The sequence below is a fragment of the Rana temporaria genome, chromosome 1 (genome assembly GCF_905171775.1).
Source record: "Rana temporaria chromosome 1, aRanTem1.1, whole genome shotgun sequence".
Classification (NCBI taxonomy): domain Eukaryota; kingdom Metazoa; phylum Chordata; class Amphibia; order Anura; family Ranidae; genus Rana; species Rana temporaria.
Genome location: NC_053489.1, coordinates 620,914,786 through 621,203,143, shown reverse-complemented (window position 1 = coordinate 621,203,143; position 288,358 = coordinate 620,914,786). Strand labels below are relative to the sequence as shown.

Here is a 288,358-nt window from a genome sequence, read left to right as displayed (position 1 = left end):
GCCAGGCTTTTTATAGCTACCTGCGGTCACCTCATCTGGTAGAGAGAAGACTTCCAGCATTCCAAAATGTCATGTGACCGAATGCCATAGGAAGCTAATATCGAAAGGTGTCAAAAGGAATGTCACAATATGTGTGCCAGATAAAGTTGCCACTTTTTGTTCAAGCCAAACCTGAACATTTTAGCCACACACGGTAAATTCTTATTTTTAAGGGGGAACGCCGTGGTGTAAAGGAGGATTCTGATGTAAGGGGGGTTTATGCTCACTAAACCTCCCACTTACATCAGAGTTCCCAACATTCCCCCTTAAATTAGGGTTCCCAAAGCCCCCCAAACATCAGAGTTTACAGGGCACCCCTTACATTTGAGTCCCCGTTACCTTAATGTACTCACTCACTTGGAAGCAGGCGAGAGAAGGGAGGGAGGGGAAAGACTTTAGTCACAGACAGTGGATGGTGAGGTCACTCACATAAGGATGGAGGCTCAGGCATCATCCATGACGTATCTACTAGTTGCTGAGCTTCAAACTTCCATCCCACACATCCCTTTCCTGAAGCACAGAATCCCGGGGATTGGAGTGTAAGTAGGCAGAAAAATAGGTAGGGACAGGAGCGGAAGGAGCAGATCAAGCCCTCTCTTCTCTCCTGTCCATGTATGGGGATGGGGCCAATGTGCACACCTATGCACTCGTGGTTGTGTTACTTGGGGAGACACAGTCGATTCTGAATATTGTATCCGGGTTTCAGGTGGTCTAAAACCCGGACACAAGATTAAAAACCCAAACTGTCCGGGTGAATCCCGGACGGGTAGCAACCCTAGCGTCAGAAACAACCAACTTTCAGCATGCGCACTAATCAAAGAACCATAATATACTTTGTGTGTTACACTTTCATTAGCCCAGACAAATCTCTCCCGACTATGAAAGGGCCGAATAGGTGTATTTACCCCCCCCCCCCCCCCAATTGCCAAAGTTTCCCAGCACTCCCCTGGTTTTGCAGCCCAAGGAAAACAAATTGACTGCCTTATAGGAACGCAAGTTAATTTGTAGATTGTTGCATGTGAACATAAGTTGAATAACCACAACAGTGTAAATCTGGGCTGAGAGTTGAAAGTGGATGAAGTACTTAGCCCTGTTCGTGACAAATATGTTACAGATATTGCATGTCCCATTTACACATATTTGGTAACATTTTTAAATAATTTACGTGAACACTACAGACGAGTCTGTGTATCTTACCTTGCCACAAATAGCTCAAAGGAGCACCGGATGGCAGATTACACAATTTGGCGCTAGTAAACTCTAATAATTGTAACAGCATTGACTCTAGATTATACGTACCACATCGTCTAGTTATGAAGAGATATATGGAAGGACAAAACAAACTGACCCCAATATTACAACTGTAATATCATTTTAAAAAAACATACAAATTCGATAATTAAAATGCCTCCATCATACAGGTATCGGTCTAAAGTTCATTAAAACTCTACTCTATGTTAGTCTCGTGTAATCAATAAATCCCATCCAATTCTGCAGCTATACACTTTTTTATTTGTGTATAGTTGTTTTCAAGTTTTTATTTTACTTTTTTTTTACCTCAAATCCTTAAAGGGGTTGTAAAGGTAAAAAACATTTTCCCTAAACAGCTTCCTTTACCTTAGTGCAGTCCTCCTTCACTTACCTCATCTTTCCATTTTGCTTTAAAAAGTCCTTATTTCTTCTGAGAAATCCTCACTTCCTGTTCTTCTGTCTGTAACGCCACACAGTAATGCAAGGCTTTCTCCCTGGTGTGGAGAAAGCCTCTTGAGGGGGGAGGGGGCGAGCAGGAGGGTCAGGACACTCTCTACTTTGCAGATAGAGAAAGGAGCTGTGTGTTAGTGGGTGTCCTGACGCTCCTGCTCGCCCCCTCCCCCCTCAAGAGGCTTTCTCCACACCAGGGAGAAAGCCTTGCATTACTGTGTGGAGTTACAGACAGAAGAACAGGAAGTGAGGATTTCTCAGAAGAAATAAGGACATTTAAAAGTAAAATCGAAGGATGAGGTAAGTGAAGGAGGACTGCACTAAGGTAAAGAAAGCTATTTAGGGAAAAAAATTACCTTTACATCCCCTTTAAAGTGGTTTTAACCACTACCCCACCGCGCCATAGCGAAAATACTGCTACAGCGCGGTGGAGTTATTCCGGGACGACGTCCCTGGGACGTCCTCCCAGAATCCTTCACTCGCGCGCCCCCTGGGGCGCGCTCCCGGAATCATCTGTGAGCGCCGGGTCTAGAAGACCCGGCGCATCACAGATCGCGGTAAATCGCCGCTGATAGCGGCGGTTTACCACATGATCGCTCCGTCAAATGACGGAGCGATCACTTGTAAACAAACCTCCCTCTCCTCTCTGTACCGATCGGTACAGTGTGAGAGGAGAGGGGGGAGAGTGGCAGCAGCTGCTGTGGCTGGATCTGTGACAAATGCAGTCACAGATCCATCCCTCCCTCCCTGTGCAATACTCTGCAATTAACCCCTCATACTCTGCAATACCCCCATACCCCCCATACTCTGCAATTAACCACCCATACTCTGCAATTAACCCCCATACTCTGCATTTAACCCCCCATACTCTGCATTTAACCCCCCATACTCTGCATTTAACCCCCCATACTCTGCAATAACCCCCCCATACTCTGCAATAACCCCCCCATACTCTGCAATAACCTCCCCCCATACTCTGCAATAACCCCCCCCCCATACTCTGCAATAACCCCCCCCATACTCTGCAATACCACCCAATACTCCGCAATACCCCCAATACTCCGCAATACCTGCTAATATGACAGAAACAAGATTTTTTTTTTTCTTTTTACAGAATTTTCAGTGTTTTTTCTTTTATAGCGCAAAAAATAAAAATCGCAGAGGTGATCAAATACCACCAAAAGAAAGCTTTATTTGTGGGGAAAAAAGGACAAAAATTTCAGATGGGCACAATGTTGTATGACTGAGTAATTGTCATTCAAATTGTGAGAGCTCCGAAAGCTGAAAATTGGTCTGGTGAGGAAGGGGGTTTAAGTGCCCAGTGGTCAAGAGGTTAAAGGCCCAAGGTTTTTTACCTCCATGCATTCTATGCATGAAGGTAAAAAATCTGCTGTGTGCAGCAGCCCTCTCTAATACTCTCCTGAGCTCCCTCTTGATCCAGTGATGTGCATGAGAGCTGATATTCTCTCATTTCTCATTGGCTGAGACAGAAGCTGAAGCCATTGGCTCCTACTACTGTCAATCTTAGCCAATGAGGAGAGAGCAGAGGGGGGGCTCTATGGGCCATATCCACAAAAGAGATACTCCGGCGTAAGCCGTCGTATCTCTGGTTCTAACTTTGGAACTGATCCTCAGAAGCAGTTTTCCTAAGTTAGGCAGAAGATCCGACATCTGTAAGGGACTTACACTGCCGGATCTTAGGATGCAGTACCGCATCCGCCACTGGGGGCATTTCGAGTCGAAATGCCTCTTCTGGTATGCAAATTAGCACTTAGGGCGATCCTCAAAGCTTTTGTGCTTAGTTTTTTCGCCGTAAGTGTTAGTTTGCCAAGTGTAAAACTAGGGCTGCTTTTACAAAGTGTAAAGTTAGTCACACCTTGTAAAGGCCCATTCAAGCGACGGCATTTGGTATGCATTACCGAGGGAGAACTCCACGGCAATTTGTAAAATCCAAACCGGCATGGGTTCCCCCCCAGGAGCATACCAGGCCCTTAGGTCTGGTATGGGTTGTAAGGAGACCCCCCCTCCGCCGAAAAATCAACGTAGGGGGTCCCCCTACAATCCATACCAGACCCGTATCCAAAGCACGCTACCCGGCCGGTCAGGAAGGGAGTGGGGACGAGCGAGCGCCCCCCCCCCTCCTGAGCCGTGCCAGGCCGCATGCCCTCAACATGGGGGGGTTGGGTGCTCTGGGGCAGGGGGGCGCACTGCGGGCCCCCCCACCCCAGAGCACCCTGTCCCCATGTTGATGAGGACAGGACCTCTTCCCGACAACCCTTGCCGTTGGTTGTCGGGGTCTGCGGGCGGGGGCTTATCGGAATCTGGGAGTCCCCTCAAATAAGGGGGCCCCCAGATACCGGCCCCCCACCCTAAGTGAATGGATATGGGGTACATCGTACCCCTATCCATTCACCTGGAGGCAAAAAGTAAAAGTTATTAAACACACAACACAAGGGTTTTTAAAATAATTTATTATTCTGCTCCGGAGGCCCCCCCGTCTTCTTTATTAGCTCTATTACCAGGGGGGGCTTCTTCTTCCACTCTCCGGGGGTCTTCTCCGCTCTCCGGGGGGGGCTTCTTCTTCCGCTCTCCGGGGGGGGGCTTCTCCGGACTCCGGGGGTCTTCTTCTATTTTCTCCCCTCTTCCGCTGTTGACTCGGTGAACCCCGGTTCTTCTGCAGCTGTCCGGTGCCTTCTTCTTCAGCGCTGGCTGCCTGCTATCTTTGTGTGTTAGCTCAATTAGTAACAGGCAGCCAGTGCGCCCCCCTGCCCCTGAGCACCCAACCCCCCCATGTTGAGGGCATGCGGCCTGGCACGGCTCAGGAGGGGGGGGGGGGCGCTCGCTCGTCCCCACTCCCTTCCTGACCGGCCGGGTAGCGTGCTTTGGATACGGGTCTGGTATGGATTGTAGGGGGACCCCCTACGTCGATTTTTCGGCGTGGGGGGGTCTCCTTACAACCCATACCAGACCTAAGGGCCTGGTATGCTCCTGGGGGGGGAACCCATGCCGGTTTTTTCTTTGAAAATTGGCATGGAGTTCTCCCTCTCAGGAATGCATGCTGAGCGACGCTGTCATTTTTTTTAATAATTATTTCTTTTCCCGGCGCGTATATTTTTTTTCACCCGTCGCAACTTTAGTGTCCCGTCGCAATCCACAAAGCCGCCCGGCGTCAATTACGTTCGCGCGCTGCACGTTGGGAAAATTACGTCACACGCATGCGCAGTACGGCCGGCGCGGGAGCGCGCCTCATTTAAATTATAAATGCCCCCTGGAGAGGAGGACCGCCTTACGACGGCGGCACTTAAGTTACATGGCCTGAAATTTCTAGGTAAGTGCTTTGTGGATCAGGCACTTAGGTAGAAACTTTAAGTCAGTGTAACTTAACTGCTGAAAGTTAAGTTACGCCGCCTGGCTGAGGATTTGGCCCTATGTGTCTTTTGGATGCATAGGGTGGCCCCCCGAGAGCAGGCACGTACCAGTGCCTCTAGAGCAAGTGGCTTGCTATTGGGGGTACTGGCTGAAGAGGAGTAGCCAGAAGCACAGGTAGGGGACATGAAAAGAGGAGGATCAGGGCTGCTCTGTACAGAGCAGGTAAGTACGACATGTGTGTTTGTGCATAGGTCCATAATAGTTGGACAGGGCTACAGTATCTCACATTTTTGTAAATATTTTATTATATCTTTTCATGTGACAACACTGAAGAAATTACACTTTGCTACAATATAAAAGTAGTGAGTGTGCAGCTTGTATAACAGTGTAAATTTGGTGTCCCCTCAAAATAACTCAACACACAGCCATTAGTGTGCATTCACACCTGAGCGTTTTGTGCCTGAAGCATGAAGCTCCAAAAGCTAGAGGGAAAAAATCCATTGTTCTCAATGTAGATGGTTCACATCTCCACTCCAAAACGCCTGAAGCCGAGCGCCTGAAGCTCAAACAAGTTCTGGACCCTTTTTTGTCGCGCAAATTGGGCTGATTTGGGCGTTTTTGAACGTTTGTATTCCCATAGAAACTAATGGAAACGCTCGAATTCAAGCGTCAAGCGCGACAACGAGCGTTTCTATGGGCGTTTTGTCGCTTTAATCTGTTCTGTGAAATAGAATATTCACCCAGGAAGAAGATAAAAAAAAAACTACAAACATAGCAACAAATGATGAAAGAGATGATCATTTTTCCTATTGGCTAAAATTAAAAACGGCGAAGTTCAAAAACGTCGGACAGCGCTGTATGCAAACACACAAATACGTGTGACAAAACGCTGGAAAAAATCAAAAACGCTACGCTCAGGTGTAAATGCAGCCTTAATGTCTAAACCGCTGGCAACAAAAGTGAGTACACCCCCCTAAGTGAAAATGTCCAAGTTGGGCCCAAGTAGCAATTCTCCCTCCCAGTGTCATGTGACTCATTAGTGTCACAAGGTCTCAGGTGCGAATAGGGAGCAGGTGTGTTAAATTTGGTGTTATCGCTCTCACTCTCTCATACTGGTCACTGAAAGTTCAACATGGCACCTCATGGCAAAGAACTCTCTGAGGATCTGAAAAAAAATTGTTGCACTACTATAAGAAGTTTGCCAAGACCCTGAAACTGAGCTGCAGCACAGTGGCCATGACCATACATTGGTTTAACAGAACAGGTTCCACCCTAAGCTTCTGATGACGCCCAGTGGGAGGGGCGAAATGCATTAAGCTATCTGCGAAGGCTGTGTGGATGCCAAAGCGGCAATCTCTGCATGATTTATCTCTTTTTTGATGTAAGTGTAATGATTTTTTTTTTTTTTTTAAACAAATAGCAGTATTATACTATATGCTCTCTCCTCCGTCTTTGTTGGAACTATACCATTACGGATTGTTGCTGATTGAGTGAGCCTAAGGGACCTTGATTATTGGGAGGAGACCAGCAGACACCTATATTCCTATATGCCCGATTTTGCACAAAATGTCAAAGTAATAATCTCTCAGATTTGCTCATTTATTATCTCAAACATGCCCATGCAATATACTGAAGGAAACGCCTGTACTTGTGTGTATTCACCCTGACTTCTACAACTATTTCACCCTGACAGCCATAAATACCAAACCTGGGATTTTTAAGGGGCCACGAATGAGCCCAGAACTAAGACTAAACATTACTAGGGGGACCCAGAAAGGAACAAAAAAACTAGTGGACAGTAGGTATTTTAGAAACAAGATTCCAATGACATAACATACGAAGATGTTTTAAAGTTTCTGAGTTTCTTGGAACAATTACAGAAGTCCTGATCTGGGAAAACTACATCCATTTTTTTTCCGGCAGCCATCTTGGTAGACGCAGGGCTTTTGCTTTCTTTCAGAGCTGTGATGACTGGTGGGAAAATAAAAAAAGAAGCAGTAGGAAAGGTGAAAGAAACACAGATTACCAGGATATATGAAATAGAAGCAGGGAGATCCCTGCACTGTAGGTCCTCATGTAGAGCTTTCTATCCAGCAAGGAGAAGAGTAAGCAGCACAGTGACATCATTAAAAGAGAAGTATGGCCAATACTCTTTTAGCTATACTTCTAATGTGGATCGCAATAGTGCATTTTCTTGTGCTCTTCTGTGACCCAGAATCAGCATACAGTGGGCTAAAGCCACAGAGCCAGTCCAGACTCTAATGACTGTCCCTCGAAATCAGGGACAGTTGGGAGCTATGCCGCATTAGATGATCCCACACTGCAGGTATACAGCTATGAGGCTACAGAAAGGCCTCGGCACAAGTTGTCAATTTATTTCCTTTTCAGAAATAGTTTATGGGATAAAAAGGTAGATTTTTTAGGGTACTGCCTAGTTCACAGTTAACATTTCTAGATGTCCCCCGAAACATTGCAGATTTAAAATTTTGGGGTTCAGGCCCATTTTGCCTAATTAATGGAAGTCAAAGAAAGTTCAAAAGTCATTACAATATGCTAGGAAATTACACTGTTAAAGTGCTTGGTGATTTTTACCTACAGGCACGCCTATAATAAGGCTTAGCTGTAGGTAAAACTAATATCTCCTAAACCTTGCATGGTTTAAGAGGTATTCACCCTGCATTCAGTCGCTGACATCAGCGGCGCATGCGCTCTTGAGGTCCGGTGTACCGTGCCGAAACTTTAGAGCTGCTTGTCTGAACAGAGTGATGCCATCGCAGCCACAGCCACTCACACAAACCCAGAAGAAACACCATGGGAAAATGTCAGCCCCCTTAGCGGTGACCGGGTGCCACTGCGGGGGGCTTCGTTCTAAGGTAAGTATTTCATAGTTTGCTAGTATGTGATGCATACTAGCACATTATGATATTGTCTTGCAGGGTTTTTTTTTTTTTTTTGGCGTTCTACTACTGCTTTAATGGTTGGTAGGAGAGAGCTTTGATAGCACCTGTACTGAGAGAAACATGTAGGGTTCCATTGCTTAAAAAAAAATTGTTTCCTGGAAGCCTTGGTGATCCAATGGCTTGCATATCTTTGTGCGGGCGTAACGTATCCTATTTACGTTACGCCTCCGCAACTTTGACAGGCAAGTGCCGTATTCTCAAACCAAAGTTGTAGCGTAAATAGGCCGGCGTAAGCCCGCCTAATTCAAATGTGGTAGATGTGGGCGTGTGTTATGTAAATTTAATGTGACCCCATGTAAATTACGCTTTTTACTAACGGCGCATGCGCCGTCCGTGAAAGTATCCCAGTGCGCATGCTCCAAATAAACCCGCAAGAAGCCAATGCTTTCGACGTGAACGTAAATGACGCCCAGCCCTATTCGCGAACGACTTACGCAAACGACGTAAAATTTCCAAAATTCAACGCGGGAACGACGTCCATACTTAACATTGGTACGCCTCATGTACGCCTCATATAGCAGGGGTAACTTTACGCCGGGAAAAGCCTAACGTAAACGGCGTATCTGTACTGCGTCGGCCCGGTGTACGTTTGTGAATTCGCGTATCTAGCTGATTTACATATTTCTAGGCGTAAATCAGCGTACACGCCCCTAGCGGCCAGCGTAAATATGCAGTTAAGATACGACGGCGTAAGAGACTTACGCCGGTCGGATCTAATACAAATCTATGTGTAACTGATTCTAAGAATCAGGCGCATAGATACGACGGCTCAGACTCAGAGTTACGACGGCGTATCTGGAGATAAGCTGGCGTAACTCGTACGAGAATCCGGGCCTCTGAGTCTCTGGCCTGGAACAAGTGCACAGATTATGAGTTCTGAATTGACTTGTTGCATACATGTTTTGGATTAGAGTCTCAGAAAGTCAGCTTCAAAAAGGGCCGATCACATGTTCAGAAAGTCAGAATAACAGCAATTGGTTCATTTTAAAAAGCAGGGACATTTCCAGATAGAAAATGTTCCATGAACCAATAAAAGCAAGAAACTGTCTGGAAATCAGGGAGAGTTGGCAAATCTGGAAATAATACAGTCACTGAACAGCAGTTTATCATTACTATCAGTATTTTCCCACGAGCCGTAGTAAAACGATCCCAGGTGTGTTGATCATGTGTTGTGCTAATAATAGCTAATCATTCGGAAGCCAGGATGGTGACATCAGCAGATGAGTGGCAGAAACTGTGACAAAGCAGGCGCCCATTCCTTCTCCGTGCATTGCTAGCATTCCTGATCCCTGGTGACGCGAGCCGCCAGTAGACAATGAGGGAAGAATGAAGTCATCACGTTTTGTAACACAAACTCATTCGACCTGCCAAGAGGAAGCAATCCTGCAGATTACCTTTACAAGGCTTTCCTAGTTCACCTGTAGCAAGACGGGGATTTCTTTCTATGCTAAATATATATGCCAAGGGCCTGATTGTGTGAGTCAATGAAGCTTAGTACATGACTATCAATGAAAGAAAACTATTTTATCTCTTTAACCTAAAAGGTTGAATATATTTCTGATAAATAGAATTACTTTTTTTATTTTTTTGTGTGTTGCTGTTGCGGTTGTTTTTGTATGGATGTTGGGTGGGGCAGGCCCGTCGGAACAGGACAGGCAAAACAAGCAACTGCTTGGGGCCCCGAGCTGGCCTGGGGCCCCAGCAGACTGCCGTGCCGCCGCTTCCTATAAATGCTGCCGCCTGTAGCGTGGCCAAGCTCCTTTCCTAATTCCTCCTCCAGTCCGGCCGGGTACCGTAACCGCATGGTACAGGAGATTCAGTTTCCTGTTCCCGGCCGGACTGACAGGAAGTGCACACACTCAGTGCTCACTTCCTTTCAGTCCGGCCGGGAACAGCAAACTGAATCTTCTGCAGCGCGGTATGCGGTAAGGGGGGGGGTAAAAAGAACATGGGGGGGAGCCGGGGAGGCAGTCAGAAGAAGTACTAGCTGATGTTCGGCAGCAGCAGCTGTATGCGGCAGTATGCGGTAGGGAGGGGGGCAGCAGCTGTATGCAGCGGTATGCGGTAGGGAGTGGAGGGGGGGTTAAAAAGAACATGGGGGCCCCCGCTTCTTGCTTGGGGCCCCCAAATTCCTTCGAACGGCCCTGGAGTGGGGTAATGTGATGGAAATGTTACAAAATTATTTGATTTAAATAAAAGAATGACTGAGGCCGCGTACACACGGTCGGTCAAAACCTATGAGAATAGACCGAAGTTCAGTTTCATCGGTACAAACCGACCGTGTGTACGGCCCATAGGTCTTTGGTCCTTCGGACCAAAATTTTAAAACTTGCTTTAAAATCGAACCGATGGACCCCTGACCGATCTGTCCAAACCGATGGTTAGTACACAAAAGCATCGGTTCAAAACCCGCGCATGCTCAGAATCAAGTCGACGCATGCTTGGAAGCATTGAACTTCGTTTTTTTCAGCACGTCGTGTGTTTTATGTCACCGCGTTCTGACCCGATCGGATTTTAAACTGATGAACCGGTCGTGTGTACGTGGCCTAACAGAACTTTGGAAAAAATAATATCACACAACACTCTTGGTACACGTTGGCTATATATATATGTATGATAGGGGTTGTTAAGGAAATGTTGTTAATCTTTTTAAGGGGTACCTTGTGTATCCTGAACTCTCTATAGGCTGTATTTCCCAAGTTAAAGTGGTTGTAAACCTCATACATAAAATATGAACAAAGCATATCCCTCTATAGTGTGTGCTTGTCCCATTTCCGACAAGAAAAGTTCGAAGTGAGCTTTTGGTCGGAAATTCCGACCGTCTGTAGGCCCTATCGGACGTTTTCTCTCTAAATTTCTGACAGCAAAAATTTGAGAGAGCTGGTTCTCTAATTTTCAGAAGGGAAAAGTTCTTGTAGGAAATTACGATCATCTGTATGCATTTTCGACCACGCATGCTCGGTATCATTGAACTTCATTTTTCTCGGCGCGTTGTAGTATTGTACATCACCGCGTTCTCGACGGTTGGAATTTTGTGTGACCGTGTGTATGCAACACAAGTTTGAGCTAAAATTTAGTCCGAAAAAAAATCCACGGTTTTCTTGTCGTAATTTCCAGTCATGTGTACACGGCATTAGTGTCACTGTTGACTGCTGCTTCGTTCCTTTGCTATCAGTTGATTGACAGCCTCAGCACTGTTCCGGTGTGCTGTGTGGAGGGGGGTGTATTCATTCCTTCCAATCACCTATCAGAGCTCCCCTCACTGAGCTTTGCAGAGTGTAACTTCAGCTCGCTGCCCTGATCTGAAAGGTCCACTTAAAGCTTTTTTTTGCAGATTTCAAGCTGAGAAAAGCCAGATAATGATAATGGAAAGATTTGAGGTCATGTTAACAACCTACTTAGTGTTCTTAGGTGACCAGGTAGAAGTGAAGTTGTTGCCTGAATGTGTTGTGGACCTAATTAAAGTGAGTCACCTAGCTCCAGTAAGGGAGTGCTGCAAGATAAAGAAAACTGCACTTCAACTGCTTCCTGAACCACTGCTGGTTCCAAAAAAGAGAATAGGTTGAAGCTTATGATGAGCGTTGCTGTGTTATCAAAAGGAACCAAGAAGGTCTGCAACTTTGATTATGCCCTTTGTGAAATACTTTCTCTTTCTAGCACCAAGAAAGAAAGAACGAGGCTACATACAGTGAAGTTCCTTCTCAGTTCTAATGCCGCGTATACACGGTCCTTTTTCGGCATGAAAGAAAACGTTGTTTTTCAGCATGTCCAAAAAACAATGTTTTTCCAACTTCATCATTAAAAACGATGTTGCCCACACACCATCGTTTTTGAAAAATTATGAACAAAGAGTGGTGACGTACAACACGTACGACGGAACTCGAAAGGGGAAGTTCTATTCGCCTTTGGGCTGCTTTTAGCTGATTCCTTGTTAGTAAAAGACGATTCGCGCTTTTTTGTCTGTTACAGCGTGATGAATGTGCTTACTCCATTATGAATGGTAGTTTTACCAGAACGAGCTCTCCCGTCTCATAACTCGCTTCTGGGCATGCGCGGGTTTAAAACGTAGTTTTAGCCCACACACAATCATTTTTAACAACACGAAAAACGACATTTTAAAAAACGACGTTAAAAAATGCAGCATGTTCAAATTTTTTTTGTCGTTTTTCAGAAGCAGAAAAACGATGTAAAGTCCACACACGATCATTTTAAATGACGTTTTTAAAAACGTAATTTTTTTTCATGCCGAAAAACGACTGTGTATACGCGGCATAAGTCTCCGGTGAGGACTGTAGTTCAGGCTGAGGCCGAAATGTGGTTTGTCACAAGAGCAACCACCTCTTCTCCTCTGCCTAAGATTGGGGTGCAAGTTGCCCAAATGTGCTAGATTACGGCAGTAATTCAGAATACTGGCTAGAGGTACAATACATCTATAAAGAGCTGTTTGACAATTCGTAGAGCCATTGTCAAGACATCTGTAATTAGACGTCATGTAAGTATCTTAGGGTCTCAAAGGCCCACTGAAACTTAAAAGCAGACAACTCAAATGCCGCGTACACACGGTTGGAATTTCCGACAAGAAAAGTTTGATGTGAGCTTTTGGTCGGAAAATCTAAACCGTGTGTAGGCCCCATCTGACTTTTTCTGTTGGAATTTCTGACAGCAAAAATTTGAGAGCTGGTTCTCAAATTTTGAGACGGTAAAAGTTCTTGTCGGAAATTCCAATCGTCTGTATGTAATTTTGTGTGACCGAGTGTATGCAACACAAGTTTGAGCCAACATTCCGTCTAAAAAAAAAATCCACGGTTTTCTTGTCGGAATTTCCAGTCGTGTGTACGTGGCATAAGCCTGGGGGTTAGATGGTCAGTCCTTCCTGTGGCATGGACACGCCATTTTATTTTTTATTTATGCCTATTCTCCCCTGGGGGGTATAACCACTAGATGTCGCCATTCTCAATATTCACATTAAGTGTCTGGAATAGGCTATTTTTTTATATTGGATGGGAGAATTTAATGGGATGTGAGTATGATGTCAGACATTAAGCCAAAACACGTTGAGCAGTGACATCACACACGTAGCTTGCTAAGGAGGTCTGCTAACATCTTCCTGATGGTGGTTGGTGGGGACCTTAAGAATTTACTCCCACCAGTGGCCATCTAGTAGCTATATTTGATGCTTGTGAGAGTTTAATGCTACTTAAAGGGGGTGTAAAGGTTCATTTTTTATTTTCTAAATTGGTTCCTTTAAGCTAGTGCATTGTTGGTTCACTTACCTTTTCCTTCGATTTCCCTTCTAAATGTTGTTTTTTCTTTGTCTGAATTTCTCACTTCCTGTTTCTCCTTAGTAAACTTGCCACCATCATTCGAGCGGTGTTTAGTCAGCCAGAAAAGCTCACTGAGTAGCTTACTGAGGAGGAACAGGAAGTGAGAAATTCAGACAAAGAAAACAAAGAAAAAAAAACATTTAGAAGGGAAATCGAAGGAAAAGGTAAGTGAACCAACAATGCACTAGCTTAAAGGAACCTATTTAGAAAATAAAAAACAAACCTTTACAACCACTTTAAGCACTTTTAGAATGTGAGTTGTTTTACTATGGTTTTTAATATTTTAATAAAGGTTATTACTGTATGGGAAGCTATCTTTCTCTTTTTTTCGGTACCTTTTCCAACCTTGTGAGCTAAGACAGATACATTAGTTCTAATGATATGAAGATCTAATGGCTGTGACGTACATAGTTGGTCCAACTAGTTGGAAGATATACAGGAGACACGAGAGTCTAAATGACACCATATGCGCCGTTTGACCTTCTTATAGTCTGGAGATCATAATAACTGGTCAGTTTGATTCCATAAGATAGCGGCCCATGTGGTGATCACCATTTAAGGAGAAATTACACACTAAAGTCACTAATACAGATTTTTCTGACACTTTATATTTTATAGTAACTATTTTATTTATTTGCAGCTTTCATTATTGCACGTTTTACACCTGATGGACTCTCAATATATGGAAGCGCTGCTTTATTTGGGTTTTTTGATGTGTGATAAGTTTTTGGTTAGCTGCTTCTTTATTTTGTTTATTTATTCCACTGGGCACATTGTCACAACATTTTATATTCTGTGGCTTACAACTTCCAAGAATTCTTCCGATAGTTAATTTATGAGCGACTCATCATTAAAGCAAATATCTGACTGTGCAACTACAGGGTGTGAATTTGAAAAACTTTTTGAAAACCATCTCCAACTGAGAGTATACTCGAAGATGGAGATTTCTGTGTTTTGTAGTAGGGGATGTAGGGGATGGAGTCTGATGAAATAACCCACTCTAATTAGCTGTAGGATAGGCTGCACTGTCCCGAGGGAAAGGGGTGCAGAGGAGCCAAAGGTTACCAGTTATGAATGTATTTTCTTGTGTTACTTAGCCCATTCATTATCAAAACGTGCATTAATTGGCCAAAGGATTGACCTGCCTCATTGTTTTCCAGCACACAGTAAAGAAGGCACATGTTTTTTTAACACGTGCGCTGCAGTGCTGTAGGATAGGGTGACCAGACATCCCCAGTTTCAGGGGACAGTCCCCTGATTGAGGACACTGTCCCTGGACCAAGTCTGTCCCTGGTTTTGTCCCCAGATTGGATTTAATAGGGGGCAGGGGCAATTTCAAAGACAGTCAGTGCAAAATAAAAATAAAAAATTAGAATTGCACACCCCCGCTCCGCCGTGGTTACTAGCTTAGGGGGGTTGTATTTTTCCCATTATCTGTGCCCCTTTCTGCTGATCATGCGCTGGTCGGAGCGGAGGGAATATTTCTTCAGTTTCGGGCGCATGCCCATTCAGCTTCGCTCGCATGTTCTTCTGCCTTGGCTCAAATCCTGGCCAGTCTCCTGCCTATTTCCTTCCCTTCCCTTGATCTTCCTCCGCTCCCCATCCAGTAGTAGCCGGGGCCCGAAGAGTAAGACTTGAGAGGCTGTGTGGTGGGCGGCAACGGGCAGAGAGTTGCCATTACTAATAAAGAAAAAATATGTCCCTGGATTTCATTTTAAAAATCTGGTCACCTTACTGTAGGAGACGTTTGTTTTGCCCATGTATGCATGTTGGGATACTATTGAAAATGGATGGAAACTCTCACAACATTGTTGTACCACTCATCAACACACATAACATCATGGTACATCAAGCTTGGACCCTGAAACTTTGCAGACATCTGCATCCAACTCACTTCAAATCTAATATGCTGATATCTGTAGACCTGTCTTTTACCATTTCCGAGCAGGAAAATCCCTCATGCACAATGTGCTATTTACACTCTACATTTACAGCAACAGCAAACAGGCCGGTACTTGTACGTTCTAACAAAGTAGAATTATTTTGCTTAAGCACAGGCTTTGTGGAAATTACCATTCCAAAAAAATAATAATTAAATTACATGCAGCTGAGAAATTCCAGGCAGCAAGAAATTTTGGAAGAGTATAAAATGTGGACACACCTATTACTGTAAGAGATACTAATAACAGAAAATAACAGAGATGCAGTGTTTTGATATCCTTTTTGAATGCAAGACAGCCTGGAGGAATGGGGCAAAGATCACCAGACACTAATGCCGCGTACACACGATCATTTTTCGGCATGAAAAAAACGTAGTTTTTCAAAAACGTCATTTAAAATGATCGTGTGTGAGCTTCACATAATTTTTCAGGTTCTGAAAAACGACAAAAAAAAAATTCGAACATGCTGCATTTTTTAATGTCGTTTTAAACTATGTCGTTTTTCGGGTTGTAAAAAATGATTGTGTGTGGGCTAAAACAACGTATCCCAGATTCCGATAAGCCCCCCGCCCGCAGACCCCGACAACCAACGGCCAGGGTTGTCGGGAAGAGGCCCTGTCCTTATCAACATGGGGACAGGGTGCTCTGGGGTGGGGGGGCCCCGCAGTGCGCCCCCCTGCCCCAGAGCACCCAACCCCCCATGTTGAGGGCATGCAGCCTGGTACGGCTCAGGAGGGGGGGGCGCTTGCTCATCCCCACTCCTTTCCTGGCCTGGCCGGGTAGCGTGCTTTGGATACGGGTCTGGTATGGATTGTAGGGGGACCCCCTACATCGGTTTTTCGGCATAGGGGGGTCTCCTTACAACCCATACCAGACCTAAGGGCCTGGTATGCTCCTGGGGGGAACCCATGTCGGTTTTTTATTAAAAAATTGGCGTGGAGTTCTCCCTCAGGAATGCATACCAAATGCCGCACCTAGAATTGGCGGGAATCCAAGCCGGATTTCCCGTCGCTTCTATGACGGCTTTGCCTCCATCGCGGCAAGCCAGCTCGGCGCTGGCTCCCGCGATGGGGCTCGTAGGTGGTCAATCTCGCCGAGAAAGGGAGCGAGATTGACACAATATCGCGGTCACCCACTGTAGTTGTTCTTTGGTCCCTCTCTCCACCCCATCCCTTAATGCAGTCTTACCTATAGGTGGGGAGGGTCTGGGGGTGGAAAGTCTGTGCGTCTCTGGGGAAAGGGGACAAATTTTCTGTTGTTAGGTACCTTTCGTCCAGGTCTACTAGTTTGTCTGCGGTTTCCGGACCGCCATGGCTCACCCATTTCTGCAGGGTGTTAGGAAGAGACCTAAGAAATTTGTTCATGACTACTCGCTCCAAAATTTTTGGTCCGGACAGAGTTTCTGGCTGCAGCCATTTCCTGGCCAAATGGATGAGGTCATACATCTGCGATCGAGGTGGCTTCTTCAGCTGATAACTCCAATTGTGGACCCGCTGAGCACGGACAGCCAGGGTTACACCAAAACGTGCCAATATTTCCTCTTTTAACCGATCATAGTTTTTTGCATCTGCAAGCTCCAAATCAAAATATGCCTTTTGGGCTTCGCCAGATAATAGGGGTGCCACTAGTCCAGCCCACTGTTCATTAGGCCAACTCTCTTTTTCCACTGTTCTCTCAAACGTGGTCAGAAACATCTCAGTGTCATCTTCTGCAGTCATCTTTGGCAATAAGTGGCTTACCCGAAAAGTCGGTATGTTACTGGCCTGACTCCCAACCTCGGCCTGCTGTCTCTGAAGCTGTTTCATGATGGCCTCCATTTGCTGCTGGTGTCTCTGTTCCAAGCCTGCAATGCTCTCTTGGTGAGCTGCAAGGCTCCGCTGCAAACCTGCATTTGTCTGCTGTTGATTTGCATTTGCTATAGCCAGTTGCTTCAGTATCTCCTCCATTTTGGGTTTACTTTAACTGCCTGCGGCACTCCACCATGTGTAAGGGGTTAGCTCGGTAGTGGGGTGTGTGACCTCCTGAGTGGGTTCACTACATACTGAATTATACAGAGAGGCAGCCGTGGGTGGTTGAAAAACAAGGGTTATGGTTTATTCTTCCATATTGCTGGAAACAAGTGCAAGCATCAAAACAGCATGAACAAAATAAAACATAAAATAAACCCTGGCCACTTGGGCAGTCTACCTTCACAACACAGGAACCTACCTATGGAGTCTGGCACAGCCTACTTGTGCTGCCCCAATAGGGGCATAGAATATGAGATGCATAGCCTCAGTTAATATTAGCATTGTTATATAGATTAGAGTTTATATAGTGTGGTTTGCCTACTATTTTCTCATAGCTAAATATATGTGTTATCCTATGCTGCCATCTAGTGGCCTTTGTTGCATGCACATGTTTATGTGATTCTTTGAGTTACCACATATTTTCACTGTATGTATGCCCCTCCCTGCTTCCTGTGTGGAGTACTTCCTGTGTCATCTCTCCAGCCAGCAAGCCACATGTAGAAGGACACTCATGTACTCTGCCCAGGGTAGGAAAGGCATCATCTTTTGACCGTACAATACTATCACCATTCATCTGCTGTTCCTGTTATCTGCTGTAACCCCTGAAGTTAAAGAATAAACACCTCTTTTGAATGAATCGGTATTGACGAGTTCAGCTGTCTGACAAGGATTGTCCACAGTGAGTATATCTGCTTATACAGGCCAGGCATAGAGGTCTCAGCAAGGGATATATCGCTATCACAACAATCGGAGTCAGAATAGTCAAAAGATGCATAGAATTCTTACAGCCTGCTGGGTATATGTGTGTGCCTAATCTGCAATCAAGCTCAGTGCCAGCCGCCATCTTGTGTAAGCACATGGTCGCACAAGCTTACTGCGCTTCATGTGAATGTTGAAAGCTGTTTCTCTAATTGAACTGTGTTACCCCACCTGTCTAAGCTGCTGTTCGTCTTCTTAAAGAGACAGTACCATTTTTTACAAAACCGTGAGAAATGTCTAGACAAGGCTCTGAACACTCTTTTACGGCTGAACCAACGCAGATTCATCATGCCTCTGAACCCGCAGACGTACAGGGAGCAGACTCTGCAGATATTGCTGAACAGAGTGTAAGACCCAAGCGTACAATAAAACCAATACAGAAACTCAGAGAAAACTACGAATACACTAGAGATAAGTTCTCCAGCAAGCTATCGGACTTCTGGGACAGAACTTCACACTGCATGTCAGTTTTGCCACACTTTAATGATCAACCGGCTGAACTAGGAGATTCTATAGTTCGCCTATCTGCTGCGTATGAACACTACCAACGGCTGTCTGCAAAATACACTGCTTTCTTGCAAGACTGTAATATAGAGGACTCTTCAGCAGAACTGACCAAGACTGATGCATTGAACCAACAAAGGGATCTCTTAGTGAAAAATGCTCAGTGTAAGGCAGAACTCCGCATTGCTCAACTGCAAGAGACCAGATCTCACAGATCAACATCAACCAAGCACACTGCACGTTCTTCTAGATCCTCTCGCTCCAGAAGTTCAACATTAAGCGACAAGCTAATAGAGGCCCGCGCTGATGCTGAATCCAAAAAAGCGCAAAGCTCCCTTGCTAAGAAAGAAGCAGAGATGAAGGCCCAAAGCAAAGCTCTTGAAGCCCAGAGCAAAACTCGCCAAGCAGAGATGGAAGCCCAAATAAAGATTCTGCAAATAGAGAAAGAGGAAGCAGGTGCGCTAGCAAGGCTGAAAGTCCTTGAACAAGCAATGGGTCAAAGTACTAATTCAGACTGTCTTATCCCAGCAGAACTGGAAGATCCAATTGATCGCACCAGTGATTATGTGCTAAAGCATAATGTTTACAAAGATACAGAGTCATCTCCTGTACCTCCTACTAACAACACTGTTCTGACTCTCAACTCAGGGACCTCCCAGCTCAAAATGCCTGAGTCTCCTCAAGTCCACAACGCCAGAGCATCTACGCAGCAAACCACATCAACTCCTGCCATCAACAAGGTGACTTCCAGCGACAAGCCGCAGCTCCAGCCACAGCCAGCAGAAGCCTTAAAGACTACACCAAAGTTAAGCGCTCATGCAACATCATTTCATCCTGGTAAACCTCACCTTTCTTCACCAGAGAACTTTCACACCCAAGGGGTTCCACAGATTACTTTGGCACCAAAGAGTGAGAGATCAGACTTGAATGACTTAGCCAGCTATATGGCACGCCGTGAGCTCATTATCACCAGCCTCTCAAGGTTTGATGACTGTCCAGAGAGCTACAGGGCCTGGAGATCAACCTTCAAGGCTGCTATTGCTAATTTCAACCTTAATAGCAAGGACGAACTTGATTTGCTCATAAGGTGGCTGGGGCCAGAATCTGCAAATCGTGTTAAAAGACTGAGGACAGTACATGTTGACCACCCAGATGCAGGTCTTGTTGCCACATGGGCAAGACTTGAGCAAGCCTATGGTAGCTCAGAAGCCATAGAAAGCGCTCTATTCAAGAGACTGCAAAACTTCCCAAAAATAGGGAACAAAGACTATCGCAAGCTCCAAGATCTAAGTGACCTCCTCATGGAGTTAGAGTTGGCAAAGACAGACCCACGTCTACCTGGTCTAAGCTTCCTGGACACTGCTCATGGTGTCAATCCAGTGGTGTCTAAACTGCCATATGGCCTGCAGGAGAGATGGGCGCAGCAGGGCTCAAGGTACAAAAGAGACTATAACGTATCCTTTCCTCCATTCTCATATTTTTGCAGGTTCATCAGTGAACAAGCCTGGATGAGAAATGATCCCAGCTTCAGCTTCAGTGAACCCAACTTGCCTGCTTCATCACCATCTCCAAGGTATGACAACACAGCAGCTAAACACAGAGACTTTCATAGAGCAATATCTGTTAAAAGGACAGACATCTCACCACCCGTATCCTCTCATGCATACCAGAGTAATTCGGGTGACAAAGATCCTAATCGTCAGTGCCCTATTCACAAGAAGCCTCACCCTCTTAAGAAATGCCGAGAGCTGAGAGCAAAGACTTTACAAGAGCGCAGGGAGATTCTCCAGAAACTTGGAGTATGTTACAGGTGCTGTGCTTCTTATAGTCATTTTGCCAAGGACTGTAAAGTTGTCATCAAGTGCACAGAATGCAGCAGCGAAAGACATGTGACAGCTATGCATCCTACTCCACTTACAGACAGCCCACAGCAGCTACCTACCTCCACCCCTCTCTCAAATCATGGCGGGGAGCAACGAAGCCACGCTCTAGCCCAGGAGAATGTTTCTTCTTCATGCACAGAAGTCTGTGGAGAAGGTTTAGATCACAAGTGCTGTGCCAAGATATGCCTTGTTAAGGTATACCCAGAGGGTCAACCTGAAAAAGCTGCCAGGATGTATGCCATAATAGATGAACAGAGCAACAGATCCCTGGTCAAGCCTAAATTCTTTGAGATCTTTGGCATTGAGGGTCATGCCACACCGTATACTCTCAGAACCTGTTCTGGTCGCGTAGAGACTTTCGGCAGAAGGGTCGATGGGTTCATGGTGTCTCATATCGAAGGGAAAGAGGGCATACTCCTACCAACATTAGTCGAGTGTGACCAGATACCAGACGAAAGAGAAGAGATTCCTACTCCAGAGGTTGCATATCACCATCCTCACTTAAGGCACCTTGCTGATGAGATTCCCGCAATGGACATGAATGCTGAAATCTTAGTCTTGCTAGGAAGAGACATTCTTAGAGTACATAAGGTACGTGAGCAGTGTGATGGACCTGAGGATGCCCCTTATGCACAAAGACTTGATCTAGGCTGGGTAATAGTGGGCGATGTATGCTTGGATAGAATGTGTACATCATCTGAGATCCACTCCTTCAAAACTTACATGTTAGGAAATGGACGCGCATCCCACTTCAAAGAGTGCCTTCACCATTATGAAATAAAGGAGAAGCCTCTTGACATCATCCAAGTACCTGATGCCACTCCTATCCTGTGTGATGACAACCTAGGTACCACAGTGTTTTGTACCACAAGTGACGACAACAAAATAGCCTTGTCAGTTGAAGACAGAGAGTTCATCAAAATAATGGACAAAGAATTCTTCAAGGATGAGTCTAACAGCTGGGTTGCACCATTGCCTCTTCGTGCTGCAAGGGTCAAACTGCCAAACAATCGGGAACAGGCTTTATCCAGATTCAACTCACTTCAACGAACATTAAAGAACAGGCCTGAAATGAAGGACCATTTCATTACCTTTATGAAGAGGATCTTTGACAATGAGCATGCTGAGCCAGCTCCACCTCTTCAAATACACGATGAGTGCTGGTACCTACCCTTCTTCGGAGTGTACCATCCACGTAAGCCAAAACAAATTAGGGTAGTGTTCGACTCCAGTGCCAAGCATCAGGGCGTATCCCTGAACGATATTCTTCTCACTGGTCCTAACCTTACCAACAACCTTGTAGGTGTACTCATGAGGTTCAGAAGAGAGCCAGTTGCCATAACTGCGGACATTGAACAAATGTTTCATTGCTTTATTGTACGAGAAGACCATAGGAACTTCCTAAGTTTTCTGTGGCACCGTGACAACAACATGAACAATGAGATGATTGAATACCGCATGAAGGTTCATGTTTTCGGAAATAGCCCCTCACCTGACGTCGCAACATACGGTTTACGAAGGACTGCTCTTGATGGAGAACAGGAGTATGGCGCAGATGCTCGACATTTCGTCGAGAGAGATTTCTATGTGGACGATGGACTTAAATCTTTACCTACAGCGGAAGAAGCCATAGACCTGCTCCAAAGGACACAAGTTATGCTTTCTGAGGCTAACCTCAGACTACACAAGATTGCCTCAAACAGTGTTGCTGTTATGAAAGCCTTTCAACCTGGCGATCATGCCACAGGGTTTAAAGACTTAAATCTGGGGATGGACATGCCACCTGTGCAGAGAAGTCTGGGCCTACGGTGGGACTTATTAAAGGACAGCTTCGGCTTTCAAGTCAGCTCTGCAGACAAACCATTTACCAGGCGTGGAGTTCTGTCAGTGGTGAACAGCCTATACGATCCAATGGGATTTGTGGCTCCCATCACCATACAAGGTAAATCCATACTTAGACAGCTCTCAGAGACTATCAAAGATTGGGATGCCCCACTACCAATAGACAAACTTTCAAGGTGGGAGTCCTGGAAACAGTCGTTACATGCCTTAGATGGAATCCGTATACCACGCTGCTACACTCCGACTTCCCTTGCTACCAGTCGGAGGAAAGAGCTGCACATCTTCTCAGATGCATCTACTGAGGCCATAGCGGCTGTTGCCTACCTCAAGGTAAGGGATTCGGCTAATCTAACCCATGTAGGGTTTCTGTTTGGGAAAGCTAAGTTAGCACCCAAGCCTGAACACACAATTCCTAGGCTTGAACTTTGTGGGACTGTGCTAGCTGTAGAGATTGCAGATTTCATACTGCGTGAGCTAGACATTCAGATAGATGACATCAAATTCTACACAGACAGCAAGGTTGTTCTGGGCTACATATACAACCAGACTAAACGTTTCTATGTCTATGTCAGCAACCGTGTAGAAAGAATAAGAAAATCATCTAAACCTGAACAATGGCATTATGTTCCATCTGAAATTAATCCTGCAGATCATGGCACCAGGCCAGTGTCTGCGAGTGCCTTCGTAAATTCTTCTTGGTTAACAGGTCCTGAATTCTTGTTGGCTGATCCAGAAGAAACCACGGCTGACGTCTTCAGTCTTCTAGAACCCGACAAAGATCCAGAGGTTCGTCCTGAAGTTAAAACCCTTGTCACCAGAACTGAACAAAGATGTGCCTTGGGCTGTCAACGCTTTGAACGTTTCTCCAAGTGGACAAGGCTGGTACGCACCACCGCAAGGTTAGTTCATATTGCACACTGCTTTCACACAAAGCTCACAGATGCTCACTGTCAAGGTTGGCACATGTGCCAAAAGCTTCTTTCTGCAAAAGACATTGCTGAAGCTGAACTGATCGTAATACGCAGTGTACAACAGGATGTCTTTGGCTCAGAAATCAGATGTATCCGTGACAAGGGGGACATTCCAAAAAACAGTCCAATTGCTAACCTGAACCCATTCATTGACAATGATGGCACGTTAAGGGTTGGTGGACGCCTAAACAAGGCTAAGTTCAGTGAGCAAGAACAGAATCCTCTCATTATACCTGCTCGCCATCACATCACCACTTTGCTCATACGGCACTACCATGAAAGGGTGAAACACCAAGGTAGACACTTCACAGAGGGAGCCATAAGAGTTGCAGGCCTTTGGATTATAGGGACTGTAAAGACTTTCATCAGACCTATCACGGAACTCATTTTGCTCTTGCCGTTTGGAGACTGAACTTACTTGGGTATGCTGTTGGATCCTACCTGTGACTTCGAGAAGGAAGTATCTGGAACTTTAGTTGTCACAACTTGAAGCCTTATATTACAGTTGTTGTATTATATGCATGTTCTCCATTATGTCTTTCAGGTTTTCAAGACATCAAGCAAATTGCGCTGTTGTTTATTTGCATAACTACCGTTGTATTATGTAAATAGTGGCATTATCATGCCAGACGGGGAGTGTGCTGCCCCAATAGGGGCATAGAATATGAGATGCATAGCCTCAGTTAATATTAGCATTGTTATATAGATTAGAGTTTATATAGTGTGGTTTGCCTACTATTTTCTCATAGCTAAATATATGTGTTATCCTATGCTGCCATCTAGTGGCCTTTGTTGCATGCACATGTTTATGTGATTCTTTGAGTTACCACATATTTTCACTGTATGTATGCCCCTCCCTGCTTCCTGTGTGGAGTACTTCCTGTGTCATCTCTCCAGCCAGCAAGCCACATGTAGAAGGACACTCATGTACTCTGCCCAGGGTAGGAAAGGCATCATCTTTTGACCGTACAATACTATCACCATTCATCTGCTGTTCCTGTTATCTGCTGTAACCCCTGAAGTTAAAGAATAAACACCTCTTTTGAATGAATCGGTATTGACGAGTTCAGCTGTCTGACAAGGATTGTCCACAGTGAGTATATCTGCTTATACAGGCCAGGCATAGAGGTCTCAGCAAGGGATATATCGCTATCACAACAATCGGAGTCAGAATACTACTGCTGGGCAGACACTGCTGGTCTTCCAGCAGAAAACAATAGTCTTTTTGATTTTCTTATCACACAGCAAAGATATCAACAGCCACTTCACCTTCAGAAGTCTTCCTCAGCTCACTGCTCTCCTTAACTCAACAAGCCTCAGGATGCAGCATTCAGTAGTAATCCTCTGGACAGCTTATAGAGGCCTTAATTTTCTCATTCTGAACAGCTGAAGCTATTCAACGTCCTTAAACCTTTCTGGCTACCTCTGCAGCCGACACCTGATAGTAATTGGTGAATTTTCTAAACAAGGCAGAAATGTATCTCCCGTCTGTGACAACACCCCCAGATTTACCTGGCTTCCTGTCACATAACGTTACATTTTGAAGAAAAGAGGTTTAACCTTAAACTTTGTAGAGGGTTCTTTACTGTAAGAGCAGTAAGGATGTGGAATTCCTTTCCACAGGCGGTGGTCTCAGCAGGGAGCATCAATAGTTTCAAAAAACTATTATATAAGCACCTGAACAACCACAACATACAGGAATATACAATGTAATACTGACATATAATCACACATATAGGTTGGACTTGATGGACTTGTGTCTTTTTTCAACCTCACCTATTATGTAACTATATACAGCGCTCCCAAACCGCTCCCAAACCTTTTGTAACGACTTTTGGACTTGGGCTTTCACACTGGGGAGGCATGGGAGGTGGTTTTCAGGTGCTTTACAGGTCTCTAAAATGCCTGAAAACTGCCTTCAGTGTGAAAGGGGTCTAAGGGACAAAAGTCATATTCCGGGGACTTCTGACCCAGTATGAAACAGACATGGATTCTCCTGTCCATTAACTAGGGCAGGAATTACTGGACTGGGGGCAACCATTCTTTTGGACCTATCAAGACTATGTGTTGCCTGCCCTAGGGGCTGTTCCTCTGCTCCAGGAGCTATTCCTGGGTCCAGACCATCCACAGTTCTTTGATATGTGTCCATACCGACCACACAGCCAGTATTTCCTGTTTTCTTCCAGGTCCTTGTCCAATGGGTTCTCACCCCTCTGGGGTTGGGGTGAGTCTTCCTTAGACAAGGCTACCTCCTGCTTGAAGGCGGCTAAATCCTGAGCCAGTTTTGTCAGTGATGTTTACATGGCTGACAGGGAAGAAGGTGCCAGGGCCTCCTCCTTCAGGTATGCAGTCTCAGATTTCTGGGTGACTGCCACAGTCGCGTGAGTTTTTTCTTGATCCTGTGCAATCGCATTCCACCATTGCATCATGCAAGGAAAGGGTGTGTTGCACCTTAATTTTTTTCTGTAGAGCTCTCCGCACCAGCCCTGCCTTCAGGCCGATGATGAATTGATCCAGTAGTATGTGCTCTGAAGTGGTAATATCAGCACAGCCCCAAACATCCCTCTTTTCCAGGAGCCTCCACAGGTTCTGCATGGCCACCGCATAGTCAGTGAGGCTCTCATTCTCCTGTTGCTTCCTTAGGACGAGCCTTTGCCGCAGCTCCGGCAATGGCAGTTTCTCCCCGAATATGCCCTTTAGTTGTGGCACAATCTGTTCCAAGGTGGCCCGCTCATGTTCCAGGAGAGCCATAACCTCAAAAGGAAGTGTAATATTAAATAAATAATGTTCATTAAGATCTTGTGCAGGTATAAAAAAAAATAGTTAAAGCAGAGTTCCAACCACAATTAGCATGTTTTAAATGTATGTGCTTTAATCCTGCGTTTTTATAATATAAATCTGGTCACTTACTATTTTACAATCCGCCGCCGATCCGCATAGATATTCAAAAAAGATAGTTTATAAAACTATATCTACACCGTTGTCATTTTGCTTGTGGGCAATGTGAAGCCTACAGGCACTTACTTCCTGGAAGTCTTGGATGGGGAGTGATAATTGGACAGCGCACTGCATCCTGGGAAATGATGACACACATTTCCCAGGAGCATTAGAGGGAGATGTCAGAATCCTAGGTGGATTCAAAGGCAGATTTTGTGGGACCGCATAGCAACAGGCATTTCCAGATGAGTAAAAAAATAAATAAAACATTTTTCTTTTTTAGTCGTAAGCTAAAGTAAAGCAAAATTGTTTTTTTGATGGAACCTCCACTTTAAATACACCACCAAAAGGCTATTCTGTAAGCTTCAGAGGGGCACAGACCTTAGGCAGGTTTAGAGGTGGAAATGAGTGCAAAAAGGGTGTACAGGTGCAAAAATAGAACCCCTGTTAGACATAGTGAAAGTTGGCTCAGCTACTGGAGGTGCAAATCAAAACGCTCCACGTGGAAAGGGTTAAATTCCCTCCCTCAGTTGTCATTCAGTTGCTTCAGAATATGTGCAATGAGTTTGTAGGGCAGAGGTTGAAGTGAGGTTATGCTGCAAGAGCCTACTATAGTCATGAACTGTCTCACTTTGCTGAAGAATAGGAGTGGTCGTGGTTAACCGAGGGAAATTTTCATCTGACATTTAAATAGGAAGTTTTCTGAATCCTGTGAGGTCTCTCTAAATGCTAGCCACCGCGGGATATTTTAGGTAGCTGATAGTGTGAGTTATATATAAAACAGTGGGAGATGAATGAGAAGGGGTTATAAGCAACCTCAAGTCTAAAGCTGTTATGAATCACTGGCGTCTGTGACTTTAGGGTTTCTTATTTCACAATTAGCATTTAGTATTCCTGCTGACATTTAACAACTATTTTTCATTTGATATCATATGACCATTGTGATTTTTTTTTTCCAGTTACAATTTTTGATTGTTTTTGCCAAGTTGTGTTCCAGTACCTAGACTGTCCCGATGCCCACACCTCCTGATTACAGATACCATAGCTGCTGGCAGCATATGTCCTCTATAGAGCTCTTAAATGACTCTGTCCCAGACAGCAAGCAATTGTGTTGCAAGTTTGAAAATGACTTGCTGTAATTGTGCAACACAACTTGTGAAGCCTGCCAAGTCTAGCAATAGCTTAGCAAGTCAGTATTGCATGACTCCAGTCCTTAACGTTCTTTGCAAACATTCTGCAAGTCTGCTGCAAGTTCTGGTTCAGTTATGCTGTGCAATAGTCATCCCACCACAGGGGTCACTGTGACTGAATTTTCATGCTGTGGACTTGCAGAGCTCTTGCTGTAGACTCACCACTGCAATTTTGCTCTTGCTAGAGACTTGCCATGTAAATTTGCTACAAATTGGAAAAGCGTCAATTAGAACTTGTGCTTCAAGTGCTCTGCAAGTGTACAACTTGCCAGTGAAAATGTGCAGCAATTTAAAGCGGGAGTTCACCCATTTATTTATTTTTTGACCTTTTCCCCTTAGATTCCTGCTCGTTTTGTCTAGGGGAATCGGCTAGTTGTTTTAAAATATGAGCAGTACTTACCCGTTTTCGAGATGCATCTTCTCCGTCGCTTCCGGGTATGGGTCTTCGGGAGCGGGCGTTCCTTCTTGATTGACAGTCTTCCGAGAGGCTTCCGACGGTCGCATCCATCGCGTCACTAGTAGCCGAAAGAAGCCGAACGTCGGTGCGGCTCTATACTGCGCCTGCGCACCAACGTTCGGCTTCTTTCGGAAAATCGTGACGCGATGGATGCGACCGTCGGAAGCATCTCGGAAGATTGTCAATCAAAATAGGAACGCCCAGTCCCGCAGCCCATACCCGGAAGCGACGGAGAGGATGCATCTCGTAAACCGTAAGTACTGCTCATATTTTAAAACAACTAGCCGATTCCCCTAGACAAAACGAGCATCCATCTAAGGGGAAAAAGTATATTGTAGGGGTGAACCTCCGCTTTAATAGACTTAAGCCCTGTACACATGTTCGGTTTGTCTGATGAAAACGGACCAATGGACTGTTGTCATCGGACAAACCGATCGTATGTGGGCCCCATCGATTTATTTTCTGAAAAACAAATGGAACATGTTTTAAAATGTCGCAGTCCCGCTAAATATCGTTGATCGCTGCCATTACTTGTTTAAAAAAAATGTAAGAAAATAAAAATTCCATAAATCTATCCCATAGTTTGTACACGTTATAACTTTTGTGCAAACCAATCAATATATGCTTATTGGATTTTTTATTTACCAAACATATGTAGCAGAATACACATTGGCTTAAATTTATAAAGAAATTCTATTTTTTTTTTACATTTTTTTTATTGGATATGTTTTATAGCAGAAAGTTAGAAATATTGTATTTTATTTTACAATTTTGGTCTTTTTTTATTTATAGCGCAAAAAAAAAACCGCAGAGGTGATCAAATACTACCAAAAGAAAGCTCTATTTGTGGGGAAAAAGGATATCAATTTTATTTGGGTACAGCATCGTACAATTGTCAGTTAACCACTTAAGCCCCGGACCATATTGCTGCCTAAAGACCCAAGGGGTTTTTACAGTTCGGGACTGCGTCGCTTTAACAGACAATTGCGCGGTCGTGCAACGTGGCTCCCAAACAAAATTGGCGTCCTTTTTTCCCCACAAATAGAGCTTTCTTTTGGTGGTATTTGATCACCTCTGCGGTTTTTATTTTTTGCGCTATAAACAAAAATAGAGCGACAATTTTGAAAAAAATGCAATATTTTTTACTTTTTGCTGTAATAAATATCCCCCAAAAACATATATAACATTTTTTTTTTCCTCAGTTTAGGCCGATACGTATTCTTCTACCTATTTTTGGTAAAAAAAAATCGCAATAATCGTTTATCGGTTGGTTTGCGCAAAATTTATAGCGTTTACAAAATAGGGGATAGTTTTTTTGCATTTTTATTTTTAAATTTTTTTTTACTACTAATGGCGGCGATCAGCGTTTTTTTTCGTGACTGCGACATTATGGCGGACACTTCGGACAATTTTGACACATTTTTGGGACAATTGTCATTTTCACAGCAAAAAATGCATTTAAATTGCATTGTTTATTGTGAAAATGACAGTTGCAGTTTGGGAGTTAACCACAGGGGGCGCTGTAGGAGTTAGGGTTTACTTTGTGTGTGTTTACTAGTGTAGGGGGGTGTGGCTGTAGGAATGACGTCATCGATCGTGTCTTCCCTATAAAGGGAATGACGCGATCGATGCGCCGACACAGTGAAGCACGGGGAAGCCGTGTTTACACACGGCTCTCCCCGTTCTTCAGCTCCGGGGAGCGATCGCGACGGAGCGGCTATAAACAAATAGCCGCGCCGTCGTCCCGGATCGCTCCCCGAGCGGACCCGACCTCCGCATGTACCGGGGGGGGGTCCCGATCGGACCCCCCACCCACGTCTAGCAGAGGACGTACAGGTACGTACATGTGCCTGTCCGTGCCATTCTGCTGACGTATATGTACATGAGGAGGTCGGGAAGTGGTTAAAGTAACGCAGTGCTGTAACGCAAAAAATGGCCTGGTCATGAAGGGATTAAACCTTCCGGAGCTGAAGTGGTAAAAGTCCCACCAAGAGGTTGTGCTGTTCTCTTTGCCAAGTTACAAAAAACAATGTAACTGTATATTCAGGTGCAGTCAGTAGAATCACAGCTTGGGACACAGCCCATTAAAAATCAACCATAAATGATACCCTGAAATCTAGTACACGGATCAATTACAACCCTGAAACAGAGCGCCATGGTCCTAAGAACCTTGACATCAATAAATCACGAACCAAGCTTGAATTGGAGAGTACCCAGTCCATCTGTAGAATTGAGAAATCGACAGAAGAAAGTATAAAATGGTTTACTCAATTATCAAAGAGTATTTCCCCTTAAAGTGTTTGTGAACCCAAAAGTATAAAACTGTGCCAGCCCCTCTGTTAAAGGCAGACATACCACCCTGTGTAAGTCTTTTAAAAAACAAAAAGGCTGTGAGTCGCTGCCGCTGTACAGCTCTGATGGATGGCTTCTGCAGGAGGGGCCGAGATCACATGGCCACTCAGCCCCTCCTGCAGTAGCCCTGTAAACCAGCTAAGAGTCACGTGTAAATTGATATTTTCAAGCCTTGTTTTTATAAAAGATTTATACAGTGTGCTATGCCTAAATACAATACAGGGGCTTGCATTGACCATATATAAACTTTTATTTCTACTAATATCGGCAGGGATGGGGGGGGGGGTGGAGACAGAGACACAGAGACACAGACACGAAGCTGACTGGCAGGGCGGAGGGGGGTAAAGGGGAGAGAGGAGATCTGAGAGCAGGACTGCGGATGTTGGAGGGACGTACGCTGAAAACGGTGGTCAGGGCTCAGCAGCCCTAATTTTTGTGGTTAGCGCAGAGGGGAAGATACAGAAAGTGTCAGGTTCAGCCAGGTTTTGTTTACAGTTTAGAGAGGGGCAGATTACACAGCACAAGCACTGTGCTGTTTAATCTGCTTTAAGGGACCATGAGCTCTATTTTTTGGGGGGTTAACAAACACTTTAAGTGAAGCAAAATCCAAAAGGGAATTGTAGATGGAGTGGAAAACATCTGTCACAAAATACACATTATGGGATGCCAGTATAGGTGATGGGTAGAGCACATGCCAGTATGTAAAGCTGGGTTATCTACTACTGTGGTACGAAGATGTAGTTTCTTAACACAATAGGACCGTACATTATGAAAGAACTGTATTGATTTCAGCGCAACTTTAGAGGGAGAAGGAGACTATGCCATGTACACACAGTCGAAATTTCCAACAACAAATGTTCGATGTGAGCTTGTTGTCGGAAAATCCGACCGTGTGTATGCTCCATCACACATTTGCTGTCAGAATTTCTGACAACAAATGTTTGAGAGCTGGTTCTCAATTTTTCCGACAACAAAAGTTCTTGTCAGAAATTCCGATCGCCTGTAGCCAATTCCAATGAACAAAAATCCTAAGCATGCTCGGAATCAATTTGACGCATTTTCGGAATCATTGAACTTAATTTTTCTCGGCTTGTCGTAGTGTTGCGCGTAATTGCGTTTTTGACATTCGGAATTTCCGACAACATTTGTGTGACCGTGTGTATGCAAGACAAGTTTGAGCGAACAATCATCGGGAAAAAATCTACGGTTTTGATGTCAGAATGTCCGATCGTGTGTAAGCGGCATTAGGCTTTACCAGCAGGTTGAATGAGAAAAAAGAATACAGATCCCCACATTAACACAGGTGATGTTGATGAAGGGATCTCTGCGTTATTGTATTCTAAAAGCGGGGACTACCCCCCTGTCACAATGAAGTCCAATGAGCTCGGGGAATTGTCTCGAACCAATAAGTTGACGTAGGTGGGTGGCATAATAATCCTTATTAAATTAGGAATTAAAAGCCCCCCTGGGAATCATGAACTTGGAAGATATTGCAGCCAATCCCTCGTCTCCTATGGTGCCAAATAAATGTGTACATCACTGCTTTGCAATTAATGCAGGTCAGAAGAGTGAACTCTCATTCAAAAAGTGTAAAAGAGATATAACTATTTTATGTTTTCATTTTATTTTATTAAACTTGTAATATTACAAAAAGACATTCTGACATATCCAAAAACGAATAGATAAATCATATATTGTACAGAAACAAAATAAAATGTGAGAATAAGCAATTTATAGAATACTTGATTGATATTAAATTACTACGCCATTTTCCTTTAAATTACATGCCATTGTTGAACAGTGGTAGAAAAATTGGGCCTTTGGTGGTGGTGCTGGTGCCACAACACTGTAAGTCCTCACAGTTACTCTTGGTGGGTGCAGGAATGGGCCCTGCTGTTAAATATTAGGTCAAGAATTGTAATTATATGCCCCTGTTGAACAGGGGCAGACAAATTGGGCTTTTGTTGTTGTTGGTGCTGGTGCCACAACACTGTAAGTCCTCTTAGTTACTCTTGGTGGGCGCTGGAATGGGCCCTGCTGTGAAATATTAGATCAAGAATTGTAATTACATGCCCCTGTTGAACAGGGTCAGAAAAATTGGGAATTAGGCACTGGTTCCACAACACAGCAACCCCTCACAGATACTCTAGTTGGAGCACAGGAATGAGCCCTGCTGCAAATTATTGCATCAAAAATTGTATTTACATGCCCCTGTTAAACAGGGGCAGAAAAATTGGGCCTTATGTGCTGATACCACAACACTGCAACCCCTCAGAGATACTCTAGTTGGAGCGCAGGAATGAGCCCTGCTGCAAAGTATTGCATTAAAAATTGTAATTACACTCCCCTGTTAAACAGGGGCAGAAAAATTGGGCCTTAGACACTGGTGCTGGTGCCACAACACTGCAACCCCTGACAGATACTCTAGTTGGAGCGCAGGAATGAGCCTTGGCTGCAAAGTATTGCATCAAAAATTGTAATTACACGCCCCTGTTTAGACAGGGGCAGAAAAATTGGGCCTCAGGCACTGGTGCTGGTGCGACAACACAGCAACCCCTCACAGATACTCTAGTTGGAGCGCAGGAATGAGCCCTGCTGCAAAGTATTGCATTGAAAATTGTAATTACACGCCCCTGTTAAACAGGGGCAGAAAAATTGGGCCTTAGCCACTGGTGGTGCCCAGAACCAAAAATGTTCAGCATGATCATTGAGGAGGAAGAGGATAGTCACTCAGCATAACAGATAATCACTCAGCATAACAGGATAGTCACTCAGCATCAGCATAGGCAGTCTTAAAGGGATCTGACATTTCAAAAAATTATTCGGTTACATCAGCATCAGGTTCTTGGTAGCTGGTGGTGATCCAAGACTGATACATTTTTATGAAGGTCAGTCGATCGACCGAGTCGGTGGACAGGCGCACCCTGTGATCGGTTACAAAGCCTCCAGCAGCACTGAATGTGCGTTCCGAAATAACGCTGGGTGCAGGACAGGCCAGTAGCTCAATTGCATACTGTGCAAGCTCTGGCCAGTGATCCATCCTCAAGACTCAGTAACCCAGAGGATTTTTGGTGGGAAAGGTGTCCAAGTCTGATCTTGCCCCTAGATATTCCTGCACCATGTAAAACAGACGCTGGCAATGGTTGCTGCAATCAGTCATACCTTGGGGCTGCTGACTAAAAAATTGTCTGAACGCATCGGTCAGACGGCCACCTTCTCCACAGCTCCTTCTTTGACTGACCGAAGCCTCAGCAACACGTTGTCCAGGACCAGGATTTTGTAACCTCCCAGTCTCTGGGAACGCATTGCACAGACCTTTCTGCAAGGCCTGACAAAGATATTTCATCCTCTGCTCCCTCTGCGACGCCAAGATAAGGTCCACAACCTTACCCTTGTAACGTGGATCAAGGAGGGTTGCCAGCCAGTAATGATCCCTCTCCTTGATAGCATGAATACGAGGATCCTTCCGCAGGCTTTGCAGGATCAGGGAGGCCATGCAGCGTAGGTTTGCTAAGGGAATTCGGTGCAGAGTCCTCTGGGTCACTGAGAACGACATGATCCGCAGCCACCTCCTCCCAGCCACGTACAAGTCCATGGGTTTCTTGGGACTGTAATTGATCCATTGAAGACTGCTGCTGATGCTGAGTGCTGGGCTCCACCTCCATGCTAACACAATCCTCCTCCTCCTCCTCCTCTTCCTGTGTGATAGGCGGCAAGCAGGAACACTGTCTGGATAAAGGGGGCCTTGATAGGTAAGGAAGTCCTCCTCTTCCTCCCTCTGTTCTGCCTCAAGTGCCCTGTCCATTATTTCATGCAGCGTGTTCTCCAACAGGTGGATAAGAGAGACAGTGTCACTGATGCATGCACTGTCACTGCTTACCATCCTCGTGGCCTTCTCAAATGGTGACAGGACAGTGCATGCATCCCTGATCATGGCCCACTGGCGTGGGGGAAAAAAAACAAGCTCCCCTGACCCTGTCCTGGTGCCATATTGGCATACTTTCAATACCTTCACACAGTCACTACAGGTCTTCTCTGCGCTGGGGCAATCTTTCCAACTAAACCTCCATGTGAGAATCTTTTGTGAGAATCTTTTGACCCTGTCATGGTGCCATATTGGCATACTTTCAATACCTTCACACAGTCACTACAGGTCTTCTCTGCGCTGGGGCAATCTTTCCAACTTAACCTCCATGTGAGAATCTTTTGTGAGAATCTTTTCTCCACGCTGGACCCATGTTCCCCCAGCGAGTGGATATCCTGTGCACAGAATAATATCTCCTGACGAAGCTACCACAGTAGCGAAACTAGTAGAGATGAGATCTTGACTTATACGACCCCCTTCGCTCCACCGCCACCCTCTGATCAGGGTCCTATACCACCTCGGTGATGAGTTGGCTGGTCGTATAATTTGTCTGTTTTACATTACTGCTGATGTATTTAAAAAAACTGTGTATTCCCTATTTTTTGATGTTACTTTCAATAAATTGATTCATTTTTTACCTTAACTACATCTCTCTTCTTAACTCACTTACCTAATACCGCTATAGTCCCCCTGCCCCTACCTATCTCTTTGGCTTTTTTGGGCCTCTGGGGTCTCAACAAACCATATTTCTATTCAAACGGATGAAGGAACATGTTATTTTTTCTTTGTTCTTCCAAAATGTATACCTGTATTTTGAAAACTCTCAATAAAACATTTATTAAACTGAATATCTCTACAAAGTATATTAGTGTTGTCCCGATACCGATACTAGTATTGGTACCGAGGATTTGTGCAAAAACTTGTACTCGCGCAAATGCTCCCGATGCTTCACCCGATACTTCAGATGAGAGAAGTCAGCGGGCGGAGAGCGGGGCGGAGGGCGGGGATCAGAGTGGAAAGCGGGGGCAGAGAGCGGGGCGGGGACCAGAGTAGAGAGCGATGTGGGGCAAGGCGGAGTGCGGGGTGGGGATCAGAGCGAGGATCAAAGCGGGAATCAGAGCGGAGAGCAGAGCGAGTCTTCAGGCGGGTAAGTAAAGTGACATGCACACAGTCTTGCCTTCCTCCTTATGATCTACTGTTTGTAAAACTTGCAGCGTGTCTTCTGCTGTTCAGTATGTCCCGCTGTGTAAATCCTATCACTCATCATATTACCCTGGCAGGTATTTTGCTGGATGTGACTCAGTCTCCTGCCTGTTTGTTTCGATGCTGGGGGGAGGGAGTTTTGATAAGCAGTGCACTGAGAATGGCCCAGGAGGAGGGGAGACCTGCCTTTCTCTGGTGAATAAGAACTAACTCTTCAGGAGTGCATGGTCCATAGGCTTGCAATGGACATGATGACGCCAAAGGGTTTATTTACTAAAGCTAGAGAGGGCAAAATTAGTCAAACTTCTGCAGAGAAACCAACCAGCTTATAACCTCAGTATGTTTAATTAAAGGGGTTGTAAAGGTTCGTGTTTTTTCACCTTAATGCATCCTATGCATTAAGGTGAAAAAACACCTGGCAATCATCTGCCCCCCAGCCCCCCCCCCATTTTACTTACCTGAGCCAGTTCACCTGCTCGACTCCATCTCGGCATCCTCTTCTCCACAGAGTCTCTGCGTTGATTGGATAGATTGATAGCAGCGCAGGCATTGGCTCCCGCTGCTGTCAATCAAATCTAATGACGCAGCCGCCAGGGGGCGGGACCGAGTCATACACTCGGCATCTATGGATGCCGAGTGTGTGACACGGGAGCGCGCCCGCGTGGTAACCACCTTGGGAGAAAGCTTCTAACGCGGGGAGGAGCCGTAAGTATAACATGTTTGTTGTTTTTTTTTTAAAACCACGCTTTAGCAATAAAACCTGGAAGCTGATTGGTTTCTCTGCAGAATTGTGACTAATTTTGCCCTCTCTAGTAAATTACCTCTAAGGGACAGTCCACCACTGGATTGTGGGAGTGCTATCTGCCCAGGGAACAGAGGATCAGGTAGGTAAAAGAGTTTCTCTTCTTCCCTAGATAAAACAAGCTATTAGTGAAAAAAATGGGAAAGCAACTGCGCTAATATATTAAGTGGTAGAAAAATAAATACTACTGTGTGACAATCAAATGTGATAAAGTGAAGCTGCACCTTACTGGATATATACAAACAGTGAAAACATAGAGAAAAAACAAGATGCGCTACACATAATATAAAAATGTATGAATGTATCCAAAGCCAAATAAAATTAATCATCCGTGAATAATATGAGGAATATAAATGAACAACAAATTATCAAAGAAAAGTCCTTAATAAAAGCAAAAAAGTCCTTTCACCAGTGAATATGAAAAGAAAAAGTCCATATTGGTAAGTGACAATCCAATAAGCGATGTTGAATCCAAAACCTGAGTTGTGAGCCCGCGCTCCTCATCCTCATGGCCATTTAACACTCTGCGCAGAGTGTTAAATGGCCATGAGGATGAGGAGCGCGGGCTCACAACTCAGGTTTTGGATTCAACATCGCTAAGTTTTGGCACACGTGTGAAGTGGTTTGCAGTATTCTTTACATTGGGAATTGCATTTTCAATTCTAGGTAGTGCACTACTTTGGATTCCTGGTGCTGGAATAAAACTTTTTGCTGTATTTTATACACTAGGAAATGTTGCTGCCTTAACCAGGTGGTATGGTTATCGTATCGTATGGTTATCGTATCCTCTAACACGGGAGTGCAACCGAGATCGTTATCCGGATTGTCCATACAAGCCTTTACTCTGCAGAGTTTAAAATCTTCATGCTACCTGGGGTCTTCTTTTAACTAAGAGACCACCGGGAATCTGGTAAGCAGATTCATTACTCGTTTGGTGGAGGTCTCTTCTTATTGGATTGTCACTTACCAATATGGACTTTTTCTTTTCATATTCACTGGTGAAAGGACTTTTTTGCTTTTATTAAGGACTTTTCTTTGATAATTTGTTGTTCATTTATATTCCTCATATTATTCACGGATGATTAATTTTATTTGGCTTTGGATACATTCATACATTTTTATATTATGTGTAGCGCATCTTGTTTTTTCTCAAAACAAGCTATTAACCCTTGCAGCGCAGCCCCATTGCAAGGGATAATTTTTTACTTACCCAGAGTTGCACTATATGTTCCTTATCTAGTCTGATAACTCTTGCTGTGCATGCACAAACATGAAAGTTGCTGAAGCAACATATTGTTGTGGATGTCCATTTTGAACCTTTCAAACTAAGTAGAGACATACCCAGATAGCAAGGATAACTTGCCACAAATTTGCAGCATTGAATTGTAAGTCTGTTAACTTACTGCACATTGTCACTGGCATGTTGTACACTTGCAGAGCACTTGAAGCAAATTTTCTAGTTGACACTTTTCCAATTTGTAGCAAATTTGTGTGGCAAGTCTCTAGCAAGAGCAAAGTTGCAGTGGTGAGTCTACAGTAAGAGCTCTGCAAGTCTACAGCATGAAAATTCAGTCACAGTGACCCCTGTGGTGGGATGACTATTGCACAACATAACTGAACCAGAACTTGCAGAAAACTTGCAGAATTTTTTCAAAGAAAGTTGATCTGGAGTCATGTAATGCGGACTTGCTACAATTGTGCAACAAACTTGTGAAGTCTGGCAAGTCTATCAATAGCTTAGCAAGTAATTTTCAAACGTGCAGCTCAATTGCTTGCTATCTGGGTAATGGCCTGTGAAATACCAAGGTAAAAAGACCTTGCTAATGACCAGAACCTAAGATGTGATTTTGGAGAAAAGTGAAGGAGAGGAATGTAATATGCTGTTTCAGGTGGAGTTTTTCTTTAACTGTTCTGTTTGTGTTTACTATGTGCAGCAAAAGGTCTTCTGACATAAGTGAAAGCAGCTGTGAATAGGAAGTGTGACGTCCGTGACGAGAGGAGTGATCACAGTATCCACAGTAACGCACTATGCTCAGGAAACTCCCTCTGTGTACGTACGCTCCAACTGAATGCGTCAGGAAGGCTTAGAGGTTTGTGACTTCTAATGTAATACAGCTGGCATTTGCTCATCGTGGAAGACCCTAAATTCTATCCTGGATTTTTGTTATGCTGATAAGTATTCTGCAGTGCGATCATCCAACAAACAAATAATTACAACCTGAATGTTTTCTGCAAAAATTGTTAGCGTGGTTTCCAACATTTCCCAGCAAGAAAAGAACGCAGGACTGCTTCCCTGGGGGGTGCCTGCAGCATGCAGCTGGGACATTTATCAGTTTTACATAGCGCTCAAATGTCCCTGATTTCGAGGGACTGTCCCTGATTTGGAGCAATGTCCCTCATCTGTCCCTCATTTTGATCTGATCTATATAATTGTATATAAAATGCACGTTTTATCTTTCAAAAAGTATTTCCCTGGTGCTAAACCTTTCATCCAAATTCTAAATGGCTGCATTTGTACATTTTAAAAGCCAATATAAAGGAATATTAGTGGTAAAAAAAAAAGCCCTTGTGGATTTAAATAACCTTTTTTTTGGTTAATTCTCCTTTAAGGGGGTGTGGCAGGGGGCGTGTGCTATGCCTACATACATTTGATAGGTCCCTCATTCCCATCTCAAGATGTTGGGAGGTATAAGTTCTATTGCCCAGCAAGGCAGTGCTAAGCAGGAGCATTGAGATGGATTGTCATCATACCTAGGAAGTTTTAAGAACTGAAGTTCCTGAGATTGGGAGAGGGGACAAATCTTGTACATTTTTGAACAACACCGAATTTTCGATGTGGACAAATTGCAATTAAAAGCAGGAGGGGCTCAAAAGGTTAGTTCTACCATGTCAGTGACCCTAAGGACCCATTCACATCTGAGCATTTTGTACAAAACTTTCAACATCCAAAATCCAATCGCCGAAACGCATAAGCCCTGTATTATTCTTTACCACACATGGATTAATAAATATCCTCATTGCAGAAGATTGAGCTGCCGGCTTTCTTTTATCTACATGTTTGCTCGAGTGCTAGGAAGACACTACAAGCCAGTGCACCGACCACTCACCACCTCTGGGAACCCATGGTTTTCAGTTGTATCTGTTCACACCTGAAGCTACATGAAGTTCGAAACAAAAAATACATTACCTTTTTCTGGGCAACAAATTTCAAGTATTCTTGGCCCCAAAAGACTTCAATGGGAGTGCATAAAAAATGAATAAAGCCTCAGATGCCCAATAAAACAGCTGAAGAAATGCTGAAAAAAATAAGCTTGCAATACAACCAAAGATGCTCAGCTCTCATGTGAATGCAGCCTAACGGTGTAACCTGTAGGAGGCAGCCAGGTGCACGGTCAATGTCACAATGTCACTGGATTGGTGGATAGGTGGGAGCCAGGTACTTTATGTTCACAGCATTCCAGTGGCACTATGACCAATCCTTGAGCTACAGCAAGCATCCCTTACCTGCTGAGCTCTTATCTTGCTCTACCAGAACAAGAAGGACCTCTGATAACTATTCTCCCAGGGACCTCTAGCCACCCCCATTCTCCACCAGACTGTTCTGCACCCATACAATACCCTATCTACTTTTCTCCAGGCTTTCAGACAGCGCATATGGCAGCATACATGCACAAGAATGACATCCCACAGACTGCCAAACATTGCTTATGTGGTGCCTGACATAACAACGGACCCCTCTTCTTCTCCCTGGAACAGGCCTGACCCATTTGGCATTTTGCATCCCCGGTATAGGAATTCTGGAATTGGCAACTGAAAATCCCAGCTTTGTTGGGTCAATTCCAGTAAGTTCCCAGTTACTGTATGCAGATTGATGCAACAGATACTGTATCAATTGAAAAGACTATCAGCAATGATCTAATAAAAACTATAATTTATTTGATCTGCATTATGATCGGTTTCTGACACACAAACACATACATGTATTTGTTCAATCAATCAGAAATTATTGATAAAATTCCACCGGGGCTGATCATCATGCCAGCATTAAAATTGATTGGAAGCATACTAAATCAATCGAATGGAGGGTCTGTGGTTTATGATTCTTTTTCAATTTGATCATTTACATTGAATGATCAGTTGCATTATTGTGTTGATAAATGTGTGGCCACCTTTAGTCAGATTGAATGATCATAGGTTTTGGAGATGGCAGGGGTACTGATGTGCCTGGTGTTTCACTTTAAACTTTTCCCCCCAATACTGAACAATGTGACGTCAAGCTCCGCCTTCTTTCTGCTGACTACGTTTCTTTCCCCACCCACTGCTGGCCCTGTTCAGTCCTGTGCAGTCTGTACTCCCCACTGTAGGTGGTTCTCAACTGAAGCAGCAATGCAGTCTGGGAAGGAAGTTGTGGGGAGCTTGGTTCCTCTATGATTTCCTGTGGTCACCATGGGAACAGCTCTCCTATTGGACGCTGGTGTCCCTTGTGGCCTCGGCAGCCATCCTGGGTCAGGACAGCGTCTATTTAAAGTGGTTGTAAAACACTTACAGACCACTTAGACCTACAGGTAAGCCTAGATTAAGGCTTACCTGTAGGTTCAAGAAATATCTCCTTAACCTACATGGCTAAGGAGAAATTTGCAAGAAAGAAGGCACCGATGTCTACGGCGCAGGCGCACTGAGCGGGCCGTTTCTGAATGGGACCGTGCCATCCCTGACGGCTCCCGTGCACATGCGTGGGAGTGACGTTATCGTGGCTCTGGCCAGTCACAGCGCCGGAGCCGCCATACAAGGAAGTGAGATGGCGGTAGTGGAGGAGATGAACGAGGGCTGCTGCGGGGGCTTTGATTGGTAAGTAATTCATAATTAGCTCATTATGCCTTTTTCTTGCAGGGTGTATTTTTTTTTTGGTGGGTTTACTTCCTCATTAAAGCGGAGTTCCACTCAAAACTGGAAGCTCCGCTTATCTGCCCCCTCCGGTGCCACATTTGGCACCTTTCCGGGGGGCGGGGGGTAGCGGGTACCTGTCTTAGACAGGTATGCATTCCCACTTCCAGGAGACCTCGTCTCGGAAAGTTCAGCCCCCCTCCTCCTTCCCCCTCCGCAAAGCCCTTCAGAAATAGCAGCAAGCTTGATGTATCTGCAGTAGGGAACCGGTTTCCCTTACAAGGAATGGCTGTGGAAGCACCCGAGAGCCAATGGATGGATTTGCTTGGGGTGCCGACTTCACGGGGGACACGTAAGTGTCCTAATATTAAAAGTCAGGAGCTCCTCTTTAGGACAGTGCTTCCTGGGGTTTGGTACGCAGTGTGCGAGTAGGTAGGGTAGGGACATGTTCCCCTTTTGTCAGTGAGTGAAAAGAGGTAAGGAAAGGATCCAGGGACAGTGCAGGGACTACATCCTTCCTCTGTGTTTGGAAGCCTACCACTTGAGTGTTGACCAGCCAGGCCACATTCCCACTCCTCGTTAAAGAAGTTGTTGGCAGGGCCGGGACAAGGTCATCCAGCACCCAGGGAAAAGTTGCCAAACTGCGCCCCCCCTCCCTTAGAGTTAAAGTCACAGCGCCCCCATGCCTGCAATAAACCATTGCACCCAGGGCAGCTTCCCTGTCTGCCCACCCCTTGTCCTGGCCCTGGTTGTCTGCATCATTTCAAGCTAGTGCTCTGCTGTCTCAGTTTCATAAGTAGTTCTAGTCTGCTGTGCTTACCCGCCGGGCCTAATTGTGCATTGTTGGAACTTTCTTAATACACTGTTCTCATTTACCTCGGCCTCTGTGTGTTCTCTGCTCCTGGACACACCGCGCTGCACTCTGATAATGGGGCTTCCTCCCGCTCTTCCTGGGTTTCTCCCCCTTATATTTACAGTTCATGGGTTAAAGGGAAGTCTAGCAGAAGCCAGTGGTAGGTATCTACTACAACTGGTATATGACTGAGGCTGTGAATGCCACTTTGGAATTCGATTATGACATGCTGGTCGTCGACACATGCTGGTGTCAGAAAAAAATCAGCTCCAAAGTTCCTGGAGTTTTTGTCCTTTAAATTTTTTGGTACAATGCAGCTTCCATTCTATTTCTTTTAAATGATGTGGAAGTAACTAGTGAGAAGGCACTAAAAATATCAACTACCCAGTAACAGCAGCACAAATATGATTCCAGCCTTGCCTCACATTATTCATCAGATATATGGCTCTGATTCATCATGCTGCAATATCAGTTATAATCCATTTGTCATCAGAGAAACATGGAGGCTGCCCTTGCTGACCTAAACGTCTGAAAATCCCAGCTCTTGAGGTCCTTTTTTCCCACAAATAGAGCTTTCTTTTGGCGGTATTTGAACTATAAACAAAAAAAGACCATCAAATTTGAAAACAATATTTCTTACTTTTTGCTATAATATCCCAAAAAAAACAAAAAAACGAATTTCTTCATTAGTTTAGGTCAATATGTATTCTACATATTTTTGGTAAAAAAAAAAATCACAATAAGCATATATGGATTGGTTTGCATAAAAGTTAGAGGCCCGGATTCACAAAGCACTTACGCCGACCTATCTCGATATAAGCCGCGTAAGTGTAACTATGCGCCGTCGTATCTGTGCGCCGTGCCCACAGAACTAGATAGCCTGAAAATAGGCTTCATCCGACCGACGTAACTTTCCTACCCTGGCGTATCGTGGGCGCATATTTACACTGGCCACCTCATTGCAAATATGCAAATGAGGGAGATACATCGATTCACAAACGTAGTTGCGCCCGGCGCATAATATACGCGGTTTGCGTAAGGCTTACATCCAGCGTATAGTTATTCCCCATCTATGAGGCGCAACTCAAGCAAAGGTATGGAGTGATCCGTCGTATCTTAGGGAGTAGTTTCGACGTGATTCTGAGCATGCGCACTGGGATACGTCCACTGGACGGGGCATGCGCCGTTCGTTTTAAGTACTTCTATGACGCTTGGCCCATCATTTGCATGGGGTCACGCCTCATTAGCATGGCTCACGCCCACTACCACCTACGCTGGCTTACGCTGAGAAAACCCAGCGTATCTTTAACAGCGAGTGCTTTGTGAATACTGTGCTTGGCGCTCTGCGCCGGCGTATCCTAAAAAAGATACGCTACGCCGGCATAAATATGCGCCATAGTGTCTACAAAATAGGGGATATATTTATGGCATTTTTATTATATATTTTTTTCTACTAGTAATGACAGTGATCAGCGATTTTTAGCGGTACTGCGACATTGCGGCGGACAGATCAGACACTTTTGACAATGGTGCTCCCTGGTAGGTGTTTCTGACTGTGGGGGGGAGTAAACTGACTGGGAGTAGAGACAGATTCGCTGTTTCTAATCACTAGGAACAGACAATCTCTCTGTACTCCCCTGTCAGAAGGGGGATCTGTTTGTTTCCATTGACAGATGCCGGTTCTGGCTCTCTGTGGAGCGATCGTGGGTGGCAGTCAGACATCGCCGGAGCCGATGCGCGCCTGCTATAACCTTTAAAGGGACCGCCTTTATAAGTTTATAAGTCGGCAAGTGGTTAAAGGCACAGGGGCGCATTGGAAACCCAGCACATAGCACATAGCCTCAGGGCCGGACTGGCCTACCGGGATACCGGGAAATTTCCCGGCAGGCTGCCTGCCCTGGGCCGCTTTGGGCTAAGCTGTGGCTGCAGCGCAGAGATCCGCTCCCTCCTCCTCCTTCCCCTCCACTACATGATGTCACACACAATCAGCGGGCAGCGAGTGTTAAAACTTTTGCCGCGCTGCTGTAAGATAAGTCCCGCCTCCTAGACCAGCTCGATTTATATCCAGGGCGCACCTACAGCAGTGTGGACCGGAGGTGGAGAGGAAATGTCTGCTGTGGATTGTGCGGGGGCGCGGGGAGGGAACTATCGCATGCACTACACTGACAGTTCCCTTCCCCGGCTCCTCCAGCTGCTGAGCCATTCGGCGGCTCAGGGCTCTGATGCTTAGGAGCTGGCCCGCCTCCTTCACTTACAATGGTCGGGACTCATGAGGGGGTGTGGCCCCGCCTGTTACGGGGGGCGGAGCGGCTGACCTCAGGGATGATCGCACGGTCCCAAGTTCTGGGCAGAACAACATGGAGGTACAAAAAAATAATTCTCCCAGTCCTCTGCCTGCTGTCACCCAGTCCCCTGTGTCACCCAGCCCTGTGTCACCCAGCTCTGTGTCACCCAGTCCCCTGCTGTCACCCAGCCCTGTGTCACCCAGCTCTGTGTCACCCAGTCCCCTGCTGTCACCCAGCCCTCTGTCACCCAGCCCTCTGTCACCCAGTCCTCTGTCACCCAGTCCCCTGTGTCACCCAGTCCCCTGTGCCACCCAGTCCCCTGTGCCACCCAGTCCCCTGCTGTCACCCAGTCCCCTGCTGTCACCCAGTCCCCTGCTGTCACCCAGTCCCCTGTGTCACCCAGTCCCCTGCTGTCACCCAGTCCCCTGTGCCACCCAGTCCCCTGTGTCACCCAGTCCCCTGCTGTCACCCAGTCCCCTGTGTCACCCAGTCCCCTGCTGTCACCCAGCCCTCTGTCACCCAGCCCTCTGTCACCCAGCCCTCTGTCACCCAGTCCTCCATGTCACCCAGTCCTCTGTGTCACCCAGCCCCCTTCTGTCACCCAGCCCTCTGTCACCCAGTCCCCTGTCACCCAGTCTTCTGCTGTCACCCAGCCCTCTGTCACCCAGCCCTCTGTCACCAAGCCCTCTGTCACCCAGCCCTCTGTCCCAGTCCCCTGTCACCCAGTCCCCTGCTGTCACCCAGCCCCCTGTCATCCAGCCCTCTGTCACCCAGCCCTCTGTCACCCAGTCCTCTGTCACCCAGTCCTCTGTCACCCAGTCCCCTGCTGTCGCCAAGTTCTCTGTCGCCAAGTCCTCTGTCACCCAGTCCCATGCTGTCGCCAAGTCCTCTGTCACCCAGTCGCCAAGTCCTCTGTCACCCAGTCCCCTGCTGTCGCCAATTCCTCTGTCACCGAGTCCCCTGCTGTCACCAAGTCCTCTGTCACCCAGTCCCCTGGTGTCGCCAAGTCCTCTGTCACCCAGTCCCCTGCTGTCGCCAAGTCCTCTGTCACCCAGTCCCCTGCTGTCGCCAAGTCCTCTGTCACCCAGTCACCTGCTGTCGCCCAGTCCTCTGTCACCCAGTCTTCTGCTGTCACCCAGCCCTCTGTCACCCAGTCCCCTGCTGTCACACAGACCCCTGCTGTCACCCAGTCCTCTATCACCCAGTCCCCTGTCACCCAGTCTTCTGCTGTCACCCAGCCCTCTATCACCCAGCCCTCTGTCACCAAGCCCTCTGTCACCCAGCCCTCTGTCCCAGTCCCCTGTCACCCAGTCCCCTGCTGTCACCCATCCCCCTGCCATCCAGCCCTCTGTCACCCAGCCCTCTGTCACCCAGTCCTCTGTCACCCAGTCCCCTGCTGTCGCCAAGTTCTCTGTCGCCAAGTCCTCTGTCACCCAGTCCCATGCTGTCGCCAAGTCCTCTGTCACCCAGTCGCCAAGTCCTCTGTCACCCAGTCCCCTGCTGTCGCCAATTCCTCTGTCACCGAGTCCCCTGCTGTCACCAAGTCCTCTGTCACCCAGTCCCCTGCTTTCGCCAAGTCCTCTGTCACCCAGTCCCCTGCTGTCGCCAAGTCCTCTGTCACCCAGTCCCCTGCTGTCGCCAAGTCCTCTGTCACCCAGTCACCTGCTGTCGCCCAGTCCTCTGTCACCCAGTCTTCTGCTGTCACCCAGCCCTCTGTCACCCAGTCCCCTGCTGTCACACAGACCCCTGCTGTCACCCAGTCCTCTATCACCCAGTCCCCTGTCACCCAGTCTTCTGCTGTCACCCAGCCCTCTATCACCCAGCCCTCTGTCACCAAGCCCTCTGTCACCCAGCCCTCTGTCCCAGTCCCCTGTCACCCAGTCCCCTGCTGTCACCCATCCCCCTGCCATCCAGCCCTCTGTCACCCAGCCCTCTGTCACCCAGTCCTCTGTCACCCAGTCCCCTGCTGTCGCCAAGTTCTCTGTCGCCAAGTCCTCTGTCACCCAGTCCCATGCTGTCGCCAAGTCCTCTGTCACCCAGTCGCCAAGTCCTCTGTCACCCAGTCCCCTGCTGTCGCCAATTCCTCTGTCACCGAGTCCCCTGCTGTCACCAAGTCCTCTGTCACCCAGTCCCCTGCTGTCGCCAAGTCCTCTGTCACCCAGTCCCCTGCTGTCGCCAAGTCCTCTGTCACCCAGTCCACTGCTGTCGCCAAGTCCTCTGTCACCCAGTCACCTGCTGTCGCCCAGTCCTCTGTCACCCAGTCTTCTGCTGTCACCCAGCCCTCTGTCACCAAGCCCTCTGTCACCCAGCCCTCTGTCCCAGTCCCCTGTCACCCAGTCCCCTGCTGTCACCCAGCCCCCTGTCACCCAGCCCTCTGTCACCCAGTCCTCTGTCACCCAGTCCTCTGTCACCCAGTCCCCTGCTGTCGCCAAGTTCTCTGTCACCAAGTCCTCTGTCACCCAGTCCCATGCTGTCGCCAAGTCCTCTGTCACCCAGTCGCCAAGTCCTCTGTCACCCAGTCCCCTGCTGTCGCCAATTCCTCTGTCACCGAGTCCCCTGCTGTCACCAAGTCCTCTGTCACCCAGTCCCCTGCTGTCGCCAAGTCCTCTGTCACCCAGTCCCCTGCTGTCGCCAAGTCCTCTGTCACCCAGTCCCCTGCTGTCGCCAAGTCCTCTGTCACCCAGTCACCTGCTGTCGCCCAGTCCTCTGTCACCCAGTCCCCTGATGTCGTGACATGCTGAATCTGGTGACAAGGGACAAGTGGCAAGTGACATTTCCGAGTGTCTCCGATGCTCTCCGGTGCCCCCCACCTCTGGCCACATGCGGTATAGTCAATGCGGAACAAATTATTTTGATTTCCATTAACTTCAATGGGGAAACTCACTTTGATATGAGTACTTTGGATTACGAGCATTCTCCTGGAACGGATTATGCTCGTAATCCGAGGTTCCACTGTAATATATATATATATATATATATATATATATATATATATATATATATATATCCCTAGCCCTATATGCTTTCATATCTGTCTTATCTTTATATAATAAGCTCTTTAAATGTTTCTTTAAAATGTATGGTTTTCTCTTTTATGAACAAGAAAATAATGACGTTATGATGTTGGGCTGGTATAATAATGCTATGGGGCTTGTATGAAATGTTTTCCAGGGCTGGTTTTTACTCCCAGTCCGGCCCTGCATAGCCTGCAATAAATGTGTGCAAACTAATCCCCTGTTTTTAATGTGAATTGTTAGATGGGACAATTTTGTTTTCTGGCTGGTAAGTTGAGCTGGGAATTTTTCTTTGTTGTTGTTTGACATGCACCGTCCTTCCATGTGCTCGTTGATGTTAAGGCCAGTTATAGGTGGGAACAGTTGCTGTTTGTGTGAAGAACAATGACAGCCTGCAAATTCCTCTCTTAGGCCCCGTACACACGAGAGGATATCCGCTGGAAACGGTCCGCCGGACCGTTTCCAGCGGATAAATCCTCTGGCGGATTTGGATCTGATGGCTGTACACACCATCAGATCGAAATCCGCGCGGAATACATCCGCGGTGACGTGTCGCGCCATCGCCGCAACGATGACGCGGCGACATGCGCGACGCTGGAAGGTAAATACTTCCACGCATGCGTCGAATCATTACGATGCATGCGAGGGAGGGGAGCGGACGGACTGATCCGGTTAGTCTGTACAGACGACCGGATCAGTCCGCTGGACTGAATTCCAGCAGATAGATTTTGAAGCATGCTACAAAATTTTTATCCGCTGGGAATCGTCCGCTCGGACGTACACACGACCGGATCTATCTGCTGGAACTGATCCGCGGTTCAATCCCAGCGGATAGATCCGGTCGTCTGTACGAGGCCTTAGAGGTTTCCTTTAGGCACCTTAAAGTGCAGTTATTTCATACTAAATTCACCTCTCAAGCAATATTATTGTGTGTAATTTTAGGTTACATTTAGTGCTATTTATTACAGATTAAAGTTTATTTAAAGGTGACTTTTTTCTGTTTTATTTTAGAGTACGAGATGGTAAAGCTGTGGAGATTTCCATTCACTAGTATACACTAGTAACATTTTGAACGAAAAGGTGTAGAAAAAGTCTTAGGAAAATATTCTTAGAACATATGAATGTCATTCGAAAATAGTTCAAGATTTAATTTGCTGGCTGGGCCAGGCTGGGGAAATAGTTAATGTTGTACACTGCTGCTCCTGGGATTTTTGGATCCAACCTATCAACCCTGTAATATAAAAATGGGGAAGGACTGGTTCCAGGTCCCCAACTCAAGAGAATGCCATTATCATTGCAGAAACAAGAAGAGGATTGCTGCACCTTGCAGTCTGTCGGAAAGCACGAGTCCAGAGATCTACTAGTTCCTGGAAGGCACCAACCATGGATTTCTACCTTGCTAAGGTATGCTTGGGCAGCCAAGTGTCCAAAATCTATTCTGTTACATGTCTTTGGTAAAAAAAAAAATTAAAAAAATCCCAATAAGTGTATAATAATTGGTTTGTGTGAAAGTTAAAGCATCTACAAATGATGGTATATATACTGGAATTTTTTATACTATACAATTTTTTTTAAACTAGTAATGGTGGTGATCAGTGACTTATAGCGGGAGTGCGGCAGGCAGTCTGACACTAACTGACACTTTGTGGGCAGTGACTAACTGACACTGATATCTCCAGTGACACCAATACAGTAATCAGTGCTAAAAATATGCACTGTCACTGTACTAATGTCAATGGGTAGGAAGGGGTTAAAATCTGGGGCAATCAAAGGGCTAACTGTGTGCCTAGCAACAGTGGCAGCCTGTTCACAAGGGACACAGGGTTAGCCCCCAGCCCGCACCATCTGTGTGGCCATGCACTGTGTGGGGAGCCAGACCAATAGGTCTCTACCTGGTCTGTTACCCCTCACAAGCACATGACCACAGCCTGAGTGCCCAATTGGCATGTATTATGTTGTCCTCAGGGCACAGAGCACTGTGCCCCGAGCCCTCCCACCCGGCGATATGAGCGAATGGACATCGGCTTCCTGACACCCAGCAGGGGTGTACCAATGGGGGGTGGTCCGCATCCGGGTTGGTTGACACACGGGTGAAGGCTGAGCCGGAAAAAACCCTGTCACCACGGCCACACTAGCCTGGTCTCATCTGTCGCTGTATTTTCCTCCTTCTCCTCCCACCACTGCTGTTAGCCAGGCCTGTGTTATTACGTTCCACCCAGGTGGCCCGGCTGCTGCTATTGCACACTGTGTCCACAGTCCTCTCTAACTGCCGCCCAGGTGTACCTGAGGCTGAGCCAGACGCCCGCCTGCCCTGGGGAGATTGCCATTGCAATCCGCCACCAGTGTCAGAGCCGAGGTAAGCTGGTGATAAGGGGGTGGGGATGTGGGTTGGCAGCCATGGTGTTTGTGTCTGCCCTGCCACCCTGAGCTGGTCTGATAACAGGGAAGGTGGGAGGTTGTCATGTCCACCACTACCCAGGTGTAGCTGATTTGATATTGTGGGGGGGGGGAGGGGGTTGCTGTGTGTCCACCACCCACATATAGTAGCTGATCTGATTGTTTCAAATCCTTCCATTCCCTCCTCTCTGCAGACCATGAGATATTCCATATTATACGTTTTGTTTATTTTCTTACACCAACTCCCCATCGTGGGGCTTTCTGTCTCATGCCACTGTTGGCTGCATTCATTAGATGGGGCATCAATGTTTTCAGGTATTGTTTGGTTGGCATACTAACCCCATGAAACAAACACCTCCAAGGTTCCTTTGGTATCTCTATATTGGTGATCTCCTTAATTAATTGCAACACTTCTCTCCAATATCTTTTGATTTTTGGACACATCCACCATATGTGGGCCATGGAAACATATGTACACAAGGCACAAGGAAGACAATGAACTTGGTTAGTGATAATAAAGGTAGGGAAAAACTCAGAATCATATGAATACCAATAAAACAGGGGTCCTTACTCACTTTGTAAGGTTGGGAAGCATTTGGGACATTGCTTGTGAAGAAATAAAGAATAGCTCCGGAAGAGTAGTAGAATAGCTAGCATAGCACCCCAAAAAGAGGGGTAAGAAAGAAAACAGAAAAATAAGTGACAGGGAAAGGGGAAGAAGAAAAGGGGGGAAGCGGGGTTAATGAATAAGTAACTTGTATAGCGCTACAAACAAGAACTAAATCGCCCCAAGGCACTTTTGCAGCCAGTGTCCGCCTGTGTCTTCGGAAGAGATGGGTCTTAAGCTTCTTCCTGAAGGCCCGATGGTTTTCTTCCAATCGGATGTCTGCAAAAAGAGCGTTCCACAGCCGGGGTCCTTGGACTGCGAATCTTCGTTCGCCTGTAGCGGGTCTTGGGAATGTGGAGGAGGTTCTGGTTTGTTGACCGGAGGGGGCGACTTTATTTTGTCGCAGAGGTATTGCAGGGCTTTTCCTTGTGTACATTTGTGAGTAAGGCAAAGGGTCCTAAATGTAACCCGATCCTTCACGGCCAGCCAGTGGAGGGTCCTCAGGGATGGGGTGATTGATTCCCAGTTTTTTTTTTCTAGTTACCAGTTTGGCTGCTGTGTTCTGGACAACTTGTAGACGTGAAATTTGGTATTTGGGAAGGCCTAGGTAGAGGGAGTTTGCGTAATCGAGTGATTCAAGGGAATTGATGATTGTTCCAACTACTGCTGCTGTGTCTCCTTCCGGGATGAGTCTACGCAACAGGTGAAGGGGTCTCATCGGTTAGCAACACCACAGCGCCCATATAACGCAGTATCGCATAAAGAACCAGCAAAGAGTCAAGGCTCCAAAAGGGATTTGTCAAAGTCAAGGTGGAGGAAATGGTCCAACCACAACTGCCAGAGTTTAGTGTACCTACGGACCCTATCGTGCTTCAACCTTTGCATTGATCATTGCCTAGATTACCCTGTGTTTAGTTGCAAGGATTATTTTATGGTATAATGGGTAATCACCTGACCAGTCTCTCCATCCTCATCACTTCTTTTATTTTTCCCAAAGACATTATGACATGACCTCTTGACCTGTAACTTCTTTATATCAAGTATATACTTCTCTGTAAAACTCCTACGGAACAGTCTGATATCACAATAGTTTCATGCTGTAACGTTCCACTTATATCTGTGCTGGGACATGTCTTGGATGAGGATGTGAAACTGGAGCCTCCTGTACCAAAATTGTACTCTATATGACCTTGGAAAGATAAAATTGATGTTAAGGTCAGGAGTTCAGGGTTACACTGGAAGTGGCAGATGAAGCAGGCAGAAATAACATGCATTTACCTTTATTATGTGAACTGAAGATGACAAATTGTATATGAGCCTGGGTGCGGTGTGAGAAACCGCATGTTATCCGCACAGGAATCGCAGCACATTCCTGTGTGAATTACATGCGGTGTATCTGGGGTGCGATTTTAGCCATGGATTTGTATGTCTCAAATCGCACCGCATTCGCACCAAACTGGCGCAGGACCCTTTTTTTTGTCCGCACCAGAATTGGATCACATTTTTTGCAAACCAATTTCAGGGTGTCCTTAGCTTAGCATACACTCTGCAATGGGTTCCTATGGACAAATTGCGATTTAGATGCAGTGCTGAGTCCGTCGCAAATTCGCTGTGAATTCTGACCGCACCTAATGCAAACCCAGGCTAAAGCTGAACTCCAGGCATGCATGGCTAACAGACATACAGCCAAACTATTTTACCTGCAAAATGTTTTGTATTTCTGTCCATCCAGTTCTTATACTCTGCACATCAATAACTTAATTTCCCTGTCATGCTGTTCTCTTATCAGCATGCGTCTTTAATCGCGGCACACCTGATTGGTTTCTTGTGCTGCTTCTCCTACCGCTTCTATGATCTTTACTGTATGAGGGACTGGTAAAGGCCAATCCCATGTCAAATCTAGGAACTTTAGGACCCTAGATGAAGTCTTATCAGACGAAACGCGTCGGATGAGGACCTGCCATCATCACTACGCCACCTATATTCTGATTCAAGCTTGTGGAAATGTGAGTGTTCCTTTTAACCTTTTTTTTACAATAAATATTCTTACGTTATTATGCTATGTGTGATCTTTTTTAATGTTTTGGTCTTTGGTCACCACGTTTGAATATTGAAACGTTCTTCTCCTCCTCTTCGTGAGAATTTAAAGTTGGTGAAAACCCTTTTGTCCATTGGTCTGTGGAGGATTTGAACTTTGCTTATCCGGATTTGTGAAGGTTTTCCCCTTCATTACGGTGAATTTCTTTTAAAAGAGGGCCTCCGTGATAGGTGAACACTGAACACAGTGCCTCCTGGGAAGCTGAGTGTTTCCGCCTATCACGAAACAGAAGACGTAGAAGGCGCGGCTTTTGAAAAATCGTACGGCCGCGATTCTGCATGTCTTGGGATAAGGTAAGGGCACAGTCTGGCATGTAATGGGGCACAGTCTGGCATGTACTGGGGCACAGTCTGGCATGTACTGGGGCACAGTCTGGCATGTAATGGGGTACAGTCTGGCATGTAATGGGGCAAAGTCTGGCATGTAATGGGGCACAGTCTGGCATGTACTGGGGCACAGTCTGGCATGTACTGGGGCACAGTCTGGCATGTACTGGGGCACAGTCTGGCATGTACTGGGGCACAGTCTGGCATGTAATGGGGCACAGTCTGGCATGTAATGGGGCACAGTCTGGCATGTAATGGGGCACAGTCTGGCATGTAATGGGGCAAAGTCTGGCATGTAATGGGGCAAAGTCTGGCATGTAATGGGGCATAGTCTGGCATGTAATGGGGCACAGTCTGGCATGTAATTAAACACTGTCTGGCATGTAATGGTGGCACCGTGAGGCGAGGCATGACTAGTAGGAAGGGGGTAGTCTTATACGGCAAGTATATCCCAAAACCAACATTTTGGCTGGAAAATTAGGGGGTCGTCTTATACGCCCAGTCGTCTTATACGCCGGCAAATACGGTAAGTCCTTTTATATGTCAGGTTATTTACGATAACAACCGACAGACATCTCAGTAGCTTTCAGTTTGAGACTGTAGCTAGAGAGACAATAGACTATTCAAACTGTCAACTGAATACAACAATGGTATCTATGTTCCCATTGTATCCAACAGCATTTGTTTGAGAAGTATCCACTCAAGTCAAACCTGACATTAATCTGATTTCTGTTTCTATGACTCTCCTGGAGTGTATCCCCAGTCTATGACCATCTTTTGGAATAAAAATTCCCAGTCTCGGACCATCGCAATGCGCATGCATTAGTGACATCACCGGCTGCAGAAGTGGTGACTACCTCCTAATTGTGGCATTCAGATATTCCATGTACCTACAGATAAGCTTTAATATAAGCTTACCAGTAGGTATAAGTGAGCAAGCGGTGTTTATTACTACTTTAACTCTTCAATAAGACACAGAAGTTGAATCCAAATTTTACTTTAGCCAATTGCAGTACAAAGGATGTTTTTCCAGTCTTTTGAAGTGTAAGAAGACAGTAACTTTTCCAAATTTTTTCTACCAAGTACTAACACGTTGTAGAGGCCCAAAACTGCTACTAGATGTCAGCATATGACAGAACAAAGTAACCTAATGGCGTTCAAACGCACATACAGTACAAGTGGAACAGAGCAAGTGTATGTAGCGCTACCCCCGCAGGAGCCGCTGGTTTAGATTGGGATGGCGTGTTACCTCTATGGCTCTGACTTCTAGGGTAGTTGATGAGAGTAGCAATGACGGAATGTCCAAACAGCAGGTGTCTTTTGTGCTTTTATTACTGCCCAACACGGCAAACAGTAAACTTAGGTTAAAAGATTAAAGATGGGTGAGAAGGAGAAAGAGTAGCAGATTCAGGCTTGAACAATATGGAAGCAGTCCTGCTTCCAGCGGTACCTTTCTTTACGTCGCCACTCATGCGGAGTGGGTAACAGTGTACCTGGACAGGCCTCTCACCAGGGCCAGATTAAGAACATCATGGGCCTGGTGCTGAGGATTTTAGTGGGGCCTTTTATAAATAATAAATAAATACGTGGGAATGACATGAACGCAGCCCGGCCAAGGCAAGTGACCAAAGGCACAGAACCCAGAAGGAAGACCGGGTGAAGATGGAAGTGTCCAGGCCCCGCCTGATTCATCGCAGCACTGGAGGGCTCAGTCTGAAAATGTAAGTGTACACTAATGTGCTAATATGCTGTGCATACTTGTACGTTGTGGCATAACCTACCCCAGGGCCTCTAAAAAGTAGTAATGTCAGAAAAGTTTACTACCGCTTTATTATCACAGGATCCCAGGAGCCTCTCATGGGGCCCCTACTGACCCAGTGGCCCTTGGGCAGTGCCTAAGTGCACAGTTGCCAACATTTAAAAAATATTTTCAGGGATACTTTTTTATATAAGTGCTATATTTAGAGTAGCTGAGATCCCCGATGTTCCTCTATACATCATAGTAGTAATCACAAAATTAAATGAGTACTAATGATGGGGCAGAACAAATATGATAACTGAGATTTCCTTTAGTTGAACTAACAAAAGTGTGTCCATTCTAGAGCTGGTAACATTGAGGATATTCAGTATAATTTTAAAGAACTGTTTTTGTGGGTAAGCGACATAGGGGAGGAGTATGGACGGTATATAAGTGGTAAGTATGTGCAGGTGAGGGAGAGGAATGTGGAGGGTCTAACAGTGGGCACTATGTACAGGAGAGGAGTGCAAAGGGTACGGCAAAAGGCATTATGTACAGGAGAGGAGTGTGAAGGGTATGACAATGGGCAGTATGTACAGGAAGAGTGTGGGGGTATGACAGAGGGTAGTACGTATCAGAGAGAAGTGTGGAGGGTATGATGGGGCAGTATGTACAGGAGAGGAATGTGGAGGGTATGACAGTGGGCAGTATGTACAGGAGAGGAATGTGGACGTATGATAGTGGGCACTATGTATAGGAGAGGAGTGTGGAGTGTATGACAGTGGGCACTATGTATAGGAGAGGAGTGTGGAGGGTATGACAGTGAGCAGTATGTACAGGAGAGGAGTGTGGAGGGTGCGACAGTGGACACTATGTACAGGAGAGAAGTGTATGACAGCAGGCACTATGTACAGGAGAGGAGTGTAAAGGGTATGACAGTGGGAGCTCTGTATAGGAGAGGAGTGTGTAGGGTATGACAGTGGGCACTATGTATAGGAGAGAAGTGTGGAGAGTATGACAGTGGGCACTATGTACAGGAGAGGAGTGTGGAGAGTATGACAGTGAGCACTATGTACAGGAGTGGAAGGATATTTAGGGACTACGTAGTGGTTAAGCGGGTCATACATGGATTGAAATTACGCCAATTATGCAGAGACCAGCCATAGTCAATCTATGTATGGGCTAGCTGGTTTTACACAAGTCAATCTATTAATCGACTTGAGTACAACCAGCCTGTTAGGTTTTTCCCAAAACATTCAGTGCTGCCAGCTATAGTTAGCAACACTGATCATTGTACGCACTGGCAGAACACAATAACACTGCAGGAGTGATTCCCCCATCCACAGGTCAGCAGATGAGAGGGTGTGTGGGGACAGGCTGGGGAGAGATACTAGTCAGTGGCTGGGTAGGCACTGGTAGTATCAGAGCCAGATACACACAGGTTACATACGCCACGATCGTTAGAGCGAGAACAATAATTCTAGTACTAGACCTTCTCTGTAACTCTAAACATGTAACTTAAAAAAAATTTAAAGCATCGCTTAGGATACCAAAAAAAATTGTGCTAACTTAACTAACTAGTGTTTTTTTTTAATGAATGAAACATTTTTTTCCCCAAAAAAACACGTTTGAAAAACTGCTGCACAAATACAGTGCTAGAGCTGCACAATTAATCGTTAAAAAAATCGCGATCTCGATTCAACCTCCCTGACGATCTCTAATGCAGAGTTTGCTGATTCTTTCATATAACAAGTGGAAAGACTTTCAGCTATCAAAAGAAAATATCTGGGCGGTCTGCCAAGTTTTTAACAGGAAACATTTAGGTAGATTCAGTAAGAGTTAGGCCGGCTTATCAGTAGATAAGCCGACCTAACTCAGAATCTACGCCGACTTGTACTCTCAATCAGAGATACGCTTAAACATGTCTAAGATACGACGGCTTGCGCCGTCCTATCTTAGGTTGTAATATTGAGGCTGGCCGCTAGGTGGCGCTTCCATTGCGGTTGGCGTAGAATATGTAAATTAGTAGATACGCCGATTCACGAACGTACGCCCGGCCGCCGCAGTACATTTACGCCGTTTCCGTAAGCCATTATCAGGCCTAAAGTTATTCCATCTATTAGATGGAATAGTAATGTTAAAGTATGGCCGCCGTTCCCGCTTCGAGATTCGAAATGTTTCCGTCGTTTGCGTAAGTCGTCCGCGAATAGCGATTTACGTCGTTTACGTCCATGTCAAAATCAATAGGCCCGTGCGGCGTACTTAGCCGCAATGCACACTGGGAAATGTAGGCGCCCGGCGCATGCGCAGTTAAAAAAAACGTCAAAAACGTAAGGTCAAGCCCCATTAACATAAAACACACCCCCGTACACAGATTTGAATTAGGCGCCCTTACGCCCGCCCGCTTTAGGCTACGCCGCCGTAACTTAGCAGGCAAGTACATTGTGAATCATGTACTTGCCTAGCTAACTTACGGCGGCGTAGCCTAAACACGCTAAGCTACGCCGCCGCAAGTTTAGGCCAATGTGTGTTAATCTAACTAATTGTAACTAACCTTCCTTCTTAGATCAAAGGGATACACTTCTGTGTGTAAAGAAAAAATCTGGGCAGTCTGCCAAGTTTGTAAACAAAATGAAACATTGTAACTAACTTCCTTCTTAGATCAAACTTCTGTGTGTAAATGCGTGAAATTTAACCACTTAAAGTCCAACACTTGTTTCTTAAGTTAAAAAGCATCCCCCATCCCGCGGTGTGCCGCGATTTTGGCCGAATGTTCACTATAAAAAAAATTGGGAACATTGAAATAAGGTGGGGGGGTGTAGGTGCCGCGATTTTGGCCGAATATTCTATATAAATATATTGAATATTCTCCGGAAATAGCGGCCGGAACGCTCTCCCTCCACCCCCCTTATTCGCATTTTTTTTATATTTAATATTCGGCACAAAAGGCAGGGAACACAACCACCCCCCCCCCACACTTATTAGCTTATTAACAAAAATATCTGTAATACGTAAGAATTACTCTACTACATTTGCGACGATGGTAGCGGGTGTTAACCCCCCGCTGTTATTAAAAAAACTTTTTTATACTTCATTTGCGACAAAATTAGCGGGCGTCAACACCCCCCCCCCCCGCTTACCCACTTATTATCAACATTTTTTTTTATATGTAAAAATTAATTACAGCACAGATAGCAGGCGTCAACACTACCCCACGCCCCCAGTTATTAAAAAAAAATGTTTTATACTTAATGTGCGGGGGAAATATCGGCCGTCAACACCAACCCCCCCCCCCCCCCACTTATTAAAAAAAATTGCAAATTGTCCTGCGACTTGGGACTGGAAAGTTGCAGGATAAGTCGGACCCGATGAGAACCGTTCATATCTGTGCTACTTCAAGTCACAGCGACTTCGAAGTAGTCCCTGCATTACTTTTGTCCCACTTTGATGTGACTTGAGCCCATAGACCTCCAGAATACACAGGCATTGTTTCAAGTTGCTGCAAAATCGCAGCAAAAAATTGTGGCAGAATCTTGCGACTTTCAGGCTTACGCAGTCTGAAAGTTGCACAATTCTGCCGCGACTTAAAGCAATGCTTGTGTATTCTGGAGGTCTATGGACCTCAAGTTGCATCAAAGAGGTACCAAAGTAGTGCAGGGACTACTTTGAAGTCGCTGTGACTTGAAATCGCACCGATATGAACGGTTCTCATTGGAAATCATGGGGTACGACTTGTCATGCAACGTTGAAGTCCCAATTCGCAAGACAAGTAATGCAGTATGTCTGCAGTCTCTGGTAATCTTGTGCAGTATGTCCGCAGTCTCTGGTAATCTTGTGCAGTATGTCCGCAGTATCTGGTAATCTTGTGCAGTATGTCCGCAGTCTCTGGTAATCTTGTGCAGTATGTCCGCAGTCTCTGGTAATCTTGTGCAGTATGTCCGCAGTATCTGGTAATCTTGTGCAGTATGTCCGCAGTCTCTGGTAATCTTGTGCAGTATGTCCGCAGTCTCTGGTCATCTTGTGCAGTATGTCCACAGTCTCTGGTCATCTTGTACAGTATGTCCACAGTCTCTGGTCATCTTGTGCAGTATGTCCGCAGTCTCTGGTAATCTTGTGCAGTATGTCCGCAGTCTCTGGTCATCTTGTGCAGTATGTCCGCAGTCTCTGGTCATCTTGTGCAGTAGGTCCACAGTCTCTGGTCATCTTGTGCAGTATGTCCGCAGTCTCTGGTCATCTTGTGCAGTATGTCCACAGTCTCTGGTCATCTTGTGCAGTATGTCCGCAGTCTCTGGTCATCTTGTGCAGTATGTCCGCAGTCTTTGGTCATCTTGTGCAGTATGTCCGCAGTCTTTGGTCATCTTGTGCAGTATGTCCGCAGTCTCTGGTCATCTTGTGCAGTATGTCCACAGTCTCTGGTCATCTTGTGCAGTATGTCCGCAGTCTCTGGTCATCTTGTGCAGTATGTCCACAGTCTCTGGTCATCTTGTGCAGTATGTCCGCAGTCTCTGGTCATCTTGTGCAGTATGTCCGCAGTCTCTGGTCATCTTGTGCAGTATGTCCGCAGTCTCTGGTCATCTTGTGCCCATTTAGAGTCCTTCATTACTAACAGTGTAATTTTTTAGTTTGTTTGCGCCGATCTGTAAGGCTGCGCTATATACCATGATTTGTGATGCTGGGGCTATATACTCTGTGCTGTGATGCTGAGCTGTATACTCCTGACACTATGAGTGGAAGCAAGTGGAATACAGGGGACGGAATGGGTGGATTCTATAAGGGGTGTGGCTTGTGAGATGTGGGAGGGACCAAATGTGGTTGGGCGGGGTCTTGCGCCCCCCCATCCTAAAACTTCACCAGCCGCCACTGACTGGGGATATAGGCCATATGTAGATGCCATAGGGGTCCCGGATAAGTTTAAAGCAAGAGACCAAGTAGCTGCAGGTTTTGAGTCCCTAAGTCCCATAATCACTGTGATATATTCCATAGGTTAATTAATGTCAGAGTGTAAAGAAGTTCTTTAATGAGGAAAATAAGTTTAATGCTGCATGTAAATGTTTATGAATATTTTAGCCCTAAACAGGAAAATGTGTTATTACATGTGGTCATTCAAAAGCACAAACATGGGATCAGAACAAAGTTTTAAGAGAAAATTATTGATTAAGATTGTGTAAAGAACTGTTTAAAATTCAGATAATGGTAAACAACATGGTATTTAGTGTTTAACAGAAAAGCCTACAGATTTAGTTGCAGGAATTAATAAGTTAAGGATTGTGCAATTTTTACAAAAGATTCTGAACTAGGGTTTGGTTGTTAAATTAAGGTAGTGGATTGTTCTAATTTACTTAAGGTCACCCAGGAAAAATATTAAAATATGAAAGTTATATTCAATCTAAAAATTATAAAAATTGTAAAAAAAAAAAAAACAAGTGTTAAAAGTTTTTGTAATTTGATGTTTCTGATGGGAGTGGAGACTCTGGTTGGGAGGAGGAGTTTCTCAGGAAAATGGCCAATTCACAGTTCATTAGGCTGGAGCTACTCTGTGAATTTCATGTTTGTTCTCTAAACAATTTTTTGTCCCTACTGTAGTCAAGAAACGTCATATTATAATGTAATGTACATGATTTTTAGCAGATGTACAAACCAAATATGTTTAAAAAATGGTTAAAAAGGTAAAAAATGTGAAAAAAGATAAATTCGATTGTAATCAAATTGTATAATGTATGGGATACAAAGCTTGGAAGATTGGGTCTAGCAGTAGAAGATGTTTTTCTTTGGAGATCATTAAAGGACTGTGTTCCCAGCAGAGAGATCAGGTTACACAGCCTGAGCGTATGCTATGATAGTTTTCCTATCTGTGAACCTTGGAATAACATTTTTGTGGAATGAGGTTCATGGATGAGAAAAAATATATTTTAAAAGATATTTTTACTTACTAAAGTAATAGTTTTAAAACATTTTTTGAGCTTAAATAACTTTCCTTGAGAGTTCATTGAAATTTTTGAAGACGAAATATCTGTCTGAGTGAATGTTAATGAATTATAAAGGCTTACTATAGGGCAAATCTTTCTTTAATAATAAAAGATAACTTAAATATAATAATTTGAAGATCTTAAGAAAGCCCTTATTAATTTAGTATTTTTGATTAATATAGCGATCTCTCTCATACATTTACATTGTACAAGTGTATGTGGATGATGATTGGTATTTAAAAAAAAATGTGTGGGTTTTTGCACCATTTTGTTATTTTAAGGAAGACATGAGGTGTCAATGTACACAGCTTTGACTGAGCTTTGTCTAGTGACAACTGGATGTTAAAAAAGAAAGGTTGGTTAAAATAGTGTATAGATACATTATGAATAAATGATGCAGTGTGATAGAGCCACAGTTGTGAATTAAAAAGTCACTTTTTCAGGCTTTTGGTTGACGAATGTATTTATTGGGGGAGAAATATTGTGCTTTTATAAATGGGTCCATGTATTAGCACAGTAGAACTTCCTGTATGTTTATCTACACTGAAGGATGAACTAAGACTGCCACGTGTTTGTATAACAGTCATAGTGTAAAAGAGCATATGTGGTTCAGTCGATCATACTGTATGATTGGTTCTGAAACATAGTGTAAATCAACACGAATACGTTTTTTTTCAGAAATAAAATATTTAGGAAAGCCCAATATAAATTAATGTTCTTTTGCAAAATTAAAATGGTTATGATTGAAAGTATAGTAAGAAGAAAAATACAGTAATCCGGTAAGATTGTTGTTTTACAAAATGTAATTTAGTAATGGGATAAAGAGGGTTAAAAAAAGAATGTAGATTGGATTAATTATATTTACTATAACCAACAGAGGTTCGTTAACTAAACAGAGATGCACTCCAAGGTTTAGCTGAACAACTAGAGGCTACTTCACAAATGACTTTGTAAAATTGTATGGCCCTAGACATGATTTTAGCTGACAAGGGGGTATATGTAAAATGTTACCTGGGGACAGTATTTTGGGTGACAACGCATTTGTACTCAGATAGGTAAAGCAATTTTGTTTCTGCTTATATTGGTTACGATAATGTTTTGTTGTATTGACCGTATCCTCTATTACAGTCCTTACCTGTTAAAAACACATACAACATTCTCAAGAGAGGGAAAGAATAGTGTTTGACCGCCTACTGACATTTTGTGGGTAAGGACTATGAATAAGCACTGTCTGGTCGCTATGCGTAACACAAAAAAGATGCTGATAGGGAGGCCAAACACAGGGACAAAGAGCATAGGAACAGTACTGATAAAATAGTCATTTTAAGGGGGGACTCTGATGGAGTTAAAAAAAATGATTATTTTGTGTTTATGTTATTTTTTTCTCCTAAACCACTCAAATATTGGTTTCCTTTCTTATATTGTTTTATTTCTTGATCTATATATGTGTGTGGGTGTATACAATAGTGTTATCTTCCTTGAATAAAGTTATGACTGAGTTACAGTAAATCTCAGCCCGGAGTGAAGACAAGAGACAGATGGTTTAACTACTAATCCTAAACAGCTGTTACTCCTCACTCCTTCCGGCCCCCTCCATCGAGTGAAGCAAAGATGGCCCCCGTGAGTCTGAGTGAAAGACCTTGTGTCAAGAATAGAAGTCACAAGAAGAAAACCTTATATGGACTAAGCGAATCAGATGTGCTCATATGAATGATGTCACTCTGTCTATAAAGCTGTGCTGACAATAAAGCTCCCTCTCTCATGCTGCTGGGGAATGGAGAAGGATGTAGACTAACTTCCCTTGTGTCTGCATGCTTTTACTATTATGAATTCGGATCAGAGGCAGAATGGTTATGCTCTGGAGTTGTGCCAGGGGTTATCAATCCTTATTAATGGCTCCATATCTGAATGGAGAAACAGGGCAATGGCTCGAATGCCCCCATAGCAAGCTGCTTGCTTTGGGGGCAGGAGGGAGGGGCCAGGAGCAACAGCGAGGGACCCAGGAAGAGGAGAATCTGGGCTGCACTGTGCAAAACCACTGCCCAGAGCAGGTAAGTTTAACATGTTTTCTTTTTTTAAACCAAAAAAAAAAGACTTAAGAATCAGTTTAATAGAGGAAATGTAGGTTAGAGTGTGGACATGCAAAATTTTTGCAGCGGATATGCTGCAGAAGACAATAGGAAACTTAGAGATTTGATGAAAGGTTTAGTGTAGTATACCACTTTTAGCAGCTAAATAGTACATTTTTATACAGGGCTATACCTCTGACCAAAAAGAGGGACAACCGAGGAAAAAAAAGATGGACAGTCCCTCCAAATAAAGGACCATTAGAAGCCATGTGGAAGTACAGACAGATAACTGTCTGGGCTGACCCAAGTGAGACCGATTATATCTGTATTACAGTTTTGGTTGACTGGTGGATTGAACTTTGAGCAGAGAAGTGAAATTTGTAATTTTCCTGTGTCCAGCTTTCATATTCACTAAAAGCTAGACAGTGATCTAAAAACCAGACAACAGCAAAGCAGTGTGACCAAAAAAAAGCTAGACCCTATAAATGACAGTGACCTATTTATGTAGGGAAATTTCGGAATAATTCAATCAGTCCACTTGTTAATGTGAAAGGAGCCATGGTTCTGTATTCTAGAATACCCAACATAGCACTATGGACAATTAGTAATATTCTTAATCATGTGAATGAAAGTGTGTTAAAAGCCAAAATAGACGATCCATGTATTTGGCTTTCTTTGTACCTTTTTCATCTGTACCAAATGCTTATACCAACAACAATAAATACATTGAAATTAAAAAGCCACACATACAGCATTTCATAGGAAGTAGGAAATACTTAAAGTTTTTTCTGTGTGTTTTTTTTTTTTTTTTCTGTCTGTGTCCATGTGTACAGTGAATTGCTCGCAGTGTTGCTTTGAAGTTAGAAACCAAATAGTTTACTGAGGAAAGTTTATTTTATTATGCTGAAGGAGGTAAACTAAAAATGCTAAGGCTTGAACACTTAACTTATCCATTGCTTCCCTGGTAGCAGCTGCTCTCTTCTTATTTCCCCTCCTGGTCGTGGGCAGGCCCTTGGTGTCCTTACTTAGAATGTGCTACTGCATTGCATACGTGATGACGTCAGAGTGCGACAAATGGAGCAACAAGGGGAGCAACTTTGAGGACTGGATGCATAGAGAGGAGAAGTCTGAGGGAGTGAGAGATTTGTTCCTCTAGACAAACATGAGACAAACATGAGTATTTTACCCTGGTTAGCAGTGAACAGCCCCAATCTTAAGGTAGTTTTAGGTGTAGTTCAGCTTCAACGAATGCACAGAAGGACACAAAGAGTACTTTAACCGCTTGCCGACCAGCCACCATCATTATACTGCGGTAGGTTGGCGTGATCCTGCGAGCCGTCGTAGCTGTACATTGGCTCCTTTAAGCGGTATAGCAGTCGCGGCACCGATGACCGCTGGCCACGCCTGATCGCTGGCACGAAAGGGACACATGCCAGTTCTGTGAGGAGATGAGAGAGAGATTGTGAGTTTCTGTGAGCTAGGAACCACGAGTTAACCCCTTGATTGCCCCCTAGTGTTAACCCCTTCCGTGCCAGTGACATTTACACAGTAATCAGTGCATTTTTATAGCCCTAATCACTGTATAATTGTCAATGGTCCCAAAAATGTGTCAAAAGTGTCCGATATGTCCGCCACGCAATCCTGATAATAATCGCAGATCACCGCCGTTACTAGTAAAAAAAAAAAAAAATAATAATAATAAAAATGCCATAAATCTATCTCCTACTTTGTTTACGCTATTACTTTTCTATACCAATCTATATTCGCTTTTTGCAATTTTTATTGCCAAAAATATGTAGAATACCTATCGGCCTAAACTGAGGAAAAAAATTAGCTTTTTTAACCATTTTATGCCCAGGCAATTGACAAAAGACGGCCACAAGGTGGCTCTCAATTGCCGGGAGAACGTCTATGGACGTCCTCCGCTCCTCCGGCCACTGGGGGGCGCGCGGGCGGCGCACGCTCCCGCGGCATTACTGAAGTGCCGATGCGCATGCCTGGCGGCCGCGATGTCTGCCAAGCACCCGCGATCAGCGGATACACAGACAAGGACGTGGATCTGTGTGTGTAAACACACAGATCCACGTCCTGTCAGGGAGAGGAGACCGATGCGGTGTCCCTTGTACATAGGGACACAGCATCGGTCACCTCCCCCAGTCAGTCCCCCCACACACACAGTTAGAAACACTCCCAGTTTACACATTTAACCCCTTCCTCGCCCCCTAGTGTTAACCCCTTCACTGCCAATCACATTTATAGAGTAATCAATGCATTGTTATAGCAGTGTTCGCTGTATAAATGTGAATGGTCCCAAAAATGTGTCAAAAGTGTCCGATATGTCCGCCGTAATGTCGCAGTAGATCCCGCCATTACTAGTAAAAAAATAAATAAAAAAAAAATAATAAAAAATAAATAATAATTATGTCCCCTATTTTGTAGGCGCTATAACTTTTGCGCAAACCAGTCGCTTATTACGTATTTTTATAAAAAAAATAATCGCATCGGCCTTAACTGAGAAAAAAAAGTTTTTTTTTTAAAAAATGGGATATTTATTACAGCAAAAAGTAAAAAATAGTGTTTTTTTTTTTCAAAATTGTCGCTCTTTTTTTGTTTATAGCGCAAAAAATAAAAACCGCAAAGGTGATCAAATACCACCAAAAGAAAGCTCTATTTGTGGGAAAAAAAGGACGTCAACTTTGTTTTGGAGCCACGTCGAACGACCGCGCAAATGTCAGTTAAAGCGACGCAGTGCCGAAAGCTGAAATTTCGCCTGGGCGTGAAGGGGGTTTATGTGCCCAGTAAGCAAGTGGTTAAAAAAAAATTGAGGCTATTTATTAGTACAAAATATTGTGTTTTTTTCCCAAATTTATCGCTCTATTTGTTTATAGTGCAAAAAATAAAAACCGCAGAGATGATCAAATACCACCAAAAGACAGCTCTATTTGTGGGAAAAAAAGGACGTCAATTTAGTTTGGGTACAACATTGCATGTGCAATTGTCAGTTAAAGCGACTAAGTGCCGTATCGCAAAAAAGAGCCCGGTCAATAAGCAAACAAAATTTCCGGGGGATGAAGTGGTTAAAGTGTCCAAAACACCCCACAATGCACATAACATGCATAACTGTCTTGCTGATCCTCTGTTTTTTTTTTCAAATAACAGTTTTATTAGTTATCTCAGCATGTAAAAAGACAAAAACAGAACACAGAGAGTTCCATGCAACATTAAAACAAGGATATAGCAAATACAGACGTTTTAGCAGTAGTTTTTGAGCTGTATTGGATTTCCCCCAGACATAATTTGGTGTTGAGGCCAAATAACAACATTTTAGTTCTCCTCTGACCATAACACCTTTTTCCATGTGGCCTCAGGATCATCAAGGTATGTTTTGGCAAAGCTCTGTCCAGGGGCGGACTGACAACTCATGGGGCCCCCGGGCAATAGGAGATTATGGGGCCCCTGAGCAATAGATTATGGGGCCACACAGTATACACACACATACAGTATGCATACACAGTATACATACACACAGAATACACTTACACACCCTGAAAAGGTACTGGAGAGGCGGGGCAGCTATAATCTTGGGATTTTTAGACAAAAAGGATGTCGGTAAGGGACATTTCAGGGACAGATGTAAAAAAAAATAAAAACATACTGTCCCTGGTTTTACTGAGGCTAGCAACCCTGATGGGGCCCCCTAGTGGCATGGGGCCCTCAGGCAGTGCCCGAATTGTCAGTCTGCCCCTGGCTCTGTCGTGACTTGATGTGGCCTCCGAGGATTGGCTTTGTTCTTGCAACCCTCCCATACAAGCCACATTTGTGGAGAATTTGTGATATTGTTGTCACATGCACACAATGACCACTCTGTCATAAATTCCTGCAACTGCTTCAGAGTTGCTGTAGGCCTCTTGGTAGCCGCTCTGACCAGTTTCCTCCTGGCTTTTATCCAATTTGTCCTAACTCCGGGAGGGTCTGTGTTGTACCAAATACCTTCCACTTCCTAATAATAGACTTTACTGTGTTTCTAGTTATTGATAAAGCCTTTGAGGTTTTTTTTGTATCCATCTCCTGACTTGTGCCTGTCTCAGAAGAAATAAGGACACTTAAAAGCAAAATGGAGGTGAAGGAGGACTGCACTAAGGTAAAGGAAGCTATTTAGGAAAACATTTTTTTACCTTTACAACCCCTTTTAAAATTTGCCTTTTGTTATACTTTTTTTTTTCTTCAGTTTTTGATAGTGGGGAGGAATTAGAATGTTTGTCAGTTTTAATTGCTGGCTGTGCCCCCCCATAAGGGAGATTCACCCTCTATTTGTGTCCTGTGAAAGTAAAAGAAAATCCAACATTTTGGGTTGTCCCTAGAAAAGTAATAGAAGAGAAATCTTCCAATGGAGACATAGTTCTGGTGACATGGGGGTCCCCAAAGAATTCCCTTAATTTTCAGGGATTTCCTTCCCCTTCCTGTTTGGCTATGGGACAGGAAGTCTCCGTAATGGGACACAGATGGCGAAACAATATCTGACAGGGGTTATAACCCTCTCTTACTAAAAAAAAAGTTTTGCCCATACAGTAAAACCTTGGTTTGAGAGTAACTTGGTTTGAGAGCGTTTTGAAAGACAAGCAAAATGTTGCCTTGATATACAAGCGATGTTTTGATATAAGAGTAGCATCATGTCACAACCGAGTATAAAAAAAAAAAGAGGAACATCTAATGCCGCGTACACACGATCGGTCAAACCGATGAGAACGGTCTGATGGACCGTTTTCATCGGACCAAACAGATCGTGTGTGGGTCCCATCGGTTATTTATCCATAGGTTAAAAAAAAGCAATCTTGTTTTAAATTTAACCAATGGATACCTAACCGATAGAACAAAACCGATCGTTTGTAGGCACGTCCAAAATATCCACACATGCTCAGAATCAAGTCGACGCATGCTTGGAAGCATTGAACTTCGTTTTTTTCAGCACGTCGTTGTGTTTTACATCACCGCGTTCTGACACGATCGTTTTTTTAACCAATGGTGTGTAGGCGCACGACTGACCATCAGTCAGCTTAGTCGGTTAACCGATGAAAACGGTCCATCAGACCGTTCTCATCGGTTTGACCGATCGTGTGTACGCGGCATAAGTGTAGCAATATAGTTACATTTAATGAAGGTACAACATTTAGCAACTTATTGCTACACTTAGGCCCCGTATACACGGTCGGTTTGGTCCGATGAGAATGAACTGAAGTTCAATTTCATCGGACCAAACCGACCGTGTGTATAGGCTATTCGGTCCAAAATTTCTAAACATGCTTCAATACCGAACCGATGGACCGCTGCCCCATCGGACCAAACCGATGGTTAGTACAGAAAAGCATCGGTTCAAAACCCGCGCATGCTCAGAATCAAGTCGACGCATGCTTGGAAGCGTTGAATTTCTTTTTATCAGCACGTCGTGTGTTTGACGTCACCGCGTTCTGACCCGATCGGGTTTGGACTGATGGTGTGTACACATATCAGGCCGTACGGCCACTTCAGAGGTGAACGGATGAAAACGGTCCGACGGGTCAGTCTCATCGGTTTGGTCTGACCGTGTGTACGGGGCCTTAGAGGTGCCTCTCTTCTCTTTTATACCCTGTAAAAAAAATGCTTTGATATACAAGTGCATTGGATTACAAGCATGTTTCTGGAACGAATGATACTCGCCAACCAAGGTTTTACTGTACTTCTACTTAAAGTAGAATTTTATTTAGAAAATTAAAGTCCAGTACAAGCCAAGAACGCTTAAAATTTTACTAGTGTAACACTGCCACCCCATGGCACAACATGTAACACACCTGCCTTCTGTTTAAAGGGTATTGAAACCAAGAACAGAAATGTATTATCTTGCATCATACACTTATAATGGAACTTAACACAACCACTATGTGATGGTGGACCAAACGATTAATATATTTGGTTAATCAGGAATAACTGCTAAAAGGTGGAAAATTGGTCTCCAATTTTAAGATGATTAAATCACACAACAGAAGAGCATATTGTAATTTTTTTGTGTAAGTTATGCAGCTGTTTGAACACTGTCGCTATGTTGGTAGTTTAAGTCTGGTCAGCTTATCACTTACGACCCATCCCTCATCTCTGAATACTGAGAGGCTAGGCCTACTATTAGATGTGCTTTCAACATGTATGTACAGTGCCTTGAAAAAGTATTCATACCCCTTGACAATTTTGCACATTTTGTCATGTTACAACTAAAAGCGTAAATGTATTTTATTGGTATTTTATGTGATAGACCAACACAAAGTGGCACATAATTGTGGAAGGAAAATGATTTGCAATTTTTTATAAAAAAAAATATATGAAAAGTGTGGCAAGCATTTGTATTCAGGCCCCCGCAGTCAATACTTTGTAGAACCAGCTTTCGCTAGAAGTTTTTTTGGGTATGTCTCTGCCAGCTTTGCATAGCTAGAGAGTGAAACTTTTGCCCATTCTTTGCAAAATAGCTCAAGCTTGGTCAGATTGGACAGAGAGCATCTGTGAACAGAAACAGGCCATTCTAACACATGAATATTCTTTGATCTAAACCATTCCATTGTAGCTTTGACTGTATGTTTAGGGTCGTTGTCCTGCTGGATGGTGAACCTCCACCCCAGTCTGAAGTCTTTTGCAGACTAACAGATTTTCTTCTAAGATTGTCCTATATTTGGCTCCATCCATCTTCCAATCAATTCTGACCGGCTTTCCTGTCAATACTGAAGAAAATCATCCCCACAACATGATGCTGCCACCACCATGTTTCACGGTGGGAACGGTGTGTTCAGGGTGATGTGCAGTGTAAGTTTTCCGCCATACATAGCATTTTGCTACTAGGCCAAAAAGTTACATTTTGGTTTTATCTGACCGGAGCACCTACTTCCACATGTTTGCTGTGTCCCCCACATGGCTTCTCGAAAACGGGACTTGATAGGTTTGCAGTTGTGCCACACTCTTTCCAACTCTGTGAGATGTTCAATGCGTGGGATTTTTTTTATAACCTAACCCTGCTTTAAACGTATCCACAATTTTATCCCTGACCTGTCTGGTGTGTTTCTTGGCCTTCATTAAGCAGTTTGTTCACTAAGGTTCTTTAACAAACCTCTGAGGGCTTCACAGAACATCTGTATTTATACTGAGATTAAATTGTACACAGGAGGACTCTATTTATTAATTAAGTGACTTTTGAAGACAATTGAGTACACAAAATTTTAGTTAGGGGTATCAGAGTAAAGGGGGCTGAATACAAATGCCCCCCCTGACACTTTTCAGATATCAATTTGTAAAAAATGTTGAAAACCATTTATCATTTTCCTTCCACTTGACAATTATGTGCCTCTTTGTGTTGGTCTATCACAGGGGTCTCCAAAGTACGGCCCGCGGGCCACATCCGGCCCGCAGCTAGAGTCATTAGACTTGCCGCAGGGACGGTCTTTGTGCCAAAGCATTGTGGGGTTGCAAAACCTGTGATGCATACTCAGCCCCAGGAGTATGCAGCACAGGTCCCACAACCACTCCCCACGCTCTGCCTCAACCAATCCCGGCGCTTGCTCTGCCTCAACCAATCCCAGAACTCGCTCTGCCTCAACCAATCCTGGCGCTCGCTCGACCTCAACCAATCCTGGCGCTCGCTCGGCCTCAACCAATCCCGTCGCTCGCTCAGCCTCAACCAATGAAGTAATTCAGTGCAGACCGCCCGCTGTTTACATCAGTGCAATTTTGCATACAGCGAGCCTGTGTAACAGCGGGCGGGAGCCAAGATGGGGAAGTGAAGAAGATCTGCACTTGAGGCACAGTGCACAGCGGTAAAGTACAGAGAGACTGATGATGAGGAAACAAATGTGCAGAATGGGTATGAATTGGCTATGTTGGGGGCACAGTTGTTAGTGTGGCGGGGGGGTGTGGAGTTGATTGCTCTGAAGGGGACACAGTTGTGGAAGGGTATGGCAGTGAGGGTGACACAGTTGCAGGGGGTTATGGCACTGAATGGGACACAATTTGGGGGGGTTTGACACAAAAAAAAAGCTCCAGTAGCACCAGGTTGCAAAGGAAATCCGCCTCCACCCAACACTTAGGCCATGCTTCTGCACTCCATTTCCCTTGAAAGAACGCCCCATAGCCCGTGGGTCTCGCCGCATCCGTGACCAGCTCCACATCAAAATTTCTCACCGAGCCGGACATCCACAATGATCTGCCATTGTACAATGACTCGTACCATACCTTCAAATCCTCCCGGTGCTCCTTATTCAGGCGTATAAAATGGGTCATGGCCTTAACCCCCGCTGTTGCAGCCGACAGCCGTCGGCTAAAAACCCTACCCATGGGAATGATCCTGCAGGCAAAATTGAGCTTACCGAGCAATGACTGCAAAGTCCTCAACTGCACCTTGCGTAATCGCTGAATCTCCCGAATCTCCTTCTGCAAAGCCTCCCATTTATCCCCTGGCAGACTACACTTCATTGTCACTGAACCAATTACAATGCCCAAGAACTTAATTTCTGTTGCTGGGCCTTCCGTCTTGTCGTGTCCCAACGGCACCCCAAAACTTTCTGCAATGTAGACAACAGAATCGCACACACACTGGAAGAAGGCGGCCCCCACGCAAAGAAAGTCATCCAAGTAGTGTATGACTAAATCAAGGCCCTTTACATCTCTAACCACCCATTCCAAGAAAGAGCTGAACGCCTCAAACATTGTGCAAGAAATGGAGCAGCTCATGGGCAAACATTTGTCCACGTAAAAAACTGGCCATTCCAGCAGCACCCCAAAAGTCTAAAACTGTCTGGATGAACTGGAAGCAACCGGAATGCAGATTCAATATCTGTTTTTGCCATAAGTGCCCCCTGTCCATAGCGCCTTACCCACCTGACAGCTGCGTCAAATGAAGTATAGGACACCGTGCACGATTCAGGGTCAATAAAATCGTTAACAGAACCCCCTTTTGGGAAGGATAAGTGGTGAATAGAGCGGAACGTGTTTGGTTCCTTCTTAGGCACCACCCCCAAAGGAGATACCACCAGGTTCAGCAATGGAGGGACCTTGAATGGCCCCCCCATGCAGCCTAATGCCACCTCCTTGGCCAATTTTTCCCCCACCGCTCCTGGATGCTGCAATGCAGATTTAAAATTTTTTGGACAATGGCGGGACCGCCGTCAATGAACACGGGATCCTGAAACCATCCCGAAAACCTGAGGACAGCAGGATCGCCGATTCCCTATCCGGGTACCTATTTAGAAAAGGCTGCATCCTTTCCCTCTTAACCGGAGTCCTCCCTCTTGTGACCAGGCTCTCTGGCCAGTTTACCTCTCTTGAAGCACCGTGACAAGGGATGAGATCCCCCACATCCTGAACACTCGTGCTTGAATTTACAAGACCCCCTGTACTTACAGGAGTTCTCATTGAACTGCCAACATACCCCACATTTTTTCTGGCCGGCAGTCCTGGGGATGACGTACCCCCGCCCCCCCTAAAGAAACTGATTGGGAACCCTGGCCGACGACATCCAGAGGCTAATGTCTTTATGATCCCATCCAAGCGATGGACGGACCACCCAGCGCTGTCTGAACTGTACGTCATACCCTCTGCCATGCGGAACACCCTGTGTGCCTCTCCAATTGCATCCATGTAACAGAATAACGCCAAACAATGTTCAGGGTTCTTCTCCCCAATCACACTCGCCATAATGGCAAACGCCTGTAACCAATTAAGAAACGTACGTGGTAAGAGTCGATCTCCTATTTTCCTCATCCTCTTTCTTGGAGTCATCATGTTTTACCCTATCCAAGTTAAACTTTTCCAAGGGCAATAAAAAAAAATCTCCACATACTCACCCTTCCAAATTTTCTCATGAACCTCTTGCTTCAAATGCGCTCCCAGTGGACCCTCAAAGAAAAAGTAGACCTCACATTTTGCAGCATCTGAAATCCTCCCCCCATCCTACCTAACGGCAACCTCTACCACCCCTCCTTTTTCACCTGGCTTCTCTGTGTTGATGACCGTTTCTGCTACTCCGGTAGTTGCCAACACCAGGGGCACTGCCGCCCCCGCAAGCCCCGCCATAATTTGGCCCCCTCCCTCTCCCCTTGACACACTCCCTGTGTGTGACCATGGGGCTACTTTGGGAGGTTGATCCTGCCCTCCTGCAGACCCATCAAGTTTCATAAGCCCCCCAACAAATCTCTAAGCTGTGCCTCTGACCCCGCACTTAGGGCACACTGCCCATTAATTGCGTGCCGGCAGCCGCCCCCGCCGTACTCGACAGAGGAATTGATGCCCCTGTACCGCTCCCCTGATCAACCTCCAACAACTCACTTAAGACATTAGCCAAAGTAATATTAGCATTGGCAGACTTACCGGGTTGTCTGATAGCACCCCCAACAGCCGATGCGCTGACTTCATTAGATGTCTCGCGACCCTGTGGCTCCTCCTCCCCTTCTGATCTGTCCTCCTGGACCAGGGATGTCGATAGCCCCCCAGCTGTTGATACCCTGGGGGCCGTGGAGCTCCTCCGATTCCGTTCCTGACATGCCCCTGAAACAGCTCCCCCTGTTGTGATATTGCTCAGGCCGACCCTTGTGTTGCACCGTCTAGCGTTCTCCATCTCTCTTCCGCCATTTTGAGCCCTGCCATGTGCTTCTGATAAGCCCCGCCCACCCACCCACAGCGACCCCATTGTTCAACTGGCATGCTAGGGATTATTAAACGGCGTCTCTCTCCTCGTGGACCGGGCAAAGCTGGGGGTGTTAGATCTTCACAAGTACTGTGGATCGCAGGTGAGGAAGCGGCCCCCTGATGGCCCGTGGCCCCACCCATCAAGGTAGGCCGGCGTTGTGTAGACTGCCCGGGCACTACTCTGGTGGCCTGCTGGTTCCTCTTAGCTGGGGGGACTGATTGTTCATCCTGTGGGCTTCTGGCATGCCGCGTAGCTCTGGATGGTGGCCCTGGAGAGTAGCGGACGGAGGACGAGACCTCCGCCCGCGTGGGGACCTCTCACCTTCAATCGCCGATCCTGCTGGTTCCTCTATCATCCCAGCGACTTGGCTGTGCAGCCACTCCAGTCCCCTATTAGCCACCGCCCTCAAACGTGCCAGAATAAGCTCCACATCCATGGTTGAGGAGCAGTGTAGTAAAACTGCCTCCTCCTTCCTCTTCTCCAGCTTACTACTGCCTTCCTGTCCCCGCCTCTCTCTTATATGCCGCTCCTCCCCTCAAACTGGCCTCCCACCCCTCAGTCTTGTAGTTAACCCTCTGTGTGCCATGCTGGTGTTCCCTAAACACCCTGTCATGCCCAGGCTTTGCACTACTCCTTTCTTTTGTCTGTACATTACAGGCCTCACTGTACTCTAACTGGGTGACCTTGCAGAAGGGGTGCCCAATGTTTTATGCTGGGTTCACACCTATGCGAATCGCCCCCACATCCAATTTGCATAGCAGGAGAATGTGACCGGCTCTCGATGGAGCCGGTTTACATGTCTCCAGGGTGGCTGCGGAGTACACTGCGCTTGTATTCTTCACTAAGGGAAACTGGCAGTGATGCTTTGCAACTTCACAGCTGGTTTCCTACTGTACATACACCAAGTGCACTGGACCTTGTGAATTGGCCAGCTGCGGGGGGAGAAGGGGGGGCTGAACCTCCAGCTCAGTTTGCCACGGCGAGGCAGAAAAGGGGGAGCTTCCCCTTTTGTGTGAAGCTCCGCTTTAACTTCGATATTGTTAAAATAGCAGTAGGCTAGAAATATGTGGAAATGGATATATGACTGCAATAGGCTTCAATCATGTGGCTGAAACTAACAAAACATCTCTCCTTAGAGCACATCCAAATCCATAAACAATTTTATATATTGTAGCTTACCAAGTTCTTGGATGTGTAGGCTTTTTATCACCTGGCAATACTTCCAGTAACGCACTTCCAGCCCTAGTGACATCATTCACCATACTGTAGCAGGACAACAGGAACAAAAGAAGAAGACTAGAGATACCTGCCCCTCACCTATTACCCATAACAGAGGGGCATGGTTCTGTGGTCCTCGCAGATAGCCAAGAACAATGCAAACATTGACACTCACCACAGAGAGAGTACATCAAGTTATCTGCTAACAAGATAAATAGCAAGCTCAACATGTATTTTTTTCCCCAAACCTATTAAATAGATACAAGAAAATGCCTGCAATTGAATATTTAACTGATCAAAGACATGTTCATTACTAGGATTTACATACACTTTAATGTACACCTTTACTGAGAAAAAAGGGATTTTTAATACAGCTTACCTGTAAAATCCTTTTCTTGGAGTACATCACGGGACACAGAGCGGCATATTCATTACTATATGGGTTATATGGAGTACCTTCAGGTGTTGACACTGGCAATCTTCAAACAGGAAATGCCCCTCCCTATATAACCCCCTCCCATAGGAGGAGTACCTCAGTTTTGTAGCAAGCAGTATGCCTCCCAAAATGGTCCCCAAAAAAGAGGGGTGGGAGCTCTGTGTCCCGTGATGTACTCCAAGAAAAGGATTTTACAGGTAAGCTGTATTAAAAATCCCTTTTTCTTTATCGTACATCACGGGACACAGAGCGGCATATTCATTACTATATGGGATGTCCCAAAGCAATGCTCACAATGAGGGGAGGGAGAACATCTCCAAGACAAAGGATTTAATTTAGAGAAATACTCAAATCATAATAAATCCAACTTAGTTGAGAAAAATAATCTTAAATTTTAAATTTAACTCAAAAAAGAGGAGCCCCCGGAATCCGAGGGTCTCAAACTGCAGCCTGCAGCACTGCCTGCCCGAAGGCAGTATCAGTATTCCTTCTTACGTCCAACTGGTAGAATTTTGTAAACGTGTGGACAGAAGACCAGGTTGCCGCCTTGCAAACTTGAGCCATAGAGATCTGGTGGTGTGCTGCCCAGGAGGCGCCCATGGCCCTAGTAGAATGAGCCTTTAATGATACTGGAGGAGGCAACCCTTTCAAGCCGTAGGCCTGAGTGATTAATTGCTTAATCCACCTAGAAATGGTGGACTTTGCAGCTGCCTGCCCCTTCTTGGGCCCATCCGGTAATATGAACAGCACATCTGTTTTCCGGATCTTCTTTGTAGCTTTAAGATAGGCCTTCATGGCCCTGACGATATCCAAGGTATGCAGCAACCCTTCCTTTCTGGAAGTAGGTTTAGGGAAGAAGGATGGTAATACCAAATCCTGGTTCAAATGAAAACTGGATACAACCTTCGGTAGGAAGGAAGGATGAGGGCGGAGAACGACCCTGTCCTTGTGAAAAATAAGATATGGTTCCTTACAGGATAAGGCCGCCAGTTCCGATACTCTTCTTGCGGAAACTATGGCGACCAAAAATACTAACTTCCTTGTCAGTAAAACCAAAGGAATTTCAGCCAACGGCTCAAACGGTTGTTTCTGTAAACTTGACAGAACAAGGTTTAAATCCCACGGGCAAAGCGGGGATTTAACTGGAGGTTTAATACGTAAGACCCCTTGAAGGAAGGTCTTAACCAGCGAGTGGGTGGCCAGCGGCCGCTGAAACCACACTGACAGAGCAGAAATCTGTCCTTTGATTGTGCTTAATGCCAATCCTTTATCCACTCCTAGCTGGAGAAAACTTAAAACTCTATCAATGGTGAATTTGCGAGAAAGCCATCGCTTGGACTCACACCAGCCTACATAGGCCTTCCAGACCCTGTAATAAATCACCCTAGAGACCGGTTTCCTGGCTCTGATTAGGGTAGAGATTACTTTCTGAGACAGACCTCTACCCCTGAGAATCAGGGATTCAGCTTCCAGGCCGTCAAATTTAGATGCCGTAAGGCAGGGTGGAGGATCGGACCTTGCGATAGCAGGTCTGGCCGTAGAGGAAGAGTCCAAGGGTCTCCCACTACCATCTTTAGGATTAGTGAATACCATGCCCTTCTGGGCCATGCTGGAGCTACCAGGATGACTGGTATGTGCTCCACCCTGATCCTGCGCAGCAGGCGGGGTAGTAACTGGAGCGGGGGAAATACATAAAGTAGTCTGAACTGATGCCAAGGGCAAACCAGCGCATCGGTTCCGCAGGCCATCGGATCCCTTGAGCGGGATATGAACCTGTCTAGTTTCTTGTTGAGTCTTGATGCCATGACGTCCACGTCCGGCACTCCCCATCTCTGGCAGAGTGTCTGAAAGACCTGTGGATGTAGAGACCATTCCCCCGGCAACAGAGTCTGGCGACTTAAAAAGTCCGCCTGAAGGTTGCCCACTCCTGGAATGAATATCGCCGATATGCAGGGCACATGCGCTTCTGCCCATAGGAGAATCAAGCTCACCTCTCTCTGAGCGGCTTGACTCTTGGTTCCCCCTTGGTGATTTATGTATGCCACTGCTGTGGCATTGTCCGATTGAATTCTCACCGGGAACCCCTGCAACTTGGACGTCCAAGCCCTGAGGGCTAGTCGAGCTGCTCTGAGCTCCAAGATGTTGATGGGCAATTGCTTCTCTGGCTTTGCCCAAGTGCCTTGGCGAGTGCAACCATCCAAAATTGCTCCCCAGCCTGTTAGGCTGGCGTCTGTGGTTACTATCTTCCAAGCCACTGGGCTGAAAGACTTCCCCTTCAGTAGATTCTGAGGGTCTAACCACCAACACAGACTTTGTCGGACTCTTGATGAGAGCGGCAAAGGGATATCTAAGGCCTGTGGCCTCCTGCTCCAGGCTGACAGGATGGCTGCCTGGAGGATGCGAGTGTGGCTCTGGGCGTACGGTACCGCCTCGAATGTGGCCACCATCTTGCCTAGTAACCGCATACATAGGCGAACAGTTGGTTCCTTCTTGCTTAGAACCAGTAGAATTAATTCCTTGATGGCTTTGACTTTTATCAGAGGCAGAAACACCCTCTGTTGTTCTGTGTCTAATCTCATGCCGAGATATTCCAACTGCCTTGTGGGCTGGAATGCTGATTTTTCTCGATTTAGGACCCAGCCGAACCTCTCGAGGTACTGAACTGTGAGGGCCACTGCTTGTTTCAAGCCAGGAGACGAGTGATCTATGACTAGGAGGTCGTCCAGGTATGCTAGGATTGTGACCCCTTGAATCCTTAGATTGGCTAGGATTGGAGCTAGGACCTTCGTGAACACCCGGGGGGCCGTAGCCAACCCGAAGGGAAGCGCCATGAATTGGAAATGACGTAGAGCCACCGAGAAGCGTAGAAATCTTTGATGTGGCTGGTAAACTGGAACATGAAGGTAAGCATCCTTTATGTCTATGGATGCCATAAAATCGTCCTTCTGAAGTGCGGCAACTGCTGACCGCACGGATTCCATCCGAAATGAGCGGACCTTTAGGTATGCATTTACCATTTTTAAGTCCAAAATTGGCCTGACATCGCCGTTGGGCTTTGGGATAATGAATAGGTTGGAGTAGAACCTAGCCCCTGTTCTTGGACTGGTACCTCTACTATTACCTCCTGAGAGAGTAGATGATTCAATGCCGCTATTAATGCGGCTCCCTTCTTCGGATCGTTTGGTACTCTTGACTCCTGAAAATGAGGAGGAGGAAACTTTAGGAAGTCTAGTTTGTAGCCTGTAGCCACGGAGGACTGTACCCATTTGTCGGGAATGCTGGCCTCCCAAACCTCTGTAAAGAGACGCAGTCTTCCCCCCACCTTCGAGGGTGGGGGCGCCCCTTCATAAGGCCGGCTTGGGGGCTGGCTTTGCTGGCTTGCGAAACCACTGCTTCTTGCCTGCGCCGGCCTGTCCCTGCGACTTGTTAAAATTTGCTTTCGCAGGAGGCCGTCGATACTGTTTGGTATTGGAGGGCCCCTGCCCAGGGGAGTACTGTCGTTTAAACGCAGGCCCCCGAAACTTCCTCTTGGTGGGCAAAAGAGTACTTTTTCCGCTTGAAATGGTCTGGATGTATTTGTCCAGGTCTTCTCCGAAGAGTCGTCCTCCATGGAAGGGAAACCCTACCAGGAGCTTCTTGCATGGGGGCTCTGCCTCCCAGCTCTTTAACCATAAGAGTCTTCTCATATGGATAAGGGATAATGATAGGCGTGACGCTTGCTGGATCGAATCCTTAATCGCATCTACCGTAAATCGTATGGCCCTAGGGACGTCCGAAAATTCTTCTGCCTGCTGGGCAGGAATAAGTTTAAGCATCTGCTTAGCTTGATCCGATAATGCTTGCGCAACCCCAATTGCAGCCACAGCTGGCTGCACTACTGCCCTTGCAGTAGTGAAGGAGGTTTTCAGTAGCGTTTCCAAGCGTTTATCAACCGGATCCTTGAACACCTGTATGTTTTCTACAGGGCATGTTAAAGACTTGTTACACATGAGATGGCTGCGTCTACAGCCGGGGCTGCCCATCTCTTGGAAAATTTCTCTTCCATAGGATATAAGGCAGAGAATCTCTTTGGTGGTACAAAGATTCTATCTGGCTTGGCCCAATCTTGGAACATAACTTCCTCTAGTAGAGGATGGATCGGAAAAACCGCATTGGTTTGAGGCGCTCTTAGTGAGCCTAAAGCTGAGACCGTTGATACTTGGAGATCTGGTACTGGCAAGTTGAACGTCCTATGGACCAAGTCTGTTAAAACTTGAACCCACCAGCTCTCCCCTTGGGAGGCTGCGCCAGACTCCTCCGTACCCGGATCCTCGATCCCTGAACCTACTTGGTCCTTGTCCAAGAGGTCTTCCCATTCCTCTGCGGAAGGGACCTCCTCATCTGAGGGTTCACGCTCGGGCGACGGAGATCTATTCCGTTTTCTGCCCCGCATAGCCTTGGCTATCATTTTTTCCATTCTTTTTTCCATCTCCTTTAGAGAGGTGGACAGTACCTCGTCCGTGACCATCCTAGGGTTGGACTGACCCGTGCCAGCTCCAGCCCCAGATCCCGATGGTCTCACCAAGGCTCCTTCTGGGGAAAGTAGCGGTAAGACTTTGTCCGAGACCCCGGACCCTCTGGGGGAATTCCCACCTTTTGTACCCTCCGAACCAGATGCCATGGTACAATACCGAGGTACGCCCGCTACTTAATGGTGTTTTGGGAAAATAAATAGTTGTTGCCCACAAACCCTTTCTGGGGAAAAAAATGCCTTTCCTTATTAATCTTGGCTTTTTTTTTTTTTTTTTTTTTAAACCAAAGAAAGAAAAACCATTCTGTCCCCCTTAGTAGTATTTGCCAATAAAAACTGCTGAAAAGAAAAAGAAAAAAGAAACCCTATCTTTAGGGTGAAAGACAGTCTGTTTGAAGACTGTAATACTTTTCTTTGGCCACTGTGTGTCCTCGGCGCCCCACTCTGCCGCTCTGGTCCTTCCTCTCTCAGTTCCAACACATCACTGAGCTGGGAACTCTTTTGGAAGGGCCGCCCCTTCCTTTTACCTACGGGCCCGCCCTTCCCCTTCAGAAAAACGGCGCGAAATTGCGCCCATATCACGGGGACGCGCGCGCGCGCCCGCCGCAGGGGGGGGGGGGGAGGCCCACACGAGGAGGTCAGAGGCTGATCCTGCCGTCCAGGCCAGGATCCACAGAGCGGCATTTATCTGTCTGCAGCAACCGCCTGGACCTCTCTGAGCAGGCTTGCAGGTAAGAGCATTCACTCCCTTTACATAAGAAACCTCAATAGATTCCCAGGGGCTTCTCTAAAGAGAATTGTCACTATACACACAGGCCCTTTTCAATGCTACTAGCACCAGTTGCAATACTACCAGGGAGGTCACAATTATGGGGATTATACACATATATAGTCATCCTATCTTTAAGATATGTGACTCACCTTGCCAGATGCAGCGCATAAACCATAGGCATGTCCCGCTGTGACCTTCCCCCAGACAAAACCTGCTGCGAACCAAGTTCCGCAAGTTTCCCCTTCACTTACCTGCTCCATGCCGCAGGACTTTGCACAGCAAGAGGTCCAATCTTCCCCCATCTCCGTGGGGCGTCTAGACCTTCAGGCCCTGGGTTCCTATGAAGGATCCACTGTCCTGGGCCCATATAGCACCCTGGCAACAGAAACATTAGGCCCCCAAAAGGTTTCTAAGTTCTGGGCCCAGGGTCCAGCTCTCTGTGACAGAAAGCATTATGGGCTATACCCCAATGGTTTGGGGTCCGGTTACTGACCACTTTAGCACTGAGGCCTTTGGACAGAACCGGTTAGCCCACCTTAATCCCAAGGATGTGGAGGCAAGCTAAACCATGACCAACACCTAAGACACTGGCGTAAAAACTGAGGTACTCCTCCTATGGGAGGGGGTTATATAGGGAGGGGCATTTCCTGTTTGAAGATTGCCAGTGTCAACACCTGAAGGTACTCCATATAACCCATATAGTAATGAATATGCCGCTCTGTGTCCCGTGATGTACGATAAAGAAAAATATTTTGGCATTTCCTGGCTGTGATGCTAATCTAATCCTTTAATACCCCATGAGTCACCGGGGTTGATTTACAAAAGGCATAAAGCAGTGGTGGTCAACTTGAACATTATAAAATAATTCAAATGTGGGCTTCAACACAATAGCAGTGTGTTTTCATGCATTGAGGTAAATTGTGTTAAAATGAATGGGCTGTAACTCACATTAACCACTTCAGGACATTTACATTGGCAGAATGGCACGGACAGGCACATCAACGTACCTGTACGTGCCTGCCTAGACGTGGGTCAGGGGGTCAGATCGGGGGCCCCCCTCCCCCGGTACATGCGGCGGTTCCCGTGGCTTCACAAGCGATCCGGGACGAGGGGGCGTCTGTTCATTTTTGTCTGCCCCCTCCGGATCACAGCCAATGAGAGCGCTCCCCCGTGTGTCACTTCCTCCTCCTGTGTAAACACAGGAAGGGGGATGTGATGTATTCTCTCCTCTCTGCAGTATTTTCAACCGCCGCTGAGGACAGAATACATCACACAGTAAGTCGCACCAACACTACACTGACACACACTACACACAGGCACATTAACCCCCCCCCGATCACCCCCCTGTCACAGTGTCACTGAATGCAGTGATCATATATGTACTGATCACTGCATTTAGTGTCAGTGTGACAGGCAGTTAGTGTTAGGTTCAGGGTAGCCCCCGTAACCCCCCTAATAAGATTTTAACCCCTTGATCACTGCCCTAGTTAACCCTTTCACTCCCTATTGCCAGTGTCACTAAGCGATCATTTTTCTGATCGCTGTATTAGTGTCACTGTTGCCACTAGGTAGCTAATTTTTTTTTTATTGCGATTTTTTTTTTTACTAAAGACATGTGGCTGAATAAATTTTGGCCTAAATGTTTGACTAAAATTTAGTTTATTTGATTTTTCTTATAACAAAATGTAAAAAATCGTTTTTTTTTCAAAAATGTCGCTCTATTTTTGTATAAAGCGCAAAAAATAAAAATCGCAGAGGCGATCGAATACCACCAAAAGTAAGCTCTATTTGTGGGAAGAAAAGGACACAAATTTTGTTTGGGAGCCACGTCGCACGACCGCGCAATTGTCTATTAAAGCGACGCAGTGCCGAATTGTAAAAACCCCTTGGGTCATTTAGCAGCATATTGGTCCGGTCCTTAAGTGGTTAACATCCCAAAAATTAGATTTTTCTAACAGATTACCTGTAAAATCCTTTTCTTCAGGTACATCACGGGATACAGGGCTGCATAGTAATAACTATGTGGGTTATAGGCCTACCTTCAGGTGATGGCCACTGGCAAACCCAAGACAGGGAGTCCCCTCACCTATATAACCCCCCTCCCATACCAAGAGTACCTTAGTTTTTGTAGCAAAGCAATATATATCCCAAGAAGAGGGGCAGGAGCTCTCTGTACTCGAAGAAAAGGATTTTACAGGTAAGCTGTTAAAAAAAACGATTACATTTTTTGTACATCACAGGACACAGAGCTGCATAGTAATAACTATGTGGGATATCCCAAAGCAATACCATGTGAGGGGAGGAGACACCAAAATAAAGCAGGATGCCATCAGACGTGAGGCCCTTTACTGCAGCCTGCAGCACACTACGCCCAAAGGCGATATCCTCATTTCCAGTTGCATAGCTTGCTTGATCCAGAAGGATCTTTCCAGCAGAGCTCTTCATAACACTTCTTTAACCCCAACACCTTAGACACTGGGGAAAAAAATCTGAGGTACTCCTGGTATGGGAGGGGTTATATAGGACAGGGGACTTCCTGTCTTGGGTGTGCCAGCGCCCATCAACTTAAGGTAGGCCTATAACCCACATATATTGTGATGTACGAAAAAGAAATGCATTTTGCTGCATATTTTTTATTACTGTGTACCACAACTTGCAAGAGAAAGCAAAAGTTAAATAATTGGTGCAAGGGGCCCCAAGAACTGCCAGTGTTGGGATCAGTCAGCATAAAAATAATCCACAGGATAGGCGGGATGGGCAGTTCAATGAGAACAGTGGCGGTGCCAGTCATTGGATTTGTACATGGAATGACAGATGCAGGTTTATAGCAGCAACTGATGTTGACAGGCTAACAGCAGCTGTCACTGATCATATGTAAATGCACACAAAGCAGTTGCCTGCTGTTAGGAAATGGTGTTTGAGCCTGGATACAGAATGAAGTAATTCTTTCTTCACTTTGAATACCCCATTGTGTGCCATTGCAATATAAAAAAAACAAAACAAACAAAAAAAAACAGGACTTTTTTTTTTAGGACATGTTAGGAAAATAAAAGCAAACCGCTTTATCTTATTCATCAACATTCACATTGCAAAGTGGACAGCCTCCACACCTTACAGCAAACCATTTACTGGCCCCTTTTCCTTCTCTACATCCTGAAACAATCACCATGAGGATCTGGCAGCAGAAGAGAGGAAGTCAGCAGCACTGAGGGGTGGGAACCAGCGGAGCACACAATGGCAGCAGAAGGAAGGGGAATCTGGACAGAAAGGGCGGGTGTCCAGGATTCCCCTTCCTTTTGCTGCCAGCTTCCCTGCATATATGGGTGAATCAGTCTAGGGGTCAGCCAGGAAAGAACACGATTTACCTATCACTTGCCTATGATCGATGGGTTGCCAACCCCCACTCTAGAGAATCCCTGGAGACAAACTTGACCAATTTGGTGCTAAACCTGAAGTCCAAGAGATCACCTACAGCAACCCCAAACCTGCGACACAGGTTCTGGAGCACCTTTGCGTGTAGGGACCACTTCCCAGGGTCCAGGCGCTCCCGGCTGCAATCTGCCTGCCACATATCCACCCACAACATGTAAATGGTGGAAAAGGCTAGGGTGTGAAGTACTGTCCAGGACAGGATCCACTCTCTTGCTGTGGCAAGACTTTTGGTTGCTATACACCACCGCTATGTTTTTTTCGGGCTGAATCTAGATTGCAATGACAACTAAATTGCCTGAGGTTACAGAATGTTGACCCCTGGAGATGGGATTACTCTGACATCTATTGCTTCCAGCACCAACAAGCAGCCCAGGACTCCTCCCTAGCCCAGCATGTTAGCTCCTGGATGGGGTTACCCATTTTAGGATTGAGCATGTAGAGTTAGAACCCCTGGAACTTTGTGGTCATGAGGACTGGGGCAAGGAAATTCTATGCCAGAAAACCTGCTAGTGTTGTCCCTGGAAACTACCTCCTGCACCCACATATCAGAGATGTCACCTGTCCAAGGATCTGCATATGCTTACATATGTTTGCTCTACTTTTGAAGGGAGGGTGCACATTTATGCTGAAGATGACTTGACTGATGGTTTGGGGTCTTTGTCCATGATATGCAGGCAGATTGGGCACCAGGCTTACGTTTTGAGCTAGAAATAAGAGTAACAATACTTTTTTTGGCCTCTGACGAGGGGCGAATATTCCCAGACTAAGCCATAGGCTTCTTTAGCTGAGGAAAAAGAGTACTCTTGACACTGGTGGCATTCTTAAGATGTCTCCTGAAGGTCATATGGCGCTAGCACTTCTTGCATGCAGGCTCTGCAGCCCAACACTTTAGTCAAAGTGTTCAGGTCACATCCACGCCTAATACCTCAGCAATAACCCTTTAGCTTCTGGTGACCAGCGTGAAACTTACTCACCAAGGAAGTCTTTAGAGACAGGGTCAAGCACTGAGGCAATGTCACAGCTTTGAACCTGGAAAGCGCTCTGTGGCTAACAGGTACACGAAGGACTGGAAAGCAGTGGAACCCAGTGCCCGAAGGTCACACTCCAAGTTAGCCCCGAAATTTCTAGACCAGTGGGCTTTGGACTGAGAAAAGGTTGATCTTGATAGCTACATATAGTGAGGCTAGCTCAGCAGATGTGGCAGAAATCTTGATAGGTGAAGGGTAGAAAAATGGTTAGACTTCTCTCAGCAGAGCTAAATAAATCATGTCTATCCTCCTTGGATACTAGCACAAAAAAGGAGGGGTTATACTGAGCTGACATACCATATTTTTTTGTTTACAAGTGTCTTATTCTTCTGCAGGCGGCACTATATCCCAACAGTACAAAAAGAAAACAAAAGAAAAACATTTTTTACACCATAAAGGGATACAGTTTGCTTTCTGTCAAATTTGCTCTCAAATGTTTTGTATACACTTGTCCTCGTTTCAGCAAATAGGATGTGACAGGTCTAGGACTCCAGGTACTTTGTCCTGAATTCTTGGGGGTCACATGTTTACATATTAACACGTTCGCCTGGCCAGATTGCTGCAGAGATGCAGGCAGACAGGGTTGGTGTAATCAATCTGAAAACGCATCATATGGTTCCACTGCAACAATTTGGAAGCAACTACACCTTACCAGTGGTGCACTGAAAGGTCACATTGTAAATGAGCAAACACAAACATAAGTGCCTTAAAAGACTTGTTAAAAAGAAAAATTAATGATTGTGGCAGCTGAAATTCACCTTCCATGAAAGAAAGAACCCGCCAATCCTGCCCTCTCCTGAAAATACTATTTGCCTGGATGTTTTACTGACCCCCCTTACGTTTATACTTTCATTTACTGACTTACAATTGTAGGCAAACGTTTAGGAACCCCTGACAATTTCCATGATTGTCATTTATAAATATTTGGGTGTTTGGATCAGCAATTTCATTTTGATCCATCAAATAACTGAAGGACACAGTCATATTTCAGTATTGAAATTATGTTTATTGGATTAACAGAAAATGCGCAATATGCATCAAAATGAAATTAGACAGGTGCATAAATTTGGGCACCCTTGTCATTTGGTTAATTTGAATACCTGTAACTACTTAGCACTGATTAATTGGAACACAATTGGTTTGGTGGGCTCATTAAGCTTTGAACTTCATAGACAGGTGCATCCAATCATGAGAAAAGGTATTTAAGATGGCCAATTGCAAGTTGTTCTCTTTGACTCTCCTCTGAAGAGTGGCAACATGGGGGCCTCAAAACAACTCTCAAATGACCTGAAAACAAAGATTGTTCTACATTATGGTTTAGGGGAAGGCTACAAAAAGTTATAGCAGAGATACAAGCCATCAGTGTCCACTGTGAGGAACATAGTGAGGAAATGGAAGACCACAGGCACAGTTCTTTGGTAAGGCCAGAAGTGGCAGGCCACATAACATATTGGAGAGGCGAAGGATGGTGAGAATGGTCAAAAACAGCCCACGGACCACCTCCAAAGACCTACAACATCAACTTGCTGCAGATGGTGTCACTGTGCATCCTTCAACAATTCAGCACACTTTGCACAGGGAGAAGCTGTATGGAAGAGTGATGCAAAAGAAGCCTTTTTCTGCACACATGCCACAAACGGAGTCGCTTGAGGTATGCAAACGCACATTTGGACAAGCCAGCTTCATTTTGGAATAAGGTTCGGTGGACTGATGAAACAAAGGTTGTCATAACAAGGGGCTTCTGCATGGTGGCAAAAGAACACAGCATTCCAAGAAAAACACTTGCTACCCACAGTACAATTTGGTGGAGGTTCCATCATGCTGTGGGTCTGTGTGGCCAGTGCCGGTACTAGGAATCTGGTTAAAATTGAGGGTCACATGGATTCCACTCAATATCAGCAGATTCTTGAGAATAATGTTGAGGAATCAGTCACAAAGTTGAAGTTACGTCGGGGCTGGATATTTCAACAAGACAACAACCCAAAACACTGCTCAAAATCTACTTGCGCATTTATGCAGAGCAACAAGTACAATGTTCTGGAATGGCCATCCCAGTCCCCAGACCTGAATATCATTGAACATCTTTGGGGTGATTTGAAGCGGGCTGTCAATGCTCTGCAACCATCAAACCTAACTGAACTGGAGATGTTTTGTAAGGAGGAATGGTCCAAAATACATTCATCCAGACACTCATTACAGGCTATAGGAAGCGTCTAGAGGCTGTCATTTCTGCTAAAGGAGGCTCTACTAAATATTGACGTGATTTTTCTGTTGGGGTGCCCAAATTTATGCACCTGCCTAATTTCGTTTTGATGCATATTGCGCATTTTCTGTTAATCCAATAAACCTCATTTCACTACTGAAATATTACTGTGTCCTTCAGTTATTTGATAGATCAAAATGAAATTGCCGATCCAAACACCCAAATATTTATAAATAACAATCATGGAAATTGTCAGGGGTTCCTAAACTTTTGCAAACAACTGTATAACAAGGATAAGGACTTCTGACGTTCCTCTGAAACTCCTGATCCGCATACTTGTTTCAAATCCTGCACATTGTGATGCAAGTGTTACTCTGTGGTAATGGTAACTCCCATGCAGTGTAAATATGCAAGGAGAGAGAGAGCAGCAGCTCTCTCCTCCCTGTACTATTGCCGGCAAAACATGTCAACCAGTCACGTCATCGGTTGGTAGGAAGTGGGTGCCTGCACAGCTTTCGGCGTTGCCGGAAATAGCACAGATAGCTTCAGCAAGGAGGAGAGAGGCATGCGGGCTGTGCTCTCTCTCTCTCTTCGCTGAGTCGCACTGCATGGGAGCTGTAGATTACAAATTTGAATCAATTACATAACAAGTTTAAAGTTGCTTTGTTTTCGCCATCTAGATTTTGAAAAAAAAAAAAATTGTATGGACCATGTTATGCTTTGGTGGTGAACCCAGCATACAGTTTATCAGCAAACTTGCATTTCCATATGTGAAATCTGTGCACCCTCTTCCTGTCAATACAACTCTTACAATAAAAAGACACAAAAACCAGACAGTCCTTCTGCCATACTAATGTATTCCATCTTTCAAAAAGAAAGAACTGATTTTAATATTACTTAACAATATGTTAAAAAAGTAGCCACTTTGGCGTCAGTGTTAATACAATTATACACTCTATAACAGATTGATAGTGTGAGTATTTTTTTTTTCCTTTTTTTTATCCTCTGTTACTTTCTCGTTATGCATGTATTCTTTCACAAGCTGGCTACAAGAGTCTGGAGGGAAAAAAAAAAATCATCAGAACACAAATAGGCGTAACTAGTACACTTCTTTTCGACAGTAGATTGTGTGAATTGGAGAAATGCTTGTCTGTTATGAGATCTTCTTCCACCATGACAATTGGGGAAGGAAGGACTAAGTGAGCACTATGGATTCCATTCCAATCGCCAGTAGTCTGTGTAACCGAATGTAGCGTACTGCAGGTGTGACATGGACCATTGTGGAGGATGCAACTAGTTTTTGTTTTATGCCTCTAACCAACCCAAAGAACCATTCTCAAGTCCGAGGCCAAGGCAATAAAAGAGGAGAGCGTATTGCTACAACCAAAGTCTTACTCACAGACTACAAGCACACAAGCTAACAAATTCAGGTAGAAAGTGGCATATTCATTTTTTTTTCAGATCAGCAAGACTCATCAGGCCAAGGGGGTTCAGTGCAGATCCACACAGCACTGGGGACAAGGCAAGGCAGTACTGGCTCAAGGCCTGAAAAAGCACTCAGAACAGCAGGGCGTAATTCAGTGGGATTGGTTCCTGCAGGGTGAGCCCCCGTCTTTAATGGTTTTCGGTTCAGTGTGCAGCATAGGTGGTCTTCTTCAGGCTGAAGTTGGACCAGTTGATGGACAGTCTTTGTCTAGTTTGCCGGGCAGAGTCTAAACAGAACCTGCAGAAAGACAAAAAAACAATACAACCTGAACACTGGGAAATTCACGGATGTTTCAAAAGCTGGATTACAGAACAAAAATGGAAATGTAGCATTTAATTAAGTTTTGCAGGGATTGGGATCGATTCCCCTTATACATGGCACATTGTACAGTTCAAACCAGTTGGATTTACTGTATCTGCAAACTGACTTAAAAAAAATGTTGCAAGTTAACTAACCACTAAATGACCAGCTGCTGCAGTTATACTGCGGCAGGTTGGCTCGTCTGGGCAAAACGACGTAGGTATACGTCGGTTGCTTTAAGACCACTAGGGGGCGAGCAAAGACACTTGCCCGTGATGTTCGCTGGGCACTTGCGAACACTCCAGAGAGACACAGAATGGAGATCTGTCAATGTAAAAACAGATCTCTGTTCTATCAGGGGTGAGGAGACACATCTGTTGTTCATACCTAGTATGAACAGCGATATGTCTCCTCCTTCAGGCAGTCCCACCCCCCCCCCCAGTTAGAATCAACCCCAGACCTCAAGACGCCCCAACAGGTTATGTTTTCAGAATTTCCCTAAGATGAAATGGCTGTGGCAATTACTAGGGAAGTGAAAATTAAATCACCTGTGCAAAATAATGGCAAGCCTGAAAAAATGACCTGTTAGGGCTCCCTGAGGACTGGAGTTGAAAAACACTGCCCTAGGACACACATTTTGTCCCCTAATGTTAACCCCTCCCCTGCCAGTGACATTATTACAGTAATTTATACAATAATGTCAGTAGTCCCAAAAATGTGTCAGAAGTGTCCGCCGCAAGGTCGCAGTGCCAATAAAAATCACAAATGGCTGCCATTACTAGTTTTAAAAAAAAGCCATAAATATATCCTCTATTATGTAGACGCTATAACTTTTGCGCAAACCAATCAATATAAGCTCATTGCGATATTTTTTTTACCAAAAATATGTAGAATACATATCGGCCTAAACCGAGCAATGATATATATATATATTTTTTTTTGGGGGGGGATATTTTTAGCAAAAAGTATAAAATATTGCATTTTTTTCAAAGCTTTCAGTCTTTTTTTACAAAAAAAAAAATCAAAACTGCAGAGGTGATCAAATACCACCAAAAGAAAGCTCTATTTGTGGGGGGAAAAAAAGTAAATTTTGTTTAGATACAATGTCGCATGACAACGCAATTGTCGGTTAAAGCAACACAGTGCCGTATCGCCGAATATGGTCTGGTCATTAAGGGGGCAAAACCTCCTGGGGCTAAAGTAGTTAAAGGGTTACCATTTACTACTGCCTTAAATACCAGGAATAATAATACCTATACTGGCAATCAAATACTTTTTACTGAATGAGGGTGCGTTGCCCCACACACCAAGGCCACTGGTATTAAAACTAAACTTATTCAAATTAAAATAAAATGTATTGGTGGTGTGTATGCATTTACTTCAAGGGAGGATTAGTGGTTTATTGATTGGCAAATGGCATGGGCGATGATTTTTGTGGATACAGTCACCAGAAGAAAAGATCCCTCCTTTATTGCTCATAAGTTTACATACCCTGGCAGAATTTATGATTTCTTGGCCATTTTTCAAAGAATATGAACACCACAAAAACTTTTCTTTTACTCACGGTTGGTGTTTGGATGAAGCCATTTATTATCAATCAACTATGTTTACTCTTTAAATCATAATTCACAACGGAAACTACCCAAATGACCCTGATCAAAAGTTTACATACCCCAGTTCCTTATACTGTGTATTGCCCCCTTTAACAACAATGACAGCCTGAAAGAAGTTGTAAAGGGTCGTGTTTTTTCACCTTAATGCATTCTATGCATTAAGGTAAAAAAAACACCTGGCAGTCACTGGCCCCTCAGCCCCCCGTTTTTCAGCAGGCTGGTTGTACACAAGCTGATCGATCGACCAATCTGTTCATTAATGGTTCGAAATGTGTGTATGGCCTGCCTTAGAAGTCCTTGGTGTAGCAGCAGAGATTTCAAACGCAAGTATGTTTGAGCTTTATATAAGAGATCACTACACACCTGCCAGTTTACTTTCACAGCCAAAGTTAAATTCACCAAGTTGACATTTACCTTTTAAAATATTCCACTTCTCTTTCAGTCTCATCCATTTCCACACTATCGAGGTCAATGTCTTTTGGAAGGAATACGTCATCTGGAAATGAACAAAAGTCACGATTTAGTCCACAAAGAACAGGCAATAGTACAGAAATCAATGTGAAGGGAAAACAGCCAGCAGGTGTTAATACTGAAATTTAAAATAACCCTTCAGATTTCCACCAATTTTTTTATATCCAATTTTGTATATATTACAATACTGTCACCTCCACAAACATATTTTTTAGCTTGAAACAGCAACAAGTAAAACCTCAAAGTCTAACCCAACATGAAATTCCCAAACTTAAATCTTCTAAATGCAAATGACACCGCAACTGCAAGAAACAAAGGCGATACTTTTGATGTCTGAAGTAGTACTGCAGCTTTCAGTGGATGTTGTGAAAATGCTATGAGAATAGACAGGACTTAGAATGAAGAAGAATGGGCTTAAAATGGAAAAAAAATGGACTTTGCAAGAAAAGGACTGCAGTATAATATTTGTGACATATCAGTTGTTACTTCATATGTGTGCAGAGGAGTCCTTGAACCAATACTATGGGGATACCATACAGGCACTAAGAGGTCTCATTTGTCTGTTCTTGCAACAGCCCTGAGTGTTGAAAGTCTAGGGCAGACATTTGGCAATATCACAAAATGCTGAATTCTGACAAAATTGGTTATACATCATAGCCGCTTCTCTGAAAATGTAAGCTTTTAATTCTCTCGATCTATATACACACACTACAAAAGTTTTACGCAGGTGTGAGGAAATGGCTGTAAATTAAGAATGCTTTCAGAAACAAAAGTGTTCATAGCTTATTGTCATCAATCAACAAAATGGAAAATAACTAAACAGAAGAGACATCCAAATCAAATATTTGGTGTGACTACACTCTGCTGTCAAAGTGACATTGTTCTTCTAGGTAGACTTGCACACAGTTTTTGAAGGAACTCAGCAGGTAGGTTGTTCTAAACATCTTGGAGAACTAACCACAGATCTTCTGTGGATGTAGACTGCCTCGGATCCTTTTGACTCTTCATGTAAACCCAGACAGACTCCATGATGATGAGATTAGGGCTCTGTGGGGGCCAAACAACCACTTTCAGGACTTCTTGTCCTTTATGCTGAAGATGGTTCTTAGTTTGCTGTATGTTTGGGGTTGTTCTCCTGCTGCCGAATAAATTTGGGGCCAATAACACACCTCCCCGATGGTATGGCATGATGGATAAGTATCTGCCTGTATTTCTCAGCACTGAGGACACCAATGATCCTGACCAAATCTCCAACTCAATTTGCAGAAATGCAGCCCCAAACTTGTGAGGACCCTCCACCATGCTTCACGGTTGCCTGATCTCCACAAGTTCTGTGCCGACGACACTGCTGAACATTTTCTGATGTCTAGGGGATGGGAGCATGATGCGTCTTTCATCGGCTGCATTCAATTACCTTGGCTGACCACTGTATCTACAGTCCTGCTTGTTTCTTTGTGCTTCTTCAAAAGAGCTTGAACACCACATCTTGAGACACCAGTCTGCTTTGAAATCTTTACCTGGAAGAGACCTTGCTGATGCAGTATAACTACCTTGTGTCTTGTTGGTGTGCCATGGCGTTTGACCTATGACATGAAACTGTCTTTCACAACCTCACCTCACAGTTTTAAGCCTCCCACACAACGGTTTCAGTTGACGACTATTTGAACCTACATATTAAAATTGATGATCACTAGATTTAGCTTGGCATAGTTGATTAACCATACACCTGACACTAATCCTACATGACTTTGTGCAAGTGCAAGAATTCATGCTGGCTTGAAGCCACAGGGTAGCCACACCAAGTATTTGATTATATATATATATAGATAGAAAGAGAGATAGATAGAAAGAGAGATAGATAGAAAGAGAGATAGATAGAAAGAGAGATAGATAGAAAGAGAGATTTTATATATATATATATATATATATATATATATATATATATATATATATATATATATATATATATATATATATATATATATATATAGCATTCTTGCTTTACAGACGTTCACACCTGCCTAAAAGGTTTGCACAGTACGGTGTATCTACACATACATGCAAGAAAACACCAGTGCTATATATTTGTGACTTCTTACCAATTGAGTTATTGACTTTGTCTCCTTTCTTCTTCTTATTCCTTTTGCTCTTGCTCTTAGGCTGTGGGGATTCAGCGGTGGTCTGGATCTTGCTGTTCTGCTGCTCGCAGATAGTGATGGACTCGCTTACTGCCACCGGCTTCTCCTCCTTCATGTGATTCAACTGCTTTTTGTGGTTACCATTGCTACCCTTTTTCTCTTCCTTCTTCTGTTCAACCACAGGTGCAACATCCGATGCGGGGGCTTTGGTTTCATTTAGGGTCTTCGGTTTTGGTGAGACTTCATGGAGTTTGAGGGCGTCCGATTTCTTCACTTGTTCCGGACTGGGTTTTGGAACTTGTGATTTAGGTTGCTTTTGTTTGACATGATTTTCCTTGTGATGGACCAAATCCAGAAGAAGAGAGAGCTGCTCCTGCTGCTTTGCCTTCAGCTCTTTAGCAACGCATGGCTTTGAGTCTCTACCGTTAGAATGAATTGGTAGCTCATTTACTGCCTCTGGTAACAGAAGTGGCTCAGTTTTTTTAGTCTGTTTGCCAGGGAGGGGTACACACACTGTATCCTGCTCCAAGGTGCCATTGGGGAGTGCTTCGGAATTAGGTTCTTTAGTGGGGACAGAGATGGTCATCAGCTGATCTGATTTATGAGTTTCCCTATTGGATCGATCTTTTTTCTTTTTCCTCAGGGCCTGAAACTCTTGATGTCGGCGAAATTCCTGTTTAAACCTTTCCTCGTCCTCGCGTTGCCTTTGCTCTTCAAGAAGCTGTACCACTTCCTGTTCTCTGGCTTCAGCTTCCTGACGAGCCTTTTCTTCCAGCTGAATATAAAGGGAAATTAGACATAAATATATTAATATATTATTCAAGACAGGTGTTTATGTTTATACGTGGACTCTTAATTGAACTGCATAACAAGTCATATTCCATTGGCGGGGGGGGGGGGGGGGGGTCTAAATTGGAGACTTCTACCTCCTACCTAAATGTTATAGCAGCCCATCTCAGCCTTATAACCCCTATAGAACTCTTAAGCTACTTTCACACTGAGGCGGTGCGCTGTTGGCAGTAAAGCGCTGCTATTTTTACGTTTTTGTGGCGCTATTCTGCTGCTAGCAGGCGCTTTTAACCCCGCTAGCGGCCGAAAAAGGGTTGAAACCGTCGGCATTGATTTCAATGGGCGGTGTATACGCTGCTCCTACAGAGGCTCAAAGATGTGGCTGGCAGGACTTTTTTGAGTGTCCTGCCAGCGCACCGCTCCAGTGTGGAAGTCCTTAGGCTTTCAGACTGGAGTGAGAGGAAAGGCTCTTTCAGGCGCCAATTTTTAGCGCCATAGCGCCTCAGTGTGAAAGTAGCCATAAAATAATTTTCAGGTCTCAAGGAACCCCTGCCAAATAATATACCTAGAGTTCACAGAAAATTAGCGTGATCATTAAATTGCAAAAAAGAAATAAAAAATGTATATTATATATACACATTTTTTTTCCATCTGCCATGGTTTTCAAATACGCCCATAGATACTATAAATAGAGATATAGCAACCCAAAAGTGGAACTGTCGCTCATCTGTCTCCTCTCCCCCTCTGACGCCATATTTGGGGGGGTGCCTGTCCGCACTTCCATTGGACCTTGCCATGGCAAGGTACATCAGAAGTCTGCCCCCCTCTTCCTTCCTCTGCTGTAGGAGCTTCGCGCCTGTGCAGCAGGGACCTGGCCGCAAAGCCGTAAGGCTTCATTGCCGGGTTCCTTTACTGACAATGGCGGCGCTGGCAGCACCCTGACAGCGGATGGAAACATGCAGACATCGCTGGACTCCAGGACAGCCAAGTGTCCCAATATAAAAAGTCAGCAGCTACAAAAGTATAACTTTTTTTGAGGGGGAGGCGGAACTTCGCTTTAAAATACCTACTTTGTTAGCTAAAATCAAATAAAATAGAAAAGAAATGCAAACAGTACAAATTGCAGTGTCATCTAACATCTGTGGTGAGTGTAGAACTGATGCCTTACATTGGTGGGAAGAGGAAAATTGCCCCCTTGCATGGATGTTCAGTGTAGGTGGGAAATCAATTCACTATTGGTCACTACTCAAGGAAGCCCTGGATAACTCAAAAAGGAACCCTGGTTGAGATACACCATGTTAGGGACTTTGAGTCCCTAAAGGCTTTTTCACACAGGGCTTGTGATCTGTGATGATCCGCCCCGTGAACCTCCGCTTGCTCAGCAGGGATTTCTTCGAGCAAATTATATATATTTCTTTTTTACATGTATATAATATAGCATGATTTACTATAAATTAATATTAAACTGAAGTTTTTTTTGTGTTTGTGTTTTTTCAGGTTTAGGATGCTGATAGCCATCACAATAAAACATACACTGGCTTGCTTTATTCGCCCAGCAGGAAGAACTAGTCGCTGGAGCTCCTAGCTGCAGACCCAATACCCCAAACTCATTCCACATTTTATCACAATAGCTGTCATGGTAATGGTTCTAGTTCTTTAAAACCAATTAAAATGCCAAATAAAATGTCCCTTCAGCATTCAATACTTTTTTTTTTAGGTTCGAAATGAGGTCTTTGACCCCACTAGGAAAGTGTTTTGCACAGCATCCGATTTGCATAACACATCACATCTATGAGGGCCAGTTGCGGTGCAAATTTTAAAAGGATGGTGTTTGTTTTTCATTCCGGTTCAGGTGCAATTTCAATGTCAAAATTCGCACCTGAACCGATGAATGGAAACCGCACTGGACTCTGCAGAGAAACAAGCGCTGCATATATGTGAACAGAGCCTTACTTCCTGGTCTGTTATACCAGGACAAGAAATGAGGGAGAGAAGGTGAGAACAGGGAAACAACCAAAAACATGGGAGAGGTTTTAACACCTCCGCACTCTACTGATGTTGTTGCCTCTAAGAGTTTGGAAGATCACCTCATCACCTCATGTTTCTGTGACATCTAGGCAGGAAGTAAAGAGTAAAACTCCTGAATTAGGACACCCGACATAGGAGGCAAAAAAAAAGAAAAAGAAAAAAAAATAATTAAACTTATGGTTTTAGCTGAACGTACCTATATATATATATATATATATATATATATTATATATATATATATATATATATATAAAAAAAAAAAAAAAAGCTTCAAATTTGGGGCTTGGCTTTAAACAGGTTAACTCTACATAGTGTAATTCTGTAGTGTAAGGCACTGCAAAGTGAATTTTTCACATTGCTCTAGGTGCTAGCAAATACTCTTGAAATCCTTACTGCAAGCATGATTCAGGCTTCATGGCTGCTCACAATGACCACAAAACAATGAAAGAGCCGATTCACAAGACCAGTGCAAACCAAAATTGAAATTCTTAATAAATTCGGTGTTGTGGCATGCAATGCTCTGCCCTAGTAATTTTAGGATTGCATCGCAGATTCTGTAACAAATAGTAAAATGAGAACCTGTGGGTTCCAAGACGGCCCTTATTCATAATGCCAAGTCACTCAATCTCACAGTCTGCTGTCCATCGCAGGGAACTTTTTTTTTATATATATATAGCAAAGGGCAACCTTCATAGTAGTGTATCTAACAACTGAAATCAAAAAGATCAACATGTTTACTGCCATTTTCACTTAACCAGTGGTCACAGACAACTGAGAGGCATGTAATGTAACTGTTAAAAAAATTCTATCCTGCAGATGTAAGATCTATTGCTATTTGATGAAAAAAATGCAGTCAGCTATGAGAAGTTGCTTGGAGCAATCAACCCCTTCAAAACCCTGACAAGACCGATCCATAATGCTTAAAGCAAATTAAAACTGGGCGGCAAGCTGCTGCAAGCAGTCCCATTGAAATCAAGAGGAGACTGCCGACTCCCACAGCTAATCGCTCATGCAGTGATCACACGCAAGTGATTGGCCCTGGATGCAGACAGACTGCATCCAGGGCCAATAACTCACAAGTGATCACTGCATGAGCGATTACATGCAAGTGCCTGCGATTAGCTTTGTGAGCCAGAAGACTCTTATTGCTTTTAATGGGCTGCCTCCTGCAGCCATTTGGCGGGAACCCCAACTTAGGTTCTCGTATGTAATTGGTGTGGGGTGCATTCGCAGGTGTGAATGCACCCTTACACGTGAACCCTATAAAAGGGCAACGCAAGTATGGTTATGTATTCACTGCCAATGTCAGTGGCTGGGGACTTCATCTTTATTTGAAGTACAGAGCCTCTTTAAAGGTTTGAGCTGGAAACATTTGAAGGATGTGTGTACCAATAAATGACATAACTTTTGGGTGAGCACAGCAAAACTGAATCACTTGGGGCTTTTCATATTACTCTCCAACAAAGGGATAAAATTAAAGACATTTGTCTCTCAATATATTATTGACTTCTAGGGAGAGATTAATCGGATTAGCCACACGGCAAATCTGTCAACAACATAAGACAAACTGCAAGGTCAGGTTAAAAAATAATATGTGACTGTACTACACAAATTCAATCTGGCAGCTCCTGCCTTCTTGAGTTACAGGAATACCAACTTAAACTACGATCCAGCATTTGTATACTCCTCATGGAACTGAGCAATTGTTACATTCAGCATTGGGCCTATTTATCTGCCAGTATGTTCCATTAGACTTCTGCTGAAGACTGCCCTAAATCTGACACTTCTAAAGTGTCAATATCCTAGGCACCCCACAGTTCTCAATGAGACAGAAATTGCCACTCCAGGCAGGTCTTGTTGGATGCAAATCTTCTTCTAAGGAACTGAGGGTGCTAGCAATGCACATGGCAAATAAGAACAAAAGATGATCAGGACAGCCGCACTCCAATCCAACGTAACTTTAATGTAAAAAACTGGAAACAGGCACTACAAATCACAGCAACGGAACCTAGGACAGCTGACGCGTTTCACACTAACTTCAGTGTTTACCCATAGCTATGAGTAAACACTGAAGTTGTCCTAGGTTCCGTTGCTGTGATTTGTAGGGCCCGTTTCCAGTTTTTAACATTAAAGTTACGTTAGATTGGAGTGCGGCTGTCCTGATCATCTTTTGTTCTTATTTGCCACAGTTCTCAATGGTTCCTCCTGCTCACCTTCATATCACTACTTTATCCTGTACATACACTTTCACTGTCACAATGCAGGCAGGCTTTTTTGCTACAGAAGAGACATGCAACATCTCGTCTGTAATAAAATAAACCTACCTGCCTGCTGTCACCAGCATGTAAACTGAGCTCTGCATGAGCAACTCTCTTAAATCACTGGTACCGTCCCTGTGTGCCGGGTTGACAGATTCCTGCACATGAGTGACATCATCCCAGGCTGTGCCAATTTTAGACAGCTAAAGACTGGCACCTAGCTAAAAATGCAGACACCAGGGAGGAACAGAGGGAAAAAAAAGGCAAGTTTAGCTCTATTATTTATTCACAATATAAAATATTTAAAATAAGTATAGTTATTTGAGCAGCTTGGCAACTTATCACAGCATGGTAATGACAAGTAATGCACAGTGGATGGAAAGCCCACTTAAAAGGATAGTATAGCTTTTTTTTTACTTTTTCCTATAGGTAAGCCTAAATTAAGGCTTACCTGTAGGTAAAAAGAATATCTCCTAAACCTGTACAGTTTAGGAGGTATTCCCTTTGCATGCAGCGCATGCTCTCTGAATGCCCGGCTGAAGGTCCCGCAATGCTGCCAAACCTTGCCGGAAAGAAGCCACTCACAGTGCCGGAGCCGCGATACCCAGAAAACACGCAGAGGGAAAATGTCAGCTCCCTCGCCGTGGACCGCGATCACCTGCCGATGCCTCGTTCTAAGGTAGGAATTTCATAATGAGCTAGTATGCCGTGCCTATTACGCCTTTTAGGTTTAAAAATAAATAAAATTCTGCGGGTTTACAACCGCTTTAAAATATTTTTCCCTATATGGAGCTACTATATGAAATGCATCTGTAATTAGCTGACCTGAAACAATTCTCATGTATAGAGCAGTCTAGTATGGATATTCAAGGTGACGAGCACACAGAAAATAAAAACAAACCCATTAGGGTGATATCTGCATCCTTTACCATCACACCACCACTATAGCACCAATTACAAGCACAGTATATTTGATATAGACATGTGTTCAAACACCAGCCCGAATTGCTGAAATAGTGCAGCTGTTAGTGACAAGCCTATATGTAGTGATGTTCTGAGCAACAGGAAATAAGGGAAGGGGGTGCCAATACCTGTTGCTCAGATAATTGTGAATCCAAAGCCTAAAATAATCCTAACTTGATCCCCATACACCTCACTCCTCCTATAATCCAGCTGCCCTGGGCTCCCTTCAGCTTGGCAATAAAATGCAGACAATGGTGGAGCACATGGTTGTGTCAAAAAGAACAACCCTTGTTTAGGCAGAGCCAATGACTAGCTGGTCATTACGAGGCAGACAGCAACGAAATGTCAATGCTGCAGTGAGTATGTTTAGGTGTCGGCAGCTGAAAGGTAGCCCAGAACAGCCAGTAAATGTATGGATATGGGGGGTGGCAGGTTAGGATTTTAATGGTCTTTAGGTCTGAAATCGATCTTGAAAACATAACCCTGAAAACTTTTTTCCTCTACATACTGACCACATCCTGACCCGTAAAACAATACAATGCTGCTAAAAAAAAAACAAAAAAACATGCAATATCTGCAATGAAATAAAGGTTTTTCTGAGCTTCCACAGCAGCCACCTATTGGCCACATTATCTCAGCTAAGGGAGGCCTCGTTAACTGATGTTTAGACATAGCTATCCAAAGAGAGAATGCTGCCCAAACTTTGGTCTCTTTACCTCAGCTGAGATAATATGATAAAAGTCTAGGTACTTGCAATGCAATCAGCTGTTGTGGGAACTTTTTTTTTTCTAAAGGATATTTACAGAGCCATTTATAGCTTTATCTGAAGAGCAAGATGATAAAGAGGGGAAGATGGCTTTACATTTAATAACTGGATTACAGACTCCCACTGTCACTTTCCCTGCTCCAGTTAGAAATGTAAAGCTTGCATTTGGTAGTCTGGTTCAGTAGATCCTCCTCTCCTCCATGTTTTAATACATCAGCTTCATTATTAAAAAGAAACATTAGCACGGCAGATGTGGATCAAGTGTTGGTGTTGCAATATATTTCTTAACTGTGGAATCTAAGCTTAGTGATATTCTAGCATGAATAAGATTTTTGTGTTTAGAGGTTGCCGGTGCCTTGCACCTAATGATGCTCCCAGACACTGCTGGCCAAGATGCTAACCTGCTGCTTTTCCGGTTGTTCTCGGTCCGGCTCAGCTTCCGCTTTGTCAGTCTGTTCCTCAGCCATGCTGGTGCAGGATCCCTGCATGGTCCCCTCTGAGCCAAGCACATGGCTAACAATAATATTCATTGCTGGGCTCGCCCCATACTCCTATGGGGTAGCATATGGGTAATTGTATCATTAGAATGAATTAAAAAAATATAGAAAGATAACAAAAGAATTATGAAGCATTGTATTAGTAGCAGGCTTACTAAATAATATTTTTTGCTGTGGAACATGCTGACTGCCACATGGAAAGATCTGGTTGTAAAAGGACAGTCCAGTTCCATGATGGAGGGCAGGTTCCAGCAGCACAGGCACAACAGGTCTGGCTGACATCACAAATGAGCACTTTAAATGTCTGTATGTAAATACACAACATGCCTGGAGATGTGTGTACTGCAAGACTACAGTGTAGCATTCTATCCAATTGGCCAACATGACTAACAAACATGAAGCAACAAAAGCATGCACTTGTAACGTCTTCCTATGTATAAAACCATTCTGCTTTTAAGTGTGACTACATTGTAAAAGTGCACTGGATAAAACAAATGCTCACCTTCCTCTGCTTATGCCGTGCACGTTTAGCCGCCCGTGAGCTGCTCACTGGCTTGGCCTCGGAGCTATTAATGAACTGTACTAGGTCATCTACTTTCCGATCATCAACAACATCCGTTTCCTTTTCTGAGATCTGGTCGGGCTTTTTGGGCTGCTCCTCTTTCCTCTTGGTCAGCCTGAGCCGAAGCTTCTCCCTCATTTCTGTGTAGTTCCTACTAGTTGGTGCTGATGGTGGCTAAATGTAAAGAATTAGGAGTTAATCAGAAGAGCAAAATAAAAAGTTACATATAGGATGCAGTCTGTGATTGCATTAAAGCATATCTAAACGTAAACAAAAATGTAAAATAACTAAGGCTCCATTCACATTGTAAAGCCACATACGCGGCGTATTTTGCCGCGATTAGTTTACTTTTTTTTTTTCCCCACAAAGAATTTACATTGATGTCTATGGCCGAACGCCAATGCCGCCTGAAAAAAAGGGTCCGGGACTTGTTTTCAGGCGGCAGGCGTACAGCGTTTATGAGATGTGAACCATCTCATAGACATCAATGGAAATTCTCCCCTCCAGCGGCACGGGCGTCGTGCTTCAGGCGTTTTGTCGCCTAGGTGTGAATGCAGCCTAGGAAATATTTTTGACATTTTGGATAGAGTGGAGAGGAATTAGAACACTTATTGCGGTTTGAGTCTCTAGGAAGGTTCACCCTCTCTCCATTTGTCCTGTTTCCCATTAACACAGAGAGTGAAAGCAAATCCCAAATTTTGGATTGTCACCAAAACAAGATTAGAGGGGAAATCTTGCAGTGGGGACACCAGTTTCTGGTAGCCTTGGTGACTTCATGGAAATGTTACTCCCTAAGTTAAGTAGTAAACAATCTGTAACACTGCACTAGAGGGAGATCGCACTTTGAATGAAAACACAGTAAGTTTCTTAATATTTACGTGTGCATTCTTTTAGGGAACAATCTCCCTCTGGTGTAATGTTAATATGTGAAAAAAATTGCAAAATAAAAAAAAAAGTAAAAAATAAGGCTAAAATTAGGTGCTAAATTTTGCAACACAAATATTTAATGTTAAATAACGTATGCTTTTACGTTTTGACTACTTTTGAGATCAATACCAGACAAAAAATAATGTGGAATTTATCTTTGCGAATTGACCCCAAATCAAATTCTTATGGCTGGAAAGACAAGTGTATGAGTACAGCGTGACAGCTTAGCTTATATAAACTAATGACAGACTGACAGTATGTAGGAGCAGACCAAGTGGTCCAAATCTGGATGCACCCAGTAGCATCCAGACTCAGACATTCATATCTAACCTCAGGTAACCCTTTGGTGTGCAGCTGCTACATGCCAACAGCACCACCATTCGCATGCATCTGTCATTCCATCCACAAAAATCCGCTGATTCTTGACACTGAAATCCAGTGTCTGCAGCCAAATGGCCATATGAAGGAGGCCTTACTCTATCCAAAGAAAATAAAAAGTTGCCTTAGTTCCACTTTAATATACTGCAGCTTTCCATTCCTTAGATGTGACCGCATCGGTTTTCATCACTCCCTGTCCTGGAGTAGTGACGACCCTCACTCCCTGTCCTGGAGTAGTGACGACACTCACTCCCTGTCCTGGAGTAGTGACGACACTCACTCCCTGTCCTGGAGTAGTGACGACACTCACTCCCTGTCCTGGAGTAGTGACGACACTCACTCCCTGTCCTGGAGTAGTGACGACACTCACTCCCTGTCCTGGAGTAGTGACGACACTCACTCCCTGTCCTGGAGTAGTGACGACACTCACTCCCTGTCCTGGAGTAGTGACGACACTCACTCCCTGTCCTGGAGTAGTGACGACACTCACTCCCTGTCCTGGAGTAGTGACGACCCTCACTCCCTGTCCTGGAGTAGTGATGACCCTCACTCCCTGTCCTGGAGTAGTGACGACCCTCACTCCCTGTCCTGGAGTGACGACACTCACCCCCTGTCTCTACAAAGGAGCAGCTTTGTTCTCTTAGGCTGTTGTCCTGATTTGAATCACAACCACCACTCATCTCCTCACTACCACTACATAGGGAGAAGGCGTTTTAGTTTACAGACGATAGCTAAGAAGGTTTAGATTAGAACATCTATGAAATTTCACTGCACAGGAGGCATCAAAAACAATTTCTATTAGACTCAACGGGCATTTATACGTAGTTAAAGTGTACTTAAACTGAAAAAATAAACGAATGCAGTTACCACTTTTAAAGGACTGGTAAACTGCAATACAGGGAGTGCAGAATTATTAGGCAAATGAGTATTTTGACCACATCATCCTCTTTATGCATGTTGTCTTACTCCAAGCTGTATAGGCACGAAAGCCTACTACCAATTAAGCATATTAGGTGATGTACATCTCTGTAATGAGAAGGTGTGTGGTCTAATGACATCAACACCCTATATCAGGTGTGCATAATTATTAGGCAACTTCCTTTCCTTTGGCAAAATGGGTCAAAAGAAGGACTTGACAGGCTCAGAAAAGTAAAAAATAGTGAGATATCTTGCAGAGGGATGCAGCACTCTTAAAATTGCAAAGCTTCTGAAGCGTGATCATCGAACAATCAAGCGTTTCATTCAAAATAGTCAACAGGGTCGCAAGAAGCGTGTGGAAAAACCAAGGCGCAAAATAACTGCCCATGAACTGAGAAAAGTCAAGCGTGCAGCTGCCAAGATGCCACTTGCCACCAGTTTGGCCATATTTCAGAGCTGCAACATCACTGGAGTGCCCAAAAGCACAAGGTGTGCAATACTCAGACATGGCCAAGGTAAGAAAGGCTGAAAGACGACCACCACTGAACAAGACACACAAGCTGAAACGTCAAGACTGGGCCAAGAAATATCTCAAGACTGATTTTTCTAAGGTTTTATGGACTGATGAAATGAGAGTGAGTCTTGATGGGCCAGATGGATGGGCCCGTGGCTGGATTGGTAAAGGGCAGAGAGCTCCAGTCCGACTCAGACACCAGCAAGGTGGAGGTGGAGTACTGGTTTGGGCTGGTATCATCAAAGATGAGCTTGTGGGGCCTTTTCGGGTTGAGGATGGAGTCAAGCTCAACTCCCAGTCCTACTGCCAGTTTCTGGAAGACACCTTCTTCAAGCAGTGGTACAGGAAGAAGTCTGCATCCTTCAAGAAAAACATGATTTTCATGCAGGACAATGCTCCATCACACGCGTCCAAGTACTCCACAGCGTGGCTGGCAAGAAAGGGTATAAAAGAAGAAAAACTAATGACATGGCCTCCTTGTTCACCTGATCTGAACCCCATTGAGAACCTGTGGTCCATCATCAAATGTGAGATTTACAAGGAGGGAAAACAGTACACCTCTCTGAACAGTGTCTGGGAGGCTGTGGTTGCTGCTGCACGCAATGTTGATGGTGAACAGATCAAAACACTGACAGAATCCATGGATGGCAGGCTTTTGAGTGTCCTTGCAAAGAAAGGTGGCTATATTGGTCACTGATTTGTTTTTGTTTTGTTTTTGAATGTCAGAAATGTATATTTGTGAATGTTGAGATGTTATATTGGTTTCACTGGTAAAAATAAATAATTGAAATGGGTTGAAATGGGTATATATTTTTTTTTTGTTAAGTTGCCTAATAATTATGCACAGTAATAGTCACCTGCACACACAGATATCCCCCTAAAATAGCTAAAACTAAAAACAAACTAAAAACTACTTCCAAAAATATTCAGCTTTGATATTAATGAGTTTTTTGGGTTCATTGAGAACATGGTTGTTGTTCAATAATAAAATGAATCCTCAAAAATACAACTTGCCTAATAATTCTGCACTCCCTGTACATTACATTTTTGTCTTGGGTTTAGATATACTTTACAATAGCAGTGTTTGGTTTTTCTAGGGTCCTCCTGTAAGATGACTACTATTAATTCTGCCATTACTTCTGCACTCTAACAGGCTAAAGCGGCAGCAACAATTAAAGAAATCCCAGTTTAAATTGCTAATGGTCCAAACATCTGTCAATTAGCAACATGGGGCAATAACTGCAGCGTTTAGGATGAAAGCACAGTTGCCTCTAGTTTACACAGGAGGGTTGACAATGGTCCTGCAAGCATGAGGAGCGGGTGGTCACCCAGTCTTTTATTTTTAAGGGCCTTCATGGGAGCATAAACTTGCAGAATTAACCAACAGGTGTTTATTAAAAAGTTAATATAAAATTACCCTTGCACAACTACATTTACAAGGCAAAAAGAAAAGCTAGTTATGCAACTTTAGTATATGGGTTCGCATACACAAACTATTTCAGCATTTTGGACATATCTAGTACCTCCAAAATCAGAAGAGGTTAACAAAAGCTTATGGTTGCAGTAGCAGCCTCTGTGCAACGTGAACCCTGATTCGCTCAATTCCAAGCATCTCTGGGTTCAGAGCTGTTAAAATTCCAGCTAAAAACCCCGGTACACAGCAGAACAAGCCCAACATGCACTTGATCAGCCACAGCAGAGGGCAGGGGAGACATAAGGAGTTCAATAGAGCCCCTCTATGTCACCATAAAGAGTACCTGTCATCCGGCCAATACAATCACATAGGTAGCTTGTTAGTTCCCTTGTGAAAGCAATAAGGATAAAAGTAGTATGAAAATTGTAAAAAACAAACAAACACATACTCACCTCTATGGCTGCAGCATCGCTGTGATGTTACAGCTACCGCCCCCAGAACGATCACATAACCACTCAGTTCTTGGTCTCTAAAATTTTATGGCAAAAATGCCAATTTTACCAGGTGCGTAAAAAATGCAAAAATTGCTCCAGAGGGCAAGTGGTTTAAGCCGTAGTCAAGTCTGTTGATTTATTTATACTTACAGGTAAGCCTATAACAAGGCTGTGCCGTGCGCACGGGAGTGATGCCATCGTGGCTTGGCCATTCAGACAGCCAGAGCCCGAAAACCTGGAAGGAAGACCGGGTGAAGGCTGAAGCTCCGGCAGCAGTGGCAGCGCACCACTGGAGGACTTTGTTTTATATCAAGTCTTTTATAATGTGCCATTATGCGATGGGGTAGAGCTCATTCCATTGATACAATATACCTTTACAATCCTTGTACTCGCATGGGAAAAGCACAGGTTCACTTTAACCACTTAAGGACCTGCTCATGTACATATACGTCGGTACTTTAAAGATGGATATCTCGGTAACGGCAGCAGCTGCTGCCACAAGCGAGATATACATCTTTTCTTTGAGCAGTCCTGTAAACGATAACGGTGGTCTCCGCGGTGGATTCGCAGCAAGATCACCGTCATCGGCGGTGGGAGAGGGGGCCCCCCCCTCCCGCCGCTTACCAGAGTCGTCTGTAGCGACGGAGGCGATCGAGTCCTTTCCTTTCCTCGGCTGGGATACGAGTGAGGGCAAGATGGGCCCCCACCCATCCCCATAGCATAGCAGGGCGGAAGTGACGTCAAAATGTCACTTCCGCCCATTGCTTCTTAACCACTTCCCGACCTCCTCATGTACATTTACGTCGGCAGAATGGCACGGACAGGCACAATCACGTACCTGTACGTGCCTGCCTAGACGTGGGTGGGGGGTCCGATCGGGACCCCCCCCCCCCCTTGGTACATGCGGAGGTCGGGTCCGCTCGGGGAGCGATCCGGGACGACGGCGCGGCTATTTGTTTATAGCCGCTCCGTCGCGATCGCTCCCCGGAGCTGAAGAACGGGGAGAGCCGTGTGTAAACACGGCTTCCCCGTGCTTCACTATGGCGGCGCATCGATCGGGTGATCCCCTTTATAGGGGAGACTCGATCGATGACGTCATTCCTACAGCCACACCCCCCTACACTAGTAAACACATACACAGTGATCCCTAAATGTTACAGCGCCCCCTGTGTTTAACTCCCAAACTGCAACTGTCATTTTCACAATAAACAATGCAATTTAAATGCATTTTTTGCTGTGAAAATGACAATGGTCCCAAAAATGTGTCAAAATTGTCCGCCATAATGTTGCAGTCACGAAAAAAATCGCTGATCGCCGCCATTACTAGTAAAAAAAATAAAAATGCAAAAAAACTATCCCCTATTTTGTAAACGCTATAAATTTTGCGCAAACCAACCGATAAACGATTATTGCGATTTTTTTTACCAAAAATAGGTAGAAGAATAAGTATCGGCCTAAACTGAGGAAATTTTTTTTTTATATATGTTTTTGGGGGATATTTATTACAGCAAAAAGTAAAAAATATTGCATTTTTTTCAAAATTGTCGCTCTATTTTTGTTTATAGCGCAAAAAATAAAAACCGCAGAGGTGATCAAATACCACCAAAAGAAAGCTCTATTTGTGGGGAAAAAAGGGCGCCAATTTTGTTTGGGAGCCACGTCGCACGACCGCGCAATTGTCTGTTAAAGCGACGCAGTCCCGAACTGTAAAAACCCCTTGGGTCTTTAGCCAGCATATTGGTCCGGGGCTTAAGTGGTTAAAGCAATATTTTCTAAATGTTATTTTTTCAAATTACATTTTTTTTTTGCATTTAAGTCTAAATATGGGATCTGAGGTCTTTTTGACCCCAGATCTCATATTTAAGAGGACCTGTCATGTTTTTCTATTACAAGGGAAGTTTACATTCCTTGCATTAGGAATAAAAGTGACCCATTTTTTTTTTTGTGTAAAAATGTAAAAAATAAATAAGAAACCAATTTTTTTTTTTTAAAGCGCCCCATCCCGAAGAGCTCACGCGCAGAAGCGAACGCATATGAAAACGGTGTTCAAACCACACAAGTGAGGTATCACGCCGATCGTTAGAGAGAGAGAGAAATAATTCTAGCCCTAGACCTCCTCTGTAACTCAAAAGATGCAACCTATAGAATTTTTTTAAACGTCGCCTATGGAGATTTTTAAGGTTGGGTATAATTTTACTCGGCGTAACAGTATCTTTCACAATCTAAAAAAAATTGGGCTAACTTTACTGTGGTCTTATTTTTTTATTCAAAAAAGTGAATTTTTTCCAAAAAAAGTGCGCTTGTAAGACCGCTGCGCAAATACGGTGTGACAAAAAGTATTGCAATGACCGTCATTTTATTCTCTAGGGCAGGGATATGCAATTAGCGGACCTCCAGCTGTTGCAGAACTACAAGTCCTATGAGGCATAGCAAGACAGCCAAAGCCACAAGCATGACACCAAGAGGCAGAGGCATGATGGGACTTGTAGTTTTGCAACAGCTGGAGGTCCGTTAATTGCATATCACTGCTCTAGGATGTTATATATATATATATATATATATATATATATATATAATGTTTGTGGGTTTTAAGTATATTTCTAGCAAAAAAAAAACTATTTTAATCTTGGAAATGGAAACACCAAATCTGAAAAACAGCCATGGTCCTTAAGTGGTTAAACCACTGCAAGATTACTAGTATTTGGGCATCTTGGCAAAAGCATACTGCTGATCCTGAGCCGTCAAGCTTGAAAATTGCCATGTTGGAGTTGGCAGAACCCTTGTTTAGAGTATCTACTTGAAGTGTAATGTTAATACATGAACCCAATCTTTACACTCCTATCCCAATGTGTGTTTTTTTTTCTACGATCCAGATCATTGTGGGTGATTAGATTACATTATTTTCTATTAAGTTATTTTATATGAGGTGTATTGCCTTAACTTTCTGTACTAGTTGTGCTATGTACTGTATATTGCAATGGGTGAAATACCTGACCTACAATTCTCCAACAATAGTGGGGTCTCTGCCCTGGGTAGTCTTGGGATGGGATCGGGTGGCTTGGCCTCTGGATGGAGGTTTGATGGAGGCCTTGTTGCCTCCCTCCTCCAGGGGTGGAGCTGGTGGGGTCCCCCTTGGCCTCTTAGGGGTGGGTCGCCCCGGAGTTTTGAAGTTGTGCCTCAGTGTGGGTCTTGTGTTTTATACAGTCAGAATGTTTGCTCAAGGTAACCTCTTGGACCAAATAAGGGGTAACCCTCTTCGCTATGATGCTTGATATTCTCCTTTCTTCCTTAGTTTCCCTTTTATACTCTATGTTTTGGTAGCCTATATGTCAATGCACTTCTGTTGTCTTGTTCGCAAACCCTCATATGTAGGGTTTGCTATACTGTATTCTCTGTTTTACAAATAAAGATTACATTAAAAAAAACACACTGTAAGATGCCAAACTATTTAATATCCTATTTGTCTTAAAAAATTAGCACATAAAATAATAAAAGGCAAGTCAAACTCTTGCATTGTATTCCATATCTGTAAATGTATGTTTAAAACTCCTCACCCCTCCATGACCAAAGAACTCGCAGTAGCAGCAGTCACAGTATTTGCCCTCTTTCTGATTGGTGGAGGTGGATGTGCTGGAGCTGTGTTCTGAACAGCTGTCCTCATCCTGGCTCTCCTCACCGTCATACTGCTGGTGGTCATATGCACCACTGTTTTCACACCGATGACCCTCACAGTCTGGGTCACTGGAACACAAACGACACAGTAAGTAAGGTACTCTTTTCTACATATTGATGCACAGTTACCAAAACATACTAATGAGTGGCAATCACCAAGTAACTTCCCAAGAATGGCTTCTTTAAATATGGATGCACTTCGAATAGTTAATGGATGTTGCCCCTTGTAAATTTAAAGGAGAAGTCCAGCCTGAACTTGTTTGGCTGGGTTTCTCCCAAGGATCACAGAGCAATTAGTTTTGCACTCCTGTGACCGGTTTTCAGCAGAGAGCGGTCTAAAGTCCACTCTCTGCTGACATCACACACAGATCAGTTCAGGCACTGTGTCATCCAAACTCTGGGAGTCTGGATCCGCCAGGTGCCTGGACTGATGGTTGTCTCTGCCTCTCAGCGAGCCACTGAGACGGCTGCTCCCCGCCCCTCCACAGCTCAGCGCTCCAGTGAGCGTGAGGGAGCAGAGCAGGAGAGCTACTGATTGACAGGCAGCAGCTCTCTGCTCGGGGAGCTGTGAGAACTGAGCCATCATCGGTGTTCAATGGCTCGGTTCTAAGTGCAGAGGCAGCGGGGGACAGATGCAGCATCCACCTAGGTAAGTATGTTTATGGGAAAAGAAAAATCCTATACTTCTCCTTTGTCTTGCTTTATTTCTACATATGTTCTAATGCTGATGTTTAGGAGTTGGACTCACAATCACAGCAGTGAAGCCAAGACCTTTTATTAGGATTTTAGGAGGTTGTTGCAAATAAGTTTCCACTTGTTAAAACTGCTCATATTAGCTAGCACACTGTCTCTGCATTCACCAATATAAATTGCTATATGTTTATTCACTGCCATTTCTGTGCCAAGATGGGAGCTCTGTAGACTGGATTTAAAGACCAAACATTGCACAGTGGGGACCATTTTGTATTGTATTGTTATATAAAATGTGGTATGCTTTTATGAATTCCTGTCATAACTGTGGCTAATAGGTACTAGCTCAAAGCTGCTTTAATTACACCACAAATAAGTGCAGTTCTTGTATGTGGAATTTACAAAAACTGAACTTCTTATCTAGGTATTTTCTGAGCAACAAATAACTATGGCAGAAGAAATAGCTAATAACGGGCGACTGTCGATTTGGATGCTTGAACAGGGAAATTCAGAGTAAACCACAACATATTAAACATTTGTGTAAGCAGACCTTTTTCTTTATTATTTTAGGATTTCCAGTAGTTTTTCACTGTCTGAGAAGCAGAGTGTTGAAATATACACTTTTAATACATTAGGTATATAAAGACATCAACATGTAATCATGTCAATGCACATGTTGATTGCAACTATAATTGTGCCACAATGTTCCCTTCAAAGTGTGTCTGTAATAAAATAACCACTGTGCAGGAAGAAAAATAAAAAAACAGTGGTAGGCAATAAGCTTGGTTGTTTTTCAATGATGGTGGTTTTCATTTATGGTGAGAATGACATTTAACAATTGCAAAGGGCATTTCTAGCAGATTATGACAGAATATACGGCCATTCTCAGATCATCGCCAGAGGTGCCCAATTCTAACTTCCTTATGACTGTGGCTTATGGCATGGCTGTGTTTATATTAAGAATCCATTTAATAACTCAAGTAATATAGGCCAGAACCTTTCATAAAAAAAATAAAGATGGAGCTGGCCTTACCTGCCTCTCGGTTTTAAATACATATACATTTTCACCTAAACAAATGATCTTTAAAAAGAATTTCAGAGGGAGGAAAAAAATGTTCCCATGCAGTCAACCGCTAGATGTGGGGGAGAGTTTTCCAGGGAATTGAAGGAATGAGCAAGTATAGCCTTTTAGTGCATGCCTGGTCAAAACAAGCAGTTAACCCATGCAGTGTGGTTACAGCCCCACTGCATGGGAGAATTATTTTGAAAATTTGAATATAGCTGCTTGACTACTATTCTTGGTAAAAGGTAAAAACAGCTGACATATAACTCACCTGCAAACACTGGGCGGGGCACTGAGTGTGCCATCTGTAGTTGAGGTCGGAGGAGCAGCAGTAGAAGGACAGAAACCTAGATGAGGGTCGACAAACCCAGGTGCAGTGGCAGCTGTCTTAGGGAAGGGTTGGGGATTTATACTGGGAAGGTGCGGAGAGGAGGCAGACGGATGTGTAGCAGGAGAAAGGGAAGGAAGTGCAGCTAAACTTGTCGGACTATTTCTTGGTGCAACCGGTGCAGAAGGATGCCTATGGTCCTCCTTAATATTGTGAAATACATCACCTAAAATCAGAAGAGGGGGAAAAACACATTCAATCTTGCACTAAACACACACAGAAATCTGCTCTAATGAGGAAGCAAAAAATATTGGTTTATAATAAACTGTGGAATTCACCAACATTGCCAATTACATTAAACTTCAATTTTTGTAGTTTTAAATGAGCTAATATGCAGTTCAATCGCCTGAAAAGGCTATGGGCCAGATTCACAGGCATTTGCCCTGGCGCAGCGTATCAGAGATACGCTACGCCGCATCTTACCTGGCGGAATTTCGAATCCAGGAAGATTTTGCGCCGTAAGTTACGGCGGCGTAGTGTATTTCTCGGCGCGTATTTCAAATTGGGCGGGTAGGGGGCGTGATTCATTTAAATGAAGCGCGTCCCCGCGCCGATTGAAATGCGTGTGCTCTGTTTCGAAATTTCCCGCCGTGCTTTGCGCGAAATGACGTTGCACCGACGTCATTTTTTGAATGTAGACGTGAGTTGCGTTCTTTCCTATTCACGGACAACTTGCGCAAACAAAAAAAAAAAAAATTCGACACGGGAACGACGGCCATACTTTAACATGGCAAGTCTATCTATACGCCACGAAACAGCAGCTTTAACTATACGCCGGGAAAAGCCAACTAGCGACGAAGTAAGAGAATGCGACGGCCGCGCGTACCTTCGTGGATCGCCGGAAAAAGCTAATTAGCATACCCGGCGCGGGAAAACAACGCGAACTCCACCCAGCGGGCGCCGAAGTATTGCACCTACGATCCGAAGGCGTACGAAGCTGTACGCCTGTCGGATCGAAGCCAGAAGCCGTCGTATCTTGGTTTGAGGATTCAAACTAAAGATACGACGCGGCAAATTTGAAAGTAAGCCGGTGTATCAGTAGATACGCCGGCGTACTTTTTCTGTGAATCTGGCCCTATGTTACTGTATCCCTCCATTTCTTAATCAAAATGTGCTAGCTGACAGCTTATTGAGATGGTTTTTGGAATACATTGTTTTTTTTATTGGCTTGAAACAGAGAGACCCTATATCTAAGAACATCTAAATTGGTATGCCAGTAGTGTTATAGCTTATTCACAGATCTAGATACACTCTGCTTTAGCCAGAAGAGGATTTTTGTATTCGCCATAAAACCCCTTTCTTGGAGTCCATTGAGAGACACAGGTGTTTGACCTTCGGGTTATACTGTTGACTACAGGACTAGACCTTAGCAAGCAACACTGTGGGGCCAGCCAAGGTTAACGCCTCCTCCACTAGCAAGAGTCAGTATTTGTTTTTTAAGCAAAGCAGTACCAACAGCATGTTCATAAACATAGCAGGATGAAACCTGTCCCCCTCAATAGACTAAAAGATCTTCTGCAAAAATCTGATTTTCATTTTAGTCCATTGAGGGACAAAGAAAACCTTGCACCTTTGAGGCATGCTAAAGTAGTCTGAGGTGCGGACACCAAAGCAAACAAATGCCAACAGGCCCACAAAAAAAAAAATGAAAACTGGAGACTGTCTGGAGCTCAAACAGCACCGGAAGGACTTTACGCAGGAAGTAGGCATCAGATGAGGCCACGTGTTTACATAGTAGAGCTTAGAAAATGTGTGAACAGATAACCTGTTGGTAGCCTTTTGGGAAACCGATGCTTGATGTTGAAAAGCCCAAGAAGCATTGACGGATTCATAAAAATTCTACTTGACAGAAGTTTGGAACTGGATCCTAGAGATGGTTAGCGGATACCGGTGTACTATATACACACAAACCAACCGAGTTGACAAAAAACACTTTCTGAAGAACTAGTGGTCCAGACAATGGAGGTAAATCTTTTAGTGAACTGGAGCCAGACAAAGGGAAGGAAGAACAAAGTCTTTGTTAAGGTGAAAAGTAGAAGTTGAGGATTATGTTGATTCTAGGTTTAAGGGGGGGTTAGGTGGGGTATAGGAATGGACAAGGGAACAGAGGGGAGGAAGAAGTGTGAGGTCAATACAGTGGTATTAAGAAACGGGAAAAGAAGTTACTGATAAAAGGCAGGCGGGCATGGGAACAGAGCAAAGGACCGGGGAGGTACTGCTTTTGGTTTATTCTTCTTAAGTTTCCGAATCCCCACCTGTTTATTTGCTAGCCCATCATAAGTGTGTAGTGATAAGAACTATATGATTATGTATCCATTGTATAAGATATGTTAACCTTCTGTGAACCTTACCATAAAAGAAAAATAAAATAAAAGATTTAAATATGAAAAAAAAAGAAAAGTAGAAGCTAACTTAGTCAAAACATAAGTCTGGGTCCCCCACCTTGTCCCTGCAGAAAACCAGAAAAGACAGCTTAAAGAGGTGCTTAAGTCTATAGAAAAACCATTAAGTCTGCAGCTGCTGACTTAATATAAGCAGACTTGCCTGTTCAGGGATCCAGCACTGTCCTTACTAGAGGTCGACCGATATGGGTTTTTCTCTGGCCGATGCCGATATTTAGAAATTGTGGCGGCCGATAGCCGATTTATGATGCCGATTTTTTTTGGGCCGATATGTTAGGCCGATTCCCCCCCCCCCCTTCATCTCATAAAATTTAACAGTTAGACCCCTTTCACACTGGGGCGTTTTTCAGGCGCTTTTGGGCTAAAAATAGCACCTGTAAAGTGCCTGCAAAACTGCTCCCCTGCAGTCTGTCTGAAAGCCCGAGTGCTTTCACATTGAGGCGGTGCGCTGGCAGGACGTAAAAAAAAAAAAAGTCCTGCAAGCAGCATCTTTGGAGTGGTGTATACCGCTCCTCGATCACTCCTGCCCATTGAGGTGAACGCCTGCAAAGCGCTTCTGCAGTGGCGCTACAAGGGAGCATTTAACCCCTTAATCGGCCGCTAGCTGGGATATAAGCGCCCCGCTAGCAGCCAAATAGAGCAGCTAGAATGATGGTCCAGTGTTTAGGCAGCGGAGTTCTGCGGAAAAAAAATTAAAAGTTAGCAGCTACAAATACTGCAGCTGTTGACTTTTAATATACGGACACTTCCCTATCCTGGGTGCCCGCAATGCTGGCACTCGAAGCCGATATCTCCCTCGGGTGCTGCCGCCACCATCTTCGGTAAGGGAATGTATGTGTATGTATGTATGTATGTATGTATGTATGTATGTATGTGTATATATATATATATATATATATATATATATATATATATATATATATATATATATATATATAATTTTACACAAAAACAGGTAATGAAAACTTTTGGATGAAAAAAAAAAATATGGGCTAACTTTAGTTTAGCTAACTGTTTATTTTTTTATTTGTTAAAGCATATTTTTTCCAAAAAAAATGTGTTTGAAAGACCGCTGCGCAAATAGTGTGTAACATTAAATATTGCAGCAATCGCTATTTTATTTCCTAGGGTCTCTGCTAAAAAAAAATATATAATGTTTGGGGGTTCCAAGTGATTTTCTAGCAGAAAATACGGGATTTTTACTTGTAAGCAACAAGTGTCAAAAAAGATTTAGCCTTTAAATGGTTAAACTGAGAATTCTCCTACACGGAGTTCAGTTAATTGACAAGTAGCAACATTGTATATCTTTTCTAAAACTTGGCAGGCTGCCCAGGAGAGAGAGAAGGTCTTCTACGGGAAGCTTCAGGCAACTTACATTGACTTCTATTACAGAAGCTTTTTGCAAGTTGCGGTGCTGAAGTTTAAATCGGCTTTTTTACAGCACATATCGGCCGATGCCGATTAATTAAAAAAGCCAAATATCGGCCCATATATCGGCCAGCCGATATATCGGTCGACCTCTAGTCCTTACCCGATCCAGTTCTTCACCAGTCTTGAAGTCACGGCATGTCTAGTATGGGAAACTGGCTGTGACTCCTTGCGGCTCCACAGACGGCTTCCCACTGCACTTTGTGAAGGGTCATGCAGCCTCTTGGGACCTGTGACGTGTCCCGAGAGGTTGCGGGCTGGGAGGGAAGAAGGGAAAACTTCTGGTGGAATTGCCTGGGCAAGACTACCAGTACAAAAATATTAATCAAGGATCAAGAGGCCAACGGTTCCTGAAACACTATGGAAAAGGCAGAAACCTGACCTTTAATAACGCTGAGATCCTAAGGCAGGAAGTCTGTGTGCCAATGGAATGTACATAGCAGACAAGGCAGGAATTTGAAATTCTACCATGGCCAAGATTCAACCCACCTTTCTTGCTGCAGCATAACATCTGGTTCTCCCCTGTTGGCTACTATTCACCACCACTGTGGCAAAGTCCAACTAAATCCTGATCTGATGACCCTGAAGCAAAATAGTTCACTGTTGCAGAGACAGCCAGTCTCTGATGTTCAAGGATGTTGATCTGGAGACAAATCTCTTCCCACTACCAAGTATTTCGCACAGACAAGACAAGTATCTGACACGAGTAGCTTCCAGAAGATTGCAGAGCTTACAAGACCAGGGACAATGTGGTCCTCACGGCTAAACAAATCAGTCTGTTCAGGGAATTGATTGATTTGTCTGATGACAGAATATTGCATTATATAGACCTGTAGTGAAATTAGACAAATGGAGCTGCCTTAAAGGGCCTACATCAGGTCCAAGATTCTTGTGCAAAACTATTTAGACGGACAGCTACTGGACTGCAGAACTTAAATCTGAGTACAATGTTTCAGGCAGGTGTGCCCAACCAGTGGCCCGGGGGCCATACACGGCCTGCGGAGCTCTAGGATGAGGCCGGCGACCTCCTGCTCTGTGATAGTGGGATGGCAAGCCCAGATCTTGGGTTCCCAACCCTTTATGCCAGAGCATCAGACGGCAACATCGGTGTGAAAGCAGCCTTAGGTCCCTTTCAAAGGATCAGTCCGACCCAATCGGACCCTCCATTCAGCTCTATGGAGCAGCAGACGAAAACGGACTTGTGTCCATTTACACCCACCTACCCCCAATTTGATCCGCTAAAAAAAAATAGAAGGGGATCCATCCCCTTTTGTCTGGGCATATCAGACCGGAGGGCCCATAGAGTAAAGTGGGCTGCATCTGTGTCCACTCTGCAGTATGCATGTCATCTGCCCGCTCCACTCATTGTGGCCCGCGACCAGTTACCAAGACGCTAAAATAGCCCTCGCTTTTCAAAAGGTTGGGCACCCCTGGTTTAAGGTTTCTCCAGTGGAAGAAACTCTGGCCTGAGCTCCAAGATTAAACCTTGATACTTCAGAGTCTGATCCAGCAATAATTTCCAAAGTTTCAGAATCAAAGCGATTGTAATATCTGAAAAGTCAAAAACAGTGTGTCCAACTGACTGACTGGTGTGCGGACTTGCTCCCTTCACAGGTTGTTGGTGAAGGGAGGTATCACACAATGGTTATGCCACAGGAGCAGAGATAAGTAAATATTGAAGCTAGCACCGTGGTTGTAGACCTGAAGTGCAGACCGGAAGCAATGACAGACCTGGTGGATGCAATGTGGAATTTCTGAGCACAAATGAGGACATTCAATACTGAGACCCAAGACTGGACAAATTCTGCCCTTAGGGTTGGGAACTGTGAATAAGCTGGAGAAAAATTCTTGAAACCCTTCTGTCATAGCAAATAAGGCAATTACACCTTGGTCCAGAAGACCCAAGAGGGTTCAGTGGAGATCTGTTAATCTGAGGTGAAATAAGAAGGTTGGATCTGAGAAAGAGGAGCAGAGAACCAAATTCCAGACCGCAGCCCTGGGACACCACCCCCTGCATTCAAGCGTCTGAGATGCAACAATATCACTCTACTCTGGAAAAAGTGGGTGCAGAGTGGTAGTAAGCGGGGGTGTTTATACAGGCTTTTGTTTACCAGTGTCAAATTCTCCTGTAGGTGACAGTATAAACCATGGGTCTTCAAACTACGGCCCTCCAGTTGTTCAGGAACTACAATTCCCATCATGCCTAGTCATGTCTGTGAATGTCAGTGTGTTACAATGCCTCATGGGATGTGTAGTTCTACAACATCTGGAGGGCCGTAGTTTGAGGATCCCTGGTATAAACCAAAGCTAAAAAAGACTTAAGTCCCTCAATGGTCGAGAGAGAAAAATATACTATTGGCCCCCACACTCATACTTACACATTTCATTCTCACCTATTGAAGAAGGCCTTTTGGATGATACTTTGAACTGATTGCTACTGGACTGGACTGTGGTGGCTGTGCAAGAAACGGAGGAAGTTGCAGATGAAGTTGCCATGACAACTTTATTTGCTTCTATAAAGGCATCCTGAAAATTATAAAGACATTTCTTCTTGGCAGTGTTTTTTTTCTCCTTTATATCTGGAACCGGAGTTGTATCACTACTAGATGACGTAGGAAGTGCTTCAGGCCTTATTTCAGGGAGTGCAGGTCCTAAAATATCACCCCCTATAAGATTCAAAGCAGAATAAAAGGCGATTATAAAAAAGAAATAGGCCTGCAATCGATAAATAAAACAAAATATTTAATATATTGAGCTAAAGTATTTCATATGTTGTTCCATGCAAGTTCCTTACTCGGCAACATACCAGACTGCCAAATTCTGAGATTTATTCAGAGACCTAATGAACCTTCCCATTTTTATCTATTCTATAGTATAGAGAGTTAACAGGAAGGCGGACCTGCAAAGTTTAAGGACTACATACTTCATCATGTCTGCATTTAAATGACCCCACGGAACCAGAGTAGGAAAGATACGTCTATTAAAGTACAGGTGAACCCAAGAAAGGCAATATATTGCAGCTCAATGGTCTTTAGTTATGGAGGCTGCATTAGTTTTCTCTATCAGCCCAATTCCCTTTTTTTTTTTCCCAAGTAAAATAACTTTTGTGATCAGAAACCGTGTCCTTGTAATTCCCTGTGCATGGACATCTCAATATTACTCCTCAAAAGAGTCTGCTTGTTCTCCTAGCTTCCAAGTTGCTCAATGTGAATGTTTGTAATATGCTAGATTTTAGTCCCATCTCCTGCTGGCTTGAGCTTGTTGTATCTACTGTATTAGAGTGCATTATTCCATAAAAATATTTTTTTCCATTATCTCGGTTTCATACCGATTTCACCCTTCCTCAGTTAGGAGGTCTATCCAGACGTTTCTTGCGAGTATTCTTATAGCTGGATTGCTTCCAGAAGTTTTCAAGATGCCAATTTAAGAACCTTCCATGTACCTCCATGAAGCGGACATTTGCGTTTTCCCCCACCCATATTCTGGGACTGCTTTTTGACATCCCCAGAAGCTTCCTGCAAACCCTTGAATGATAAGTGTTATTTATTTTTATTACTCACAGTTAAATTACTTGTTTCCTCACATTTAAAGTAGAGCTATGGGAAAAACTTTTTTTTTTCCCATTTTGAATAAAGGGATATATATATATATTTTATATTAATATATATTTCCAGCATCTGTCCCATTGCTGAGATTTCCATGCACTTCCTGTCAAACAGGAATGCAAGGAAATTCCTGAAAATTAAGGGATGCTTTGGGGGAACCAAGTCACCAGAACTAGTGTCCCCATTGGAAAATTTCCCCTTTATTACTTTTCTGGAGACAACCCAATATTATGGATTTTCTTCTAACGATCATGGTAAACAGGACAAAAAGAGAAGGCGAGTCCCCATTAATGTGGGCACAAACCACAATAAAATTGTGTCAGGTGTTCTATTCCCTCTAACCCTCCATCCAAAAAACAAACAGTTTTGCCTTTATTGTACCATATAAGGGGTTTAAAGTATTTTTTTTTGTTTGTTTTTAATAACAAACATGTCATACTTATCACCTATGTGCAAGAGTTTTGCACAGAGTAGCCACGATACTCCTCTTCTGGTGTCCCCTCTGCGGCACACTCCTGACTCGCTCCCGTGTCCTGCTGCTGCGTCCATTGACACAGACAGCAGGACTCGGCATGCTTGAATCGGCCAGCCTGACATGTTTCATCCAACAGGATATCATCAGAGGTATGATCTCCGGTCAGATGAAACATGTCAGGTTGGCCGATGCAAGCACGCCGAGAGCCGCAGATTTTTACTACATATCATGATGTCTGCATTCTACTATTACCTGTACGTGGACTACAATCAATTATTTTTTAATCTTGCAAGCTTCACTATTGCTGCCTTATTTCTTTCCATTTGGGTAATACCAATTTGGTGAACGGATATCATATCCACTCTGGGTTAGGATTTCAATTAATTGGTGGCTATATATATCATTCGATGATTGGATCTCTTGCAGTTTTATCTGCAGTGTTTGGAGGGGGACACCCCATTTTCCTCTGTTGAATGATTACATGTCATTTATCATTACCTTCTGGTAAGCAGATTGGATTCACTTGGGTTAGGTGTGCCTCTCCATACACTGCAGCGTGCAAAAACCTATTTTTTTTTATATAATAAATACGCAAGATATTGTTTTAAAATCAGGATTCCTGCCACAAAAAAAGTTACCAAATTTGTATTTAATTTTTTAAGCATCATCTTATTTGGTTAACAAAAATCCAACTTTCATGCTCCTTTAGAAATATCGGTCAACTGCTAGATTGGCTGAAATGCTTCTGCATCAGTTAATTTCTTGTTCACTGCTGTCAACACACAAAATGTTTGTTCTTCTTACTGCTTAGGTGGCACAGTTGCCATTAGTGGCCTGGATGATGTGAATCCTCAGGTAATTTACCCGGCCGCAGGGTCACTAGGTAGCAGTACAAGAATTGGATGGCATTTCCCATGACATGTCCTGACATCAAGCAATTATAATCGAATTGCTGGTAACTAGCAGCTAGTGGTTGAAGCAGCATTTCTAGGATGTATCATCCTTAAGAAATATGACCTAGCTGTGTACTCACTTCCTAATTAATTTATCAAGAGAATGCAGCCTCACTTATCGGAAACAGAACAGTTCTGGCCTGGTAAAACAGTTTAAGACAAAAAAAGCTACATATGGTATATACATGAACAATACTTGATGGATATATCAAAGCCAAATTCTGGTGTCAGAAACTCATTGGGAAAGACTTTTGCTTAGTGGTTAAGCAATACAAGGGATAGAAGATTAACTGCAGTAGAAGGACTAGCACATAGCAAGAGATTACACAAAAAAACTAAACCCCACCATAAGTGAAGTTACTTTGATTTTTAAAAGATAATTGAATGAATCTAAAGCCAACTATAAATACCTTTAGAACATGTACAGCACTAATACAGTGTTACATTTCAGTCAGTGCTGAAGAGGGAAAAAACATTTTTAACTACTTCAAAACCGCACGCTGTCATATGACGTCCAAAAAGGGGATCTCTTATCCCAGGTGGACGTCATATGACGTCCTGTACTTTGTGCGGTGACATCTGAATGATGCCTGCACCTAGAGGCATCATTCAGATATCATTGCGATCCAGCGCACCATAAAAATGTTCATAGCGGCGGTTCCGCCGCTTGATCGTTCTTATAGGCGGCGGGAGTGGACATCCCCCCCCCCCCTCCCGCCATCTGGTGCTTCTCCCGGCTCTCCCGTGCCATCGGGGGCCCGGAGAGATGATCGCCGTGCGCTGGATGGGAGGCATAGAGATGACTGGTGACTAGATGTTCACCAGTCATCTCTATGACCGTCAGAGGCCCGGGCGCGACATCACGCCCGGGTTCCCGTAAGTAAACAAACCGCAATTGCGTCTAGTAAGAATGAGATCTGTTTTTCACGATCTCATTCTTTCCAGCCTGGAGGAGAGATGTGGGTTCTTATTGACCCCGCATCGGTCCTTAAAGAGGACCCGTCACACACTATTCCTATTACAAGGGTTGTTTACATTCCTTGTAATAGGAATAAAAGTGATAAAAAAAAAAAGTGTAAAAAATAAATAAGTAAAAAATAATAAAATAAATTAAAATTACCTGTCCCCGGTAGCTCGCGCTCAGAAGTGAACGCACATGCAAGTCCCGCCCACATATGTAAACGTCGTTCAAACCACTTATGTGAGGTGTCGCCGCGTGCGTTAGAGCGTGTGCAACAACTCTAGCACTAGACCTCCTCTGTAACTCTAAACTGGTAACCTGTAATATTTTTAAAGCGTCGCCTATGGAGATTTTTAAGTAAAGTTTGGCACCATTCCAAAGCATGACATGTTAGGTATCTATTTACTCGGCGTAACATCTTTCATATTTTACAAAAAAATTGGGCTAACTTTACTGTTTTGTTATTTTTTAATTCACGAAACCATTTTTTTTACAAAAAAAAAGGAGTTTGAAAAATTATTGCGCAAATACCGTGCAAGATAAAAAGTTGCAATGACCGCCATTTTTTTCCCTAGGGTGTCTGCTAAAAAAACATATAATGTTTGGGGGTTCTGAGTAATTTTCTAGCAAAATAATGATGATTTGTACATGTAGGAGAGAAGTGCCAGAATAGGCCCTGTATGGATGTGGGTTTTAAAGCCCTGTATTGAAGGGGTTAAACAAAAAAGCACATTGCCATTTCTTACCAGCAAGAGGGTCAGGTAGAAAAGAAGTTGTCCAGTTTTTGTCATTCATCATTTCTGACCCCCAAAGACTTATAAATTTAGACCGGCTCCATTCAGGAGAATTGCCAAAACAGCTCGGATACATGTGATCTTGTAAAGATGCGTTGAATACCTGATGCTTGTTAGTGTGGTTCTGTGTAGGAGGCAAGGCCTAAAAAATAAAATGTTTACAAATTATGATAAAAAGAAAACACATTTTGAAAACTCTAGCTAACATTCTAAATAAGAATGGTGAAGAATCTGACCGAAGTTGTATCGCTAGAGTGGAGAGACTTGCATTTTGCTTTGTTTTTTGGCAACTGACTGGGCTGCTTTAAAAACCCTGCAATTGAAGAAATACACAGGGGCCCCCCTAACTGATCTCTTTCTTTTTCTTCAATACTTTAAGGCCCCATTCACACTTGGTTATTTGGAATTGCCAGGAGAATTCTGCCTGCAAACCCAAATCGTGGTGAAACCGTGCAACGCACGTTTGCGTGCCATAATTCTTAAAGTGGAGTTCGGCCTAAAATTGTATTTTTTTAAAAAGCAGCATCTACAAATACTGCAGCTGCTGACTTTTAAAAGGACACTTACCTGTCCAGGGCACCAACGATGTCCTCACCTGAAGGACCTTACCGTTTTACAGCCTGGTTCCCTACTGCGCATGCACGGGTGGTGCTGCGCATTCTAAGTGGTCCCTGCTTTCTTTTAGAGGAGGGGCCAGACATGGTGTAGATCACCCCGGATTCTGTGATGATCTTTTGCTGGAAGTACAAGCAAATACCTGCATTAGACAGGTATCTGCTCCCCCCTCTCCCTGAAAGGTACCAAATGTGACACCGGAGGGGGAGGAATCCGGACAGCGGAAGTTACATTTTTGGTTGGAACTCTGCTTTAATGGCACCACAAACACGGAGCGATTTTGCCACAAATTGCAATAAGACGCACCTTTAAAAATCATGCAAAACTAGTCCTTGACCAAAAAAGGAGCAAGAGCTTATTTTGCCTGACAAATACACATAGGGCAGCCCACTCCAGTTGTGCGACACACATAAAAGCGTACAAATCGCACATTAACCACTTCCGTACCGGCCCATATTCATGACGTTCACAGAGGGGATCTCCCATCCCGGGTGGACCTCATATGACGTCCTGGGCTTTGTGAGGGGATATCTGAATGATGCCTGCAGCAGATATCATTGTTTGCCGGCGGCGATTCTGTGCGCCATAAGATTGATCATAGCGGTGGTTCCGCCACTTGATCATTCTTATAGGCAGCGGGAGGGGACATCCCCCCTCCTGCCGCCATCCGGTGCTTCTCCGGGCTCTCCCGTGCCATCGGGGGCCCGGAGTAATAATCGTCCAGCGCCAGATGGGAAGCATATAAATGACTGGTGACCAGATGGTCACCAGAGGCCCGGGCACGATGTGATGACGTCACGCCCGGGTACCTAGAAGTAAACTAAACTGCGATTGCGGCTAGTAAGCATGAGATCTGTGATTTTTTTTTTTTTTCACAATCTCATGCTTTCCAGCCTGGAGGAGAGATGTGGGGTCTTATTGACCCCGCATCTCTCCATAAAGAGGATCTGTCACACACTATTCCTATTACAAGGTATGTTTACATTCCTTGTAATAGGAATAAAAGTGATCAAAAAAAAAATAAAAAATTTTAACGCCCCTGTCCCCGGTAGCTCGCGCTCAGTATTAAAAGCCCTGTATTGAAGGGGTTAAAGATCGTGACTGGGAAGGCTCATTCCGGTTACACAAGATATTAATAGGGCCCAAGTTCCATAATCGAAAACAAATGAGCATATCAGGAACATTTCACTCCCTGCTTCAGTTCTGTGAACTACGATACCATTTTTAGGTGGTCAGCAATGGCAGACCCCATATTTCTTGAGCGCCAGCTTTACTTTAAAAGAAAATTTGTAAATATTTGTGAACCTGCAAAATGATTCCATAAATAAAATAGCCTGCAAAGAACACATTTCTAAATGCAATAGCTGCTCAACTGTCATTTGCTTTTTTTCAGTTGGGCTCATTAATAAAACCTGGCTATAAAAACAAATACAATGAAATAGAACCCTTGGACATAGGAAACAATTAGGAGCTCAAAATGAAGCACAAATGCTATACCAAACTCAACAAATTTATTCAAATTCTAAACAAGGTCCAATAAATGAAGCGATCAATAAAGATAATAATAATGCCAAGATAGTTTTGTTGATGAACGGTGAACCAAGTGAACTGAAGAACTTAATGCGGAACTTCACCCAAAGGTCTTCCTACTCCTCCCCCTTCACATTGCGCATATTTTAATTTTTTGCATGTCTTCTCTGGTTTTTGAGGAGCAGTTTTTAATAATGTTTAACATTTTTGGGGAAAAATACACGAACCACTTCAACCCCGGAAGATTTCCCCCCTTAATGACCAGGCCATTGCTTGCGATACGGTACTGCAACGTTGCACCCAAACAAAATTTAAGTCCCCACAAGAGCTTTCTTTTGGTGGTATTTGATCACCTCTGCGGTTATTTTTTGCACTATAAACAAAAAACGACCAACAATTTAGAAAAAATATATATTTTTAACTTTTTGCTATAATAAAATATCCTTTTTTTTTTTTACTAGTAATGGTGCTGATCAGCTAATTTTAGTGGGACTGCGACATTGCAGCAGACAGATCAGACACTTTTGACACTTGATTGGGACCAGTGCTATAAAAATGCACCGATTACTGTATAAATGACACTGGCAGCGATAGTGGTTAACACTAGGGGGTGATTAAGGGGTTAAACGTGTTCCCTGGGAGGCTAACTGTGGGGGGGGGACTGACAGCACATCGCTGTTCCTAAACTCACTATGAACAGACGATTATTCTGTACTTCCCTGTTAGAATGGGGTTTTGTTTGTTTACACTGACAGAGGCCCATTCTGGCTCTCTGTGGAATGATCGCGGGCGGCCAGCCCACCTCCCCTCTCTATCAGCCCACCCCTCTGTCAGCGCCCCCTCCCTCTCGGTCTGTCAGCGCCCCCTCCCTCTCGGTCTGTCAGCGCCCCCTCCCTCTCGGTCTGTCAGCGCCCCCTCCCTCTCGGTCTGTCAGCGCCCCCTCCCTCTCGGTCTGTCAGCCCACCTCTCTCTTGTCAGTCAGCCCACCTCTCTCTTGTCAGTCAGCCCACCTCTCTCTTGTCAGTCAGCCCACCTCTCTCTTGTCAGTCAGCCCACCTCTCTCTTGTCAGTCAGCCCACCTCTCTCGTCAGTCAGCCCACCTCTCTCTTGTCAGTCAGCCCACCTCTCTCTTGTCAGTCAGCCCACCTCTCTCTTGTCAGTCAGCCCACCTCTCTCTTGTCAGTCAGCCCACCTCTCTCTTGTCAGTCAGCCCACCTCTCTCTTGTCAGTCAGCCCACCTCTCTCTTGTCAGTCAGCCCACCTCTCTCTTGTCAGTCAGCCCACCTCTCTCTTGTCAGTCAGCCGCCCCCCCTCTGTCAACGCCCCCCCTCTGTCAACGCCCCCCCTCTGTCAACGCCCCCCCTCTGTCAACGCCCCCCCTCTGTCAACGCCCCCCCTCTGTCAACGCCCCCCCCTCCCCCTCTGTCAGCACACCTCTCTCCATCAGCGCCCCCTCTGTCAGCCACAGCAGGGTGCATCGTGCCAGCCACCCACTCACAGTAGGGAGCCAGGCCAGCCACCCGCAGAAGAGTGTGCCATGCCAACCAGCCACCCACAGCAGGGTGCACCATGCCAGCCACCCACTGACCCGCAGCAGGGTGCCTGCCAGCCACCTACAGTGACCCACCCACAGCAGAGCCAGGGTGCCATCCATTCACACAGGGTGACTCACCCACACCAGGAAACCAGCCAGCCACTGTGACCCATCCACAGCAGGGCCAGGATGCTAGCCAGTCACAGGAGCCAGCCACAGAGGACGCGGGAGCCAGCCAGCCACAGAGGACGCGGAAGCCAGCCACAGAGGACGCGGGAGCCAGTCAGCCACAGAGGACGCGGGAGCCAGCCAGCCACAGAGGACGCGGGAGTCAGCCAGTCACAGAGGACGCGGGAGTCAGCCAGCCACAGAGGACGCGGGAGTCAGCCAGTCACAGAGGACGCGGGAGTCAGCCAGTCACAGAGGACGCGGGAGTCAGCCAGCCACAGAGGACGCGGGAGCCAGCCAGCCACAGAGGACGCGGGAGCCAGCCACAGCTACAGTATCCATAGTTAAGGTAAGAGGAGCGCTATACAGTGCCAATGCCAATGGTCAGGCTGCATTTCATGGGCACTGGTAAATATTTTAGTACACAAATTTTTTCTTGATCATACATCACGGGACACAGAGCCTTAATTACTTAATGGTTATGTAGTCACCACAGGTGATTGGACACTGGTTAACCCAATAAGAATTGAGTTCCTCCCCCATATAACACCTCCCAAATGGAGAGTGCTTCAGTTTTTTTTACCAGTGTTAAGGTGGTTGGTCACGTTCAACATGTGCCAAGAAGAAAAATGCTCTTTTAATGGTCTGGCTGCGGAGATCTAGGAGCTATAACCGTATCCATTCCTCAGGCTGATATCAAAAGCCTAAGATGGTTGGTACCCGGGCCTCGTCTAAGAAGAAACAAGGTTTGTCTACAGGTAGGTCTTATTATAAGCTTACCTGTAGGTAAAAATCACAAAGCAGGGTATACAACCGCTTTAAGAAAAAGAATGACAGGGTTTTTAAGTAAAGCCGTGATCAAACAACTTAAGGGCTGGGAAAGGACACAGCACCTCAAAAAAAAAAAGTATATAAATAATTCATGAGTAATATCAGAAACTGGTTTTATTAAAAGTCTGATGTAGTGTCTGCCCTGAATAGACTTTCAATAGAAGTAGAGACAATCAACAGTAAGTGATTTTAACCACTTAAGGACTGCTCACTGTATGTGTATATATATATATATATATATATTGTATGTCATTTTTTTTTAAAGATGGATATCTCGGTAACGGCAGCAGCTGCTGCCACAACCGAGATATCCATCTCTTCAGTGAGTGGTCCTGTCAACGATAAGGGTGGTCTCCGCGGCGGATTCGCCGCAAGATCACCGTTAACGGCGGCGGGAGAGGGGCCCCCCTCCGCCGATTACCGGAGCCGTCGGCAGCGGCGGAGGCGATCGGGTCAAAACGTCACTTCCGCCCATACTTCTTAAAGCAATATTTTCTGGTTGTCATTCTTTCAAATTACAATTTTATTTTTTGCATTTTAGTCTAAATATGAGATCTGAGGTCTTTTTGACCCCAGATCTCATATTTAAGAGGACCTGTCATGCTTTTTTCTATTACAAGGGATGTTTACATTCCTTGTAATAGGAATAAAAGTGATCAACTTTTTTTGTGTAAAAATTTATAAATAAAAAAAAAAAAAACATTATTATCTTCAAGCGCCCTGTCCCGACAAGCTTGCACGCAGAAGCGAACCTATACATGAGTAGCGCCCGCATATGAAAACGGTGTTCAAACCACACAAGTGAGGTATCACCGCGATCGTTCGAGCAAGAGCAATAATTCTAGCCTCAGACCTCCTCTGTAGCTCAAAAGATGCAACCTATAGAATTTTTTAAACGTCGCCTTTGGAGTTTTTAAGGGTAAAAGTTTGACGCCATTCCACGAGCGGGCGCAATTTGGAAGCGTGACATGTTGGGTATCATTTTACTCGGCGTAACAGTATCTTTCACAATATATAAAAAAATTGGGCTACCTTTACTGTTGTCTTATTCTTTAATACAAAAAGGTGATTTTTTTCCAAACAAAGTGCGCTTGTAAGACCGCTGCGCAAATACGGTGTGTCAAAAAGTATTGCAATGACCTCAATTTTATTCCCTAGGGTGTTAGAAAAAATATATATATATAATGTTTGGGGGTTTTAAATAATTTTCTAGCAAAAAAAAAAAAGTTTTAATCCTGTAAACGCCAAATCTGAAAAACAGGCTTGGTCCTTAAAGCGGTAGTTCACCCTCAGTGTCAACATTGTACCATAAAATCAGGCATTGTAGCGCGAGCTACAGTATGCCTGTCTCAAATTTTTTATCCCCGTACTCAGTGTACTGGTACATTATAGATTCCGACTCCCGCGGGGAATGGGCGTGCCTATGGAGAGGGAGGATGATTGACGGCCGGCTCTGGCACGTCACGCTCCCCGAAGACAGCCGGAGTAGGTCTCGGCTCTTCACGGCGCCTGCGCACAGGCTATGCGCAGGCGCCGTGAAGAGCCAAGCCAATTTCGGCTATTTCCGGAGAAGCGTGACGCGCCAGAGCCGGCCGTCAATCACCTTCCGTCTGGATTGGAACGCCCATTCCCCCGTGGGCAGTCGGAATCGTCTATGTACGATTACACTGTGAGTACGGGGATAAAAAATTTGAGACAGGCATACTGTAGCTCGCGCTACAATGCCTGATTTTATGCTAGAAGAAAAAAAAAAATGTTTTTCTTGTTTATAGGGTGAACCCCCGCTTTAAGTGGTTAAAATATGGAATCTAGGTCTAGCCTCTGAAAAAAGAAGCCAAACTTGATGGCTCTCTCCCTTTCTATCCCTGGTGCCGATTTAAAAAAATAATGATAAAATAAATGGTTTTCAGCTTTAATTCCCTGCATTTGGATCCACATGAATGTGAAGAGTTTTTTTTTACAAAGCTAAATCCATTTCAAACATAAAACTAATAATTCAGAACTGTGTGTGCAGCTGAAATTAACATCCTACATGACAAACATGTCACAACTAAGCCATGAAAGACAAAATTATCACATTATAACCCAGTTCAGATTACTGCTCAGTATACGTTAATAGTAAAAACCTGTTCACCTAGTCATATGTTATTGGGTGTAACTTGCCATTAGTAGTACAACTGTGAGGGCAGTAAATGAAAGCAATACGGCTACACCGCACTATCGTTTATTGTGATGCTGGTTGTGGAAGGCTTGGATATTGACAATGTGGAAGAGGTTGCCAACTACTGTTCTCTGACTTTATCCACAGCTGGAGCACAAGTCAATTTCTAGATACACAAGGCTTGCGTCTCATTGCTCTAATCTTTTCTGAGCAGCTTTTCAATCTATTAACAGCATTTCTTCCATGTTAATTTTTCAGCTCTATGCAAGCAACGCAATGCTTTTAGAGCGGCAGATATAACACAGATTATACTGTCAACAACAAATGCTCTTCCTCTTTCAGCAGACATGTCGCTTATCAGCCTAACTGGAAACGTTGACTTGTATGTACAGAACATTGCAAACAGGGTTGTAGATTTTTGCAATTCTTCAATGTGTTCTGACAGAAGTATTCACATTGGCTTGGAGTTGTTCAAGATCTCAACAAGTTTTCCCACATAGCACTTACCTTACTGTGTGCAAACGGAGAAGCTGCATACAACGTTGGGTGAATAAGGGGTCGGGGCAGGTGGGGGATAGTATGCAATGGTAAATGTCCATGGATGTGGGGATAAAGGTTAAGTGCTGGATGTGCTGGTTTATCGGGATTAATGAACTGATGTCCAGTTGGGAGACGTCCTGCCACCAGTGCAGATGGAGACAGGCCCGAGGCTTCCTGCTTGCATACATGGCACTCGCAGGAATTTGGTATTGGTTCTACCTGTAAAATGATGAAGAATGCATGTTAAATATATGCTTTGCAAGCCTATGAGCCATACTCAAAGTAGTATCACAAAATAGCACTTTCCACAAACCTGGCAGGAATTTACGAATGCAAGGCTAAAAATGTATATGTAGCTCAAGCTCCAATGTGCTACTGCATAACTTCCTCTGCACCTAGGAGCCATAAAAACAAATTCACTCTCTACATTGTCTGCAATTGAAGCTTTTCAACCAGTTCTACAACAGCCCACACTGAACATCTTAAGCAGGCCATGCACTAATGTGAATTTCGGATTCCTGATTTAGCCATTCAAAATTGCTATGCAGTTGGCCCAATCAGCTTCTTCCTGCCCAACATTCTTTGATTGAAAAATTGAAGGCGCTGGACCAAAGGTTTTAGACCTTAACAGCGGCTGCATCGAGTATTTTAATAAACATTTTTATACAGCATGATTCTATAACTTAATATATATTTTCTGGTTGTGGCGTTCTATAGAACGGGCTTATAACATATATGTCTTTAAACTTCGCTACTTGTATTGTATCCATCCTAAGGATGCTAACACAATACGTACATACATGACTGATTGTCTCAATGAAGTTCAGGAGATTGCAGATGCTATTTTTTGTACACATAATAATTTCCTATGTGCACAGATTACCCATGGCAAACAGAAAAAGGCAGAAAAAAAAAATGCAAGATGCATTACGCATCAGTAGCCCATTTGTTATCTGTAGCCTTGAAGTCAAATACATATAATCATATAGATATTTATAACAGATTGGTGGGATTTCTCTTCTGACAGCATCCGCAGCCATAAAACTACGCTTATGACATCTCTGTTCTGAGTAATTTCATATTGAATTTTGTTCATACACTCTAGTCTAGCATGCCTGAAGAGAAATCCTACATATATGAGAGTGAGGAGGAAGTCACTCCCGATGGAGCCAGGATGACTCTGATGACCGAGTATGTGCAATCCCAAGTAGGAGACAACAATCCAGGTGTCTGGTCACCATCTTTAATGTAATGCATAGTTAGGGTGTGCCCCCCAAGTCTTTGTTGGTCACTTTGAGAGGCACAAGGTGAAACCTTGGGTACCCACAAACAGGGCTGTGGAGTCGGTAGATAAATGTTTTGACTCCTAAATGTTCGACAATCTAAATTTAGTAGGAGTTGGAGTCGGTGCATTGTTTGCCGACTTAGACTCCGACTCCAGGTACCCAAAATTTCCTCCAACTCCACAGCCCTACCCACAAATCAGCTAACTAGGGGTTGGGCGCAAAAGGCGCCTTTGCAATTAGAGCAACAGCAGGAAGATTCTACTTCATGCTGAAAATAGGCATCAACAAAAATATGAAGAGCCCAGTTAATTACACAGCACAAAAATCTCCAGCTTGTTAACCCTTAACCTACAAGTAGGACTTAATGCCTGAAGGTCACAGTACAGGTTCTATTTATCCTGCCCAAATACTCACTAGAGGAATCTTCAGAGACTGGGCTACAATCAGAGGCTATGCCACTCTGCGGCTAACAGTACAGAGAGTTAAGGGAATAGCTAAATGCAGAGCCCAGTACCCATAGGTCACATTACAGGTAGGCCCGGCCATCTTCAAGCTAGCTAGGGGCCTATCTCTGAGGATTAGCTAATATAGATTACAGCAAAGGGAGCTCAGCAGCATACCAATGAAGTCTTGATTGATGTCAATTTATTTATTTTTATAAAGAAAAGCTTTTCACAAAAAGAAAATACTTAATTTTAGGACACCAACAAACAAGTTTAACATGATGGAAATAAGAGGATAGGCCTGGGGGGCCAACAACTTTTTTTTGTTTGCCAGGGTCTATTTCCTACTAAGGGCGACAGTACAACACTATGGTCTATAAACTAATACTAACTTCCCCTAATGAATGATAAATAAAAAAAGGTTTAGGCCTTAGATACTGGGGTTGGGAAGAAAGAATAACCAAACATTAAAGTGGTTGTAAACCTCATGAAAAATTAACAAAGCATATCCTTATATTGTGTGCTTGTCTCAAACCAAAGCACAGAGTTTAAATTTCTGTCTGCCTACTCTGCCATGTGCATGAACCATTACTGGCAGTATTGCGGACTCCAAATTATGGAGGTGGATGGGCCTGGGAGCTCCAGCAGTGCATGTTTGCCTATGAGTTTGTGTAGAGGGGAGTGTGTCAGTTCCCTCCACTGAGATCTGAGGTTACAGTAACGCTACCCACCATCTGCTCTGCAGTGTGTGGTCAGATCTCCCCCCCATCTGCCTGGTAGAGTTCAGAGAAGCTGTGTAAAATGTGTGCTGTAGGAGGCTGTAGAGAAGAGATGGCTGCAGATAAATGGGTAAAACTTACTGTATGTAAGAGGATGTGTTTCGACTGTATTAGCTGGGTATACAAAATAAATCTACATTCAATGACTAAGAGCTCTATTGCCGACATCTTCATTAAAATTGTTAACTGCCTGGCTGTGAACTGATCTAAGGTTTTAATCCCTGGTGCCAGCTCCTGTCAGCCCTTTGGTGTTTGGAATGTCGGGAGGTGGGGCTTATGGCCAAGTGACCGCCGTGATTGGCTGTCACGGCAGTCACATGACAGCTTTCCGTGAGCCGTCGGTCACTGTGTCGGGAATGCACACTCGGCACAGCTCAGTTGGCGCTTCTGCACGCAAACATGTGGATGCTTGGCACCAGGGCCCAGCTGCTGCATATTTGCGTGGTGTTGGCACCAACAGGTTAAATAATTTGAAGGAACTTAAAACAAAACATGCAGTTTTAGCGTCACTAATAAAATTTGCATGCTTGCTGTGATACACAAAGAACTAAAGTCAGACAGCTACAAAACTAATGTTTCAGAAGGGGCTTAACAATTGCAGGCTCTATTTCCCTCAGTACAGTCGTTATACCTGTGGACTGAGGTAAGACGGAGGGGGACTGTCCATTTTTACACCATCCTTCCTAGGTGACCTCTTCCCAACGTGAATTTCTTCTTTGGGAACATCAGGCTGCTCACCGCCACTCTCTCCGTCTGCCTCCTCATCATCAGCTTCTGAGGAGCTGCTGCTTGTACTGCTAACTGAAGGGGACTGCAAAAGAAAACACTCGGTGAAGTTCCATTGAGACCAATGCAAGAACTTCGGTATATGCTGCCAAGGGAAGTACTCCACCTCGTCTTTCAGCGCCATGTTCTCCCCACCGCCATTGAGTTCATTGTGAATTCCATTCATGTTGGCGACTACTTCTGCATCGTCATAGTTGTTCAAGGGGTAAATATGAGCAAATTTTGCTGATAAAGGGGTACCATCTTCATCATCACTACCACTGCAAAGAAAGGGACCCAATTGAGTTATCACATCATGTATTAACTTAGGTAATTTATGCCCAGAATTTAGACATAATACAGCGTGGAGCCTAATGCAAAGCCATGATAAGTCAGTTACAGCTTTTTCCCTTAAGTATTTGCCATTTCATACATAACACTCATTGATACCATCATTTGGTTTTTAAAGTTTGTGTCAGACGGAACTGAATTTCTGTAGCAATATTCCATAGCTGAAGCCCACCCCATACACAGGGGGCTTAGTGTGAAAGACCTAGCAACCTAGCAAGACCAGCAACTTTACAAAATTAAAACATCAGTTTAATCTTAAAAAACAAACAAAAAATAAATAAAACAGTAAAATGTAAGGGGAGCACACCAACAAACTAAAGCCTATTACACGCGGGTCAAATGTTGGGCATCAACCGTCTGGCTAACCGGCTCCCGATCAGTGCCCTCAGTCAATGGCATTGGATCATTACTACAGTGGTTCCAACAGGAGCTGTCTTTTCCGCTCAACCCGCTGGGTTGAATGAAAAAAAAAAAAATGATAATTTATACCAGGCATTAGTAAGCCAAGCTGGGGTTTGGGTGGCACGCAATGCAGTCAAAAGGCAACATTAACAAAGCTAACTTGTCAGGAGAAGTATCCTCATCTTATGGCTCAACAAATCCAAGATGCCAGGTCGCCATGGCAACTAGAAACTGCGCCATGGTGCCTGGGCTTTTGTTAGCACATTACCTGTTGGCACCAGGCATTACTGCATTTCTGGGTAGTGGGGTAGCTCACCCAGCTGCGGTCGGTCTCACTGGCTTCCTTACATGGGGTGAAAGGATCAGTCTTGGTTGGAGCAAGTGGGGTGTGTTTCCGCGCCAAATGGCAAAAGTAAATTAAATTAATCCCCAAAGATATAAATAATTACTTAAATTGCCAAGCCGCTCCTCTGGTTCAAAATATAAAAGATTATATAGTGCAATAGATAAAGGTGAGATAGAGGGCGCTAGTGGAAAGGATCTTCCTTAGTGTGCTGCCCTCGCAGGAAAATCTTGATATTACGTAGATAATAACTAAACAATGATATTAAATTAAACGCTCAATAAGTGACAGCTAGAATCTCTGATGAGATAGTGAGAGTGCACACAAAGTCCTGTAATGGGACAAAATGCCCAAATAGTGGATTATTGTTCAAACAAAGTCCAAATAATAGTGCAAAGTGAAATCAATTGGATTATGCAGTACACATAAAAAATAAAAAATATTTGATCATAGAACGTAAAAAACAACAGTGATTATGTGGTTACCACAATATAGTAAGATGGCTAAAGGAAAAGGTACATCACAAGCCTGACACTCCTAGATAATAATAATTGGAGCTGCACAGGGTCTCTGAAGAGAGATGTGTTCCTCATAAAATATAAGTAGGTGAAAAGCAACATATCATAGGTGTATGGTTGCTCACTATCCTCCGCCGCTCCTGTGATCACAGAATGGGATCGTGTTATGCCCAAAACACTATCCTGTTCCATTATCTAGGAGTGCCAGGCTTGTGACGTACCTTTCCTTTACCCACCTTACTATATTGAGGTAACCACATAATCGCTGTTTAACTGGGAATTATTATTATGGACTAGTCACTGCCTTGTCACGTACCTCTAACATCCGCCATAGCCCTGGATATCTACCCACACACGTAACATGTTGAGCCAAGATACTCCACAACATGACCAACTCCCACCAAGACTGATCAATCATTTGCTACTATTACTATTCAGGATCCTTTTTCTTTGTGTACGAGTTGTGTGGGGTATCAGTATCTAGGCAGCCTCTACTTTGCAAAGTTTAATCACTTCAATACAGGGCACTTTTACACCTTCCTGCCCAGACCAATTTTTAGCTCCCAGTGCTTTCACACATTGAATGGCATTTACTCCAAGCAAAATTTAAGTGCGATATAAGAGGGAAAAAAAAAAAAAAAAAAAAAAAAAACTTAGGGCTAGATTCATAAAGAATTTATGTCAGCGTATCTATGGATACGCCGCGTAAATTCAAATCTGCGCCGGCGTATCTTTCTATATTCAGAAAGCAAGATACGCCAAAATTTGCCTAAGATCCGACTGGCGTAAGTCTCTTACACTGTCGTATCTTAGGGTGCATATTTACGCTGGCCGCTTGGTGTCGCTTCCGTCGATTTCAGCGTAGAATATGCAAATGAGTTGGATACGCCGATTCAGAAAAGTACGTGCGCCCGGCGGTATTTTTTACGTTGTTTGCGTAAGGCTTTTTCCGGCGTAACGTTGCTCCTGCTATATGAGGAGCAACCAATGTTAAGTATGGACGTCGGGCCAGCGTCGAATTTTGCGTCGTTTGCTCAAGTCGTTCTCGAATGGGGCTTTGCGTAAATTACATCCACGTCTAACGCATTGACGATTTGCGGCGGAATTTTGAGCATGCACACTGGGATTCTTTCACGAATGGCGCATGCGCCATTCGTTAAGAGACGTCATTTACGTGGGGTCATGTTTTATTTACATAAAACACACCCACCTCTTCAGAATTTGAAGCGCTTACGACGGCAGATGTACGCTACGCCGTCGTAACTTAGGGCGCAGATTCTTTGTGAATCCAGCCCCAGCCTCACTAAGTTACGGCGGCGTATCTCAGATACGCTACGCCCGCACAAACTTATGGCGGGCTTTATGAATCTAGCCCTTGGTTTCTATTGTAAAATTTTGCAAATATCAGTAATTTTTCTTCACAAGTTTGGGCCACAATTTAGACTGCAACACATCTTTGGTAAAAACCCAAATTAGTGGATATTATTTTGCCTGTGTGAAAGTTATACAGTCTACAAACTATGGTGCCAATCACTGAAAATTTATCACACCTGATGTACTGAAGGCCCCTCTCAATTCTTGAGACACCAACAAGCCAGGACAGTACAAATACCCCCCAAATAAGTTTTTTGAAGTCGTAGATTTTCCCCACAATTCTTAGAAAAAGGGAAGATTACACAAACTTGTCATATTAACAGTTTTTTTCTCACACGGCATAGGCATACTTGTAACTACACCCCAAAATACATTCTGCTACTCCTGAGTATGGCGATACCACGTGTGAGACTAACACAGCCTGGCCACACTAGGAGCATAAATCACACATATCATTTTTTGACTACCCATAGCATGTGGATATCAATTAACAAAAGATTACCTGTGGTTTTAGTAGTACAGTGGTCCACAGATGAGAGCATTGGTCCAGGCAGCAGGCAGGGATATGGTCAGTGACAACAAAAGCAATTGTACAGGCAGGAATACTGTCCATAGTACAGGCAGAGATATTGTCGGCAGAGCCAAAGCATTGGTCCAGGTAGCAGGCAGAGATGTCCAGGCAGAAATACTGTCCACATAGTCAGTAGAGGCAGCAGGTATAGATATGGTCAACACAGCCAAAGGGCTGGTCCAAGCAGCAGGAAGAAACATGGTCCATAAAGTCTTGGGTCATTACAGGCAGCAATATGGTCAGCACAGCCAAAGTATTGGTCCAGGCAGCAGGAAGGACCATCAAGCTTAGGATCAGGGGGTAGAGGCTTCTCCAACCCAAATCTCTTCAAAGCCTCCAGACAACCAGACCGTGTTCTGGGAACACAGAAAAACAAAATCTATTTTCTCTGCTCAGAACGCTATTCTGAAGCACCTCAGATATGCAAGACCCCTGTGTACTAAAATAGAAGGACAAAAGATCAGTCCAAGTGGCAGGCAAAAACATGGTGGATTAACAGGCTGAGGTCTGTGCACGTTGAAGTCAAACATGGTTTAAAAACGTCAGGCAAAAAGGCATGGTAGGTCTGAGGTTGGTTCACGTGGAAGTCAGAAACATGGTTTAAAAGGTCAGGCAAAGACATGGTCAGCAAACAGGCCAGGGTCAGTTAATGTGGAAGGTAAAAACATGGTAGCAGGCAAATGATCCACACAGGTATTTCAAATAGGGAAATGACAGTCTGTTAAAAATAAGGAGAATGAATATCTAATGTGTGGCAACTTCTGAAGCAATCTCAGACGCACGGGCCAGGTTGGGAAGGACATTTGGAGCAATAATAACTTGCATCTCTTCTAACTCCTCCTCTGCTGCATACACGGCATCTCTTGGCATCTTCTGGATTCTGTGGGGGGAGAATGTTATAGGGAAAATGTTGCTCATGAAGTCCACTCACACTATAAGAGTGAATGCTTCCTGGGCCAGGTCCGTGCTGGTAAATCAGGGCAGTGAGGATGTCTTCAGGTTTTTAATATATTTGAGGTAGATAATGGGTTGGTTTTCAGTTGATTTTTGGTAGCAGACAAACCAACATGGCCATGTGAAAGAAGAGATGAAATGCAACATTCTTACACCAATAATGGGACTTTCGGGTTGACAAATATGGTTGTACGAAATGTTGCCAGGGCCTCCAGGTGTGATGGGGAGTTTTGACTTCGCTGGGGACCAGTTCTCCTGGTTGGTCCGGGAGTTAAGGCGAGTTAAAATGTTTTTTCTATTTGTTTTTTAAGAATACTACTTAATACTCACTCACTGGAGTGCTAGGAGCGGGAGGCTCTGGGTCTGAGTGGCTGAGAGCCTGAGCCGGGTCCTTGTCCAAGAATCTGGGTGGATCCCAACTCTATGGTCGTGAGCCTGGACCGACTCTGATGTCAGCAGAGAACGGACTTCAGCCCACTCTCTGCTGAAAATGGGTCACAGGAGTGCAAAATATACTGAACTGGAGAAGTACAGCCAAATGAGCTTGGCTGTACATCTTTAAACTTTGCCACAGCCTGTAAGACTTGCATCTGTGGTTACTATGCTCCTGTAAAAGGAAGGTTTTGTCCCAATTCCAGGGCAGGATTGGGAATCAGTTATGCCAGGGAGGTCTTCAGACAAAATACTTGTACAAAATCATTGTATAAATATGTAGTGCATCTTACCTAATATAATTGCGATGTATATACTGCACTGTGTAGTAAACAATAGACAAACAGTGTGGCTTGGGAGCACAATTACCCCCCCTCCTCTGCACTTCAAGCAAGCGGCTTGCTGGGGGGCAGTATTTGAAGGCAGAAAAAGCCAGAAGCACAGGCGGAGGGGACCCCAGAAGAGGAGGATCGGGGCTGCTCTGTGCAAAACTATTGCACAGAGCAGGCACATATCATACAATTGTGATCGTAAAAATAAATAAAAATAAAAAACATCCTTAAAAGTAAAACTAAAGGCAAAACTCAACCCCCCCATTTTAGGGAGGGGTTGTAACTGTTTAGTTTGTTTTATTTTGCCATCTATTTTGCCATCCGTGTTGCATAGAGATTTCCCTTCACTTCCTTTCCCATAGACAAAACAGTAAGTGAGACGAGATCCCTCATTTTGGAGGGGAAGGGGATTCTTCCAATGAGGATTAGATCTGATGAGGGTGTCACCAAGCTCACCAGATCTAATCCTTATTGGAAGAATTCCCGTTACGGCTTTCCTACTGTCATTACAAAATTTGGGACTTTATACTTTTTTTTTAATCAAAAAAAAGTTTTATTGAAATGTAATAAGTGCATACAAAAAGGTAAATAGATTACATTAAAGTAAATCACTAAAACATCATACAATCGCTATACAATGCATACATATGCACCTTAAAAACCTTTAACAGTGAAAGCTGACAAATATAAAACCCTTGCAAACATAGCCAATAACCCCGGTGCTATATAAAAAGTGGCAAACACATGGCAAAGAAGATAAAAATGAAAAAAATATACTGCGCTTACTCTAAATTAACTACTAAAAAAGCTGCAACTAAAAAATATTTTACAACATCAAGACACAATATACAAAGAAAAAAGCTGCGCTAATGTGCGTTTTACAAGATGCACCGACTTGTACAAATAATGCAAGAAATAGATAGCCAACAGTGATCACACTGTGAACTTGGTAAGAAAACAAATGGGCCCTAATGGGTTAATCGCAGTCCACCAAAAAAGTCCATAGCAGATTGATTAATCATGGTCTCCAAAGTGAAAGAAAAATAATCCCAACTCCTGAAGAAAGTGATGATAGAAGCACCTCCACCTTAGTCACACACTGACTCTTCCTGGAACTCTATGATCTCTTATTACAGGACATCATAGACAGCATATAATAATGGTATCCTCACAGCATATCACCAAAATGCAGCTAAAGGACCCAGCCAGTTTTTGCGATTTGGCACTGTGTCGCTTTAACTGACAATTGCGCGGTCGTGCGACATGGCTCCCAAACAAAATTGGCATCCTTTTCCCCCCCCACAAATAGAGCTTTCTTTTGGTGGTATTTGATCACCTCTGCGGTTTTTATTTTTTGCGCTATAAACAAAAATAGAGCGACAATTTTGAAAAAAATGCAATATTTTTTACTTTTTGCTATAATAAATATATCCCAAAAATATATAAAACATTTTTTTCCCTCAGTTTAGGCCGATACGTATTCTTCTACCTATTTTTGGTAAAAAAAAATAAAAAATAATCGCAATAAGCGTTTATCGGTTGGTTTGCACAAAATTTATAGCGTTTACAAAAAAGGGGATAGTTTTATTGCATTATTAATTATTTTTTTACTACTAATGGCGGCGATTAGCGTTTTTTTTTTTCGTGACTGCGACATTATGGCGGACATTTCTGACACATTTTTGGGACCATTGTCATTTTCGCAGCAAAAAATGCATTTAAAATGCATTGTTTACTGTGAAAATGACAGTTGCAGTTTGGGAGTTAACCACAGGGGGCGCTGAAGGGGTTATGTATGACCTCATCTGTGTTTCTAACTGTAGGGGGGTGTGGCTGTAGGCGTGACGTCATCGATTGTGTGTCCCTATATTAGGGAACACACGATCAATGACGGCGCCACAGTAAAGAACAGGGAAGCTGTGTTTACATACAGCTCTCCCCGTTCTTCAGCGGGACTCCAGCGGCGATCGGGTCCGCGGGTCCCGCGGCCGTGGTCAGGGAGTTTCGGGTTGCGGGAGTGCGCCGGCGGTGCTCGCGCGACCCCACGGCTGGGCTTAAAGGCCATGTACGTGGATATGCCCAGCCGTGCCATTCTGCCGACGTAAATCAGCGTGAAGGGGTCTTTCAGTGGTTAAAAAGAAAAGAGCTCCCATAGCATAAGATCCTCAAGGTTTTTATTAAGATAAAAAAGATGTACACTTACATCAAAGTAGTTGTCATACAGCATGTACAAAAATCGAGCCAGCCGGCTCCTCGAACAAGCAGCCCGTATCTTCCGGGTGTAATACTATTTTCTTGGGAATAGACAAGTTCAGCCCGCATTGGAGGGGTAGTAATTATTATTATTATTTTTTTTTAACAGGGAAAGGAGGGGTAGTAATTTAGTGCGTAGCATTTCCAAATCAGAAATGTCATGGGTGTATAAACTTAAATGTTATACACCCTTCGGCTTAAACATAGATGTTGACATCAACTGTTTCATTGACAATTCATAGGGTTAATACATTGTCTGACTTTCTTATGGTATTTTTTGATATTTAATATATTCATTGATTTCCCTTGATATGGGCCTTTCCATGCCACCCACTGGCATGTGAGATAATCATATGAATTAATATTTGAAATATCTGTGAGCTTGATGCGAGTCCCATCCCCAGCTGTTAGATTTTAGAATTACAACACATTAAGGCATGAAGGATCATAAATAGTTTATTGCTACGTTGTGGTAGCACTTTTAAAACCCTTTATGTTGGGATGTTTTTGAGCGCAGGGGGTTAATATATACTCTTTTTGCGCCCTCTTTCTCCCATCCTAGTATTTTTATTAGTTAAAAAAATAATGGCAGTTGTCTGAATTCTGCCTTGGTCTGCCTAAACACATTTGGCATGTTAGGATTCATATGGCTTAATATGCCAATTTCAGGTGGATCTACTAAACTGGGAAATTGTTATAGGTTGACAGTCCTTAAAGCGGGGGTTCACCCTAAAAAAAAATTCGAACATTGCATGGAGCCGACCTATGAGACCGACAGTATGCTGTTTTTTTTCTTTCTTGCGTACATACCATTTTTGGGCTATTTTCACCCCCGGCTTTCCCGCGGGAGTGGGCGTTCCTAATCACAGGCTGTGATTGACGTGCTTCCGACCAGCGCATACTGCGCGTCACGAGTTGCCGAAAGAAGCCGAACGTCGGTGCGCAGGCGCCATATAGAGCCGCACCGACGTTCGGCGAGGCCGCACTATGCCATTAGTGTTTAAAATGTGGTGATTCAGAACGCCGCCTGTATCCCGTGAGCACATCCCCATCGAGACGAAACGTTGGGAGGCGACGTTCTGACGTTACAGCGTCAAGTGTTTACACCCGGAAGATACAGGCTGCTTGTTCGAGGAGCCGTCCGGCTCAATTTTTATACATGCTGTATGACAACTACTTTGATGTAAGTGCACATTTTTTTTTATCTCATTAAAAACCTTGAGGATCTTAGGCTATGGGAGCTCTCTTTTCTTTTTAAACATATATCGGTATACCACTTGAGGCCATCCATTATTGTGACCGTCCCAGGGAAGGTGGTAAATACCAATGGGAAACACTGCACTTACCCTCTGATGCTACGGATTAGTAGAATGGCAAACATACATAGCTACATCCCAGGCAGTTTTAAATTTCATTGACGACAATATTTTCATCAAAATTTGCATCAGACATGTTTGTTTTCAGTGATAAATACTAGATGAAAATCAATGCCAATTTTTGTAAACAGATGAAAACGAAAACTAAAATGTGAGGAAGTGTTTGTTTTTTTTTTATGGTAAGGGAAGGGGAAAGAGAGAGAGAGGCACCAGGCTGCCGACAGTGCATCAAGATTTTATTCATTTAAAATGTATAAAAACAATGGTAATGCACTCACAAGCTTTGGTGCGAAACAGGCATAGAATTAGCTTAATGTGAAGCCGCCAGTAGTGGTAATAGTCCCGACTAGAATCATGGAGAGGCAGTAGATGCCGGTGTCAAGATCCAGAGAAGCTGTCAGAGCTGCGCGCAGGAACCTTAAAAGAACTGTCAGACTGAGCCGTCAAAAGCCCGGGTGCTAGTAGCCAATCAGGAACCGTTTCAGAGGTAAAACCACACCTCCATCAGCTGATAAGGGGGTGCATGATTTTGCCTCTCAAATGGTTCCTAATTGGCTACTAGCGCCCAGGCTTTTGACAGCTCCATCAGACAGCAATTTAAATAAAAATTGGTGTGGTTGATTGCCCGGAGGCAAAAGCCTCACTGGGACCCTGTGGGCCCTTTCCACAGAAAACATGGGGGAGAAGAAATCCTTTCCAAAAAGTATTAAAGTGGCCACTATCCAATGAAAACTACAATGTTTCTCCCCTTTGGGAATAACTATGGTGCAAACATTATTATGCCGCAGCCTGTTCTCCGCATAATCCAGGCAGGTAGCATGGATAGCAGTGACTATATAATTGTATTTCACATCATGTTTCAAAGGCGCCATCTCATCTTCCATTGTGCTGTGGCACCCTCCAGGGTCGATGTGCGATAACGTAGTTTTTACATATTTTGCCTAATAAATGTGGTCTTTCAATTCGTCAGCGAGAACTGTAATGGCACCATTATATGAGATTACGGTAGAAAACATATCCCTAGGTTTAGGATTATCAGGAGCAGTTTCCTGTGTTGGTGCAGAGTGTACAGCAAAGATGTCTTGGTACTCTATTTCCAAATCCAGGGAGTTGGCGCCTTTTTCTTCTAATGGAGCTGAGATGTCTGCATCTAGCTGTCCGCCTGGGGGATTCCTCAGGCATATCAGAAGAACAGCAGAGTCATTGGTGGCTAAAAAAAATAAAAATTTGGGCCCGCTTCTTTGGACTTCTCTTTGGCCAGGCGAAGGGAAAAAACTGCCATCTTGTCCTGCCAGATACGAAGAGGATCAGGTGTCTTTATTCCGTTTAGCTAGCTCAGCGGAGGGAGAGAAGCGGCACAGATGGCAGCACGGATGTGCAGGAGTCGCTGGGTGTGCAGTGTGCCTCAGTACACAAGTCAGGATAAATGTCCACAGGATAATAGTACAGATCCTCGGTGGAGAAGGTAGACAAACCGTTCCGGCTACATTCGCTGGTCAGTCGCACCCCCACTCTCTCTCACTTTTGTTGATGAAGGTATACAGAACAAATAGAGCGGGTGAATTTCCCTAATGGAGCACAGACAGCAATAAAAACCTGACAGGTGTGCTAATCTCTCGCCACGGTAAAGGTGGTTCCAAAAATGAGCATGGATCCGTGTGTAGGAATCTCCAAACAACCAGCAGACAGTAATATTAGAGTGTGTCAAACATCTTCATAAAGGTGCATGAGTGTACTAATAAATTACTGACAACTATGTATTTACATCAAGATAGTTATCAACTTCTATCAATCATGCCCTACTGCAAAATACCAACCATTTGGTTTTTACACATACTATGTTATCGTGGATCAAAAAGTGCGTTTTTTTTTTCATAAATATATTGAATTGCCATGTTATTATATGATGTTATTACGTGCCATATATGGTACAAATTACTTATTTTACTGCTTTGCTTGTATGTGCCATGATCCAAAGGTATAGCTCAAACTACAAATTTGCCAGACCCATTTTGTTTGTTCTGTCATTTCAGATGCATGCTTCATTAAAAGTCCCAAACCTTTTTCCTTATGCATTCTTGCAATCAGAGATGGAGGCATTTTACTGACTTGTCTCATGCTCATATAAAGTCCCAAACCTTCCCCCTTTTCTCTTTCTATAAAGAGGCAGCGCTGTTGCAGGTCTGAACATGCCAGCAGAGAGATTGAAGCTTGTTCATGAGAAGTAAAATCTTGGACAGCGCCAGGTCGTCTAGGGCCCATACAATCCAAGCAATGAGACTGTTTCTGCAGTGATTTCTGGAGATTTTGAATCTATCCAAATGTCTATATGGTCAGCAAAGTTCATTGGATATTGGTTGACAAAGCCTGTGCTAACTTTTCAGCATAAAAAAGTTGTCAAGATATTCCACTATGGAGATGTCCCGAGACCATAGTAAAGCAATAAAAGGGGCTGGTACATTGGTGGAGTAAGTGGAGCAGATAACAGGCCAAAGAAATGGGCAATATTTGCGGTAACATTTGGGTAATGATGCATGCCCAATGCAAAACACAAGTAGTGTTGATGTGCTGGGAAGACAGGGACATGCAAGTAGGCGTTCCTGATGTCCTCAAAGGCCAGAGAGCTGAAGCTGTCAACCAGCTGGAGATCCGGTCACCATTTTGCTCTAGGTGCCAAGAAAATTTGACAGACGGGAGTGATGCCGATAGCAGAGGAACGAAGCAGCAGACAAAGGAGACACTTGGTGCTCTGAAGACTTTTACACACTATAAACGTATATGCTTTCGTCATATTTCATGTCTGAGGTTTACAACCACTTTACATTTTGGAGTAATATCTGCAGACGCCAACTCCTTGTGTACCAAGTCCTCAACTCTGAAGGTACAATTTCCCACCCTCCACTGAACACTTAGAAGCCACTTTAGCCTCAGGAATTCAAAGACAGATTCTGGATGAGAGGGCTTGAAAGCATGTTTGCAGCCCTTGTTTTTTATTCCGCTTTTAGAACTGCAATTTTTTCCCATAAACTTAGACATAGTAGCTGAGAATTCTTCTCAAGACAATACAGAAGAAGGCTCAACCTCAAAGGGGTCAAGGAAGACTCACAGGAGTGCTATGACTCAGGCAGGAAACGGTGATTTGGGCCATCATTGTCTGGTCCCTTTAGAGGGGGCACTGCAAGACCTCCTGGTACTTTTAGTCAGCTTGCCAGGCCCCCAATATCATTGTCCTTGCATTTATAATCCACTATACCAGGGATATGCAATTAGCAGACCTCCAGCTGTTGCAGAACTACAAGTCCCATGAGGCATAGCAAGATTTTGACAGCCACAAGCATGACACCCAGAGGCAGAGGCATGATGGGACTTGTAGTTTTGCAACAGCTGGAGGTCCGCCAATTACATATCCCTGCACTATACTAGAATAAAATGAGGGCAAGCAAACTCAATTTTAGTTACAGAGATAAATGGTCAATGCTCTCTGTGACTGGGTCACAGGAGTAAGAAGCCCAGTGAGAGGATCTTAGAACCGATGCTGGTGCAGAGAGGCGGGAATGTAACAAGGTCCACACACATGCATAGTATGGCCATGCAGGGGTAAAAAGCCACAAAGCTTACTCAGCCACAGAAAGATGGTTGCTCAAGTCTCAATCTCAAAATGGTGAAGCTGACCCTTTTTATCCTAGTGAAGCCCTCAAGAGTGAACTATATGCACCAATCAGTCTCCATGTAAAAACATTGACAAAAAGCCCAATTGCCGCAGCTGAGCGCCACATGCTTAGTCCCTAAAGGGGTCTACCAAAGGAGTACAGCCCTAGACCTGTAAAGTTCTCTGTGGCTGACTCTACACAATAGTGTCATGCAGTCAGGGAAGGCAAGCGAGGCAGAGCCTCACCTGCCACGAACATAAAAAAAAAAAAATTGAGCTTCGAGGGTCATAGCTCAGCGACCTGGGGTAGGAGTATCGGAAGTTCTACCCCCCCACTGGTTAAAAGTTGGGGCTCCTTCGACCTATGGTTCCGGAGATACGGGGGGGGGGGGGGGGGGGGGGGGGGTCTTTGCGCAGCATGTCAGAAGCTACATACAGAGCGGCCAGTTTAAATACAAGCTGGCACACTCTTTTTTCAGCAGAGGATGAGTTCACAGTGCCTCTCCTCACTTCTCGTCAGAGGCACCGAGTTCAATGGACAGCTTGGAGTCTTGGACCAATGGAAAAGTACCATTGGCCCAATAGAAATGCTGCAGTGGAGGCACGCCTCTCACTGCAGTGTCATAGAAGACTGCATGTGTCCAAGACAAATGCTCCCTTCCAGCCCAGCCCTCTTAACTACAGGGAAAAAACATTGGTTTATGGGTATAAGATTTACCCACAATCCCATGGTTTTTCACACAGGTAAGAGGGAGAATGAGAATCTGCTGCTGTTAAAAAGGTACCTTTTTAATCAAGCTAAATCATATCTGCTATATATGTTCCAATATAATAATTATCTATTTACTGTGAAACTACTGGTTGAAAGTTATAACTTTAAACGTCAGAAATGTGTCTGTTAAGCCACCTGCTTGAGTACAGTTTTTGAAAATATAGTAAATTACCTTAAAAACAATAAGTAATAATTATTTGTATATTACTTATGGTAATTAACACCTTACCACCCAGGCCAATTCTGACACTTCTTTCCTACATGTAAAAAACATTTTTTTGCTGGAAAATTACTCAGAACCCCCAAACACACACACACACACACACACACACACACATTATATATATTTTTTGTGGAATAAAATGGTGGTCGTTATTTATGTCACACGGTATTTGCGCAGCAATTTTTCAAACTTAGTTTTTTTGGAAAGAAACTTTCATGAATAAAAAAAAAAAAAAAACACGATTTTGATGTATAATGTGAATGTTGTTGTTACGCCGAGTAAATAGATACCCAACATTTTACGCTTTAAAATTGCGCACACTTGTGGAATGGCACCAAAACATCAGTACTTAAAAATCTCCATAGACGTTGCTGTATACATTTTTACAGATTACATGTTTAGAGTTGCAGAGACCCCAACGATCGCGGCGTATGTAACCTGTGTGTATCTGGCTCTGATACTAGCCAGTACCTCACCAGCCACTGACCTCACTGCACGTCCCTGCTACACACTAAACAGGCACATAAGTGGGCGCCTAATGCAAAGTCCAGTGGCAAAAAGGGGACATTTTTGGGATAGAGTGGACAAGGAATAATGCACCCGCAAGTTTTTTAGTGCCGTCTGAGCTCCTGTTGGAGAGATACACCCCTCTATATGTCCTGGTGGTTGTTATCAAATGCAGGGAAAAGATTCAAACAGAGAGACCTGTTCTGCTGATATCAAAGGGATTTTCCATCACCTCCTGTTGTGGCTATAGAACACAAATGGAAGGCAGGGATAACATAAAAAAATATAAAAAAACTTAAGGATTTATAATCTTCCCACTATCTATCCAAAATAGTAAAAAAATTGCCTTCAGTTCTACTTTAAAAGGATAAGTTCCCCTTTACAACCAAAACAATTTACCTTTTTTTGAAGGTTAAAAAATGTTTTTATATATATATATATATATATATATATATATATATTCAATTTTTTTAGAAGCCTGTTAAGCAGCTGTCAAATGATTGCCCCCGCTCTGATCAAGGCCTGAGCAATGCTCCTGTCCAGACCGCCACTGTACAGTGCCACAACCCACTCCTCTGCTTAGCAGTCATTGGTTTCTGGGAACGTGAGCATCCCTGTAACCAATGACGTTGCGTGTGCGCTCTCTGCCCCTTGCTGCTTACAATCTAGCAGCTCCCGGCCAGGTCGTGACATACGCTAAGATGTCACGTGCATGCCGTGCCCCCTGCTTGATTATCTCGCGGCTCTCACTCGGCTGGCCGTGAGGTATGATGTGTATGCGTGCCCCGACCCCTTCAGCAGAACTACCGGCAGCGATGCAGCTCTTGTCCCCTGCTGTTATCTCTGCTAGCTCCAAATACCTGCCTGCCTCAAGGTATGTGGGGTGTTTACAGGGGCACACTGATGGGCACATTTTATGCTAGGGGGCAAGCTGATGGGCACATTTTATTGTGCCCATCAGCATGCCCCTTAACAAATTGTGCCCATCAGCATGCCTCTTATTTTATGTTAATGTTCACTTGTTAGTTACTAGTTTCCAGCCAAGGAAGGCGCCACATCTTTGCCTCTGTTTAATCTACAACTACCATGATGCTGCACATGTGATCAGTTATGACACCAGCCATTGTATGGTTTTTGGTTGAGAGCAAAACCAATGGGAGTGTTACATTTTCGTCACGTGCCAGTAATGAAACAATTTTATGGATGGGTTTATTTCTGCTTTAAGGGGCACTCTAAGGGGCACAACAAAATGTGCTCATCAGCATTCCCCTTAACGTAAATGTACGCATTAGAGTGTCCCTTAACATAAAATAAGGGGCATGCTGATGGGCACATTTTATATTAAGAGGGCACTCTGATGGGAACACCTAATGTGATGGAGACACCTAAAAAGGCACCTATTGTAAGGGGGCACACTGATGGGAGACACCAGATGTAAGGGGGCCTACTGATGAAGAAACCTGATGTAAAGTGGCACTCTGATGTGGACACTTGATAAGAGGATACTGACTGTGGCAACTGATTTATGAGAGTAGTCTGATAGGGGCACCCAATGTAATGTAATGTAATGTAAATGTAAATACTCTGGTAGGAGCACCTGATGTAGGAGGGAACACTATTGGGGACAGTTAGTGGAGGAAAAAGTGGAGCATGTGGAGGAAAAAGTAAGAAAAGCGCCAGAGAGCGTGGTTTGCGCCAAAAAAAGTCTGTGCAATCTTTCATTGAGAACTACAAGGCACCCCCCACTTTTCTTTATTGTGACAGCGTGTTCTTACAACTTTGTTTTGTCAGCGTCTAAATTTGTGAAAGCAGCACTATAACCTAAAGTACCTCAATTACTTTATTTTGTGTCCCATAATGTATGCTTAAGAAACATTTTATAGCTAATAAATTAAATGGAGAATCAAGAAGAGAGAGTACTTATATTCTTGTAATTCGCTTAGTTGATGTACTGACCTGGGAGCTCAAGTGCAGAGATATTTTAATCTATGAAGGTGACTTTACATTGCATCCAAGTGCAAGAACATTTACCAGTTCTTGGATAGGGTGGCTACATTAGTTTTTTTAGGATTTATTTTTTTCAGGACTCACAACAGTTCTACAGTGCAAATCAAAAGAGAAAAGATTGCCACATGATTCAGAAGACCACTACACACTACCTAGTTTTAAAGTGAAAACATAAGCTATGAGAGGGCGGCAAAGCAGCAACTTACAATGTGGGTGCAGAGCCATTGTCTGCAAGAATCAGCCTGGGGTGCTGCTGGATAGTGATGGGAGAGCTGGGCCCGGACCCTGAACTAGCAGACGATATGCTGGGAGGATGGATTTCCGACAGGTAATCTGGAGTGGGGTCTACTTGTAGTGGTGGTAAGGGGTTTATATGGACATCTTCTGCTACAGGCGTATCCATAATGCCACATGTTAAGATGTGCGAGAGGCTGCAGTCATCACAAGTACACCTGTCAGAAGAAAAAAAAAAAAAAAAAACAGAGTGGTAATCAGCAACATTCTACACAACATTCCAATTCTAATTAGAGACAGTAAGTTTCACGTGTCACCAGAAACAAGACAACATGCATATATTTAACAACACTACAAACTGTTTGCAGCAGTGACTGACACCAATGATAAAGATCATAAAAATGCTTAAAAATAAGCTGAAAACATTGTATTTTTATATATATATTTTACACATGCCACACACACACACACACACACACACACACACCACACACACACACAGACAGAGTTGTGCTCAAAAGTTTTCATACCCTGGCAGAAATTGTGAAATATTGTGTACCTGAGCTTGGCTTGGTATCAAAAGAGCCCCTAATTTTCCACTTCATATTAAGTGATTAAACAGTACTGACTGGCATATTCAAGGCATTGAATATCTTTTTATATCCTTTGCTATCTTTGTAAAGTTTCATTACCTTGTTACACAGGTCTGTTGACTGTTCTTGTTTTACCTCCTCATGGCTTAGTGTCTAGCCTGCGTAGTGCATCTATGTGAGAGAGCCAACAAACTCATTGACTACTTATACACAGACACCAATTGCGATTTAAAAAGCAGGAAATTAACCTTTAATTGCCATTTTAACGTGTGCAAAGTTCTGTGTCTGTACCAAGGCCAAACATTCCAGGGTATGTAAACTTTTTAGCAGGGCCATTTGGGTGATTTCCGTTATTAAAATTTAAAAATTATACAAAAACCTATGTGATAATAAATGGCTTTGTGTGAGATTGCTATCCTTAAATAAAATATTTTTTTTTGGCATGATCAGTCATATATTAATGCCACAATTTCTGCCATGGTATGTACATTTTTGAGCACGATACATTTATTTATATATATATATATATACATATACATACACACATACATACACATACATACATATACACACACTCACAGTATCTCACAAAAGTGAGTAGACCCCTCAAATTTGTGTAAATATTTTATTATATCTTATGTGACAACACTGAAGAAATTACTTTGCTACAATGTAAAGTAGTGAGTGTACATCTTGCATGACAGTGTAAATTTCCTGTCCCCTCAATATAACTCACACAGCCATTACTATCTAAACCAGGCATCTCAAACTGGCGGCCCTCCAGCTGTTGCAAAACTACAAGTCCAATGAGGCATTGCAAGAATGACAGTTACCAGCATGACTCCCACAGGCAGAGGCATGATGGGACTTGTAGTTTTACAACAGCTGGAGGGCCACCAGTTTGAGACCCTTGATCTAAACCAATGGCAAAACCACCCCTAAGTGAAAAAGTCCAAATTGGGGTCAATAAGCCATTTTCCCTGCCCGGTGTCATGTGACTCAGTGTTACAAGGTTTCAGGTGTGAATGGGGAGCAGGTGTGTTAAATTTGATGTTATCGCTCTCACTCTCTCATACTGGTCACTGGAAGTTCAACATGGCACCTCATGGCAAAGAATTCTCTAAAGATCTAAAAAAAAAGAAGAATTGTTGCTCTACATAACGATGGCCTAGGCCAGCACTCAAATTTTCCACTCTCCTAGTCGCATTTTGCGAGTGGAAAATGAGGGCTTGCGAGGTAGGTGGGCTGCCTGGGAGCACCACCGGCAGGGTTGATAAGAAGCCGTTCTTTCACCGATCGCCCCGGGGGAAGAGTAGAGCCGCGGGATAGAACGCCGTTACCGGTGCTTACATTATAATTGTCTCCGCTCTGCTCAGTGTGGCTGCAACGGGCGGCACAGTATGGCTGCAACGGGCAGCACAGGTGAGGCTGCACTGATATTTATGAGGGCGTGTCTAGGGGCGGGCAGGGTAGGTATTGAGTGGGGCACTGGTGGCGAGTAACCTTTGAGGCCTGGCTAGTAGCTCAGGACTTGAAATTTCGAGCCCTGGCCTAGGCTATAGGAAGATTTCCAAGACCCTGAAACTGGGTTGCAGCAGGGGGCCAAGACTATACAGTGGTTTAACAGGACAGGTTCCACTCAGAACAGGCCTTGCCATGGTCGACCAAAAAAGTTGAGTGCACGTGCTCAGCGTCATATCCAGAGGTTGTCTTTGGGAAATAGATGGATGAGCGCTACCAGCATTGCTGCAGAGGTTGAAGGGGTGGAGGGTCAGCCTGTTAGTGCTCAGACTATGCGCTGTACACTGCAACAAATTGGTCTGCATGGCTGTCGTCCAAGTTGGAAGCCTCTACTAAAGATGATGCACAACAAAGCCTGCAAACAGTTTACTGAAGACAAGCAGACTAAGGACATGGATTACTGGAACCACGTCCTTTGGTCTGATGAGACCCAGATAAACTCATTTGGTTTAGTTGGTGTCAAACGTGTGTGGCGGCAACCAGGTGAGGAGTACAAAGACAAGTGTGTCTTGCCTACAGTCAAGCATGGTGGTGGGAATGTCATGGTCTGGGGCTGCATGAGTGCTGCTGGCACTGGGGAGCTACAGTTCATTGAGGGAACCATGAATGCCAACATGTACTGTGACATACTGAAGCAGAGCATGATCCCCCTTCCCTTCGGAGACTGGGCCGCAGGGCATCATTCCAACATAACCTAGCTTGCTAAAGAAGCTGAGGGTAAAGGTGATGGACTGGCCAAGCATGTCTCCAGACCTATGAAACCTATTGAGCATCTGTGGGGCATCCTCAAAAGGAAGGTGGAGGAGCGCAAGGTCTCTAATATCCACCAGCTCTGTGATGTCGTCATGAAGGAGTGGAAGAGGACTCCAGTGACAAACTGTGAAGCTCTGGTGAACTCCATGCCCAAGAGGGTTAAGGCAGTGCTGGAACATAATGGTGGCCACACAAAATATTGACACTTTGGACATTTTCACTTAAGGGTGTACTCACTTTTGTTGCCAGCGGTTTAGACATTAATGGCTGTGTGTTGAGTTATTTTGAGGGGAGAGCAAATTTACACCATTCTACAAGCTGTACACTCACTACTTTACATTATAGCAAAGTGTAATTTCTTCATTGTTGTCACATGAATAGATATAATAAAATATTTACAAAAATGTGATTTAAATACTTATTTTTTTCCTTCTTAATCTTTACATACTGTCACTAGTGTCCCCAATTGCCACCAGCCACTCAGTGTCCCTAATCATCGTCACAGCAGTCAGACCCCTTTTACATGGCTGGGTCAGTGGGGATTCTTTCTGCTGGAATGACCAGGTTATGCAATCAGCAGCAGCCACTTGGCCCTTTTAAAACTGACTGGCTTAAAGCAGCTACAGCTGTTCGCATGTAGCCGCACACAGAGCGCTTAGCCACGGATTGAGAAAGATGTCCCACACTGGACACAGTCAGCTGTGTGCAGTTTCATCTTTCTCAAAACGCAGCCAACTGCTGTGTGTGGCTACATGTGAACATCAGCGGCCGTTGTCAGATCGTCATTAGTTTACCCATTTTGCTCTGGAAAATTTTACCTTCTTCATGACCAGGCCTTTTTTGCAATTCAGCACTGTGCTACTTTAACTGGCGATTGGGTAAAACATTGCATGACCGTGCAAACAAAATGTATATAACTTTTTTTCACACACCTAGAGCTTTCTTTTGGTGATATCTGATCAACACTGGGTTTATTTTTTGTGATATAAAACGGAATTTCTTCATAAAATTGTCAAAATTGTATTTTGTTACACATTTTTGAAAAAAACAAAACAAAAAAACACAAACACACACACACCACAATAAAAGTGTATATTGATGGTAGATAATATAACCTTTACACAAGCCAAGCTATGGTGTATATTTTAGATAGAGATATATATCTATATAGGAGATAGAGATTATATATCTCTATCCATATTTCTATCTATCTATGGAATTTTTTATACTACTAATGGTGGCGATCAACAACTTCTAATGGGACTGCAATAGTGTGGCGGGTAGTTTGAAGCCGACACTGGGGGAACTGACTAACTGCCACTGACGTCACCAATGACATTAATGTGAATTGGTAATCATATTTTACACAGTCACTGTACTCTAATGACACTGACTGGAAAGGGGTGAATGTCAACACAGGGCTCTGGGCTGTGAATGTGCACAGCTAATCAGCAGGTCCCGGCCGTGAATCATTGGCTGGGAATTGCCGACAGGCTTCCCCACCGTGTTCAAATCACGGTGATTGCCGGCTGGGAGGCATGCCCTAAACCCAGAAGTTGGATATGGATATGTTGCTTTGCCTACAGCGGCCACTCATACGCAGTACTTTGCAGGCGGGTGGTAACGCCACACCAGTTACAGTGTCCCTGATCACCGGCACAGCAGTCAATGTCACCATATGGACTTGGTCGCAAGTACGATGTAGATTTGGCAGGCAGTGAGGAGGTTTTGCCTTGCCTCACCGCCTGCTTTAACTCCTTGGACCCTGCAAAAGCAACCCCATTACCTTGAATGGGTCTCAGTAAAGGCTGTACAATTCCTGCCACAGCTACAAAGCATCGCAGCCACAAGTACTAACCCTGGCCTGTTTAATTGACCACATTCTAACCTGCTGCCTGGACCCATCCTTTGCCTGCGCCTGAACTAACCCAATGATCTGCACATTCTGCCAACACTGTTCCTGCAAGACACCAATCCTATCCATCCCCTCCTGGAACCACATGAACCCTTTTGTAGTTCTTTTCTTTAGCCTCCTTTCTGTACTTTCTGGCCAATGAACATGACATTCCTGGGGATAGCCACAAACCAGTAGGCTAGACTTGCTTGGCATATAGACCTGGGACTGCTATAGGTGATGCTACACTAAGCTATATTCGCTGACCACTCGTATAAAAAGGTGACCATTCAAAAATATTTTTGATACAATTGGTTGATTTGTGTGATACACCTGATACAATGTCTGGTACTTAACAACCCAAACATTGAAAACAAAAAAAAAAAATGGGATGTAATTCTAACTATGCCCATGACACGTGTTAGAAATATCTTGAACCTAATTTTCATTCTGCGTTTTCCAAAACAACATTTTTTTTATATGAAGGCTTAAAAAAAAAAAAAAAAAAAAAAACCACTATGCCACTTAGAAAATACATTGTGGCGTTTGCTTTCCAAAATGTGGTCATTGTGTGGGTGTTTCCACTGTCCTAGTGCTCCAGGGCCTCCAGAAACATGTTAGGTAGTCAGAAATGTATTATTGTATGCCCCTAGATTGCCTGAAGATGCCCTTTGGATTTTGGGTCCCACTGTGTGGCTAGACTGTGAAAAAGTCTCACACATGGTATTACCATACTTGGCAAAAGTAGCAGAATGTGCTTTAATTTCAGATCAAGTATGTCCATGATGTGTGTGGGACATAACCTGTTAAAGTGACAACTTCGTGAAAAAAAAAAAGTATTTAGTTTCCTTATCTTGCAAAGAATTGTGACAAAAAAAATTACAACTTCAAAAAGACTCACCAATGCCTCTTACTAAACGGCTTGAACTGTCTACCTTCCAAAAAGGGGTCATTTAGGTTTTTATCTTCATACTGTCCTAGCATTTTATAGCCTCAATAATTGAGATTGATATTAAAATGTTAGTTTTCTGTGATGTAAAAAAATGACAAATACAAATCATTTCAGAGCTTTTTACATCTTTAATGTGACCCATAAACCGTACAACTCTTTTGAAAAACAAACTGAAATGGTTTAGGTGGAGGGAAGTAAAATAAAATTATATGGTTGCAAAAGTGTGCACACCCTTAAACTAATACTTTGCTGAAGCACCTTTTTATTTTATTACAGCACTCATTTGCGTATGAGTCTATCAGCATGGCACATCTTGACTTGGCAATATTTGCTCCAATATTCTTTGCAAATAACCCTCCAAATCTGTCAGATTGTGGGGGCATCTCCTGTGCACAGCCCTCTTTAGATCGTCCCACAGATTTTCAATCATTCAGGTCTGGGCTCTGGCTGGACCATTCCAAAACTTTAATCTTCAAGTGAAGCCATTCTTTTGTTGATTTGGATGTATGCTTTGGGTCATTCTGCTGAAAAGCTAAAACGTGGAGAACTTAATTTTTCAGCATAAGCCTGAAGGTTTTATGCCAATATTGACTGGTATTTGGAACTGTTCACAATTCCCTCTTACCTTGACTAAGGCCCCTGTTCCAGCTGAAGAAAAACAGCCCCAAAGCATGATGCTTCCACCACCATGCTTCACAATGGGTATGGTGTTCTTCTGGTGATGTGCGTTTGATGAAGTGTTTTCGCGCCAAACATATCTTTTGGAATTATGGGCATAAATTTCAACCTTGGTTTCATCAGACCAGAACACATTTTTCCACATGCTTTTGGGAGACTTCAGATGCGTTTTTGCAAAATTTAGCTTGGATGTTTTTCCCTGTAAGAAAAGGCTTCCGTCTTGCCACTCTACCCCATAGCCCAGACATATGAAGAATACGGGAGATTTTTGTCACATGTACCACATAGCCAGTGCTTGCCAGATATTCCTGCAGCGCATTTAAATGTTGCTGTAGGCCTCTTGGCAGCCTCTCTGACCAGTTTTCTTCTTGTCTTATCAATTTTGGTGGGACATCCAGTCCTTGGTAATGTTACTGTTGTGCCATATTTTCACCACTTGATGACAGTCTTCACTGTGTTCCATAGTATATCTAATGACTTGGAAATTTGTTTGTACCCTTCTCCTGACTGATACCTTTTAACAAATAGATCCCTCTAACAAATAGATCCCTCTGATAATTTGGAAGCTCTCTGTGGACCATGGCTTTTGCTCTAGGATGCGACTAAGAAAATGTCAGGAAAGATCTACTAGAACAGCTGAACTTTATTTGGGGTTAAATCAGAGACACTTAAAAATAATGGCAAGTGTGTACTGACTCCTATTAAACATGAGTTTGAATGTGATTGCTTATTTTTGAACACAGCTACATCCCCAGTTATAAGAAGGTGTGCACACTTATGCAATCACATTTTAATTTTTACAGGTCATTAAAAGCTCTGAAATTATTTATCTTTGTTTCATTTTTTTACATCACAGAAACCTGACATTTTAACAGGGGTGTGTAGACTTTTTATATTCATTGTAGGCAGTCAGTACATCAGGATTGATTGATTTTCAGATATACACATGTACATTGATACACACACACACACACACACACACACACACACACACACACATATTTTTATATATCTATATCAGTTTGTAGACTAACTTTCACACATAGAAAAACTGCTTGCAAAATTTTATAAAGTTTAACTAAAGTTTTGTTTATAAAGCAAAAAACGTCAAAACCCAGTGGTGATTAAATACCACCAAAAGAAAGCGGTCTCAAAAAAAAATTATAAAAATATAATTTGAGTACAGTGTTGCATGACTAATAGTCAAAGTGTGATAACGCTGAAAACGTAAAAATAGCTTGGGAAGGAAAGGGTGAAAGCTTTTGGTATTGAGGTGGTTAAGTACCTCTAAATCACTTGTTTGCTTTGCATCAAGCAGGAAAAGCTTGCAAGCAACATCAGGTTTGCATTGCTCTCTATAGGCCACTGTTGGGGTGATTTACCCTCTGGTCTTTATGATCATTTTTACGGAGATAAAAAAAAAAAAAAAAAATTATGAAAAATCCCAAATGTATGAGCCAACAATGAAAACAGATGGTGATGTGAAATCGTCCAGTAGGGTCATCTTTCAGAGATTCCTTCTGCCCTCACTTTAAAGAGATATTCCTCTTACTTTCTGCTACAGAAGATAAGGGGACATCTAATCAAAGGCACAGGAAAAAAGCACCTATTTATGTCTGTATGCATGTATACATTAGTGTTGATGTTTATACAAATGATTAGATATTACTAAGTTCTATTGCCAAATTAATACCGCTATCCATGGTAATTCTGCAATGTATTTCCACCTAGCAATTGTCATTAAAGTGTGCTTCTGGTAGCTAGTTGCTGGGTTACCAGCAGCACACTTTAATGCTGCTTAACCACAATGACACTTCTGCTCCCACAGAGAAAGGAAAATAATATAATCACCAACTCAGAGGTTATGCATTATCATCATTTTCTAGGAGTGCAGATTTAGATTACAAACCCCAATGGTGACAGTTTCTCTTTAAATGACTGTTAGCCATAATACCACCAGGCTCACATATACCTGAAATAATTTCAGATGAAGACTAAAACATTTTCATCAATCATTCAGTAATATAATCACTCTTACTTTGATCCGATGCCTAAAGAAAGCTTAAAACCTGTGGAATACACAGAGACTGCATATGACAGTGTTCACACACTCACCTTCTCCTGTAATTACAGTTTGGACAGTCAGACATGCACATTCTGGTCGATAACATATGCCTCATTTTATCAGCAAAGTTGTTCTCGCCAGTCAATGCTTTCTTGTTGTTTAACTTTAAAGAGAAAAAGAAACATGAGCTAGTTAAGGCTTTGCCCTTGCAAGTGGTCTCCACCTTAGTATACCTCTGACTTATGGTTTCTCTGTTCTCACTCACTCTGCCAAAGAGACTTAAGGGACTGAACTTAAAGTAGGCTGAATGAAAGATACACTGCACAGATTGTCCCCATCCATACATTCAAGGTGGATGGGGGAAGGTATATTTGACAGCAGGGAGACTCCTCCCACTGTCAGAATGCACAGACCAGCGTTGACATGTATTACCTAAAACAATGAGCGGATTTTATCCAACAAAGCAGTTGAACAGAAAACTTGAAATTTGCCCAGTCCCTGCTGAACTGGCCAAATATTTCGATCCACGCATGACCAGCCTACATTTATTTCTTGTTGGCAATTACAAGCAAGTTGAAAAATAAGCCAAGCTTTTCCAACACAACTGTGTAACCTAATTTGCCATTACAAGAAAATAATTGCATCATATAAAAGGACAGGCATTAGGACATGCAACAGATGAGTTTTGGGCAATCTTTTCGCTCTCAGACTTAGGGTTTCTAAACCTAAAGAAAAAGGCAATATATTGCAGCTTAGGCTTCATAAATATTGGGCATTTAGCCACTGTACACGGGAACCTGGCATTTCGTGCAGGTGGAAGGCACAAATGCACCATCCAGCAACCTGTAAAACCCTATGAGAAACTGAGAGCTGCTGCAGCTGAACAGGGCACTGAGTGGTACTAATGTTTTGGCCAGTACACAAAGTCTGTATTCTGGCCATTCATCCCTGGGCACAGACTGCCCTACAAGTTTATACCACTTAGTGCGCTGCCCAGCCCCATCTAGCCGCAGCATCTCAACCTTTTACAGGCTGATAGAAGTGGTGCTGGATAGTAGTGCTTCTTTGCCATCCATCTGCAAAACAAAAGCCAAGATCTCAAGCACAGGGGCTAAACCCACAGTGTCCATTAGGTCTTATACACCAGTAAGATGTCAGACTAACATTTTCATCAAGTACAGAAAAGACCCTGATCTTGCAAAATGCAGCATCCTTGTCACTTTCTGTGAGATGAACAAAAAGCATCATCTCCCTCATTTACAAACGGACAAAGGCAGATATGTTTTGAAGTGCAACTTGTGTTCCAACCATGGGTCCTTCCATAGATAGCATGGATGAGTGAGTGTAGACACAAATGGGGTTGATTTACTAAAACCGGAGTGTGCAAAATCTGGTGCAGCTCTGCATAGAAGCCAATCAGCTTCCAGGTTTTATTGTCAAAGCTTATCTCAACAAGCTGAAGTTAGAAGCCGACTGGTTTCTATGCACAGCTACACCAGATTTTTCACTCTCCGGTTTTAGTAAATCAACCCCAAAGGGACATGAAATATCCTGTTTGCAGAATTACCAATTGATAATAGAAGGAAATATAAGGAAACAATGCAGCCATCACATAAAACTAGAATATCAAAAAGTTAGTTTATTTCAGTAATTCAATTCAAAAAGTGAAACCCTTATATAAACCTATATATTATATATAGATGATTACACAGTGATATATTTCAAGCATTTATTTGAAATTGAGGATTATGGCTAGTGAAAACCCAAAATTAAGCATCTCAGAAAATTTGTATATTACATAAAACCAAAAAAAAAAAAAAAAAAAAAAAAAAAGATTGTCTACAGAAATGTTGGCTTACTGAAAAGTATGTCCATGTACAGTATAGTATGCAATCAGTACTTGGTCGGGGCTCCTGCGGCATGGCAAGGAGGCGAACAACCTGTGGCACTGCTGAGGTGTTATGGAGGCCCAGGTTGCTTCGATAGCGGCCTTCTGCATTGTTGGTCTGGTGTCTCATCTTCCTCTTGACAAAACAACTCAGGATTCTCTATGGAGTTATAGGAGTTGTAAAGGAAAAAGTTTTCTCACCTTCATGCATTCTAAGTCCCACGCTCGGTCCCGAGATCCTTTTCGCTATTCAGCCTGGCCGCTGATTGGCTAGAGCGGATGGATTAAGAGCAGCGCAGCCATTGGCTGGGGCTGCTGTCAATCACATCCAGTGACGTGGCACACCGAGTGATACAGCGAGCGGCTATGGCCGCTCGCTGTATCATGGGAGCGCGCCCACACGGACTACACACAATTCAAGCTCTCTCGCATGAACGTGTGTAGTTCGTGCGGGGAGGACCAGAGACAGCCGCCGAGGGACCCCAGAAGACGTGGATCGGGGCCACTCTGTGCAAAACAAACTGCACAGTGGAAGTATAACATGTTTGTTATTTTAAACAAAAACATTTTTTTCCTTTAGTGACCCTTTAAGGTCAGGCGAGTTTGCTGGCCAATCAAGCACAGTAATACCATGATCATTAAACCAGGTACAGGTACTTTAGCAGTGTGAGCCGGTGCCAAGTCCTGCTGGAAAATGAAATCAGCATCTCCATAAGGCTGGTCAGCAGAATTTCCTGCTAAAGGGTTGAGCGGACTTTGGACCCGATATACACAGTGGACCAACACCAGCAGACCGCATTCATGCAGTAATTCATGCAAAAGGAGCCCCGGCCAAGTATTGAGTGCATACTATACTGTACATACTTTTCAGTAAGCCAACATTTCTGTATTAAAAATCCTTTTTTTTTATTTTTATTGGTCTTATGTAATATTTACATTTTCTGAGATACTGAATCTTGGGGTTTCAATAGCTGTTAGCCATAATCATCCAAATTAAAAGAAAGAAATGCTTAAAATATATCACTCTGTGTGTAATGCATCTATATAAAATATGAGTTTCACTTTTTGAATTGAATTACTGAAATAAATTAACTTAACTTAATGTTTTAAGCTGCACCTGTATAAAAGTACTGGCATGCCGTAGTACAGAACATATTTGGTTTTGGGATTAAAGACACTTTCAATAGAGATGGGCCAGCGCTATACTAAACATATCTTATCCGAGAATGTGTCCTTATCCAGATTCTCACCCAAGGCTCCATCGACACCATTGCAGATGCAACAGTAGTGCGTGAGTCACGTTAAGGGCTGCCAATTCATTTCATACACATGGAAAGAATGAAAAAAAATTCACACAAAAAAGTGTATGCCCCTTTTTTTAGAGTTCCACTGCATCAATATTCACGGTACATTGGTACCCAGAGTTTGGTGCACAATTTCATGCACATGTTAGCCTGGTGTTGGGGTGCCATAAAGAATTAAAGTAGAACTGTGGGAAAAAAAGGTTTTCCCCATTTTGGATAGAGCAAGGGAGGAGGGTTGGTTAAAACCAATTATTTTGTTTGCCGTGTTCCATTTTGGAGACATCTCTTCACTTCCTGTCCCATTGCCAAACAGGACGTGAAAGAAAATCCCAGTAAAGAGAAGTATGGCTATTTTTTAGATTCATACTTAAATAGGTGGATGCAGCATCGCTCCGATGCTATATCTGTCCCCCGGCACCTCTAGCGCTGAAAAGCGAGAGATCGAACACTGCTAAACACTCGGCTCTCACACCTCCGTGAGCAGAGAGCCACTGACTTGTTAGTCAGCGGCTCTCTGCTCTGCCCCCTGCATTTACTGGAGCTCTGGGCATTGGAGGGGGTGGAAGCAACCGGCTTAGCCTCAGCGACTCGCCAGGTGTACGTCTCCTTTAAGGAAATTCCTTGGGGACCCCAGGCCACCAGAACTACTGTCCACATTGGAACTTTTCCCTTCTATTACTTCTCTAGGGACAACCCAATATCCCAAATTTTGGATCACCTATTACTTTCATTGATAATGGTAAACAGGACAAAGAAGGGGGATCTCCTTAACAGGGGGCACAGACAGCAATAAAAACTGACAAGTTTTGCTTTTAGCTCTACTTTAATGGCACGGCTGTGTGCCTAGAAAAGCGATGTGCACCTTTTTGCATGTTGTACGAATGCACGCAATCTTTCAGATCCCTGCAATGCAGAAATATGAACCCAGCCTAAGCATTTGGTGCTATTGCCCATTTAACACCCCCCCCCAACAAAACCTCGCCCCTGGCAGCAAAGTGTGATGAGTGGTGGCAGGCTACAATAGCCCAAGCCAATGGCTTCCAAAGTGAAGTAATTTTTTAAATAAAAGACCAGTTTTTGGGTCTACTGAGTGGATCTCAGTAAAAAGCTAAATATGTTTGCAAGTACTTGTCAAACTAACCGCCACTTTATTACCAGATCATTAAAGCATCAAACTACCAAAAATTTTAGTTTTAGATCCAAGCAGAGGATGTCAGGAAGAATCGCACATGTGGTTTCTAATATCAGTCTGTAATGGAATTTACAGCTCTGTCAATCAACAATGACCATTAGGAGCCCATTTAATTTACTTTTTATCAGAGAATGCTGCACAGGAAATTAAATACTATGATCGAGAAAAGCCATCCTCCACTGCTAGATGCTCATGTGATGAAAGAAGCTAGTGAATGTTTCATCCCATTTAGGAGTCAGTTCAAGGCGGTCTGACCCTTTAAACACCCACTCCATATGAATTTCATTTTGTGACAGTTCGTTCTGAAGCACAGTGGATATAGTGGGTGATTTTCTTACTTGTTCTTCTATAAACAGCCTTTGTTTAAAGAATCCCCAATCTTCTTTAAGCATTCTGTGTTTGGTTTTCAAAGCCATCTAAAACAAATTTTAAACCAAAATAAAACATCTATTTTCTAGTTTTTGTGCCTGTTCTACCGAGGACTAATCGATCTGTGTGCAGAAGATTCAATTATAGCAGGGCACTGCCTGAAGAATGCAAGCTGGTCAGTAAGCATGTGAAGAAACCATCAAAAAAAAAAAGAGAAGAGAGAGAAATAAATGATTTTCACAAGCAGTGGTGGATTATATATAGTGCCTTGCGAAAGTATTTGGCCCCCTTGAACTTTGCGACCTTTTGCCACATTTCAGGCTTCAAACATAAAGATATAAAACTAATTTTTTTTTAAGAAACAAGTGGGACACAATCATGAAGTGGAACGAAATTTATTGGATATTTCAAACCTTTTTAACAAATAAAAAAATGAAAAATTGGGCGTGCAAAATTATTCAGCCCCCTTAAGTTAATACTTTGTAGCGCCACCTTTTGCTGCGATTACAGCTGCAAGTCGCTTGGGGTGTGTCTCTATCAGTTTTGCACATCGAGAGACTGACATTTTTGCCCATTCCGCCTTGCAAAACAGCGCAAGCTCAGTGAGGTTGGATGGAGAGCGTTTGTGAGCAGCAATTTTCAGTTCTTTCCACAGATTCTCGATTGGATTCAGGTCTGGATTTTGACTTGGCCATTCTAATGCCCCGTACACACGATCACTTTTTGTGATGAAAAAAAATGACATTTTTAAAAACGTCATTTAAAATGATTGTGTGTGGGCTAAACCTCATTTTTTGTCTTCTGAAAAACGACCAAAAAAAATTCAAACATGCTTAAATTTTTTATGTCATTTTTTAAAATGTCATTTTTTGTGTCGTAAAAAAAATGATCGTGTGTGGGCAAAAACGACGTTTTAAACCCGCACATGCCCAGAAGCAAGTTATGAGACAGGAGGTAAAACTACCATTCATAATGGAGTAAGCACATTCATCACGCTGTAACAGACAAAAAAAGCACGAATCGTCTTTTACTAACAAGTAACCAGCTAAAAGCAGCCTCAAGGCGAATAGAACTTCCCCATTAGAGTGCCGTCGCTTTGTTCATCATTTTTCAAAAACGATGGTGTGTGGGCAACATAATTTTTAATGATGAAGTTGGAAAAATTTCATTTTTTTTTCATGATAAAAAATGACTTTTTCATCACAAAAAGTGATCATGTGTACGCGGCATAACACCTGGATATGTTTATTAGTGAACTATTCCATTATAGATTTTGCTTTATGTTTTGGATCATTGTCTTGTTGGAAGACAAATCTCCGTCCCAGTCTCAGGTCTTTTGCAGACTCCATCGGGTTTTCTTCCAGAATGGTCCTGTATTTGGCTCCATCCATCTTCCCATCAATTTTAACCATCTTCCCTGTAACTGCTGAAGAAAAGCAGGCCCAAACCATGATGCTGCCACCACCATGTTTGACAGTGGGGATGGTGTGTTCAGGGTGATGAGCTGTGTTGCTTTTACGCCAAACAAAGTTTTGCATTGTTGCCAAAAAGTTCGATTTTGGTTTCATCTGACCAGAGCACCTTCTTCCACGTTTGGTGTGTCTCCCAGGTGGCTTGTGGCAAACTTTAAACAACACTTTTTATGGATATCTTTAAGAAATGTCTTTCTTCTTGCCACTCTTCCATAAAGGCCAGATTTGTGCAGTATACGACTGATTGTTGTCCTGTGGACAGAGTCTCCCACCTCAGCTGTAGATCTCTGCAGTTCATCCAGAGTGATCATGGGCCTCTTGGCTGCATCTCTGATCAGTCTTCTCCTTGTATGAGCTGAAAGTTTAGAGGGACGGCCAGGTCTTCGTAGATTTGCAGTGGTCTGATACTCCTTCCATTTCAATATTATCGCTTGCACAGTGCTCCTTGGGATGTTTAAAGCTTGGGAAATCTTTTTGTATCCAAATCCGGCTTTAAAACTTCTCCACAACAGTATCTCGGACCTGCCTGGTGTGTTCCTTGTTCTTCATGATGCTCTCTGCGCTTTAAACGGACCTCTGAGACTATCACAGTGCAGGTGCATTTATACGGAGACTTGATTACACACAGGTGGATGCTATTTATCATCATTAGTCATTTAGGTCAACATTGGATCATTCAGAGGTCCTCACTGAACTTCTGGAGAGAGTTTGCTGCACTGAAAGTAAAAGCGGCTGAATAATTTTGCACGCCCAATTTTTCAGTTTTTTATTTGTTAAAAATTTTGAAATATCCAATAAATTTCGTTCCACTTCATGATTGTGTCCCACTTGTTGATTCTTCAAAAAAAAAAATTACAGTTTTATATCTTTATGTTTGAAGCCTGAAATGTGGCAAAAGGTCGCAAAGTTCAAGGGGGCCGAATACTTTCGCAAGGCACTGTATCTGTGCCAAAACCATTTGACCTCTGTGATAAACTTTATGGATAAAGGACTACCTTTCACATGGCAGTCACACAAACACCGACATACACATTCAGCTAAAATCATGTAACCAAAAGACTCACAAGAAATTGTCTGGCGAGTCCCACGAACACACGGCACTTACCTGTTCATCTACATAATTATCAATTCTTTTCTGACACTCCAGCCACTCTTCAGCAATCTGACCCATTTCTTGTTCCAGCTGAAGGTACCTTTGTAGTAAGGTACTATACATATCTTCACTGTACGAGTCATGTGACGCTGTTCCAAGCCTGGGGCAAAACGCACATGAAGAAAAGCTTTTGACTAGCAGTTGTCAAGAGTCTGAAGAGTGAACTGAGAAAATAGACATGATGCAAGCTCTTGAATTAAACAAGATGACTTAAAAACTCAATAAAAGGAGGATTTTTTGACTTGCCCGTAAACTACAGCGAAGGGAAATAAGTATTTGACCCCCTGCTGACTTTGTACGTTTACCTACATTTTAATGGTAGGTTTATTTTAACAGTGAGACAGAACAACAAAAACATCCAGAAAAAAACACATTTCAAAAAAAGTTTCAAATTGATTTTAATGGGTGAAGTAAGTATTTGACCCCTTTGCAAAACATGACTTCGTACTTGGTGGCAAAACCCTTGTTAGCAATCAGAGGTCAGGAGTTTCATGTAGTTGGCTACCATCTAAGGAGGGATTTTATCCCACTCCTCTTTGCAGATCCTCTCCAAGTCATTTCAAGGCAGACTGTAGAGGGAAACCACTAATGAGTGTAACACTGGAATCTTTGGCACATCCCAAATTTGAAATAAATTGCAAGGAGAGGTGCCCAGGGAATTGTACGGGCAAAGAAGGTAAACCAGAATATTTAAAGAAGAAACATAAAAAAAAAAAAAAAAAAGTAAAAAAAAAAAAAAAAAAAAAAACATACTTCAATTCATGCCCTGAAGAAGGAATTAAGTATTACACCCATTTTCTGAAACATGTCGGGTACACTGCTCACACACTACCTGATCTAGTTTTGAAATTGTTCGTGTGCTCCAGAATCTAGTTGCCGTTTATTGAGCGTATCTAATACAAATTGTTTTTAGGCGTTTATACCGGTGTATAAACTATCATTATTTGTATTCAGTAAATGTTGTACTTTTTTTATACAACGTTACTCCTTTAATATTCAGGTTTACCTTCTTTCCCGTATAATCCCTGGGGCACCTTTCCTTGCAATTTCTTAAAAGGTTTCAAGGCTGACGTTTGGCAACTTGAACCTTCAGCTCCTACCACAAATTTTCTATGGGATGAAGGTCTGGAGACTAGGCCACTCCAGGACCTTAATGTGCTTCTGCTTAAGCCACTCCTTTCTTGCCTTGGCTGTGTATTTTGGGTCATTGTCATGCTGGAATACCCATCCACAAACCATTTTTAATGCTCTGGCTGAGAGAAGGAGGTTCACACCCAAGATTTGACGGTTCATGGCCCCGTCCATCGCCCCTTTGATGTGGTAAAGTAGTCCCGTCCCCTTAGCAAGAAAACTGCCCCCAAATCATAATATTTCCACCTCCATGTTTGATCATGGGGATGGTGTTCTTGGGGTCATAGGCAGCATTTCTCCTCCAAACACGACGAGTTGAGTTGGTGCCAAAGAGCTTGATTTTGGTCTCATCTGACCACAACACTTTCACCCAGTTCTCCTCTATCATTCAGATGAGCCTGTACATGTGCTTTCTTGAGCAGGGGGACCTTGCGGGCGCTGCAGGATTTCAGTGCTTCACGGTGTAGTGTATTACCAATTGTTTTCTTGGCGAGTATGGTCCCAACTGCCTTGAGATCATTGACAAGATTCTCCCCCGTGTAGTTCTGGGGCGATTCCTCACCATTCTCAATCATTGAAACTCCACAGGTGAGATCTTGCATGGAGACCCAGATCAAGGGAGATGCACCGTTATTTTGCGTTTCTTCTATTAGCGAAATATCGCACTAACTGCTGTCGCCCTCTCACCAAGCTGCTTGGCGATGGTTTGTAGCCCATTCCAGCCTTGTGCAAGTCTACAATCTTGTCCCCGATATCCTTGGGCAGCCCTTTGGTCTTGGCCATGATGGAGAGATTGGAATCTGATCGATTCTGTGGACAGGTGTCTTTTTATACAGGCAACAAGCTGAAATTAGGAGCACTCCCTTAAAGAGTGATCCTAATCTCAGCTCATTACCTGTATAGAAGACACCTGGGAGCCAGAAATCTTGCTGATTGGTAAAGGATCAAATACGTATTTCACTCAATGAAATGCAAGTCGATTTATAACTTTTTTGAAATGCATTTTTCTGGATATTTTTGTTGTTTTTCTGTCTCTCGCTGTTAAAATAAACCTACCATTAAAATTATAGACTGATAATTTGTCAGTGAACATGCGAAATCAGCAGGGGATCAAATACTTTTCCCTCATCTTGCAGTACAGTACAAACACAGGCAGTTTATTCATACACCATGGGTTATAGACCTGTAACTGCAATTGATTGGACACTACCAAGCTTTTCAGAACACACCCCTTCTATAAACACTACCCCACTACGTGAGTCCTCAATTTTGTATCAAGCAATGCAGAGTAACAAGAGTTCAGGGAGAGTGGCCCATTTTTGGTTCTATACTCCAAGATATGGAATTTACAGGCAAGTGAAAATTCCTCTTATCCTAATTGGACAGTACAGGATGAAGGCATCTTAATTATACACCAAGGGACAACCCAAAACAATACAAGGGTAGGCAACAACTAGGCCATCTAAACTGTGCCAATAGGACCAAAAACAGGGGTAAAAACCCCAGGCTCAGAATGCCACTGCAAGAACCTTGCAGCCAAAAGTTGTCGCAGAAAATGCACAGTTAAAACTTTGAAAAAATATGAACAGAAGACCAAGTGGTGGCCTTACAGAGCTGGGCAAGAGAGGTACGTGTAGTTCCTCAACAGCTGCAAGGCTGTAGTTTGGAGATCCCTGGTCAAGAACATAATACAACCTAGCTGTTGTGAAGGGTTGGTTGCAAGAAAGAGCTGCAAATTATGATACGTCTTACAGATGTAATGGCCACCAAGAAGGCCACTTTGGTGGAGAGAGACTTCAAGGAAATATCCCTGACGAGTTCAAACTGTGTTTTTTACAAATCAGAAAGAACCAATTTAAGGTCCCAGGGGAAAAGCCAGATACCTTTGAAAAAGGAGGGTTATAGGACAAAAAACGCCCTTTTGGAGGTGCCAAGATCTGGATTCTGGCCAAGACCTGTTTGTAGGAAGGCCAAAACATGGAGTAGAGAGTAATCGCTGGGATGACATTGGCTGCGCTCATACCAAGCAAGATTAGTAAGATTTCCAGGTACGATAATAGATCTTCCTGGATGTGGCTTTTATTGTGTTCAGCAAGGTAGGACTCACAGGCTCAGAGACCCCTCTGTAATTTAAGACCTGGGTATCAACAGCCATGAAAATAAAGCCGGAGACTGAAACAGAGTGGAAGAGAGGGCCTTAAAAAAGCAGATGCGGTCTGCTGGGAAGACGCCAGGGGTCTTTTGCTTCACAAGTTAGGCAAAAGGGAAGGAAGAAGAGTGAGTACCTTCTAAGGGCGCTAGGCAGAAGTGGTATTAAAGTATATGGCCAGTGATGTGATGCAACACCTGGTCATTCACATGAGACTGAGCTCTGCGTGGATACGTTTTGTCAAAGTTGAAAAAGTTTACATTGTAAAATACATACATTCCAAACATGGCCTGGTTTACAAAGCAACGCTTAAGTATACAGGGTGACCCCGTCTTACTCGTTTACAATACTGGACTGTAATTGAAGTCCAGGCTTCACCCATAATAGTGGTCATACCCCTGAAGGGGTACACAGGGCTTGTGGGTTCCTTTGTGATCGATCACTGCCCTGGACCTGTATAACACCCTGCAGCTAACCCAACGCATTAAATAAAGTAACAAGGTGAGCACCCCATGCAAGATTCAGTGCCCAAAGCAACACTACAAGCCATCACCTCAGACATTTAAGGTTGATTAAAGAATTTTTTAAGAAAATAGTAGCAAAGCTTGTTTCTTTGTGAAGGAGAAGAGGTACATCACTGACAGACACTAGCAAACAAGGAGTGGGGTAGGATTATGGGAAGGCCTTCCAGGAGGGCGCGACATCAAAATCTTGCCAGTGTTCAATCCTCTGAAGGTACAGAGCTATAACCCATGATGTACTGTTCATGTCTGTCCTGTACTATACAATTAAGATAAGACTCTTTGGCTCCTTTTATGGGCTATCTTACACAGATTCACAGATGGACAGGTATAGCTGGAGATCAATGTTTTTGTAAAAAAAAATTTTTACAGAGACAAGCTTGCTGAAAATCTTCACTATCCAATAACATGACCAAGTGTGTCAAGATGCCTGCTCTCCTTATGGTCCATGGTTCCTTCTACTGATTCCTGCATCACTACTGTGCTGTCCAGCAATGATGTAGCAGCCAATGAAAAGAAACTAAAAACCAAAAAGGTGCAGGACAACATCTGGCACTCCCAGAAGGGTGCAGAGCATAGTTGCAATCTTCAAAGTGCCTCTGAGGAACCCTTGGGAGCCACAAATGTTTCCAAGAAAAACACCACATCCTAGGTAATTTGGCAACCAATTGATATACATCCAAGGTTCACTGAGGCATGTGATAGTTGGGAGAGCTGAAGCTCTACAGAGTTTCAGCCTTCCACTAAAAGAGTCATTCCAAACCAAAGCTTGATGGCGCAGAGGAGCTCTGGCACTTTGAAGATTGTGCTACTTACATTGACACTCATTTAAATAAGAAAAATATGGACATTTGCTGCCCAGTTACAGTGTGCAACTACATGAAAAACTAAAATCACAGTTTTATCATTAAATTCTCAAGAGGTTCAACAAGGAATAAGTCTACAAGTAAAGCAGAAAACCCTTTCATTTCTAGTTAACAAATGAAATAAAGACCGCAGGAAGCTGGTTGCTAGGGGAAACAAACACTCATTTTTATTTTAATGCAAATTCTCAGACTAAAGTACCTTAACTGTGAAACGAGTGTCGGTAAACTATTTTGGAGTAACGGTTCAGAAAATACTAAATTTTCAAACAGATGCTTGTTGTGTAGTTCCCACGTCACTTGAAATTTCTTCAAATGCTCGTTTTCCTATAAACGATAAAAAAGACAGAAATCTTGTAAAATTACACTCTCGAAAAACATTGCTTGCCATCATTAGCACACCAATGTTCACCTGTGTTTAATGGACAGCCATTTTGTCCTTACCAAAGTGACGAGAAAGGTGCCAATGGTACATGCTGCCTGACAAAGGGCACTGTACTCTTCTAGAAGAAGGGAGATAAACTGATGTGCTTGGGGAGGCCCCTGGATGCTGGGAGTCACTTTAAAGCCTAGAGACAAGTGTTTGAGCAGACGAACTTTCATTTCCAGGACATATTCGCGGGCTTGCTGCTCCAATCGTTGATACAGCTGATAAGGATCTCGCTCACACAACCTGCAAGGGAACAACCATTGTTAAAGCAGTTGTAAACCTCTGGATGTTTTTTTTTTCTCCTTACCTGCAAGGTAAAGCCATAATGTGCATTGCATAAATTACCTTACCTGAAAACCAAGCATTCCAGCAATGCGATCGCTGGAGGCCACTTCCATCTTAAAGCGGAGGTTCACCCAAAAAACAAGTATATAACATTACATTCAGTATACCTCAAACATGTACAGTATGGAGGGTTTTTTTTTGGGGGGGGGGGGGGGTAGTACATACGGTATTATCGGTATTTTCCTCCCGGCTTCCGGGTACTCACTCCCGCGGGACTGGGCGTTCCTGTTCAGTGCCGCAATGTCATCTGGGACTTCGCCCATATGATTGACGTGCCTGAGAAAATCTCCCACCGGTGAATAAGGTGCGTCATGACTTTCCGAAAATAGCTGAACTGCGAGTCGGCTCTATACGGCGCATGCGCACCAACTAGGAGCTGTGTAGAGCTCACTGCGCAGGCGGCGTATAGAGCTGACTCGCAGTTCGGCTATTTTTGGAAAGTCATGACGCGCCTTATCCGCCAGTGGGAGTTTTTCCCAGGCACGTCAATCATATGGGCGAAGTCCCAGATGACATTGCGGCACTGCACAGGAACGCCCAGTCCCACGGGAGTACCCGGAAGGAAAATACTGATAATACCGTATGTACACCCCCCCCCCCCCCCAAAAAAAACGCCATACTGTACATGTTTGAGGTATACTGAATGTAATGTTATATACTTGTTTATTGGGTGAACCTCCGCTTTAACCACTCTTGCTTTTGGTTTTGCGGACTTCGGCTCTGTGACTGGCTGGAGAAGCGAAGCCGTTCACAGCACAGGGCTCTGAAGGAACGGCATGGGTGGCTGTTCCTTCAGAGCACATGATGCGCCAGTGATGTCACTGGCTGCATGTACAGTAAATATCTCCTAAACAGTGCATGTTTAGGAGATATTTAAAACTACCTATAGGTAAAATTATTGGAAGTTTACTTCTACTTTAAATTTCTTTATACATAAAAGATTCTCCACTATACTGACTACAGTTTAGGGAAGATGCTGATCAGTTGAACAGAGACTTATTTTCTTTGAGGATCACACCAAGTGCAGTGGAACTGCATTGGGCGACTATACCAGCGCAGTTCCACCGCAAGACACGGTAAAATGCCCAGTCTCTGCTGTGCCCTTTTTACACCACTGCATTGTGGCAGTGAAAAAAGTACTGTGTGAAGCACTTTTCCCACAGCAGCACAGGTCACTGCACACCAACCGATAGAACTGATGAAATGTCCCTGTGTACTGGCGTGAACGAGCCACAAGGTGGATGGGGGAATCAACTCCGCCAGCAGTCACTTACTGACTGAAGTCAATCAAGTGATCGATTAAAAAGGGACAGTCATGGAATTTCGGCCAATCCCTGTTAAACTGGCTGAATTTTGATAAGGTTAAGTGAGTGTCCCTTGCGCTGGTGGCGTTTTTGTATTTGAAACCTTGACAACTGCTTAAGACAAGTCCAGTGGCTTTCATCAACTTCCACATTACCTGAAAATTAACACTGCAGGGGGGGATGCAAAATTTCAGCCAATTAGCAGCCACCAGCACAAGGGGCACTTCATTCAACGTATATACCGTCGCTTGTGCTGCTTTTAAAAAAAAAAAAATTTGATAACAAAATTGGGCTTAAATTTACTTTTCCACAGTGAGGTAACGCACATTTTAGGCCAAATTTAGTGATCTCTACCACAAATTACTGCAAGTAAATACCTGGCTTCAAAACTTGGACTTTAAAGGAGATGTAAAGGAAAAAAAAAATTTGCTCAAATGAATGTTTACAGGGTATAGAGACATAATAGTCAACCGATTCCTTTTAAAAACGATTAAAAACAGATAAAAAACAATCATATAAGTGTACCTTTAGTTTCAGTCTCGTTTTTGCATGTTATGCTGCCTCTGTGCTGTATAGAGCCATAGAGAAGTGATGGGTTTGAAAACAAAACTAGAAGCTCCCAGTACTGTGTTCCAAAGGAAACAGACAACCAGGAAGTGTCCAGAACAGAGCAGAATTACAGCAACATCAGAGCAAAAACGAACAATGAAGACATGAAACCAGGACTGCAGTAAGGTAAAGGAAGCCATTTAGCTAAAAAAAATAAAATTCCTTTAGTGACCCATTAATTTTGGCTTTGTTACTTTGACTGAAATTCTCATTTAGGAGTGAAAGATGCATCCTATCCACAATAAGACAGATGATTACCTATCTACCAATTCCTTCATTCCATCTTTTTCTGGCACTAGTGACTGGTCCTGGTCATCTGCCAGCGGCGTCCCAGCCTGGCGATATATGCAGCGAATCATGTACCGTACATCTGACCAATAATTTTGAAGCTGCTGGGTTTCCCGTTCAGACTCTGCTGAAATCTCCCTAAATAATGAAAATATGGCAAATAAAAGACAGGCAACTATAAAATGGATAAACAAAATACAGTAAACATGTCATGTATGTAAAACTAGTAAAATATACACAATATTGCCAAAAGTATTGGGACAACTGCCTTTACATACACAAACTTTAATGGCATCCCAGTCTTAGTCCGTAGGGTTCAATACTGAGTTGTGAGGTCAGGCACTGACGTTGGATGAGAAGGCCTGGCTTGCAGTCAGTGCTTTAATTCATCCCAAAGGTGATCTATCGGGTTGAGGTGCAGGCCAGTCAAGTTCTTTCCCCCCCTACAAATTCGCTCTCACTTTCTATTGAATGGGCCAATGCCGCCCGACATTCAGCCTGTGTGTAGTAGGCTTTAGAGCAGGGGGCTCAAACAGGCAGCCCTCCAGGTGTTGCAGAACGAAAAGTCACATAAGGCATTGCAAGGCTGGCAGTAACAAGCATGACTCCCACAGGCAGAGAAATAATGGGACTTGTATTTCCGCAACAGCTGGAGAGCCGCCAGTTTGAGACCCCTGCTTTAGATTATACAGTCTGTGGTGAGCAAACCTTTTTTTGATTAATCCTTTGTGCTTATTCTCCTGTGTGGTACACCTTCTCCCTTGTGCTCACACAACACCCTTGTCTCTCATGCCTGACACAGGGTGTTTGGGCTTTTGAATAGTGCACTATATAGGTTGATTATTGAGAAGTAGTATTCCTAGTTCATTATATTTTTTGCACATCACAGACTGCAAAATTTAAAGGGGGAGCCGCACTGTAGTGCACACCGTGTCTGGATATTTAAATAATGCACCACATTTGCTGATAGAGTAGTGGTTTTGCAAGCCTTATGGTTTATGTGACAAGGTAATAGTTGAAATATCACTAGAAATGTTTTAATACATACAGTGGGGGAAAAAAAAATTTGGTCCCCTGCAGATTTTGCAAGTTTGCCCACTTACAAAGAAACAAAGGGTCGGGTCTATAATTTGTATCATAGGTGTATTTTTATTGATGGATTAAAAATTCACCTATAATAAAAATGATAGACCCTTTCAATTCTTTGTAAGTGGGCAAACTTATAAAATCTACAGGGGATCAAATAAATAATTTCCCCCACTGTAGGTAGATGCTTATACACAGTATCTCACAAACGTGAGTAAACACCTCACATTTTTTTTTGTAAATATTTTATATCTTTTCATGTGAACACTTTCCGACAATGTAAAGTGGTGAGTGTACAGCTTGTATTATGCCGCGTACACACGATCAGTCCATCCGATGAGAACAGACCCATGGACCGTTCATCAGTTAACCAATGAAGCTGACTGATGGTCCGTCACGCCTACACACCATCGGTTTAAAAAACAATCGTGTCACAACGCAGTGACGTAAAACACACAACGTGCTGAAAAAAAAAAAACGAAGTGCAATGCTTCCAAGCATGCGTCGACTTGATTCTGAGCATGCGTGGATTTTTAACTGATGGTCGTGCCTACTAACGATCGGTTTTGTTCCATCGGTTGGGAATCCATCGGTTAAATTCAAAACAAGTTGGCTTTTTTTTTTAACCGATGGTTAAATAACCGATGGGGCCCACACACGATCGGTTTTGACCAATGAAAACGGTCCATCAGACCATTCTCATCGGTTTAACCCATCGTGTGTACGCGGCATAACAGTGTCAATTTGCTGTCCCCTCAAAATAAATCAACACACAGCCATTGAGGTCTAAACCACTGGCAACAAAAGTGAGTACACCCCTAAGTGAAATTGTCCAAATTGGGCCCAAAGTGTCAATATTTTGTGAGGCCACCATATTTTCCCTGCACTTAACCCTCTTGGGCATGGAGTTCACCAGAGCTTCACAGGTTTCCACTGGAGTTCTCTTCCTTGATGACATCACGGAGCTGGTGGATGTTAGAGACCTTGCGCTCCTCCACCTTCCGTTTGAGAATGCCCCACAGATGCTCAATAGGGATTAGGTCTGGAGACATGCTTGGCCAGTCCATCACCTTTACCCTCAGAATCTTTAGCAAGGCAGTGGTCGTCTTGGAGGTGTGTTTGGGTTCATTATGTTCGAATTCTGTCCTGCGCCCAGTCTGCTTCAGTATGTTACAGTACATGTTGGCATTACTGGTTCCTTCAATGAACTTTAGCTCCCCAGTGCCGGCAGCACTCATGCAGCCCCAGACCATGAAATTCCCACCATCATGCTTGACTGTGGGCAAGACACACTTGTCTTTGTACTCCTCACCAGGTTGAAAAAAAAAATCAGACACCACACAATTGTTAGTGGAGAATTTTAAAAGCATGCTATCCCACATTTGTCCACGGAAAATCCAACAACAATTGGCTGATCAGGAACAAAAATGGTTTCTGGACAGCCGCACTCTGAACAAGTTGTAGCCTTTATTAAAAAAAAGGGACAGCACTAAAAGTCACAGCAACATAAAATAATACCTGACTGCTGACGCGTTTCGCACTGAAACTAGTTCTTGGTCATAGCTATGACTAAGCACTAGTTTCAGTGCGAAACACGTCAGCAGTCAGGTTTTATTTTATGTTGCTGTGACTTGTAGTGCTGTCCCTTTTTTTAATAAAGGCTACAATTTGTTCAGAGTGCGGCTGTCCAGAAACAATTTTTGTTCCGGCCTTGCCAAGTGCTAACAAATGGTCGGATTTTCGGACACCAGCCTATCGCACAATTCCCGTTGGATAATCCGATTGTGTGCATGAGGCTTTAGAGTGAGAGTGATGACACCAAATTTAACACAAGTGCTCCCCATTCACACCTGAGACATTGTAACACTAACGGTTCACATGACACCGGGGAGGGAAAATGGCTGATTGGGCCTAATTTGGAGATTTTCACTTAGGGGTTTGGACATTAAAGCGGGGGTTCACCCCCAAATCAACTTTCTGACATTAGTTCCAGCATACTGCCAACATCTGCAGTATGCTGTTTTTTTTTTCCGCTACTTATCGTTTTATGAGCCCTTGTTATCCGGCTCCGAGCGGGGAATCCTGCGGGGAGTAGGCGTTCCTAAGCGAAGAGGAGTTGATCGACGGGCTGCTAAAGCGCGTCACGGCTTCCGAAAATACCCGATGCGACTCGGGTGTTTATGGCGCTAAACGGCACCTGCCGTGTAGAGCTGACTGCGCAGGCGCCGTAAACACCCGAGTGTCACTTCGGGTATTTTCGGAAGCCGTGGCGCGCTTTAGCAGCCCGTCAATCAACTCCTCTTCGCTTAGGAACGCCTATACCCAGAAGCGATCCCTGCTCGGAGCCGGATAACAGGGGCTCATAAAACGATAAGTAGCAGAAAAAAAAAACCCCAGCATACTGCAGATGTTAGCAGTATGCTGGAACTAATGTCAGAAAGTTGATTTGGGGGTGAACTCCCGCTTTAATGGGTGTGTGTTAAATTATTTTGAGGGGACAGCAAATTCAGTTACACAAGCTTACACTCACTACTTTACATTGTAGCAAAGTGTAATTTCTTCAGTGAAAAGATATAATAAAATATTTACAAAAATGTGAGGGGGATGTGCTCACATTTCCGAGGCACTTAATTTTACCACAAAAAACTGGGAAAATGTATTGACTCGAGTATAAGCCTAGGGTGTCCATCTGCATGCCTCACTGTGCCCATGACTAGACTGACGTTTAACATGGGAGTCTATGGAAGGGGTGGCCAGCTTTGAAAAATCAGTGCTCCCTGGCTGTAGGTCCCCCAGACAACAAACTTTGCGCACTTGTAGAGGAGAAGTGTCTACATGTGTGCCTGCTGGAACCGGGTCCCCAAATTCAGGCGCAAAAAGGTGACTTGAGTATAAGCCGAGGGGGGCATTTTCAACACAAAAAAAAAAAAAGTGCTGAAAAACTTGGCTTATACTCGAGTACATACGGTAATTGTATTTTTATATTTGTTTGATTCATGTAAGAGATGACATTGTGGAGGTTCAGAAATAGAGTAACACATTTTAGAAAGGTTTTAGGAGTGCTGCACAATTTGATCAATTCAAAGTATTGCACTACAAGCTGAATCACATTATTGTAGGTGTGTAACTTTTTTTTTTGTTTGACAGGAAATGTAACAAGTGAAACCAAAGCTAATTTATAGAAGGGTTGGTTTCAGCAATGTCTTTTAGGAAGATTTTCCCTTGAATCCGCAACATAAAAAAGGACACATACTAGTACAATAAAGAACTAGCTGACTATGAATACAAAGTGCAGGATTCACCGGTTTCAGCTTATAGCCATGCACCTCGAGAACAAGCAAGACACAGACCAGATTTCAGAGAGTCAATAACAAATGACCGTAAAATAAAAAACACATTTTTGCTTTGCTTTGATTTGGCAAAAAATGGAGCAAACATGACAGTAATGGTGAGAAACACTGTTCTTTCTACATTGCAGTCCAGGCAGGGCCATGCAGTTTCTCTTGCAGCAAATACACTTTCTTCTGTAAATATATAACCTTCGTGCCCATTTGGCTGACACAGAAATGATGTAAGATTCTTTCTCTGTCTCTTGTATGAGTCAACAGCTCTGCTCTGGAAAGCCAGTGACTATATAAGAAGTTCCTCCTTCCCCAGCTCAATAACTGGACGATAAATAAAAGGGATTAACTATGTAAGGGGCAGAACAATGAACACATGTGAGGTATCACCGCGATCGTTAGAGTGAGAGCAATAATTCTAGCCTTAGACCTCCTCTGACTCAAAACATGTAACATGTACAAAGTTTTAAATGTCGCCCACGAGCGGGCACAATTTATAAGAGTGGTATGTTGGTTATCAATTTAAATCAGCGTAACATTATCACAATATAAAAAAAATTGGGCCAACTTTTCTGATGTCTTAGTCTTTTAAGTCAAAAATGTGTATTTTTTTCCCCCAAAAAGGTGCACTTGCAAAGTATTGCAATGACCACCATTTTATTCACTAGGATGTTAGGAAAAATATATAAAAGAACAAACAAAAAAAAAACGACCAGCGTACTCAGATGACCGGTGTTAGAGCTGTAAAAACCCAGACGCTGGTAAAAGCTGCTAAACGTGGCTTAACGCTGGATACTGCCACGTCAAGCCTCTATTCAAATTAAATGGTTCCCTACAGGAGCCCATTGATTTGAGTAATAGTGATGATCCAACTTGCGGCGCAGCTTGTGTGCTGAGGATCATGAAGGGAAACCCCTCACCAAAGTGAGGAACACACACACAATATTTAATTATATATATATATATATATATATATATATATATATATATATATATATATATATATATATATATATATATATATATATATTATATACACACACACACATATATATTACATATACACAATTATACATACATACCCTGGCAGATTTTATGATTTCTTGGCCATTTTTCAGAGAATATGAACACAAAAACTTTCTTTCACTCATGGTTAGTGTTTGGCTGACGCCATTTATTATCAATCAACTGTGTACCCAAATGACCCTGATCAAAAATGTACATACCCTGGTAATTTTGGCCTGATAACATGCACACAAGTAGACACAAAGGTTAGAGAACCGGTTTAAACTGGCCTCCGTGAATGAAGCTGTGCGAGTTCAGCTGAACAGATGTTAATGTAATTTGCAAAAAGGTAGTACGGAAACTACTTTTTTGAAAACGGTGCAGCGCCACAGATGCTGCATCGCACCGATTAGGACGGTGCCATTGCTGGCAAATGCCGCTGATTTGACATGTCAAATCATACCAATGTGAACCAGGGCTTAATGGCTATTAAATGTAATCATCCTCACTTGTGATCTTTTTGCCTGTAATTATTGAGTAGAGGTCGACCAATATGGGTCTGTGGCCGATGCCGATATTTACAAATCAGGGTGGCAATGATGGCGATTTTTGCGGCCAATATTTTAGGCCGATTTTATTTCTTTTTTTAACTCACCCACTCCCACTCCACTACACACTTGATGTCCTCCGTACAGAAGGCACTGGCAGGTGGCACGTGGCAGTGGTTAGCACTGACCAGTTGGCACTGGTAGGTGGCACTTGCAAGCACTGATCGGCACTGGAAGCTTCACACTGAGCACACTGGGTGTAACTGACAAATAACTGAATGTAGAGACAGAAGCTGTCAAAATTCAGCTGTGATGTCGGGGGTGGGCGGGACCCAGCAGCTATCAAACACCAGTCAATGATTGGGCTGCTTAAGAAAGGGGGTGGGGCCACATACACATAGCGGCCCATCCAGATTCCATCCCATTGGCTGGTGCTTGATAGCCGCTGGGTCCCACCCACCCCCAACATCAATGCTCAATGTTGACAGCGTCTCTCTCTGCATTCAGTTAGGTGCCAGTGTCACATACTCAACGGCTCTGGGAAGCTTCAAGTGCCGCTCTGCCAGTGGAGTGTGGAGAAGAGAGGAACAATTGTGGGCATGGTGTTAAATATCATTCGACCTCTATTAAGAGAGCGTGTATAAAAGGTCAATGAGTTTCTGGACTCCTGACAGACCCTTGCATTTTTCATCCAGTGCTGTACACTGAAGTTTCTATATTCTGAGTCATTGGGAAAGTAAAAAATTTGTCAAAGGATCTGCGGGAAAGGGTAACTGTATAAAACATGAAAGGTATATAAATTGATATCCAAGAAATTGAGAATGCAAATCAGCAGTGTTCAAACTCTGATAAAGAAGTGGAAAATTAGGTGTTCTGTTGAAACCAAACCACGGTCAGGTAGACCAACTAAAATTTCAGCCACAACTGCCAGGAAACTTGTTCAGGATGCAAAGAAAAACCCAAAAATAACTTCAGCACTTTCTGAAAACATGTGGTGTGGCTGTTTCAAGATGCACAATAAGGAGGCACTTGAAGACAGATGGGCTGCTTGGTCACGTCGCCAGAAGAAATCCATTACTATGCAAATATTACAAAGTGTCCCGTTTGCAATGTGCCAAACAGCACAGAGACAAGCCTCAAACCTTCTGGCACAAAGTCCTTTGGAGTGCAGAGACCAAAGTTGAGCTTTTTGGCCACAACCATAAACGCTTCATTTGGAGAGGAAGCAACAAGGCCTATGATGAAAGGTACACCATTCCTACTGTCAAACACTGAGGTGGATCGCTGATGTTTTGGGGATGTGTGAGCTACAAAAAAGGCACAGGAAATGTGGTCAAGATTTATGGCCAGGAAGCTGCGCATGGAACGTACTTGGGACATTCCAACATGATAATGATCAAAACACACAAAGCCAAGTTTGCCCGTCATTGGCTACAGCAGAATAAAGTGAAGATTCTGGAGTGGCCATCTCAGTCTCCTGACCTCAATATAATTGAGCCACTCTGGGGAGATCTCAAACAAGACAGCTCAAGACTTTACTGGAGGCTTTTTGACAAGGGGAAACAGCAGCTTTACCATCTGAGAAGATAAAGAGCCTCATCCCCAAATACCACAAAAGACTTCAAGCTTTATTGATGTTAAAGGGGGCAATACACAGTATTAGGAACTGGGGTATATAAACTTTTGATCAGGGTCATTTGGGTAGTTTCTGTTGTCATTATAATTTATAAAGAGTAAGCACAGTTGATTGATAATAAATGGCTTCAGCCAAACATTAACCATGAGTGAAAGAAAAGTTTTTGTGTTATCATTCATATTCTCTGAAAAATGGCCAAGAAGTGCTAAATTCTGAGCACAACTGTACATACTCATACAAACAGGGATATAATTACAACTAGAGGGTTCTGGAGGGCAATATCTATACAACCAAGCCTGGCGCTAAAAGCCACTTGATTTTTTAGAAGTATTTTAACCACATGCCGCAAAATCATGTACCTGTATGTCATTCTGCATCAAGTGGTTGTACCGTTGTGATGCCTGCAGCAGGGAATTAACCGGTACTGTTTTCTAGAGCAGAAAGTTGGCTTTCTTGTGATAACAATCGAGCAGCTGCTTGGCTGCACTGGTTATCACAAGCAGCAGGAGGGGACGTCCTCCCCTCCTGCCGCTCTACCCAGGCTCTTCCATGCCACCGGGAGGACTGAGCAACTGCCCGGCATGTCCGCCGGCTGGCCGGAGACCTGAAAAAAGCCGGAATCAGTTTTGATCACATTTTGAATGTAGAAAGCAGGAAGCAATGTCACGTCGCCACTTCCGGTTTACTGGAGTATTAAAGGCACCAGATTTAACAAAATTACAGTTTTTCAAAAACCGCAAAACTTGGCAATTTGAATGCTTTTAAGTACAAAAAGGAAAGATTTGGGGTCTTTTACACCGCAGATCCCAAAAAAAAAAAAAAGAAAATACCTGACATGTGACTATACTGTCATAAGAGATGTTTACATTCCTTGTGACAGCAATAAAAATGATCAAAATAAATAAATAAAGAAATAAAGAAAAAAAAAAAAGAATAAAATACAAAAGGGAAAAAAAGAAAAAAAAGTAAAGCACCTCGGGGGGAGCCCACTTAAAGATTATTACCTGCTGTACTATGCTAAAAAGGAAATAAACAGCTTGGTATTTCTAGGTGTTTTCTTAGCATGTATGCCCAGTAGTTCCAATTCAGGCACACAAAGGAGAGACAGCTGTAGACAGGAATTGATTAACAACCCTCAGCTGTATGGCATCTAGTACAGGTAGAGAAACATTGTGGATGGATTCTGTGCAATCTCTGCGGTGTGAAGTACACCCTATGAAGAAATATCATCTGGATTAATTTGTCTATGGAGGCCATCATCAACCTAGAGCCATCTCCCCCAAACATTCTTCCCTGTCTAATTCAGGAATATCCGTACACGCGATCGGAAATTTCAACAAGAAACGTGAGCTTTTGGACGGAAATTGCGACCGTGTGTATGCTCCATCGGACTTTTGCTGCCAGAATTTCCGCCAACAAAAGATTGAGAGCAGGTTCTCTATTTTTCCGACGGAAGAAGTTCCTATCAGAAAATCCACTCGTCTGTATGCAATTCCGATGCGCAAAAAAACATGCACGCTCAGAATCAAGCAGAAGAGCCGAACTGCCTATTGAACTTGATCTCGGATCGTCGTACGTCACCGCGTTCTTGACGGTCGGAATTTCCGACAAGATTTGTGTGACCGTGTCCATGCAACACAAGTTTGAGCCAACATTCCGTCAGAAAAAATCCATGGTTTTCTTGTCGGAAGTTCCAATCGTGTGTACGCGGCATTAGGTGACTGCAAACCGAGAAGAGCCAGGTAAAGTGCAGAGAGGGGCTTACTCAAAGACACCTGCACTAAAAGCTCCTCTATCGGGTCAGCTTCAAGTGTAGGGGGATCTGTGAATTGGGACCGCACTGCATGCTGTAATTGGAAATAATGGAAGTACAGCCAGCAAGGCAGACTAAAAAGTAGTAGACAGTGTCCCAAGGGACAACCTCATCCCAAAGGGCAACCTCATCCCAAAGGGCATAATATTCTCCAAACCCCAAATCTAGCCCACACCTGTGGGTCAGGTAACATCATAAGGTGAGATAGAGAAGGATTACCCCACAACAGTTGGTAGGGGGACCAATGGTTAAGTTTAGTAAATCTAGCCTATCCACACCCTTAATGTCACACTAGTAGGCAGTGGAAGGGATGGGTAGGCCCTTGACGCCCTATATATCAGATTGCCCAGTCCTGCAAGTGTACTGTATGGACTGTACTGGAACACTGTAAAACCCATCAAAAACGCACCGGTATGCATCTAAACACACTGCAACACTTCTTAAGGGCAAGGTAAATCAGGCCAGTTGTGGCTGCAATTTTTCTTGGTCTACTCTACCTGACCTTGGATTGGTATTAAGAGATCCCCAAATTTTCCACTTCTTATAAAGTGATTGAACAGTATTGTGACTGGCATATTCAAAGCCATGAATAGCTGTTTATATCCTTTTCAATCTTTGTAAAGTTTCATTACCTTGTTACGCAGGTCTGTTGACTGTTCTTTTCTACCTCCTCATAGCTCAGTGTCTAGCCTGCTTAGTGCATTTATGTGAGAGCTAACAAACGCAATGACTATTTATACACAGACACCAACTGCCATTTTAACCTGTAAGTGCTGCCTTCTGTGTCTGTACCAAGGCCAAACATTCCAGGGTATGTAAACTTAGCAGGGCCATTTGAGCGATTTCTGTTATGATTTAAGAAAGGTCAAGAAAAAAAAAAAGGATGCGATAATAAATGGCTTCATAAAATCACTCTTTTTTTTTACTTTTTTTTGGCATCAGTCATCTTTTCAATATTCATGCCAAAATGTAAAAATTTCTGCCAAGGTACGTAAACTTTTGAGCACAACTGTGTGTGTGGAATATATATATATATATCTCTACACCACACATACAGTTGTGCTCTTAGGTCAACATACCCGGGCAGAATTTAGGATTTGATGTTATCATGGAGAAGAAGAGGACTCCAGTAGCAACCTGTGAAGCTCTGTGAACTCCATGCCCAAGCGTGTTAAAGCGGTGGTTCCCCCTAAAACTAATTTCTAACAATAGATTCGTAAGACCCGTTACACTGCGGGTAGGCTGGCTTTTTTTTTTTTCGTACATACCGAGATCTCCCCGTCTCGTCCCTAGGCGGTGGGCGGAACTAGTTGATTGACGTTCCTCGGACGGGCGCGTACGTGACGTCACGACTTTCCGAAAGAAGCCGAACGTCGCTGCGCATGCGCCGTATAGAGTCGGCTCTATACGGCGCATGCGCAGCGACGTTCGGCTTCTTTCGGAAAGTCATGACGTCACGTACGCGCCCGTCCGAGGAACGTCAATCAACTAGGAACGCCCACCGACAAGGAACGAGACGGGGAGATATCGGTATGTACTTAAAAAAAAAAAAAAAGCCAGCCTACCCGCAGTGTAACGGGTCTTACGAATCTATTGTTAGAAATTAGTTTTAGGGGGAACCACCGCTTTAAAGTGGATGTAAACCCAATTCATGAAATTTGAGCTGGGCACAATAATTTGCAGTATTTTGTTATCTCTCTTCAAAAAGCTAAGTCCCATAGCTCTCTATTGAACCATTCCCTCTTCTCAGCCCGATAACTCCTGACAAAATATGTCAGGGGAGGTTGTTTAAATAGATTAACAGGGAACTGGCCTCATTACAAAACACCTCAGTCTCTGCCTATGATAAAGGGGGGGTGTGTGCCTTTCCTCCAATCAGCAATGTTAGCCATCTTGGCTGTATGCCCAGACATCATACACTGTGTTAAACAGGAAGAGACCATCTCCGAACACTGATCTGAACTTTCTATAAACAGCATATAAATGTGAACACAGCAGATATACATGTAAAACCTATGTAGGGAGATTTGGTTCATCCCTGTGTATCATCTGCAACTGTTCACTTCACTGGGTGTATGGAGGGTTTACATCCACTTTAGGGCAGTGCTGGAAAAAATGGTGGCCACACAAATATTGACACTTTAGGCCAAATTTAAACATTTTCACTTAGGGGTGTACTTACTTTTGTTGCCAGCGGTTTAGACATTAATTGCTGTGTGAGTTATTTTGAGGGGACAGAAAATTTACAATGTTATAGAAGCTCTACACACTACTTTACATTGTAGCAAAGTTTCATTTCTTCGGTGATTTCACATGAAAATATATAAAAATATTTACAATAATGTGTACTCACGTGTGTGTGTAGTTGTGCTCATAAGTTTACATACACTGGCAGAATTTATGATTTCTTGGCCATTTTTCAGAGAATATGAATAACACAAACTTTTCACTCATGGTTAGGGTATGTAAAGTTCACATACCCCAGTTCTTAATAGCGCGTATTGCCCCCTTTAACATCAATGACAGCTTGAAGTCTTTTGTGGTATTTGTGGATGAGGCTCTTTATCTTCTCAGATGGTAAAGCTGCTCATTCTTCTTGGCAAAAAGCCTCCGGTTCCTGTAAATTCTTGGGCTGTCTTGCATGAACTGCATGTGTGAGATCTCCCCAGAGTGTCTCAATGATATTGAGGTCAGGAGACAGATTGCCACTCCAGAACCTCCACTTTATTCTGCTGTAGCCAATGACAGGTCGACTTGGCCTTGTGTTTTGGATCATTGTCATGTTGAAATTTACAAGTACGTCCCATGCGCAGCTTCCTTGCTAATGAATGCAGATATTCCGCCAGTATTTTTTGATAACATACTGCATTCATCTTGCCATCAATTTGGACCAAATTTCCTGTTGCTTTGTAGCTCACACATCGCCAAAACATCAGTGATCCATCTCCGTGTTTCACAGTAGGAATGGTGTACCTTTCATCATAGGCCTTGTTGATTCCTCTCCAAATGTAGAGTTTATGGTTGAGGCCAAAAAGCTCAATATTTGGTCTTATCACTCCAAATGACTGTCAGAAGTTTTGAAGCTCGTCTCTGTGCTGTTTGGCGTATTGCAAGTAAGATACTTTGTGGCGTAGTAATGGCTTTCTTCTTGTGACTCGACCATGCAGCCCATCTTTCTTCAAGCGCCTCCTTATTGTGCATCTTGACACAGCCATACCACGTTTTCAGAGAGTCCTGTATTTCATCTGAAGTCATTTGTGGGTTTTTCTTTGCATCCTGAACAATTTTCCTGGCAGTTGTGGCTGAAATTTTTGTTGGTCTACCTGACGGTTTGGTTTCAACAGAACCCTAATTTTCCACTTCTTGATTAGAGTTTGAACACTGCTGATTGGCAGTGGCGTCTCCAGCTTTCATATTTAGGGGGGGCACAGGGACTAAAGTAGGGGAGCCAACTATAAAATGCAATATATATATATATATATATATATATACACACACACACATACACACACACACACACACACACACACACACACACATATACATATATACAGGTGGTTCTCAAAAAATTAGCATATTGTGATAAAGTTCATTATTTTCTGTAATGTACTGATAAACATTAGACTTTCATATATTTTAGATTCATTACACACAACTGAAGTAGTTCAAACCTTTTTATTGTTTTAATATTGATGATTTTGGCATACAGCTCATAAAAACCCCAAATTCCTATCTCAAAACATTAGCATATTTCATCCGACCAATAAAAGAAAAGTGTTTTTAATAAAAAAAAAGTCAACCTTCAAATAATTCTGTTCAGTTATGCACTCAATACTTGGTCGGGAATCCTTTTGCAGAAATGACTGCTTCAATGCGGCGTGGCATGGAGGCAATCAGCCTGTGGCACTGCTGAGGTGTTATGGAGGCCCAGGATGCTTCGGTAGCGGCCTTAAGCTCATCCAGAGTGTTGGGTCTTGCGTCTCTCAACTTTCTCTTCCCAATATCCCACAGATTCTCTATGGGGCTCAGGTCAGGGGAGTTGGCAGGCCAATTGAGCACAGTAATACCATAGTCAGTAAACCATTTACCAGTGGTTTTGGCACTGTGAGCAGGTGCCAGGTCGTGCTGAAAAATGAAATCTTCATCTCCATAAAGCTTTTCAGCAGATGGAAGCATGAAGTGCTCCAAAATCTCCCAATAGCTAGCTGCATTCACCCTGCCCTTGATAAAACACAGTGGACCAACACCAGCAGCTGACATGGCACCCCAGACCATCACTGACTGTGGGTACTTGACACTGGACTTCAGACATTTTGGCATTTCCCTCTCCCCAGTCTTCCTCCAGACTCTGGCACCTTGATTACCGAATGACATGCAAAATTTGCTTTCATCCGAAAAAAGTACTTTGGACCACTGAGCAACAGTCCAGTGTTGCTTCTCTGTAGCCCAGGTCAGGCGCTTCTGCCGCTGTTTCTGGTTCAAAAGTGGCTTGACCTGGGGAATGCGGCACCTGTAGCCCATTTCCTGCACACGCCTGTACACGGTGGCTCTGGATGTTTCTACTCCAGACTCAGTCCACTGCTTCTGCAGGTCCCCCAAGGTCTGGAATCGGTCCTTCTCCACAATCTTCCTCAGGGTCCGGTCACCTCTTCTCGTTGTGCAGCGTTTTCTGCCACACTTTTTCCTTCCCAAAGACTTCCCACTGAGGTGCCTTGATACAGCACTCTGGGAACAGCCTATTCGTTCAGAAATTTCTTTCTGTGTCTTACCCTCTTGCTTGAGGGTGTCAATGATGGCCTTCTGGACAGCAGTCAGGTCGGCAGTCTTACCCATGATTGCGGTTTGGAGTAATGAACCAGGCTGGGAGTTTTTAAAAGCCTCAGGAATCTTTTGCAGGTGTTTAGAGTTAATTAGTTGATTCAGATGATTAGGTTAAGAGCTTGTTTAGAGAACCTTTTTATGATATGCAAATTTTTTGAGATAGGAATTTTGGGTTTTCATGAGCTGTATGCCAAAATCATCAATATTAAAACAATAAAAAGGCTTGAACTACTGTTGTGTGTAATGAATCTAAAATATATGAAAGTCTAATGTTTATCAGCACATTACAGAAAATAATGAACTATCACAATATGCAAATTTTTTGAGAACCACCTGTGTGTGTAATTATATATATATATATATATATATATATATATATATATATATATATATATATATATATATATATATATATATATCTCCTGGGGCCCTTTACTACGATCCCACAACGGGCCCTTTTACATGTTCTGCAGTGAGCTCCCTTCCTACTATACTGGGGCCCCCCAGGGTGGCAGAAAACAAGAGATATATGTCACCAGCACACCAAGAAAATATTAGGGTCCAAAGCAGTGGGAGAGCTTTCAGGGTTGCAAAGGTTGTCTTGCCACCGGGGCCTGGTGTTCTGCCACTGTGGGGTTCCCCAGCTGTCCTGTCCCTGCTATTGACAGAGCTGGTCTGGCATCTGTCTCCTTGGCAGCGACGGCAGTCTATTAGGACCTAGTGCTGGTGACATTATGGGTGCATGCAGGGGAAGGCTGACACCATTGGTTATAGAGAGCTGAGCCCCCAGCTGGTCACCTAGCAGCAGTAATGCTGTATAACCTTCTCTGTTGACATGCTGATCGGGATGTGATCCAGGTAATGCTCCCAGAGTACAACCACACACACACACACACACACACACATACATACATATATATATATATATATATATAATCAAACGTATGTTCCGCAGCTGTGTGGGCTCTATGCCTGTAAGGTGTGGGCTTTGATCAATAAAATCTCTGATATTTAACACTAGGATTTGACTGGGAGCATCACCTGGATTGCATCACAATCAGCATGTCAGAGAAGGGTCCACTGCTGCTAAGCAACCTGCAGGGAGCTCAACTGTCTACAACCAATAGAGATGGGCTCGGGTGTGTTTGAAATCCCACATGCCCAATCCCGCCAGGAAGCCAATACTCCACAGTGCTAATCACAGGCAGCGAGACATTTCCTGATCTGTGCAGCAGCGGACCGGGAAATGTCTCACTGCCTGTGATTAGCGCTGTGCAGTGTGGGCTTCCTGGCAGGCTCTGGCATGTGGATTTTTGAAAATGCCCAGCCCATCTCTAACAACAAATTGTGCTGGCCCTCCTGTACATCAGCCCCATAAAGTAACCAGCTCTGGGTTCCAATGTGCTGCCGCTGCTGCCATGGAGACAGAGACCAGCGCTGTGAATAGCCGGGACAGGACAGCAACTCTGGTTATTCCAGCACTGGTCCACACTGGGAGGATTCCCCCATCCACCTATAATGTGTAGATGGGGGAATTGGATCATTTCCTTTTTTTTTTTTTCATTCAACCTAATAGTTGAATGAAAAAAAATTGGTGATCAATGTATGGGCTCTGCCTAAGAGCTAAGGCCAGCCATAGACAGTTTAAATCTCAGCTGGTTCAGCAGGAACTGGCTGAGATTTGAACCATTAATGAGCAGATTCTCTTATGATTATCACCAGTGGTTGCTGTATAGCCACTAGTGATAATCACTGTTTGTCGGGAAAATACAATTGCTGGGGAGGAGGGATATTCCTGTCAGCACTGTCTGTGTTGATGGGGGAATCATGCAAGTTTCTTTCCTGCAATCTGTGGATGTAGGAAAGAAATTTGCACTGTATATTACCTGCCTAACTGAAAGTGAAAGTGTAACAGAATAACCCAGAGAATTTTGAAGGATGAGGGGTACTCCTGTGCCAGCATCAATAATGACTCTTGGGTCTAGGGTCATTCTGTGCCCCTTTTGGGCAAAGGGTGACTGAGAAATGATAATGATAAATTACATGGGATGGGACATTACTGATAATTCATGTTTTGCAGGATATCTTGAAATATTACAAGTTATTAAAGTCTGACTCCGACAGGTCAATAGAGTGTTTTCATTCAATGTGGGGAAACATGCTTTTGAGGTGTTAATTGAGTCTGCTCATAGACATTCCATTGTGTGATGCTAATACTGTTTTGTGTCCATTGTGCTAATTAGGTCTGCTCCTAAGACCTGTTCATTGTGTATGCTAATGACACTGTTAAGATGTGGAATGTGACTTGTCAAGCTGTAGTAATTAACCCCTCTAAATGCGGAGCCAGACCGTCTGGGTAATGAGTAGTAATTAACTCATCGGAATGTCATTATCTAAAAGAATGTGTATGAAGCCCCCCCATTGTGTGATGTGTGGGTGGAGTGTGTCTTTGTCCCTGTGATTAACTGTAACATGCTTGTACTGTATATAAGAAAGCTAAGTTACCATTAAAGGATTCATTCGTTCATTTTGGAACCAGTACCAGAGCTTGTGTTGTCTCGGTTATTCTGGGAAATGAAATGGGTTGTGTCTGATGTCTGTCGGACTGTCGGATAAGCTGTCGTGGGGCGATGGAATGGAATATCGTAAACGGTGGTGACCGTTACAGAAAGTAAATTGTGAATGTCTTGAAAGAACAGGAGAGGGGGAGGGAGACAGATGGGGGAGAGAAGGGATGGAGATAATGCAGTTCAGTGATTACAGTGCACTGCAGTCTGCAGTGCACACACTTACCCACGGTCCAGGCTAGAATCTCAGGCATCATTCACACACATGCTGCTGATTTTCATATTTCCTGAACACACATCCCCTCTCTTCAGATACAGCACACCGACATAGTGTGGGCGGGACTGAAAGGAAGAGGAGGAGGAGCTGTATTCCTCCCTGCTCGTATTTGTGAGGAGAGTGGGGGGAGGAGGTGGCTGGACTCGCTGGGCTGTAAAAGAGTGTCATAGACTGACACTCGGCTCAGCTTGCAGTCACCACTCTCGGAATTTACAGGCTGGTTCTCCTGTCCTAAGGACGGGAGAAATTAGTCTGTTTTTTCAGTAACTGAGATGACAGTGCTCCTCCCCCACAGTGCTCATGGAGTCCTTTCTGCAACTCGCTCTTCTCCGTGCCAATGAGGATGCAGGGGAAGGAGCAGATCGGGCGGCTGTGGTTGTGTGAAAGCTCGCATTATGCAGTGTCAGCGAGCAGAGGGAGGGGGGAGGAATGCCCCGCAGAGCTGACTGGGGATGCTCTCCCTCTCAGGAGAGACTGTTACTCCAGCGGCGGCCCGAGAAAAATGCATGTGTGGGGGGGGGGGGGGGCACATGGTGGGGCACAGCATAATGTTGGGGGGGGGGGGTCAGGGCCCCCTCTGGCCCGCCCCCTACAGTCGCCCCTGCTGATTGGCATTCCCAATTCCTCGGATATGGATTTATATCCCATGCCTATACAGTACCTTTTCCCACAGATCCTTTGACAATTCTTTTGCTTTCCCCATGACTCAGAATCCAGAAATGTCATTGCAGCACTGGATGAAAGATGTAAGGGTCTGTCAGGAGTCCAGAAACTCATTGACCTTTTATACACATACACCAATTACAAGCAAACAGATCACAGGTGAGGATGGTTACCTTTAATAACATGCACACAAAGGGGTTTGAATGGCTATCAGGCCAAAATCACCAGGGTATGTAAACTTTCGATCAGGGTAATTTGGGTAGTTTGCTTTTAATATGATTTAAAAAGAGTAAACAGTTGATTGATAATAAATGGCTTCAGCCAAACACTAACCATGAGTGAAAGAAAAGTTTTTGTGTTATGCATACAGATGAAACTCGAAAAATTTGAATATTGTGCAAAAGTTCATTTATTTCACTAATGCAACTTAAAAGGTGAAACTTATGTACGAGATAGACTCATTACATGCAAAGCAAGATAGTTCAAGCCATGATTTGTCATAATTGGGATGATTATGGCTTACAGCTCATGAAAACCCGAAAATCGACAATCTCAGAAAATTTGAATATTGTGAAAAGGTGCAATATTTTAGGCTCAAAGTGTCCCACGCTAATCAGCTAATTAAGTCATAACACCTGCAAAGGGTTCCTGAGCCTTTAAATGGTCTCTCAGTCTGGTTCGGTAGGAATCACAATCATGGGAAAGACTGCTGACCTGACAGTTGTGCAGAAAACCATCAGACACCCTCCATAAGGAGGGAAAGCCTCAAAAGGCAATTGCAAAAGAAGTTGGGTGTTCCCAAAGTGCTTTAACAAAGCACATTAATAGAAAAGTTATGTGGAAGGGAAAAGTGTGGAAGAAAAAAGGTGCACAAGCAGCAGGGAAGACCACAGCCTGGAGAGGATTGTCAGGAAAGGGCCATTCAAAAGTGTTGGGGACTTTCGCAAGGGGTGGACTGGGGCTGGAGTCAGCGCATTAAGAGCCACCACACACAGACGGATCCTGGACATGGGCTTCAAATGTCGTATTCCTCTTGTCAAGCCACTGCTGAACAACAAACAAACGTCAGAAGCGTCTTACTTGGGCTAAAGAAAAACACACCTGGGCTATTGCTCAGTTGTCCAAAGTCCTCTTTTCTGAAGAGAGCAAATTTTACATCTCATTTAGAAACCAAAGGACCCAGAGTATGGAGGAAGAATGGAGAGGCACACACTGCAAGATGCTTGAAGTCCAGTGTGAAGTTTCCACAGTCGGTGTTGATTTGGGGAGCCATGTCATCTGCTGGTGTTGGTCCACTGTGCTTCATTAAGTCCGGGGTCACCGCAGCCGTCTACCAGGAGATTTTGGAGCACTTCATGCTTCCTTCTGCAGGTGAGCTCTATGGGGATGCGGACTTCATTTTCCAGCAGGACTTGGCATCTGGCGCCCACTGACAAAAGCACCAAAACCTGGTTCAATGACCGTGGGATTACTGTGCTTGATTGGCCAGCAAACTCGCCTGACCTGAACCCCATAGAGAATCTATGGGGCATTGCCACGAGGAAGATGAGAGACATGAGACCAAACAATGCAGAAGAGTTGAAGGCCCCTATTGAAGCATGCTGGTCTTCCATAACACCTCAGCGCCACAGGCTGATAGTTTCCATGCCACGCCGCATTGAGGCAGTAATTGCTGCAAAAGGGGCCCAAAGTGCTGAGTACATATGCATGCATATACTTTTCAGAGGTCCGATATTGTTCTATGTACAATCCTTGTTTTATTGATTGCATGGAATATTCTAATTGGTTGAGATTGTGGATTTGGGGTTTTCATGAGCTGTAAGCCATAATCATCACAATTAGTTCAAGCCGTGATTTGTCATATCTTGCTTTGCATGTAATGAGTCTTATCTCAAATATTAGCTTCACCTTTTAAGTTGCATTAGTGAAATAAATGAACTTGTGCACGATATTAAAATTTTTCGAGTTTCATCTGTATTCTCTGAAACAAATCGCCAAGAAATCATACATTCTGCCAGGGTATGTAAACTTTTGAGCACAACTAAACATACACACACAGTATCCCACAAGAGTACGTACACCCCTCACATTTTTGTAAAAAATGTATTATATATCTTTTCCTGTGACAACGCTGAAGAAATTACACTTTGCTCCAAATTCAGCCCATTAGACATAAAATATTTACAAAAATGTGAGGGGTGTACCCACATTTGTGAGATACTGTATATTACATATATTTTTTGGGGGGTAATATTTTTCTAGCAAAAAAATGCTGATTTTAACTGAACTAATTTGCAGACCCAAATTCATCCCTTTGATCTCCAAAAGAACACAAGGATTTAATATTTATTTTTATCTCTTTCAGTGTGGTAGTCTTTTTGTTTGTTTTTTGACAGCTGTGAGCAGAACTGCTCTGCACTTGTTACATGAATCGTGGAAATGCTGGCTTAAGATCGTGAGGTGGGTTGATAGATTTTATTTTTTAACGATTATTGGTGCATGACGCCATTGCTTACCCCTGTGATGTCTGACCAGACCAGTGCAGCAAGCAACAGTTTTCCTGAACACCGCCACACCAGCCCTAGTGTCACCATACTACTGAAGTGTATGCCAGCATATCCGCAACCCAACATTTTCCATGCCACTACACCAGTGTAAACCAGCAACAGTGTTCCCAATTGTTGCCACACCACTCCCAGTGTTACTAGACCAGTATTAGTCAGCAGCAGTGTTCCCGATCACTGCCACATCACTCCAGCCTCGTCTGCCGCCTGTACTAACCATGGCCTGTTTATTGACCACATTACTGCCTGGACCGATCCTTTGCATGTTTGCTGACCATTAGCTAAATTCAGAAAGTTAGGCCGGCGTATCAGTAGATATGCCGACCTAACTCGGAATCTGCACCGTCCTAAGTTTAAGTGTATTCTCAAACTGAGATACACTTAAACCTAGCTAAGATACGACAGCCTGCGCCGTCGTATCTTAGGGTGCAATATTTAGGCTGGCCGCTAGGTGGCGCTTCAATTGAGGTCGGCGTAGAACAGGGATAAGCAATTAGCGGACCTCCAGCTGTTGCCAAAGTCCCATCATGCCTCTGCCTCTGGGTGTCATGCTTGATGCTTTCAGAGTCTCGCTATGCCTCATGGGACTTGTAGTTTGGCAACATCTGGAGGTCCGCTAATTGCTTATCCCTGGCGTAGAATATGTAAATCACTAGATAAGCCTATTCACGAACGTACGTGCGCCCGTCGCAGTAAAGATACGCCGTTTACGTAAGGCATTTTCAGGCGTAAAGTTATTCCATCAAATAGCTGGACTAGTAATGTTAAGTATGGCCGTCGTTCACGCGTCGAAATTTTAAAATTTTACGTTGTTTGCGCAAGTCGCGCGTCAATAGGGCTGGACGTAACTTACGTCCACGTCGAAACCAATACGTCCTTGCGGCGTACTTTGCTGCAATGCACACTGGGATATGTACACGGACAGCACATGCGCCGTTCGTAAAAAAATGTCAATCACGTCAGGTCACCCCCCATTAACATAAAACACCCCCCCCCTCAGCCTAATTTGAATTAGGCGCGCTTACGCCGACCACATTTACGCTACGCCGCCGTAAGTTAGGAGGCAAGTACTTTGTGAATACAGTACTTGCCTATCTAACTTAAGGCGGCGTAGCGTAAATACGATACGCTACGCCGCCTTAAAGATGCGGTGGTCTTTATGAATCCAGCTACATGTCTCTCCCCAAGGCCTGAACTAATCAATCAATCTACGTTCCTATATCCCACGGACTCCGTTTCAGCCATCCCCTGCGGAAAAGTGCACTCCTGGAACCTCAGGAACTCTTTTGTTCTTCCTTTCTTCAGCCTTCTGTACTTCCTGGCCACTGAACATGGCACTACAAGTCAGAGAGCCTGCCTTCTGAACTACAAAGGTGGTAAGAGGAAGTGTTTCAAGAGGCAAAGTCAGTACAAGAAACACCACATTATATCACTGAATGTATGCAGCAAGGTATCATGGGATCTGTAGTCCTTAGAAAAGTGAATTGTAAATAAATGAGCACAGGAGAAGCTGCAAAGTAAGCAGGGAATCCAGGAATTTGTGGAAAGATATGCAGCAGATAAACAGCACTCCCAGCATGACAACTTGCTCTCACACTTTCACAAATGATTTATCTTTTAAGGCAATTCCATGAGTACCATTGCATAAGCTGTGCTCTTTGTAAATGGGAACACTGAAAAAGCAGCAAAAATGCCTAAACAATTCAACAGAGCAGTTTAACAGAATATGAAAGGAACCCATAGCTATCAAATGGTATCAGAGGTAAATGATTCAACATAGCTGCAAGGGACCTCTAGTCACACCACAGCTCAAACCACAGTACACATATTACATTTTAATAGCGTGCAGCTTTTTTTATTTACCATTCTGATTGTAATGGAGCTGAAAAACGAAATTTGTGAAGGCCTTACCTGCGCTCATTACATGCTTCACAACTGCATGCTATATCAGCAGGTGCCGTATTGAGTGCCACAGTGGGTGCAACTGTCTGAGCTCCCATAAGCATCCTCCCTCCGCCAACAGAATCCTGTTTTGAACCGCTGTTTCCCGAGGACATGTGCAAAAGGAAATCTTGACTCTGAAAGCAAGGAGATGCTCAGGCTTAGAAAACACATGTATCTGGGTTTACATATACGACACGAACACCTACAATGATGTAAATCAGTGCTGCCCAAAGCCATGGATGACCTGAGGACCACTTTCAAAACTTCAAATCAGTTTAAATAGTAATGATGCAGTGAGGTGTATACACGCTGCAGATCTCTGCTTTCTTGAATACCAACGCCAGACACATGAGGTAAGAAGTTCTTTATACTGCTGCCCAAGTTCAATATATCTCGTCACTGAACATGATGGGGCAAAATCTACCAGTGCAGGATAGACATGTTCAGTAACAATGTGCAATGTTCCAGGACAATTGTGCACACAAAAGCAAAAGATTTTCGGAGAGGGGGGTTGGTAAAGTAGAACTGAAGGCATACATTTGTTTTCCCATTATGGATGTGGCAAGGGAGCATTAAAAACCAAGTAAATTTTTTAGCCATCTGTAGCCCATTGGGGAATTTTGCCTTTACTTCTTGACATATAGCCAAAACAGGAAGTGAAAAGGGAAATCCCTCCAAAGTGGGGACATTTCTGGCTGTATCCCATTAGGAGATTCCCCCTCTATCAGTGTTCTGGTGACAAATCAAAATTATGGGTTTTCTTTCCATTTTGGTGATCTGAAATAGGGTTGTTCCGATGCTAGTATCGGTATCGATACTGAGCATTTGCCCGAGTACTTTTACTCAAGCAAATGCTCCGATGCCCAATCCGATACTTGGGAAGTCAGTGGTGCTCCTGTCCCCCGCCGTGCTCCGCTCCTTTCCCTTCATGTACTGCTCCGATCCCCTGCCGTGCTCCGCTCCTGTCCCCTCTGTGAACTGCTCTGGTCTCCTGCCGTGCTCTGCTCCTGTCCCCCTCCATGTATCGCTCTGGTCCCCTGCTGTGCTCCACTCCTCCGAGTGGAGGAAGGAGCCCTTTTCCAAATGGTCAGTGATCACTGACTGTCCATTCATAACTGAGCATAGTAACTGTGTTACAATGTCTCAGTTTATGAATGGAGAGGAGCCGTTGTCTCCTTTCCATTCATCTGCAGTGCAGTTGAGGCTGCAGAGAAAGGGAGTGGGGAATCTGTGTCCTTGGTGCCTTTCACTGTCTCAAAGAGGAGATATCAGGGGTCTGTTAAGACCCCCAATTTCTCACCAAAGCCACCCCCCCCCCCAAGGGCTGACAAAAACAAAAAAAATAATTGTAATACATACATGTTTAAAAGGTTAAATTGTAAAAATATAAAAGTTAAATAAACACACTGACACCGCCCACTCCCCCCGGAAAAAAAAAGCATTGTAAAAAAATAAAAACTTGTAAAAAAACTGACAGTCCACGCGTCAGTACTGCATAAAAGTGACACTGTGAAGAAAAAAAAAAAGTGTATCGGTAATCGGTATTGGCGAGTACTTGAAAAAAAGGAACGGTACTTGTAATCGGTCTTAAAGTGGTATCGGGGCAACCCTAATCTGAAAGCATGCAAAAGTTTACACAGATGCTACAACAGATGGAAGTGCATGAAAAAACCCTCTGCTACTGCGATGCTTACTAGCACATTATGGCTTTACTTCGCAAGTCAGAAAATAAAAATGTGACCCTGCAGTTAACTTCCTCTTTAATGACCAGACCCAGCTTGTATAGGTCAGGTATTTATTGGACAGCACCTTTAGGGGGGCCAGTTACTGGATGGCAAATGAAGGTGATGCAAAATTAGAAGCTCCCACTTTGATGATAGGTACCCGCTCCCACTTCAGGTCAGATTCGCCATTGCCTGTTTCTCTTACACAAGATGCTGGCACCTGCACACAAAGCTGAAGACAACCAGTACATCTAAAACTGGCTATATTTTGCTAAAATTAATTGGAAGAAGAGTATTTGGAATCAATTTTAGACCAAGCATCACTCTACAATGGAAAGCAGACTAAACGGGCCCAAAAAAAAAAAAAAAACCCTGCGCCAGCACTTACCACTAAAGACTGGTCTTGTGTGGGGTGGATATCCTCGCTCTCTACTGTCCTTCGGCAGTCTGAGCACACCCACAATGGAAGGTGCATCTTGGCATTGGCTTTAGGAGATGTAGAAAGTGCTAGTCTGCTTGAGTTTTTTGTGCTGCACTCAGAAAGTGCAAGGTCCTTACGTTCGCTTCTACAGAGCAGGCAGTGTTCTCCAGTTGTGTATGGAGCCCTCTGACCCAGGCCAAACGTAAAGGGAGCCTGTAGAGTGTATAGAAATAAAATCAATCTTTAAAAAAAAGGTTACTCATTCTCAACAAAGGGCAATTCAAGTACAATAATTTACTATTTATTTATTTATTTTGTATTCGCTACTTGCCATCTATAACTTAATAGGGTGCTAAATATGCATTCAGTCAAATAAATGAATGCAGAGGTGGAACAGTGAAGGGTCAGTTTTTGGTCACGTTGAAAAGGAATGCAAACTCTCACCTGTGGGATTTATGCCACAAAACACATTTACATTGCAAACCCATCCAACAGTGCATTCAATTAGGGCCGAAACAACTAATCGATTAATCGGCAACTAATCGATTATGAAAATAATCGATTACAATTTTCAATCGGCCAGTAACATAATGGGGTTAAAAAAAACTAAAATTAGCCCTTTATAGTACAAAAAAAGCAAATCGCTACTGTATTTATTACTTTCACTGCCCCACAGCAAAAAAATGAACCCCTTACAGCGATTATTTGCTCTTTTTGTACTTATTTTAGTTTTTTAAACCCCATTATGTTACTAAACATCTCAGGCCCGGGTTCACACCTCTGTTTTTGGCGCTTTTTGCAGACACACAATACAGTTCATTTACATGTTTTCCTATGGGACACGTTCACATTCATGATTTTTTTTCAGCTGCTGCGTATTTGGAAAGGGCGAGGACTTAACGCAAAACTGTGCGATTTTGTTTTTTTTTGGTTCAATATACTTCAATGGAGAAGCTGCAGAAAAGTATGTAATGTGTTTTTGCGGCAATTTGTGTTTTGTAATCTGCCCAGCAACAAATTGGCCCAAAAAAAAAAAATGCTATTTTTTTTAAGGCTATTATCCGATTAATCGATTCAATAATCGGCCAACTAATCGATTATGAAAATAATCGTTAGTTGCAGCCCTACATTCAATAATAGTCGGATGGTGACACTTGATGGGTCAGGTTCAGTAATGTTAAATTTGAGTTTTCCTTTAAAAAAAGGGAATGGCGTCTTACAGGGCTGCATCACACTAGAAATTTTGCATCAGAAATCACCAAGGTGCAACTAATGTTGGCAAAAAAAGGAGTCACTCCCTCGCTGGTGAAACATTGAACACCCAACAGGAGGAGCAGCAAAGTATTAACGACTTACTGGTATGGCCAGTGAGGAAAAGCCAACTGGTTTCTTAGTGAGCCTGTTGCTGGCGAGTGAATGATTAAAGTACTAGGTGTGGTGACTTGAAATATTGCCCTATGGCTAGCAGATAGTTTCCTGATTATTGTGTCCGCAGCCATCTCTGGGCTCCAAGTACTTGTCAACATGCACAAAACACAGCAAAAATTGTGCAACTGTAAGGCCCCTCTCACACATGCTGTCCCAACAGGTCCGCCTGTCAGTTTTTCAGACGGACCCTCCATTCACCCCTATGGAGTGGCGGATGTCAGCTGTGACATGCCTGCTGACATTCACTGTTATCCAATCCTGTCCTGTCCACAAAATCCAGACAGATGGTGGTCCTATTTTCCATCCGCCTGGCGGATCGGATTAAAAAACGGACAGGTGGTCTGTTTTCATCCAATCTCTCCATAGAAGGGAGCAGGACTGGGTCAATCTCAGCTCTGCTCAGTAAGTAAAGACGGACCCGTCAGCCACCTGCTCAGTGGGGATCAGCGACTCGATCCCCCGCTGAGCAAGCGGAATCCGCCAAATGGAGGCGCCAGTGTGAAAGGGGGACTAACTTTTTTTTCCACAGACAGGTTTACATACATGCAGTGCTACTTTAACCCAAAGTACAGGGATTAATCAATCTGTGTAAGCCCTGGTTCACACTGGGCTGCGGGAGTGAAGCCGTGGGAGTTCAGCTGAACTCGCACGATTTCACTCCCGCTGGCAGTCCCGATTTCGGCCACGATTTCAGAGACATTTGTGCAGGTTTCTGCACAGATGTCCATGTAAATCGCGGCCCGAAATCACAAAAAGTTGCCATTGCCGACAATTGCTGGCAAATTCCGCCGATTTGAGATGCGATTTTACATGTCAAATCGCATCTCAAATCGTACCAATGTGAACCGAGGGTCATTCGCATAATTTACAATGGCCTGTTAATCCACATAACAGACTGAACTGACTGAAACAACTGGGATGTTTGCCTTGAAGTCCACAGGCAATATCTGACCTTGTTCAGTTCCCCGAATTGTCTGCAACCAGCTAATTTACTGCAGGTGCTCAGTCACACGTTGTTTAAATACTAAAACAGGCTTCAATAAGAAAATATGCCGCACTGCAAATGTATGATTAATGTTCACATAAGACCACTTTTGCTGCATATTAAATAAGACTGCTTAGTTCCATAACCTTAAGAAAATTAGTTGCAATACTAACACACACACACGCCACAAAAGCACCATGAATCACAGGTCTTTAATTACAGTGGAATGGGGAAACAATCTGAATACTGATCACCGAGGAAAGAAGTCTTTTAAAAGGCTCCCTGCTCACAATAGCTGAAACCACCCCCTGCTCAAAGCCCTAGCAAGAGGTCCCCCTTATCCTTTTTTGAAAAATTTGACATAGGCACCTCTAAAAAAGTAAATCTGGGCATACAGAATTAAAGGGTGCCCACAGAGGGAAGATGAGCCGCTGTCTTCAGGATCTGCCGGATTCCCTGGCGATTATCGGCAACTTCTCCCAGCGGGGGCGGCTTCACCTGTCACTGGCTGGGCTCTGAGGAAGAAGGTAATGGTTTGAAACGTGTCAGCCGGCAGTGGCCTCTGAAACCTCCTCTGTTACCATCTGGAGCTTTGTTGTCATTACACCAATTGCTGCCATCTAGAGACTATCTATATTGCTGGTTTTCTCCCATTTGTTTGCGAGTTTAATACTTTACTTTTAAATAAAATGTTTTATCCAAGGATGATGCACAAAGTTGGTCCGCCCTTCCTTTCCCCGTTCTCCTCTTCACCTGTCACAGTCTATGTTGATTAGGGAAAACGTGCTATTTTTCCGCAGTATGTGGTTGCAGGAAAGAAATTTGCACCATCTATAGCCTACCTGAATACCCCACCAGGAGGCTGCTGTCTGGGGGGGAGGGGGGGGGGGGATAGTTGATTAGACATGTTTAGCTACCTGTCTGTCTGTACTGCTCAAATAATTGCTCCCACCTCTGCCATAGTAAACATATTTGTATGCACAGCAAGCCATTCTTGTACCTGACTTTTGAAGGCCCGGACCGCTTAAAAGGAGAAGCACGGGAAACAAAAAGAAAAAAAAATATATATACAAACATACTCGCCTATATGGTTGCAGCATCAGTCCAATGCTGCAGCTGTCCACCACCAGCTCTCAGACCGATAACCAAGCGATCATATGACAACCAATTGCTCAGTTCTCAGTCTTCACTGAGCAGAGTGGTGACCATCAGCCACTGCTCTGTCCATGTAGAGCTCAATGCAGTGCCAGGCTATGGAAGGGGTGGAAGCAGCTGACTCAGGCTCTCAGTGGTACACTATAAAATTTGAAACACCCAAACTATTTTCAGAAAGAAAAGGCCATGTAGAATAAAATGGTGGCACATTATTATATGCAAATTTTCAGGAAATAAAAATTGGCTGCGTCTGTGAAATGGCAAAAACTACCTAAAATGTTAAAGTCTTTACCGGTTATCAATTTGGAGTTGGAGATATGTCCACCTTTGTAATAAAAAAAAATAAAAAAAAATATATATAATAGTAAAATCAATGGTAAAAAAAAATGTACATGCTTTAATTTTTTTTGTTTTACTAGGAGCCTGCAAAGCATTGCACCCATGACCAGCAGATCCTGGGTACAATGCAGGGTTCTTGCAGACTGGCTGTGTAAGCCGTCTCCTCGTACCAGCAGGGAATTATGCACTAATATAAAGATGCAATTAACTACCTAGAGTGCTCAACAGCTCCCTGGTAGTTCATTGAGAGCTGCAAGGCGGCAACCGCAAAGGGTGTCAAGTACTTGTAGTTTTCACATTCACAGACGTCTAAATAAATGATGCATCCAGGTGGGGAGAGCCTTGCACAGCTGTGTTCCCCCCCCCCCCCCCCCAATTGACAGCGAGTGCAAGGAGAAGATCCACTACCTGCCAGGCCAACAAGCTCCCTAACTGATAGCATGGGTAGGCGGGAGGTTCTCCTTATAGAGACATCAGAGGTTATGGGGGTGGGGCTACCCCTTTTCACTACCATAAAAGTGATGAGGCAGCTGATCACCAGCTTTACTAGTAAAATATAAATCCCATAGTTTGTAGACGCTATAAACTTTGCGCAAACCAATAAATATACGCTTGTGACCTTTTGTTTTTTACCAAAAACATGTAGCAGGATATATATTGGCCTAAATTAAAGAAGAAATTCGATGTTTTAAAAAAATTTATTGAATGCGTTTTAAATCAGAAAGTAAAAAAAAATATGTTTTTGTTCAAAATTGTCGGCTGTTTCCAGTGCAAAAAAACAAAAAAAAATCCTTAAATGTGACCTATAAACTGTACAACTCAATTGAAAAACAAACTGAAATCTTTTAGGAAGTAAAAACAATAAAATAATGTGATTGCACAAATGTGCACACCCCCTTAAGCAATCACATTCAAATGGGTGTTAAATAGGAGTCAGTACACACCTGCCATCATTTAGAGTGCCTCCGATTAACCACCCAAATAAAGTTCAACTGTTCTAGTAGGTCTTTCCTGACTTTTTCTTAGTCGAATTCTACAGCAAAAGCCATGGTCCGCAGAGATCTTCCAAAGCATCAGAGGGATCTCATTGGTAAAAGGTATCAGTCAGGAGAAGGGTGCAAAAGAATTTCCAAGGCATTCGATATACCATGGAACACAGTGAAGACATCATCAAGAGGAGAAACTATGGCACAACAGTAACAATACCAAGAACTGGACGTGCCTCCAAAATTGAAGAAAAGACAAGAACAAAACTGGTCAGGGAGGCCGCCAAGAGGCTTACAGCAACATTAAAGGAGCGGCAGGGATATCTGGCAAGTTTTGACTGTGTGGAACATGTTACAACAATCTTCATATGTCTGGGCTATTGGGTAGAATGCAAAACGGGAGCCTTTTCTTAAGAAAAACATCCAAGCTCAGCTAAATTTTGCAAAAACACATCTGAAGTCTCCCAAAAGCATGTGGAAAAATGTGTTATGGTCTGATGAAACCAAGGTTGAACTTTTTTGGCTATAGATCCAAAACATAGGTATAGGCGCAAATACAACACTACGCATCACCATACCCACAGTGAAGCATGGTGGTGGAAGCTTCAAGCTTTGGGGCCATTTTTCTTCAGCTGGAACAGGGGCCTTAGTCAGTCAAGGTAGAGGGAATTATGACCAGTTCCAAATACAAGTCAATGTTGGTACAAAACCTTCAGGCTTCTGCTAGAAAGCGGAACGTGAAGGGGAACTTCACCTTTCAGCATTAGAACAACCCAAAACATACATCAAAATCAACAAAATAAATGGCTTCACCAGCAAAAAAAATTTAGTTTTGGAATGGCCCAGCCAGAGCCCAGACCTGAATTTAATTGAAAATCTGTGGGGTGATCTGAAGAGAGCTGTGCACAGGCGATGCCCTCGCAATCTGACAGATTTGGAGTGTTTTTGCAAAGAAGAGTGGGCAAATATTGCCAAGTTAAGATAAATATGTGTCATGCTGATAGACATACCCAAAAAGACTGCTATCAAAAGCAGTGGGAGCTGGCTTGTCACAGAGGCAAGCAAAGACCAGATTGCCTTTGATCACCTCAATGGCCTTGGAGGACGTAAACAATTTACTTAAAAAAAAAAAAAAAAAAAAAAAAATAGATCTTTTGCTTTAAGGATAGATTTAGGGTCTTTTTGACCCCAGATTTCCCCATAAAGAGGACCCGTCATCCTTCTTTCCATTACAAGGGATGTTTACATTCTTTGTAATAAGAATAAAAGTGAAAAATAATTAATTTAAAAAATAGGGGACAGTGTAAAAATAAAATGAAAGCGCACTCCTCCCTTCGTGCTCACGCGAAGAATGGAACACATGCGTAGGCAGGGTGTTCACACCACACATGGGAGGTATCACTGCAAGCAGAGCGAAAGCAATTCTAGCACTAGAGCTCCTTCAATTTTAAACCGGTAACCCTTCAACATTTATAAAGCATCTCCTAGAGAGATTTTTAAATACCGTAGTTTGTCGTCATTCCACGAGCATGCACAATTTCAAAGTGTGACATTTTATGTGGCATGAGCCCTTTCATATTTTACAAAAAAATTGGGGTATGTATTGCGTGTTTTTTTTTTTTAATGCATTAAAGTGTACTTTTTCCCCAAAAAATTTCAACAATCACCGTTTTATTCCTAGGGTTTTCGCAAATAATATTTTATTTTATATTGTTTGGGGGTTAGAAGTAATTTGCTAGCAAAAAAATACTGATTTAAAGCTGAAAATAAAAAAGTGTCAGAAAAGGTCTGGTTTTCAAGCAGAACAAAAACGTTTATATGTTCGTGTTTCTGATCTACCTTCACCAACTAGGTCAGCCATGTTCTTCTGAGCTCTATAGTTCCTCTGCAATAACCTGCTGAAAATACGTTATTGCCTGGTGATTTCCTGTTAGCAAGACCGCTGGCTGCTATCCCTCCAGTAACCTCAGCCAGCGGTCCGACACGACCCCTTTTAGTTCTTTGAAAGCGAGCAAGGAGTTCTATTTTCGCCTGGCTCGCTGTAGTGGGTGGAGGGGGTCTCACAGCTGGCGGTCTGTGCCGCCAGGACTGTACTACAAGCGTACACATACAGATCTGTAAGCCCGAGATCTGCTTTGTCTCCGGAGGATCTGTAACTATCCCTGCACTGCACTGATGGGCACTGCTAATCTGCACTGGTGACACCGCACTTATGGCCACTGCTAATCTGCACGGGTGACACTGCACTGATAAATAAAAAGTGTCCAAAATAGGCTTGATTTCAGCTGGAGTGGAGCCAATCAGCTTTGAGACTGGGTTCACACTGGTGCGATGTTAGAGATCGCATGCGATTCACACCGCTGTGCAGCTCACATGCGATGTCTGCGCGATGCAAATTCAGCCATACAGATTGTATGGCTGAATTTGCAGCGCATTCGCACCAAAATGGTGCAGGACCCTTTTCTTGATCCGCACTGGAATCAAATCCAATTCCTGCACCATTTGACAGTTCACACTTAATCTAGGCTTACCTGTAGGTCAAAGTGGTCTGTAATGGTTTACCACTTTAACCGGCAGTGAAAGTAGAATTCCAGAAGAAACCCAGTATAAAGATTTTTTTTTTAAAAACACACAAAAAACATATATAGTTTCCCTTTAAGTTAAAAAAAAAAAAAAAAACACGATACAAATGTTATAAATGGACTTGCAGTCCAGTAGGTGAAATAAGTATCTGATCCCCTACCAACCAACAATAATTCTGGCTCCCACGGACTGGCTACAGTATGTGCTCATGTGGTACACAGATTAGTCTTATCAATTTAAGAAGGTGCTCCTAATGACAACTTATGTGTATAAAAAAGACACCTGTCCACAGAATCTCTTTCTTCCATTCAAACCCACCATCATGGGCGGGACCAAAGAGCTGACAAAGGACATCAGGGACAAGATTGTAGACCTACACAAGGATGCTACAAGACCATTAGCGAGAAGGAGACAACTGTTGGGGCAATTAATTGCAAATGGAAGAAATACAAAAATAACCAATCGTCCTCGGTCTGGAGCTCCATGGAAGATTTCACCTCATGGGGCAAGGATGGGAAAAGTGAGGGATCAGCCCAGAACTAAATGGGAGGAGCTTGTGAATGATCTCAAGGCAGTTGGGACCAGTCACCAAATAAACTATTGGTAACACAATATGCCGCCATGGATTGAAATCCTGCAGCGCCCGCAAGGTCCCCCTCAAGAAGGCACATGTACAGGCCAGTCGGCAGATTGCCAATGAACATCTAAATGATTCAGAGAAGGATTGGGAGAAAGCGATGTGGTGAGATGAGACCAAAATTGAGCTCTTTGGCATTAACTTGACTCGCAGGGTTTAGAGGAAGGAAAATGCCGACTATGACCCTAAGAACACCGTCCCTACAGTCAAGCACGGAGGTGGAAACATAATGCTTTGGGGGTGTTTCTCTGCTAAGGGTACAGGCAGACTTTGCAGCATTGAGGGGCCAAGTTAAGCGACAGCCAAGAAACCTTAAGGATATAGACAAGTTCTGTAAAAGTGGACCAAAATCCCTCCTGAGATGTGAGCAAACCTGGTAACCAACTACAAGAAATGTCTAACCTTTGTGCTTCTCCACCAAGTACCAAGTTATCTTTTGCTTGGGGATCGAATACTTATTATACTCACTGAACTGCAACTCAATTATTAGCATTATGCGTGCTGGATTTTTGCTTGCTATTCTGTCTATCATTTAAAATACATCTATGATGACAATTATAGACCCTTCATTTTTTTGTAATTGGGAAAACTTACAAAAACTGCAGGGGAGCAAATAATTATTTTCCTCACTGTATGTATATGCATGGAGGGGAGTAAAGACCAAAAAAAAAAAAAAGTATACAAAAAAAAAAAAAAACGGAAGAGGCAGAGACATGTGAAGAACTACAGCTCTATAGAAAGGGAGCAACATTCCTTAATGTCCAGACTCCTAAAAGCAGGACATACACACCAACATGTGGTGCCCCCCCCCCCCAATAGACCTATTCACAACGAGTACAGAGTTTTAAAATCTAGGGAGATGCACAAAAGTTTTCAGCCGAAAGAAAAAAAAGGTGCCGATAATGGAACTGAAAAGGGGGGCGGTGCGCCCCAGGTGCCACATGTCTCGTCCTTGTGCACCCCTGTCAGAGTCCTCCCCTCCTTGACACGCTGTGTCACAGAGCTGGATTTGAATCACTGGGCGGCCGCTGTAACAATATTCCGCCTCCTAGACCGGCTCTTGTGATTAACCTGGTCCAATGCCCGGAAATTGAATCAGTGTCTAGGAGCAGGTCTAGGAGGCGGGACTTTGTTACAGCAGCTGCCTGGCAATTAAAATCGCACTACCAGGCACTGGGGAGGCTGCATTGATCCTTTGCACCACTGTCTGCAGTCTCTGAATGATTAAATCAGATTGATTTTTATATATATATATATATATATATATATATATATATATATATATATATATATATATATATATATATATATATATATATATATATATATATATATATATATATATATATATATATATATATATATATATATATATATATATATATATATATATATATATATATATCGGATTTTTTGTATTTTTATCAAATTTTATTAAAATAATTTGAGTAAAAATTTTAAGATAGTTTTCTATTTAAAGCGGTGGTTCACCCTCCATAACAACATTTTAGCATAAAATTAGGCATAGTAGCGCGAGCTACAGTATGCCTGTATTTATTTTTTTAGCCCCGTACTCACTGTGCAATCGTATATTGAAGATTCCGACTCCCCGCGGGGAATGGGCGTTCCTATCCAGAGGGAAGGTGATTGACGGCCGGCTCTGGCACGTCACGCTCCCCGAAGACAGCCGGAGTAGGTCTCGGCTCTTCACGGCACTATACGACGCCTGCGCACAGACTATGCGCAGGCGCCGTGAAGAGCCAAGTCCTATTTCGGCTATTTCCGGAGAAGCATGACGTGCCAGAGCCGGCCGTCAATCACCTTCCCTCTGGATATGAAACGCCCATTCCCCGCGGGGAGTCGGAATCTTCAATATACGATTGCACAGTGAGTACGGGGCTAAAAAAATAAATACAGGCATACTGTAGCTCGCGCTACTATGCCTAATTTTATGCTAGAGGAAAAATAAATATTTTTTTTTTATAGGGTGAACCCCCGCTTTAAGATACATTAATAATTTAGTTTATTCAGCATGAAATGGAGCTTAGTTATGTAGCATGAGGCAGTATATTCTGCAATATTTACATTTTTGTTAAACTCATTCAATTAATCCAAACTCTGCAAGATGAGATTACATGCACTGCATTGATGCATTCAGACAATTTCACAGTAACCATGAGATAAAACAAAGTTCAGGAATATTCCTTTATCCCATAGTTTTGCAAATCTATGTACAAACTGTATGGTTCTGATATCGCCATTATACTAACCTGACAGCTTATTCTAAAATAGGAAACCTTCATTTTATTTGGAAATATTAAAGATTCTAACTACCAGCAAGAATAAGTCCTTGCATTTAAAGAGCACCTGTCATTTCGGATCCATCATGATGCAGCACCCGCTAGCAGGCATCCACTCACCTGCTCCCACCACGTTCCTCACCTTTTTGTATCACTGCCGCATCACCAGCCATCCCATTAAAGTGAATGGAACTGCTCATGAGTCAACAGAGGGTCAGAGGAGGAGCCGGTGTGGGACAGAGATGACCGTTGCTCTTTAAAAATGATTTAAATCAAGTCCTCCCTGCTGCAGTCTCTGACCATCTCCTGTATCGTTACTGCTAGAGGAGCACATCTGTCCATGATCAGCTGGATCCCATCCAATGTCCTGGTGCTCCAGGGCCTTCAAAAATGTGATAGGTACTCAGAACAATAAATGTGCAATGTATGCTCCTAGAATGCCTGGACAGGAATTCCTGCATGTTGGTCCTCTGTATGTGGCCAGGCTGTGTAAAAGTCTCACACAGCTGGTATCTCCATACTCAGGAGGAGTAGAAGAATATATTTTGGCGTGTAATTGTTGCTGCTTTCCACATTTTCTAAAAACTTGTGGGAAAATACGACATGTTCAAAAGACTCATTATGCCTCCTACAATATATATTGGGGCGTTTGCTTTTCCAAAATTTGCTGATTTTGTGGTCATTTCTATTGTCCTGGAACAGGGCCTTCAAAAATGTGATGGATAGTCTGGCAACTAAATGTGTAATTTCTGCTCCTGGAATGCCTAAAAGAGGCCCAACATGCAGGGAACCCCTATGTGGCCAGACTGTGAAAAAGTCCCACACGCCATACTCTGGAGTCGCAGAATGCGTTTTGGGGTGTAATTGCAAGTTAATCTATGCCATGTGAGAAAGAACTTAACATGACAATTTTGTGGAAAAATAAATTCTTCCTTTTCCACACGTACTGTCCTGACATTTTAGGGCCTCAAGAAATGAGACAGACCGTCAGGAACATGTGGACTAACTTTCACAAACCAATTATCATAAACTTTTCAGGATTTATTTTTTTATCAAATACATGTAGCAGAATACATTCTGGCCTAAATTTAAGTCAAAATTATATTTCGACTTCTTTAAAAAAAAAAAATCCTTTTCAAATTTTCGCTCTTATATTGAAAAAAAAATTTAAAACAAAAATCAGTAGTGAATAAACACCAAAAGAAAGCTCTATGCGTGTAAACAAAATGATAAAAAAAAAAAATCTCATTCGAGTACAATGTAGCATGATTGAGTAATGGTCTTTAAAAGCTGAAAACTGGTCTGGGAAGGAAGGGGGTGAAAGTGCCCAGTATTGAGGTGGTTAAAAATCACGTGGTGCGTTTTTGACGCGCTCCCACAGACTTCAACGTAAGCTCAGTTTTGGTTGAGTTTTTCCACACAAGGCACTGAGCAAGTAGGAATTCTCAAAAGTGCAGTGCACTGTAAAAATATGTGCATTGCATTTTTTTAATAATTAGGATTTAAATGGGTTGTAAACTCTCATGGCTTTTCGCCTTAAGGCCACTTTCACACCTGAAAAGCATCTGTAAACTGCCCCAGTGTGAAAGCCTGAGTGTCTGACACTGGGGCAGTGCGCTTGCAGGACAGGAAAGGAAAAAAAAAAGTCCTGCAAGCAGCATCTTTGGGGCAGTGTGTATACATCGCTCCTAAACCGCCCCTGCCATTGCGGGCGCTTTTAACCCTTTTAAAAGCACCGCTAAAAGCTGCAGTGATGTCAAGCAAGTCACACCTGAAATCGCACTGACCTACTGCTTCGAAATTGTGCTACTTAAAGTGAAGCAGCACGACTTTAAACTCACATCCAGTGTGAACCATTCCCTTACTTATAGTCTAGTAAAAACGGCTGTTTTCAGGAGAGGAAGTGGAGGAAATCTATCCAACAGCAACATAGGCAGAAGTAAAAAAAAAAAAAATTACATTTTAGCTAGAAACTTTTAGCTTTTCATTGACGTCCATTCCTCTGTTGCAGATTTTTCCTCACTTCCTGTCTAGTAAAATTGTGGCCCCCAGAAAAGAAAGGGGAGATCTTTCCAACAGGGCCCTAGATAGCAGTAAAACGATCAGGGGTTCCAACCTTCCCCCAGTCTATCTACCCCATATAAAAAATGGCAAAGTGTTTGCATTTCTAATTCTTATATTAAAAGCTAGCATTTTCTTTTCACTTTGGTAACCTCACTTTTTGTAGTCTGAAATATGGATATATTTTTCTATTGCAAATAAAAAAATATATATTTATTGATATTTCCTTATCTGGCTACATCTTAGGCCTTGATTAATCCCAATCTCAACTTTTTCTTCCAAGAAAAAAAATGCTTACCTGCGGTACACCTGTGAAGTCCGAACTGAGGGGTCCATCGGTGAAAGAGGTACCATTTAATGAAATCTAAAGAAAGAAAAAAGGAGGGAGACAAAAAGGTATTTAACAATGCCAAACATACCAGCAAGTCCTAGTAGTCATTCCAGTACTAGATTACAGTCATTCATTTTTTTCAAACTATGTAGCTTTATCAAATAAGTAATTAAATTATATGAGATGATAAATGCAGTCTGCCTGTAGCTCTCCATGCCCACACAAATATTAGGCTAAAGAGCCAAACAGCAAACTGTATTTCATGTGTGTACCATTTCATACACCTTACCAGCAGGGATGAGCTTAGACGTGTTTGGCCACTGTACTGTACCAATAAAGGGAAAAGCATTCACCACCACCACAGCCGCACGTATACATGCCACTTGCATACGTGAAGCAGATCCGCTCACAAGGGCTCCAACTAGGATCCAAACATGCCCAAGCTCACCCCTACCTAAAGTGTTTGTTAACCAAAAAAAAAAAAACAACAACAGAACCTGTTCCTTTAAAGCAGGGGTCTCCAAACTTTCCAAACAGGGGGCCAGTTTAGGCTCCATTCACACCTTCGCGACAAGATACGCCGCGTACGCGGCATATTTTGCCGCGAGTGTGTAACTTTTTTTTTTTTTTTTTTTTACAAAGCCTTGCCATTGCTTTGTATGGCCGAACACCAATGCCGCCTGAAAAAAAGGGTCCGGGACTTTTTTTCAGGCGGCAGGCGTACGGCGTCTATGAAATGTGAACCATCTCCATAGACAGCAATGGGAATTCTCCCCTCTAGCGGCACAAGCGTCCGGCGTCAGGCGTTTTGTCGCCTAGATGCAAATGGGCTCTTACTGTCTCCAAGACATTAGGGGGGCCGGACTGTGGCCATTGGGAGTAGAAAAGGGCCCAACATCAGTGGGAAAAATCACACTTGAAAGGTTTAGTTTCAGCTTTATATGCTTCCCTGACCAATTTGGGCTCCTTTTCCCATACACATTCAATTGGGCTGCAGATATTGGCAGAACTCCAGACACTGCTTTGGGGGGTAAAATTTGGTTTGCCTCCTCCAAGTGTTCCCAAAACATCTTTGCCCAGGAAAACGCTTATAAGATGCTCTCTCGTTGGTATATGACCCCCTGATCGTATTCAGTTTATCCCCTCTGTGTCCCCAATGTGCTTCCAGGGTTGTAGAGAATGTGGAACCCTCCTCCACATCTGGTGGACCTGCTCTAAAGCAATCTGGTTTTGGACAAGTTTATGCCAAGATTTGCTTCGCTCCTGACGTCACCTTAACCCGCAACCGCTGGGAAGCCCTACTACATGAACCTATTCCATCCAACGCTCAGTGGAAATTGGTGGAGTTTGTGTTCCTGGCCGCATGTCAAACTCTTGCCTGGGCGTCGAGACAACCTTTTCTCAATGTTGATGAAATTAAAGCGGAGGTTCACCCTCAAAATTTACTTTTTTGCTAACATATCTCTAGCCTTAAAGCGGGGGTTCACCCTTAGAGGGCACTTTTTCCCCTTAGCTTCATGCTCGTTTTCTCTAGGGGAATCGGCAATTTGTTTTAAAATATGTGCAGTACTTACCCGTTTACGAGATGCATCCTCTCCGTCGCTTCCGGGTATGGGCTGCGGGAATGGGCGTTCCTTCTTGATTGACAGTCTTCCGAGAGGCTTCCGACGATCGCATCCATCGCGTCACGATTTTACGAAAGAAGCCGAACGTCGGTGCGCAGGCGCAGTATACAGCCGCACCGACGTTCGGCTTCTTTCGGCTACGAGTGACGCGATGGATGCGACCGTCGGAAGCCTGCCAATCAAGAAGGAACGCCCGCTCCCGAAGACCCATACCCGGAAGCGACGGAAGAAGATGCAGCTCGAAAACGGGTAAGTACTGCTCATATTTTAATACAAATAGCCGATTCCCCTAGACCGAACGAGCAGGAATCTAAGGGGAGAAAAAATTTTTTTTTAGAAATGGGTGAACTCCCGCTTTAATAAAGGCTTGTAGCGTTGTAATTTTTTTTTTTAATTGTGTACACTTACCTGTCTTCAGCCGCACTTTCGGGTCTTCTTCCTCGCGGGGAGTGGGCGCGTCGCTCCTTTTCCCCGGCGGGGAGCTCTGCATAGATGATTGACGTGTGCGTCATTGCCTTCCGAAAATATCCGACGGGGACTCTGCTCTTTACGGCGCTATACGGCGCTTGCGCCTGCCGTGTAGAGCTGACTGCGCAGGCGCCGTGAAGTGCAGAGTCCCCTCGGACATTTTCGGAAGGCGATGACGCGCACGTCAATCATCTATGCAGAGCTTAGGAACGCCTACTCCCCGGGGGAGCGAGAACCCGGAAGCCGGGTGAAAACCACGGAAAAAGTAAGTACAGACCGAAAAAATTAAAAAAATCCAGCATACTGTTGATGTCAGCAGTATGCTGGATAAAACAAACAGTCTATAGATATTTTAGGGTGAACCCCCGCTTTAAACAGAGGCTCATGGGCATTATGGTGTATAAGAAGCCCACTTCAACTTAGGTAAAATACGTATGCCCAGTCCCTCAAGGTTGCCATTGCAGTCTATGGGGACAAAAATAGCAAAATTCTACCTGAAGAGCGACAGACGTTTAGCTACAAGCAACAGGACGTTAAAATGTGAACACAAGCTATCCAAGACCATAGGTTTTTACTTGTTGCACTTCGAGCTGTCAGCAGCTACAAATACTGTATCTGCTGTCTTTTAATATAAAAAGACACTCATCTGTCCAGGGATCCCGCAATGTCGGCACCCTGAAGCCTTCATGCGCGAGTTGTGCTGCGCTTTCTAAATGGTCCCCAGCCGTCTTCTGGAACCTGTGTCTCCCAGAAGGCAGTGAGGGGAAAAGCAATCAAAGCCAGAAATGGGAGTGGGTACTGTGACAAAACCAGACACCCACTCACCTCCCAAAAGTTCCAAATATGGCAGTGGAGGGCGGGAGGGTGCAAACAAGCGGGGCTTCCCCTTTGGGTGGAGCTCTGTTTTAACTGGTGTGGGCAAGTACGATAGCTTTAAAAAAGAACTGAAGGGAAAAAAATAAATGTAAATTTTGCATGTAGCCATTACTACTAGGGGGAGAGGGGAGAGAGAGACACTGTCAAAATTGAGGTTGGATGTCGGGGGTGGGCGGGACCCAGCTATCAAAACCTGCCAATGGGATGGAATTTAGGCAGGGCGCTACGTGCATGTGGCACTGCCCCTTTATTAAACAGCCCAATCATTGGCTGGATAGCTGCTGGGTCCCGCCCACCTCCGACATCACGCCAATGCCAACCAGTGCCTGCCAGTCCCATCTGCCAATGCCAACCAGTGCCTGCCAGTCCCATCTGCCAATGCCAACCAGTCCCATCTGCCAATGCCAACCAGCGCCAGCCAGTTCCATCTGCCAGTGCCAGCCAGTCCCATCTGCCAATGCCAACCAGTCCCATCTGCCAATGCCAACCAGTGCCATCTGCCAATGCCAGCCAGTCCCATCTGCCAATGCCAGCCAGTGCAACCTGCCAGTGCTAATCAGTACCTGCCAGTGCCACCTGCCAGTGTCAATTAGTGCCATCCAATGCCACCTGACAAAAAAATAAAAATTATCCTAAAATATCGGCATAATATATCGGCCTTACCGATTTCGAAATATCGGCATCGGCCAGAGAAAAACCCATATCGGTCGACCTCCAATACCAATATTGTGTATGTGAAAAAAAATGTCAGCTCCTAGGGTGCAACTGACTCCTTATATTTTGCTGCAAGAGCAATCCCACAAAGACCAGCAGAGGGGCAGGGAAAAGCATTACATATGAGGATATTTAAATATTGGAAAGCTAAAATGGTCACTTGGTTAAGTTGATAATGGTATTTAAAAATTGTTGTATTTAACAATTTTAGCCCCTTTTTTTTCTAATGAATATACTACTTTTAAATAAAAACAGATTTTTTTTTTTTAACAAAATGCCCTTGCATGCTAGAATTTCTTACATATTTTCACCAAACTGTATATCCAAAGTAATCAGCAAGACATCGGATGGGAAACATGGGAAGTTCTTTATGAATTTAAGAACAGCAAAATATAGCAAAGTTCACTGAGCAAGATCTAAACCTCTACAGTAACAAGTAGGAAAAAGCTGTAATTCAAAGCGGCACAATACAAAATTGACAACGTTCGGCACTGCCAAAGTGAATACTAAGCAGCTACTTATGAAATCAGAAGTCAAATATAAAAAAAAAAACTGTATCCTGTTACCAGGCTTTCATAGTCTAAAAATAACAATTTAACTGAGCCGAGGAAGTGTATGAAGAAATCATACTGAAAACCAGCCGACGATGAACAAGTACGAGAGCAACGCCGTATAAACTGTGCGCCCAGGTCAGGTGTGTGAGATGTCTCAGTTACATCATTACATCAGTTACATTGTCATAACGGTCACAAAAGGAGAAGGTTAAGGATTTATTAAAACAGAAAAGGATGTCTGAATACAAAATATATGTAAATGAAAAAATGTGTCGGGACAAAGCCAAGTCATCATGTCATTTAGACGCTGTCACAGGCAGCTGCGTACAACGGATGTGCAGCAGTGATGTCAGTAGTAAGCCGGATGTACTGCAGTAGTACTATTGTGGCAGGACTAAAAGGTGGCCATAGATGGGTAGAGTTTTAAACAAACATTTTTAAGAATAGAAAAAGTTAGTTTGTTTTTCTAACCATTAGTGGGTCAAATCAGCATTTGTTTTTGACCGCAGTTCCAAAAAAAAAAAACTTAGGAGGAACATGATGGAAAAAATTTCACCAAGAAATTTCTAACAGTGAATGTGGTTTTTGTTCAGCAGGCGTCCAATCCTTCCAAAATCAAAATGTTAAAAAATGAAATCTTTCCAATGACATTCGGATGTTCTGAGAATTTCCATATGAATTTTCTTACAACTTTTCCCAAGAACCTCCCATTGAATTTCTTTCCATCTATAGCCAGCTTAAAGAGGAACTTTAGTCACTCCTCAAAAATGTTGGAAAAAATACAAAAGCAGCATATAAAAACGGCGGTGATGTGACTTGTGCCTCTTGCACACAATACTCCTGAGAATCTATTTACTTGTTTTTGTTTTTATTTGCGCGTATCTTTGCACATAGGCATTCGCGAATTTCCGTGCGCTCATGAGGTGTAAGTTACTGAAGAAAACTGCCGATTTTTCTTTTTATTTTTACTGAAGAATACACTGCGCTGGTTCACGTGCCTGTGTGCATAGGACAGGGTTTGACAAATTTGCTTGGAATCTAGGAGCCAGCTAAAAAAGTTAGGAGCCAGAAAACGTGCCCGTCCCGCCGAACTCGCGCACAGAAGCGAATGTATACGTGAGTAGCGCACGCATATGTAAACGGTATTCAAACCACACATGTGAGGTATCACGCGATTGGTAGAGCGAGATCAATAATTCTAGCCCTAGACCTCCTCTAACGCAAAACATGCAACCTGTATAATTTTTTAAACCACGCCTTATGCGATTTTAAAAGTGTAAAAGTTTGTCGCCGTTCCACAAGCGAATGCAATTTTGAAGCGTGACATGTTGGGTATCAATTTACTTGGCATAACATTATCTTTCACAATATAAAAAAATTCATTGGGCTAACTTTACTGTTGTCTTATTTTTTTATTTAAAAAAGTTTTTTTTCCCCAAAAATAGTGCGACCGCTGCGCAAATACGGTGTGACAAAGTATTGCACTGACCGCCATTTTATTCTCTAGGGTGTTAGAATAAAACAAATATATGTTTGGGGTTGTTAATTAGAGGGAAGGAGATGGCAGTGAAAAACACATTAGAATTGCTGTTTTACTTGTCATGCCAACCGCCACCACAAGATGGCGCCAGATCACAAAAGGAAGCTTAGGCCTGCAGGAGGCCACAAAGCCGCGGCCTCAATTACCAGCTGGCGCGGGCGGGGTATCCTGTGTCTCCGTGTGCACCCGCCGCACGATCGCGTCAGCCGGTAATTGAGGCCGCGGCTTTGCAGCCGTCTGCAGGCCTAAGCTTCCCCGGGCGCCAGGTCGCTATTTCTTGTCGCAATTGCGACCGGGCGCCTGGATTTTGACGAACCCTGTATTACCACTATAGCATACAACTGTGCGAGAACAGCGTTTGTCCACATAACGATGCACGGGGGGGGGTTCTGCATTGTCGTGCAGCAATCCCATTCATTTCAAATGGATGCAGCCTCGGTTCCCAAATTGACATCCGCGTGGGTGCTGGTCCCCTGAAGCTGACACCATCTGCATTCAGGGCCGCTTCGCAATAAAGATTAATGGGACTGCCTGCATAGGGATGTATAAAACCTGTGCATCCCAGCACAGTTGAAAACGGTCCTCACACTGATGTACACTATAATATGCTATAGTACACCCCTGTGAATGAGGCCTAAGACTGAACCCCAAAATGAGCAGCTACTGTCCCAATATAAGATCTGAGTCATAAAACATAAAACTTCTGTGCAGGAGATTCCTGTAATAGGAACCACCCACTTCTGTTCTCTGCTTGCGTTGAAGGATTTGTGTGTATGTAATTAGGTTATCCTTGCGAGAGATTTTAGATATACATATACACACACCAACACACAAATTAAAATGATTGTGAAGTCTTTTTTTTTTCTATAAAAAATAAACATATTATACTTGCCTGCTCTGCTGCAGTGGATTTCCACAGAGCAGCCCAGATCCTCCTCTTCTCGGGTCCCTTTTCTGTGCTCCTGGACCCTCCCTCCTGGTGAGTGCCCCCACAGCAAGCAGCTTGCTATGGGGGCACCCGAGCTGAGAGTCACAGCTCCCTGTGTCCATTCAGACATGGAGCCCCAACCCAGCCCTGCCCCCTCTTTCCCCTGATTGGCTAGCTGACTGACAGCAGTGGGAGCCAATGGCGCCACTGCTGCGACTCCAAATCGGGAAGAAGAATCTTGAATAGCTGAGACACTGGTGGACATCGCTGGACAGAGAGGGACCTTGTGTGTTTGGGGGGCTGCTGTACATAGGCTTTTTATCTTGATGCATAGGATGTCTTAAGATAAAAAAAAAAAAAAAAAAAAAAAAAAAAAACCTTCTGCCTTTACAACCACTTAAGCCCCGGACCATTTGGCTGGCCAAAGACCAGCGCACTTTTTGCGGCTCGGCACTGCGTCGCTTTAACTGACAATTGCGCGGTCATGCAACGTGGCTCCCAAACAAAATTTATGTTCTTTTTTCCCCCCCCACAAATAGAGCTTTCTTTTGGTGGTATTTGATCACCTTTGCGTTTTTTATTTTTTGCGCTGTAAACAAAAATAAAGCGACAATTTAGAGAAAAATAAAACAATATTTATTTTGCTATAATAAAAATCCCCCCCAAAAAATATATGTATATATATAAAAAAAAAAAAAACAAAAAAAAACAATCCTCAGTTCAGACTGATACAGCAACATTATGGCGGACACTTTTGTTGCTATTTTGGGACCACATGTATACAGCGATCAGTGCTATAAAAAAAATGTACCGATTACTGTGTAAATGTGACTGGCAGCGAAGGAGTTAATCACTAGGGGGCTAGGAAGGGGTTAAGTGTGTCCTAGGGAGTGATTCTAACTGTTAGGGGGCGTGGCTACGAGTAACACGTCACTGATCGCTGCTCCCGATGAGAGGGAGCAGACAATCAGAAACATGTCACTAGGAAAAGTGGGGAGGTTGTATCTACACTAACATCACCCCCGTTCGTCAGCTCCGTGACCCGATCGCGGGACAACGGCGGATATCTAGACCGTGTAGCTCGCAGCAGGGGAACAAGAAAACGTGCAGCTTGATCTCTCCCCCAATCAAGAAATGACCAATGATCAGAAAACCCCATACCACATGGGTACTAGACCACATGCCCTTAAGTATTGGCAGAGGGCTTTGAGATGGTTCCTTAGGGGGCCACCTCCTTTCTTGGTGAGCTTGTTTAAGGGGTCCCTACCCAGTTAATTCTGCATGAAGGTCAGGGGTAGTAAGAACAAAAAAAGTGCCGGGAGATTTCTCCCATATCTTTTGGCGTTGCCTTAGGGTCCAACAGTATTGAAGGGAGGTGCTTGACTTGATTAATAGAGTCGCGTCAGTCACTTTACCATTGGCAATGGAGGTATGCCTACTAGGACTCATTGAAACTATCATACCGACCATGGCTAAACTCACTATTATAGGCCCGTTACTATTTTACATCCGGAAAAACTGCAATGCAGTGGAAAAAAAACACTGCCCCTTCGTTGGTTCAGTGGAAACGGTTGATTAACCGCCTTCCTTTGTACAAAGATACTTACGTAAACAGGGGCTGCCCACTTAAAGCGGGGGTTCCTCAGGCGGACGTTTTTTTCTTTCCTGTGAATTTAACTTTTATAATCCTGCCAAGCTTGTACTCACATGTTTGAAGCGCCTACTTCTCCGCATTCTCAATCGGCAGCAATTCTGTACTTAGAAAAATCTCTGCAGGAATTTTCCATTTTGCTTGTGGGCAGCGTGAAGCCCACAAGCAAATAGTTCCGGGAAGCGGTGAATGCTGATATGCTCTAACCCGCGCATGAGCAGTGACGGAGAGCAGCGCCGTCAACACTTCTCAGTTGCCATCACAACGGCCGGCGTAATGAAGTCCACGCCCCGTTGTGACGACATGCACATCACAGATATCAGCTATAGCTCAGAATGTGCTCTGAGCAGCTGATAAGTAATGTTTTAGTCTCCTGGGAACCAGGAAGTGCCTGCTATTGTCTACAGAATAAAAGGTATTGCATAGCTTTAAAAAATTTGGGATCAGAGGATGACGTGGTGCACGTGAAGCACGCACGTCGGAGGGAGGAGCTGCAAGCGCCACGGATCTGTCCCAGGGAAGGCTGCGAGGGATGGAGGGACCTGGCGGTGCTCCAGCGACGGCGGATGCGTCGCAGCAAAGGAGGTCACCGAGCGGTTAGCCCGCTCTCCCCGCAGACCACACCAACTCCCCCCGCTCTCCGGAAATCCTCATCCTCCGCCCCCCACCCCGTCCCCTGACGGCAGCAGGCGAAGCTCACCACGAGTGAAGCGCTGGGAGGCTTCCCTCTGGGTCACGCTGGTGGGTCGCCCGCCCCCCCCCCCTCCTTTCTCGGATCATCCCTTGGAAACCCTGGCACTAGGAGGTAAAAGTGAAAATAACAATTTCTGATGTATGAAGACCAGCAAACGAGGTAATATTAACCCTTTTGTTATTGGCTTAATGATTCTTTGGATGCAGTGTGTGGATCTGGTGACCTAGCCCAAGCAGTGGAGACAGGGGGAGAAAGTGGAGTCCATCCATACATTTTACTTTGTCACACTTCAAACGTTTTAAAGGAGCCTTGCAAATTTGGTTTTTTTATGCCTCGTCTCAATATATTCCCTAAGAGTTTGAATGCTGATGGTCTCTAATCATAGCCCTGTTTGATATGGACTTTAATGTGGACATTTAGCGGTTAAAGAGCAGGCACCCCGCTGTCACAGTACCTACCTCTGTTGTGAGAGGAGAAAAAAGGAGGGGAGAGAGACATACTTAAAAAAAAAAAAAACATAAAGGTAAAGCAAGGTCGGGGGCTCTGTACTTGAAACAACGGGCAAACATCAGAGGCATACAATAAATACACTAAATATGCACTACTCTTTTCTGAATAAGCTTGGCAGCCTATCAAAAATAATAAAATAAGGATAAGTTCATTTCCTATACCTGAGGAGCATAAGTATGTATGGCCTATAGGACCATAGACCACACGCATTGTAGGAACTGCCACTGAGCTGTTAGCTGGTAAGTACCGGCCATCTAGGAGATACTGCACTTATCTCCGCAGACCGCTGCGAAACCACTGGCGGACTTGTTCGGCAGATTAGAGACAAAAGTCAGAGGAATTTTTACCCCCCCATTGGGCCTGGCCCGGAACGCCGGATGGTCGTACTGGAAAGCCCGTGGGGCATTCAGAAAACATAGCGCCGAGGCAAAGAACAGGGTACAGGGCGTAACAGCCCATTTGGTTCTGAGCTCCCTCCTTACCATAGAGGGGGAAAGGAGGGGGAAAGGAGGGATGGTATAAGAGTGGAAAGAAAAGGAATAGAAGAAGGTAATAAGTGGCGTATAAGGGAGACGAGGAGACACTGCCCCCCTACCCGCCCGTTGTTGTGGAAGGATTGCTGGACCCCCATTGTAGACGTCCCCCCAAGAAGGCGGGTTCAAACGGGGGTGGCATCACCTTAGATGGAAAATGTACGTAACCCTTCACCTATGAGTTTATCCTAACGCCTGTGGCAACTTAAAGAAATACTCAACTTATAAGGTCGCCCGGAATACCTGGGGCAAAACATTTTCTCTTTTCGTTTTCTTTTTTTGGTTTTTTTCCCTCTTTCTCCCCTCCCTTTTTTCTTCAAAACTGGGGAAACGCATTAGACAGACAAAAAAATACAATATGAACAGGTCAACTAGGGGGGCGGTCCCGAAAAACCTTAAAGAGACTTCCTCTACAAGTACGATCAGACACTATATGACCCCGGACGGGAGTACCAAGAGCCCAGGACAGATAAAAAAAGCGGAAAAAACGGGGACAATGAAAAAGGGAGCGGGGGAGGTGGCCACCCCAATGGCGGACATTTCAACAGAGTCCGAACATGCAGCCAGTCTAACGCATGACACTAGCCGGGAGTCCCACGTTCCCAATATGGGAGAAATGGAGGCTATGTTAAAGAGGTTGGAGAACGTAATAAGAGAGGAAATCGGCACATTAAGAACGGACTTACATCACGTATTGGAACGAGTAGAGGAAGCAGAGAAAAAGATTGAAAAGCAGGACCTGGACCTCACTGAAATAAAAAACCAACATCTGTCGTTGAAACAAAACCAGAGGTGGTTGCAATATCGAATAGAAGATCAAGAGAACCGTAACAGAAGGCAAAACTTAAGAATACGTTCCATTAAGGAGGAGAAGGGTGAAGACTTGAGAAAAATTCTCAACGACCTGTTCCTCCCCCTCCTCGAAAAAGCTTCGGAAGGACCCCTTAAATTAGAACGGGTCCATAGGGTGGGACAGATCAGAGATGGAGGAGGAAATTGGCATAGGGATATTATTGCTAGATTCAGACATTTTGAACATAAAGAGGAGATCTGGCGAAAACTGAGAAAAAAGCCGCCGCTATCCTATGCCGGGACAGAGATTCAGATCTTCACGGACCTGGCCTGGGAAACACTGGCCAGAAGAAGACATCAAAAACCCTTATTGGAACAGATGCGTTTACTTAATATAAATTACCAGTGGGGTTTCCCGGCCTGCTTGATAGGCCATAGGGAAGGGGTATCAGCGAAATTAATATTTCCCGAGGACCTGGTGGGATTCTGCCGCAAATTCGATATGCCTGTGGTGGACTTACCCGGTTGGGTGGAATAGCAAATTTTTTTTTTTTTTTTCTTTTTTTGTTTTTCCCTTTTTCTTTTCTTCTTTTTTCTGGAAAGGGGTATGACCCCCAGGGTGGCCCCGGGGGATAGGTTCAGGGGTATACTATCCGGCATGGGGGGGATGGGAAGAGGGAGGGAGGGGGGGATGAGTGGAGGGAGGAGGGGGAGGGCAGATCTGTTACCCCACCCACTTAAGATCTAGTCCCCTGAATTTTGGGGGAAAAAGGGTGGGAGGGGCGTGGAGGAGCTCCACCTCAGCCACAAGAACCGATGGGTAGGGGGCTCCAAAGATCCCTACGGTTCAGAGGCGTTGTATTGGCCTGGGCAGGGGGGGAGGGAGAGGGGGAGTGGAGGGAGGAGGGTGGGGGGCTGTGGATGGGGAAGGGAAAAGGGAACTTGGCTCCCAAGGAATCTCATGGACAGTTCATTAGGAAATGATTTAGTTATAGAATAATGACTGAAGCAAAATTTATTTCTTACAATGTCAAGGGTTTGAATTCAGCCGTTAAAAGACTTAAGGTACTGGCAGAGATCGAACAATTTAGAGCGGATGTTGTGTTTATACAGGAATCCCACTTAACTATAGATGCGAATACTAAGCTTTTCTCCCCTGCCTACCCCACTTGGTTTTATGGGGATTCTATTTCGAAACGTGCTAGGGGCGTGGCAATTGGGTTCACAAGGGGGTTTGGATTTACCCTTGAGGCAAGGATGACAGACCCAGAAGGGAGATTTTTATTCCTGAGGGTAAGAATTGATAACATTGTTTATACCTTAGCAAATATTTACGCCCCAAATGTTCATCAAACCCAATATTTGGGGAAAATTCTGGGAAAGTTAAAAGACTTCGCCGAGGGATATACGATCTTGATGGGAGACTTAAATTTCGCCCTGGATCCGAAAGAAGACAGTACGTTCCGTGGGCGGGCGACAAAAAATGGCCTTTTACAAAGAATTAAACAAAAGATTCATGACCACCAACTAGTCGATGCCTGGCGGATTTTCCATCCTAAGGAACATGACTACACGTTCTACTCCCCCCCCCACGGTACATACTCCAGAATCGACTACATCCTGGCGGACCACAGACTTCTGGACTCTATAACGGAAACGGACATAGGAATCATGACGGTGTCAGACCATGCACCAATCTCTATGAAAATTAAACTGTCCACACAAAGGAGACAGAGGCCGGTGTGGCGCCTGGATGATAGCCTGATACGCGATGAAGGAGGGGCAAGTAGGGTGGAGGAGGAATTAAAACAATTCTTCCTCATCAATGATACAGAAGGGATAACCAGCGCAACCCTTTGGGAGACACACAAAGCCTACATCAGAGGAATTTTAATCGCGGAGGGCGTTAAAAAAAAAAAAGAGAGGATAAGTAAAGCTAACTCCCTGACTAAAGAGATAGAGACCCTAGAACGCGAACATAAAGTGCAGGGATTAAAAGAAACATATCTTAACTTAACTATAAAAAGAGACGCACTCAAGGAGATCATGGAACAGGAAGCGAGATATAAACTTAACTGTATCTCCAAAGAGAGATACGTATGGGGTAACAAACCAAGCAAGCTACTAGCTAAAATGGCTCAAAAAAAGAAAGCTAGAAACTACATCGAAAAAATAAAAAGGAAAGACGGGAACATGGTATATGCAAATAGAGAAATAGCGGATACATTTAAAAACTATTATGAGGAACTCTATACATTAAAAAATCCAGGGTGGCAGGCAGGGGAAAGGGAGGGGAAGATCCGAGATTTCCTGGACAGGGCAGGACTTCCTAGTCTTGAGGAGATGGAAAGGTTAAACATGGACCGCCCCATATCCGAAGAAGAAATAAAAGAAGCTCTAAATACCACCATGGGGGGTAAAAGCCCGGGGCCGGATGGGTTTTCCTCCCAGTATTATAAGAGATTTAGCAACATTTTGATTCCAAGGATGTGCAAATACTTCAATGGGCTAGGGTCTGAATATGAATTCAGCAGGGAAGCTATTGCGGCTACGGTTGCAATAATTTTGAAGGAAGGGAAAGATAGCTCTCTCTGTTCGGCATACAGACCTATTTCTCTGTTAAATACAGACACTAAGCTCTTTGCCAAGATTCTTGCGGGGCGACTCAGAGGGGCAATGCACGTTTTGATTCACCCCGATCAGGTAGGCTTTGTGCCCAACAGAGAGGGCAAAGATAATAGTCTAAGGGCAATTCTCCTGCTACAGACCATAAGGCAGAATGAGCCCCCAGGTCTTTTCCTGTCAGTGGATGCTGAAAAAGCTTTTGACAGGGTGGACTGGGGGCTCATGATGGAGACTCTTAACGCCATGGGAATAGGAAAAAGGATGTCCCGCTGGATTAAAACACTCTACCACCACCCTACAGCAAAAATAAAAATTAATGGAACACTATCAGACCCCTTCGAGATGAAAAACGGGACAAGGCAGGGCTGTCCCCTGTCCCCCCTTCTTTTCATTCTTTCGTTAGAGCCTCTGCTGTCTACCATACGTAACGACCCCGATATTAATGGAGTCAGAGTAGAAGGGGAGGAACATAAACTATCGGCTTTTGCCGATGATATTTTGTTTTACCTAACCAACCCGGCTAAATCTATCCCAAAGCTCTCCAAAGTGTTGCAACAATATGGTGCCATCTCAAATTTTAAAATTAACGAAACGAAATCTGAAATTCTGAATATTAATTTAAACAAGAAGGAGGCGGGTCGGGTCAAGGAGATCTGCGTGTTCCCCTGGACAAAAGAATTAAAGTATCTAGGAGTTAAATTGGCCAATACAGCCCAAAAGATGTATAAAATAAATTACGTTCCCTTACTAAATGAGATCAAGAGAGAATTAAAAAAAACGGTTAATAAACCTATATCATGGATCGGACGCATTAATATGCTGAAGATGGTTGTAGTCCCAAAAATTCTTTATAAATTTCTATTACTCCCCATAGCCCTTCCTCAGCAATTTTTGAGAATCCTTAATTCTTTGTTACTTAACTACGTCTGGAAAAACAAGAAGCATAGAATATCCCTCTCCATCCTAAAACAGGGTAAACCACTTGGTGGTCTGGCAGTCCCGGATATCAAAAGTTATTATAAGGCGGCGGTTTTAGCACGGGCGGTAGAATGGGCACGGGACAGGAGGGACAAAAGGTGGGTACAAATTGAGAAAGCACTAACTAGTAAATATTTGAATAATATTATTTGGATCCCTGCACACCACAGAGCACTAGACCACAAAACACTTGATTTAACACGGGACACTTTAAGAATGTGGGATAAGACCCTGACACAAATAGAGGGGAAATTTAATTCCCCACTAATGAACCTAAAGGAAAATCCTTTTTTTGCACCAGGGGAAAACAAAATTGGGGGGAATTGGATTAAGGCAGACACGGTTCACTTAGGGGACATTATTAAGGAGGGAGAGATAATGACCTATGAAGACTTGAGATCCAAAACGGATTTCTGGAACTTGGATAGGTGGCATTACTCCCAGTTGCATCACTTTGTAAGGAACCTCCCCCGCCCACTGCGGACGGAGGCGGAGCTAACTCCACTCGAGAAGATTTGTAAATCTAAGAATAGTAAGGGCACTATCACTAAATTATATGGATTATTGGTAAAGATAGGTTCACAGAGCGAAGCACCCTTTATAGGTAAATGGGAAAGAGAGTTAGGAACCACAAGAGGGTCAAACAGTTTTAAGAGGATTATGCACCTTACCCATTCATCCGCAATCGACGTACGAACTGCCGAAACAAATTATAAGTGTATCTCAGGGTGGTATATTACCCCGGACAAAGCAAATAAATACAAAGCAGATCAGACCGCAGAATGTTGGCGGGGCTGCCCAGAAAGAGGCACGATGGCCCACCTTTGGTGGTTATGCCCAAAAATACAAACTTACTGGGACATAATTCTGAGTCAAATTAAAGTTATTACGGGCGAAGATTTAAAGAAAGACCCCTGGGTCGTTCTCTTCCATTGCAGCCAGGAGGGGAAAAGAAAATACAAGCAGTCTTTACTTCCTCATCTTTTAAACGCCGCCAAGAAACTTATACCCAAAAAGTGGCAGGAGACGGAAAGTCCACACGTATGGAACTGGATAGACGAAGTGGAGGAAACGTACAGGCTGGAAGAGTTAAAGGACAGCCACCTAGAGACGACTGGCGGACTTAGGAAGAAATGGGAAAAATGGAGGGAATACAAAAAAACATGGAGTTATGCAGAAAGAATTAGGGCACGCTAACTAATAAGCCATATGTGAGCCACATGGTTATAATAATGTCCCTGGCTACGGTCATTTTCTAGAGCGAGTCATATACTACTTTTGATCGATGAACATCTGAGACTGGTTTTTACGAAGGAAAAGTTAGGAGATTCCTGGGAGCCAAGAGGGGGGGGGGGGGGGGGGGGGGGGAGGCAAAAAAAAAAAAAAAAAAAAAAAATATAGAGCCACAAGGGCAAGCCATTCCCGCATTTTAAATAAGTGTTGGCCTATATTTAAAAAAGGAAAGAAGAAGAATAATAATAATAATAAAAAAAAAAAAAAAAAAAAACCTAAGTAGCATAGCAAATATACCACTTATGATGCAAACTACAAAACGAGACGTAAGACACATCAAACCATGAGTGGGTCTCTATGATTTGGTAAGAGCTGAGGTGGAGGAAAAAAAAAAAAAAAAAAAAAAATTTGGGATAACAGAATGTATATGTAAATACTGAGATGGTCTGATAGAGGGTGAACCTCCGCTTTAAGTATGATAAAGTCTGGCGTGCATGGTTGGCTGAACCTAAAACGGCCTGATGGTGAAATGTTTTTATTTTTTTCCCTTCTCTATTGCTTTTTGCTGAAGCCCACTCTGACACTTTTCAAGAGCATGTTCTAGGCATGAGGTTGTGTACCGTACAATTGATTCATCTTTATCCATCACACCCGTATTTGCAGAACTGTAATGTAGCACCGTCGTTGTTCATGAGTACTGTAAGCACTTAAAGCGGTGGTTCACCCTCAGTAACAACATTATAGCATTAAATTAAGCATAGTAGCGCGAGCTACAGTATGCCTTTATTTATTTTTTTTGCCCCGTACTCACTGCTTAATCCTATAGTGAAGATTCCGACTCCCCGCGGGGAATGGGCGTTCCTATCCATAGGGAGGATGATTGACGGCCGGCTATGGCACGTCACGATCCCCGAAGATAGCCGGAGTAGGTCTCGGCTCTTCACGGCGCTATACGGCGCCTGCGCACAGACTATGCGCAGGCGCCGTGAAGAGCCAAGTCCTATTTCGGCTATTTCCGGAGAAGCGTGACGCGCCAGAGCCGGCCGTCAATCATCTTCCCTCTGGATAGGAACGCCCATTCGGAATCTTCACTATAGGATTAAACAGTGAGTACAGGGCAAAATAAATAAAGGCATACTGTAGCTCGCGCTACTATGCTTAATTTAATGCTATAAAAAAAAAAAAAAAAAAAAAAATTATAGGGTGAACCCCCTCTTTAAGTTGTATGGGTCTTGTTTGTCTAAAAAAATTGCAATAAAAAAAAAAAAAAAGCCATACATTATACAATTTTCCTTTAGATTTACCAACACCATATAATATGCGGTCAAACCTAAACACTCAATTTGTATGCAATCAGGCAGGTCCTTGCACTACATAGTTGAAGGTAAACCTAAAGAAAACCGAATAAGAAAATTGTATGTTTGGCCAGCCTAACCCTTCATGATCCAGTGACAGCTAAATGGGTCTCTTGTAATTCTAGGTGACCCCCCCTGCTACTTTGCCTCTCAACAGGTTTTCATCCAGTCACCCTCTCAATAGAGGTGTGGGGACCACAGAGGTCCCAATGCAAAAAGGAAAGTAGGTGCCCTCATCAGCTTAATGACACCCACCCCCATCTTACTGCGCTCAGGCCTAGGATCAGGCATGGAGCAGCCCAATGCCTATAGCAATTACATTTTCTAAAAAGCAGCAAAACAAAATGTGCAAAAAGTCCCAAATGAACACAAGCTGCAGATATAAGCAGCATTCACAGGATTCAGACATGAGATGAGTGGCAGCCAGCGAGGATTCCTGAGGCAGTGTCACTCCGCAGCCTGCAAGCACTTGCTCGTTTTGTTGTCTCTGTAAATGATGCCGCCATCAAAAAAAAGAAAAATAATGCAGCCTCAGGATAAATTATTATGCCAGAAGCTGAGAATCGGAGGTGCAGGAAAAAAATGGGTCACAGAGATCTGCGTACAATTTACATATATTTTTCAGGGGAGGATCAGAACTAATGACATCCAAGGACCGACTGAGTTATTTTTTCCTATAAACACAGCAAACTTCCATCACCAAACCCTCTGGAAAAAAAAAATGAATACCTGTATATAGGCTGAAAAGTATAAACTGTACTCTGCAGATCAGAAAACGTAAAACCTTGTCAAATAATGTTATACAAACGTACAGATCTTCTTTACTTCATATGTGAATGTTATCAGTAGTGCTTTGTGTCTTTTATTCTGAAGGCTGCCAGAGAAGGAAACCTTCACAGTATCCAAGACGCCCAGAACATCTTGCAAGGTGAATTACAGGTTCATTTCACCAATGCCCTGTTCACACTGGCATTAAAGTGGACATCAAATCAAAAATGTTAAATATTGTTATCTTTGATATTATTCATTTTCTGGCTAGCTGATTGTTTAGCTTAAAGTCTTATTGAAGCCTTCTTCCCAATAGTAAGACAATTTAGAATCAAGAGGTCTTTCTTTCATTCACAAGGGTATAAATAAAGAGGGGAGGATAAGATAGTGGGAAAACGGGGAAAAATGTATGGTTGTGTATTTTTTATACTATGCACGATGGTGTAACATTTTTTGTATCTTTTTATATGCAAACAAAAAAAAAATATTGAAATTTAAAAAAAAAGGTCTCTCTAAATCGTACAGCTTTGGAGTCGCAGCAGTGGAAAGGTAGCCCAAGGCTAGTATGCAGCTTTGATCCAACTTTACACTCTCTGGATCAAAGTCGCATCAAAAGTTGCATCAAAGTAGTGCAGGTACCTTTTCAAAGTCCCTGATTTTCAAAGTCGCATAGAAGGGAACAGGTGCCATTGAAATCAATAGGCTGCAACTTAGTGTCCAACGTCCCAAGAAGACGTCGGAAGAAGCAAGCCCCCCCTTGTGAAAGAGCTAAAGAAGAGAGGGGGGGCCCCGGAACTGACTAATAAAATATTTTAAAAACCTGTGTAGCGTGTTTATTTATTTTTAACACTTTACTTCCAGGTAAATGGGTAGGGGTACGATGTACCCCAATACTCATTCACCTAGGGTGGGGGGCCGGTATCTAGGGGCCCCCTTGTTATAGGGGCCCTCAGATTCCGATAAGCCCCCCGCCCGCAGACCCCCGACAACCAACGGCCAGGGTTGTCGGGAAGAGTCCCTGTCCTTATCAACATGGGGGCAGGGTGCTGTGGGGGGGGCCGCAGTGCGCCCCCCTGCCCCATAGCACCTACCTCCCCATGTTGAGGGCATGCGGCCTGGCATGGTTAAGGAGGGGGCGCTCGCTCGTCCCCACTCCCTTTCCTGACCGGCTGGGCTGCTCCTCGGATACTTGTCTGGTATGGATTTTGGGGGGACCCCCCGCCGTTTTTTCGGCGTATGGGGGTACTCCTTTAAATCCGCACCAGACCCATGGGCCTGGTATGCTCCTGTAGGGGGAACCAATGCCGTTTTTTTGTTAAAATTTGGTGTGGAGTTCCCCCTCAAGATCAGTAGAATACATGTCGCATGCCAAAGTTGGAGCATGCAAGACTGCGTTCCGACTTTGATCCTACTTCAATGATGTTCAATGGAGTGAAGTAGGATCAAAGTCGGACCAAAGTAGTACAGGGAGGGTCTTCAAAGTCGGACCAGTTAAGACGGCTCCCATAGGGAAACATTGCTTTTCACACGTCATGCTACATGAGCTCCCAATGTCGGACTAGTGTGAACCAGGCCTCAACTGTGGGACTTTATAGACAGGTGTGTGTCTTTCCATGTCCAATCAACTCAATTTACCACAGGTGGGCTCCAATCAAGTTTTAGAAACATCTCAAGGGATCCGTAGGATCATGATACACCCAAGCTCAATCTTGAGTGCCATAGCAAATGTTGTGAATATTTATGTACAAGGGATTCTTTTCATTCGTAATACATTTTCAAAGATTTCAAACAAACTTCTTTCACATTGTCATTATGGGGTATTGTTTGTAGGATTAAGGAATACAATTAATCCATTTTGAAATAAGGCTGTAACAAAAATTGTGGAAAAAGTGAAGCACTGAATACTTTCCGGATGCTCTGTACATTAAAATTGTACACTGCGATCATCAGCATGCAAAAAATAAAGTAAGGCCCCTTTCACACTGGAGCAGTATGTGCGGTGGCGGTATAGCGCTGCTATTTTTAGTGGCGCTATACTGTAGGGCCGAAACAACTAATCGATTAATCGACAACTAATCAATTATGAAATTAATCGATTAAAATTTTCATAATCGATCGGCCAGTAACATAATGGGGTTAGAAAAACAAAAATTAGTTTATAGTACAAAAAAGCAAATCGCTACCGATTATTTGCTCTTTTTTTGTTTTTTTAACCCCCATTATGTTACTAAAGATCTCAGGCCTGGGTCACACCTCTGTTTTTTGGTGCTTTTTGCAGAAACACACTACAGTTCATTTACATATTTTCCTATGGGACACATTCACTTTTTTTTTTTTTTAAGGCTATTATCCGATTAAGCGAAACAATAATCTGCCAACTAATAGATTATGAAAATAATCGTTAAGTGCAGTTCTTCTATACTGCCGGAATTGCGGCGGTATTCGGCCTCTAGCGGTGCAGTATTAACCCCCGCTAGCGTCCAAAAAAGGGTTAATACCGCCGGCAATGTGCCTCTGCAGAGGCGCATTGCCGGCAGTATTACCGCAGTGTCCCATTGTTTTCAATGGGAAGTAGCGGTATACACACCGCTCCTCTCACCGCTCCAAAGATGATGCTTGCTGGAGATTTTTTTTTTCTCCCGCCAGCGCATCGTCTCTCCCATTTGCCACTAAAGGGAAGCCCAAGAGGGCGATATGAAGCACTATTTTTCTGAAGTATTTCACTGGAGTGTATTATGGTATCTGAGCACAAGATGGCGATATTAAGCACTCTATATTTTTCTGGAGTGTAATTTACTATTTTAGCACAAGGTGGGGATATTGAGCACTCACCTTTAAAAAAAACAAAAATGCACATCTTTTTGCAAGTAAAAAAAATAAAAACCTAACATTTATCATTTTCTTTACTTGGAGCCTGGAAAGCATTTCACCTATGATTAGTAGATAGCAGGGGGCCATGCAAGACTCCTGCAGACTTGGTTCCTTGCACGGACAGACAGATACACACCGACAGGAAGAATGAACGAACTACCAGAGCGCTCAACAGCGCCATGACAGTTTACTGAAACTACAAGCAGACAGCCGCAAAGGCTGTCGGGACTTATATAGTCTCACATTCACAAAGCACTGTAAATGATGTGGCCGGGCGAGCTTACCCCCCGAGTGGCCACTTAGACATAGAAGATGCCCGCCCACTGTCACTGGGGAAGGGTGTGGGGAGGGGAAGAGAGGTTGCAGCTACAGGAACATGTTACATGTTCCACCCTAAATATGGGGGGGGGGGGGGGGGGATGTGTAACATGTTCCAAGAGGTGAACTTATCCTTTAAAGTGATTGTAAAAGGCAGAAGTTTTTTTTTTATCTTAATGACATTAAATCACATTAAAGTGATTGTAAAGTTTTTTTTTTAGTTAAAAACAAATATGTTATACTTACCGTATTTTCCGGCGTATAAGACGACTTTCTGGATGCAAAAAAATGCATCCAAAGTCGGGGGTCGTCTTATACGCCGGGTACAGTCTCAGTACTCACTTTTTTTCCCCAGCGCTGACAGTCTAACATGCTACGATCGTGAGCGTGAATGATTTCAAAGCCGCGCCTTCACTGCAGAGTGTTCTGTGATAGGAGGAACAAAAATCTTCCCAGCAGCGCCTCTGTTCTTTGTTCCTCCTATCACAGATGCCTTCTCATCCTCGGACGAGATGAGAAGACGTCCGTGATAGGCGGAAAACATAACAGAGGCGCTGCTGGGAAGATTTTTGTTCCTCCTATCACAGAACACACAGCAGTGAAGGCACGGCTTTGAAATCATTCACGCTCGCGATCGTAGCATGTTAGACTGTCAGCGCTGGGGAAAAAAAGTGAGTGTTATTGCACTGTGGGGGGCAACAAGTTCAGGCACAGTGGGGGCAAGTGATGGCAATGTAATGGCATGTAATGGCACAATGGCAATGTGGGGGCATGTAATGGCACAGTGGCAATGTGGGGGCATGTAATGGCACAGTGGCAATGTGGGGGCATGTAATGGCACAGTGGCAATGTGGGGGCATGTAATGGCACAGTGAGTAATGTAATGGCACAGTGAGATTTGAAAAAGCCTGTTTCTGTCAGCGGTTCTGGCTCCCCCTCAGCTTCCAGAAAGACAGTAAGAAGGGGGTAGTCTAATACAGCGAGTATATCCCAAAATCAACATTTTTCCTGGAAAATTAGGGGGTCGTCTTATACACCGGGTCGTCTTATACGCCGGAAAATACGGTACCTGAATTATTGTATTGGTTTTGCACAGAACGGCCCTGATCCTCCTTGGCGCTCCTTGTCCCTCCCTCCTGTTGAGTGCCCCCAAAGCAAGCAGCTTGCCCATAGGGGCATCCGAGCCGAGCCACAGCTCCCTGTGTCCAATCAGACACGGAACCGCAGCCCAGACTCTTCCCCCTTTTTCTCATTAGATAAACCAACAGCAGTGGGAGACAATGGCGCTGCTGTCTCAGCCAATTAGGAGGGAGAGTTCCAGGCAGCCGAGACATTCCTACAACAATCACTGGATCTAGAGAGGGCTCAGGTAAGTATTGGGGGGGGGGGGGGCTACTGCACACCGAAGGCTTTTTATCTTCATGCATAAAAAAACATCTGCCTTTACACCTAAAATATAAAAAGCCTTGTGTGTGTGCAGCATCCCCCCTCATATTTACCTGAGGTCCATCTAGATCCGGCGATGTTACAGGAGTGTCTTGGCTGCGCGGGACTCCCCTCCACAATGGCTGAAACCGCAGCGAGGCACCATTAACTCACATTGCTGTCAAAGTCAGTCAGCCAGCCAATGAGAAGAGAAAGAGGGCAGGGCTGAGCCGCGGCTCCGTGTCTGAATGGACACGTGGAGCTGTGGCTTGGCTCAATTGCCCCCATAGCAAGCTGATTGCAGAAGGGAGGGGCCAGGAGAGTCAGTGGGGACCCCAGGAGAGGAGAATTCAGGCTGCTCTGTGCAAATCTACTGCACAGAGGTGGCAAGTATAAAAAAATATTTTTTTAAGTTAAAAATAACAAACATTATGAGACTTTACAAAATCACTTTAAAGCAGAGGTCCGCCGATTAAAAAAAAAAGTCAGCAGCTACAAATACTGCAGCTTCTGACTTTTAAAATAAGAACACTTACCTGTCCAGGGGCCCGCGATGTCGGCGCCCGAAGACGATCGATCCCTTGGCTCTCGGATGCTGCCGCTGCCATCTTCGGCAAGGGAATCAAGAAGTTAAGCCTTTTGGCTTCTCTACTGCGCATGCACGACTTGCGCTGAGCGATCCGAATGGCCCCTGCTGTATTCTGGGACCTGTGTGTCTCCCAGAAGTCAGCGGGGGGGGGGGGGGTGCGCGGAGGAGGCGCTGGATGTGGCGTAGATATCCGCATAATGCGGCTATCTATGCCCGGAAGTGGGAGCAAATACCTGTATTAGACAGGTATCTGCTCCCTCCTGAAAGATGCCAAATGTGACACCGGAGGGGGGGGGGGGGGGGGGGGTAGGGGTTCCAAAAAGCGGAAGTTCAATTTTTGGGTGGAACTCCTCTTTAAATGCTTGTGTTAATCCAAGGAAGCTGTGGATAGCATTGGTTTAGCGACGCATTGCAGTTCAGTGGAGGCATTGGGGGTAAGATTTTGGCGATTCATAGGATTATTTTTTATTACTATTCATTCCTATTTAGTTTTGGGTTTGAGAGTGCCGCACACGTTATATAACTATATCTGAATTTATATCAATAATATTTTAGATCTATTCTCAGATGACCTCCCAAGACAAAAAAAAATTAAAAAATAGAATAAAAAATGTAAATCAGATAAGTTTGCCTGGTAACCAATTACTAATTAGAATTAATCTTAAACTAATTAGTAAATGCGTTTTACAAACTGTGTGAACTGCATTTCATTGTACAGAGCTTCATATTTCCTAAGAATTACTATGCAGAGGAACTTCCACTACCCGAGGCCCTGTTTACATGTGGCCGTTTATAGGACAATTTCACAAGAGACAACTTTATATATAAAAAAAAAAAGAGGGAAGGACAGCAAAGAGCTGTACATTTTCACAATAGGGAGGTATTAAGTTATAGTTATACTGCAAGTACAAAATAATCTCCTCTAAAAGCTAATTTACAGCATTATGTAACAAATGTGATACAACACCACACACCAACATGTATTAGGCCGGGTTCAAACTTGTAGGACAAACACTCCGACATTGGGAGCTTATGTCACATGACGTGTGAAAATTCCATATGGGAGTCGTCTTAACTAGTCCGACACAAGTCTCGCTGCACTACTTTGGTCCGACTTTGATCCTACTTCAGCCCATTGAATATCAGTGAAGTCGGATCAAAGTAGGATCCTTGTCCTAACCATCCGACTTGTGACATCCGAACATTGTGATTACAGCAGCAGTAAAAAGGAATTTGTGTCACTTTGGGATTGTTTTCTCAAAATCTTGTTCATCAAAGTCAGATGGAAGTAGGACCGATGTAGGACAGATGTAGCAGGACAACGTAGGATAACAGTAGTACAACAGTCTTGTCGTACCAGTGTGAACCCAGCCTCACACGCATTAGTGCAATGGGGTGACAAGCATTCTTAAAAAAAAAAAAAAGTATCCTAATTCATCTTCTGAAAATTTTGCAAACAGGTAATTTTTCTTTTCATTGATATGCGCTGATGAGGCTGCACTGGTGGGCACTGATGGGGACAGATAAAGGGGCACCGATAGGGGGCGCTGGTGGGCGGCAATGTTGTGCATTGGTAGGTGGCACACATGGGCACAGATGAGCTGGCGGTAGCTCTCCCTGATCAGGACCAATGTCCCTCTCTCTTCCACCGGTGATCGGCATTTTTTTTCTCCTCACGCTATGAAAATAGCGGATTACTATCCGTTTACGTCACATGATCAGCTGTAATTGGCTGACAGCTGATCACGTGGTAAGGGGGTCGGGCCACATTTGGATAATAAATCGGCCAATGCCGATTTCTCCAAAGTGACCGAATATCGGCCGGCCGATATATCGGTCGTCCTCTACTCAACACCTTAATTAGTACAGTTGCAACACCACCCAATACACAGCGTATGATTATAGTTATGAGAGGCTATGTAAACAAAAACAACAAAAAACACCTAAGAGCCGGTTCACACTGGGGCGACCTGGGATCCGACTTCAAGACGCCCCAAGTCATCTCAAATAGTGCGGTCGAGAAAATGAATGGAAGTGAATGGAGCCGTCCTAATGTACACTACTGAGGTCGCTCCGACTTCAGAAAAGGTTCCTGTACTACTTCAATCCGACTTGTAGGCGACCTGTACCCATTGATTTCAATGGAAGTCGCCTCCAAGTCGGATCCCTGTTCAGAGTGAGGCAACTTTACAGGAAGTCGCCCCAGTGTGAACCTGTTCTACGGCAAGCTCCTCCCTCCCACAGGGAAACTCCACGCCAAATTTTAAATAAAAAAACAGCATGGGTTCCCCTCTAGGAGCATATCAGGCCCTTAGGTCTGGTATGGATTTCAAGGGGAAACCCCTACGCCGAAAAAACGGCGTTGGGTTCCCCCCAAATCCATACCAGACCCTTATCCAAGCACGCAGACCGGCTGGTCAGGAAAGGGGCTGGTGAGCGCCCCCCGCCTCTCCTTGACTGAACCAGCTGGCATGCCCTCAACATGGGGGGGGGCAGGGGGTCGCCCTGTGGCTCCCCCACACCAAAGCACCTTGACCCCATGTTGACGGGGACAAGGGCCTCTTCCCGACAACCCTGGCCATTGGGGTCTGCGGGCGGGAGGCTTATCGGAATCTGGGAGCCCCCTTTAATAAGGGGGCCCCCAGATCGTACCCATTCACCTGTTTTTTTTAAATGTCAATAAAAAAAAACACTACACAGGTTTTTACTACACCGCGGTCTTCTTTCAGCTCTTTTACCAGCGGTTAGCCCGGTCTTCTACCGACTTCTCCGCTCTCTTCTCCTGCTTTCCGGTTCTTTTTCTCTTCTGCCGGGCACCACCGCTGTCTTCTTTCAGCTCTTTCACCAGCGGGGAACCGGTCTTCTGCGTCGCCTTCTTCTCTTCATCTCCTCTTCGATGTTGACTCGACGCTCCCTCCTGCTGTAATGCCGGGTGTGCGGTGCGCGGCAAATTATATAGGCCTCTTATGATGTCACAGTATGCTCCGAAGGCGATGCAGAAGAACGGGCCCCCCCATTGTTGATCAACTTCTGAACAGCTGCAAAATCTACTAAATCAGCAGTCAGGCAACATAAATCAGTCATATCAGAAACTATCAATAAGAGCCTTCCTACCATCTCAGTATGGGTTTCTATTAAAAAAAAAACAAGAGACAGCTTATTAGCACCGTGCTCAGTCACTGCCCAGCATATAATCATCATAGCTGGGGTTATTCAAGGCCGTTACCTAAAATAACTGACTGTGCAATGTCACATATGCCAACATCCACTTATTTATGAAATACTGTCCTTAAAGTGGATGTAAACCCTCCATATACCCATGGAAGTGAACAGCCTCAGATGATACACAGTGGTGAACCGAATCTCCCTACATAGGTTTTACATCTATATCTGTCTTCACATGTATATACTGTTCAAATCGTGTTAGATTTTCTCTTCCTGGTTAACACAGAGTGTGATGTCTGGGCATACAGCCAAGATAGCTAAAATTTCTGATTGGAGGAAAGACGCACCCTGTATTATAGGCAGAGACTAGAGGTCGACCGATATGGGTTTTTCTCTGGCCGATGCCGATATTTAGAAATCGGGGCAGCCGATGGCCGATATATGAGGCCGATTTTTGCGGCCGATATTTTGGGCCGATTTTTGGATTGGGATGCATTGTGGAGGAGGATGGATGGTGCTGGGCGTGGGTGGGAGATGCGTTGTGGAGGGGGAAAGATGGTGCTGGCTGTGCCTGGGGGATGCATTGTGGAGGGGGGTGGATGAATGGTGCTGGGCGTGGGTGGGGGATGCGTTGTGGAGGGGGATGGATGGTGCTGGGCGTGGGTGGGAGATGCGTTGTGGAGGGGGAAAGATGGTGCTGGCTGTGCGTGGGGGATGCATTGTGGAGGGGGATGGATGAATGGTGCTGGGTGTGGGTGGGGGATGTGTTGTGGAGGGGGATAGATGGATGGTGCTGGCGGTGGATGTGTTGTGAAGGGGGATGGATGGATGCAGCTGGCCGTGGGTGGGGGATGCATTGTGAAGGGGGATGGATGGATGCAGCTGGCCGTGGGATGTATTGTGAAGGGGGATGGATGGATGCAGCTGGCCGTGGGTGGGGGATGTATTGTGAAGGGGGATGGATGGATGCAGCTGGCCGTGGGTGGGGGATGCATTGTGAAGGGGGATGGATGGATGGATGGATGGAGCTGGCCGTGGGTGGGGGATGTATTGTGAAGGGGGATGGATGGAGCTGGCCGTGGGTGGGGGATGTATTGTGAAGGGGGATGGATGGATGAAGCTGGCCGTGGGTGGGGGATGCATTGTGAAGGGGGATGGATGGATGCAGCTGGCCGTGGGTGGGGGATGCATTGTGAAGGGGGATGGATGGATGCAGCTGGCCGTGGGTGGGGGATGCATTGTGAAGGGGGATGGATGGATGCAGCTGGCCGTGGGTGGGGGATGCATTGTGGAGGGGGGTGGATGGATGGAGCTGGCCGTGGGTGGGGGATGGATGGATGCAGCTGGCCGTGGGTGGGGGATGCATTGTGAAGGGGGATGGATGGATGGAGCTGGTCGTGGGTGGGGGATGCATTGTGAAGGGGGATGGATGGATGGAGCTGGCCGTGGGTGGGGGATGCATTGTGAAGGGGGATTGATGGATGGAGCTGGCCGTGGGTGGGAGATGCTTTGTAGAGGGGGGTGGATGGATGCAGCTGGCCGTGGGTGGGGATGGATATATATAAAATGAGTGTGTATACAGGAGAGGGGTGTGCTCTAACATGTACACACTGTTCCCTCCAGCACTGTCCATTGGATGACACCTGTGAGCTCCCACGTGAGTTGGAGTACTATGTACAATCACTAGAGAGCCGAGGCACCTATCAGAGATGATAGGAATACTGTACATTACCCCAGTCTCCAGCAGCACGAGAAATGAATCCTTCAGCCACGCTGCTGGTAGCCTGCGCGCCGGCCCCGCCCCCCTTACCTCGGCGGGCTGTAGCAGAAAGCAAACTTGTCACAAGCCTGAGCAGCTGCAGTAGTTGTCTGCGCAAAGAGATCACAAAAGCTTCCTGCATGCTGGGACGGTGGCGGGATTACTGAACATGGGCTCTAGGCTACGGCTGGAGCCGTAGCCTAGAGCCCATGTTCAGTAATCCCGCCAACGTCCCAGCATGCAGGAAGCTTTTGTGATCTCTTTGCGCAGACAAATTGTACTGCAGCTGCTCGGGCTTGTGACAAGTTTGCTTTCTGCTACAGCCCGCCGAGGTAAGGGGGGCGGGGCCGGCGCGCAGGCTACCAGCAGCGTGGCTGAAGGATTCATTTCTCGTGCTGCTGTAGGTGGAGCGGGGTTTTAGCGCGGCAGCCGAAAATCGGCCGATTTTTTTACAATAATCGGCCGATGCCGATTTCTTAAAAACGGCCAAATATCGGCCGATATATCGGCCGACCGATATATCGGTCGACCTCTAGCAGAGACTCTCAAAATGTGTTTTGTAACAGGGCCAGCTCCTTGCTAATCTATTTATAGCAACCTCCCCATACAGTAATTTCAAGCTGCTTTTATCTGATGTGTCCAGAATTTGTCAGGAGTTTTTTTGGCTGATAACAGAGGTACGGGTCAGGAGAGAGCCAAGAGACTTAGCTCTTTGAAAAGAGATAACAAAACACTGCAGATATATGTGCCCAGCTCAAATTTCATGAATTGGGTTTACATCCACTTTAAAGCCTCTTTATAGCTTCTTTAAGTGTTTGGCCTTTATATGGGCAGTAAGCTCAACGTCTTCTAGCATTGTTATAAACTGCAAAAAACTTTGTATCCTTTGCTTTCCATTGCCACTGGGCATGGGTTTCCACAATATTGCAACACATACTCTAAACCATTCTAAAAAAAAATAATAATAAAAATAAGCCAATATTATACAACAGTGTAATTATAGAATACAACTAGACTAGAGATGCACCAACATTTCAGTGGTCAAAACATAAAATGTAATTTTCGGCATTTTGCAGATAGAGAAAAAGGTGCCAATAATGGCGCAGAAAATTAATGCAATTTTGCTGCAATTTCACCACCATTTTACTGTGCTTATGGTTTGTTTTTCATGGGTTATGCGACTCAAAAACTGTATCAAAAACTTAACATGGGTGTGATATTGATGCGTTTTCAATGCATCTCAACAGGGATGTGCATTTTTTAACAATTAGACTAAAGGTTATGGAAGTAAATGAAAAAAAAAAAAAAAACACAGTACAATAATTGTGAATAGTGAAACACAAGCAAGAACACGCAGAAGAAGGGAACAAAGGTACAGTGTGTTGGGTCGGAGCATGCAGTGTGCGAACATCCCAAAGGTGCTCTATTGGATTAAGATCTAGTGACTGTGGAGGCCATTGGAGTACAGTGACCTCATTGTCATGTTCAAGAAACCAGTGGTGAGCGCTTTGTGACATGGTACATTATTCTGTGTAAAAAACAATAAAGTATGATGTGAATAACCACAAAAGTAAAAATAAATAAAAATGACAAAACAGTGAAAAGTGATGTTAAAAATCACAAAGCTCAGAAACTCCATAAGTCCATATACTGTCATATAGAAGTTGATAAAACGCAAGTAGAAAAGTCCATGAAGGAATAGCGAGGATAAATAAGCTTCTAAGGCAAGAAAAAAAAAATATACCACGTGACATCAGTGTTGAAAGGAAAAACAATTGAACCACCACAGGTTTGTGTGAAGGCTACCGGCATGAAGGGACCCAAATGGGCATATGCTTAATGAGTCAACAAGGCTTGTGGTGTAAACGCCAATACATAGGACCTCTACGCCTGAGTTCCAGATCAGAGTGGAAGATGGTCCATCCGTCCAAAAAATAACTCAGAACAGCAATCCTTAGAAATGGCCAGCGTGATGTACTGGGGGTCTTAGGCTTGCTGGGAGGAAAAGTGCAGTGTGTAGGGTGGTGTGCACAGGTGGTCACTATGGAACAAGCGGTGGTCACTATGGAACAAGCGGTGGTCACTATGGAACAAGCGGTGGTCACTATGGAACAAGCGGTGGTCACTATGGAACTATACTTAACTTCAGTCCATTGATGCAGCATCCTGAAGCTCCCGCTGGCATCTTTGAGCTGCCAGCGATCAATACCCAAAGGACTGGACAGATACTATGTCATTCCTGTGCCCTACTAATGGAGCTGAAATATGCGGATATTTGTATTGCCAAAGCCATAGTACCCTTTAACAACACTGCTGCAGGAACCAAAGACTGACCCCACTGTGATCTATATACGTGAAAGTCTTGGAATGACAGGGTATATGTGCAAAACTCCTGGGTTAAAAAATAAATAAAAATAGCTCCTGTATAAGCAAAGTGTTTCCTAGGTTCCATGCAAAGGGGCTACCTCCGCCCAGATCCCTGTCAAAATTGCTGTTTTTTTTATTTAAAGTTAGCCCAGCTTTTGCGACTATTCTAGTGCCATTAAAAAACACAATTTTAATTTATGGCAATTTCAGAAAACACATATACATACTTCATAAATGCCTACCCGCAAATAGATATGAAGAAAATAAGCCAACACCTGTGCCTTACTACTGATCAGTTAAGCCACCCACCGCCAAAGGGCACAGGAATGGTCTTCTACATGAAATCAGGCTTCAGGGTTTTTTAAACTATTGAAAGGTGTATCCACCGGTCCTTACTGCTCTAAACAGACAACACAATGGACGTACTTAAAAAGGAAGTAAAGTCTTATTTAATTGTACCTACAAGTAAGCCTATAATAAGGCTTACCTGTAAGTACTGTGAATATCTCCTAAACTTGCACCGTTTAGGAGATCTTCAGAGTGCATGCCGTCCATGTCATTGGTCCATGCATGCTGAAACACCGGGGAAGATATCAGCTGTCTTAGGAGTGTGCAAGCGCCACTGGAGGGCTTTGTTGTGAGGCATTTCATAATGAGCTAGTAATGCGATTCATACTAGCCAATTATGCGTTTGTCTTACAGGTTTTTCTTTCCACCCCTCAGGGTTTACAACCTCTAACCACTTCAAGCCCGAGGAAAATATGCCCCTTCTTGACCAGGCCATTTTTCGGGGGGGCTGCCTATCCTAGAATGCTGCGGAAGTCATGTGACGGCCAACTGCGCATGCGCAATGCGCTCCAACGGCAAATGTGATGCGTTCCAGGGGATTTACGACACTACCCTTCAGTGAACCATCACAATTTGTCACGGAAGTGACGTATTACCATACACAGAGCGGGGGGGGGAGAGAGAGAGAGAGAGACCCATTCAGAGCGAGAGAGAAATAGACATATAGAGATACTGAGATACATTCAGAGCGAGAGAGGGATACAGATATAGAGATACTGAAAGAGAACCGGGGCTCAGGGAGGGGATTACCTCCCATATGTTCATTACTTCCGTTATATAAAATATATGTACACCTCCTCTGTAACTCAAAACATGCAACCTGTAGAATTGTTTAAATGTCGCCTATGGAGATTTTAAAGGGTAAAAGTTTGTCGCCATTCCATGAGTGGACGTAATTTTGAAGCGTGACATGTTGGGTATGAATTTACTCAGCGTAACATTATCTTTCATAGTATTAAAAAAAAATGGGGATAACTTTACTGTTGTCTTATTTTTTAATTAAAAAAAGTGTAATTTTTTCCCAAAAAAGTGCGCTTGTAAGACCGCTGCGCAAATACGGCGTGACAGAAAGTATTGCAACGATCGCCATTTTATTCTCTAGGGTGTTAGGATAAAAAATATACATAATGTTTGGTGGTTCTAATTAGAGGGAAGAAGATGGCAGTAAAAATAGTGAAAAATTACATTAGAATTACACACATACTCTTTCTTTTTTTTTTTTTACCCCCCCTTCCAAGCCAAGTCGCCAGGACCCCTGGCGCCCGGGATTTGTCGAGCCCTGCCATACATTATACAATTTTCTTGTAGAACTCTACTTACTAAAACCATATATTATGGAGGTCAAACCTAAACACTTTCAATTTGAATGCAAATCAGACAGGTCCTTGCACTACATAGTTGAAGTCCAATCTAAAGAAAACTGAATAAGAAAACTGTATGGTGTATGGCCGGCCAGCTTAAACCAAAAAGGCAAAAAAGACATTTGTTTCTTACAAAGTTAAAAATCAGTATTTTTTTCTAGAAAATTGGAACCCCCAAACATACGTGTGTGTGTGTGTGTGTGTGTGTGTGTGTGTGTGTGTGTGTGTGTGTGTGTGTGTGTGTGTGTGTGTGTATGTATGTATGTAGAGACCCTAGGGTATAAAATGGCAATTGATGCAATATTTTATGTCACACTTTATTTGCGCAGCGGTCTTTCAAGCGTAATTTTTTGGGGGAAAAAATATACAAAAACAAATAATTAAAGACCAAAACAGAAAAGTCAGCCCAATTTTTTTGTACAAGATGAAAAAGGATGTTACGCCGCGAGAATCGTGATCTTTATTCCAAGCAAAGAAAAAATTGCGATTCTCATTTTAGCCAGAATCGTGTAGCTCTAGATTGTAGGTGGCGTTTCTATTCTCCTCTGACTGTCCTATGAGGCTACATGATCCCTGACCCTTTGTCTGGACAGTGCTGATTGGCCCTGTGCCGATGACGTGTGGACCAAAAAAATAAAAGGCTTGTCTTTTCACAGTGGGGCGTTTTTTAGGCACTTTGGTGTAAAAAAAAAAGCCTGTAAAGCGCCTGAAAGAAGCCTCATCTGCAATCCCAATGTGAAAGCCCGAGTGCTTTTAGAGCCCTTTCACATTGCCAGTGCCCGAAAAACGCTGGTAAAGCGCCACCAAGACACCTTTAACACTGGGGCGTTTTTCAAGCGATTTGGCTTTAAAAAAAAAAAGCTCCCTCAATGGGAAGGGGGCATTAGGAGCGGTGTATTCAACGCTCCTAAAGCGCTGCAAAGAAGCTGCTTGCAGGACTTTTTTTTTTTACACCCTGCCAGCGCAGCGCCTCAGTGTGAAAGCACTCGGGCTTTCACGTCAGGATTGCAGATGCAGCTTCTTTCAGGCGCTTTTTTTAAGCGCTAAAGCGTCTGAAAAACGCCCCAGTGTAAAAGGGGTCTAATACACACACACCAAACTGAGCATGCGCAGAGTGCCTGTTCTGGGTTTAGGAACACTTTAACCACTTGCCGTCGCCGCACCGTCGAAATACGTCCACAAGGTGGCTCTCCTAGGCGAGAGCACGTAATATGACGTCCTGCCTATTAGCCGCCACTAGGGGCGCACGCGCGCGCCCCCCGCTCGCCCCCGACTCCCGTGCGTGTGCCCGGCGGGCGCGATCGCCGCCGGGCACACGCGATCGCTCGGTACAGAGCGGGGACCGGGAGCTGTGTGTGTAAACACACAGCTCTCGTTCCTGTCAGCAGGGGAAAAGCTGATTTTCTGTTCATACAATGTATGAACAGAAGATCAGTGTTTCCCCTAGTGAGGCCACCCCCCCCCCCACAGTAAGAACACACCCAGGCATACTTAACCCCTTCCCCGCCCCCTAGTGTTAACCCCTTCACTGCCAGTGGCATTTTTATAGTAATCTAATGCATTTTTATAGCACTGATCGCTATAAAAATGCCAATGGTCCCAAAAATGTGTCAAAAATGTCCGAAGTGTCCGCCATAATGTTGCAATACCGAAAAAAAAAATCGCTGATCGCCGCCATTACTAGTAAAAAAAAATATTAATAAAAATGCCATAAAAATACCCCCTATTTTGTAAACGCTATAACTTTTGCGCAAACCAATCAATAAACGCTTATTGCAATTTTTTTTTACGAAAAATATGTAGAAGAATACGTATCGGCCTAAACTGAGGAAAAAAAAAGTTTTTTTTATATATTTTTGGGGGATATTTATTACAGCAAAAAGTAAAAAATATTCATTTTTTTTCAAAATTGTCGTTCTATTTTTGTTTATAGCGCAAAAAATAAAAAACGCAGAGGTGATCAAATACCACCAAAAGAAAGCTCTATTTGTGGGAAAAAAAGGACGCCAATTTTGTTTGGGAGCCACGTCGCACGACCGCGCAATTGTCTGTTAAAGCGACGCAGTCCCGAATCGCAAAAAGTACTCTGGTCTTTGGGCAGCAATATGGTCCGGGGGGTAAGTGGTTAAGAAACACTTTCATGATAATATATTTGATTAAATGAACAGTGTCAATTTAAAAAAAGAAATAAAAAGAATGACCTTCAAAATATCACAGGTCACAATACACCGCTGCCCAAAACAAAACTTGCTGCTCAGTACAAACTGCAAAGCTCATGTGCTGCACCACCATCCAAATTCATAATTGGCTCATCAAGCCCTACAATAAAAAGCACAGCAAGGCCACCGAAGGTTAAATCTTTGCTAGAGGCCAAACACAAGTCAGCTCTGGATGCTACTCACACAGACAGGTGCTCAAAGCACAACAGGCAAACGAATTAGCGCCAATGCAAATGTTTTGGTAAGTGCATTTGCATAAAAACAAAACAAAAATTGCCAGCCCTGATTTACTGCTTAACATACTAATACAAAATTAGATTGGACAACAAGCCCAATCCGTCTGTCTAATAGCAGAGACCTGTATAAATGATCTCTTCTATGCAAATCCAAATAGTTGAGCGTATCATAACTGAACGCTTACAACTCCAGCAGCATACAAACAAAAACCAAATATATAGAAAAAGGTTTTCTCAAATGTCAGCCTAATTGGACATCTGACAGCAGATGAACAGCTGAGCAATCAAAACATTCCATATAATTACTGACTTTATTTACACGGCTATTACATAATCAGCCAGAGCGGATAGGAAAAGCACAGAGTGGACATTTGTGAACTGCAGCGTAATATTGCATGCTGGGAAATCTGCAATACTGAAACACTTCTTACTAGAAACAATTGTGGACAATTCATTTGGCCCAGGTACTTAAAAAGGAGTAAAGTTTTTTTGTTTGTTTTTCTGCCTGAAGAATTATGCTGATTTATGAACTGCAATTGCTGCAACGAGGTGCAGAAAAATGAGCAGCCCCAACCTGTCATAGAATAGGCATCACCAAGCCCTGGATGCAGGGAAGGAAGTACAAGGAGTTGCTTGGAGACCAGGACCCTAGACACAAAGCTGAAAGTGTTTAAAAAGATCGCAATTAACCACTTGCTTACTGGGCACATATACCCCCCTCCTGCCCAGGTGAAATTTCAGCTTTCGGCACTGCATCGCTTTAACTAACAATTGTGCGGTCGTGCGACGTGGCTCCCAAACAAAATTGACGTCCTTTTTTCCCCACAAGTAGAGCTTTCTTTTGGTGGTATTTGATCGCCTGTGCGGTTTTTATTTTTTGCGCTATAAAACAAAAAAGTGAGACAATTTTGAAAAAAATACAATATTTTTTACTTCTTGCTATAATAAATATCCCAATTTAAAAAAAAAAAAAAAAATTTTTTTCTCAGTTTAGGCCGATACGTATTCTTCTACATATTTTTGGTAAAAAAAAAAAAATCGCAATAAGCGACTGGTTTGCGCAAAAGTTATAGCGCTTACAAAATAGGGGACAGAATTATTATTTTCTAATTATTTTTTTTTACTAGAAATGGCGGCGATCTGCGATTTTTAATGGGACTGCGACGTTATGGCGGACACATCGGACACTTTTGACACATTTTTGGCGCCATTCACATTTATACTGCGATCAGTGCTATAAATATGCACTAATTACAGTATAAATGTGACTGGCATTGAAGGGGTTAACACTAGGGGGTGAGGAAGGGGTTAAATGTATTCCCTGCATTGTGTTCTAACTGTAGGTGGAGGGGGGGTGACTGGGGGGGGTGACCGATCTATGTCCCTATGTACAAGAGACACAGATCGGTCTCCTCTCCAGAGACAGCACCGCTGTCTCTGTGTAAAACGGCAATGAGAGATGATCTCATATGTTTACATATGAGATCATCTCTCATTGGCCGCACAGATCGCATCGCGAACGGCCACTCTGATTGGCCGTTCGCGGCGATCTGTAATTGGCTGTGTCCGAGGGACACGGCCAACACAGATTTTCCCCGCATCGCGCTCTGGAGCGCGGGCGGGGACCGCCCTAAGGGGCGGACGTCAATTGACGGCAGCTTGGCGATTGGGATCCGCACTGTAGCCGTCAATTGACGGCAGGCGGATCCCAAGTGGTTAAACACATGGTACAGGATGTGAACAAGGACCTGCTGGAAAGTGTACAGAGTGCCATTGAGAACCAAACAATAACCTAAAGTTTAAAAGCGGAGTTCCACTCTAAAAATGAACTTTCTATTAACAGCTTGCCTTTAATGTAAAAAAAAAAAAAAAAAAAATTGTTTTACTCACTTCTATCTGGCTGTTACTAGGCAGATTTCATAATCTGCCTAGATTCTGGTCCTAGGTGGTTCAACTTCCTGTCCCAAGACCCCATTGCATGTGAAGCCCAGTTCCTTTTTCCTCCTGGTTTTCAGTGAGAGGTGCATTCTGCGCAATTTTTTTTTGGCACAGTAATGCCCAGAGACTCCTGGGAAATGAGTGTCGTCATTTCACAGGAGTCTCTGGGCATTACTGTGCCAAAAAAAAATTGCGCAGAATGCACCTCTCACTGAAAACCAGGAGGAAAAAGGAACTGGGCTTCACATGCCCACACATATGATGGATACGGCCACAACATGAGCTGGAGGATATAAGGCAAGTGTTTTCAATGATTTCTGGAACGATTGGGGAACTATTAATACAGGGTTGACAAATTTACTTGGAATCTAGGAGCCAGCTAAAAAAGTTAGGAGCCAGAAAACGCGCCCCGTCCCGACGAGCTTGCGCGCAGAAGCGAACACATACGTGAGCAGCGCCCTCTTATGTAAACGGTGTTTAAACCACACATGCGAGATATCGCCGCGATTGGCAGAGCGAGATCAATAATTCTAGCCCTAGACCTCCTCTAACTGAAAACATGCAACCTGTAGGTTTTTTTAAACGTCGCCTATGAAGATTTTAAAGGGTAAAAGTTTGTCGGCATTCCACGAGCGGACGTAATTTTGAAGCGTGACATGTTGGGTATGAATTTACTCGGCGTAACATTATCTTTCATAATATTAAAAAAATGGGGATAACTTTACTGTTGTCTTATTTTTTTAATTAAAAAAAGTGTAATTTTTTCCCAAAAAAGTGCGCTTGTAAGACCGCTGCGCAAATACGGCGTGACAAAGTATTGCAACGATCGCCATTTTATTCTCTAGGGTGTTAGGATAAAAAATATATATAATGTTTGGGGGTTCTAATTAGAGGGAAGAAGATGGCAGTGAAAATAGTGAAAAATTACATTAGAATTGCTATTTACCTTGTAATACCAACGGCCACCACCAGATGGCGCCAGCTTACACATCTGGTGGTAATAACTTGTAATACCAACGGCTCACCACCAGATGGCGCCAGCTCAAAAAAAAAAAAAACATTTTTTATTTATTTTTTTTGCCCCCATCCAAGCCAAGTCGCCAGGACCCTATTTCTAGTCGCCATGGCGACCTGGCGCCCGGGATTTGTCGAGCCCTGGTTTACACCACTAGTGAAACTCCAAAGTTCAGTATCTCAGAAAATTAGAACACTAGATAAGACCAATAAAAAAATAAAAAAAAAATAAAGGATTTGTAATACAGAAATGTTTGTTTACTGAAAAGTATGTCCATGTACAGTATAGTATGCAATCAAACGCAATACTTGTTCGAGGCTCTTTTTGCGTGACTTACTGCAACAATGCGGCGTGGCATGGAGGTGATCAGCCTGTGGCAGTGTTATCAAAGCAACCTGGGCTTCCATATCGGCCTTCAGCTCGTCTGCATATGGGCTCCCCAAATCATCACAGACTGTAGAAAACTTCATGCAACTTGGATTCTGTGCCTCTCCACTCCTCCAGACTTTGGGACCTTGATTTCCAAATAAAAGGCAAAAATTTCCTACAGACCGATTTGGGGAGCCATGTCATCTGCTGGTGTTGGTCCACTCTGTTTATCAAGTCCGAAGTCAGCTCAGCCCTCTATCAGGAAATTCTGGAGCACTTCATGCTTCCCTTTGCTGACCAGCTTTATGGAGATGCCGATTTAATTTTCCAGCAGGACTTGGCACCTGCCAAAAAGTACCAATGCCTGGTTTAATGATCATTGTATCACTGTGCTCGATTGGCCTGCAAACCCACCTGACCTAAACCCCATAGAGCAGCCCTCAAAATTTCCACTCGCCTGCTCGCATTTGGCGAGTGCATTAAAGCTGGGGGTGAGTGATGACAGGGCTGCATGACCAACAGTCCAATCTGTGCCTACACTTAGACCCCCCCCCAGCGATTGGTGGCCGAAGAGGAAAGGCAGAGCAGTACACAGGTGCTCTCCTTACAATTCATGGGACCTGACAGTATGACCTCTCTGAGCCCGCCCCCCGACCAATGTAGCTGGAGACTGAGAGCAGGAAGTAATGAGTGAGGTGGAGGATTGCGATAATTACCACTCCGGGTGTCCCAGGTAGGCAGTGCTCACTGAAAAATGCCCTGACATGAGAGAGAGAGAGAATGGATAGGAGTTGCAGAGGAGACAGCAAGTGAATGGGGAAGAGACCCAGTTCTAGTGCCCTGTCCCTCTGGTCTGCCCCCGGTGCCATGTCCCTCTGGTCTGCCCCCGGTGCCATGTCCCATTTTGTTAAAGTTGTAGTTGGTAATATTTAACTGTGTAACTTGATTCTGCATAAAACATTTAACAGTGTCATTCCATGAGACAATCTATGAGAGCATGTTTAGGGGCATTGTATGGATTAGGTGGGGCAACTGGTGGCAAGTAACTCTTGAGGCCTGGCTAGTAGCTCAGGGCTTGAAATTTTGAGCCCTGCCATAGAGAATCTGTAGGGTATTATCAAGAGGAAGATGAGACACCAGACCCAACAATGCAGATGAGCTGAAGGTCGCTATCAAAGCACCCTGGGCTTCTACAACACCTCAGCTGTGCCACAGGCTGATCGCCTCTATGCCACTCCGCATTGATGCAGAAATTCATGCAAAAAGGAGCTCCAACCAAATATTGAGTGCAAAAAAAAAAAAAAGTCCCTAAATCTTTCCCCTATTTTGTAGACACTATAACTTTTGCCCAAACCAATATACCCCAAGTGCCGTTCACACTACCGCAACTTGGGATCCGACTTGTGTCGCCCCAAGTCGTGCGACATGAAAATTCCAGTGAATGGGAGCTGTCTTAAAGCGGAGTTCCAACCAGGAAAACAACATTTGGCCAAAAGTACTAAAAAAATAAAATAAAATAAAATAAAAGTGAAAAACAAAAAATTTATACTCACCCGAAATACCTGTTGCTATGTGGAAGTCCGTAATCTGCCTCTTCGGCACCGCGGAATGTTTTCTTCTTCTTCTTCTCCTAGTGAATGAGGCGCGCTGCTTTCTGGGAACTGTGTGTGTTCTCAGAGAGCAGCCGCCCATTCACAAGCCGGCACGAGACTCACACAGGCGTAGTAGGAAATGGGCAGTGAAGCCGTAAGGCTTCACTGCCTGTTTCCCCTAGTGTGAATGGCGGCGCGGGACCTGCATCGATCGTGGGATCGGCATCGGGTGGGCCATCAGCGCGGGCACGTAGGACAAGGTAAGTGTCCTTAGTAAATGTCAGCAGCTACACTGTTAGTAGCTGCTGACTTTAAAAAAAAAAAAAATTGCGGGTGGAATCCCGCTTTAATGTACATGTATAGTACTTCAAGGTGACTTCTACCCATTGATTTCAATGGAAGTTGCCTCCAAAGACAAATCAGTGTCTTAACTACTTGCCGACCGCCCACCGTCGTTATGCTGCCACAATCGAGATATTCATCTCTTCTGTGGGCGGCCGTGTTAACGATAATGGCGGTCTCCGCGGCGGATTCGCCGCGAGATCGCCATTATCGGTGGCGGGAGAGGGGCCAACCCCCTCCCGCCGCTCTCCGCCGCTTACCGTAGCCGTCGGTAGCGGCGGAGATCGCGACCATCTGGCAGCTGAGCGGGGCCGAGACTGAAGAAAAAATCTCCTTCGCCCGTCCCCATAGCTCTGCTAGGCGGAAGTGACGTCAAAACGTCAGTCCCGCCCAGCGTCTTAAAGAAAAATTTTTTTTTGCATTTAAGCCCAAATATGAGATCTGAGGTCTTTTTGACCCCAGATCTCATATTTAAGAGGACCTATCATGCTTTTTTTTATTACAAGGGATGTTTACATTCCTTGTAATAGGAATAAAAGTGATAATTTTTTTTTTTTCAGTGTTAAAAATTCTAAAATAAATAAAAATAAATGCGAAAAGCAAAAAAAAAAAATTTTTTAAAGCGCCCCGTCCCGACGAGCTCGCGCGTAGAAGCGAACGTATACGCGAGTAGCGCCCGCATATGAAAACGGTATTCAAACCACACAAGTGAGGTATCACCGCGATCGTTAGAGCGAGAGCAATAATTTTAGCCTTAGGCCTACTCTGTAACTCAAAAAATGCAACCTGTAGAATTTTTTAAACGTCGCCTATCAAGATTTTTAAGGGTAAAAGTTTGACGCCATGCCACGAGCGGGCCCAATTTTTAAGCGCGACATGTTGGGTATCATTTTACTCGGCGTAACATTATCTTTCACAATATATAAAAAATTGGGCCAAATGTATTGTTGTCTTATTTTTTTATTTAAAAAGGTGATTTTTTTCCAAAAAAAGTGCGCTTGTAAGACCGCTGCGCAAATACGGTGTGACAAAAAGTATTGCAATGACTGCCATTTTATTCTCTAGGGTGTTAGAAAAAAATATATATAATGTTTGGGGGTTTTAAGTAATTTTCCAGCAAAAAAAAATGGTTTTGTCTCGTAAACACCGACTCTGAAAAATAGGCCCGGGGCTAAAGTGGTTAACTGAAGCCACTTTACAGGAAGAGAAAATGGTTTTCTCAGACAAACCCCTCCCTCCCACAGAACAGATTATTGTTTGATTGGCCACTGGCAAAGTTGCCTGTCCTGGGGGCGACTCGAAGTTGCCTCGCAAAGTCGTGCTGACCTTCATGTCGCTGTAGTGTGAACCGGCACTTACCAAAAATATGTAGCAGAATACACATTGGCCTAAACTGATGAATACATTTAATCTATATTTTTGGGAGATGTATTATAGCAGAAAGTAAAAAATAGCATTTTTTTTTTCAAATTTTCTGTCTTTTTTTTTACCCGAAAAATTTTTATCGCAGAGAAAGCTCTATTTGTGGGGAAAAAAGGACATCAATTTTGTTTGAGTATAGCAGTGTCGTATGGCAAAAAATGGCCTAGTTAGGAAATGGGTAAATCCTTCTGGGGCTGAAATTGTTAAAGTGGATCTTCGCTGCATCTGAGCGCCACAAGCACAAATTCATTTTTATCATTCAGAGCAAACTCCCCCCATCCATCCATGTCTCCGTTTTGTTTTATTGAAAATCACCCTCTAGCATTTCTGGCTGCAACCATCCAAAGGGGAAATGATTCATGTAGCATTTACTTCCTGGAATTCATCTGCCCTTAGCTCAAGCATGCGTGCAGGAGAGTGTGCTTATCTGAGAAACACATGTGTAAACCCAGTGTTACAGCACAATTGTACAAATACTCGTGCAAATGCTTAGGATTGGCGCAACACTGTTTAGCATGGATGGAAAGCTCTACCGATTTTCTACTTAACCACTTCCTTACTGGGCACTTAAACCCCCTTCCTGCCCAGAGGACTTTTTGCGATTCGGCACTGCGTCGCTTTAACTGACAATTGCGCGGTCGTGCGACGTGGCTCCCAAACAAAATTTACGTCCTTTTTTTACACCACAAGTAGAGCTTTCTTTTGGTGGTATTTGATCACCTCTGCGGTTTTTATTTTTTGCGCTATAAACAAAAATAGAGCAACAATTTTGAAAAAAAAAAAAAAAAATGTTTTACTTGTTGCTATAATAAATAGCTCAATTTTTTTTTTAAGGACTCAAGCACATTGTGTGGTGAATGAGGCGCCGGCATTACAGGTGGAAGGTACAGACACACTGCCCCAGCCTGTAGAAGTCTATGAGAGGCTGACAGCTAGTGAAGGTGCGCTGAGCGGTACTTACGCTGCATGCACTATGCACCCAGGGATGAATGTCCACAACACAGACTGCTTGCTAAACATAAGAAAAGATCAGTGCACCATCCAGCCGCATCAGTTGTCAGCGGGGCTGGACAGTGCACATGTACCAAATGCTGGAGCCTTATGTACCCTGGGGCCCATGTCACAATGACCAATTCAGCAAAACTGGAGGGGAGGCGGGGTAGCCCACTTCTACATATCTTGTTCCCTCACGGGTTGAAATGCTGCAGAATCTCGCTAGCCAGTGAGGTGGCAAATAAAATGGAAAACTGTCAGTGGGACAACTTTTGGCGCAGGGGGACATAGTCTCTCGGTGATTTTGAGAGTTCCTACCCAGAGACCGGTTCACTAATATAACAATGTCCTAAGTAGTAAATCTCATACCTATTGAGGCAGCAGATGTTCACCAGTAGACCACTCCTGGGGAGATAAGACAGGTTACCTCCCACTCCATATCAGCATCACAGTGTCTACCTGCCTGGCTCACTCCATTCCATTTTCTGCTGACATGAACTACAACATTCAGCAAGGCAGAGGATATCTTTTTTGGAATGCTTTGTCCTCAAAGGGGTTGAGGGTTGTCAGATTGTGGCTGCAAGAATGGCCACCCCCCTTTTTATGTTTATAGGCAACTTAAAATAATAGCATGCAAGTGAGGGACCACCCAAACTCAACCATTATTGCAAATAGACACAGAGGTTTGTCAAGTGTTTTCTACATAGATTTGGCCAAATATCATCATGTACATCGAACTACAGTGCCATCTAAAACGGGGTTGTAAAGGTTTGTGTTTTTTCACCTTTAGGTTAAGAACACCTCGTTGTCATGGGCCCCTCAGCCCCCCGTTTTACTTACCTGAGCCCATTCACCTGCTGTGCGCGTCCCCCGGCATCCTCTTCTCCACGGAGTCTCTGCGTTGATTGGATAGATAGCAGCGCAGCCATTGGCTCCTGTTGCTGTCAATCAAATCTAATGACGAGGTGGCCGGGGGCGGGACCGAGTCATATACTCTGTCTATAGACGCAGCAGGTATGACAGGGAGTGCGCCTGCAAGGTAACCCCCTCAGGAGAGAGCTTCTCAGAGGGGTTAGCTATTGTGGGGAGGAGCCGCAAGAGCCTCCGTGGGACCCCAGATGTTCGGGGCCACTCTGTGCAAAAATGGACTGCACAGTGGAGGCAAGTATGACTTTTTTTTTTAAACCCACAAAGCTTTAGTATCACTTTAAGCATTCTGGAAATTCCTCACCTGCTGCCTTTAGGGCTTCGATTTCCCTTCCAAATTTTTTTCTTTTTTCTTCGTCTGAATTGCTCACTTCCTGTTTCTCCTCAGTAAGCTTAGCTTGCCCCCATCATCTGGCTGGGGGTTAGTCAGCCAGAACAGCTTACTGAGGAGGAACAGGAAGTGAGAAATTCAGACAAAGAAAACAAAGAAAAAAAAAACATTTAGAAGAAAAAGGCAAGTGAACCAACAATGCACTAGCTTAAAGGAACCCTGCTATCACGCGACTCAAGACTACCTCAGCTCCCAGGATAGACAACCCTGTGGCTCTGGCCCCTTATCCATCATACACCATGTTTTTTTATCTCATGTAGGTACCCAGGATTGAAAAATGTTTTTCCTTGTATGCTCAGTACCACATTAAATTTCTATTCTGTTCCTTGCAGATAACTTCTAGCATCCGCCCCTGAGGAATGTTTTACACTTCATTCAAAGTCCCATATTCCCCCCTCTCATTTATGTACCTACAGGTAAGCCTAGAATAAGGCTTACCTGTAGGTACATTGAATATCTACTAAACCTGCAGAGTTTAGGAGATACTTACACTGCATGCAGCCAGTGAGGCCACCGGCACTTGCGCTCTGAAGGGACAGCATACCTGGTGCTGTCCCTTCAGAGCTCTGTGCTATGGTCCGTGACTCGCACATGCGAGTGACATCATCGTGGTGTGGTCGACCGGAGGACGCAAACCCAGAAAGAAGAGTGGATGAAATGCATACTAGCACATTATGCAATTTTCTTGCAGCTAATAAAAAAAAAGTGGTTTACTACTGCTTTAAAGTGGATGTAAACCCTCCATCCACCCAGTGAAGTGAACAGCCTCAGATGATGCACAGGGATGAACCAAATCTCCCTACATAGGTTTTACATGTATATCTGCCATTAGAAGATTTTCTCTTCCTGTTTAACACAGAGTGTGATGTCTGGATTGAAAGGCCGTGGCTGGGCTATAGCCAATTGCAATAAAGGCTTGCCGTTTGGTAAGCAGCTTATTCTTACGGTGGAGGATTTGCACTAAATGCATGCATGTCACCTGGTGGTTCGAGGTTTGACCAATTCTAAGAATCCTAGTGTTATTTATCAAGCAACACCAAAGGCTCCATCTGATCGCATTGCTTTTATGGGGATTTCACCAATTTTCATTCATTGACTGTTATTGATTTTTAATTTATTTAGATTGGCGCGGCTTTTTTTTACTATATACGGGACTTAGTTCATTGAAGAGAGATCACAAAACACTGCAGATATAAGTGCCCAGCTCAAATTTCATGAATTGGGTTTACATCCACTTTAAGGAGCAGTAGAATCTTTTCATGTGACAAAACTGTAGAAATTACACTTTGCTACAATGTAAAGTATTGAGTGTACAGCTTGTACAACAGTGTAAATTTGCTGTCCCCTCAAAATAACTTACAAGGCTGTTAATGTCTAAACTGCTGGCAACAAAAGTGAGTACAAGTGAAAATATTCAAATTGGGCCCAAAGTGTCAATAATTTGAGTGGCCACCATTATTTTCCAGCACTGCTTGGGCATGGAGTTCACCAGAGCTTCTCAGATTGGCACTGGAGTCCTCTTCCACTCCTCCATGACAATATCAAGGAGCTGGTGGATGTTGGAGACCTTGGTGCCCGTTTTAGGATGCCCCACAGATGCTTAATAGGGTTTAGGTCTGGAGACAAGCTTGACCAGTCCATTACCTTTACCCTCAGCTTGAATAGCAAGGCAGTGGTCATCTTGGAGGTGTGTTTGGGGTCGTTATGTTGGAATACTGCCCTGTCGCCCAGTCTCTGAAGGGAGGGGATCATGCTCTGCTTCAGTATGTCACAGAACATGTTGGCATTCATGGTTCCCTCAATGAACTGTAGCTCTCCAGTGTCGGCAGCACTCATGCAGCCCCAGACCATGTATCATAAATCTGAAGAAATATATTCATGCTGTCTCTGCTTACCCCTGGTCTGTGTATCAGCCTTAGGGCCTGCACTCTCATGGCTCCACGCTAGACTCAACAGGATACACTATTTAACACCGTGCTGTTAAAGCTTGCCTTGCCCAAGCAATATTGTGCAGGTGGCTTTCTGTGTGCTTCTTGCTGTATTCTCTACACCCGTTTCCGTTTATCGATCTTGGCTTGTTCTTTGTCTATCCCTGCCTGCTAGTTGCCCCAACCTTTGGCTTATCTCCTTACTATCCCTTGTTGTCCTGGGCTGCTGCTTCCTCTCTATCCTCCGGTAGCCTACCGTGAGCTGGGAGACCCTGGGGGCCGTAACCTGGAGTCAGTTGCAGCGCAGTTCATCTTCACCACTAGAGGCTCTGGTGAACACCTGCTGGGTCTTCTGTGCCCTGGGGAATCTTATGCTCTAGCTCCCAGTGGGATCTGTGTTAGTGGCCCTGCTTTCCTGAACTGGCCCGTCAACTGGCCTCAGCTGACCTGACACCATGACACTCCCACCACATGAAAAATATATAATAAAATATTTACAAAAATGTTAGAGTAAAGCTCCATTCACACGAGGCGGATTCCGTTGCTACAGAGTGCTCCCGCCAGCTCAGCGGGAAATCAGTCCGCAGATCTCCGCTGAGCCGACGGATGACAAGCTCCTCTCTGCTCACTGAGCGGGGAGGGGCTTGTCGGGCACCGCTGTCTCCTATGGAGCGCTCTGATGAAATCAGACAACATGTCGGTTTTCATCAGATCTTACCCGATCCGATCCGCATGGACGGATGGGGACGTGCCCCCCATACGTCTGTTTTTAGCGGATCGGATGTCAGCAGACATGTCTCCGCTGACATCCGACTCTCCATAGGGATGCATGGGCGGCCGTTCAGGTCCGCCATCAAAACTGACAGGTCCGTCCGCGTGAATGAGGCCGTATATTTAATTTTGTGAGCTACTTTACATATCCATTAAGCAAATTTACCAGAGATGAGGGTTGTATATTAAAAATTGAATATAAATATACAGGGAGTGCAGAATTATTAGGCAAATGAGTATTTTGACCACATCATCCTCTTTATGCAGGTTGTCTTACTCCAAGCTGTATAGGCTCGAAAGCCTACTACCAATTAAGCATATTAGGTGATGTGCATCTCTGTAATGAGAAGGTGTGTGCACTGGCGTAGGAAGGGGGGGGGCAGGGGGTGCTGTTGCCCCGGGCGAACCATTTAGGGGGGTGACTTTCCGTGCCTCCTCCTAATTTTAATTTCCCGTGTCACCGGATGTCCCGAGCGGCCAGCGGCCACCATGTGTAATGTCCAGCGCCCTGTGATTGGGCATATGGGGGTCATGTGAGGAGTGGGGCTGGAAGTCTCGCCTCCGCACATGACCGCCATACGTCCAATCGCAGAGCGCCGGGAAAGTCTGAAAATGGTGGCGGCCGGCGGGAGACATCAGGCACGGAAAGTGTGAGCCGCCGGCGCCGTCTTCCCCTCCGCTCTGGTGCTCTGCGGTACGGCGCTGCCACTGTGTGGAGGGGAGTTGCAGCATGGCGCGGGCTGCGGGTGGATAGTGCTGGCGGCCGGCGGGGAAGAGAGTCGGAACGTCCGAAGCAGTTCTGCACATCCAGTGCTGGGGTCCTGTACGTCCTGGAGGAGTCGCTGGAGAAGAGCAGACACAGGTAAGGAGGACTCAGAGGATGGACTTCTACTGTAGGAGTTAGGTGGGTCAGTGCAGGGGTCAGGTCAGTGCAGGGGTCAGGTCAGTGCAGGGGTCAGGTCAGTGCAGGGGTCAGGTCAGTGCAGGGGTCAGGTCAGTGCAGGGGTCAGGTCAGTGCAGGGGTCAGGTCAGTGCAGGGGTCAGGTCAGTGCAGGGGTCAGGTCAGTGCAGGGGTCAGGTCAGTGCAGGGGTCAGGTCAGTGCAGGGGTCAGGTCAGTGTAGGTGTCAGTGTAGGTGTTTTAAAAAAAAGCTCCAAAATATTTAAGTACCCCACGTTTATGCACATATAAACGTGGATGTTTATATAAGGGGGGGGGGCGAAAAAAATAAATTCGCCCCGGGCGCCCATAACTCTGGTTACCCCACTGGGTGTGTGGTCTAATGACATCAACACCCTATATCAGGTGTGCATAATTATTAGTCAACTTCCTTTCCTTTGGCAAAATGGGTCAAAAGAAGGACTTGACAGGCTCAGAAAAGTCAAAGATAGTGAGATATCTTGCAGAGGGATGCAGCACTCTTAAAATTGCAAAGCTTCTGAAGCGTGATCATCGAACAATCAAGTGTTTCATTCAAAATAGTCAACAGGGTCGCAAGAAGCGTGTGGAAAAACCAAGGCGCAAAATAACTGCCCATGAACTGAGAAAAGTCAAGCCTGCAGCTGCCAAGATGCCACTTGCCACCAGATTGGCCATATTTCAGAGCTGCAACATCACTGTAGTGCCCAAAAGCACAAGGTGTGCAATACTCAGAGACATGGCCAAGGTAAGAAAGGCTGAAAGACGACGACCACTGAACAAGACACACAAGCTGAAACGTCAAGACTGGGCCAAGAAATATCTCAAGACTGATTTCTCTAAGGTTTTATGGACTGATGAAATGAGAGTGAGTCTTGATGGGCCAGATGGATGGGCCCGTGGCTGGATTGGTAAAGGGCAGAGAGCTCCAGTCCGACTCAGACGCCAGCAAGGTGGAGGTGGAGTACTGGTTTGGGCTGGTATCATCAAAGATGAGCTTGTGGGGCCTTTTCGGGTTGAGGATGGAGTCAAGCTCAACTCCCAGTCCTACTGCCAGTTTCTGGAAGACACCTTCTTCAAGCAGTGGTACAGGAAGAAGTCTGCATCCTTCAAGAAAAACATGATTTTCATGCAGGACAATGCTCCAGCACACGCGTCCAAGTACTCCACAGCGTGGCTGGCAAGAAAGGGTATAAAAGAAGAAAATCTAATGACATGGCCTCCTTGTTCACCTGATCTGAACCCCATTGAGAACCTGTGGTCCATCATCAAATGTGAGATTTACAAGGAGGGAAAACAGTACACCTCTCTGAACAGTGTCTGGGAGGCTGTGGTTGCTGCTGCACGCAATGTTGATGGTGAACAGATCAAAACACTGACAGAATCCATGGATGTCAGGCTTTTGAGTGTCATTGCAAAGAAAGGTGGCTATATTGGTCACTGATTTGTTTTTGTTTTGTTTTTGAATGTCAGAAATGTATATTTGTGAATGTTGAGATGTTATATTGGTTTCACTGGTAAAAATAAATAATTGAAATGGGTATATATTTATTTTTTTGTTAAGTTGCCTAATAATTCTGCACAGTAATAGTCACCTGCACACACAGATATCCCCCTAAAATAGCTAAAACTAAAAACAAACTAAAAACTACTTCCAAAAATATTCAGCTTTGATATTAATGAGTTTTTTGGGTTCATTGAGAACATGGTTGTTGTTCAATAATAAAATGAATCCTCAAAAATACAACTTGCCTAATAATTCTGCACTCCCTGTATATAAACACTTGTGATATATTTCAGTTCTGTAACTCTTTATGTTACAGTAGAATTAAAAGGCAAAACATGTTTGCATTCTGAATAGTGTTAGGGAGGTTTAAATACCTTTTTGTCCCATTGGGGAAATTTCCCTGTACTTCATGTAGAGGTCAATCGATATTTGGAGAAATCGGCATGGAACATGGGGTTTCTCCTCCACACTCTGTCGGCAGAGCTGCGGTGGGGGGGCGAATCATAATTGAGGTTGATTGTCGGGGTGGGCAGGACCCAGCAATCCAATAGCAGCTAATGGGATGGGATCTGGGCGGGCCGCTACGTGTATGTGGCCCTGCCTTAAACGGCCCAATCATTGGCTGATAGCTGCTGGGTCCCGCCTACCTCCGACATCACGCTGAATTTGTCAGCTTCTCGCTCCATACAGTTTCACACAGCGGTGCAGCAGAGAGCAGTTTCACACCATCGGCTGTGAAACCCGACAATGCCATCCAGTGCCACCTGACAGTGCAAACTAGTACCATCCAGTGCCATCTGCCAGTGCCACCTGCCAAAAAAAAAAAAAAAAAATCGGCCTAAAATATCGGTCGCAAAATTCAGCATCATCTATCGCCCATCGGCTGCCCCGATTTCGAAATATCGGCATCGGCCAGAGAAAAACCCATATCAGTCGACCTCCAACTTCATGTGCCAAAACTGGAAGTGGAAGGGAATTCCTGGTTGTCATCAGGATCACTACAACTAGTGTCCAGATTGAAAGATTTCCCATCCATTTCTATTTTGGTGAGAATCCCAAATCAGGGATTTTCTCCCTTTCACTCTCAGTAATGACCATAGATAGGGAGATTATATCTAACAAAAGCATAGAATGCAAAAAATAAATAAAACCTGACACGTGTTCTAGTCATCCTGACCACTATATATATATATATATATATAAATAAAACTCAACGTGTGTGTGTATGTATGTATGTATGTATGTATGTATGTATGTATGTATGTATGTATGTATGTATGTATGTATGTATGTTCCAGCATCACGTCCTAACGGCTAAAGATATTAACATGAAACTTGGCACACATGTTACTTATATGTCAGCAACAAACATAGGATAGGTGGTTTAACCCTTACCCACCCCCATTTGCCATGGTCGGGGTTTTCCTTTAAAGTCCCATTCAACTCTATGGGAAATACATGTTACTTCATAACTTCCAAACGGCTGTAGATATTTCGATAACACTTGGTCACATGTTACTTATATGTCCACTTAAACTATAGGATAGTTAATTTATCCCTTAACTACCCCCATTTGTGAGGGTCGGGGTTTTTGTTTAAAGTCCCATGCAAATCAATGGGAAATGTATGTTCCCACATAACTTCTGTACGCCTGGAGATATTTCAATAATACCTGGTACACATATTACTTATATGCCAAATAAAAATATATGACAGTTAAATGAACCCTTACCTACACCCTTATATAAAAGATGGGTATATTTATATTACTATGATTTTCCTCCCCAAAAGGTTAACATAGGAAGACCGGGCAACGCCGGGTATTCAGCTAATATATATTCAATTTTTAATATACAACCCTCATCTCTGGTAAATTTGCTTAATGGATATGTAATGTAGCTCACAAAATTAAATATACGGCCTCATTCACACGGACGGACCTGTCAGTTTTGAGGGCGGACCTGAACGGCCGCCCATGCATCCCTATGGAGAGTCGGATGTCAGCGGAGACATGTCTGCTGACATCCGATCCGCTAAAAACAGACGTATGGGGGGCACGTCCCCATCCTTCGACCTGATTAGTTTAGGGTGTCTTGTAGAGAAATGCCCGCCCGGTACTATGCATGCGCAATTCTTGCGCAGTACGGAGCCGCCGAAAGCCGGACATTGGATTCCACTGTTCGGTGGCTCCAAGCTACGTCAGTGCAGTACATGGCAGGCATTTTTAGACAGGGGGCATCAGAGAGGGAACGGGCACCATATCCCGAAACAGGATGCTTGTGGGCTTCACATGCCCACAAGCAAAATGAAAAAACGGCCAAGAAAGGATTAACAAACTTTAAGAGATAAATATGGACATCGGGGGACACATTTTACAAAAGACGTAAGTGTTCAAATGCTAATTTAAACGCTTCTGAAAGGGTTAAAAAATGAAAGATTGTAGTTGGAACACCGCTTTAAGGCTGCATTCACACCTTGGCGTACCTAATCGCGGCGTTTTGTCCCGCAAAATGGCGGCGACAAATTGCAGCGTTTTGTACCGTGATTTGCGGCGACAAAACGCCGTGATTGTGAATGCAGCTTAACCCCAGGTCCACATCTCCTATGCCAAACGCCAAAAGCCGCCTGAAAAAAAGGTCCGGGACTTGTTTTCAGGCAGCAGGCGTACGGCGTTGAGATGTGAACCATCTCCATAGAGGGCAATGTAAAATCATCCCTCCAGCGTCTTAGGGGCTGCTGCGGCGTCGCGCTTTAGGCGTATATACACCTAGGTGTGAACAGAGCCATAAGAACATGTCATTTCAGATCCATCATGGCAGCGCCTATTAGCGGGCATCCACTCACCTCCTGCCGGCGACGTCCCTCACCTTGTTGTGTCACCGCCACTTCACCAGCCGTCCCATTAAAGTGAATGGGAAGGTCGGTGAGTCAACAGCGAATCAGGAGGAGGAGCCGCTGCAGGGACAGAGATGACAGTATCCACCCTGGTTATCGGCATAATTTCTACCAACCAAGATAAAAACAGCCTGAAATTTGTGTTAAGGGAGGTTGCAACTAGATTGAATGGTACTGTGGTACCATGTGATCCGTTGCAGACAAACATTTGTGCTTGCAATCTGTATTCAAAATCTACTGACACACACAGATCACACACTGCGTGTGTCAGTAGATTCTCCTCTGACTGTCCTATGAGGCTGCATGACCCCTGACCCTCTGTCTGAACAGTGCTGATTGGCTCTGTGCCAATCATGTGCACCCTCCCAAAAGAAAAAAACACAACAACTCTCTAGCAATACACACCATCTGTCTTTGGGAGTCATGCTTGTACCTGTCAGCCTTGCAATGCATCATGGGCACACCTCCCCGATCATTTAAACAAAAAGGAAGATGCCGAGCAGGGCTACAGACGCATCACTCACTTTGCAGCTGTCGGCTTGTAGTTTTCAATGTACTACCACGGCGCTGTGGTAGTCCATTGAGTCTTCCTGTCAGAATGTATTGGCTTCCTTGCATGAGGAAGCCGATACACTCACAGATCTGCAAGAGACCTGTATGGCATCAGCGATCTGCTGCAGCCATGTTTGCGCCATAGCCGATGTTTCCATTGCCACCGCCATTGTCTGTAAAGGAAACTGGCAAAGAAGCATTGAGGCCTCACAGCCATTTCCCTACTGCGCACAGCACGCTGCACTTTCTGAATGGACCAGCGGTAGGGGGGGGGGCCACGGTGAGATAATTCGGAAGTGGGGACGGGTACCTGTCAAAAACCAGGTACCTGCTCTCCAGCCCCCACCCCCTCCCCAAAAAGGTGGCACCGGAGGGGGGAGAAGGCAGATAAGTGGAATTTAATGACGCTACAATACAGTGTTTATATGAAGACTTTCACACAAAGGGTCTGATCAGGTTCACCTGTCAGTTTTTCAGACGGACCTGATCGGACCCTCCATTCAACCCTATTGATCAGCAGGTATAAATGGACTTGTGTCATTTTTACACCCACCTACCTCTGATCTGCTTAAATAAAAACAGAACAGGATCTATCACCCTTCATCTAGGTGGATGAGATCAGTCAGGTGTAAACATACAGCAGGGCCCTGTCTGTGTCTGCTCTTCGTAAACTGAGCAGACACAGACCTTGTTATCCACCCGCTCTGCAGGGTTATCAGTGGACAGATCCCCTGCTGATCATAACAGAGTCAGCCCCATGTGAAAGGGGCCTTATGAGTATAAGAAGAGTATTGCACTACAAGGGGGTTCATCAACCTAGAGATTAGTATAACTAATAAATGTAGTGATAACACGCTGTTCACAATACAATTATGAAATGTAGAGCGGGGGTAGGCAATCTCGACTCTCCAGATGTTTTGGAACAACTCCCAGGAGGCATTGCAAGACTGACTAACATGCATGATTCCCAGAGGCATGATGGGATTTGTAGTATCATCACAGCTGGAGTTCGGAGGTTGTCTCATGCAAGTCATTTCTGTGAATGGAAATCTTGCAATTTCTAATGAGAATTGTAGTTCCAATGCAGCAGGAGTGCCGAAAGGTTGCCCACACCTGGTTTAAACAGAAGAGAAAATCATGTAAAGTGTCAGGCCAGATACATTCTATACCATCCACAGCCCAGCACTGGGCTGCAGTAAGGGCACACAGGCCAGGCCCAGAGTGAACATATAGTATATAGCTGCAGCACATAGAATATGAAGCACACTAGTACATAAACATGGTTACCAGCAGAGAAGAGATATGACATACAGAGCACATGAGGAGACGTGTACAACGCTCTGTTATGACAAGTACAACCCAAAACATAAGGCCAAGAATGACATGTGCCTCATAAAAGGCACCCTGAACAAATACATGTATATCAGACTGGCAGAGGTATATACAGCATCAGGCCAAGGCTCTGCTAGGACATGTACAGAAGAGCAGTGAGAGTGCACAGGACAGAATACACACAAGAAAGCTGGAGGTAAACAGAGCATCATGACAGGGCTCCGCTATACAGAGCATTATGACAGGGCCCCGCTATGACAGGGCCCCGCTGTGACAGGGCCCCGCTGTGACAGGGCATCATGACAGGGCTCCGCTATGACAGGGCATCATGACAGGGCTCCGCTATGACAGGGCCCCGCTATGACAGGGCCCCGCTATGACAGGGCCCCGCTATGACAGGGCCCCGCTATGACAGGGCCCCGCTGTACAGAAGATTGGGCAGAGGTATACAGAGCATCAGGCCGGGGCTCTTACTATAAACATGTAGAGAACAGCAAGACATGACATATACAAAATACAAAGGAGATAGCCGTATGTAAACAGAACATTAGGCCAGAGTACCACTATGACAAATATACCATACAAAGGAAATTGGACAGACTGTACAGACCATCAGGCCAAGGCTCTGCTATGACATGTCCAGCACTGGGAACTCACAGCCCCTGTATGACATAACCAGACAGGGGACATGTGCAGCATACAAAGAACAGCAGTTTAGAGAGAGTATAAATACAGACCAACACAGGGGGAGAAATAATACAGGCCGGTACAGGGGTGATGGAAGGTAGCATACACACATGGAGGGGATGAAGAGTATAGGCTGGTACATGGATGATGTATGAAGCGTACATGCATGTAAAGGTTTATTACACCCAGGGAGGGGATGACAAGTACAGGCAGGTGCAGTGAGGTGGGAGGGTTAAGGAAGAGGACGGGCCGGAGGGCGATGTAGGAAGAGGACGGGCCGGAGGGCGATGTAGGAAGAGGACGGGCCGGTGCGGGGGGGGGGGGGGGGTGACGAAGAAGGGAAGTATACGGGCCGCTAGGGGGGGTGACGAAGAAGGGAAGTATACGGGCCGCTGGGGGGGTGACGAAGAAGGGAAGTATACGGGCCGCTGGGGGGGTGACGAAGAAGGGAAGTATACGGGCCGCTAGGGGGGTGACGAAGAAGGGAAGTATACGGGCCGCTAGGGGGGGTGACGAAGAAGGGAAGTATACGGGCCGCTAGGGGGGTGACGAAGAAGGGAAGTATACGGGCCGCTAGGGGGGGTGACGAAGAATACGGGCCACTAGGTGGGTGAAGAAGGGAAGTATACGGGCCGCTAGGGGGGTAAAGAAGGGAAGTATACGGGCCGCTAGGGGGGTAAAGAAGGGAAGTATACGGGCCACTAGGTGGGTGAAGAAGAAGGGAAGTATACGGGCCGCTAGGTGGGTGAAGAAGAAGGGAAGTATACGGGCCGCTAGGTGGGTGAAGAAGAAGGGAAGTATACGGGCCGCTAGGTGGGTGAAGAAGAAGGGAAGTATACGGGCCGCTAGGTGGGTGAAGAAGAAGGGAAGTATACGGGCCGCTTGGTGGGTGAAGAAGAAGGGAAGTATACGGGCCGCTAGGGGGGGTGAAGAAGAAGGGAAGAATACGGCCCACTAGGTGGGTGAAGAAGAAGGGAAGAATACAGCCCGCTAGGGGGGTAAAGAAGGGCCGCTAGGGGGGGTGACGAAGAAGGGAAGTATACGGGCCGCTAGGGGGGGTGACGAAGAAGGGAAGTATATGGCCCGCTAGGGGGGGTGAAGAAGAAGGGAAGTATATGGCCCGCTAGGGGGGGTGAAGAAGAAGGGAAGAATACGGCCCGCTAGGGGGGTGACGAAGGGCCGCTAGGGGGGTGACGAAGGGCCGCTAGGGGGGTGACGAAGGGCCGCTAGGGGGGTGACGAAGGGCCGCTAGGGGGGTGACGAAGGGCCGCTAGGGGGGTGACGAAGGGCCGCTAGGGGGGTGACGAAGGGCCGCTAGGGGGGGTGACGAAGAATACGGGCCACTAGGTGGGTGAAGAAGGGAAGTATACGGGCCACTAGGTGGGTGAAGAAGAAGGGAAGTATACGGGCCGCTAGGTGGGTGAAGAAGAAGGGAAGTATACGGGCCGCTAGGTGGGTGAAGAAGAAGGGAAGTATACGGGCCGCTAGGTGGGTGAAGAAGAAGGGAAGTATACGGGCCGCTAGGTGGGTGAAGAAGAAGGGAAGTATCCGGGCCGCTAGGGGGGGTGAAGAAGAAGGGAAGAATACGGCCCACTAGGTGGGTGAAGAAGAAGGGAAGAATACAGCCCGCTAGGGGGGTAAAGAAGGGCCGCTAGGTGGGTGACGAAGAAGGGAAGTATACGGGCCTCTAGGGGGGGTGACGAAGAAGGGAAGTATACGGGCCGCTAGGGGGGGTGACGAAGAAGGGAAGTATACGGGCCGCTAGGGGGGTGATGAAGAAGGGAAGTATACGGGTCGCTAGGGGGGTGACGAAGAAGGGAAGTATACGGGCCGCTAGGGGGGGTGACGAAGAAGGGAAGTATACGGGCCGCTAGGGGGGTGATGAAGAAGGGAAGTATACGGGTCGCTAGGGGGGTGATGAAGAAGGGAAGTATACGGGCCGCTAGGTGGGTGAAGAAGAAGGGAAGTATACGGGCCGCTAGGGAGGTGATGAAGAAGGGAAGTATACGGGCCGCTAGGGGGGGGTGACGAAGAAGGGAAGTATACGGGCCGCTAGGGGGGGTGACGAAGAAGGGAAGTATATGGCCCGCTAGGGGGGGTGAAGAAGAAGGGAAGAATACGGCCCGCCAGGGGGGTGACGAAGGGCCGCTAGGGGGGTGACGAAGAAGGGAAGTATACGGGCCGCTAGGGGGGGTGACGAAAAAGGGAAGTATACGGGCCGCTAGGGGGGTGACGAAGAAGGGAAGTATACGGGCCGCTAGGGGGGTGAAGAAGAAGGGAAGAATACGGCCCACTAGGTGGGTGAAGAAGAAGGGAAGAATACAGCCCGCTAGGGGGGTAAAGAAGGGCCGCTAGGTGGGTGACGAAGAAGGGAAGTATACGGGCCTCTAGGTGGGTGACAAAGAAGGGAAGTATACGGGCCGCTAGGGGGGGTGACAAAGAAGGGAAGTATACGGGCCGCTAGGGGGGGTGACGAAGAAGGGAAGTATATGGCCCGCTAGGGGGGGTGAAGAAGAAGGGAAGAATACGGCCCGCCAGGGGGGTAAAGAAGGGCCGCTAGGGGGGTGACGAAGGGCCGCTAGGAGGGTGACGAAGAAGGGAAGTATACGGGCCGCTAGGGGGGGTGACGAAAAAGGGAAGTATACGGGCCGCTAAGGGGGTGACGAAGAAGGGAAGTATACGGGCCGCTAGGGGGGTGAAGAAGAAGGGAAGTATACGGGCCGCTAGGGAGGTGATGAAGAAGGGAAGTATACGGGCCGCTAGGGGGGTGAAGAAGAAGGGAAGTATACGGGCCGCTAGGGAGGTGATGAAGAAGGGAAGTATACGGGCCGCTAGGGGGGTGATGAAGAAGGGAAGTATACGGGCCGCTAGGGAGGTGATGAAGAAGGGAAGTATACGGGCCGCTAGGGAGGTGATGAAGAAGGGAAGTATACGGGCCGCTAGGGGGGTGATGAAGAAGGGAAGTATACGGGCCGCTAGGGGGGTGATGAAGGGAAGTAAATGGGCCTCTAGCGGGGTGATAAATCGAAGCATATGAGCCGGTAGGGAGGAAATAAACCCGGTAGGGAGGTGATGAAGGGAAGTACACGGGCCGGTAGGGAGGTGATGAACCCGGTAGGGAGGTGATGAAGGGAAGTATACGGGCCGGTAGGGAGGTGATGAAGGGAAGGTTACGGGACGGTAGGGAGGTGATGTTTACATTCAGGCCGGTAGGGAGGTGATGTAACCCGGGGAAAGTATAAATCCAGGAGCCGGTCTGTCACTTCCAGGACTCTCTCTCTCAGGCCGGCTTCTCGCTTACCTCGGCTCCGGGCGGGGCGGCCGTGCAGTGTGTGGCCGGGCCGGGGATGAGGCCTCCCCCGTTGCTCGCTCCGCTCACCGCCCCGTGCTGTCCACGCAGCGCCGCCGCCTTCACCTCCCCGCTACTGCCGCCTCCGCCCCGCTTGTTCTTCCTCCGCTTGGCTCCTCTCTTGGCGTCGGCCGGGCTCATGTCTGCGCTCTCTACCGGGAAAGGAAGGGCCTATACCACAGCGAGCTTCACCGAGCCTCAGGCACTGTCCACTCCGAGCTCACCGCTTTACCAGGGCCGCTGGACAAGCCTAACTCAGCAATCAACAGCGGAGCCGAGCTAGACTCCAATATGGCGGACTACAAGGAGGAAAGCTATTCCCGTCTTACGCACAGACGTCAGCCCGCAATTCGGCGTCAACGTTCTGGTCCTGCCAGTGCTGCTGCCATCTTGCGGTAAGTGGCGGAATCTGCAGTCTGCAAGTGGAGGAAAGGATGAAACTACAAATCCCAGCATGCATGGTGTCTGTCAGCTCTTAAAGTGAACCTGAACTCAAAAGGTTCAAGATTTGTCATGTCATAGGAAAATCTAGAAGGGTTACTGGGAAATGTGTTACCTCTGTTCTGACCTTCTCCTTCGCCTCTGCTGCTACATTCACACCTGAGCAACATGGAAACACACAAAATCACACTTGTGGTCATAATATTTCTTAATGTCACTGCAAACACAGTTTAAGTTTGTGCGTTTGCCGTGCGGCTAAACATAAATCACCAAACACGCTTGGCTCAATTCCAAAAAATGATACTTAAGCTTGTGTTTCACGTTTGACACACAACAGGAAGCCCATTCTAGTCAATAGCTGTCACACACTAAAACAAAATACAATGTGTCACTCAGGTGTGAATGCAGCCTTATGCCCCTTTCACACGATCGGCCCGCAAAAATCCACCTGTCTGTTTTTCAGGAAAATTCGAGCCGGCCACCCATTGACTTGTATGGGCAGGCGGATATCAGCAGATATGCGTCTACTGACACCCGCCTGCCATCCGATCTGATCAAATCCCACAAAACAGACAGTTGGCGATACGTTCGCCCTCCGTCTAGCGGATGGGATCGGATGAAAGCGGACAGGCAGGTCCGTTTTCATCCGATCTTGCCAGGGGCCGGAAAAAGTCAGAAACATAGAAAAGCGATGACAGAAAAAAAAAAAGACTGAAGTAGTCCATCGAGTCTGCTCATTCGTTGCGGTGCTTGACTCCACCTGTCAGTGTGTGCCACACAGTGCCCAACCAGCATAGTCCCCCACCCACCTCACCCACTCTACAGAATGGAAGAGGAGGGAGTCTGTCTCTCTCATAGTGATCCTTTCTGCCATCTATTTACCATAGCGATACTTCCTGCTCTTTATATGTCATAGTGATCTTTGCTGCCTTACGTAAACATAGGCTGGTTTCACACCTATGCATTTTTAGTGCTTTTTGCAGATTTGCACTACAGTCCATTTAACATGGTTTCCTATGGAACACGTTCTGCAGTGCAAATCTGCAAAATGCAGAAAGCACTAAAAATGCATAGATGTAAATCCAGCCTGAAGTGATCCTTCCATGTGCCATAGTGATCCCTCCTGCCATCCATGTGCCATAGTGATCCCTCCTGCCATCCATGTGCCATAGTGATCCCTCCTGCCATCCATGTGCCATAGTGATCCTTGCTGCCTTCCACATACTATAGTAATTTTTTCTGCCTTCCATGTGCCATAGTGATCTTTCTGCCTTCCATGTGCCATAGTGATCTTTCTGCCTTCCATGTGCCATAGTGATCTTTCTGCCTTCCATGTGCCATAGTGATCTTCCTGCCTTCCATGTGCCATAGTGATCCTTTCTGCCTTCCATGTGCCATAGTGATCTTTCTGCCTTCCATGTGCCATAGTGATCTTTCTGCCTTCCATGTGCCATAGTGATCCTTTCTGCCTTCCATGTGCCATAGTGATCTTTCTGCCTTCCATGTGCCATAGTGATCTTCCTGCCTTCCATGTGCCATAGTGATCCTTTCTGCCTTCCATCAAACCATACTTTATAGGCACAAGAAAGCCCAGGTTTTTTTTTTAACCACAGCCATTAAGCCCCTCCCACTATCATGTTTGGTCACACACAACTTTCTGTTACCTATGTGCTATGGTCACTATCTCCCTGAAATGTCCCTCATTCTCAAGTTCAAAAGTTGGGAGGTATGTAGTGCAGCACCATGGCAAGCATGGATCGAAAAGAAAGGAGGACACACCGACCTAGTGCATTACCACTTACATTTTTTTATTACAAACAGAATAAAAAAGCAATAGTCCTACTCACAAGGAAAAATTGAGTAAGCGCTTTTCAGACAGCTGGACTGGACCTTGCAGCACCTGTCAGTGGAACCTCAGACATCTGGACGGCTGACGCGTTCCTGGGGCGTACCCCCTTCCTCAAAGCCTAAGTGGTCCGTGGTAACTCTCTCCTGTATGCCCTCAGTAGTGTGTGTGTGTGTGTGTGTATCAAACCAATGCTAAGATGGCAGCTTCCTTGGCTGTAAAATATAGGAGGGTCTAGTTCTGCTTTAACACCCACATTTGCCATTCATGGGCAACAGAGCTTTCTGTGCTTAAAGCAGAGTTCCACCCAAAAATGGAACTTCCGCTTTTCGGTGTCGTTTGGCACCTTTCAGGGGGGGAGGGGGGGTTTTAGATACCTGTATAACACAGGTATTTGTACCCACTTCCTGGAATCACTCCCACTCCACAGGGAAACACACTGGTCCCAGGAGACAGTGGGGAGCACTGGGAAAGCGCTGTGATGCATGCGCAGTAGGGAATCGGGCAGTGAAGCCGAAAGTCTTCGCTTTCTGATTCCCTCACCGAGGATGGCAGCAGGGGCAGCAGAGAGACGAGCGATTACTCGTCTTCTGCTGCCGACATCGCGGGCACACTGGACAGGTAAGTGTCCATTTATTAAAGGGGCGTTCCAGGCTTTTTTTATGTTTATTAAAAGTCAGCAGCTACAAAAAGTGTAGCTGCTGGCTTTTAATAAACAGACACTCACCTTCTCCACCTTCCAGCTGATGCACCGCCCGGAACTCCACTCCTTCTTCCCCCCCCTCTCCGGCCAGCACCTCCATTCCTAGTGTGGGCACCTGGCCGTGACAGCTTTCGGCTTCATGGCTGGGCACTCACTGCGCTCTATGAGTGGTCAGGCGATCGCCTGGGACCTGTCACGTGTCCCAGGCAATCGCCTACATTAAGGGGCCGCCGTAGGCGATATGACGTATCGCCTAAGCAGTCCCTTGGGCGGAAGGAGGAAGTGGGACAGGAAGCCCCACTCCCTCACCAAAAAAAATGACATGCATGTAAGGAGTGGTTTGGGTGGAACTCCGCTTTAAAAGTCAGCAGCTGCAGTATTTGAAGCTGCTGGGTTTTAATATTTATTTTTTCGCAAGACCTCCGCTTTAAAGCACAGTGACCGAGCTGTCAAAGAAAGCTGTCAGTCACTAATAATGATCAGGAGCTGGCATCTGACCACTAATCACAGAAGTCATGTAAACAGCTGGTCCTTCCCACCCTCGGGTGTAAAGTCCTTTTAAAGGGAGGCTTGGGCTGGTTGGGAAGGGGTGTAAAGCATAGTTCACCTTTACCAAAAAAAACTGCCTTTGCAGATGTAACGCGCCCCCCCCCCCCCCCCCCGGGTCTTCTAAAGGAAGGGTGCAACCTCCAGAGGCAGGAAGCGAGCTGGCATTTACCACAGGGCTGAGTCCATGGCTAGAATGGGGGTGCTTTAAACAAGAATTGGCCAGGGGCCTGAGGCAAGAGGTTGAGCATATTGCCAAGCCCAAATATATATCCTCTCACATAATGCACCAGTGGCCAAGAACCTCCTACAGGGCTGGCTGGAAGAAAAAAAAATAGTATTTTGTACTCACCATAAAATCCTTTTCTCTGAGTTCATGGACAGACACAGCCTTAATCTTGACAAAGTGGGAAATAGCCTTCCTTTAGGAGTGACAAGGCAGAAAGTGTTAAACTTCAAATCTGGACAGCCCCGCCCCGGGTGCGGTCCTACTGGCTATATCCCCTCAGCCTGCACCAAGCAGTCCAGTTCGTAGCAAGCAGTAAAAACTTAAAAAAAAAAAAAAAAAAAAGAAGAGGGGTGGGTGCTGTGTCTGTCCATGAACTCAGAGAAAAGGATTTTACGGTGAGTATAAAATCCTATTTTCTCTTCCATTCATGGACGGACACAGCCTTAATCTTGACAAAGTGGGAAAGCAGTGTCAAAATGAGGGATGGGAACAGCATAAAATTAAACTTCACCCCAAAACAAAATAGAGCTCCTCAACTGAGGAGTTGTAACTCTAAACAGCCGCCAGCAAAACTTTGTGGCCGAAGAAGCATCCAAAGATTCACTCACATCAATTCGTAAAGTTTAGTGAAAGTGTGACCGGGCGACCAGGTCGCCGCCTTACACACCTGGCAAACAGATGCTTGATATCACAAAGTCCAAGAGGCACCATTGCCCTGGTCGAATGCATCATGACAGGGAGGCGCCCGACCATTTATGGCGTAAGCCTGATCAGGATCTGGTGGATCCACCTCGAAATGGCAGCGATGAGACCGCTGGGCCCTTCTTGGGACCAGCCACCGAAACAACCAGTGAGTCTGAACTCTGGAACGGAGCAGTAACAGACAAGTATATTCTCGGAGCTCGGATAACGTCCAAGGAATGCCACATCGTCTCCTTAGGATTCGACGATGAAAACACAAGAATGGCAGTACAATGTCTTCCTTGAGATGGAAGGTCGAAATGACCTTAGGAAGAAAAGAAGGCTGTGGCCGCAGCACCACCTTATCCTTGTGGAAGATCAGATAGGGAGCCTTTCATGACAAGGCTGCCAGCTCAGAACCTGTCTTAACGGACATAACAGCCACCAAAAGGACCACTTTCTGAGAAAGTGTCAACAAGGGAACTCTTGTAGCGGTAGACACCAAGGGACGTCTGCTATTCAAATCCCCACAGAGGTAGTAGGAGGACGGACCGGAGGGGCCGCGTGCCGAACCCCCCGTACAAACGTTCTCACTAGAGAGTGAGCCGCCAGGGGTCTTTGAAAAAAAAAAAAAAAAACAGCCAGGGCAGATATCTGCCCCATAATTGTACTTAAGGCAACATTTTGGTCCGCCCCATGCTGCAAGAACAGCAGGACTCTGGGAACCAAATAAGCACGCAGATGTCACCTCATTTCCTCACGAATGGATATGTAGGTCTTCCAAGTGCGATGGTAAATCTTCCTGGAGGACGATTTCCGAACACTCCTCATGGTAGAGATCACCGAGTCTGACAGGTCCCGGTCTTTTAGCACCTGGCTCCCAATAGCCCTGCCATTAAGCCAGTGACTGTAAAACAGGATGGCATATGGGACCTTGAGACAGCAGGTCTTTTACTAGCAGTAGACGCCAAAGGACGTCTGCTACTAGACACATTAGGTGAGCGTACCAAGGACGCCGTCATGAGCAGTCCCGGCCACCAGATGGCAGTACTGGCACTCGCAATCGCGGCACTGTAACGCCAACGGCGCGCGGGCACGTGCAGATGCCACTCTGGCACCAAAACTGGACATTTAAGCAATCTAAAACCTTGGCCTCTTGCTCTTTGGTCTACAGCGTTACTTGTGACCACCTGCACCTGTTACCTCTGCTTGAACCTGCTCCTAAAACCCGGCTTGTTCCTGTTTTGCCCTGCCTTCTGCCTGCCCTGACTTCGGCTTGTTTTGACCATCCCTTTGTATCATCCTCTGTACCTCTGCTGCCTGCCAGTTGCTGACCCAGCCTAAACCACTACTCTGTCTTTGCCAGCGGTACCTGTACCTGATCCGCCAACCAGTTTATGGACTGATTTGCTGGGACCTGTTGTTGCCTGTACTACAGTACACCTCCCCCGGCTGCTCCTGCTCTCCTCTTCCTGTGCCTCTACCTTCTGCCTGCAAACCATCAGTCTGCACTTGTTATCCTGAAGCACCCTCGGAGACCACAGAAGCCTCACCCAGCCTCCAGCACCAGCGTTACACCAGGCGCTTGTGCGACTCTGCATTCCGGAACTCCCAGTCTACTCTACCAGGGGTCCCGGGATCAGAGGAGTAAGGGCTGTCGCTCCCTGCACGTCGGGCTCAGCCACCAGGTACGTGACAGACGCCGAGGCCAATCCGGAGCAATTAGGATCATAGGAATCCCCTCTCTGCGAAGTAGATGAGGAAGGGAAGGCATAGGTTAGCCGGTACTGACTCCACGGTGCCATCAACGCATCTGTCACCTGGCCACAAACCTCAATACCTTCCGACTGGGTCGAGACGCCAGGAGATCTACGTTTGGCGTGCCCCATATTGGGCAAAGGAGCTGAAACACATCCGGGTGCAGAGACCATTCTCCTTGGTCCAGCATCTGGCGACTCAGGTAGTCCGCCTGCCAGTTTTCCACAGAATGTATATGGCCGACAAGGCTGGTATGCTCCTTTCTGCCCACCTTAGGATGTGAGCGACTTCTGACGCTGCAGCCGAGCTTCTTGTTGCTCCTTGATGGTTGACATATGCCACCGCCGTGGCGTTGTCTGACTGGACGCCCTTGTAGCCTCTGAGACCATGTGGAGAGGCACAGCCTGATCGTCCAAAGTTCCAGGACATTGATCGGCAAGTGGGAATCCTCTGGAGACCCTGGGTCAACTAAACCCCCCAACCGATAAGGCTGGCGTCCGTCGTGATGACTATCCAGTGAAAGGAAAGGAACGACTCCGCGGACAGAAGTGCCAGTGAGGTCAGCCACCAACAAGGGAGGTCCTGACCAAGTGGCTCAAATCCCTGGATTTGATGATCGAGGGATGATGGGCGCTTGTCCCATCTGGACAGAATTTCCTTTTGTAGCATTCGCTTGTGAGATTAAGCATATGGTCCCGCCTCGAAGGAGGCCACCCTGAGGCCCAGGACTCGCAGCAAAAGCGGAGTGACGATCCCTTCTGGGATGTCAACTGCCGCAGCGCAGCCCACAGGGTCTGCAACTTTTCCACAGGGAAAAAAACCTTTGTCTCTGAGGAGTCCAGAATCAACCCCAGATCTACTAGGAGTTAAGTCGGTACCATTACTGACTTCTGAATGTTCAGTACCCAACCAAAGTGTCGGAGGGTTTGACAGGTTATAGACACGCTCACCTCTAATTCTGAGGCTGAAGCAGCCCTCAGAAGCAGGTCGTCCAAGTAGCCCATGATAGCGCTGCCACGTTTTCTTAGTAGGGCGAGAATTGGGGCAAGCACCTTGGTGAACACCCTTGGTGCCGATGCCCGGTCAAATGGGAGAGCCACAAATTGATAGTGGTCTTCCCCGACCGCCAAACGCAGATATCTCTGATGCTTTGTGCATATGGGGACCTGTAAATAGGCATCCCTGATGTCCAAGGATGCCAGAAGTCCCCCAGCAGTGATGACAGAGCGAACCGATTCCATCCGGAATCTTTGTACCTTCACAAAGCAATTGAGGGCCCTAAGGTCCAGAATTGGGCGAACCCCCTTCTTCTTTAGTACTATGAACAGATTGGAGTAAAACCCCTGAAACCGTTCCAGAACCTGGGACAGGAATAACCACCCCGCGTTTTAGCAGGTCTTGAACTGCCCCAAATAGGGTTTCCTGACGAGTCAGTTGTAGCTGGAGGTTGGAGGGAAAAAAATCTGTTTGGTGGGCAAGATAGAATTCTTGTACCTGAAGACACTACTTCGCAAACCCACTGGTCGGGGACCCGAGATGTCCACCGGGTTGCAAAGACGTCCCCCCACCCGAGAGATGGGTGGGGGCAAACCTTCATGCAGACGTAGCTTTGTCTGCAGGTTTCTTGGGTTTGCGAAACCAGGGACGTCTCTGTCCCTGAGCAGGCACTTTTTCGGCCTTTGGTCTTTTACCTGCCGTACTGGGCGGACAAAAAAAAACGCTTGTGTGTGGTAAAGAAGGGCCCTTGCCTATGGCGTGGCTCCTTCCCCTTTTTGGATTGTGGGAGCAGTGTGCTCTTACCTCCTGTAACATCTATGATTAGGTCTTCCAGGGAAGTTCCAAAAAGTCTGTCGCCCTTAAAGGGCAAGTCCATCAGGGCTTTCCTGGAAGATTGGTTGGCGGACCAACTCTTTAAACAAAGTAGACGGTGTAACACCACCGCCTGACTTGAAGCTCTGGCCAGCAGAGGAATAGTATTCAAGGATGATTCACAAATGAATTTTAGGCCTTGTACTAGTTGGTCAGCTGGGGCTACCTCGTTCGAGGAAGCCTGACGTGCTTGTAACCCATTGAGCAGCATCTTTGCCCATTCCGTGAGTGTCCGAGACACCAGGGCACCAGCTATGGTTGGGTGTACCGCTGAACCTACTACCGTATACAGGTTGAAGGTGATCGCCTCAGCCTTCTTGTCCGCAGGGTCTTTGAAGGCGGGAGCCCCCTCCACTGGTATGGTAGTAGCTTGTTTAATCTGGACACCGGAGGGTCCACTATCGGGGGTGAGGTCCATCTTTTCAAGACACTCTCTTCAAGAGGGTAACGAACCGCTAGCTCTTTAGGGACTGAAAAAACCTTCTGTGGTTTATCCCACTCCTTGTATAACAGTTTGTCTAAATAAGACACACAAGGAGACACTTTAGCAGTGCGGGTTGCCTTACGGAACCAAAAAGGGACCGGCGTGTCTGCTGCTTCTGCAGACCCCTCTATTTTTTGAGTATCTCGCACTTCGTGATAGGGTCACCTACTAGAGCCCTATCGTGTGCTGACCTGGGTCTGAGGTCGTCCTCACTGTCTGGGCGATCTTGGTCTGCATCCTCAAGATACCTCAGAGCCAGGTCATGAGCGCTAGCTGGACCCGGCTCCGCCTCTGAGTTGTCCCCAGAAGATGGCGGGGGGAGGGGCGCTTCTAGCCCCCATTCTCCCACGCGCTGCTTCCACCTTGGCCACGAAGGCATCTAGGATTGCCGACATAGCGTCCACCGATACATCGGGTGCAGGGGTATCAATTGCCAGCTCAGGTGTCTTGGGGGGAAAAAAGCATCTGACGCCCTGCTGTCCACACACCTGACACAGGGACTCCCAAACAAGTAACCCACCACTCCTGGCTGCAGCAGAGACGAGAGGTTCTCCCCCAGAGGACTCACCACCCAGGAACTGTAGTAGATAGAGCTTCTTCCTGCAGAGTGTGACTGTTGATCTGTGCTCTCCAAAGCTGGGATCGAAGGCTGTTTGTGGGGCTGCTATTTTTGTCAATCTTTCGGACTGCTTCAGTCAGCAGCGTGCATCTGTTCATCTGCTGTTTTTAAATGGTCTGATCCATGGTACAGGCCGCCGATCTGACACTAGAGGCCAACAGGGCAGAAAACGACAGTGCAGCAGTGTAATGCAGTAGTCAGTACACATCAGCAGAAATCGCAGGAAAATGGCCACGGAGCGTCGCTAGGCCAATACAGATGCGGCTACAAGAACATGGCCGCCAGTGCAAGTCAAGAAATACAGCATGGACACACCAAACATGGCCGCCGCCAGCATAGAGCAGGACACACAGGTAAGCAGAATCTCTTATGCAGCTTTATACATTGATTTAGTGACTTATGGTTCTACAAAGTGAAGCTCCCCAGAGGAACCCCTGCCAGCAGCTAGCTCAGAGAGTCTAAGGAGGAGGGAAGGGAGGGGAGAAGGGGGATAAGGCCCTTTACTCACCTCTCCAGGGATGCCCAGCTCTGTCTCCCTGCCGAAGCAGGGGATTACTACTTACCCCTCCTGAGGGTTGTGCTGGAAGCATCCTAGACAGACCATCTCCCGCATGGTAACGGAGGTGACTGTTGGCCCGGCTGCTGCGACTCGGCCCTATAGACCAGTCAAATGCGTACCCTGGAGCGTCTATCTCACCGGCCACCCGTAGAGCGACGGGTATGTCGTGGACGACCCAGTGCGCAACTATGGTCGGCACATGCTCGATGGCCGAAGGTGGGGGGACACCTGGGATCCAGCCTGTCGCCCAGTCGGCAGTTGATCAAAGATCACAGGAAAAAAATAAATTTAAAAATAAAACAAAAAATCCAAAGTAGATTTGAAATAAAGCCTCCAGGCCTATGGGCCCGAAGGGAGCCATGTCTTCTCCTTAAAGCGGTAGTTCCCCCTCAAAAAATCAAAAAAAAAAATTAAGATTAGATTCATGCTCATTTTGTGAAGGGAAATCGGCTCTTTTTTTTAAAAACAAAGCCGTACTTACCGTTTTAGAGATACATCTTCTCCACCGCTTCCGGGTATGGTCTTCGGCACTGGGCGTTCCTTCTTGATTAACAGGCTTCTGACGGTCGCATCTATCGCGTCACGATTTTCCTAAAGCAGTCGAACGTCGGTGCGCAGGCGCTGTATAGAGCCGCGCCGACGTTCGGCTTCTTTCGGCATCTCGTGACGCGCTGTATGCGTCGGTCGGATGCCTGTCAATCAAGTAGGAACGCCCAGTCCCGACCATCATACCCGGATGCAGCGGTGAGAACACATATAGGAAACGGTATGTACGGACATATTTTTTTATAAAAAAGCCGATTCTAATAGTCATTAATCTCATAAATGCAATGTTAAAAGTTTATTTTTAGGGGAACCTCCACTTTAAGTAGGCAGAAAAAAACTGAACTGCTTGGTGCAGGCTGAGGGGATATAGCCAGTAGGACCGCATCCGGGGCGGGGCTGTCCAGCTTTGAAGTTTGTTAACACTTTCTGCCTAATCACTCCTAAAGGAAGGCCATTTCCCACTTTGTCAAGATTAAGGCTGTGTCCGTCCATGAACGAAAGAGAAATAAATATTCATAACTCAACCTAGTTGTACAATCTCATACTGGCCTGTGGTACCAGTGACACCTACTGGCGGTAGTGAGAAATGCACAACCTAATTCAGCTTAGGCAGTGCTTCTCAATTATTTTCTGTCATGCCCCCCCAGGAAGAAGAAAACATTTTGCGCGCAAATGTAAATAGTATCATTTGTCTATAAAATTGTTATAAGTACACCTCTGCATAACACTGTATCCACATATCCCCCCCCCCCCCCACAGTATTGCCCTTCTTCACATATCCCCCCACACACAGTATTGCCCTTCTTCACATATCCCCCCACACACAGTATTTCCCCTCTTCACATATCCCCCCACACACAGTATTTCCCTTCTTCACATATCCCCCCCACACAGTATTGCCCCATCACATATCCCCCCACAAAGTATTTCCCCCTTTACATGACCCCCATCACATATCCTGCACACAGTTTCCCCCATCACATACCCCCCCCCCTTTTTCTCCCCACAGCACAGCCCCCACTCCTCGTCCTTAACATTTCCATATATTTTTCCTCCCTCTCCACTCCTACCTGTAACTTTTCAGCGCAGAGAGCAGGAGGCGGGACATTCGTCAAGTGAAGCCGCAGCAGCACTGGGCGGGGCGGGGAGACTTTTGGGCGAACTGGTGATTGGCTGCTAGGACCGCCTCCTAGCAGCCAATCACCTGCCGTCCAACATGACAGGCTGCTAGCTCTCTGGTCCCGTCCCCCAGTTCAAAAATGTCCCGCCTCCCGCTCCTCTAACTAGCGGAGGAGGCTGGGGACAGAAGCGGATACTAAATGGCGCGATCGCCGCGGTCCGGAACGAGCCCCCCTTTATGGAGCCTCGGGGCGCCCCACTATTTGAGAAGCACTGAGCTTAGGGAACAGGCCAGAAATAAACTATGCAATCAGTCTGATCTGTCTACAACCCAGCCTAAAACAAAATTAGCATAATAGACCCAGTTTAGGACTAGGGGGCTACACAGATAAGAGACATCTGTAGATAAAAATTAAACTGTGCAGCTCTGATTAAAGGGCTTGTAAAGGTAAACAAATGTTGTCCTAAATGGCTTCCTTTACCTTAGTGCAGTCCTCCTTCACTTACCTCATCCTTCCATTTTGCTTTTAAAATGTCCTTCTTTATTTCTTTTGAGAAATCCTCACTTCCTGTTCTTCGGTCTGTAACTCCACACAGTAATGCAAGGCTTTCTCAGAGAGGGTGCGAGCATGACTCTCCACACCAGAGAGAAAGCCTTGCATTACTGTGTGGAGTTACAGACAGAAGAACAGGAAGTGAGGATTTCTCAAAAAAATAAAGGACATTTTAAAAGCAAAATCGAAGGATGAGGTAAGTGAAGGAGGACTGCACTAAGGTAAATAAAGCCATTTAGGATTTTTTTTTTACCTTTACAACCCCTTTAACCACTTAACCCCCGGACCATATTGCTGCCCAAAGACCAGAGCACTTTTTGCGATTCGGCACTGCGTCGCTTTAACTGACAATTGCGTGGTCGTGCGACGTAGCTCCCAAACAAAATTGCTGTCCTTTTTTCCCCACAAATAGAGCTTTCTTTTGGTGGTATTTGATCACCTCTGCGGTTTTTAGTTTTTGCGCTATAAACAAAAATAGAGCGACAATTTTGAAAAAAAAATGAATATTTTTAACTTTTTGCTATAATAAAAATTACCCAAAAATATATAAAAAAAAAATAATAATTCTCCTCAGTTTAGGCCGATATGTATTCTTCTACATATTTTTTGTTAAAAAAAAAAAAAAAAAAATCGCAATAAGGGTTTATTGTTTGGTTTGCACAAAAGTTATAGCGTTTACAAAATAGGGGGCAGTTTTTATTAATATTTTTTTTTTTTACTAGTAATGGCGGCGATCAGCGTTTTTTTTTCGGTACTGCGACCTTATGGCGGACACTTTTGACACATTTTTGGGACCATTGTCATTTTTTTAGCGATCAGTGCTATAAAAATGCATTGATTACTGTAAAAATGCCACTGGCAGTGAAGGGGTTAACACTAGGGGGCGAGGAAGGGGTTAAGTATGTTCCAACTGTAGGGGGGGTGGCCTCACTAGGGGAAATGACTGATTTTCTGTTCATACATTGTATGAACAGAAGATTAGCATTTCTCCCCCTGACAGGACCGGGAGCTGTGTGTTTACACACACAGCTCCCGGTCCCCGCTCTGTAACGAGCGATCGCGTGTGCCCGGCGGCGATCGTGCCCGCCGGGCACACGCACGGGAGTCGGGGGCGAGCGGGCGGCGCGCACCCCTAGTGGCCTGCGCGAGAGCCAACGTTATATTACGTGCTCTCGCGCATGGGAGCCGACTTGCCGCCGTAAAACGACGGTGGGCGGTCGGCAAGCAGTTAAAGTTGGATAATACTCTTGCTATAGGTGTAGACCCGGGATATTGAATTCAAAATCACAGAAGTCAGATCCGTAAAATTTTCTTCCAGCCGGATTCCGATTTGCCCGTTTGTGCGATGACTCAGATCAGAGCCCCCCTCCTCTGAAATCACAATCTCATTTTTACATCAGTGTCATCAGTCCCCCTTTACACCACAGTTTTCCCTTGACAGTGATGTCCTCTGCCCCCCTTCACACCCCTCTGCCCCCCCCCCCCCATTTTAACCCCTACAGTGGTCTTCTTTACCCCCCAACATCACAGCCCCTGAGCTCTGCTTGTGGATTTAATTAACCCTTTTTTTGGTTAATTCTCCTTTAAGGGGGTGTGGAAGGAGGGCGTGTCCTTTGCCTACATACGTTTGTTAGTAGGTGTCCCTCATTCCCATCTCAAAATGTTGGGAGGTATGCAGAACCACGGCTATCCAGATGGGACAGTGACTTGGGCAACAGTAAGTATTTTTTTTTATGTAATCAGGTGGGTCCGATGGGAGGGATCTTTTTCCTTCAGCCCCTGGCTCTCAACAGCCACGCCGCTAAAGCCAGTGACTGTAAAGCAGGGTGGAAGATCAGACCCTGCAACAGAAGATCATCTCCCAGACGCAACAGGTCCGCGTCCCAGGAGCGACGCGGCCAATCTAGGGCGATAAGGATCGATAGAATCCCTTCGGCTTCCACTCTACGCAGCAGGCGAAGAAGAAGCTTCAGAGGGGGGAAGGCGTAAATTAGGTGATAGTGACCCAAGGCACCACCAACGCGTCCGCCCACGGGTCCTTAAACCTGGCCACGAACCGTGGCACCTACCGATTGAGAGGGGACGCTAGAAGGTCCACGTCCGGAGTGCCCCACTTTTGGCACATACCCTGAAACACCTGCGGGTGGAGAGACCTCTCTCCCTGGCCTAGTGCAGTGCGACTTAGGAAGTCGGCTTGCCAATCCTGAACTCCCAGAATGTACACGGCCAATAAAGCCGGAACGGAACTTTTCGGTCCACCAAAGGATGTGCGCGACCTCTGTCGCTCCTGCTGAACTCAGTGTGCCTCCCTGATGATTGACGTATGCCACGGCCGTGGCGTTGTCGGACTGGATCCTGACCAGTCGGCCCTGCAAATCCAAGGACCACCTGGCAAGGCACAGCGTGATTGCTTGGAGCTCTAGAATAGTGACCGGTAGGCGGGACTCCTCCTGAGTCCAGCGCCAAACGCCCCCTCCAACCGGAGAGGCTGGCATATGTCGTGACCACTGTCCAGTGGCACGGCAGAAAACGACTTCCCGGTCCGAAGCACCGGAGATGCCAGCCACCACACCAGGGGAGACTTGACCAGTTGACTCAATTGAATCTGGTAATCCAGAGATAACGGGAGCTTGTCCCAACGTGACAGCAGTATCCTCTGTAGCATCCTGGTGTGGAATTGGGCATACGTACCCGCCTCGAAAGAGGCCACCATCAGACCCAGAACTCTAATGCAGAATCGCAGAGATGACCACTTCTGGGTCAACAACTGCTGCACTGCAGATTGCAGTGTCTGAAGTTTCTCAGTTAGGGGAAAAAACTCTCGCCTCGTCGGAATCCAGGACTAGTCCCAGGTATTCCAGTCCCTGAGACGGAATCAACACTGACTTCTGGACAATACAGAAGCCAGCCGAACTTTGAGAGTCTGACACGTGATAAACACGTCCTCTACTAATTTTGAGTCCGAAGAAGCTCGTAGGAGAATGTCGACCAGATATCCCACGAAAACAAACCCCCGCTGTCACAGCAGGGCCAGCATCGAGACGAGCACCTTGGTGAAAACCTGTGGTGCCGACACCAAGTCGAACGGGAGGGCCACAATTGAAAATGGTCCTCCCTGACTGCAAAGCACAGAAATCACTGGTGCTTTGAGCATATGGGAACATGCAGGTACGCGTTCATGACATCCAAGGACGACCTTGATGGGGTGCCGCTATTACACCATCCTGAATTTTTGCATTTTAACAAAAAACAAACGAGGGCCTCGAGGTCCAGGACGGGACGGACCCCGTCCTTCCTGGGGACTACAAACAGATTGGAGTAAAAACCCCTGAGACCGTTCCATCGAGGGAACTGGCACAATCACTCCCCCGACCAGAAGATCCTGGACAGCCCCTGACAGAGCCAACCGGCGAACCGGAGGAAGCCAGAGGTTGGAGGGAAAAAAACCTGTTTGGTAGACAAGAGAGAAACTCTCTTTTTTCCCCCCCGAGGAAACTACTTCGCAACCCCAACGGATGGAGAGGAGAGACCTCCACCGAGCCGCGAATTCGCGAAGCCGGTCCCCCAACCGAGACACGGGCGGGGGCAGACCTTCAGGCGAAAGCAGGAATGTCCGCAGACTTGTTGGGCTTGCGGCACCAGGTGCGCTACAGCCCCGCAGCGGGGGTCTTGGCACCTTGCAAACCTCCCCCACCGCACAGGGCGGGCGAATAAAAACATTGGGGGTAGTAAAGGAGGGCCCTTGCTCAAGGCGAGGCCCCTAGCCCTTCCCAGACTGTGGGAACATTGTGCTCTTACCACCCGTGGCATCCTTAATGATGCCATACCGGGATGCCCCAAAAGACCGTTCACCCTTAAAGGGTAAATCCACCAAGGCCTTGTTTGAGGGCCAGTCCGTAGACCAGCACTTCAGCCACACAAGGCGGCGCAGTACCACCGCATAGGCGGAAACCCCGGGAAGCAAGAGCGTAACCAGGACCGACTCACAGACAAATTTTTGACCCTGAATTAATTGTTCAACCATGTCCTTGCAGGTCTCGGAAGCCTCCAGCCCCTGCAGCAAAAAAACGTTGCCCGTGCAGTCAGAGTCCGTGACACCAGAGCCCCGGCCAAAACCGGTCTCACAGCCGAACCCCCTATCGCGAAGATGGAGCGGGCCACAGCTTCCATTCTCCCATCCGCAGGGTCCTCAAAGGCAGGAGCCCCATCCACATGGTGGTTAGCTCACCTGGACACGGGAGGGTCCACGGAAGAAGGAGAGACCCACTTTACTAAAAAGGTCCTCCACAAAGGGATAACGGGTCGCAAGCAAAAACTGTCTGCGGGGGGAATCCCATTCCATACTGTCCCAAAAAAAGGAACACAAGGAAAGCATTGTCAGTGAGTGGCGGTTTGCGGGTACCAAAAAGGACTGGCACAGCAGGTGCCCCCGCCCCATCCTCAAGTACTGAGTATCACGCCTGCAGAAAAAAATAGCTCCAACATTTCCAAACAGCAACCGACCCCGATTCAGAGTTGCTCTCACTGTGTGTGTGGGTTAAGCCCGCATCATCTGACAATACAGTGTCAGAGATATCCCCAGAAGCAGGCCAGGGAGGAGGGCGCTAATATACCCCCCATCCGGCCACCAGTCGCTTCAAACTGGCAAGAAAAAAATGTCACCGATATTGCATAGCAGATGTGGCAGCAAGGGTTAACACAGGCTTACAGGGGAAGAAGTACCTGTCCAGGCCTCCCAATGCCCCCCCCCCGCTGTGTCACCTAACCGCAAAGCAGAGTCACCCACGGTCACCTCCCGGCCTTACAGAGTATGGGGGCCCCCAGGAAAACTCACCACCTCACCCAGGTGCTGCGCGGTCTGAGAGAAGCCTAAGTGTGCAGAGAAGTCGGCTGTGCTGCGTCTGGTAGATTTGTGTCATTTCTGCAGCGCTAAATCGGCCACACAAGGCCAAACGATTTCTAAGATGGCCGCCGAATGTGTAAAAAAAACAGTCCTGGACCACAAGAAAATGGCCGCCGAGCTATGTAAAGCGGGACTCCGGCAAAATGGCGGCCGTTGCGCATTTAAAAAAAAAAAAAAAAAAAAACACAGTGACACAGCAAAAACACAGTACAGCACAAAGTCACCATAGCACACAAAAAGGCCCTGTAGTGAACACCACAGGCCCCTGCAGTGAACACTCAGCCCCCGCTATGCACACAAGCCCAGGTGTATCAGAGACCCCAGAAACCCCCCCCCCCCCCTTACAGCCGCTTCCCAAATGGGAAAGAAGGGAGAGGAATAAGGGAGAGAGGAAAGCAGGGCAAGCCCTCAGTCGACCTCCCAGGGGAAAATTCCAGCCAGACCACTTACCTGAGCAAGGGGCCACTACTTACCCGTCCTGCGACCACCGACTGGAGGCATCCCAGACAGAACCAACATCCGCTAAACGGCATGGCTGTCGGCCAGACACACTGTTACAAAGCCATAAAAGACCGGTCATATGTGTGCCCTAGAACAAGATGTTCCCCGGGCGCCCCTGGAGCAACGGGGCCTGTCGTGGACGTCCCAAAGCTGAGCTGAGGGCCGGCACACGCTCGATGGCTGAACATGGGGGGACTACAAGAGTCAAGACCCAGCCTGTCACCCAGTCGGCTGTTGATAGAAGAATCACAGGATTCAAAAATGCAGGAACAAAATAATAAAAAGCGAGAAAAATCTCAAGAAAAAAAATCTCCAGGGTACAGGACTCCAGAAGTGCCTGACCTCTCCTGTCGTTAGGCAGGAAAAAACTGAGGCTGCTAGAGCTGGGTGAGGGTTATACCGGGGGGGGGGGGGCACGCCCCCTGGGAGGAGCTGCACTGAGGAATGTGTTGTTAACACTTAAAGTGCTTTTTTTCGGCCTAAACTCTCCTAAAGGGAAGCAGATATAACCCTACTGTCAAAGGATGCTGTGTCCGTCCATGAACGGAAGAGAAATATCCAATATGTGATACAGTGTTGGGTATTTGTTTCTTTGTCTACCTGTCCACATAGGTCTTGTAGTGGATTTATGACAAGTATTTTTGTGTAGCAGTTTTAAGACCTGTTTACTGTTAAATTAAGCTGTGTTTACTTATGTCATTCTTTGTGTTCATTTCATCCCAGTAAACATATCTGAGTTGCTCAGTGATATTGTGCGAGTTCCTCATTACTATCGCAACTGTGGCAGGATGGAACCTAAGGTGTCAGAGGTAAGGGAGGATTTGCACATTCGAGGTAACAAATGGGGTATAGAGAGTCTACTAGCAGTCCTCATGGGGGTACTGCTACATGTGGTTTAATTGACCTTCCATACAAAAAATGTCTCAAGCAGTTACTCTTTGAAGGTGAAAGTGTGTTTGGTCCCTCCTTGGATAAGTACATGAAGGAAATCAAAGAAGTAAAAGTACTTTCTTTCCCCAGAGGAAAAAGGCTTGTGCCTCTCCCAGTATGACTTCCTTCTCGTGGGGTTAGGAAAAGTTATTTTTGCCCCTCTCAGGTTTCTAGTTCCAATTCTGAGTCAGAAACTTAAGATAAGGCCCTCAAAATCAGCCAAGGCTGGTTCCAAGGCCTCATAACAATGATGGGGCACCCCCACTTTTAAGATCCTTCTTGGCCTTCTAGTCCCAGGAATTCAAACATTTTAGAACTCCTGCAAATATTTTGGACCCAAACTGATAATTTGCACTCTGCCTCCTACTTTTTAAACCTTCCTGTAACACTATTGGCGTTATGTTAAGCAAAACGAACGCAGCCTCACCTGATACAGAGAGCTGCGCTCATCTCCCTGACTCTGCAGCGTCACTCCCTGTGCGCCGCGGCTTGCGTTCCACGCTGGAACGCGGAAGCGCGCCCCAGCGAGTTTCCTGGTTTCCCGCGTCGCACAGGCTATTTAAACGTGCAGCAATGACGGCAGGGTGTTCCGCTATTTTGTTGGACCCCTGCCGTCACCTGGGACCCTCTGCCTCACACCAGGACTCCCTGCCCAGCATCCCTGGTGTTCCTGAGCCCAGACCTTGTGTCACTCCACCGGAGCTTCACCATCTGAGGAACAGGACTTTCAGCTGGCATTCTGCTATCCCTCGTCAGCGGCTCCTGCAACTTCAGGGAAACCCTGCCATCAGCTTCCACACACCCAGCTGCGGATCTCATCCACTCCCTCTTACTACAGAGTTCTACAGAACCGCAAGTATTCCTACATGAGCAAAGCCTTACTAAAGTGACATTACTGCAGCTTGATCTAAAGACTGTATGCTTACTAACCCTTACCATTCATGCTTGCTTCACTAACTCTGATAACAGTTTACCATAGATACTGCTGCTATCTTTCACACTATTGCATTGCAAAAGACTGCCTAGATATTTATCTCCTTGATTAATCTGTATTACGTGCACTTGCAAACTACTTTAAAGTGAACCTCTGCCGCTTTCACACATATGTTAGCTTATGCTGTAATAAGCTCTGATTGAATTTTGAGAATCTCATATAGAGGTTGTGATGAGTAAGACCCTAACTCTTTCACCATATAAAAGAGTGAAGTAGTGGTTATATCTGAGAAACCTCCGCATTTGAGATCCAATCAAATTAATATATCACAGGAGTGTTACATAATAGCGGAACCTTAAAAATGGATCCAGCGGAGATTGCAAACCACTTAGTGGGACTGTCACAACGTGTGGACACACTTACCGTTAATCTGAATGACCTGCGCTTAGAAAATGAGGCCCTTAGGAATCAGAATTTTGCTCAAGCCAGGGAGCGACCGGAACCTAAAGTCTGCCCCCCAGAATGCTTTTCTGGTGACAGGAAAAATTTTCCCCAATTTATCAGTTCATGTCGGTTAATGTTTGATTTACGTCCACGGACTTATTACTCTGACACAGTCAGAATTTTGACTTTAATTTCATACCTAAAAGGGGAACCCAGAGTCTGGGCAGATGCTTATGTTGAAGAGCATGGCGATCTACTAGGCGCCCTCAATACTTTCATAGATGAAATGTCCTTACTCTATGAGGATCCTAACAAACAGCTTACTGCTGAGAATACCATCAGGAACTTGAAACAAGGGAAGAGACAAGTGGAGGACTATATCTCAGAGTTCAAATGCTGGTGTCGTGAAACTTTATGGACAGACATAGCTCTCAGGAATCAGTTTCGCATTGGTCTATCCGAGTCCGTCAAGGATGAGCTTGCACGTGTTGAAATTCCAGCATCCCTGGAAGATCTCATGCATCTCTCCCTATCAATTGATAGACGCATCAGAGAAAGAAAGGCTGAACGAGCTAATTACTACCAACCAGCACCAATCAGGAGGTCCAGGTCACCCCCCAAAGAGGTTCCTATGGAAGTTAGTATAGTTAGAGGTCCACTGACCCCAGCTGAGAGACAGAGACGCAGAAGCAACAATCTATGTCTCTACTGCTCCGCCCCTGACCACATGGTCTCTGCCTGCCCCATTCTAAGGAATAAAACTGAAGGTAACAACTTCAATATTAGTAGTTTAAACTTGACTAAACCCAGAACTCGTACAAACATTAACCAATACATCTTTCTCACCCTTACTTTACAGTGGGACCAAGATAGTACCACCATTGACGCGATGATCGACACTGGTGCTTGTGGCAATTTTATTGATTTTTAAGTTTTGTTAATTTAAATAAAATTCCTTCTGAGTTAAAGCAAAACCCCTCGTCTGTCACCTTCATTGACGGATCCGAATCCTCCTTCGGTCCAGTACTGTCTCAAACTGCCCCATTATTAGTTACTTGTGATAATGCACATATGGAGAATCTTGTGTTTGACATCATCCCATCACCCTTATTCCCAGTCGTTCTAGGGTTACCATGGTTACACATCCATCAACCAACCTTTCATTGGTCCAAAACTTCACTTGGTTTAGATTCCCCCTACTGTAAACATATGTGCTATCCCACACAGAACTCTCTTTTAAATAATGTAAACGCTGATGGTGTTCCGTCTTACTTAATGGACTTCTCTGATGTCTTCAGCAAAACCAATGCCGAGACACTTCCACCTAATAGAATTTATGATTGTCCTATTGACCTAATTCCAGAAGCTACTATTCCCACTGCAAGAATTTACCCACTATCACAGCCTGAACTGGGTTATCTTAAGGAATACCTGGATGACAATCTTAGAAAGGGGTTCATTAGACCCTCTACCTCCCCAGCTAGTGCTGCAATGTTTTTTGTTAAAAAAAAAAAAAAGGACGGATCTCTCAGACCTGTAATCGATTATCGTTCATTGAATAATATCACGATAAAAAAAACGTTACCCATTGCCACTAATTCCAGAACTAATAGAAAGGCTGCAAACTTCCAAGATTTTCACCAAGCTAGATCTCAGGGGTGCTTACAATTTAATCAGAATTCGTCCAGGCGACGAGTGGAAAACTGCCTTTAAAACCCGTTACGGGTTATTCGAGTGCTTAGTGATGCCGTTTGGTTTGTCAAATGCACCTGCAACCTTCCAACGTTTTATTAATGACATTTTCCGAGATTTACTGGACGTTTGTGTTGTGATCTATCTGGACGATATTTTGATTTATTCTGACACCTTTGAAGAACATACTAAGCATGTCAGATGGGTTTTAGGCAGGCTCAGAACACATTGCCTCTACGTTAAACTCGAAAAATGTGTCTTTAGTCAGACCAGTGTTTCTTTCCTTGGGTACCAAATCACCCCGGAAGGAATACAGATGGATGATTCAAAGGTTGATTGTATTCTCTCC

The 288,358-nt window shown here is 44.6% G+C and overlaps 1 protein-coding gene across 7 annotated transcripts; it reads right to left on the bottom strand.

Moving 5' to 3' along the window:
- Positions 1 to 87,476: 87,476 nt before the first annotated feature.
- FAM193A (family with sequence similarity 193 member A) lies at positions 87,477 to 266,982 on the bottom strand. Of its 7 annotated transcripts, none has more exons than XM_040335309.1 (22): positions 266,604 to 266,979; positions 209,190 to 209,255; positions 196,385 to 196,630; positions 194,240 to 194,406; positions 171,978 to 172,145; positions 169,476 to 169,704; positions 169,234 to 169,358; positions 164,320 to 164,467; positions 157,040 to 157,152; positions 148,506 to 148,751; positions 132,363 to 132,516; positions 132,102 to 132,281; positions 128,930 to 129,181; positions 121,536 to 121,725; positions 117,174 to 117,461; positions 110,849 to 111,131; positions 108,707 to 108,893; positions 100,448 to 100,681; positions 99,850 to 99,999; positions 92,606 to 93,419; positions 90,450 to 90,531; positions 87,477 to 88,359 (listed from the first exon to the last, which is right to left on the bottom strand). In XM_040335309.1, exons 1-22 carry the CDS (start codon positions 266,790 to 266,792, stop codon positions 88,266 to 88,268), a joined length of 4,605 nt encoding a protein of 1,534 aa, XP_040191243.1. In that variant the 5' UTR covers positions 266,793 to 266,979; the 3' UTR covers positions 87,477 to 88,265. The 7 variants fall into 7 exon arrangements, with proteins under 7 accessions (XP_040191243.1, XP_040191244.1, XP_040191247.1 ...); XM_040335310.1 differs by having other exon boundaries at positions 117,189 to 117,461; XM_040335313.1 differs by lacking the exon at positions 99,850 to 99,999 and having other exon boundaries at positions 117,189 to 117,461; positions 266,604 to 266,982.
- Between the last annotated feature and the right edge of the window lie 21,376 nt (positions 266,983 to 288,358).

What these genes read in the sequence shown, in the direction of transcription:
- FAM193A (XM_040335307.1), bottom strand. Translation starts at nt 266,792, where the DNA reads ATGAGCCCGGCCGACGCCAAGAGAGGAGCCAAGCGGAGGAAGAACAAG. An exon ending in CGTCTTACCTCAGTCCACAG is followed by an intron (nt 129,182 to 132,101) that starts GTATAACGACTG and finishes ATCATTTTACAG; the next exon opens with GTAGAACCAATACCAAATTC. An exon ending in AATAGGTGAGAATGAAATGT is followed by an intron (nt 111,132 to 117,173) that starts GTAAGTATGAGT and finishes TTCTGATTTTAG; the next exon opens with GTGATGTATTTCACAATATT.